Here is a 276,550-nt window from a genome sequence, read left to right as displayed (position 1 = left end):
ATATATACCCATTTCAATTATTTATTTTTACCAGTGAAACCAATATAACATCTCCACATTCACAAATATACATTTCTGACATTCAAAAACAAAACAAAAACAAATCAGCGACCAATATAGCCACCTTTCTTTGCAAGGACACTCAAAAGCCTGCCATCCATGGATTCTGTCAGTGTTTTGATCTGTTCACCATCAACATTGCAGCAGCAGCAACCACAGCCTCCCAGACACTGTTCAGAGAGGTGTACTGTTTTCCCTCCTTGTAAATCTCACATTTGATGATGGACCACAGGTTCTCAATGGGGTTCAGATCAGGTGAACAAGGTGGCCATGTCATTAGTTTTTCTTCTTTTATACCCTTTCTTGCCAGCCACGCTGTGGAGTACTTGGACGCGTGTGATGGAGCATTGTCCTGCATGAAAATCATGTTTTTCTTGAAGGATGCAGACTTCTTCCTGTACCACTGCTTGAAGAAGGTGTCTTCCAGAAACTGGCAGTAGGACTGGGAGTTGAGCTTGACTCCATCCTCAACCCGAAAAGGCCCCACAAGCTCATCTTTGATGATACCAGCCCAAACCAGTACTCCACCTCCACCTTGCTGGCGTCTGAGTCGGACTGGAGCTCTCTGCCCTTTACCAATCAAGCCATGGGCCCATCCATCTGGCCCATCAAGACTCACTCTCATTTCATCAGTCCATAAAACCTTAGAAAAACCAGTCTTGAGATATTTCTTGGCCCAGTCTTGACGTTTCAGCTTGTGTGTCTTGTTCAGTGGTGGTCGTCTTTCAGCCTTTCTTACCTTGGCCATGTCTCTGAGTATTGCACACCTTGTGCTTTTGGGCACTCCAGTGATGTTGCAGCTCTGAAATATGGCCAAACTGGTGGCAAGTGGCATCTTGGCAGCTGCACGCTTGACTTTTCTCAGTTCATGGGCAGTTATTTTGCGCCTTGGTTTTTCCACACGCTTCTTGCGACCCTGTTGACTATTTTGAATGAAACGCTTGATTGTTCGATGATCACGCTTCAGAAGCTTTGCAATTTTGAGACTGCTGCATCCCTCTGCAAGATATCTCACTATTTTTGACTTTTCTGAGCCTGTCAAGTTCTTCTTTTGACCCATTTTGCCAAAGGAAAGGACGTTGCCTAATAATTATGCACACCTGATATAGGGTGTTGATGTCATTAGACCACACCCCTTCTCATTACAGAGATGCACATCACCTAATATGCTTAATTGGTAGTAGGCTTTCGAGCCTATACAGCTTGGAGTAAGACAACATGCATGTAGAGGATGATGTGGACAAAATACTCATTTGCCTAATATTTCTGCACTCCCTGTATTCTCAACAGTTGTAAACTAGTCCAAACATCTGGCTATGGGGTGCCGGGCCGGCGGCGCGATCGTTGCTTCCTCCCCACGGATGGCTCCGATGGGCCGGGCAAACTTGTGATTTTTTTCCCCACCACTGAGCGATTAAAACTGACTTTTTGGTTTCTCCACCTGCTGAATCTCACTTTAACCTCTGACTGTGCTCATTTTCCTGTTAAGAGGCAAAGGCACTTTGTACAATAATGGCATTAAAAAAATTGCAATTTAAAAAAAAAATTCCTTCTTTTTCTTTTGACTCAAGTTGAATACGATTAGAATTATTACATTACTATAGCACAAGGTTCAGTTAGCTTTATAAAAAAAAAATAGGTGGGAGAAATGTCCTGCAAAGAACTGCTTTTTACTTTTTTTTTACTTTGAGTACATTTCAAAGCCTATACTTAATTACTTTTACTTGAGTAAAAAAGTTGAACCAGTACTTCAACTTTTACTGTAGTAAAGTGTTTTTTTAACACTAGTGTCTGTACTTCTGCTTAAGTACAGAATGTCTAGACTTTTGCCACTTTTGACTGGTTCTCACATACCTGTATTTAGCCACGTTCCTGTTAAAAATGATTGTAGAAGTTGTGATCAACTCAACTGTAACAACAGAAAAATATTTTTAAAGGAGTCAGGGTTTCTTTTTATTATTCCTGTCAAACATTTATCACATTTTTGTGGAGATGAATGTGTTTGAAAACACTTTAATTTGTTTACTGACTCATATACCAACTACTACACCTGCTGCACCCTCTCACCTCTGATGGTATTTGAGGGAGAGAAACAACTGAAATGAACATAAACTTAAATGCAACATAAGCATCATGTCAGTGGCTGCCTTATCTGTATGTTTAGGATCATTATCCTCCTGCATTGACTGAAACTGAAGGACTGTTTGTTAACTTCGGTGAGAACTCTGACATTTCTAAACTGAAGTTTATTTATATAGAAGAAAGTGTTAACAAGCTTAAACGTTGATGTGAGCAGTAAATAAAGGGTTAAACTATCAGTATCAGTATCGCTCTCAAACTGCTCCTCTTCCTGGAGTGAAGCACAGCCTGATAACCCTCCCTCTTCTTCCTGCTCTTAAACACAGCACCTCCTCTCTGTCCACGTGTTTCCTCGTTCCCTCCCCCTCAGATCTGCAGTTTGAAGATGGGTGTAACCAACATGTGGTGACGTGTAAGAGCTGACAGGCTCCATTCACTGCAGAAACATGTTGTTGAGATCGGAGCTCAGACTAGTTTCAGTTATAAGGAAGAGAAACTCACACAGTCACTGACACTGAGAGGAGAAATGGCGCAGAAAGGACTTCAGCTGGATGAAGAAACCTTCTCTTGTTCCATCTGTTTGGATCTACTGAAGGATCCGGTGACTATTCCCTGTGGACACAGCTACTGCATGAACTGTATTAAAGCCCACTTTGATGAAGAGGACAGGAAGGGAATCCACAGCTGCCCTCAGTGCAGGAAGACTTTCACACCGAGGCCTGTCCTGGAGAAAAGCATCATGTTAGCAGAGTTGGTGGAGGAGCTGAAGAAGACTGGACTCCAAGCTGCTCCAGCTAATCTCTGCTATGCTGGACCTGAAGATGTGGCCTGTGATGTCTGCACTGGGAGGAAGCTGAGAGCCATCAAGTCCTGTTTAGTCTGTGTTATCTCGTACTGTGAGAAACACCTCCAACCTCACTATGATGCAGCTCCATTAAAGAAACACAAGCTGGTGGCCCCCTCCAAGAAGCTCCAGGAGAACATCTGCTCTCGTCATGATGAGGTGATGAAGATTTTCTGTCGTACTGATCAGCAGAGTATCTGTTATCTCTGCACAATGGATGAACATAAAGGCCATGAAACAGTCCCAGCTGCAGCAGAAAGGACTGAGAAGCAGAAGGAGCTCGAGGTGAGACGACTAAACATCCAGCAGAGAATCCAGGAGCGAGAGAAAGATGTGAAGCTGCTTCAACAGGAGGTGGAGGCCATCAATGGCTCTGCTGATAAAGCAGTGGAGGACAGTGAGAAGATGTTCACTGAGCTGATCCGTCTCATCCAGAAAAGAAGCTCTGATGTGAAGCAGCAGGTCAGATCCCAGCAGGAAACGGAAGTGAGTCGAGTCAAAGAGCTTCAGGAGAAGCTGGAGCAGGAGATCGCTGAGCTGAAGAGGAAAGACGGCGAGCTGGAGCAGCTCTCACACACAGAGGATCACAACCAGTTTCTACACAACTACCCCTCACTGTCAGCACTCAGTGAGTCTACACACTCATCCAGCATCAATATTCGTCCTCTGAGCTACTTTGAGGATGTGACAGCAGCTGTGTCAGAGACCAGAGATAAACTACAGGACATTCTGAGAGAGGAATGGACAAACATCTCACTGACAGTCACTGAAGTGGATGTTTTACTGTCACCACCAGAGCCAAAGACCAGAGCTGGATTCTTAAAACATTCACATGAAATCACACTGGATCCAAACACAGCATACACACATCTGTTATTATCTGAGGGGAACAGAAAAGCAACATTTATGAACCAACAACAATTTTATTTTGATCATCCAGACAGATTCACTGGATGTTATCAGGTTTTGAGTAGACAGACTCTGACTGAATGTTGTTACTGGGAGGTGGAGTGGAGAGGGAGAGGAGTTTGTGTAGCAGTCACATTGAAGAATATCAGCAGAAAAACGGGCCTAAATGAATGTTTTCTTGGATACAATGACAAATCTTGGGCATTACGTTGTGACACAAACAGCTATAAATTTTGGCACAACAAAGTCCCAACTGTCCTCTCAGGTCCTCGGTCCTCCAGAGTAGGAGTGTACCTGGATCACAGAGCAGGTATTCTGTCTTTCTACAGCGTCTCTGAAACCATGACTCTCCTCCACAGAGTCCAGACCACATTCACTCAGCCGCTCTATGCTGGAATTCGGTTTTGTCACTCTGATGGAGACACTGCAGAGTTGATTAAAGTCAAATAGAGAAGACAGGTTCATGTTGATCCCTGACCATTATATGTACTTGTGTAGTTTCTAAATGAGGCTTTACATTTTAGAAGCTGAGAAGTTCAGTGGTCCATTGATGTGTGAAAATAATATTGCACTGATTCAAACTGTACTTACATTTATATACCTTACATCAATATAAATCTGAATTTGTTCTTATGGCTGATAACCATGGCACAACCTCAATTCCAATAAAGTTGAGACATTGTGCCAGATCTGTTTCATCTCAATTCAGAACCAAGAAATTCAAGGTCATCCATGTCTTTGTCTTTAAGGCATTCCTGCAGTTAATTAATTGTTTTTGCCATCTAGTGCTATGGATAGATAAAGATGGGTTACATCTGCATAGCAATGAAAATATGACATGCCTCCCAATCATACTGCGTAAGGGAAACTATATAATGTAAACAAAGTATAGTTAAACTTTTTAAATATAAAAACAAATTATTCGGACCTGTATATTGTGGAGAATAGAAATGTTTATTTGCCCTAAGCTGAGTCCTTTAAATAGTTTAATCTGACTGAATGTGCAGCTGCTGTACAGAGACAGAGTGGGTTAAGTTTGAACAGTTTCTGTTTTAAAAGTTGGAATGTTTGGCTGTACATGGAAATATTTATCGTGCACTCACACAATTTTGACTCTTTCTGCGTGGAAATAGTAGCTTTTGACTTCGTGGTGTTTGAAATGAGGGAAGATACAAAAGTAAAATGTGTAGCAAACATGTGATAGAATTATACAATGGAATGACCATAAAAATCCCAAAACTGACCTTGACCATAAAATTGACAAATGGACTTTAATAATGCATTTCTGTGTTCAGCAAGTCACGATGAACCTGAAATCTGATTAATAACACAAGAGATGTGTCTTCACCCTGCTAAAAGGGATGGAGTGGTAGCTCAGCTCAGATTGTCCACATGTTTTGCATTCTGCTATGTTTTCAGGCTGATTAAAGCTTAAATAATAAAGTGCATTGTGTCATTAATCATGGTAATCTGCATCAGAATTTCAGAAATGTGTCTGTCCTGCACCTGGTGAAATCTGTCATCAAATCAGAACATTAACAGTGTATTAAACACATATTACTGTGCATCATGTCATCAGGAATGTTTTTGAAAAGAATTATAAGACACTAGTGATTTTAATGTATTTTAATATATTTAATGTTTTTAATGTATTTAATGTATTTTAATGTGTGCAATGTATGTCTGTAACACATTTCATTTTTTCCCACAAGAATAAACATGTAATTTATGTCTATTTCATTTCTTTTTTTGTTTTTACTGGATTATGAATAATGTAAATGAATAATATTCAGGCACCTCATTGAACGGTTTTCTCCCCACATACATACCTAATATGTATATATTAGTATTACTAGTATATTAATATATACCTAATATGGAACAATAAGGACATCTATTATAATGTTTTTATTATCATACAAAGAATTTGTGGACAAATTCAAAATATCCAAAAGAATCTGCTGTAGTTTTTGATGCTGTAGCAAAAAGTGTCCTCATATTTACACTACCAGCCAAAAGTAGCCACCTTTAGCAGACATAACAGGTGAGCACACTTGTGGCATTCTTTCTACAATAGAAATTAAACATTCTTCAGAAAGTTCTTCCCATATCTGTTGCAAAAGTTCCGATAAATGTGTGGCACTTGTAGGTTGCTTTGCTTTCTCTCTTCTGTCCAGTTCATCCCAAACCTGCTCAGTGGGGTAAGTCTGGATACTGTGCTGGACACTGCATATTTTCAAGCTTACCAACTTGTTCTTTTTTCCTGAAATAGTTCTGGCATAGCTTGGACTTATGTTTTGGTTCAGGGTTCCTCTCACTCTGTACAAGTCATCGACCCTGGATCCAGCAACACAGCCCCAGATCATCACACTTCCTCCTCCACGTTTCACAACTGATGCCACACACTGTGGAACCATCCTTTCACCTTCTTGATGGTGTACAAAGATTCTGCGTCATGAACCGAAGATTTCAATCCCATCTTCCAGTCATCAGTAGTCCACTGGGAGTATTTTATGGTCCAGGATCAACCTCCATTGCTGCAGAACATCTTTAAATTGATAACCCATTTTATGCTCACTGAAAAGGGCATTTTTGTATTATTCTGAAATGTACATTATTTTTCAGTTTTGGGTAACCTCATTGTATTTATTCTTTTAAACAGCAGCTAAAGACTCATTTATTTAGACTGGCTTTTAACTAGAGTTGTGCTGTATGAGCAGTTGTATTGTTTTATATACATCTGTTTTATATTATTGTGAAGCATGCTGTGGTTCTTGTGAAGAGTTTGAAATAAATAAAGTTTTAATTATTGTTGTTATTATTATTATTATTATTATTATAAATAATTATTATTACCTTTTTTAACCTCTGGCAGTTCATCACTTACATTTGTACCTTTTCAATCTTTTCATTGGACTTTAACATTTGACATGAAACTTTAATTGCAATAACTAGAATTATTGGTGTGTTCTAAAACTTTTGAATGGTAGTGAGTACAATTCAATTCAGACAGCAGAGGGAAGTGACTTATCAGGAAGTGAAATAAGAGCAGAAGTTGATGGCGGGAGAGAGGTTGAAGGCTATGATAGAGCTGAATGAAAATCAAGCATTAGGCGACAACGGAAAAATAAATAATAAATAAATAAGCCGCTGTGAAATTAAGTCTGTAATGTGGAGGAAAAGGACAGTGAGCGCAGTGTAACCGTGAAAACGAGACACGAGGACGGATTTAAAGCGATCATAAAATCGTCTTAAAACGGACCGTGGTTCAGTGAGTAGAACCAGATTCAGCTACAACAGCGATAAATACGCCTGTAGGGAGATGAAGAGTGCTATAATACTGAGAAACGGATCTCTGATGAGTGTTTGTAGGGATGTGGTTCAGCAAAATAAAGACACACGACTCCATAACATGCTGCCTGATCCATAAGAGAGTCACATATATGTATGGCTTTTTGTCAAACGTGGTTAATTCCCCCAGGGATCAATAAAGTATTCTGATTCTAATTGTTTGCTTTATTGTTTGTTGGAAAGCCATTTCCCCCGTGCCGCTCAGCAGGCATACGCTTTTACCCGTTTAGATTTTTGTGAAGGATATTTTTTCCCATAATTTTCATTGATAGTTGCTCATAGGTCGAACAGAGCCATGGAGAGATTATTATACAAAAACATAAAAAGAACTAGGCACAGGTGGAAGGTCTAAATAGCTTTTTAGTGTTTCACTCGGTTTCCTTTTGAAACGTTTTGAACAAAGATTTAAAATGACTAAATTTTGCTTTGTGGATGTGATAGTTACCTAGGATTATTAATAGGTTGTTTAAATTTAATTCTCTTGTTATTTTTTATCATTGTGGAAACCAAACATTACATCATTCCAGCACAAAGAAAAGTTAGTCAATATTTTCAATAATGAGTCACGCTAGATCATTCCAGAAGGTGCAGTAGGGACACTACCAAACCACGTGCATCAAGGTCTCTGGATGAATTTCATAGAATGAGCAGTCCAAACGTATCTTTCTTAAAAAAGTTAGAAGAATTGATTGACAGGGTAACATCTATTTATGTTTTTAAGAGAAACCTGCCTTATGGAAGTGTCCACATCTTTCCTCAAATGATGTGGACAGTGAGAGATAAGGATAAAGATGGTAAATGGCCTGCATTTGTATAGCGCTTTTCTAGTCCATAGGACCCCAAAGCGCTTTACACTACATTCAGTCATTCACCCATTCACACACACATTCACACACTGGCAATAGCAAGCTACATTGTAGCCACAGCTGCAAACCTGGGGCGCACTGACAGATAAAGGTCACTCTTTCGAGGATACCAATGTTCACATATTGGACAGAGAGGACAGATGGTTTGAAAAAGGAGTCAAAGAATTCATTTATTTCCACTGTGAGCAACCATCTTTGAACAGAGGCGGTGGCTTACGACACCAACTGTCTCTCATCAATAATTCAGTTTTAAGATCCCTTCCCAGATGCCTTAACACCCACTCACGCCCTGGGCCACCTGACCTCAGGAAATCACATGATAGGGTGGGGCCAGGTTTCACAATGAGCTCAACCGAAACCCTGGCTGATTGTGATCCACACCCGTTTTCACACCTTGGCTCATGTGATTAGGTGGAGGATCATTAGGGGGTCCTTTGTTCCTCTCGGGGGGGGGGGGGGGGGGGGGGGGACTCTCCACCATTTGACCCTGAAACCCTGAAAAAGTCCAGACACTTTTCTTTCCCAGCTCCTTAGACTATCATTAAGAATCATATGTAGAATATTTGGCAGGAATATTAAGACACAGTATCTAAAAGTGTGTAGGTTTGAACAGAATGCAGTGCAGGAACTGGAACAAGGAACTCTCATACACTGCATGGAAAACCTCCCCATAGGTCTCAGCTTTTATGGTAATGCACCAGAAACTGTTGAACATGCACTGATCATCTCTAGCAAGGATGAGGGAGAAAGAGGAGAATGGTAGCCGTTTTCCACTAGTATCTACTTGACCTGACTTAATTTTATTGGTTAACCATTAGTTGGTAATACCTGGTACCAGGTACGTTTTAGTATGTACTCGGCCGAGGTCCCAAGAAATTTGAGGTGATCCAAAATTTGACACACCTATTGGCCAGTCAGTGACTTGATTCAAGTTTTGAGAGCTTCTCCTTCACAAAAATAAATCAGATATTTCTGAAACCCAGCAATGAGGGAAATGGCTACAAAAAAACTGTGATCCCTGAGTCTCACAAAAAAAAAACCATGCGCTGAGCAGCATGTATACCAGGGGTCTCAAAGTTACATCAGCTGTGAGCCACTGCTGGCACTGTCATCTTATGTGAGGGCCACTTTAGTGAACAAAAACAAACAAACAAGGAAACACCCACTAATATTTCTGAAAATGTAGTGTTTTGTTTGTTTTTTAACAATTCAAATATTGTATACCACGATAAAACTTCAAACATAAAACTAATTTGTTCCCTCACTCTTAACTAATTGAAGCCTTTTATTGAACTACCAAATAAGCAAATTGGTCCTCTTTTTCGGGTCAGACACGTGGCAGCACTTCTGCTATCATTTTGTTCCTATCTAACAAAATAAAAATGCAGGCGTAAGTGTTTTTGACTGCTAGTGAAACTGTTTTCTTTACAAATAACTCTCTCACTGCACTAACACAGCCAATTACTCAACTTGTTTGTGCTCTCTGCTCATATTGCCTTCATATTAAATCTTTTTTTTTGCCAGCAGTCTGTGCAGATCAACCGTCAGCACAGACTGCTGGATATCAGCCGGAAACCCGACAGAAACTCACACATCATAGGTATGGACATGTTTTTAACTCTGTACGGTTGAATGTGTGTTCTTGTTTCATCACATTCCTGTGTTTTTTTGTTCCTCAAGATCTCCCACAACAACAGGACTGTAAGGAAGAGGAGGATCTGGATGAGCAGCAGGTCTGTAATCACGCGAGGAACTTCAGTCTGGACCAGGAGGTACCAGAGCCTCCACAGATTACAGAGGAACAGGAGGAACTCTGCAGCAGTCAGGAGGGAGATCAGCTTTTACTCAAGCACAAGGCTCAAGGCATTATCACCTGGAGTCATCAAATGTGTGTCAACGTGTTTGAGACCTTCTGTAAACCTGAGATAAAGTTACATAGCATAGGTATTTAAAACTTTGATGTGAAACTCTGACTTAACAATGAATATGACACATGTAGGAGCTCAAAGTTACATTTGAAGAATTGATGGTCCAACTGCGATAAGCAGCATGAATTTATCTCTTTGGTTTGATTTTGAGTTTTCATCAATATAAACACATTTCCACATCACATCTGTAGTGCTTTTTCTCAACATGAAGCCACACTGCTGATCGTCGTGTCTCTCCTTAGCATGACTTCAAGGGGCATGTGACTGGAGAGGCATGTGACTGCAATGGAGGATAGTCCATAATATATCAAGCTATTCAGATATTGAGATGTTCAGTTTGAAGCCTTTGAGGTCCTTTTAATTTTGATTTTCCTTTTTATTTTAATATATCTTGATGTTTTAAGTTTAAATTTCAGCTCAGTGAAGCACTTTAAGCATGAATACTTTTTCAGTAACTTGTTTTTAGTCAGCCACCAGTTGTACAAGTTCTCCCATTTAAAAAGATAAGAGAGGCCTGTAGTTTTCATCATGGCTATTACTCAACTGTGAGAGACAAAATGAGAAAAAAAATCCAGAAAATCACATAATCTAATTTTTAAAGAATTTATTTGCAAATTATGGTGGAAAATGAGTGTTTCTTCAATAACAAAAGTTTCTCTCAATACTTTGTTTTATACCATTTGTTGGCAATGACAGAGGTCAAATGTTTTCTCAAAGTCTTCTCTAAGTCTCAAGTTTTTCACACACTGTTGCTGGTATTTTGGCCCATTCCTATATGCAGATCTCCTCTAGAGCAGTGATGTTTTGGGGCCATCGCTGGGCAACACAGACTTTCAATTCCCTCCAAAGACTTTCTATGAGGTTGAGATCTGGAGACTGGCTAGCCCACTCCAGGGCCTTGAAATGCTTTTTATGAAGCCACATCTTTGTTATCCGGGTGCTGTATTTGGGATCATTGTCATGCTGAAAGACCCAGCCACAATTCATCTTCAATGTCCTTGGTGAGGAAAGGAGTTTTTCACTCAAAATGTCACAATACATGGCCCCATTCAGTCCTTCCTTTACATGAATCAGTCGTCCTGGTCCCTTTTCAGAAAAACAGCCCCAAAGCATGATGTTTCCAACCTCTGCTTCACAGTGGTATGGTGTTCTTTTGATGCAACTCAGCACCATAGGACCAGCACCATACCTGAAAGCAGGCGATTAAGCAATTACAGATCTTCTGTATTAAACTTGCCCTTAAGCCTCATCAAATTCAAATTCAAATTTTATTTGTCACGTACACAGTCATACACAGTACGATATGCAGTGAAATGCTTGGACAACTGCTCGTGACCTAAAGAAAACAAAAAAGGAAAAGGCTATGAATGAGATAGGAAATAAATATGAAAAATTAAAAAGGGTAAATTTTACTAGGAAGGAATAAAATATAAATTAAGGTTAAAAAGGAAATAACTGTACAACACAAATTAGAATGAAGGGTAAATTTAACTGAGAAAGAATAGGATAAAATATATAAATTAAAGTTGAAAATAAAATAACTGTACAACAAAATACACAATACAGAACTATATAAGAATGTATGAATAAATAAATAAATATATACACAATAACAGCAGCTGTACAAATATTAACTGGAAATGAAGAATATAGTGTCCAGTGTTGTGCAATCCACATTATGTCTTCTGCAGTGCAAATATGCTTAAAGTGATTTAAGTGATGAAGTGAAAACAATGTCCAGAATGTCCCCTGTGTGTAAGAACTGTATGTGTGGGTCAGTACTGTGTGGTGGTGTGATTGAGAGACCGTATCGCCTGCGGGAAGAAGCTCCTCCTCAGTCTCTCTGTTTTGGTCTTCAGGGAGCGGAATCGCTTTCCTGACCTCAACAGAGAGAACAGTCCGTTGTTGGGATGGCTGAGGTCCTTCACGATCTTCCTGGCCTTGGTCCAGCACCGCCTGCTGTAGATTGAGTGCAGGTCAGGGAGCTCGGAGCGGATGGTGCGCTCAGCTGATCACACAACCCTCTGTAGAGCTCGTAGAGCTCGTAGAGCTGTAGAGCTCATGACACCAAAGTCACCTGACATCGCAGAAATGAAAGGGACAGAGTGTGTCTGCTAGCAGGGATGCTAAATTTGAACAGCATGCTTTAGAACTGTACCAATTCCAGATATTTAACAACAGTTCACCAACATCTTTACATGTAACCAGTGTTGGGGAGTAACCGAATACATGTACCGCCGTTACGTATTTAAAATACAAAATATGAGTAACTGTATTCCGTTACAGTTACCGTTTAAAAAGGTGGTATTCAGAATACAGTTACTTTGTTGAAATAAATGGATTACACGGCGGTACTTTCCTGTTTCATTTTGTCGCGGGTCAGGACTGTTTGGGTTTTGTTTGACAGCTACGTGCTGTTGTTCCAGGCGGCAGCGTTACGGTTGCCATGGTTACAGGGCGACGCTCTCTCTCTCTCTCTGCGACTGTGTGTTTCCTGGGTGAGAGAGCGCCTTTTCGTTGTTGTTGTTGTTGTTGTGCTAAGCTAACAGGCTGAATGCTACAAGCATAGCTCTAAAGAATGTAGCATCATGGGCAGTGTAGTCCGTGTTGCAGGGAGAATGGACTGCCATACACGTTATGGGTCTGTGAGCGCGAGGAGGGAGAAAAAGGGGAGTGGAAAGGTACGAGTTGTCATCGAGGAAAAAGGGGAGCTGGAAGCATGTAAATATAATAATAACCACTTCAGCCAAGAAGAGTGCCTGACGAGCCCAGTTGTAAGTAAGGTATTAAGACTCGACTGTACACCGTGTTCGTGTTTTCCTCCGAAAACAATAAGTTCCGTTGGAGCAGTCTTTCAACGCCTCTCTCTGTCTCTTGCAAGAAAAGTTGACCCACACAACAAAGTAAAGCTATTTTTCGGCTACGAGCCGACAGGGACCCCGCCGTATTAGTCAGAGGTCCCTTTACTACAGTTCGGAGTCGCGGACCTTCAGTAATAGTAATAAATCACACAGCAATAGTACATTCACGTAGTTGTAAAAAGCATGATAATATATTAAGTAATCCAACGTATTCAGAATACGTTACTGTCATTGAGTAACGTAACGGAATACGTTACAGAATACATTTTGGGGCATGTATTCTGTATTCTGTAATGGAATACATTTTAAAAGTAACCTTCCCAACACTGCATGTCATACACATACAGCATTACAGACATCCACATATGAAGATGAACTTTGCTAGTAAGTCAGAACTAAACAGCCATCTGCATCCCACAGCTCACGTATAAAACAGCTGTGCAGACGTGACACCAGTGATTGTTTGATCTCCACTTGTTTGTCTGTGTGTGTGAGTGCCTTGAGAGTTCTGTATGAATGTGCGTCCATCAGGAGCGTGCTTCCGCATCCTCCATGGGCGCTGCCTCTCCCCTGGTATTCCCCGGTACTCCCCTGGTAGCCCCGGTATTCCCCCTGTATGCCCTGGTGTTCCCCGGTATTCCCTTGGTATGCCCTGGTATCCCTTAGCTTGCTTCCACCTAGCTGGCCCTTTGCTTCGCCTTGGTTGGTCCCCCTTCCCTGGCACGTCGCCTCGAAAAAAAAAAAACAGGCTTATGCGCTGGTCGGACCACGCTGTGCGGCTGCCAGCTAGTGTGAGTACAAGAAAATAATTATTATAATATGATGTGTTAAATTTGTTTAGATCAGAGGAATAAGGAAGGATTTGTCTGTGTTTCAGTTTGGCTTAGCTGTAGGCCTGAGAGTGTGTGTAATTGTTGTAATTGTTGCTGTCATAAAAGGAGACAGGAAGCTACAGTTGGGGGTTGCTGATGCTTTAACCTGAATCTAATAAACGGTCATAATTGTTATAATTTACAAGTAGGTTTGCAGGAGACTCTCCACCTTATCTGTAAATGTAAGACAACAAGAGGGCAATGGCCCAGTGGATGCAAAGTGGGGGTCTCAGTGTGTGTAATATGTTAACTGTGTTTTGTATGTTGTCTAAAGTAATTTGGTGTAGATTGAGTGAGGAGATTACTTTTATGACCGGCAGGAAGTCACATACACAGAGACACACACACAGTGCTTTGACTGTTACGACGCACCCACACCTACATGCACAGTCACTCATGTGCACTCACATAGACATATGGGTACGCGCACATACAGGCACTCACGTGCTCGTGCATACACACACAGACACAGAGTTTGCAGCACACCATGGGGGTTTTATGATGGGGTCACTTCTATAAAGCTGACTGTAACAAACAAAGGAGTGGAAGATCTGCAGAGGGACACCGGCCTTGCACATCTCCCCTTCTAGAAGATGCATGCTTAACTAAAGATGAATAAAGATGAATAAAGGTTTTGTGTAATGAATGACTACTGAGTCTGGGGAATAAAAAAGAACCGGGGTGGAACTGCTTTTCGCAACACTAGCGAGTAGCTCAGCTACGGTGAGGAAACACAGCAGGGACACGGCTTCAGCATTCAAGCATTCGCTGTCGCCTTGGCACTGTGCAGCTTGGCTGCTATGTGTGTTAACACAGAGGGGATACGGCTTCAGCGTTCCAAGCATTCGCTGTTGGCCTGCTTAACACTGTGGGGAATAAAGAGTAGGGAATTATGCTACGGTTCCTGCCAGCTAATCGTTAACCGGCCTGCGAGTAGCATTCTAGCCGGTTAGCCTGTCTGGCGTGTTGCCCGCAGCTCGCGGGTTAACGCGGCCAGTAGGTGCTCCGCTCGTAGCTCGGCTAAATTGGGGAAATGTGTCAGAGTTCCAAGCATATGCAATGTGTCAGCAATGTGACACAGGAGCTAATAAACAGTGAAAGGGGAATTCAGGTGGCGGCTACTGCCGGCTGCCTGTTAGCACATCCTGGTTAGCATGTGGCCCCGCCCCTTTGCTTGGTAGCAGAAGTATGGCAGCCCACACGTCCCAAGAATGTTTGTGTATGGCAGTTTTGCCTTTTTACGATAGGCACGAGCAGTGTTGCTGTGCCTAGGTGAAAAAGGGCAAATAAATGACTAACATGAAAGCAGCCTAGAGAATGCTGTGCTGGCTGAAGTAGCTGATGCTTGCATGCACTGATTTGTTGCCAGCACGAACTAGACAGACCGTGCTTGGTTTTGAAAGCATTAAATGGACAGCCCCTCCCCCTTCTCTGCCTCAAAAAATGAGAGAGCAGGCTACTATGGGGAACATGGCTGCCACTGCTGTGACACCAGTTAGGCAGGCCATGGGCTGGGTACCCCCCCACACCTGTTGCTGATTTACTGCTGGCCCCTCCCCCAACGTCCCTGCCATGGCTCCACCTCTGTGAGGCCTGGGCTTGTGGAGGTTGACTGCCAGGTGGCAGATGTCGAAGAAGCTTCCATCCTCTCCTCTGGTGTTGCCCACCTGTTCTTGGGCTGCCCCCTGCTAGTCCCTGGGCACAGTGTCGGGCGAGATGGGTCCCTTCACCTCTTGATTGGAGCACTCCGGGTGTGGGAATTAGCCCTTCCTGAGGTCCCATCTAGTAGAGTGGACCTCAAGGTTGTTGCTATCACGCAGCCTCAGCGCCTACTGCCTAAGGTGCCACTGCTGCCTGGTTGGCCTGGTTGCAGGCCGTGTGTGCCCTGCCTCCCGACATTTATGGTCCCCTGCCTGCAGTTGGTTGCTGCCGGGCATTGCAGGAGTAGCTGCCTTTGGCCCCTCCCCCGTTAGCCCGTTAGCCCCCCCGGTCCCTAATTGCCCCTTCGGGCCTTCCCTGGGCAGGGCGGCATGCCCTAACAGGGGCATGAGGGTTACTTATGCCCTGCTGGTGGCCATTTTCTCGCTCCATCTATGGATGGAGCTTGACCTGACAGCTGCAGGCGGGCTGGGCGTGGAGAGCCCGCCCCAATCCTGTGCCTCTCAGGCTAAATGAGGTTGATGGCTGCAGCGTTCTCTCCCATGGCTCCACCTGTGTGAGGCCTGGGCCGGTGGAGGTTGATTATTGTGAGGTGGATGTTGAAGAACTTCCATCCCCTCTGGCTGCCACTTGAGTAGGGTCCAGACAGGTGTACCCATGTCTGGGTTCCCTGGTTCTGCGGCCCTCCCACAGCATTCCCTCCCACGGCCCCACCTCTGTGAGGCCCGGGCCGGTGGAGGTTGATTATCATGAGGTGGATGTTGAAGAACTTCCATCCCCTCTGGTTACCACTGGAGTGGGGCCTAGACAGGTGTACCCATGTTTGGGTCGCCTGATTCTGGGCCCCTCCCACAGCGTTCCCTCCCATGGCTCCGCCTCCTTGAGGCCTGGGCTGGTGGGGGTTTGATTGTCAGGAGGTTGATGTTTCTGACGGTTGGCTCCGGTCAGACGACTAGGGTTGCTTGATGGAACTGCCTGTTTGCCCTGCAACCACCTCGCTATGAAGAAGCTGAGGGGCCTATGCAGGCATGCAGAGACGGCCGTGTTCAGTTGAGGTGGGGAGGACTCGGAACCTAGGCTCAGCTGTCCTCCAGCCGCTCTCCTCCCTCCTGACATCCTTTGAGTTGGGCCTAGTGGCCAGCTCTGCTGCAGGCTGTGTTCCCCTGGCCTATTGCACGCGCTTCGCCGGTTTCATACACCAGTCATACCTTGCTGCGTCTGACAGCTCGGCCAGCAGTTGACATTTCTCCGGCCTGTGGCGCTGGCTCTCTGTCTGGCACATTGCCCAAATGTTGCGGGCTTACGTGGCCGGCAGGGCCTGCTCAGTGAGCTGACACCCCCGGCGAGTCACGTCCCTGGCTGCACTGCAGCTCCAGGCTGTCTTCCCCTGGCATATTGCCCACATTCGCCGGTTTACACGCCACCCATGCCTCACTGTGTCTGATTCTTCGGCTGGCGAGTGGGTGTTCTCCGGCCTGCGGCGCTGTGCATGAGTGTCATGAGTGTTTTCGAAGTTCACTCTTGCTGCTCCCCTGTCTGCGGACAGCGCTAGCGACTGCTCAGCCCTGGGGCAGACCTTTGGGTTAAGTCCCCACTTGGCTTCAGCGGGCTAGACTGCCAGCTCCCCCATCTGTGAACGGCTGGGCGGCTCCGTGGTTAGATGGACCCTACAGGTTGCATCCCTGCCTTGGCCCTGCGTCTTTGCAGCTGTACTGTGAGTACAGTGAGTGTGAGTGTTCTCCAGCACACAGCGCTGGCTCTCTGTCTAGTGGGTTGCCCCTGTGTCGTGGGTCACATGGCCAGCAGGTGCCCGCTCAGTGATCTGACACCTCCCGACTGTCTGCTAGTGTCTTATCAGGCCCACTCTTCTGGCCCCCTGTCTACAGACACCGCAGAGTGGTTGCTATGCCCTAGTGAAAAACCTTGGGTTGCTCCTCACTTGGGCCCTCAGTGGCCTGAGCCACCACCCTGTCGTGGATGGTGCAGGTCAGCTGCTCTGCTCCTGGGACAGGCCCAGGGCCTTGTCCTACCTCGGCCATCCACTGAGTGGCCGAGCTGCTGCGAAAGGCTCTCTCTCCCTGGCACGGTGTCACTGCCTAGTGCCAAGCGGGGATCTGTTGTGACTTGACTTCTCGAGCTGGCGGCTCTGTCTTCCCGTCTGGAGCGCCATCCGCATATCCTGGATTCTGTCACAGCGGTAGTAGCTGCTGTGCTCGAGTGTCTTGGTAGGCTGTGTTCCCTTGGCGTTTGCCCGCGTTCGCTGGCTTACATGCCAGTCTCACCTTGTTGCGGCGAGTGGGATTCTCCAGCCTAGTGTAGCCTGTTCTGTCTGGTGTGTTGCCCACAGTACGTGGTTCATACGGCCAGCAGGACTCCTGTCATTCCTTGGCTTCTTGGCTCTGACTGCAGCTTAAGCCGCCGCCACCGCTGCTGCTGCTACAGCTGCAGTTGCAGGCTGTGTTCTCCTGGCGTATTGCCCGCTCTTCACTGGTTTACGCGCCAGCTGGACCTCGCTGTGTCTGATGCTCAGCCAGTAAGTGAGTGTTCTCTAGCCTGCAGCACCAGGCTCCCTTCAGGCGGTTCACCCGTTACACGTTAGCCAGGCCTCGCTGTGTCTGATGCGCCTGCCAGCGAGTGTGTTGTGTTCTAGCCTGCGTCGCCGGATGTACTCGAGTGTCTCGTCCTCGAGTTCACTCTTGCGGCTCCCCTTTCCTCTCTCTATTCCTGGGATTCCAGGTTCGGGCCCTGGGCACCGAAGGCTCCAGCTGGAAATCCTTAGGGGGCATACGCATAGGCTCGTCCAAGCCGACCGCCCATGCTTCTGGTATTCCGTCTCTCCAACCGCATGCCGCGGGTGGCGGTTGTCAGACCTTGCTGTGTCTGACATTTTGGCCAATGAGTGAGAGGTCCCCAGCCTGCTGGCTCCCTGTTGGTGCTTGCCTGTGTGTCACAGTAGCTAGGACTTTGTGTCTGACCTCGAGTGTCTCATTGCGAGTTGATTCTTGAGGCTCCTCTGTCTGCGGATATGCACGTGGTGACGGTGCTGGCGGTGGGCCTTCAGGTCATCGCCTTCCTCAGCCCTCCACTTACACAGGCTAGGCTGCCAGCCCCCCCTTCCCTGTCTGTGAACAGCTCGGGGTGGCTTCGACTTTGAGGGTGGACGGCTCACATCCCAAGCCTCACCCGTGGTTGCTGGCTGTGGTCCCCTGGCGTGTTGCCCGCCTCGCCGGTGTACACGCCAGTCGGACCTCACTGTGGCGAGTGAGAGTTCTCCAGCCTGTAGCGCCGACTCTCTGTCTGGCATTGCCTGCATGTCGTAGACCTATACGACCAGCGGGATGCTAGTTGGCAGCTCGATGTGCTGCGTTCCCTGGTGGTTTGCCTCGCGGTTCCCGGGCTGACCTTGAGCGGCCACTCACTTGCAGTGCTGAGTCCTTCAAAGTCTTGAAAAATAAAACTTAAAAATAGAAATAAAGAATAAAATAAAATATCCATCAAGATCTTTACAACCAACAACATAAAATCTATCTTAATTGGAGGGCCTAATTCAAATAAATTTGCAAAATTAAGTAAGAATAAAATAAGACCTCTCAATATAGCCAATGCTTACAAAACTATAAAGAGTTGGCACAGTAATAAAAAATACCAACATAAATACCTGTTTATCGCGGTTTCATGGAGACTCAAATTAACAGAAAGCCATTAAACGCACCTCATTGCCTGCTGTAGCCTAATGGAAAAAAGTATATTCTTCGCAGCTGCACTTCATCTCAGAGGCCTGTGTTAGTGTGAACTACATTACCCAGCAGCCTCTGGGCAGTGATGGGATTCATGGGACTTCTGAGCTAGATGGTCTTAGTTCATTCCTGGACAAACGATTGAGGAGAGAGCTGCTGGGAAGGGAAGCAAATAGCCCATCCTGTATTTGTTGGGGAGGGTGTGCGTCACATAAACGTGAGTTAATGTTCCATGCTTAAGCTGTCTACCCTGCTACTTGTGTGTATTGGCTTTAGTTACCTTTAGCATATGTGCTAGTTAGCGATAGCTATGGCAGCCCAGGTATTTGATTGTTTGGGCTTGTTCCTGCTTTGTTTGTTCCCCCTGTCAGTTTATGTGAATTTGTACACTGTAATAACGCTGTATTATGTGGCTAAGTAGGGGGCTGACTGTTTACTAAGTGCATCAGTGTAAATAGGTCATCTCTTGTGTTGTGCCCTCTTGTGGCACCTTTTGGGTAGTGCCTTAGTAAATGTGAACACTGTAAGAAGTGGTATCAGACTGATTTGTAGTGGAGGAATTTGTTGCCACTTTCCTTAATCTTTAATCTGTATTATTGTTGTAAAGTATACCCTGTTCTTAGTCACAGAAACCACACCATATCACCCCTCCACATCCTCCTACTTTATGCCATACCTCCCTGTACCATCCATCTGACCACCAATAAACTCCACCTGTGGTAATCTAATCCCTGGATGTCAGCATCTCCTTCTGACCGAGGATAGTTACTATTGCAGCACCACCCAACATTAAACTGACGTACACCATTCTGTACAAAGTGGTCCTTCGAGCCGGAGGTGCTGCACCTGCATGACATGGCCGCCTCCAGAGATCAGGATGATACACGAAGTCACCGTCCTAGCAGGGTCCATCGAATCCCTGGACATCTGGACAACTATGAGTTGTCCTACCATACCCGTGGGCCAAAGCTGTCACCCAATCTAACAGAGGAGGTTATGATGGCACCGTCAGACTCCCACTACAAAAGGAGGTCGGATGTGGAGGAGATAAGATGGCGAAGAATGGCGGATTGTCTGATTAATATCCAGCATCAGATGCGATCTCTGCAAGTGACTGTAGCAGAGTCCTGCAACCTTAACAAATGTGTGCAGCGACTAGAGCAGATCACCTCTCCAGTGCCAAAGGGGACATTAATGGAAGTGGAACCAATGGCTTCAGCTGTCCCCACACCAAATGAGCCTTGAGTGCAGTTTTGTTTTATTTATGCTCATTACAGAGAAAACTTGCTCACAAAGATACGTGGTTCCGAACATGCACAACAGTTTTGCAGCAAGGGCTGTCAAGTTGGGGTAACCTGGCAAGAGGTTCTGATAGAATGTGTTCAAGCCAGCTGCGGCAAATTTGCCCTTCGAATCCGAGTCACACTGCAAGTCTATTATTTCAAGTTGGATCCTGACGGGCAGATCAAAGGGATTCACGGTGAACGGCGAGCAAAAAACTTTGAAGTCTTTCTCCAGTTCACCAAAAATCTGAAATCGTTGCTCAAACTCTAGTAACAGTCCCGTTATTTTATCTTTAAACCGCTTCATATCTGCCACACTTTGGATCGTGCACACATTTTTCAGACAGGGGAAGTGAGCTGCATCACCACCAGCGAGCTGCGTCTCCCACAATAACAGCTTCAACTTGAAAGAGCGTATGCTGTCATAATACTGCGTGACAACTTGCAGCTCTTTGTTCAAGTTATTCAGGTGCTCTGTAACATCCACCATAAATGCAAGGTCCTTCATCCATTCTGCGGAATGAAATTCTAACACTGGTTTCCTCTTTTCTTCCATAAACTGTTCAATTTCTTCTCGTAAATCAAAGAAACGCCTCAGCACAGCACCTCGGCTCAACCATCTTACCTCAGTGTGGTATGGCAGGCCACAGATGTGGTCTTTCTCTCTGAGAAGACTGTCAAACTGATGGTGATTGAGGCTTCTGGATCGGATGAAATTAACAGTTTGGATGACCACCTTCATGACGTTATCCATTTTCAGTGACTTGCAACACAAAGCCTCCTGATGCAAAATACAGTGAAAAGTCCAAAAATCACGTCCTCCATTTGCAGATTGCACTTTATCTCTGAACTTTTTTACAACGCCTGCTTTCTACCCGATCATTGAGGGTGCACCATCTGTAGCCAGGCTGACAGCGCGGGACCAGTCCACTCCGACCCTGTCCAGCGCGCTGACGAGTGCGGTGAAAATATCAGCTGCGGTCGTTGTATCTGTCATCGGTACCAATTCCACAAACTCCTCGGTGACGGTCAATGTGCCATCAACTCCGCGGATGAAAATTGCCAGTTGTGCAACATCTGTAATGTCCGTGCCTTCATCAATTGCAACTGAAAACACAATAAATGACTATTTTTTGCTTCAACTGGTTGTCCAAATCCACTGAAAGATCAGAAATCCTGTCGGCAACTGTTCTTGTCAGGCTGATATTTGCAAAGGCCTGGCACTTTTCAGGGCAAACAATCTCCGATGCCTTCATCATACATGTTTTTACAAATTCACCCTCACTAAATGGTTTTGAAGCTAGTGCAATTTCGTTAGCAATGAGGTAGCTAGCTTTCACTGCAGCATCACTGATGTCTCGGCTGTGAGTAAACACAGACTGCTGTTTCTTCAGACCCGCCAACAGTTCATTCACCTTCTCTCTTCTCCGCTGTCCTTGAAAGTTGTCATATTTGTCGGCATGAAGACTCACATAGTGGCGACGGAGGTTATATTCTTTCAGCACTGCAACATGCTGGGAACACACCAAACATACAGCTTTCCCATTCACTTCCATGAATAAATAGGAGGATGACCCTTTTTCTTGGAACACTCTGCAGTCTGCATCCACTTTTCTCTTTTTTGACAGAGACATATTGGGGCAATGACGGTGCCAAAGCACATCAGGTTTAAATTTCGCGGGCAAAACAAAGTAGCTCACAATTGCTATTGCGCCATCCAATGGACACAATTGGAACAGCAGTTTCTTTATTGAAAAATTGCTGCTCGTTTTTATACTTTACATAATCATCTCACGGGCCGGATTAAACCCGTTTGCAGGCCTGATCCGGCCCGCGGGCCGTACGTTTGACACCCCTGCTCTACACTGTAGAGGAAAGATCAGGAGCCGTTGTACTCCGAGGGTATACTGTACTGTGGGGAAGAAGGATGGTTCCCTCCTGCCACGTATTGACTTCTGGATATAAAGATATAACAATAAAAAACAAATATCCACTACCCCTCATTAGTTCAGCTTTCAAACCCCTCTACGGAGCCAATATCTTCACAAAGTTTCATCTGTGCAACGCTTATCACCTGGTTTGCATCAGACAAGGGGATAAGTGGAAAACTGCATTCAACACACCCCTTGGACATTTCAAATTCCTTGTGATGCCGTTTGGACTCATAAATTCTCCAACGTTTTTTTCAGGCACTCATTAATAATGTTCTCCAGGATTTCCAGGACAGGTTTGTTTTTGACTCCCACATCCCGGAAGCACCGGCAACAATTTCTCAGATTCGCCAACTTCTACCTACACTTCATTGGCAACTATAGTCACGTAGCTACATCAGTCACACAACTCAGTAAAACACAAGGTTCCTTTTTATTGTTGTTGTCAAATATTTATCAAAGTTTTGTGGAGCTGTTTACTGCCTCATATGCCAACTACTAAATCTAGCGGTGCGCTAGATTTAGTAGTTGGCATATGAGTTTGATGGTTTTTGAGGGAGAGAAACAATTGAAATGAACATGAACTTAAATGCAACATAAGCATCATGTCAGTGGCTTCATTATCTGTATATTTAGGTTTATTATCCTTCTGTATTAACTGAAACTTAAGGACTGTTTGTTAACTTCAGTGAGAACTCTGACATTTCTAAAGGCAAGGCAAGGCAAGGCAAGGCAAGGCAAGTTTATTTGTATAGCACAATTCAACAGCAAGGTGATTCAAAGTGCTTTACAGAGACATTAGAAACAAAAACAAATAAAAAGCATGATTTAAAATTGATTAAAACAAGCAAATAAACTAACTAACTAATTAACAAACAAACAAACAAACAAAACAGTATATAAAATCAAAACAGATAAAATCAGAACAGTAGATAAAATCAGTAGTTAAATGTAAGTTTTGAAATTTAAGCTTAAAAGTGTGGATTTGGTGCTTTATTCAAATGCAGCTGAGAACAGGTGAGTCTTCAACCTGGATTTAAATAAACTGAGTGTTTCAGCTGATCTGAGGCTTTCTGGGAGTTTGTTCCAGATATAAGGAGCATAAAAGCTGAATGCAGCTTCTCCGTGTCTGGTTCTGACTCTGGGAACTGATAAAAGACCGGATCCAGATGACCTGAGGGATCTGGAAGGTTCATACTGGGTCAGGAGGTCATTGATGTATTTTGGTCCTAAACCATTCAGAGCTTTATAGACCAGCATCAGAACTTTAAAGTCTATCCTCTGACGGACAGGCAGCCAGTGTAAAGACCTCAGAGCTGGACTGATGTGGTCCACTTTTTTGGTCTTAGTGAGGACTCGAGCAGCAGAGTTCTGAATGAGCTGTAGTTGTCTGACTGATTTTTTAGGTAGACCTGTAAAGATGCTGTTACAGTAATCAAGCCTACTAAAGATGAATGCATGGACTAGTTTTTCCAGGTCCTGTTGAGACATCAGATCTTTTATCCTTGAAATATTCTTGAGGTGATAGTAAGCTGACTTTGTTATTGTCTTAATGTGTTTTTCTAAGTTTAGGTCTGCATCCATCACTACACCCAAATTTCTCGCCTGGTTTGTGGTTTTTAGATGTATAGATTGAAGTTCTCTGGTGACCTGTAATCGTTTTTCTTTGGCGCCAAAGGCTATTACCTCAGTTTTGTTTTTGTTTAGCTGGAGAAAATTGTGGCACAACCAGTCATTGATTTCCTCAATGCATTTACCAAGAGCCTGCACAGGGCCTTGGTCTCCTGGTGACATTGTGATATATATTTGTGTGTCATCTGCATAGCTGTGATAGTTTATTTTGTTGTTGTTTATAATCTGTGCCAGTGGGAGCATGTAAATGTTAAACAGAAAGGGTCCCAAGATGGAACCTTGGGGAACTCCACATGTGATACTTGTCTGCTCAGATGTGAAGTTACCTATTGATACAAAGTATTTCCTGTTTTCTAAGTATGTTTTGAACCAGTTTAGTACAGTTCCTGAAAGACCTGTCCAGTTCTCCAGTCGTTTGAGTAATATGTTGTGGTCAACTGTATCAAATGCTGCACTGAGATCCAGTAAAACTAAGACTGACATTTTTCCACTGTCTGTATTCAGACATATGTCATTAAACACTTTGGTCAGAGCGGTTTCAGTGCTGTGGTTCTGTCTAAAACCTGACTGGAAGGCATCGTAGCAATTATTCTGTTTTAAGAAGTAATTGAGCTGTTGAGAAACTGCTTTTTCAATGATCTTACTTAAAAATGGGAGATTTGAGATCGGCCTGTAGTTGTTCATTTGTGTCTTGTCAAGATTGTCCTTTTTCAGTATAGGTTTGATTACAGCAGTTTTTAGTGATTCTGGAAACACACCTGATAATAAAGAAAAGTTGACGATCTGTAACAGGTCTGACTCTAAAGTCTTTGAGACCTTTTTGAAAAAACTTGTTGGCAGGACATCTAAACAGCAGGAGGAGGAGTTCAGTTGACCTAAGATGTCCTCCAGGTCTTTGCTGTTAATAGGTTTAAACTGTTTCATGGTATTTAAACAGTTTTTTGGTGGACACAGTACATATCCTGGATCTGCTGTTGATGTACCAATTGCTTGTCTAATTTTTTGGATTTTTTCTGTGAAGAATTTGGCAAAGTCATTGCAGGCCATGGTTGAATGAAGTTCAGCTGCCAGTGACACAGGAGGGTTTGTTAGCCTGTCAACTGTAGAAAATAAGACCCGAGCATTATGGCTGTTTTTAGTGATGATGTCAGAGAAGTAGGACCTCCTTGCACTCCTCAGTTGTAAATTATAATTGTGAAGTTTCTCTTTATAAATGTCATAATGAACCTGGAAGTTTGTTTTTCTCCATCTGCGCTCAGCTTTCCTACACTCTCTTTTTTCTTTTTTCACCAGTGTGGAGTTTCTCCATGGAGACTTTTTCCTTCCAGAGATAACCTTCACCTTAATGGGAGCAATAGTGTCCATTACATTTAACATGTTAGCATTGAAGCTATTGATGAGCTCATTGACTGACCCTCTGGACAGGTCAGGTGTTAATGGGAAAACCTGGTTAAAAATTGCACTACTGTGTTCAGTTATACACCGTTTTGTGATCACTGTTGTTGTTGTTTTTTTTTTTTTTTGTTTTTTTTTTTTTTTTTTAAATGACATCAGAAACAGCAGTATGCGACATTACGTGATGGCAGAGCTTCAGTTCATCCTTTGTCATTTTTTTTTTTTTTTTTTTTTTTTTTAAATAAATAGGACAGGGGGAATGAATGAGAGAGAGAGGGGGAGAGAAAGAAAGAAAACCAAAGAGGAGAAGAGACGGTGAGAAGGGGGGGGAAGAGAGAGAAAAAAAAAAAAGAACTCCTGGGTCACCTGTATGGAGAAAAAAAACAAACAAACAAACAAACAAAAAAAAACAAACAGAGGAGACAGCAAACAACAAAGAGCAACATAATAATAGAGAAAACAAAGCACCATCACAATAAACTAGCTAGTCATAGATATCAATATTTACTAAATAATAAACGATATTGTGCAGCACGCAAGATAGACAGCGCACAGTGTGCTTTGAGGCAGCAGCCAAGAAAGCTTTAGTCCGTGTCTGTGAATACCCATGTGTGCATACCTGTGTGGATCAGCATGCTTGCATTCCAAAGGTTTCTCCATGTAATGATCTGCTAGGGAGTGTGGGGGGGCCACAGCCCCGTCCTCCAGGGTGTGAAGCGGGTATGGAGGAGATCAAAACTCCAGACATCCAGAGGCCCCCAGAACACAAGAGACCATGGAAGACCAACAGAGGGGCAGCCGCGCCACTGTTCCAGTAAGAGCTGAGGAGAGTCCCAGTGATCACTGTTGTTGATATATTTGTGTGGGCTGAGATTTTACTTTCAAAGAAAACACAGTAATGATCAGACACGCCCACATCAGACACAGTAACCTTTGAAATGCTCAGGCCTTTGGAGATCAGTAGGTCAAGAGTGTGTCCTCTATTATGTGTGGCCTCTGTTACATGCTGAGTCAGCCCAAAGTTGCCCAGAGTGTTACTCAGGTCTTTAGTCACTTTGTCCTGAGGGTTGTCCACATGGATGTTAAAATCCCCAACAATATTTACACAGTCAAAATCAACACAGATCACAGACAGCAGTTCACTGAGGTCATTAAAAAAGTCTGTGCAGTATTTGGGAGGCCTGTAAACATTAAGAAACACAACTTTGGATGGGGCCTTCAGCTGTAAAGCCACATATTCAAAAGACTGAAAACTTCCAGGAGATAGCTGCTTACATTGAAATGATTCATTAAATAAGACAGCAACCCCCCCTCCTCTCCTGCTCACCCTGGCCTCACTGATAAAACTGTAGTTAGGACGGGTCGTCTCGATGAGAACAGCTCCACTGTTACTTTGGTCCAACCAAGTTTCAGTTAAAAACATAAAATTAAGGCTGTGCTCAGTGATTAAATCATTAATTAAAAATGTTTTCCCAGCTAAAGATCTAACGTTTAATAAAGCCAACTTAAGTGGGAAAAGGGAAGTTAAAAAGGGAAGTTTTTTTTATAAAGAAAAATGGGTTGACAGGTTTAAAAGTTGATGTGAGCAGTAAATAAAAAGGGTTAAACACACAGTATCGCTCTCAAACTGCTCCTCTTCCTGGAGTGAAGCACAGCCTGATAACCCTCCCTCTTCTTCCTGCTCTTAAACACATCACCTCCTCTCTGTCCACGTGTTTCCTCCTCATGGGTGTAACCAACATGTTGTGACGTGTAGGCTGTGATAAGCTCCGTTTACTGAAGAAAAAGACTTTGTGGAGATTACACCTCAGACTAGTTTCAGTTATATGGAAGAGAAACGCACACAGTCACTGACACTGAGAGGAGAAATGGCGCAGAAAGGAGTTCAGCTGGATGAAGAAACCTTCTCTTGTTCCATCTGTTTGGATTTACTGAAGGGTCCGGTGACTATTCCCTGTGGACACAGCTACTGCATGAACTGTATTAAAACCCACTTTGATGAAGAGGACAGGAAGGGAATCCACAGCTGCCCTCAGTGTAGGAAGACTTTCATACCGAGGCCTGTCCTGGAGAAAAACACCATATTAGCAGCTTTAGTGGAGCAGCTGAAGAAGACTGGACTCCAAGCTGCTCCAGCTGATCACTGCTTTGCTGGACCTGAAGATGTGGCCTGTGATGTCTGCACTGGGAGGAAGTGGAAAGCCGTCAAGTCCTGTTTATTCTGTTTGGCCTCCTACTGTGAGAAACACCTCCAACCTCACTATGATTCACCATCATTAAAGAAACACAAGCTGGTGGCCCCCTCCAAGAAGCTCCAGGAGAACATCTGCTCTCGTCATGATGAGGTGATGAAGATTTTCTGTCGTACTGACCAGCAGAGTATCTGTTTTGTCTGCTCAATGGATGAACATAAAGGCCATGAAACAGTCCCAGCTGCAGCAGAAAGGACTGAGAAGCAGAAGGAGCTCGAGGTGAGACGACTAAACATCCAGCAGAGAATCCAGGAGCGAGAGAAAGATGTGAAGCTGCTTCAAAGGGAGGTGGAGGCCATCAATGGCTCTGCTGATAAAACACTGGAGGACAGTGAGAAGATGTTCACTGAGCTGATCCGTCTCCTCCAGAAAAGAAGCTCTGATGTGAAGCAGCAGGTCAGATCCCAGCAGGAAACTGAAGTGAGTCGAGTCAAAGAGCTTCAGGAGAAGCTGGAGCAGGAGATCGCTGAGCTGAAGAGGAAAGACGGCGAGCTGGAGCAGCTCTCACACACAGAGGATCACAACCAGTTTCTACACAACTACCCCTCACTGTCAGCACTCAGTGAGTCTACACACTCATCCAGCATCAATATTCGTCCTCTGAGCTACTTTGAGGATGTGACAGCAGCTGTGTCAGAGACCAGAGATAGACTACAGGACATTCTGAGAAAGGAATGGACAAACATCTCACTGACAGTCACTGAAGTGGATGTTTTACTGTCACCACCTGAGCCAAAGACCAGAGCTGAATTCTTAAAATATTCACATGAAATCACACTGGATCCAAACACAGCAAACACACATCTGTTATTATCTGAGGGGAACAGAAAAGTAGCACGAATGAAGCAACAACAGTCTTATTCTGATCATCCAGACAGATTTGCTGATTGGTGTTTTCAGGTCCTGAGTAGAGAGAGTCTGACTAAACGTTGTTATTGGGAGGTGGAGTGGAGAGGGGGAGAGGTTTGTGTAGCAGTCACATGCAAGAATATCAGCAGAGTTGGGAGCCTCAATGAATGTGTATTTGGATTCAATGACAGATCTTGGGCATTATATTGTTACACTAACAGTTATCAGTTCTTGTACAACAGTGCACAAATTGTCCTCTCAGGTCCTCGGTCCTCCAGAGTAGGAGTGTACCTGGATCACAGAGCAGGTATTCTGTCTTTCTACAGCGTCTCTGAAACCATGACTCTCCTCCACAGAGTCCAGACCACATTCACTCAGCCGCTCTATGCGGGACTATATCTTTATGGAGATGGAGTCACTTCAGAATTGATTAAGGTGAAATAGACAGAGAAGATATGTTCATGTTGATCCCTGACCATTATATGTAGTTGTGTAATTTCTAAATGAGGCTTTACATTTTAGACGGAGAAGTTCAGCTGTCCATTTGTTCTGGATTTTTTGAGGACATATATTACATATAATCATGTATGCTTGTACACAGTAGATATCCACACTGGAATGTTTTTCATAGAGGATTTACCCTGCTAAGCATTTAACTCTTATAATCAAACTCTATAAGACTCATATACTTAAGTGAAATATTATCCATATTCATATCATAAGGCTGTGTCATCTGTTGAATGATTACCTGTTCATGCATACAGTTTTGCTCTGTAATTTATTAAGTACAACTTATATGTAACTTTTGACAGATTTATAGACCATGGTGACAGGTTATGACATACAGATAGTCGAACTTGGCCCATTGGAAGATGCACCTGGTATGACAGTCCAAACTGGGCCAACAATCATTAAGTTCAAACGTTTGAGCTCACTTTGGCCCTAACCCTGTAAAAGGGAGTCATAAAAGTGATGGACAATAAGGAGGGGAAAGAAAGGCAGGGCAAGTTATGTAACACAAGTATTGAATATCAGAAACACAACAACGTGGGTAAAAATTGATGCATTGGAGTGAACCAGTGATTTAATCCATAATTGTTGTAATATCAACATTTGCGAAGTTGGCAAAATACTTGTACTAGTTTAAACTTAAAACTAAATCAGTGAAAGGACAAGGAATGGTAAAGTTACTCAGCAGCTGTTTGTTGTCTCCTATTACAGGAAGGTCAGATATGACCCCACCGTCTTTTTCTTTTTGTTACTTTGTGTGTCTCTACTGATTGTGCTTAAAGGCTCTACACCCTGGCCTTTGCTTTGTTTGTTTTGCCGTGTGTTGTCTTCTTGTTTTGTGTATTGTGATGTACTGTTTTGCTGTTCATATAACTCTGTTTAAAGAACCCTGTTTCAAGAATTCTGCTCCTTTGCAGAGAGAAAAAAAATTTGAGTGACTTGATTTTAATTCAATCTAAAAAGCTGAATCTCCACACCATTGGCCGAATATCACGTTATCACGTTGGCTTTAAAATTGCAACCCACCACATTGATGTGTGAAAATAATATTGCACTGATTCAAACTGTACTTACATTTATATACCTTACATCAATATAAATCTGAATTTGTTCTTATGGCTGATAATCATGTGAGTTTAAATGATACTACTCTTCATATTCAGCATGTTTGAAATCTGTCATCAGTCTGGTTAGTGGTTTTATTCTGTAGTTGCTGTAGTGGGTTGTCAAATGCAACAATATATTGGAGCTGCAGTGATTCATCAGTTAGTCAATGATTAGAGAATTGATTGTTTTATCATTATTTTAGTCACATTTAAAGCTGGTTCCAGTTTCTGAAATGTGAAGATTGTTGATTTTCTTGATCATATATGACTGTAAACTTAATGTCTTTGAGTTTTTAAATGTTCCAATGTAGTAAGATTTGAATCCTTGAGGTTTTTGATATTGCATTATTATTTTGTCTAGAATGATGACATTTAATGTCATTTTTTGGGATGTAAAGTTTGATCACACTCGATCATTTATACATTGAAATATAAATACTAAATAACACAGGCCTGTATATTGTGGAGGATAGATATGTTTCTTGCCCTGAGCTGTGTCTGGCAGGCAGAGTGTCTCCACAAATCTGATGCTTCTGATTTGGAGAAAATGAGCTGAGGGAGACACCTGGTGGACAAACACAGACATGACAAGAAGAAAGACTAAAGTGCAGAGTGGAGACAAACAGCTGGAAATACTTGTTGGAAAGGATTGTCATTCATTCAGTCACTCTAACAGTCCTTTATTTGCACTGAAGGAGACACGTGAAGAAACCAAATCACACAATAATGAAGTGAACACATTTATAGTCAGTGTTCAAGATGGTGGATAGAAATGAGAATTGTGGAGCATTTATACATTTATAGGTCTGTGACTTACAGCAGAAGCAGCATTCACATGAATTCACCAACTGTTTATTTCTCTGTTATTCTGATTAAAATGTCAAATAAATATATTTTCCACTTTTGTGGCAGGAATTTCTCGGTCCTGCATGTCGAGAAATCTGCTGTTAAATCAGAACATTAACAGACTTCAGATTGTATTCAAAGACATGTTACTTTGTATCATCTGTCAGCAGGCATGTGTTAACAGGGACTATCAGACAGTTTAGTGGTAAGGAGAAATATTAATCGGATTGGAATCCACAATTCCCCAAAACAGGTTATGTATACAGTTAATGAAACTAAAAGAAATAAATCATTTATCCCTGCTCAAACACTCGATGTTTGTCATACTTTTTTGTCATTTTGTTTTACTTTTGTGACTCCTGGTTTTAGGCTGATTCAAAGAGGAAAACAAGATTAACAGATTATTGCTTTGTTGAAAGCACCAATGCAGCAAAATGTTTGAAAGTTACCTCTGTGGTAGCTGTCTTGTTTGTTTCTGTAAAGAGGAAGCTTGTCTTAACTGCACTTCTTTTATAGGCCAGTTTGAATTGAGAAGCTGTGGTCTCAGAGTATATAAAGCTGGCAGGAAATGAATAGAGGGTCATTGAAAGCTGTATATACTGGGTTAATTAGATCAGTATTGGACTATGGGTGTATAGTATATAATTCTGCTGCTGAAACAAGTCTTGGAAAGCTAGATAGTATCTAATAGCTGTGTCCCAATCCAGTGACCACACGCTTTGTAGTATGCGCACTTTGTGGACTAGTGATTTGTCAGTCGCGAATGAAATGGCTCTTAGAACCGGATCTTTGACATGGACTACGCGAGCCGGCTCCTTATTGGGAGCCGTGTTTTTTTTTGTTTTTTTTCTATCACCCTCTCTCTCGCACTTTTTTCCCCGCTTCACTCCGCATGTGAGCCTTGTGTTTTGCGCTGGGCAGAGGGGGAAGGGGCGGTAGTTACACTCGCAGTAGCACAGGAACAGAGCCGGAGGGAGAGAGAGAGAGAGCCAGGGACAACAACGTCACGTTAGAAAGGTATAGTAATCATCCACAACTATTTTCAGATGATAAAGGATTCAGAAAGTTTATTCATGCAGGCCCATATGACAGAATGTGCATCTTCTCTTTGTTTTCATATTTTAATTTATATTTAATTGTGTTGTGGTTTGCAGTGTTTTGTGTTGTTTCACTTTAAATTTGTTTAAAAAAAACCTGAAAATTTAAGTAGCCAAAAGTTGAAACGTGAATAGTTGGTTTTTGTATAATATGATTTATTTATTACATTTTATGTGGAGTGAATAAATGAAAGTATATTTACGGTGGCCCCTACAGACAAAGCACGTACAAACCCCGAAGCACGGAAAAACTCCAAAACACGTACAAAAGACAACAGAAGTGCTCCAGAATGCTAGGCGCAACATTGAGCTTTTGTTGTCTAGTGGCTACACAAGCCAGTAAATACCAACGACTAGATTTGGTGTGTGGTAGTAACAGGTAAAAAAAAAAATTTTTTTAATTATTTGAATATATATGAGTGCTTGTGTATAAATACACAAACAATACACATATGATTTCAATTGTGTAATTTAAGTGATCTAGGTAGCTCTGTTAAGGAAGTTCAGTTAACGCTAGAAATATGTTTTGGAATTTGTACGTGCTTTGTTTCTAGGGGCCACCATTTTTAGCTCCATTCTGCTGCTGATACATACTTTAGGTTTCTGAATATTAAACTTGTTGCTGCCTTTCATAGTGTGTAACTTGAACAGTCTGTCTATTCCCTCCATCTGTCAGCTGCTGCTGGCTCTTCCTCCTCCTCTTCCTCACACACTGCTGAGTTTGTCCTGGTGGATCATCAGGGGTGCAAAGCCTCACAGATGATGTGCAGCAGTGGGTCCCTCAGTCTGTCCTCACTCTGGACACTTGCAGTTGTCACACATGGAAATCAAATGTGTGATAAGCTGCAGGATTCAAACACAAGTGTAACTTATAAATACATTGATAGGTTCGTAGCATAAACCTATTCGCTGGAACGTTCAAGACAATTCTACTACAAAGCAAAGCAAGGGAAAAATACAGTTTGGACAGAAAGTAAGAATTTCTGGAAAATAGCATGGGATAATGAAGTAAAAGGGAGACATTTATATAGGATACAAAACACAATAGAAGTTAAGAGCCATAGTGGATTAAATAGACAGGATATTATAGGTTATTATAAGTAGAATACAAACAGGTCATTGCTTTCTAAATGGTACTCTTTTTAGGATGGGGAAACATCCGACTGGGTTGTGTGATTGGTGTAATGCTATGGGGACGGTTGAACATGTGCTTATTAGTTGTAGGAAGTATGTAAGAGAGTGTTGAGGGTAGAAATGGGTGGTGTAATGGAACTAACATTTGAAAAGGTGGTTAATCAGTTAGGTCATAATGAAGGGAAAGGAGTGGCTTTTTGTTTTGTTTTTTAAGAAATACTGGTCTCATCAAGAGGATCTAAGGATTTGGAAGTGAATTTAGAATAAAAGCCAGGAGATGGCAGTAGTGCAACATCTTTGGATGCAAGCTGTTGTTAAAAATGACAGAAGAAGAAGACAGGGGGGCATTTTTGGAAGTTACTGTTTGTATGTGTAAGGGATGTCCAATAAACTAAGTACTAATTACTTCAGTTTAGACTGAGTGATGTCTGATGTGTTCCACACCTCTCTGCGTAACGCTCTTATAAATTGCATTTATTACATTTTTGCTTTTTTTTTCTTTGTTTTGTTTTTGTTTTTAAAAAGTTTATAACTTAACTGTTTTCCAGCCTGGAGTTTCTGATGGTTTCATGGGGTGATTTTGTCCAAACTGTGTGCAGGACAGGAGCTGGATGCAAATCTCATCTGTAACATTTAGAAATGGAAAGCCCCAAACATCAGACCATCAAAGCCAATGTTGGTATGTTATTTGACTTTTGAATAAATCTACTTAGCATTGTGCACTAATAACATTAAAATCAAACACTTCTGCATAAACATGCATACCAGAATATTCTCAGTTACCTTTGAACTTTGTCATCTCACTTCTTTGTAAACTCTTTGTATTTCTTACCCTGTGGTAGCTGGGATAAGCTCCCACACAACCTTGAAAAGAATAAGAAGTAGAGGATGGATAGATGGTATTTACAGTTGAGATTAATTATATCTGATTCTTTTTTTAATCTAAGGATGATTGTGGTGCACAGTCTGCAGTGTTGTGCAGGGGAGATGGGCTCACCTGCAGCGAAGGGCTGTCGGAATTCAAAGAGTCCTTCAAATGTGGCGACAAATGCGTCCTTTTCCCCGAATTTGAAGGATGGCTGGTCCAAATTCAGGGGAAGGATGCATCAAATGCCAATTTGGAAGCAACGACAGTATACTGTGTATATTTATACTGGCAGTATGGAAAATGATTATTTGGAAATGCTTAAAATGGAAATGATTATTTACCGTGAGGTGAGGTGTGGTTGGGGTGTGGACAGTGGTTGTGCTTTTGTAACGTTGAGGTATAGACAGCTACAGACTGAGGCCTCAGTCCTGCCTGTTCACATTTTATTCAGTAAAAACTAAATTTTCACTGCTTTTATGGCCTTTTTAGTGGGGAGAACATAGCTAGGATTTAATGATTTAACAAATCTTTTAAATCCTTTGTCCTCCACAATGCTAAATGGCTGTGAGTCCTCAATCACCATGCTAACCAGGTCTTCATCTATTTGAGATTGTTCTCCTGAGGAAAGACAATAAAGACAAAGCACAAATATAAATATCACACACGTAACTTATAACAGCTGTATAATATTGTTATATCATGTAGTAACATTACTGCATGCTGTATTATCATGGCATTTGATGGCTCACCTGGTCTTGCTCCACAATCGGTGTTCCCCTTATTATCATGCAAAGCTCTGTAGTGCCTAAGCATGGATGAGGTGTTGTTGTTATATCCCAGCTCCCTGGCACATAGCAAACACTTCACCTTGTACAAAAGTAACGGCGCTTAACATAAATTGTATTGCACCATCAGTATTATGAAAATGCATCTTCTGTAGAAATTTACATACCTTGTTGGGAGGAATGAAATCAAAATGTTCCCACACAAGGGAGGACATGCTCTCATAAACCTCCAAACTGTCTCCAAACTCTCACTAACCGCAACTCTCCATCAAACACCCACATTTTGAAGTCTGAGGGGTTTATATCTCTATCATAGCTCGCGGCAAAGTTCGAACCACTTCCTGAACCAGTCACGTGGTACAGCCGGGCAGCGAGGCTTCGGACGTCATCATTTTCAGCTCCTCCCATAAATGAAGCAAGCCCCGTTACGCGCATCGCGGAAACGCTTCCTCCATTACTCGACGCAGAACGTCACATCACTAGTAAATATCATAAAAGATACTAACAAAGAACAAAGCGTAAAAGGAGAGCAATAACAAGAGTGAAAGTAAACCTGTAATGTGGAGGAAACGGACAGTGAGCGCAGTGTAACCGTGACAACGAGACACGAGGACGGATTTAAAGTGATCATAAAATCGTCTCCAGACGGTCGTCGTTCGGTGAGTGGAACCAGATTCAGCTACAACAGCGATAAATACGCCTGTAGGGAGATGAAGAGTGATAAAATACTGAGAAACGGATCTCTGATGAGTGTTTGTAGGGATGTGGTTCAGCAAGATAAAGACATCCGACTCTAAAACATACTGGCTTATCCATAAGATAATAATTTGGTGTGTATTGATGTTGAAAGGGAAAAAGAGAGTTCACAGAGTGTTACTGATTTAATGTGCGGGTCAGCTGTGACAGCAGGTGTTAGTACCTGGGAAAGTCTGAAGTATTTATCACAATTCAATAGTGCTAAATAAACGATATAAATGCAACTGATGATGAAGAAAAGGCTGACATTTTAGTAAAGTCACAAGTCACGTCAGCTTTCTTTACATAGCACATTTAAAAGACATCAAGTAAGTAAAATTTATTTATATATCACTTTTCACAGATAAAAATCCCAAACTGCTCCACAATAAAACCAGAAATATAAATAATAATATAAAACAATCAGAAAATTAAAAACGAGAAGAAAGAAAAGCATGAATAATCATCTCAAGTTCTGCCTTTGACACCAGTAGTCTGAGTTTATAAATGTTTCTTTAGATGATACAAACAGTTACGAAACAGTAGTTTGGAGTGTTTCTCAAGTGACAACTTTTCTGAGATTCGATTGAACTGAAGGGTTTAAAACCTGATATGCTGCTTAATTTCTGAAAACATGTAATCAGGAGCACAATTAAAGTTTCTGTTTTATCTGTATTTAACTGGAGGAAATTTATGGGCAGAACGTTGTGCCATTAGAAACTGAATTTGACTAAGTTAAGTTTGAATTTGAATTGCTCAGATTGAATCTGAATTCTAACTTGAATAAATACTTTTTAAAACTGAATATGAATTAGCCTAATTTGAAATTCAATTTATTGGTTTGAAACTGATTGTGACTAAATTAAAATTGAATTTTATATTTTGAAAATGAATTCATTTGCTTTGAATTCAGTTTCAGTTCCAAAATTCAGTTTTGGCTCAATGCTTACATATATGTATAAAAATAAAATTTACAAGCTGTGATAACTGTTTCTGATAAAATGGAGAGTAGACCAATATATTAAAATTTTCCTTTATTGGGTGAGAAAATCATACCATGTCATCTTACAGAATAGATATCAGAGCCTTAAACAGGCTGACTTCTGCTAAATGGGTCAAACTGGGCAAAAATTATACAACCTGGGCTGACTTGCACCTCTGCATGTCAGTCTGTTTCAATATGTGACCCCGCCGGGGTCTTGCTCTTGACGAAGGCGGTCGCACTTTTCTCCTCTCCTCCTCTCCCTTAGCTTCCCTGCTTAGCTTCTTGTGTCCTTGTCTAGTCTCATGTTTTTTGTATTACTTTTCCCTGGAACATTCTCTCACAGTCTGTTCTCTAAAACCTAAAAGAGGTAATATGGATTTGATCAACTGGTCCCTAAATGCAATTGACACCCCTTCTCAACGAGAAGTCTGGGCTCGGGTGAGCCTGAGTGCTGAAGATATCTACCTATTCGGAACCATGGTAACAGGGTTCTTGCTGATCGGAGCTGGCTTGGCCCTGACTTATCGAAGAATTAAGGAAGCGGAACTGGCTGTTCAAACCCCCACAAGGCTGCTCGCTGGGATTGAAACGATGGGAAGAGGCGTGAGTTTCTCAAAGTGAGCTCATTGAGTGCAGCACGGATAAGATCTTGGAGAGGCTTACGGCTGCCGTGAATACTCAGAATAAGATCTCTGAGTGCAGACTGGATTACATCTTGGAGGGGCTCGCTCGGAATAACACCCCTGGGCGCAAATTGGATGACATCTGTAACAGTGTGTCACTGTGGTTGTGAGTTCTCAGAATCGGCTCTTTGAGCACAAGAATGACAACATCACAGAGCGCAAGTTTGATAACATCATGGAGAAGCTCACGGCTCTCCAACGGGAGATTGAGAGACCAGTGTTGGACTGTTAAAACAGCTTTGAAATTCATGTGAGCTGTTCGCACTAAAGTAAAAAGCACTATCACTTCATGCGGATACCCTTTCGGCGCCAGCTGCGGTGGCAAGGCTGAGCCGAACAAAAACACCCTAATAACGACTGTGTTTAGACTGTTCCTTCCCATTCCATGAAAGGCCACCTGGGTTGGCTGGAAGACTGTTTACTTAGCCTAGCAGGGCGAAGGACACTGTCTCAGCTGAACTCTGGACACGCAGACACACACATACACTGATATGCACACACTCATCCCCCCTGCCTTTCCAAACGCCTTCGATGCTTGTTCCCTCCTGGGAACACGGCGGGTCTGAGCCCGTACTGGAATGGTAGCGCTGGGCAGGATGGCTGCTGTGTTTGCTTCGGATTACTCCTCACCCCCCACCCGACCCTGTGGTATGTCACGTGTTCCATAATGTTGTGCTGTGGACATTTATGTGCTTTTTTGTGCAGAGGAATTTTTTTGTTTCCTGTTCTCATGCTGTCCTCCCAGGAGCCCAGCATGAGTAGAGGTCTCTTTTTTTCCTCTTATACTTTCCCATTGTAGTGCATATTTCAGTGTTTTTTTCTGTAACGCTACCGATCTCCGACCTGTATCCCCATGTGATGTCTGTGTTGTGTGTATAAGGTTGGGGGGGGGGTCCTATTTCACTGCAGGGCAACCTGCACCTGGTGAATAAAGCCTTGATTGATTGATTGATTGATTGATTGATTGATTGATTGGACAGTCAGGGATGAGTAAATGGTAAGTCCTAGTAAATAATTTTTGAGAATGTGAACGTAACACATCCCTGGCTTTCATTCAATATTTGTTTATTTTTATAAATTATACATGGCTTCAAGCTCACATTGAGGCCTGTGGGGCACTGAGACAACAGACAAATTTAAGTGTTTTTGATATATGAATATTTCATACTTTAAGGTTGCCTGTTTTATTTAAGGGAGATGAACAATACATTATAATTGTACCTAATAATACCACAGACGACAGACTAAATAACTAGATTTTAGGTAGATGCTTGTGCATTCTTAAAGTCTTAACTGAGTAGGACTGGGCGATATGACCCAGAATTCATATCTCGATATTCTTTAGCTGGATATCAATATACGATATATATCTCGATATTTTTTTAAAGCCATAAAGTAAGAACAAAAAGAGAGTTCTTAGTCAAAGCTGTGTCCCAAATCTCACACAGGCACTTTTATTAACATACAGCATAGATTTACAAGAAAAAATTACTCAGAAATAAATTATCAGCATTTATTAAAAAATAATGCTCCATAAATAAAATAAAACAATGTTGTTTTTGTGCATAACAAAAGGCTCACAATTGTGCAGTCAAAATGTAAACTAAAAGATGCTGAGCATAATAACAAAGACAGACAGATTTCGCAGCTCCTCTGTTCCCAGGTTCTACTGCGTCACTGACAGCCTGGAGTTTGAAATCCTCTTTGTAACCATGTCTCTTAACATGTATCATTTGTGGTCCTTATACACACACAGTACAGTAATATTACGTTGAAGCACAGTATGTATTACACCGCGAGGCTCCTCGGTAATGTGCTGGAAAAGCTTGAAAAATGGACCTTGAAAGTGCTTAAAAGGTGCTTGACCCTGAAAAATGTGTACCCTGATTCTGCTACTGATACATAATTTAAGTTTCTGAATATTAAACTTGTTACTGCTTTTAATAGTGTTTAACTTGAAGGCCCAGAGTACTTTCTCCCACACTGAAAACACTTAAATGATAAAATTATTTTAACATTACCTAATAAGACTGATTCTGATACTATAGTTATTTGAAACTTTTCATCAAGCGGTCCCTGTTTTGGTCGAAAGCATTGCACCAGCTGCAAGCAATATCATCTGCTAATTATGCCAGGTGACATTAATAGGAAAGAGACAAAGTAGATTTTGAAATATGGGGAAAGCCAAAAACTGTGCTTCCTCCACTTCTGTACCATTGATTCATTAATGTTGAATTCTATAACATCTGCTCTATTCCCGTATTGTTTCAGTAGAATAGAATAGAATAGAATAGAATTCAACTTTATTGTCATTGCACATGCACAGGTACAGGGCAACGAAATGCAGTTTGCATCCATCCAGAAGTGCTTTAGTGATATAGATATATTACAATATATATTAGCAATAGTATAGATATGTAAGTATATTACAGAAATGGGTCTATTATGGTATGTTATAATGTACACGGTATGAACTATGTTGTGAATATGCTATAACTATAAGTATGTACAGGCTGTAGTGAGTACAAGCTATGTACAGGCTATGAACAGGATATAAATATGAAAAACTATACAGAATATGAAATAAATAACTTTACAGAAATCTGAGATATACAGCTATACAGAAATGTGAACTATGGAAGTTGTAAACAGTTGTAGAATTAAAGATTATCGAATGTACAGAATGATTATTTACACAGAGCTATACAGTAGTGCAGTTAAGATAAGTGAGGGTGTAGATAGTTTCTACAGAGGCTATATAAAGTGCTAGTGGTTGTGAGTGGTGGTTCAGTCCATGTTATTATTGTGTGTTTGAGGGTACAGTTGTCCATTGTGGGTGTGTGTATGTTCAGTCCATATGTTAACGTGGGTCAGATGTCAGGAGGCAGAGTTCAGGAGTCTGACAGCTGTGGGGAAGAAGCTGTTCCGGTACCTGGTGGTCTTAGTCCGGAGGCTCCTGTAGCGCCTCCCAGAGGGCAGGAGGGTGAAGAGTCCATGTGACGGGTGACTGGGGTCTTTGATGATTTTCCCAGCCCTTTTCAGACACCTCTTCCTGTAGATGTCTTTTATGGCAGGAAGTGGTGCTCCGGCGATGCGCTGGGCAGTTTTCACGACCCTCTGCAACGCCTTCCAGTCCGAGGCAGAGCAGTTCCCGTACCAGACTGTTATACAGTTGGTCAGGATGCTCTCGATGGTGCAACGATAGAAGTTCACCAGGATGTCTGAGGACAGGTGGTTCTTCCTCAGAGTCCTCAAGAAGAAGAGGCGCTGATGAGCCTTCTTGACCAGCTTGGAGCAGTTGGTCGTCCAGGTGAGATCCTCGGAGATGTGGACTCCCAGGAACTTGAAGCTGCTCACACGCTCCACATCCTTAATGTGGATGGGTGGATGTGGGTCAGCATTCCTCCTGTAGTCCACGATGAGCTCCTTGGTCTTCTCGGTGTTAAGCAGCAGGTTGTTTCTGTCGCACCACTCAGCCAGACGATCCACTTCCTCCCTGTAGGCGGCCTCATCGTTGTCACTGATGAGGCCAATCACCGTGGTGTCATCTGCAAACTTAATGATGGTGTTGGAACCATCAGCAGGTCTGCAGTCGTGGGTGAAGAGGGAGTAGAGGAAAGGGCTCATCACACAGCCTTGTGGTACACCGGTGTTCATTGTGATGGTAGATGAGCAGTGGTTATCCAGCCGGACATGTTGGGGGCGGTTGGTCAGGAAGTCCAGTAACCATTTGCAGATGAGGGAACTGATGCCCAGGTCTGTCAGTTTCTTGATGAGTTGTGAGGGGTGGATTGTATTGAACGCTGAACTGAAGTCTATAAACAGCATTCTGGCGTAGGTGTTGTTGTTGTCCAGGTGTGAGAGGACAGAGTGCAGTGCGATGGAGACTGCATCCTCTGTGCTCCTGTTCTGGCGGTATGCGAATTGGTGGGGGTCCAGGGTGGGGGGGAGACAGGATTTGAAGTGTGCTAGGACCAGAAGTGTACCTCTGGTGTAAATTACTGACCTCTGTCATCATTAAAATTGGGGGAACTTGCACAATCGGTGGCTGGCTAAATACTTTTTTGCCCCACTGTATATGAAAAAGGCACAATCCCATCAGTCAGGAAGCAGATAATAGTAAACTAGTTAAAAACCCATCGTATCATTGGGGAGAGCATGAAAACAGATGAAGCTGATTTTTAGATACTAACAGTCTCTTCTCTGGGGATCAGAGTGGGTTTCATAAAGAAAGAGGGACGATGGATAGTTTATTATATTTGGAATCAGACATCAGGAAAGCTCAAACAAATAAGGAAATGATGATAGCAGTCTTCTTTAATACAGCCATACAACATGTTATGGAAAGAGAGACTCCTCATTAATCTCAGAAATCTACGAGTAAATGGATGATTGTTCTATTGAATTATAAGATTGATGAAAGAATATAATTATCCTTGTTTTTCCTGCTATTCTCCTGTCCACACTCCAGTCCAGTAGGCGGGATTAATGCACCTGTAAGCTGATTTGTCAAACGCCATCAGGTCCCGAAGAAGAACGGAGGAGGACAGCACTACTGTGGTAGAGGAGCAGTGTGTGTGCAGACATAGCTGCTGTTGATGAAGCGAACTGAACTTGGAGGAGAGACACAAACTGAAGTATCAATCCCGTCACATCAGTGTTGATCTGATACCAACGTCTGTATCGCTTTTATTGATGCTTGTATCGATCCGCTCAGCCCCAGTTGAAGCAGCAATGAGTTCAGTTCAGTATCTGAGAGAGTTCATCAAGAAGAGATTAACTGCTGTTTGTGAAGAAATCTTCTCAGAGGTTCAAAAAACCATCGTCCAGTATGAGGAGGAGATCAACCATCAGCACAGACTGCCGGATATCAGCCGGAAACCCGACAGAAACTCACACATCATAGGTATGGACATGTTTTTAACTCTGTGCTGTTCAAGCTCAGATTCTTCAGTGTGACTGACTTTACTAGAAGATGTTAAACTGGGTATTTATCAGTGCTGTGGGTCAGTGTCCAGTGATGGACTATGTTGGATTGGTGCAGGTCCATGGTCACTGATAGGTTAGGTTTTAAAAATTTTGATTTATTTATTAAACTTTTTTCTCTCTAACATATTCCACTGTTGAGTACATCAGGTGTGTGTTGGATCCTCTGTAAACACTGAGACTGTGCAGTAAAGATCTAGTTAGATGTCAGCAGAAAACACATTTAACAAGTTGTTAACAGACTTCTCTGAAGTTAAAGTGAAGCTTTGTTTAAAGAAGGATTTCAGACACTGATGTTTTCATGGTGTCACCCTGCAGTTTAGTTTGGGAAACTTCGATCCTAACATGTTAGCATGTAGCTTTTAAAAGATAGTTTGAGTTTTTATATCAACACATTTGTAATTATTGTTCTTGTGTTTCTTTGTTCCTCAAGACCTCCCACAACAATATGACTGTGAGGAAGAGGAGGGTCTGGATGAGCAGCAGGTCTGTAACCAGGAGAGGAACTCCAGTCTGGACCAGGAGGACCCAGAGCCTCCACAGATTAAAGAGGAACAAGAGGAGCTCTGCAGCAGTCAGGAGGGAGAGCAGCTTGGACTGAAGAAGGAGGCTGAAGGCATTATCGTCTGGACTGATGAAGAGCAGCTCAGACTGCTGGAGACCATCTGTAAACCTGAGATAAAGTTACACAGAATAGGTATGTAAAACTGTGATGTTTTAATAACAGTGAATATGACTCATGGGTGTCACAGTGGAACAGTGGCTAGCGCTGTTGGCCCACAGCAACAAGGTCCTGAGTTTGACTCCATCATGTGGCCGGGCCTTTCTGTGTGGAGTTTGCATGTTCTCCCCTTGTTCACTCTCCAGAGACATGCAGACAGCTGGGTTAGGTTAGTTGGTTGCATTTATTTTCAGAGTCACAGGAAGAATTGAAAGTCCAAAAGTAAAAAGCAGCATGATTTAATCTCTTTGGCATAATTTTCTGTTTTCATTTACATAAATGCATTTCCACCATTAATTCATGCAAAAAGGTGAAAAATTAGTGCATAAGAATTCAGCAGAATGAAAGATGTGAAACATCTGAGTTTCAAATTTCCACCCACTGCTCAGACAAAATCTGCACAGAGACACAAAGCCAACAACACAAGTTTCATTTTGTTGTGTTATCAGTTTAAGAATTACATGTTTCCTCTGCAGCATGGAAATGGTGAGTTTTGAACAGTTTACAGGTCTGAGTAAGTATGAATAAATATTTCTATTCTGTTTTGGAAAATATGAATTCAGAGTTTCTAAACTGAAATTTATCAGACAAAGAGAGTTTTCATGGCATTTCAGGCACAGCCAAAACACTGTGCAAGAGAGCTCTGCCCCAGCATGCCATCTTATAACTATAGCCAATCCAGACATCCACATTCATTTAACAAAAAACATTTAGTTATTTCTAGGGCTGCCATGATTAGTCTACCATCAAAATCGTCCACCACTAATTTAATAGTCAACTTGTCATGGGAAGTTTTGTAAGATTTAAGATTGTAATAATGGACTGAAACAGAAGATGGCAGCACTGCATGTACAAGAATGACAGCTGCCATTATACCCCGAAGAAGAAGTAGTGTCCAGTATCATAGCTGTGTCCAAATTCAGGGCCTGCATCCTTCGGAGTCTGCATTTGTAGGCCGATTACGTTGCAGCAATGCAATGAAGGCTGTCCAAATTCGAAGATTCCTCCAAATGCGGCCTACAAATGTGTCCTTCATTTTCCCAGATTTGAAGGATGGGTTGGGTGTATCCTTCGTGGCCCAACCTATCCCAGGAATCATAGTGCGCCTCAGCCAATTTACGTTCCCAACAATGGCGGCAGCTACTTAGTTTTAATATTACTCTTTCTGGGTGACAAAATTAACTTTTAACATATTTTCAGGCGAGAAATGTAGCTGTGTAAACTTCAGATATCTGCACGGTTTATCAAGACATCACCTATTTGCAAAAGTGCTCTGACGTTTTCAGAGACGTCTGTTACCCACCAGCTCGATAGCTAGCCAGGGGTTCAAGGCACAAGAAGAACTCAGAGTTTTCAAACCTCCTAATTTTTCACATTTTTACATTTTAAATTTCAGTGGTATATGTGAGCAACATACTCAAGATGTAGAGATCTGCTAATGGTTTAGACCAGTAAATATTTTCTCAAATGTTTGTTTTGCTATCATTTTGTCCCCTTTGTGCCTTTAGATGTCCATCAGCATGCTTTTAAAGAAGAGGATGTTCTTACAGACCAGCAGGTCTTTAACCAGGAGAGGAACTCCAGTCTGGACCAGGAGGATCCACAGCCTCCACAGATTAAAGAGGAACAGGAGGAACTATGCAGAAGTCAGGAGGGAGAGCAGCTTGGACTGAAGCAGGAGGCTGATACTTTCAAGGTGACACCCGCTTATGAGAAAAGTGACCACAGTGAACCAGAACCAAACAGCGAGCAGCTCCTTTCTCACAGCTCTCCTGAAGCAGAGAGCCGAGATTATGAAGAAAATGGGCATGTGGACTCAAGATCAACTAGAAATGCAGAGCTGAAGAAGAGACGTCACAGTCAGAGAGTAGACAACACTCTTGTGTCAGTGAGTCAAAGTAGAACAGACACAAAGAACAAGTCTGTACAATGTGACGTGTGTGGAAAAACTTTACCTGATAAATACAAACTGATTGCACATCTAAGAGTTCACACAGGTGAGAAGCCGTATTCTTGTAGCACCTGTGCGAAAAGATTTTCTGACTCATCAGCGTTAAAAAAACACACGAGAATTCACACAGGTGAGAAACCTTATTCTTGTAGCACCTGTGGGAAAAGATTTTCTGACTCATCAGCGTTCAAAACACACAGGAGAGTTCACACAGGTGAGAAGCCATATTGTTGTAGCACCTGTGGGAAAAGATTTGCTACCTCATCAGCAATGAAAACACACACGAGAATTCACACAGGTGAGAAGCCATATTGTTGTAGCACCTGTGGGAAGAAAATTTGTACCTTGTCAGCATTCAAAACACACACGAGAGTTCACACAGGTGAGAAGCCATATTGTTGTAGCACCTGTGGGAAAAGATTTTCTGACTCATCAGGATTCAAAACACACACGAGAATTCACACAGGTGAGAAGCCACATTCTTGTAGCACTTGTGGCAAAGGATTTATTCAGAAGTCAAGTTTGGACTGCCATATAAGAATTCACACAGGTGAGAAACCGTTTCCTTGTAGCATCTGTGGGAAAAGGTTTGTCGATAAGCTACAATTAAAGAAGCACATGAGAATTCATACGGTGTAAAACGTATATACTTAGAAAATGTGGGACAGATGTGAGTCATTGCTGAACACCTGAGTAAAAAGATGATCCATATTCAAATCATTTTTTTTCTTTTTTTCCAGAGCAGTAAAGAACTCTCAGCATTGTTTGTTCAGTTTATTACATTATTTTATTAATTGTATCAGGAAAACTGATCTTACATTTCATGAGGGTTAAGGTTCAGTATGCTCTTTTCTATTGGTTCATTGTTTAGCTCTGTTGTTTATTATTATTACTTTATATCCTATAATGGGACAAATGGACCCCAAACCAGTATTCTGGTTAATAGTTTTAATCCTTTGCTCAACTGAGTTTAAGTCACAATAAAAATGAAGAAAGTGAGCAACAGTCAAGAATTGTGTTTATTCTTGTAAGGGAGCAAAAGTATCAAATACCAAGTTTCATGCTTGAAGGGGGAAGTCCCCAGTATATTTTGTCAGTCCCACCTAGGGATGGGTATTGTTTAGGTTTTATCCGATACTGGTGCCAAATCGGTACTCTTGAAATGGTGCCGGTGCTCAAACCGGTGCTTAAAGAATGGAGAACACAAAATTGGTCCAAAAACCTCTCATGTTCAGCTGGTTTTTTGTAAAAAAAAAAATAACAATGTTAGCCTTTTCTGCAGCTATGGGGCATATATGGTATCACTCTTGGCTGGTAGCAGTGCTTAATCAATGGAAAAAACACAAACTTTGTCCAAAAACCTCTCATGTTTAGCCATTTCCCTCTTTTTCTTTGGTCATTTTAGCCTTTTTGGCCAGGGTGAAGGGAGTATCTGTCATCAAACAAGAAGACAGCCGCATGTAGCTGTGATGATGTTTGCTAGTTCACCTTACATGCATTAATGTAATAACGTGGTTAGCCTACTCAACGTAAATTACACACGAACAACATTAAGCTACTCACGCAGAGAAGAACGGCTGCTGCTGCCATCATCATCCGTCATCATTTCTGCTACACTGGCAGGGCTAGGGGCCAGGACTCTCCTCTTCGGGTTTTTGGGGGATGTTGCTAAATCCGGGTCCGATAACAGGCACCACACCCGCAGTAGATGTGCTCGGTGCGAGGTCTCGCAGCAAGCTATCAAATACGGCGCATTTCTCGGCTTTTAAAAAAAAAAACGCTATGCGTCGCCAGGTGTTTCATTGGATTCGAGGTGTTACCTCCTTTGACAGTATCACAGTATCAGCTTAAAGCACTTGTTGCAGGCTGCTGAGTTTGCATATTTTGCTGTGAAGTACAGCCAGACTTTTGACCGCTTCACCTTGGGCATTTTTAATCTGTAGCTCTGCTCTAAAAGAACGTACATACCTGGACCCACCTACTATCCTCAGAAACGTAAAATGATTGGCTAGAAGTGTATCACAGCTCAGGAAAAAAAAGCACAGAAATGTGCGCTGCTTTTCGGTCTGGTTACTACTGTTTATATCAGAACCGGTGCAATCATGGCACCGGACACTGGTACCCATCCCACCCGCAGGCAGACTACTGTCTGTCACACATGAAGCCCTACCTCGACAGCAAGGCCCGCGAGCTGCCGTCAGCTTTCGACTTTGTCGAATTCACTCGCTCTTTGTCAACTGATCCCTTCCCACCCTCCTTTGCCATAAAACTGTCACACGATAACTAATTTCCTTCTAGAGGCTTTTGAGAAGCCTCTAGAACAGGGGTCTGAAACTCGCGGCCCGAAGGCCATTTGTGGCCCACGTCACCTGTACTTGCAGATGTGACAAAAAAAATTTTAAAATTATTATACAAAAAAAATGATTTAATACAACGGCAGAGTGTTACAGGCATGGCCCTTTAAGACTGTAGCCTCATGGTGTAGTCCGTGCTACAGGGAGAACGTGTGGGACCACCCCTCCCGCTGTGTGTGTGTGAGCGTGAGGGAGGGAGAAAAAGTAAAGTCGAAAACTATGAGGTGCTACCGAGCAGAAATGGGAGATGGAAGCATGTAAATATGCTGATGAGCCCAGTTGTAAGTAAGCTAGCTAGCTTAGCTTAGCTCATAGCCGACTCGTTAGCACCATGGCTACTTCACCTGTCCCTCCTGCACTTTCCTGCTCATTGTGTCAGATGTTTAGTTATTCCTCAGCCTCCTTTAGCAGTAATGATACTTGTAAGAAATGTATCATATTTGTAGCTCTGGAGGCCAGGATTACTGAATTGGAGACTCGGCTTCGCACCCTTCATTCACCCATAGCTAGCCAGGCCCCTGTAGCTGGTGCAGCCGAAGATAGCGTAGGCCCCGCTAGCTGTTCCCCGGCAGATCTCAAGCAGCTGGGGAAAGAAGGCGGCTGGGGGGGGTCAAACTCTGGTAATTGGTGATTCTGTTCTCAGACATGTGAAGCTAGAGACACTGGCAACCATAGTCAATTGTCTTCCAGGGGCCAGAGCAGGCGACATTGAAGGAAATTTAAAACTGCTGGCTAAGGGTAAACGTAAATACAGTAAAATCATACTTCACGTCGGCAGTGATGACACCCGGTTACGCCAATCGGAGGTCACTAAAATCAATATTGAATCGGTGTGTAACTTTGCCAAAACAATGTCGGACTCTGTAGTTTTCTCTGGTCCCCTCTCCAATCAGACCAGGAGTGACATGTTTAGCCGCATGTTCTCCTGAAATTGCTGGCTCTCTGAGTGGTGTCCAAGAAACGATGTGGTCTTCATAGATAATTGGCAAACCTTCTGGAGGAAACCTGGTCTTGTTAGGAGAGACGGCATCCATCCCACTTTGGATGGAGCAGCTCTCATTTCTAGAAATATGGAAAAATTTATTAAACCCCCCCCAAAATATGACAATCCACAGTTGGGACCAGGAAGCAGAGTTGCAATCTTACACGCCTCTCTGCAGCTTCTCTCCTCCTGCTACCCCCCCAAAAAACCCATTTCCATTGAGACTGTGTCAGCTCCCAAAAAGACAAAAAATAAACTAAAAACCAGCAACAAACAACTTAAATATAAAAAATCACAAAGAAAGAACAGTACCTGGTTGCAGCCGGATGATTATGTTAGTTTAAATGAATCAACACTCCCGAGTCATTCTAACTACCAGAAACCTCAAAGCACAGGCCGAGGGGGCGGTGTGGCAGCAATTTTTCACACCAGCCTATTAATTAACGAAAGACCAAGACAGACTTTTAATTCATTTGACAGCCTGATGCTGTCAAATGAATTAAACCTTGTCCACCCCAGCTGTAAAACTCAGAAACCAGCCTTACTTGTTATCATCTATCGTCCACCTGGGCCTTACACAGAGTTTCTCTCTGATTTCTCAGACTATATATCTGATTTAGTTCTCAGCTCAGATAAAATAGTTATTGTGGGTGATTTTCACATCCATGTAGATGCTAAAAATGACAGCCTCAACATGGCATTTAATCTCTTATTAGACACAATTGGCTTCTCTCAAAGTGTAAAAGAACCCACCCACCACTTTAATCACACTCTTGATCTTGTTTTAACATATGGCATAGAAACTGAATATTTAACAGTGTTTCCTGAAAACCCTCTCCTGTCTGATCATTTCCTGATAACATTTACATTTACAATAATTGATTACACAACAATGGAGAGTAGACTTTATCACAGTAGATGTCTTTCTGAAAGCGCTGTAACTAAGTTTAAGAATATAATCCTTCCACTGTTATCATCTTCAATGCTCATAGAGCAGAGCAGCTATCTGAACACTACCCCATCAGAGATCAATTAACTTGTTAATAATTTTTACCTCCTCACTACGTACGACTCTGGATACTGTAGCTCCTGTGAAAACTAAGGCCTCAAATCAGTACCTGACTCCATGGTATAATTCTCAAACACGTAGCCTAAAGCAGATAACTCATAAATTTAGAAGATCATCATTTAGCCTGGAGAAATAGTTTGCTGCTTTAAAAGAAAGCCCTCCGCAAAGCCAGAACATCTTACTATTTGTCACTGATTGAAGTAAATAAGAACAACCCCAGGTTTCTCTTCAGCACTGTAGCCAGGCTGACAAAAAGTCAGAGCTCTTTTGAGCCAACCATCCCTTTAATGTTAACTAGTAATGATTTCATGAACTTCTTCACAAATAAAATTTTAATCATTAAAGAAAAAATTACCAATAATCATCTCACAGATGTAATATTATCTACAGCTACTTTTAGTACCATTGATGTTAAGTTAGACTCCTTTTCTCCAATTGATCTTTCTGATTTAACTTCAGTAATTACTTCCTCCAAACCATCAACGTGTCTTTTAGACCCCATTCCTACAAAACTGCTCAAAGAAGTCCTGCCATTAATTAATGCTTCAATCTTAAATATGATCAACCTATCCTATCTCTAATAATCAGTCAATGTACCACAGGCCTTCAAGCTGGCTGTAGTTTAACCTTTACTCAAAAAGCCATCCCTAGACCCAGCTATCTTAGCTAATTATAGGCCAATCTCCAACCTTCCTTTCATATTAAAAATCCTTGAAAAAGTAGTTGTCAAACAGCTAACTGATCATCTGCAGAGGAATGGTTTATTTGAAGAGATTCAGTCAGGTTTCAGAGCTCATCACAGCACAGAAACGGCTTTAGTGAAGGTTACAAATGATCTTCTTATGGCCTCTGACAGTGGACTCATCTCTGTGCTTGTGCTGCTAGACAAAATGCTGCAGCAAGAGTACTGACAGGCAGTAGCGGTTTTTGATACGGGCGACATGGGCAGTTGCCCGGGGCGGCATCGTGGTGGGGGCATCACGGGCATCGGCAAAAATAAATAAATAAATTAAAAAAATTGCTCGTACTCATGCTGCCCCGACGTCATGCCAGCGCATATTGGGAATGGCATAGGCACCGATTGGTTTTCTATCGCCCATTTGCTGGGAGTAAGGGCGCCCTCCGTTTGCGAGGTGCGCCTGCTGCTTGCGGCACAGGGAGGAGAGGGCGGGGCGGCAGGGTATTCACTGGCTGGCTGGAGCAACGTCTAATAACCCACCCCCAAAATAAAACAAAATAAAAACAAACCAACAAACACGAAAACACCAGACATTATGATACAGACTTATAATTTGCACCAATGTTTTTTCGAAATTCTATATGTTCAGAGTGAGCGCGAGAGCCCTCGGTGCGCCTGCTTGCTGCTGAAGTCAAAGTAAACTTTGTCATCTCCGCTACATACAGTCCAGGATATAGAGAGACGAGACGACGAGGCTCCAGTTACAGCAGTGCAAGTAAACAAACAATATATATATATAAGAAGAGTAAAAAAAATAAATATACACTTTAGGACTAGTGGTAAAGGGATTAATAACAATTTAAAACTTATCATTTACAGTTTGATGATTTAAAGTCTCACACACAACACATCGAAAGGTGAGGGGGCCGGCTGCTTCCAAATAGAGCACATTTCATTCATAATGCTGTAAATCCAAGTCCATTATGTACTCTTGATTTGAATACTGGGTTGTGCGAAATCCCAGAAATACACCTTGTGGTGATCCTCGAGTTGGGGGATGGGTGTTCATACTGGAGTGCAAAATTAAAACCAAGATGGACAAGAAAAGTTCAAAGCCATCAGTATGGAATGCCAGGACTGCCATAATGAATTAATTAAATACACCATTAAATAATTAATTAAATGTGTCAATAATTAATTAAAATTGGAATTAATTAATTAAATAAATAGTTATGACACATGTAATTAATTAATTATTGACACATTTAATTAATTATTTATGTATTTCACATTTTAATTAATTATAGACACATTTAATTATTTATGTATTTCACATTTTTATTAATTATTGACACATTTAATTAATTATTGACGCATTTAATTAATTATTTAATGATATATTTATTTATTTCATTTTGCCAGTCCTGGCGCCTGGCAGTCATCTTGAAATAATTTTATCTGTCAGCCTCATCCATCAAACCCAGGGGGCGGGGTTAACGCTGATCGAGTCAAAACCATTGCTTTGGCCTGGTGGCCATTGTTTTTAGCACACAACAACCGGCATGTGGAAGCTAACAGAACTGAACTTTGAAAAACCCTGTTTGTGTGTCACCAAATACCGTTTTAATATTTTTTTAGCCGAGAATGTAGTGGTTTAATCTTCATATGTCTGGTCGGTTTGTCAAGATACAGCCTCTTTGCAAAAGTGCTTCGATGATTTCAGAGATGTCTGTCCAGTCTCACGGCAAAGCGTGGGATAGACCCGCTCGCCTCGCAAGCAATCGAGCTATTATTACCGCCGACAAAGCGCAGGCCCCGGTACACAGCTGTAGTAACCCCCGCTGACTTCTTTTACTGAGGTTATATTTATCGGTGTTTTATTTCCTGATGTTCTTATGTGTCCTACGTGTTTCAGTCGCCAATTCTGAATTATAACTAACATTAAAAACATGTTTAAGGAGGAGAGAGAGCAAATAAATCTGTTTAACATCTGATCTTTGGGTTTTTGTTCAGTAATCAGCGTGACCTGTGTATAAACGCATAAAAGAGATAACGTTGGTGTTTCTGTCATGTAGTAACTGCTGGCTTTAACTGTACAAAGGTTGTTCGACACTATGAAACACATACAGACTTCATGATGTTCAGCTAATATTTTTATTGTGAATATTAATCATGAGGGTAAACGGCCCTGTACACCACGGAGCGAGGTCAGCATATCCACGATATCCTCAGCTCCATGAGTTAACACAGAGTTTCCCAGCTGACTATCTAACTGCCAACTATTCCAGAGACGTGAAAATATACAGCATAAAGAAAAGTGTAAGAGACTCAGCAGCAGATTAGAATAATAGTTATACATTTAATAAATCACCAAATGAATCCAAGAAACGAGCAAACCTGTTCCGACAATTTGAGTTTGTATTCCCTCAGCTGCAGACTCGCTGCTGTTTAAATGTTTGAAAAGGAAGATTAGATATAAAAAACGTCAAACATAGACTCAGTCTGCCTTCACATTTGATATGAGGCCAGCACGTATAGTGGCTGTGTCCTGTTTTAAGATCATACATGTAAAATTGTTGTCTGACCTCCGTCGATCCAGCCGCTCAGAGTCTGTGGTTACCCTGGTTACTGCATAAACAGCTGTAATGTTAAAAGCGGGCACTGAGGAAACCTACCGGCAGCATGAGTGTTTATGTTTTTCATTGCAAAAGAACTGTCTGAATAGTTAACTGAAGTTAACTTGGATAAATTATAGTTAAGGAGTATCACAGATACTACGTGAGCTGTGCGACTGTTCACCGCTACACTGAAATCAGCAGGCTATTACTGAAATACACGTGCTATATCATAAACTATGATATAAATAGGGAGGTCCTATTAACATGTTTAGTTTTAAAGGACACCTTCCTGCCTTTAGTCTCATTCATGAGCAGTATTAGTTTTCTTCTAACATCCAGAAGTCTGCACGATGTGTTTCATAGTTTGTAACAAACCTTTGACAGGTAAACATAACATGACCGAAAAAGCAAAAAAAAAAAAAAAGAGAGAGAGAGAGAGAGAGAAAATCACATTCTAACAGACAGCTGGTGCTTAGAATACAGTTGAATAACTATTAAAAAACGAATGCAACATGTGAAACACGGAGAGTGGAATATGTAAACAAACCGGTTAACGTAACCCCCTGGGTGCACTCTGCATGCTGACTGTTAGCAGAGCTAGTGAAATCTCTGAAAACATCTGAGCACTTTTGCAAACATGTTCTATGTTGACAACCTGACCAGACATATGTCGCGACATTCGCAGCCAAAACACTGTTAAAAGTGTAGTTGGTGACAGAAAAACGGGGTATTTTAAAACTACACCACCACCATTGCTGGCTGTGATTTGATCTGCATTCTGGGATACCTGGCTGCCCCAAGTCTACACAAGCAATCGATTATCTAGGATCGACCTGCTTTGACTTACTTTGCACGGCAACCAATCAAATGTTAGAGAAGCTGCATGGGCAGCGTTAACCCCGCCCCCTGAGTTTGATGGGTGAGGCTGACAGATAAAATTAATTCAAGATGAGAGCCAGGCGCCAGGACTGCCAAAATGAAATAAATAAATATATCATTAAATAATTAATTAAATGTGTTAATAATTAATTAATTACATGTGTCATAACAATTTATTTAATTAATTAATTCCAATTTTAATTATTGACACATTTAATTAATTATTTAATGGTGTATTTAATTAATTCATTATGGCAGTCCTGGCATTCCGTACATCAGGTGCTCAGTTTAGAAAAAAAAAAAGACAAAAGAAGAGGAGGATAAACGAGCAAAAGATACAGGTAAGCAGATGTGTCATTGGATAATGGCAGGTCATCCTGAAACAATCAGAATCAGTATACTTTATTAATCCCTAAAGAAATTATGTTTCAGTTTGGATTCGGGAGACAGACACTATCTCTACTCTCAAGATTCGCCTTAAAACTTTCCTTTTTGCTAAAGCATACAGTGGGGCAAAAAAGTATTTAGTCAGCCACCGATTGTGCAAGTTCCCCCAATTAAAATGATGACAGAGGTCAGTAATTTGCACCAGAGGTACACTTCAACTGTGAGAGACAGTTGACAGTTGTTGAAAAAAAATCCATGAATTCACATGGTAGGATTTGTAAAGAATTTATTCGTAAATCAGGGTGGAAAATAAGTATTTGGCCACCTCAAACAAGGAAAATCTCTGGCTCTCACAGACCTGTAACGTCTTCTGTAAGAAGCTTTTCTGTCCCCCACTCGTTACCTGTATGAATGGCACCTGTTTGAACTCATCATCTGTATAAAAGACACCTGTCCACAGCCTCAAACAGTCAGACTCCAAACTCCGCCATGGCCAAGACCAAAGAGCTTTCGAAGGACACCAGGAAAAGTATTGTAGACCTGCACCAGACTGGGAAGAGTGAATCTACAATAGGCAAGCAGCTTGGTGTGAAAAAAATCAACTGTGGGAGCAATCCTCAGAAAATGGAAGACATACAAGACCACTGATAATCTCCCTCGATCTGGGGCTCCACGCAAGATCTCATCCCGTGGGGTCAAAATGATCATGAGAACGGTGAGCAAAGATCCCAGAACCACACGGGGGGACCTGGTGAATGACCTGCAGAGAGCTGGGACCAAAGTAACAAAGGTCACCATCAGTAACACACTACAACGGCAGGGAATCAAATCCCGCAGTGCCAGACGTGTTCCGCTGCTGAAGCCAGTGCATGTCCAGGCCCGTCTGAAGTTTGCCAGAGAGCACATGGATGATACAGCAGAGGATTGGGAGAATGTCATGTGGTCAGATGAAACCAAAGTAGAACTTTTTGGTATAAACTCAACTCGTCGTGTTTGGAGGAAGAAGAATACTGAGTTGCATCCCAAGAACACCATACCTACTGTGAAGCATGGGGGTGGAAACATCATGCTATGGGGCTGTTTTTCTGCCAAGGGGACAGGACGACTGATCCGTGTTAAGGAAAGAATGAATGGGGCCATGTATCGTGAGATTTTGAGCCAAAACCTCCTTCCATCAGTGAGAACTTTGAAGATGAAACGAGGCTGGGTCTTCCAACATGACAATGATCCAAAACACACCGCCCGGGCAACAAAGGAGTGGCTCCGTAAGAAGCATTTGAAAGTCCTGGAGTGGCCTAGCCAGTCTCCAGACCTCAACCCCATAGAAAATCTGTGGCGGGAGTTGAAAGTCCGTGTTGCTCGGCGACAGCCCCAAAACATCACTGCTCTCGAGAAGATCTGCATGGAGGAATGGGCCAAAATACCAGCTACTGTGTGTGCAAACCTGGTAAAGACCTATAGTAAACGTTTGACCTCTGTTATTGCCAACAAAGGTTATGTTACAAAGTATTGAGTTGTATTTTTGTTGTTGACAAAATACTTATTTTCCACCCTGATTTACGAATAAATTCTTTACAAATCCTACCATGTGGATTCATGGATTTTTTTTTTCACATTCTGTCTCTCACAGTTGAAGTGTACCTCTGGTGCAAATTACTGACCTCTGTCATCATTTTAGGTGGGGGAACTTGCACAATCGGTGGCTGACTAAATACTTTTTTGCCCCACTGTATCTCTGCTTGATGGATGAACATGAAGGCCATGAAACAGTCCCAGCTGCAGCAGAAAGGACTGAGAAGCAGAAGGAGCTCGAGGTGAGACGACTAAACATCCAGCAGAGAATCCAGGAGCGAGAGAAAGATGTGAAGCTGCCTCAACAGGAGGTGGAGGCCATCAATGGCTCTGCTGATAAAGCAGTGGAGGACAGTGAGAAGGTGTTGTAGGAATGTTTAGCTTATTTTAGAGTTTAGGAATGTGTTAGATAGGATATAGAATTGTGAGACACTGACACTGCCCTGGATCTAAATAAAGGCCTGACTGTGTCATGAACTTAGGAGTAGATTTTAGGAAACCCTCCCCCAGTTGAACTGTGAAAGTAAGACAAAGAGGAGTTAATGCTGAGTGGAAATTCCCCAGAGGATACAGAGTTTGCAGCACACTATGTTTTATAGTTATATAAGGGTTTTATGATGGGGTCGCTTCTATAAAGCTGGCTGTAACTAACAAAGGGGTGAAGATTTTGCAGAGGGACATCGGCCTCGTCTTCCGTTCTAGAAGTGCATGCTTAAATGAAGATGAATAAAGGTTTTGTGAAATAACTACTGAGTTCTGGTGCCGTCTCTGGAACTTATGAGGAATAAAACGAACCGGGGTGAAACTGATTTCGCAACAATGTTCACTGAGCTGATCCGTCTCATCCAGAAAAGAAGCTCTGATGTGAAGCAGCAGGTCAGATCCCAGCAGGAAACTGAAGTGAGTCGAGTCAAAGAGCTTCAGGAGAAGCTGGAGCAGGAGATCGCTGAGCTGAAGAGGAAAGACGGCGAGCTGGAGCAGCTCTCACACACAGAGGATCACAACCAGTTTCTACACAACTACCCCTCACTGTCAGCACTCAGTGAGTCTACACACTCATCCAGCATCAATATTCGTCCTCTGAGCTACTTTGAGGATGTGACAGCAGCTGTGTCAGAGACCAGAGATAAACTACAGGACATTCTGAGAGAGGAATGGACAAACATCTCACTGACAGTCACTGAAGAGGATGTTTTACTGTCACCAGCAGAGCCAAAGACCAGAGCTGGATTCTTAAAATATTCATGTCAAATCACACTGGATCCAAACACAGCAAACAGACAGCTTTTATTATCTGAGGGGAACAGAAAAGTAACATTTATGAAGCAACAAAAGTCTTATTTTGATCATCCAGACAGATTCACTGTATGGTGTCAGGTCCTGAGTAGAGAGAGTCTGACTGGACGTTGTTACTGGGAGGTGGAGTGGAGAGGGAGAGCAGTTTATGTCGCAGTTGCATACAAGAATATCAGCAGAGCAGGAAGGGGCAATGAATGTGGATTTGGATGGAATGACAAATCTCAGGCATTATATGGTGACACAAACGGTTATGAATTTCAATATAACAAAGTCCAAACTGTCCTCTCAGGTCCTCGGTCCTCCAGAGTAGGGTTGCAAAATTCCCGGAATTTTCAAAGATGGAATCTTTCCATGGGAATTAACGGGAATTTATGGGAATTAACGGGAATTTATGGGAATAAAGTGGGAATTTTCAAAATTGAAGGTTGGCTCTTCTTAGGGAACTTAAATATAGTTGAGGAAAGTATATTTTAGCATAATATTGACAAAAACAAACAAATGCAATTCAAATACACTTGAATATCCATGCCATTCCTTAATCACATGTACAGAGCACAAGCTTGCTGCATGGCTATTGAGACCACCTACTGGCACTGTGCACGCCTCCATCACATGTACACATGGACAACACTTTTGAGCCTGAAGGACAAAGAGTATTAAAGGCACACATTTGAGCCTGTGGACTTAACAAGTGAGGTAAGTTTTGATGATATTATGGGAAAATATATTCATTAAATGTTTAAATTGTGAATATCACATAAAATGTATTAATCTGGTAGATAGCAATCTGATAAGATGCTAAATAAAATGCTAGCATCTGATAAGATGCTAAATAAAATGCTAGCATCTAATAAGATGCTAAATAAAATGCTAGCATCTGTTAGATGCTAAATAAAATGCCAGCATCTGTTAGATGCTAAATAAAATGCTAGCATCTGTTAGATGCTAAATAAGCCATAGCTAGTATAACATAAAGAAGATGCTAGCTTCCTCATTTGGTTGTTTTGTTTTGAAGATCATTCCAGTTGTTTAGCTAGCCTTACTATTTATATCTGTTTATTATCATATTGCAATTGTATTATTACGATCTCTTGCATTGCATTAGCATTTTTACAAGCTCTTGTTTTATTTTACAGAAAAATGCCACGTGCGCTATCTGATGTGTGGAGACATTTTACACCAGCTAATGTACAAGGGAAATCTGTATATATGTGTAAGTATTGTGATAAGACGTACGTGAAGAATGCCACAAAAATGCAGCAGCACATTGCAAAGTGCAAAAAAATTCCTCAAGGCCCAACACATGCAGCAGCCAGGAGTTCCACTCAAGGGGAAAATGAATCTGTTTCAGCTGTATCAGAGTCAGATACCCACTCATCAGCTCCTGGTCCCTCTGGCATCAGAGGATTCTTTGATTTTATGGATGACACTAGCCAGAAAAACGCAGATGAGTGTTTCGCTCGTGCAATCTATGCAGCTGGCTCACCCCTGATGCTGACATCCAATGTGTACTGGAAGAGATTTTTGAATGTTCTCCGACCAGCATACATTCCCCCAACCAGACATGCATTGTCTACTCATCTACTGGATGAAGAGTTCAGTCGAGTTCAAGCAAAGGTGAAACAGACCATTGACCAAGCTGACTGTATTTCAGTCATCTCTGATGGATGGTCCAATATCAGGGGACAAGGAATTATTAACTACATAATCACCACTCCTCAGCCTGTGTTCTACTAGAGTGTAGACACAAAGGAAAACGGACACACAGGCCAATACATTGCAGATGAGCTAAAAGTGATCATCAATGACCTTGGACCAGATAAGGTTTTTGCACTGGTCACTGACAATGCAGCCAACATGAAGGTTGCCTGGGCACATGTGGAGGAGACCTACCCTCATATAACTACTATTGGCTGTGCAGCCCATACACTAAACCTTCTCCTAAAAGACATAATGGCACTAAAAACAATGGACACTCTGAATAAGAGAGCGAAGCAAGTTCTGAAATATGTTAAAGGCAAACAAGTAACTTCCGCTACATTTCTGTCAAAGCAAAAGTTAAAGAACAAGAGTACTACACTGAAGCTTCCCAGCATAACGCGATGGGGTGGTGTTGTTATCATGTTTGACAGCCTTCTGAAGGGAAAGGAGTCTCTGCAAGAGATGGCCATATCCCAGTCTGTAGGCATCGACAGTGACATCAAGAAGGTCATCTTGGATGATGTGTTCTGGGTATCTAGAGTATCTAGCAGTCAGAAAATCCTCAAACCTATTGCAGCAGCAATAGCGAAGATAGAGGGGGATGGTGCCATCTTGTCAGATGTCCAGTGCCTTTTTGCAGAACTCAAAGAAGAAATCCAGACAATTCTGCCCACTTCCCGACTACTGAAAGCAGAGGAAACGGCTGTGGTCAAGTCATTGGAACAGCGGAGGGAGTTCTGCATGAAGCCAGTGCATGCAGCAGCATACATGCTGGACCCCAAATATGACAAGGGCATACTTTCTGGGGAAGAGATCAACGGTGCCCATGCGGTCATTACAGCCATGTCTGACCACCTGGGTCTCGATAAAGGCAAAGTTCTAGGCAGTTTGGCAAAGTATCGAACAAAGCAAGGCCTTTGGAAAGGGGATGGAATATGGCAGTCATGCCAGCACATATCTGCAGCCACCTGGTGGAAGGGACTATGTGAATCTGAGGCCCTTGCACATGTAGCCTCCATCCTCCTCCAAATCCCACCATCATCAGCTGCCTCCGAGCACAACTGGTCACTGTTTGGGAACACCCACACAAAGGTTCGCAACAGGCTCACAAATGTGAGAGTGGAAAAGCTGGTCGGCATTCGGGCAAACCTACGGCTCTTTGAGCCTGACACAGAGCCATCCTCAACAAGGCTGGAAAGTGACACTGAAGAGGAAGACTCAGAGTTGGATGCTGAGGAAGTGGACATGTTGTTGGATGATGATGAGGTCCAGGAAGAGTCTATTGACTGAGCAAAAATGAGAAAAGAGGATTGCTTGAAGGAAGATTTGCATGTTTAATGGGACGTTTTGGAGGATAAGTGGCATTTTTCATTTAACCTTTTGAATGGGACTTTGTGGAGATTTTTGGACAGGGGGCATTTTTGAATGAGCGGGGTTAGGGGATGGTAATATTGAACTCAACATTTCTGTTTTTATTCATCCATGAAACAAGTTATTGAAACGTGTTCTATTCTACTGTACTTACAAATAAATCTGTTTAAATATCTGTTGAAAACATTTTGCATGGAGGTTTTCTTATGATTTCTGTTTATATTTATGCTTGGAAATAATATATTCCCAGTTAGTTCTCCTAAATTCCCATTAATTTCCATAATTCCCATTATTTCCATGGACAGTTTCCAATATGGAATATTTCCAAAATTCCCAAGCTTAACTTACCATGGAAATTTACCGGAAACTTTTCGGAAATTTACCGGAAATTTTCCGCCCCTTTGCAACCCTACTCCAGAGTAGGAGTGTACCTGGATCACAGAGCAGGTATTCTGTCTTTCTACAGCGTCTCTGAAACCATGACTCTCCTCCACAGAGTCCAGACCACATTCACTCAGCCGCTCTATGCGGAACTTTTTCTTTATGGACTTGGAGACACTGCAGAATTGATTAAAGTCAAACAGAGAAGACGGGTTCATGTTGATCTCTGACCATTATATGTACTTGTGTAATTTCTAAATGAGCTGAGAAGTTCAGTGGTCCATTGATGTGTGAAAATAATATTGCACTGATTCAAAATGAACTTACATTTATGGGCATTTTTTACGATTATGTAATCGTGCTACTAACAACCAGTTATTGTATTTAGAGTAAAACCATTTAAAGACATTTTTAGATGAAAGGTTTGTACTTGATAACTACTTGAACTGCTTTGTTTGAATTTCAGAAGATTTGGCAGGAATTTTGCTCTTAGGCCTTTCAGTTTACAATCCAGACTTTGGAGGAGAACAAATAAAATCTAAAAGTGAGCTGTAGTGAGTATTGATTTCTTCTCTCAGTACATAAGATAACCAGTCCCAGTTCAAATCTGTTGCCAGAAGACTCATTAAAATCATGGTAGATAGTTACTCTGTATCTGATGCTTTAAAAAAAAAAAAAACTAGTTTAGAATAAAGGTTTCTGATGTTTAGTTGAAGAATATCTGGACCAGAAGTGAAAACCAGTTAAAAACAGAACATTGATGAGAGCAAACAACAGAGGCATGATATCAGCAAACATTATGGTTTAAAAGAAAAATAATAAAACTCCAATAAAATTTAGGCAGAAATTTCTGCTTCTTACTCGTCTGCAACACATCCACCATGTTTCAAATATTCCTGCTGTTTTTGCGCTAATTTTAGTTTCTGCTCGCAGGAAGTTCATGTTGAGCTCAGTGAGTCTGATCTGAATTCATATGTGAGAAAATGATTACACACAAATGAACCTGGAGCAAAATGAGCAGAGAGACTGAAAGAAAAATTTAACGACATACAGGAGCAGAATGATGGAGGACCTGTGATAAATATTGTATCAATAAGAAGGTTAAGCAAGTGTCTTTCAACATGTCGCAGATTTGTTGTACGGGCCTATTTACACTGTCTCTATAAGTTTTATAAACCGAAAAACAAACAAACAAACAAACAAAGGTGTCTGCTCAGTCAGCAGTGTAGGGGGGAGGGGCTCTAAGTTGACCTAACGGGCTGTGAATGGACAGCAGACTGCAGAGGGAAGTGACGTCTCAGGAAGTGAAATGAGAATAGAAGTGGATGGTGAGCGATGTAGCGGTGAAATAAGATAAACACAATAAGACAAACAAACAGAAAACAAAGCGGAAAAGGAGAACAACAAGCAGAGTGAAAGTAAACCTGTAAGGTGGAGGAAACGGACAGTGAGCGCAGTGTAACCGTGACAACGAGACACGAGGACGGATTTAAAGTGATCATAAAATCGTCTCCAGACGGTCGTCGTTCGGTGAGTGGAACCAGATTCAGCTACAACAGCGATAAATACGCCTGTAGGGAGATGAAGAGTGATAAAATACTGAGAAACGGATCTCTGATGAGTGTTTGTAGGGATGTGGTTCAGCAAAATAAAGACACACGACTCTATAACATGCTGCCACATAAAATACATCAAGTAATTAAATAAAATGTATTTATATATCACTTTTCACAGATAAAAATCACAAAGTGCTTCACAATTAGATTAAATTCAATCAGAAGCATTATCAAGGACTACAACATCTAGTCCTTTTACTGAATATAAGTTTGTTTGTAGTGGAGTCTTGGCAGCGTAACGACAACGATAGAGAGTCCCACAGCCTTGGTGCCTGAAAAGCCTGATCCCCACAGGTTTTGAACCTAGTACGTGGGGGCAACAGTAACTTCTGCCCTGAAGAACTATGTGCTCGGGATGAAGCATGAGGTTTCAACAGGTCAGCGATATACTGGCCCAGCTGTCTGATGAACAGAATCAACCTTTTGAGATTTACTTACCTTGATCATTAAGCACGCATCAAGACCTTATTTTATTAATATATTTTAAATGATAGCAGCACAAACAAAATATGTTGCAGCACAAAACGTAGCACAAATGTTTGACATCAATTTAGTTTGATTTGTGTAATGTGGAGGGGCTGGTTGCTCTTTTGACCTTTACATTTTCATTAATATCTTTAAAACAGAAGCAGCACAAATGACAATTTTAGCAGTAAATGGCAAATTATACTATTGAATTATAAAATTGATGAAAGAATATAATTATCCTTGTTTTTCCTGCTATTCTCCTGTCCACACTCCAGTCCAATAGGCGGGATTAATGCAACTGTAAGCTGATTTGTCAAACGCCATCAGGCCCCAAAGAAGAACGGAGGAGGACAGCACTACTGTGGTAGAGGAGCGGTGTGTGTGCAGACATGGCTGCTGTTGATGAAGCGGACTGAACTTGGAGGAGAGACACAAACTGAAGTATTGATCCCGTCACATCAGTGTGGATCTGATAGCAATACCTGTATCGCTTCATCGATGCTTGTATCGATCCGCTCAGCCCCAGTTGAAGCAGCGATGAGTTCAGTTCAGTATCTGAGAGAGTTCATCAAGAAGAGACTAACTGCTGTTTGTGAAGAAATCTTCTCAGAGGTTCAAAAAACCATCGTCCAGTATGAGGAGGAGATCAACCGTCAGCACAGACTGCTGGATATCAGCCGGAAACCCGACAGAAACTCACACATCATAGGTATGGACATGTTTTTAACTCTGTGCTGTTCAAGCTCAGATTCTTCAGTGTGACTGACTTTACTAGAAGATGTTAAACTGGGTATTTATCAGTGCTGTGGGTCAGTGTCCAGTGATGGACTATGTTGGACTGGTGCAGGTCCATGGTCACTGATAGGTTAGGTTTTAAAACATTTTAATTGATTTATTTACTAAACTTTTTTTTCTCTAACAGATTCCAGTGTTGAGTACATCAGGTGTGTGTTGGATCCTCTGTAAACACTGAGGCTGTGCAGTAAAGATCTAGTTAGATGTCTGCAGAAAACACATTTAACAAGTTGTTAACAGACTTCTCTGCAGTTGAAGTGAAGCTTCATTTAAAGAAGGATTTCACACACTGATGTTTTCATGGTGTCACCCTGCAGTTTAGTTTGGGAAACTTTGTGTCTTTCTGTGTGGAGTGAGGAGCTTCAATGCTAACATGTTAGCGTTTAGCTGTTAGTGTGCACAACTATTTCCCTCTGTGTGTGTGTGGCTCATAATTGGTCATATGACAGGCTGATCGGCATTTATTCAGGTTTTGATTCATGCTTTATAAAATAGTTTGAGTTTATGTATCAACACATTGGTCATTATTATTCTTCTGTTTCTTTGTTCCTCGAGACTTCCCACGACAACATGACTGTGAGGAAGAGGAGGGTCTGGATGAGCAGCAGGTCTGTAACCAGGAGAGGAACTCCAGTCTGGACCAGGAGGACCCAGAGCCTCCACAGATTAAAGAGGAACAGGAGGAGCTCTGCAGCAGTCAGGAGGGAGAGCAGCTTGGACTGAAGAAGGAGGCTGAAGGCATTATCGTCTGGACTGATGAAGAGCAGCTCAGACAGATGGAGACTATCTGGAAACCTGAGATAAAGCTACACAGAATAGGTATGTAAAACTGTGATGTCTTTATAACATTGAATATGACTCACAGGCATCACAGTGGAACAGTGGTTAGCACTGTTGGCTCCCAACAACAAGGTCCTGGGTTTGACTCCACCTGGGGTCCGTTCTTCGTACCTCGCTAAGTAAGTTAGCTGGATTAGATTGTTGACGATTTCGCGTGATCTTGGATCGTTCGGTTCCCCGAAGCTCATCCGGGACTTGCTGTCATAGCAACAGAGCCGTAAGCGTAAACCTGCTCGGGAGCAGGTTTACTTTATGTAAACAGGATTAGATCGCGGCCACGCAGGTATGTCCGCTTCATTTATACGAAAGCAACAGCGATATTCCACCACTGTTTCACCATAAATAAATAACATCAATGTAACTAAAGATAATGCAGCACTTGATCCTTTTATTGATGTCACACAGATACATACAGGTCATTCCCTAAAAAAGGGAAATGTACTATTAACATTCTATTACATGTATGTGATTATTACAGATGTAATTCATATTTCAGAGTAGTAATTGTAAATTACTTCGTGTAATCAAGATGAGAGACCACGGCTATAAAAGCGAAGGTGGATTTGGGAAGCCTGTCGCAGCCATATCCTGTCCGTTTACACGAGCAGCCCATTGCGGAAGGTGCAAGATTGATAAGGAGAGTCCTCAGAATTCAGCGTATATTGCGGGACAGACAGGATCCTTTAGCTCAGCGCGACAGTGTGCTCATAGAGAGATATCGATTTTCCCGTGAGGGTATTATTCACTTAACCAACTTGTTGACGAGGGGGTGCAGGACCACCACCTGTCTTTGTTTGCTCTGCCCTTTTCTTGGTTGCTGTTATGAACAAACAAACAGATTATTCCAGGGTCTCTTTCCAAGAGACTAAAAGCAATATAAGTGATAAATATTACCATTCAGTAGAATATTCTTATATTTCACTTTTACTTGTTCCCATGTTCTAGTGGGTCCTGTTGTGGCTCTAATGTGAAAGGGGATATAATATAACATAATATAATATAATGTAATATAATATTGGATAATATAGTGTAATCTAATAAATTTACCCTACCGCCTACTGGTGTTGGCCAGAGGGGCCGATGGCGCGATATGGCAGCCTGGCTTCTGTCAGTCTGCGCCAGGGCAGCTGTGGCTACAACCGTAGCTACCTCCACCAGTGTGTGAATGTGAGAGTGAATGAATAGTGGCATTGTAAAGTGCTTTGGGTGCCTTGAAAAGCGCTATATAAATCCAATCCATTATTATTGTTATTATTAAATTACTTACGAGTTTAATTTGTCAGCAACTTTCTGCCAGCCCTCTCTCCTTGCTTTTGCAGCCTTTGCAGTGTTCCCTTGCGTTCTGATTAAACTCTGAAACTCCTGAAATCCCTCACTCAAGAGTTCTTGCTCTGCTGCCGAAAAATACCAAGCGCGCTCCTTCGACATTTTCGCCGACCAATCAGAGGGTTGCCGATCAATGTTTCTACTCTCGATGCGTAGCCCCTTTTACGACACCCAGTGATCTCACATTACTTCATCCAGCTGTAGTAATCGTCAACAGCAGGTGTGTTCGGAGAACCGGATTAGCGAGCTCACGGTTAGCGCGATGATTTGATCTTGGATGTGTCATTTGATCTTGGATGTAGTAAGCGACGTACGAAGAACGGGCCCCAGGTGTCTAGGTCTTTCTGTGTGGAGTTTGTATGTTCTCCCCTTGTTCACTCTCCAGAGACATGCACACAGCTGGGTTAGGTTAGTTGGTGACTCTAAATTGCCCATAGGTATGAATGTCAGTGCGAATAGTTGTCTGTCTTTCTGTGTTGCCCCTGCGACAGAGTGTTGACCTTTCCAGGGTCAACCCTGCCTCTCCCTATGATAGCTGGGATTGGCTCCAGCACCCCATACCCTAATAAGAACAAATGGAAGAGAATAACCACAGCTCAAGGTTGCATTTATTTTTAGAGGCACAAGAAGAATTGAAGGTCCAACTGTAATAAGCAGCATGAATGAATCTCTTTAGCCTGATTTTCTGTTTTCATTTACATGAACACATTTTTGCCATTAACTCATGCAAAAAGGTAAATGCATGCATAAAATCCAGCAGAATGAAAGATGTGAAACATCTAAGTTTCTCACAATATTTGGAGGGTCATGAATATCATTTATGAAAAAAAAGGGCAGAGACAATGCTTTAATTTCAGGGGATGCTGAAAAAGCCTTTGACAGGATGGAATGGCCGTTTGTATTTGAAGTTCTGAAAAAGTTTGGTATTGGAAACACATTTTTTAAATGGATTCAATTGATATACTCCAATCCTCAAGCAGAGATTTTAACTAACAGTCATTTTTCCACACCATTCAGACTACACCGCGGAACTAGACAAGGGTCCCCCTTGTCACCTCTCTTGTTCACCTTGGCAGTTGAGCCTCTTGCATTGTCAATTCAATTCATAAAAACATCAGGAATTAAAGTAGGCAATATTGACCATCGTATTGCCCTATATGCTGATGATGTGATCCTGTTTTGCACCAACTTAAACAAATCAATACTAAATCAAAACTTCCAAATTTAATGTGCTACTTTTTGGCTACCAGGAAGACACTAAATAAACAAACTGAGAATCCGTTTCTGAAAAACACTATAATAATCTGGTTTGAAACACATAACTACTTGGGAGAAACATCACAACTGTCAAGGTTCCCTCCAATATTTAGAAACAACAGCTTTCCTCCCGGTAGGGCAGATGCAGGCTTTAGACTTTGATTCGATCAAGGTATAAGAAAAGTGTCTGATTTATTTAGGAATAATACTCTAATGTCTTTTGAACAACTTAGAAGTACATTTTCTATTCCTGCAAAACACTTTTTCAATTTTCTTCAATTAAGAAATTTTATTTTAACCACACAAGGTTAAAGCTTAGAACTCTCCACCTACTGTTCTCTAGAGAGCACAGTTATAAAACATCTAAATGGGAGAGGTCAAGTTTCTGCATTTTTCCAAAGTGTTTGTTGATTCTTTGGAGTTTTCCATAGAGTCTATTTTAGAGGCATGGAGGAATGATTTGCAAATGGATATATCTGATGATGAGTGGTATAAATCATGCTCCTTGGCCTAGAGTCAGACAATCAACATTACTTCAATATAGATGGTTAACAAGACTCTATATTACCCTCTCAAAATTGCATCATTTTAACCCAAACATCCCAGACGCCTGTATTAAGTGGGGAGTGGATAGGGGCTCTTTGTTTCATTGCATATGGGAGTGCCCACATGTGAAAGTCTTTTAGGAAAAGGTAATAAATCTGACGGATGAAAGCTAAACCAGTTCCACACCGCTGAAGTTGCATTTTTACAAACCAATTCTGGTTCCTCCGTTTCATTCAACGATCCACTTTCACCCTTGTCATTCTCAGTTGCCGCTGTGCCTTTTTCGCCATGTGCGTACGAAAACAAAGGCACTGCGCATGCGCGTTTTACCCATGTTCTATCGCGATATTTCCTTTTCTTGTCGTTGCCCAACATTATACTGGTATTACTGTGAACGGTATGATATGGCCCAGCCCTAGTTCAGAGACTTATTCCTGTGAACAAAGCTCTATCCATTTTAAAGGGAAGCTGATCGGATCAGGGTCTTGGAGCTAAGAGCTCCTGCCCGATCCCAGACAACTTCAAAGAACCAGCCTTCCCTGCAGTTTTTTTATTCCGTGAGCAGAAGCACCACCCATTGTAAAACCCATATGGTCATAAAAGTTAAAGGCACTGTCTTCTGATCACAAAGGGTCGTCTCCCCTCACCCCTGTATACGATTTAACCGCTTCAGCGGTCCACTATATACAAACACAGGTGAGCCTATAAAGGGCAGGAAGTAAACATTCTTTACCAAATAAGGAAACCCAGAATCTTTCATGAAATGTTAAACACTATAGCTAATTGCCTTCCCCACCATCTAAGGTGTGTAGGGGAGGAACAGAAAAACATCTAAACATGCAGTTTAGGACAAGATTTACAAATTTAAGTACAACAGTGGCAACTTTTATCCAAATAACTATGTGTGCACGTGTGTGCATGTGTGTGTATGTATATGCATGTGCGAGTGTGTGTGTGTGTTTGTGTTTGGGGGTGCACTTGTGTGTCCTCCTGCCCACAAAAGGGTCATAACGGCAGGAAGTTTACTAACCAAAAAACACAACCTTAACATAGGATGTCCCTATAATGAAACACTATAGCCTCCCCCACCAACAAATTGGCTGGAGAGGTGGTCAGAGACAAAGGAATGTCTTTGATGCTGCTGCTTGAACTAAGACTTACAAATTTAAGTAACACAATGACAATATTTAACATTTGACTCCAACATGGGTAACTATGAATAAATATTTCTATTCTGTTTTGGAAAATATGGAATTCAGAGTTTCTAAACTTAGATTTATCAGGCAAGAAGAGATTTTTTTTTACGGCATTTCAAGCACAGCCAAAACGTTTACACCTATGTAATAGAACTCTGCCCTAGCATGCCTTGTTATAACTGTAGCCAATCCAGACATACACATTCATTTAACAAAACAGAACATCTATTTATTTCATACGTCACAGATATTCACATATGAATTTGAAATTTGACCTTTGCTAATAAGAATGTTAGAACTAAACATTTGCATCAGTGCCTGAATAATTTGTCACATTTGTACACTTTAAATTTCAGTGGTATATGTGAGCAACATGCTCACTATGTAGAGACCTGCTAATGGTTAAGACCAGTAAATATTTTCTCAAATGTTTGTTTTGCTATCATTTTTTCTCCTTTGTGCCTTCAGATGTTGTACAGCAGCATGCTTTTGAGGAAGAAGATGTTCTTACAGACCAGCAGGTCTGTAACCAGGAGAGGAACTCCATTCTGGACCAGAAGGACCCAGAGCCTCCACAGATTAAAGAGGAACAGGAGGAAGTGTGCAGCAGTCAGGAGGGAGAGCAGCTTGGACTGAAGCAGGAGGCTGATACTTTCATGGTGACACCCACTTATGAGGAAAGTTCCCACAGTGAACCAGAACCAAAAAGTGAGCAGCTCCTTTCTCACAGCTCTTCTAGAGCAGAGAGCCGAGATCATGAAGAAAGCCAGCATGTGGACTCAGGATCTTCTAGACGTACGGAGCTGAAGAACAGACGTCCAAGTAGAACGGACACAAAGAACAAGTCTATTCAGTGTGATGTCTGTGGAAAAACTTTACCTGATAAATACAGAATGACTGCACATCTAAGAGTTCACACAGGTGAGAAACCGTATTCTTGTAGCACCTGTGGGAAAAGATCTTCTGACTCATCAGCGTTAAAAAAACATATGAGAATTCACACAGGTGAGAAACCATATTGTTGTAGCACCTGTGGGAAAAGATTTGCTGACCCGTCAGCGTTCAAAAAACACACGAGAATTCACACAGGTGAGAAACCATATTCTTGTAGCACGTGTGGGAAAAGATTTACTGACTTATCAGCTATCAAAAAACACACAAGAATTCACACAGGTGAGAAACCATATTCTTGTAGCACCTGTGGGAAAAGATTTGTCCAGAGGACGCAATTAAAGAAGCACATGAGAATTCATCCTGGTTAAAATGTTCATATTTAGAGAATGTGAGACAGCTGTGAGTCATTGGTGAACACCTGAGTGAAAAGATGATCCATATTCAAGTCACTATTTTTTTCCAGAGCAGTAAAGAACTCTGTGTTGTTTGTTCAGTTTATTACATTATTCTATTAATTGTATCAGAAAAACTGATCTCACATTTCTTGATGGTTAAAGTTCGGTATGCTCCCGTTCTATTTAATAGTTTTAATCCTTTGCTCAAGTGAGTTTTTATCAAAATAAAAATCAACAAAATTGAACAACAGTCAAGAATTGTGTTTATTTTTGTCAGGAAGCAAAAGTATCAAATACCAAGTTTCATGCTTGAAGAGGGAAGTCCCCAGTACAGCTTGTTAGTCCCACCCTTTTTTTGCCTTAACCCTCTGGGGCTGACGGATGCACCGGCGTGTCAAAATCACATGACCAATTTAAGATGACACAGTTACAAGATGCAGCGACTCAGTCTCCATTGGGTCGAAAATGCGAACTTCAAACTATATACCAGTTTTTGAATTGTCTCGATTGGCCAGGTAAAACCAATGTTATGATAAAAAATACACGCAATGTTTTTTTCTGAACAAAACAGTGGTGTTTACAGCAGGAAGAACGGTAAAAACTGCGTTTTCTAAGGACAGCGCTAGCAAACACTCTCCACTTGCGAGTGAAAAAAGAAAAAGAAAAAACACCCTTCCCTATTCGTGTTAGAGTTTACCATGTCAGCCAATCAAAAAATGATATGGCAACATGTGACACTTGTTGTTTAAGGAAAAGAGGAAGTTTTTAGGAGTGACACCCGCGACGGAAAGCGGGCGAGTGAAAGAAAGAGAGAGAGAGCGAGTTTTCATATGTGAGACATTAGTGACGTGTAGTGTGTTTGGAGCCTATAGTTAGTGTGTTGTGTAGTTATTGTTTTGTATTGTGTGTCAGTTAGACTGCTGAATGTCACATTTGCTCCAAAAAGCCACCAAAGGCAGATTCCAGTGTAAACGCTGTTTCCACCTGGAAAACTGGACTGATGCACCTCCTGCTGTCAAACCTGCAGGGTTTAGGCCTGTGGTGTTCTCCTCTGTCTTATACTGAACACAAACTATTTGTATTTGGACTGGCACAAATAATTTGTGTGCCTTCTTATTTGATGCAGAACACCTGATTGTTCTGTAAATAGATTTAAATGGTTATATTAAAAAAACAAAAAAAAACGCCTGAGGCCTTGGCTGCATTTTTAGGTAAATAGTACCATATAACTTTGTTGTTTGCAAAACATGTGCAGGATTTTTAGAACTGTACAATTTCTATTTGCATTCCAAGTTGTGAAAATGATTCAATAAACATGTTTGTGGGTTTTACAGTATAAAATATAACTTTTTTCTATTCGGATTTTGAATTTTTTTGTCTGAATTTAGATGAATTGTGCTAATATAATATGCCAAAATGGAAAAAATAACTCAGATTTCAGATATTTGAGGTTGTGCTGGAAAAAAAATGATACCAAACAAGGCAAGATAAAGCGTTTTTAAAGGTGAAATATAGAGGTAAAATCAAAAGTAGTCAAAAACGGCCAAGTATACCCTGGACCACAGAGGGTTAAAAACCCATCCCTAGACCCAGCTGTCTTAACTAATTATAGGCCAATCTCCAACCTTCCTTTCATATTAAAAATCCTTGAAAGAGTAGTTGTCAAACAGCTAACAGATCATCTGCAGAGGAATGGTTTATTTTAAGAGATTCAGTCAGGTTTCAGAGCTCATCACAGAAACAGCTTTAGTGAAGGTTACAAATGATCTTCTTATGGCCTCTGACAGTGGACTCATCTCTCATCTCTTGTCCTGCCACTTGGGCCCTAAAATCATAGAAATATGGTATCTAACCAGATTCTTTCTCTGGATGGCATTACCTTGGCCTCCAGTAATACTGTGAGGAACCTTGGAGTCCTTCAACGCACATATTAAACAAATATGTAAAACTGCTTTCTTCCATTTGTGCAACATCTCTAAAATTAGAAATGTCCTGTCTCAGAGTGATGCTGAAAAACGAGTTCACTGCAGGTCTGCTTGTTGTTCCTAGAGTATTTAAAAGTAGAATGCGAGGCAGAGCCTTCAATTTTCAGGCCCCTCTTCTGTGGAACCAGCTTCCAGTTTGGATTCGGGAGACAGACACTATCTCTACTTTAATCTTTCCTTTTTGCTAAAGCATATAGTTAGGGCTGGACAAGGTGACCCTGAATCCTCCCTTAGTTATGCTGCAATAGACGTAGGCTGCTGGGGGATTCCCATGATGCATTGAGTTTTTCCTTTCCAGTCACCTTTCTCACTCACTATGTGTTAATAGACCTCTCTGCATTGAATCATATCTGTTATTAATCTCTGTCTCTCTTCCACAGCATGTCTTTATCCTGTCTTCCGCCCCTCCCTGAGCCTGGTTCTGCCGGAAGTTTCTTCCTGTTAAAAGGGAGTTCTTCCTTCCCACTGTCGCCAAAATGCTTGCTCATAGGGGGTCATATGGTTATTGGGGTTTTCTCTGTTTCTATTATTGTAGGATCTACTGTACAATATAAAGTGCCTTGAGGTGACTGTTGTTGTGATTTGGCGCTATATAAATAAAATTGAATTGAATTGGACAAAAAACAACTAAATTCAGACCACTGAGGTTGAGCTGAAAAGAATGATACCAAACAAGGCAAGGGGAAAAATAAAATGAAACAATTTAAAGGTGAAATACAAATGTAAAATCAAAAGAAGTCAAAAATGGCCAATCTGACAAATCATGAAAAACTTGGTTTAATTTTTTTTCATGACAGTGCAGATTTCTGACATTTTATGTAAATTAAGCTTGTAACAATCTGATTTTTTTTTTCTTACAAAAAGCAGTGGAACTTAAGTTAGACTTGTGTTTGCCCCATGTTGTTTCTTTCCAGCTTTCTGGATTTTATACTTATTGGGTTACATATGTATTTATTATATGGGCTAGATCCACCGATGGACCCTGAGAGGAAAATCCACCTCTTAATCATCCAGTGCGCAGATATCATGACCACAGACACTTCAAATAAGTTATCAAACCTCCAGCATACCCTGAGTTGATTGTATTCCTCTAAAAGTTTCAGTTTTTCTCAACAACACTGGATCAGATTCATGTGCGTGTCCGTGGGAGCACCAGCACTCCCTGTAGCATCGACAGGTCGGAGGTTTCCAGTTCAAAACCTCCAACCTGTTTTATAGAGCGGCAGCAAACAGCAGTTTCATTCTTTGTTTACCCACATCAGCTGTTCATCCACAGGCTCCACCTGTGTGATTATATCACTGGCCTGCACAGAAACACAAAGAGAGAGAGCAGATATGTTATTAACCCACCCAAAAAAATCAACACCTAAAAGTAAACACAGGAAATCTGACAGGGTATTTTATTTATATCTGTAAGGATTTATCAGTGATATATTGTTTTCTGTAGTTTTTCTTGTGTACACCACCAGAGTGGATTTGAAATCAACCAGTCAAGATGTGATTGAAGTGCAGTCTTTCAGCCTTAATTTAAGGCGCTTAACAAAAACACTGGATTAACAACTGTTTTTATACTTTTTCTTTTTTTAAGCCAATTTTCTGAGGCTTAAAAATACCTGAATAGTTAACTGATAGTTTCATGACCAGGTGAGTCCTGTTCTCTCATTATCCAAGGAGAAACTCGTCAGATTACTGGAACTGTCAACATGAAGTCTACAGAGGTATTAATGCCAGTGAAGGAGGGATTATGTATAAAATCAGCACTTTGAAAGTGTACAGAGGCAAGACTACAGTGTGTTTGTGTCCAAATACTTATGGCTCCTCACACACCTTCAGTGTGAGCTCATCCTCGCTTTCTGCTGTGAAGTCAAACAGAGCTTTGGCCATTCCTTTAGCCACAGGCTGCTGGCCTGTGATTGGCTGAGCTGGAGAAGAGAGAAAAAACAAATGAAAAACAGCTACGACCCACACCTCAGTCTGCACACACACCATTTTAAAAAAATCAATAACTGAGAGAGTCCCTTACATTTTAAATCAATGTTGACAGCATTTCTAGTAAATAAGGGCAGATGGCATGAAGATGAACTGAGGACGTGATTTTGGGATGACCTCATTCGGCGCTACCTGTGTCTCCCATGCCAGGCAGATCCCCTTCCACTAATTTGAGGTGAAAAGGGGGAAGAAGGGCCACGAAAAACTGTAGTCCCACTCCTTAATGTCAGATAATTTATGTCCAACTAATTAGAAAATAAATATAAATAATGTTGTTTAACAGAAATGTACTATCTAATCTTATGTTTGTATACTGTCTTATCATCACATCCTGTGACTTACCTGAGCTTGGTCCACCTTGGTTGGTCTCCTTGTTTTTTTGCAGGTCTCTGTAATGTCTCAGCATAGATGAGGCGATGTTGTTGAATCCAAGCTCTTTTGAACACAACAGAAATTATAAGAAAGATGTAAGAACATGTGATGTGCTGTGTTGTTTATTGGTATTTCTGTAGTTATTATTACTATGTGGGTATTGGGAGAAATCAGATCAAAATCAAAACGGGAAAATCTCTTTCTTGCTGGTTCAATCTCAAAAAGACCCTTGAATAGTCTCAAAAGGTTGATTGTCGTTCCTTCGGACATTTTCAGTGGGAGAAACGTTTCGTCACTCATCCAAGTGACTTCTTCAGTCTCAGCTGAATGCAGGTTTCCCCAACCTTCACAAAAATCTTCCTGGATTACTCAACACACACTCTGAACCCTCTAAAAGTGACGTGTGATACCACTGATGTCTTTTCTGAAGTGATACCAAGTAAAATTCAAGGTAATGTCGGTGTTACTGATCTGATACTTTGTGCAAAAACCTAATGTGTTCTGAAACTAAAAATAAAACGTAGTGTATTTAAAAGTATACCTTCATAATGAATGCAAGACATCAGACTACTTGTTCTTATTGTTTAAATGTGAAGAATTCTCATGAGAGAAATAAAGAACCCGAAAAGCCAATGCCAACATTTTGAAATATTAATTTAACAATCAAAAGCAAATGTGACTGATTATAATGATAATACAGCTGAGAAACATTTTCTAGATATAAGCTATTATCTTATGTATGATATATTTTTGAGCTGTATTTTTATTTTTTAAAGCCTGCAGTGACTGTTTTACTACAGGTATGCTGTACATTTTTATGATACCTGGCCTATTTAATCCAGTTTAAATGCTATATGCAACCTTAGCTGACTAAATCTCGGACAACTAAATTCATGTGAGGTGATTTCAAGGACGCACATTTTAGTCCAGGCTAAACTCATACAGCTATTTAGTGTAGCATGTATTTATTTCATCAGTTATTTCATAACCATATTAGTCAGTGTAAATTTGAACACATGGTACTCAATAAAAAAAACCCTAAGCCTACACATCAGCCACGTTCCAGAATTCACGTCGCCAACAGCACCACATTTTGTCCCTCTGTACCTGGATAGTGCTCGTCTGTGTTGAGTATAACTTAAGTTAAGAACAACACAGCGATTGTTCAGCAACCATGTCAGAATATTTAATGACCGAAATAACACAAAATACACGTAATAAATAAAGAAGTTTTACCCGAGCTGTCTATCCTCCTCTCACTCGTGCCCAATAGTGCTCACTGCTACCACACCTGTAACAGTGTACACAGTTATCATGATCATGTTGCACGTGTCTTCTCCGTCGATGGGCAGGGCTATAGAAGAAGGGCTGGCTGGCTGCATATGTTGGTATTGGGGATTACTTTTTGCTGACCATGAACTGGCATGAACAACTGACCCTGTGGTGCCACCGGAACAGGAAGATTTGACATTTGGCATAGCTCTGATTGTTGGCATGAGCTCTAGTAGCAAGTCGTCTACACCTCAGAGAGCAGGCAAGCTGTGTTTGAGCTCTTCCCTAAAGTACACCTTGAGTTTTCTCCTTCCTCCACACTTGGGATAATTTTGGAGGACGGGGTCAACTTGGTTACTTCTTTCCAGTAGCTGTCCCACATAAAATACATCCCAGCAGAAATGTTGCACCTCTGAATAGGAGAGTAAAGAACAACACAGTGACTGTTCACCTCCCCCTACAGGCTAATTTGAAGACGCTTCTGTGTTATGATTTACTTTTGTTTGTGTTTGATAAGGATTGTGGTCTTGTCACATGTGTTACAAACTGCATCTTGGCTGTTTGTGGAGCTGAAATAGATCCACACATGACTATAATCAGCTATTATTGTAAATCGAGTGACTGAGCACATGTGAGCGATGATGCATTACATATCACTGTGACAGAAGTAGTTCCTACCAATCATTTAGATGATCCCAACAATAGCAACAATGTAGTTACTTTACACTGTGTTCCTGTTAATCATAAACCACAAATTTACCTCAGTTTACTAAAATATTGATGTTTTAATATATAGAAACGATTGTGGAACATAGCTATCTGGTATAAGAGGAATTGATATTTCTGTATCGATCTGTACTCCAGAAGGACACATCGCTGCCTCTGTCTTTGTGTGCTACTGTCCCTTTCCTCCTCTGCTTCTCGTACTCATGGGCAAAGTGAAGCTTCATGAAACACTGAAAGGTTTGAGGCATTTGTGCTGGAATTATATTGATTAAATAAGTAAGTCATTTGTTATATCTCCACAGTGACACCTGCTGGCCAATTTGATTATCACTGTATCTTGATTTGTGAAACAATGACAGACAGGAGCTGCATGTACAGTGTAGCGAGGAATGCTTTGTTCTCTACATTGGAAAGACCAAACAGCCACTGCATAAACACATGGCACAACAGGGAAGAGCCACCTCGACAGGATAAGACTCAGCTGTACATCTGCATCTAAAGGTCAAAGGTCACTCTTTCGAGGATGCCAATGTTCGCATTTCTGATAAAGACAAATGGTTTAAAAGAAGAGTGAAAGAAGCCATCTATGTCCACTGTGAACAACCATCTTTGAACAAAGGCGGTGGTTTATGACACCAACTGTCTGCCATCTATAATCCAGTTTTGAGATCCCTTCCCAGACGCCTTAACACCCACTCTTGGCTCATGTGATCTCAGTAAGTCACATGATACAGTGGGGCAAGTTCTCACAACGGGTTCACCCGAAGCCTTGAAGTGGAAAAAAACTAGAGAGTAGACAGCACCAGAGCTAAAAACCTTCAAATTCAGTACAGTTCATGTTTTCAAAAAATTTGAGTAGAAAAATTTAATAAAATATAAGTTCAGAAAGCTGTTCTTGAATAAGTGTGAAATGGGAAAGTCTCAAGCTAAACTAATAAGCAATGTGTTTAATGTCATTGATTTAAGGACCCAGGGTCCAGGCCTTGGTCCAGGGACCCAGCACTTATGGGTTTTGTTCTTAACTCGGGCTGGCAATCCTCTCGGATCGTCCTGCCCGGGAGGTCCTTATTAATATATTTGTTTTCCATGTTATTTTCCATATTGTCATTGGTCGCTCTCCCTTTTTCCTCTGTCTCCCCCTGTGTGTGTGTGTTTGCTCGTTCACGATCCTGGAAGGGTTCTGCATTGGAGGCTGCTACACCTGCCGCTCATCATCAGCTGTCACCAGCTGCCGCTGATGCCACTTTACTTAAGGGTGTAGCAGAGCTCTGATTGTTGTTGTTCAGCTCCAGCATTGCAGCTGGCGCCGATGTGGTAGCCGCATGAGATGATAGTGGTGTTTTCCTTTAGTGCAAACAACTGCATGTCAATTTAACAGTTGGTCTAATTCATTATTTGTTAAAGAAAATGCAGATTTAAGACACTTTGCCATGGTTTCATTTTCCAGACCTGTCAAGTAAATTCTTTTTTATGTAATTGAGAGTAATTCTGAAAACAAGCTCTACTTTTATGTTTTCATATTAATATTTCACCTGCGGATGTTGTGATTGGAGGCTCCATCTTCACATTGATCTTTCAGCAAAAATGTTTTTGCTTGACACGTTATTTTCCTACAAGTGTATAATACGTACAAGGCATGACAAAATTTGAGTGAATTCAAGTATGTTTTTTTAAGTATATATTTTCTAGTTTTGTACTTGTTTGTTGCTTTTATTCTCTGGTGTCCCGCTTCAATAATGTTTATCTGACTCTGGTATTCTATCGGATCACATATTCAGTCTTAACCGTATTTACTGATTGCATTCAAATTAATGTTGTCAGTTATAGTTATCTTGTTTCAAAAGGCAACATCAGTTGGTAAAATGACCAATAATGTTTATTTAACATAAACAAAAATGTGGCTGCACACATATTTCTCTTTCTTTTAACAACGTGTTTTAAAGTGAAACATGGTTGTAAAATATAAATACAAAGAAAACCTGTAACAAGATCAAGGAGTAAATGAAACAATGATGATTGCTTTAGATGATCCATTTTGCTATAGAATCAATTATAATTTTAAATGTTCTTAATTTACTTTCAGTGAAATCGAGCATTTAAGTACTTTTTCAGAATAGTATTAATAAACTGACGAGTGACTTTTTACTGCTTTATTTATTCTAAGTTGTTCTTTTAGAATTTCTCCACCATCGCTGATTAGAGATTCGAACACTGTACAGTTGTTGATGTATTGCATTGCATCTTCTCAGTGACCTTACAATAGGGTCAGTGTGTCTGTACAGCGTACAGCAGCTAACCTCTGAGCACGTTCCAATGTTTTGACAGTTTATTCATCCATCCATCCATCCGCTTCCGCTTATCCTTTTCAGGGTCGCGGGGGGCGCTGGAGCCTATCCCAGCTGTCATAGGGTGAGAGGCTGGGTACACCCTGGACAGGTCGCCAGTCTGTTGCAGGGCCAACACACAGGGACAGACAACCATTCACACTCACATTCACACCTAATGGCAATTTGGATTTTCCAATTAACCTATCCCCACAAGCTGCATGTCTTTGGACGGTGGGAGGAAGCCGGAGTACCCGGAGGGAACCCACGCAAACACGGGGAGAACATGCAAACTCCACACAGAAAGACCCCGGCCTGATGTTGGAATTGAACTCAGGACCTTCTTGCTGTGCGGCAACAGTGCTAACCACCGTGATATTAGAGATAATAAATGAGATATTTGCTCTTTTGAAATGCTGTTTCATGGTCAACGTTAATATCCAGTCATGAGAGATGGAGGCACCAAGACATGTCTATTCCTGGATGCAGTGGTGATCCTAGCCTGTTTGGTGCCCTGGGTGAATACTCCCACTAAACACTTCCTTTTCTAAACTAAGGATCTGATAGCTTTGAACTTTTCTTGTCCATCTTGGTTTTAATTTTGCACTCCCGTATGAACACCCATCCCCCAACCCAAGAATCATAACCTAACAGACCTACACCTTATTTCACAGATTCGCTTTGTCTACGGTTTATTTCTGGGATTTCGCACAACCCAGGATTCAAATCATGAATACATAATGGACTTGGATTTACATCATTATGAATTAAATGTGCTCTATTTGGAAGCAGCAGGTCTCCCTCCCCTTTTGACGGGTTGTGTGTGAGACCTTAAATCATCAAACTGTAAGTTATAAATTTTAAATTGTTATTGATCCCTTTACCTCTAGTCCTAAAGTGTATATTTATTTTCTTACTCTTCTTATATTTATTGTTTGTTTACTTGCACTGCTGTAACTGGAGCCTCGTCGTCTCGTCTCTCTATATACTGGACTGTATGTAGCGGAGATGACAATAAAGTTTACTTTGACTTCAGCAGCGAGCAGGCGCACCGAGGGCTCTCGCGCTCACTTTTCGTGTATAGAATTTCCATAAAACGTCGGTGCAAATTATAAGTCTGTATCATAATGTCTGGTGTTTTCGTGTTTGTTGGATTGTTTTTATTTTGTTTTATTTTTCGAGTTGGTTATTAGATGCTGCGCCAGCCAGAGAATCCCGCCCCGCCCTCTCCTCCCTGTGCCGCAGGCAGCAGGCGCACCATAGACAAACAGTATCACACACTCTTGATTTTTAGTCTACGAACACCTCTTATAATGACTAACTACTCCTGAAATGTTGGAGGTTTTAGCTCTGAACAGAAGAATAAAAATAATAATCAGTCAAAATGTCCTTTTGTTTATTGAAATAATCCTGTCCGATAACATGAGGACAGTATATGTATCATTTTCTGTTGTAACCTACAAACTGAACGGTAATGTGACAACACTCATTTTTCACAAAAGCAGTTCAATACTTCCACGTCTAGTTGGTTGTAATGGAGGCGGAGTCAACTGGATCCGCTCGCCCTGCCCAGTGAATGCTCCCGACACAAGAGAAATAAATTCTGTCTCCATGCCACAGCTCTGCAGTCAAAAACAGGCTCACTGCAGCCACTAAGAGTGAATAGTATTAAACTCTCACTAAGTTCGATATTTTTCATCTCTGTTCACAGGTTTCTGGGTTGTTGTTTTTTATAAGACTGAACTTTATTTTTCCATGTTTGGCAATGTTCACATTCTGCTTTATTTGTTGCTTTTTTGAAGAAGTGGTGGAGACTAATGAAGCAGTCTAGTAATGAAAGTTACAAATAGTTGTTTGAAATGAAAGTTAAAACAAAAAATACTGAAGGATTCATTGTGAATGAGTTTATTGTCTAAATAAAGTTGCAGCTAGGCTTTTCTGTCATTGTTTAGATGGGGTGTGAAAATATTTCGTCCTGCCACGTGGGGAATGAAGAAGTCTGAGAACCACTGCCTTATACAATATAAATCTGAATTTGTTCTTATGGTTGATAATCATGTGAGTTTAAATTATACCTGTGGCGGGGTGTGGTCTGCGGTGCTGCTGCAGGGGAGATGGAATCACCTGCATGTCATCTACAATCACACCTCACCGGCATAAAACGCTCTGCTTTTTGTCTGTCGTTGTTCTTGTTGGTGATGTGTGTAGCTGAGCTGAGAAGCTGCAGCCGGTCTGGAGTGAACAGCAAACAAAAGTGTGAATAAAAGTATTCTGAAAAGCATGAGCATGTCATCCAGTCTGCCGTAACGTGCTGAATATGCATATTCATATTCAGCACATTACAAATCTTTAGAAAAACCATATGAGAAGTGAAGGGACGCCTTGAGGAATTATGCGCTTAAAATGTCTTAAAAAAGAGCAATCGAGGATAGAGAACCTGGAATCCTGTTGCCACGATGGTGCACTGCGAAGGAAGGATAGATGGCAGAGAAAATGCCACCCCTGTACCAGAAGGGTTTGTTACTGCATTTGCGGAGGAAGGGACAAAACTGAGAAACTGGCATTCCGGTGTAAGGAATGTTTACTGCTGTGTTTGCAAATGAACGATACGGGGAAGAAGACTGGCAACACGGTGCCAGGAATATGCACTGTTATATTTTATGAAGGTGGGTAGAATCAGGGAAACTGGCATCCCAGTGGGGAAAGCTTGCTGCTACATTTGTGAAAGAAGGATAGTAGGAAGGCAAACTGGCATCCTGGTGCCAGAAAATTTTACTACTGCAAGTTGCAAACCAAGGATAGCAGAGCAACAAACTGGCAACCTGAAGCTGATAATAGTTTTTGTTGTTGTTGTTTTTGCAAATGATAGATAGCCGAGGCTGCCAATCCAGTGTTCGAAAAGTGAGCTGCTTTATTTTGTGAAGGAAGCTTAGAATATAGAGAACCTGGCATCCTGATGCAAAAAGCTTTCTGCTGCATTTGACAAGCAGGGATAAAGACAGATAACCTGGAATCTTAGTGCCAAAAGGAATCACTGCTGCTTAGCATATGAAGGCTAGAAGCGGAGAAACTCACATCCCAGTGGCAGAAAAACTTGTTTCTGCATTTTGTGAATGATAAACTGGCATCCCAGTGTCAGGAAGTTTGCTGCAGCATGTTGCAAATGAAGGATAGTAGAGCAATGAACTCACTATCTGGTGCCCATGTTCTTTTTCTTTTTTTTTTTTCTTTTTTTTTCTGCAAACAATATGTAGATGGCAGAGAACTGACATCCTGGAAGCAGAAGGGTTCACTGCTGCTTTTTGCAATGATAGATGCAGAGAAAGTGGCAACTCTGTGGTAGAAAGCTTGATCCTGCATTTATGAATTATAGATTCATGGCATCCCATTGCTGGAAGGGTTAGCTGCTCCTTTTTGCAATGATAGATGCAAAGAAACTGGCAACTTGTTGGTAGAAAAACCTGCCTTTGTGAATGAGGGATAAAGAAACAACTTGGCAAACTTTGCTTCTGCACTTTGCAGAAGGAGGGATAGAAAACATCACAGCTGGATTCTTATGCCTTGAAGAGATAAACGGCAATGGTGGAGGAGCAGAGCATGGAATTGTAGCAACTGATTTCCAGCTGCACATTAAATGATAGGAGGCAGGTGCAAAAAACTGAGCTTGCCCCTGCTACCTGGCACTGATGGCTGGGTGGAGCTGCAAGATATGTTTTTTTCATGTGCTATGTGCAGAGGTGTTTTTTTCTGTTCTCAAACTGTCCTGGAGTGTTGATTACCTGACAGGAAGACCACAATATGTACGTCTCCCACAGTGTGTGTCTGACAAGGTGATCAGCAACACAGGGGCACCACAGGGGACTGTCCTCTCCCCCTTCCTCTTCACCCTCTACACCACAGACTTCAGCCACTGCACAGAGACCTGCCATCTTCAGAAGTTTTCTGATGACTCTGCGGTGGTTGGATGCATCAGCAGGGATGATGAGACAGAGTACCGGGCTGTGGTCGACTCCTTTGTCACGTGGTGTGAGCAGAATCATCTGCAGCTCAACGTGGCAAAGACCAAGGAACTGATCGTGGACTTCAGGAAGACCAGGAAACACTTGACCCCTGTTTCAATCCAGGGGGTCAGTGTTGACATTGTGGAGGACTATAAATACCTTGGAGTACACATTGACAATAAACTGGACTGGGCTAAAAACACCACAGCACTTTACAGGAAGGGCCAGAGTCGTCTCTATTTTTTGAGGCGACTGAGGTCCTTCAACATCTGCCAGAAAATGCTGAGGATTTTCTATGAGTCTGTTGTGGCCAGTGCGATCCTCTATGCTGTTGCATGCTGGGGGAGCAGGCTGAGGGTCGCAGATGCCAACAGACTTAATAAACTAATCCGTAAGGCCAGCAATGTTGTGGGGATGGAGCTGGACTCCCTCAAGGTGGTGTCGGAGAGGCGGATGCTGTCCAAGATAAAGACAATGTTGGATAACATCTCCCACCCACTCCATGACATGTTGGTCAGTCACAGGAGCTCGTTCAGTGAGAGACTGAGATTACCGAAAAGCACCACTGAACGACACAGGAAATCATTCCTGCCTGTGGCCATCTCCCTGTACAACGCATCCACTTAACACACTGTTTGCTGCTACAGCTACACATGTTTCTTTTCCAAATATTTATTTATAAGTGACTTATGTATGTATGTATGTATATATATGTATATATTGTACTATTCTTAGTTAGCGTATTGTCTGTCTTGTCTTAATGTTGGTTTAAAATGGAGCACTGTAACAAAAAATAATTTCCCCCAGGGATCAATAAAGTATTCTGATTCTGATTCTGATTCTGATTATTTTTTTCTCCTTATCTTTCCTCATGTGGTGCATTTTTCCATTGTTATACCTCTCTGACCTGTCTTCCCCATGTAATGTTTTTGTTTAATGTATGTATGGTCGGAGGGTAAGATGGCGCCGCCATTGTGTGCAATAGGTCGGCAGCCTTAGACCAGGAAACACTTGACCCCTGTTTCAATCCAGGGGGTCAGTGTTGACATTGTGGAGGACTATAAATACCTTGGAGTACACATTGACAATAAACTGGACTGGGCTAAAAACACCACAGCACTTTACAGGAAGGGCCAGAGTCGTCTCTATTTTTTGAGGCGACTGAGGTCCTTCAACATCTGCCAGAAAATGCTGAGGATTTTCTATGAGTCTGTTGTGGCCAGTGTGATCCTCTATGCTGTTGCATGCTGGGGGAGCAGGCTGAGGGTCGCAGATGCCAACAGACTTAATAAACTAATCCGTAAGGCCAGCAATGTTGTGGGGATGGAGCTGGACTCCCTCAAGGTGGTGTCGGAGAGGCGGATGCTGTCCAAGATAAAGACAATGTTGGATAACACCTCCCACCCACTCCATGACATGTTGGTCAGTCACAGGAGCTCGTTCAGTGAGAGACTGAGATTACCGAAAAGCACCACTGAACGACACAGGAAATCTTTCCTGCCTGTGGCCATCTCCCTGTACAACGCATCCACTTAACACACTGGTTACTGCTACAGCTACACATGTTTCTTTTCCAACTATTTATTTATGAGTGACTTATGTATGTATGTATGTATGTATGTATGTATGTATGTATGTATGTATGTATGTATGTATGTATGTATGTATATATATGTATATATATGTATATATTGTACTATTCTTAGTTAGTGTATTGTCTGTCTTGTCTTAATGTTGGTTTAAAATGGAGCACTGTAACAAAAAAATAATTTCCCCCAGGGATCAATAAAGTATTCTGATTCTGATTCTGATTAACATGAAATTTCCCCTTGTGGGACTAATAAAGGTATCTTATCTTATCTTATCTTATCTTATCTTATCTTATCTTATCTTATCTTATAATACCTGGTGGGCCGGTCGCTAGTCAAAATGCCCCGGCCAATTTTTTGTCCCAGTCCAGCCCTGCTGGGAGGTACAGCGTCTCCACAAATCTGATGCTTCTGATTTCGAGAAAATGAGCTCAGGGAGACACCTGGTGGACAAACACAGACATGACAGGAAGAAAGACTAAAGTGCAGAGTGGAGACAAACAGCTGGAAATACTTGTTGGAAAGGATTGTCATGCTTCAGAAAAACACACAGCACACACTCTAACAGTCCTTTATTTGCACTGAAGGAGACACGTGAAGAAACCAAATCACACAATAATGAAGTGAACACATTTATAGTCAGTGTTCAAAATGATGGATAGAAATGAGAATCATGGAGCATTTGTTCACTTTTAGGTCTGTTTCTTACAGCAGAAGCAGCATTTACATGAACTCACTGGCCTTTTTCCACTCAATACTCTCTTCTTCATCACCTCATCTTCCTAAAAAGTGGATCTACCAACATTTTTTATTTTTTTGTTATTATGATTAAAATGTCAAACAAATATATTTTCCACTTTTTGTGTGACAGATGCAGGAATTTCTCTGCCCTGCATGTGGAGAAATCTGCTGTTAAATCAGAACATTAACAGGTTTCAGGTTGTATTCAAACACACATTACTGTGTGTCAGTAGGCATGTGTTAACAGGGACTGTAAGACACTTTAATGGATTTAATGCATGTTTATATGTTTAACACATGTCTGTTTGTTCACACATAAACACATGTGATTTATGTCTGTTTATCTTTGACCTTGTAATTAGTTCCTACGAATTCATCATGTAAATCTCTAATAAAGTAGGAACAATGAACAGCCTGTCACACAGTTTGTTATCCTGTCTCTGCTGCTGTGTGCTGTGCTGCACTCACTCAGAGATAAGAGTTACTGTGTCGCACTGACACAGAGAGGAGAAAAATACTTGGCTTCATTTAGAAAATCGGAGCTACGGATTAAAACGACAACAAATATGTAAATGAATCATATTCAGTCACCTCATCTGCTAAAAACAAACAAACAAACAAAGGCGTCTGCTCAGTCACGTGCTCTGCTGTGGCAACCAGCAGAGCAGGAGTGTCGGGGGGAGGGGCGACTGAATTGACCAAACGGGCTGTGAATGGACAGCAGACGGCAGAGGGAAGTGACGTCTCAGGAAGTGAAATGAGAACAGAAGTAGATGGTGAGAGAGAAGCGGTGAAACAAGGAAAACATAATAAGACAAACAACAAAGCGTAAAAGCAGAGCAACAACCAGCAGAGTGAAAGTAAACCTGTAATGTGGAGGAAACGGACAGTGAGCGCAGTGTAACCGTGACAACGAGACACGAGGACGGATTTAAAGTGATCATAAAATCGCCTCCAGACGGTCGTCGTTCGGTGAGTGGAACCAGGTTGAAATTGGCTTTATTGTCACTTCAACCATATACACCTAGTACACAGTGAAGCGAAACAACGTTCCTCCAGGACCAAGGTGCTACATGCAACTAGGGTTGCCAACTCCCTGAAAAATAAATAAGGGACACCTCGTGGCCAGGGCCGGGCGACCCAGTTGTCTTCACCCTTCCCAGTGTGGTGAATTTTCGAGCTCTTTTTTTGTGTGTGAAATTATTTTTTTAACCATTTGACTTGAAGTTGATTTAAGTAGATGCATATTCTATTCTTTGTGATATGAACACATGTGAAACAAGTGATCATTTAGCCATTTATTTTTAGCTCAAAATGACAACATTAACACAGTAAAACAGGTCTCTTTCTTAAACAGAAGCCTGTCATGCTTAACTTTTGAGAATATAAGTAAATCTTTCTTTAAAAGAACTCTGTCCTGCTTAACTTAAAATTATATAAATTAATAGAAAACAATAGAAAGAAAAATATTCTTGTAACAGTGCACATTTAGTGCATTTAGTACAATTGGCTTCAGCTGAGGTATTATTTCAGCTTTTCTAATGCTAATCAGCTGCTCCTGTTTGTAAACCCGCTTGTTCCCATGATTAAGCATCTTAACTCATCATCATTATTCATCTATGTATTACTTTTATGTATTAGTCATCTATTTGTTGTAATCATCTATCCTTGCAGTTGTTTATTACACAAAATAAGTTATATTATCACACTTCTGGCCACATAGCGCTGATTTTCACTGCACATGCCCATATTAACTTTTTCCAGCCAGGTGTTTTCCTTTTCCCATTCTTCCCTTTCTCTGAGGGGAACAAACATTGCTGCTCTAATGCTGGGCAGACACTGTGCGGTTTTAGGCCCATTTTGAGACGATTTTTGAGTCGTGCGACTGATTTGGTGATCGGCCCGATTTTGGCCTTCATCATGCGTCGTGTAGTATACGTGGGGTAACGAGAAGCGATTAACACCTCACGACCAGCTCCCGATCATCAATCGCTCGTGACGTGTCACCGCAGCCGCTCACACTGCTCGCTCGCAAACACGTAAACGCCGTGAAAAAGACGGCGCAGCACGGCTGTGCAGCGTGTGATCTGGACACAAGCGATGGAGGCACAACTTGTAGAACTTTGGAAAGCTCATCCGAGCCTTTTCGATGTGGCCTCACAAAATTATCACGACCACAACAACCGTGAAAATAGTTGGATTTACATTGCTGCTCAATCACAGCTGCCTGATCATGTTTTTCATTAGCAATTTAGCAAAGTTGATGGTGGTGGTGTGTCTGTGTGAGTGTAAGACAGAGAGAGCGAGCGACAGATTTTCTGTTATAACCTTCATTTTATGGAGGCACAGTGTGAGCACTCAGGTCGCATCAGAGCATCGGGCCGTATAGTGTGAGACCTGCATCGTGACCTACCAACTTCTAACCCCTGCGAGTCAATCGTGCAGTTTGAAAATCGCACAGTGTCTGTCCAGCTTTAGGTGTACTGTCGTCCGAGACTTGCACCGCAGTGTCGGCGTTTGTTTCCCTGTTGGCCATGCTTCTTGTTGTGGTCATCTGTTGTCTTCCGGTATTTTCTCCGCAAGCGACCTTTCCTCGACCAATGAGATGAGCGGTAATCTGAATTGTCATACTCGAATTGTCATAAGTGTGCTGTCAGCTCATTGGTCACAAAGCAGGAGAGGGTCTGGGAATTATGTTTTCAAACAAAGCGTTAATTCCATTAACATTTATAGACTACTTTTGATTCTCACTGTATTACGGGACAAAGTGCGTCCCTTATTAGCTCAATACGGGACGTGTACTTTTGTTTCGAAATACAGGACGATTCCGTATTTTAAGGGACGGTTGGCAACCCTACATGCAACATAAATTTACAACATAAATTAAGAAAAACTAACTATCTAACTATCTAAGGAAGATTCAGCTACAACAGCGATAAATACGCCTGTAGGGAGATGAAGAGTGCTATAATACTGAGAAACGGATCTCTGATGAGTGTTTGTAGGGATGTGGTTCAGCAAGATAAACGCCCTCTGCAATACGTCTGTAGAGACCCCTCTGCAAGTCATTTCCTTCAGTCATCAGTCCTGACAATCATGCTGAACGAAGCTTATGACCTTCAGAAGACCGAGTGCCAACTGAAATGAGCACATTTGCAGTAAAAATATGAAAATGATTATAACCGCGTATTTTAATAGAAGGAATCAAACATTTTCAATCCCAACAAGACCTAAGTGCTTGAGATGAAGCAGGCACGTGCAGGGGGGGGGGGGCTGGAGGGGCTGGAGCACCCGCCCCTTTCCTGATGGGTGCCCAAAGTGCCCTTTTGTTGAGGCAACTTTTAAAAAATGTTTTACAGCGCTTTTCCTGCCTTTCTGGGGGGATTATATTTCACTAAAAAACGATCTAATATGCATGTCCACATAATTATGCATTATATATTATAATATTTTAAAAAACACACGCTGTATTTTAAAGAACATACATTAAGAAGCAGATTATATTAGATTTATATTTTAAATAAGACAAAATTAGGATTTTACAGCAGTAAAATGATTGTATCTCTACAGTTTAAAAATGTAATAAGCTTTGCCCTGCACAGAGTGGATAGTGAAACAAATGGAATCATCATAAATACATTATTTCATATTTATTACTTCCCCCTCCTCATTGCTTTATTATTGTAGCTCTAGTAATAAATAATAATGTAAGGATTCTGGATCAGCACAGTGATGCCCATAGTATATACAGTATTCTGAAGAAGGTCTAAAATGTCACTGTGTGTGCGTGCATGTGTGTGTTTTATGTATATGGGTTTTTTTTAAATTATTACTCAGGATATAACATTGTCCAGAAATGCCTGGTAAGGACATGAGGAGGAAACAGTAGGAGCTGTGTGAGGCTACTAAAGGCAGGGCTATAACATTTTTCTGTCATCATTTTATTATAGATTAAGTGCAAGAGTTGTTAGGTGTGGATAATTAGATTATAGTTTATTGCAATAGCAAGTTGTGCCTTGTTCTCACATAGCAAGTGGAGAGTGATATATGAAAAGATGGGATGGAAGGAAGAAGAGAAGCAAAGAGTGAATCACAGGCAGAGCCTAAATTATTTCTCACAGTTTTTTGTTGCCTTATGGTTCCAAGCGCTGTCACCAATCTTTGCATTTTGTTATTATCTCATGACACTTGTTTAATCAGCTACCATCTCTCCTATGGACTTTTTAATGTCTACAGTCTCAGATCAACACAGCCCTGCCCTCCAGCCCTATCAGCAGCAGGAGCAGCAGCAACATTGTACCCATCAGGTAAAACATCGGCTACGTTTGCTTTGCCTCGTCGCCACCTCACAACAGTGATATAGTATGATTCAGGATTTTAATGAATCGATATCACGTTATCCAAGCTAGAATCTATCGATAAATCGGTAATCAAAACCCACCCCTAGTTTCAACAAGTCAGAGATATACTGGGGAACTTCACCGTGTAGAGCTCTAAAAGTTACTACTAATTTTTTTTAAATGAACCCTAAAATGCACTGGCAGCCAATGAAGAGAAACCAAAACTCGAGTAATATGTGACCTCTTGTTTGTGCCAGTTAAAAGTCTTGCTGCAGCATTCTGTACAGACTGAAAGCAATCCAAAGCTGATTTGTTAAAGACTATTACAGCAATCCGAATGAGAAGAAATAAAAGCATGAATAATCACTCAAGTTCTGCCTTTGACAACAGTAGTTTGAGTTTATAAATGTTTTTTAGATGATATAAACAGTTCAGAAACAGTAGTTTGGAGTGTTTCTCAAGTGACTTTGAACTGTCAAATATGACACCCAGGTTTCTGTGGCTCGATTGAACTGAAAGATATAAACAACTGATATGCTGAAAAAATGATATTTCAAATGATATTTCCGAAAACATGTAATCAGGAGCAATAATTAAAGTTTCTGTTTTATCTGTATTTAACTGGAGGAAATAGTCATTTAACGATTGTTTGATTTCTGACAGACAGTTATTTAAACAAGACAATTTATAAAGCTCAGAAGCTTTGAAAGAACAGTATAACCGAATACCATCAGCATAAAGATGATACAAAATAATATTGTAACATCTGATAATTTGGCCTAGAGTGAATATATATATATAAAGCAAAAACAGAATCGGACCTAAAACAGATCCTTGAGGTACCCCAGAAGGCAGAACTGATGTTTTAGACAGCACTTGATTCATACAGACCAGGGGTCCCCAAGCCCAGCCCACGAGGGCCGGTATCCCTACTGGTTTTAGCTCTCACCCTGGGTCAACACACCTGAATCAAATGATTAGCTCATTACCAGGCCTCTGGAGAACTTCAAGATATGTTGAGAAGGTAATTTATCCATTTAAATCAGCTGTGATGGATCAAGGACACATCTAAAACCTGCAAGGACACCGGCCCTCGTGGACTGGGATTGGGGACCCCTGCTACAGACAGTAAAAGATCTCACAGATGGATACGGCATAAGCTATTTTAAAACAACACCAAGCCATGGAGGGCTTTAAAAACAAATACTAAAATTTGTCTGAGGCTGAGATTACAGGATTGTTGGGCTTCATTTCTGTACTGAACAGTGATTTTAAGATTAGCTAGTAAATAACAATTAGCTAATGTTGTTCATGAGACTAAGGTCATCTCACTTTGGCAATGTAACTATAATATGACCAATATTAAAGTTGTTATTATATTAATTATTATTAGTAATTACAGCAATGAACTTGAACTCAGTGTCAAATACTGAGCTCCAGTAAAGATTCAAGTTGCAGTCATTTATATTTCCTAAATCTTCACTCGAAGACAGGTTCCTTTGACAGTGTATATATAGATGTATCATATACAAGAGACAAATATTGTTCTTTTAATATGTTGGCATTACTAAATTTGGCTTAATGCTTACATATTTGTGTAAAAAGAAAATGTACGAGCTGTGATAACGGTTTCTGATAGAATGAAGAGTAGACTGATATATGAAATATTCCTTTATTGGGTGAGAAAATCAGACCATGTCATAACTGCTTTAAGTCACACAGAATAGATATCAGAGCCTTAAACAGGCTGACTTCTGCTAAATGGGTCAAACTGGGCAGAAAGTATACAAACACATAACATCCTTATAGAATATGATGTAACACTATAGATCAACTTACCTCAGAATATACAAAGCATATAAACAATTACAGCAATATGATGCAACAAACACAGCAGTGCTACTAATCCAAAATACTCAAAGCTTCATAGAACTGAAACAAACATTTATTTTTAGCTCCATTCTGCTGCTGATACATACTTTAGGTTTCTGAATGTTAAACTTGTTGCTGCCTTTCATAGTGTGTAACTTGAAGGCCCTGAGTACTTTCTCCCACACTGAAAACAATGGGAGGATAAAATTATTTGAACATTACCTAATAAGACTGATTCAGGACAGACAATTAGTTATGTTAAACTTTTCTAGCAGTCCTTCACAAACAGGGAACAGTCTGTCTATTCTCTCCATCTGTCAGCTGCTGCTGGCTCTTCCTCCTCCTCTTCCTCACACACTGCTGAGTTTGTCCTGGTGGATCATCAGGGGTGCAAAGCCTCACAGATGATGTGCAGCAGTGGGTCCCTCAGTCTGTCCTCACTCTGGACACTTGCAGTTGTCACACATGGAAATCAAATGTGTGATAAGCTGCAGGATTCAAACACAAGTGTAACTTATAAACACATGTTCATACTTTTATTACACAATCAGAGAGAAAGAAAAAGAGAGAGAGTGCAGGACAGATAGATGAATAAAGCACCTTTCTTTTAGCTTAACAAGTGAACCATCAAAACAAAAGAAGTGACATAAAAGTTAGTACTTAATTTTAAAAGTTTACTCTTTGGCTGTCCCATTTGAGCTGTCCACCATTTTTTTTGAAAATTATCCACAACCATCGCCAGGCTATGAATCCTGGGATAGGTTGAGCCACCAAAGAACCCAACCCATCCTTGAAATCCATGAAAAAAGAGGACGCATTTGTGGGCCGCATTGGGAGCAGCCTTTGAACAAGGACAGCCTTTGTCACCTGGCTGTGGCATAATCGGCCTCCAAAGGATGCGGCCTATGAATTGGGACACAGCTTTTGACTTATCTTGGACTTTATTTCATTTAGACACACAGTCAGAAATGTTTTGAGATTATTTAAAAATGATATTGTGCTCATAAATATATTATTTGTTATAAATATTGATTAGTGTGTAATTAAATCGTCTAGTAAATTGATGCGTTCTCATAAACGTGTTGAATGAATCCAGTGTGCATTTTAAAGACAATAGTAAACTAGTTAAAAACCCATCGTATTGTTGGGGAGAGAATGAAAACAGATGAAGCTGATTTTTAGATACTAACAGTCTCTTCTCTGGGGATCAGAGTGGGTTTCATGAAGAAAGAGGGATGATGGATAGTTTGTTATATTTGGAATCAGAAATCAGGAAAGCTCAAACAAATAAGGAAATGATGATAGCAGTCTTCTTTAATACGAGTAAATGGATGATTGTTCTATCGAATTATAAAATTGATGAAAGAATATAATTATCCTTGTTTTTCCTGCTATTCTCCTGTCCACACTCCAGTCCAGTAGGCAGGATTAATGCACCTGTAAGCTGATTTGTCAAACGCCATCAGGCCCCGAAGAAGAACGGAGGAGGACAGCACTACTGTGGTAGAGGAGCGGTGTGTGTGCAGACATGGCTGCTGTTGATGAAGCGGACTGAACTTGGAGGAGAGACACAAACTGAAGTATTGATCCCGTCACATCAGTGTGGATCTGATACCAACGTCTGGATCGCTTCATCGATGCTTGTATCGATCCGCTCAGCCTGAGTTGAAGCAGTGATGAGTTCAGCTCAGTATCTGAGAGAGTTCATCAGGGAGAGACTAACTGCTGTTTGTGAAGAAATCTTCTCAGAGGTTCAAAAAACCATCGTCCAGTATGAGGAGGAGATCAACCATCAGCACAGACTGCTGGATATCAGCTGGAAACCCGACAGAAACTCACACATCATAGGTATGGACATGTTTTTAACTCTGTGCTGTTCAAGCTCAGATTCTTCAGTGTGACTGACTTTACTAGAAGATGTTAAACTGGGTATTTATCAGTGCTGTGGGTCAGTGTCCAGTGATGGACTATGTTGGACTGGTGCAGGTCCATGGTCACTGATAGATTCGTTTTTAAAACATTTTAATTGATTTATTTATTAAACTTTTTTTTCTCTAACATATTCCAGTGTTGAGTACATCAGGCGTGTGTTGGATCCTCTGTAAACACTGAGGCTGTGCAGTAAAGATCTAGTTAGATGTCAGCAGAAAACACATTTAACAAGTTGTTAACAGACTTCTCTGCAGTTGAAGTGAAGCTTCATTTAAAGAAGGATTTCAGACACTGATGTTTTCATGGTGTCACCCTGCAGTTTAGTTTGGGAAACTTTGTGTCTTTGCTCACAGTGAGGAGCTTCAATGCTAACATGTTAGCATGTAGCTATGAGTGTGCACAACTATTTCCCTGAGCTGTTGTGTGTGTGTGTTGTGAGAATAGATTATTGTAGTATTAGGGATTTAGTTGTATTAACCATAGTAAAGCATTATATTAATTATTTATTTAAGTAGGTCATAGGTCAAGCTACTAAACATTCACACATAGAGCACACACACAGAATTGGGAGAATAGGTCAGAGGTGTAGGTGAGAAGCAGAGGTGATGGCAAGCTGCCTTTGGTGGGATAAGGTGTTGGTAAGCCAAAGCCAGGAGAACATAGTGTGTGAAGAAGTGGGCAGCAAGGACACGAGATAGGGAGGCAGGAGATAGAGGCATTAGCAGGCACATAGTTTTGAGAGACAAAGGTTGTTGATAATATCTGTGCTGTTGGGACTGCCCCAGCAGATTTTGATGTTGGAGGCTGAGCTGTGAACATCCCCATGTACATGTAATAAAATTAATTGATTATTTATTTTGAGAAAAAAAACAGGAATGGAATATTACACTGTTTCATGATACCTTGTAGAGAAAGAATGTGAATGCTTAGGTTTTATGACTGTTACGACCCCCTCTGCTAGGCGTCAGGGAGGGAGTAACATACACGAGCCCCCCAACACAAAACTGAGTAAAGCAAAAGTTTTATTTACAAACTTTAAACAGAAAACCGACAGGGCTGTGCAACAGACCACTGGGCAGACAATTATTACATAAAGAAAGAACAGTCACGAGTAAAAGTTAAAGGGTAACTAAGGCAGGCTGGCCGCACACAAAATAAAAGCTAGGGTTTTAACTAAGGCAAGCCAGCTTCACAAAATCCTACTCACAGCCAGCTAGCAGCTCAAAACTCTAATCAGGCTAAGTTTAAAGCATGCACCAAGATTCGACAAAGTTCAGCAATATGAACAAGTTCAACAAAGATTGACGAGGGAGGCACGAAGGGCAAACTGCATGTTCAGTCCTAAGCAGCAGCCACTGAGTGAAGGACCTCCAGCCTTTTGTAGCCACAGGTGGGTACGATCAGCCACTGATTGCCTCTTGGAGCATCACGGGATCCCGGGGCAGCCAATCGTCCGTGTGGTCTGGCACACTTCATTCTGCATAAGAGAGGGTTGGCACGGGTCTCCCAGTAACCAATCACACACACGAGTCCTGGAACACATTGATTTACCTAGAGGAAGGCGGGGCCACCTGAGGCCGTAACAATGACTGGGTGGGGGTTGAGGCTATAAGAGTGTGTGTAACTGCAGCACCCCTCCCATGCACATCTCCCGTCCGTATTGCTCAAAGAGTCGGTATGGAATGAAGAGAATTGTATTGATTAAATAGATTGTTGATTGAGCATTAAAACACAAAGTGTTGTTCTTCCTTTAGCCCGGAGATCAAAGAATTGGGTTTTTAAAAGTGTGTGGCTCATAATGGGTCATATGACAGGCTGATCACCATTTGTTCAGGTTTTGATTCATGCTTTTAAAAATTAGTTTTTGTATCAACACATTAGTGATTATTGTTCTTGTGTTTCTTTGTTCCTCAAGACCTCCCACAACAACATGACTGTGAGGAAGAGGAGGGTCTGGATGAGCAGCAGGTCTGTAACCAGGAGAGGAACTCCAGTCTGGACCAGGAGGACCAGCCTCCACAGATTAAAGAGGAACAGGAGGAGCTCTGCAGCAGTCAGGAGGGAGAGCAACTTGTACTGAAGCAGGAGACTGAAGGCATTATCGTCTGGACTGATGAAGAGCAGCTCAGACTGATGGAAACCATCCGGAAACCTGTGATAAAGTTACACAGAATAGGTATGTAAAACTGATTTTTAAAAAAATAAAAATTTAATAACAGTGATTATGTCTCATGGGCAGCACAGTGGAACAGTGGTTAGTACTGTTGCCCCACAGCAACAAGGTCCTGAGTTTGACCTCAAGTGACCTGTCCAAGATGAACCCTGCCTCTCCCTATGGTAGCTGGGATTGGCTTCAGCACCCTCACTATACCATAAGGACATAGTAAATGGTAAATGGCCTGTATTTGTATAGCGCTTTACTTAGTCCCTAAGGACGCCAAAGCGCTTTACACTACATCCAGTCATCCACACATTCACACACTGGTGATGGCAGCTACATTGTAGCCACAGCTGCTCTGGGGCGCACTGACAGAGGTGAGGCTGCCGGACACTGGCGCCACTGGGCCCTCTGACCACCACCAGTAGGCAACAGGTGAAGTGTCTTGCCCAAGGACACAACGACAGAGACTGTCCAAGCTGGGGCTCGAACCGTCAAAGTTGCATTTGTTTTTAGAGGCACAGGAAGAATTGAAGGTCCCAAAGTAATTAGCAACATGAATGAATTTCTTCAGCCTGATATTTGGTTTTCATTTACATAAACACATTTCCACCATTAACTCATGCAAAAAGGTGAAAATTTATGCATGTGTGTTTAGAAGGTTTCAGGAAATCTGAGCTGGCAGCAATCACTTCAGAGTGTCGGGTCAGAACACTTGCAAATGTTTGGATATGAGAGGAACAAACAGGCAGAATCCAGGAATAAAGTTGTCATTCTTTACATTTCAAGTTGAGAATGTGGCCACAGCAGGGCAAGAGTGTGTGCGTGTGTGGTTTCTGTCGACAAAGCATAATGATACAAACCAATTAGAACTCAAATTACATACAATACATTATATAACTAAATAAACATATTACTTCAGCCAGGACAATGTGAAACATGAGTTTTCACCCACTGCTCAGACAAAATCTACACAGAAAAACAAAGACAACAACACAAGTTTCATTTTGTTTTGTTATCAGTTTAAGTTAAAGAATAACATGTTTCCTCTGCAGCATGGAAATCTTTAGATGTGTACAGTTTACAGGTCTGGGTAAGTATGAATAAATATTCCTATTCTGTTTTGGAAAATATGGAATTCAGAGTTTCTAAACTGAAATTTATCAGACAAGAAGAGATTTCTCATGGTATTTCAAGCACAGCCAAAACATTTACGTATAAGAGAGCTCTGCCCCAGCATTCCTTCTTATAATTGTAGCCAATCCAGACATCCACATTCATTTAACAAAAAACAACAACATCTATGTATTTCATATATCACAGATATTCACATATGAAGCTGAAATTTGAAATTTTCTTATGAAAGTGTCAGAACTTATGTTCTTAGGCCTGTGGCCCAGTGTTTTGATTTTGCATTATTGTTTATTAGTCTGTTTTCTTCTTGGTTCTTGTTTACTAGTGTTTTGGTTTTTGTTCAGTATTTCTTAGCTTGTGGATTCCTTTGCCCCTCATGTCACTCTGGTCGCTGTACTGTGTACTGTGTTAGTATTGTGTCTCTGAGTTCAGTCTGTGGATTTCCTGCTTTACTTGTCTCATGTTAATGTAATCTGCTTTACAGTGGCTTGCAAAAGTATTCGGTCCCCTTGAACTTTTCCACATTTTGTCACATTACAGCCACAAACATGAATCAATTTTATTGGAATTCCACGTGAAAGACCAACACAAAGTGGTGTACACGTGAGAAGTGGAACGAAAATCATACATGATTCCAAACATTTTTTACAAATAACTGAAAAGTGGGGTGTGCGTAATTATTCAGCCCCCTCTGGTCTGAGCAGTCAGTTGCCCATAGACATTGCCTGATGAGTGCTAATGACTAAATAGAGTGCACCTGTGTGTAATCTAATGTCAGTACAAATACAGCTGCTCTGTGACGGCCTCAGAGGTTGTCTAAGAGAATATTGGGAGCAACAACACCATAAAGTCCAAAGAACACAGCAGACAGGTCAGGGATAAAGTTATTGAGAAATGTAAAGCAGGCTTAGGCTACAAAAAGATTGCCCAAGCCTTTCTGTCTCTTGGCTCTCGGTGAAGGCGGTCGCACTTTTTCTCTTCTCCTCCTTCCCCTTATCTTCCCTGCTTAGCCTCTTGTGTCCTTGTCTTGTCTCATGTGCATTACTTTCCCTGGAACAGTCTCTCACCGTCGTTCTCTAAAACCTAAAAGAGAATTATGGATTTGATCAACTGGTCTCTGAATGCTATTGACACCCTCTTCTCAACGAGAAGTCTGGGCTCGGGAGAGCCTGAGTGCCCTGGAGGGACTTTCCCTGCCGGATACACGATGGATGGGTGGCAGACCTGGAGGATCTTGTGCCTGGTGGGACTGTCTATCGAGGACGCTGAAGACATCTACCTATTCGGAACCATGATAACAGGGTTCTTGCTGATCGGAGCTGGCTTGGCCCTGACCTATCGGAGAAATAAGAGAGCGGAACCAGCTGTTCAAACCCCCCCAAGGCTGACCGCTGGAATTGAAGCGACGGGACGAGGCGCGACCTCTCACACCGAACGTAGCATGGTTAACACCTTGGAGACGCTTACAGCTGCCGTGAAGACTCAAACTAACACCATTGAGCATATGATGGGATACATCAGAGAGGGGCCTGCTCACAATGATACCATTGAGCGAAAGTTGGAACACATCGCAGAACGGCTCACTGCAGCTGTGGGGTCTCAGAATCAAAAGAATGACAACACCACGGAACAGAAGTTTGATACCATCATGGGGAGGCTCGCGGCTCTCCAACGGGAGATCGAGAGACCAGTGTCGAGAGTCTGTGGCAAGATCTTAAAACTGCTGTTCACAAACGCTGTCCATCTGACTGAGCTGGAGCTGTTTTGCAAAGAAGAATGGGCAAGGATTTCAGTCTGTAGATGTGCAAAGCTGGTAGAGACAGACCCTAAAATAGCGGTCCCCAACCTTTTTTGCGCCACGGACCGATTTATGCCTGACAATATTTTCACGGACCGGCCTTTAAGGTGTAGCGGATAAATACAACAAAATAAAACTAGTACCGGTACCGAAAAAAAGAAGTTTTATTCATAACACACGTGAAAAGACCCAGGAAAACCGAGTTAACGATAAAAACGATAACAAAATAACGCTGAAAATGATAAAAACCCTGAAAACCATACATTTCACACCTGAGCCTCAACTCTCGCGGCCCGGTACCAAACGATTCACGGACTGGTACCGGTCCGAGGCCCGTGGGTTGGGGACCACTGCCCTAAAACACTGGCAGCTATAATTGCAGCAAAAGGTAGTTCTACAAAGTATTGACTCAGGGGGCTGAATAATTACGCACACCCCACTTTTCAGTTATTTATTTGTAAAAAATGTTTGGAATCATGTATGATTTTCGTTCCATTTCTCACTTCTCCTCTTCCTTGTCTTGTCTTGCCTAATAAGTTCCAGCTGTGTGTCCACCTGTTCCTCTTTTCCTCATGTTCCTGCCAGTGTGTTTTAATCTCCTGTCAGTTGGTAATTGTTGTCGCATTGTTAACATTGGTTCACCTTTTTCTTATGCTGTGTGTTCTGTCTGCCTGCAAAAGTTTATGATTGTATATTCAGTTTTCTTATGTTGGAGTTGAGCATTAACCCTTTAAGACCTACCATAGAACCAAGTCTGCCAGAGCTTATATTATATTTTTACATGCTGTAGTGCCATTTTTAGGAGCATTTCAAGTTGATATACATCAATACAACCATTATAGCCTAAATCTTAATAATATGTATGCATTAAGTGTATAGTACTTACATAAATTGCAAAACAGTGCAATAAACTACAAAAAAATTGAAAATTGTTTTTGTTTTTTTAACATATATTTCTAGTTAGAGAAATTTAAGAGGCTTATCCCTCAAAACTGTAAATACAAAAAAGTTGCACAAAATAGTTTCCTACCACAGGAAATTTATTTTAAGTGTCTTCATAATTTTATTTTTGAAATACACCAATTTTCATATACTGCAGGAAAAATGCAAATAAATATTATAATGCAAATTTGCAAAATAACAGCATATGCAGGACAGCATATTTCCAGCAGTGCAATATGAGTCCTAAGCATCCCAGAAATGACACAGAAAGTCATAAAGTCAAATATAACTTTAAAAAACATCAGTATAGGCTCATAAGGCCCCGATGGTAAAAAAACTACATTTCCGCAAAATGACTTCACTTCCGGTTTCGGGCAGGTCATGGTGGACATTAGGGCTGCCACGATTAGGTCGACTATCAAAATCGTCGATGACTAATTTAATACTCGACGCGTCGTTTGAAGCTTTGTAAGATCCCAAAAGACGCAGGAATAAGTAGCAGGATTTAAGAGTGTAATAACGGAGCTGTGTCCCAAAATTCATAGCACAGCCCAGCTCAGTTTCCAACAATGGCGGCAGCTAGTTAGTTTTAATATTACGCTTATTATTCTTTCTGGGTCACAAAATAAACATTTAACATATTTTCAGGCGAGAATGTAGCTGTGTTTACCTCAAATATCTGCTCAGTTTATCAAGACACCACATATTTTCAAAAGCGCTCCGATGTTTTCGGAGACGTCTGTTACCCACTAGCTCGATAGCTAGCCAGGGGCAAGGCTCACTAGAGCTGTGAGAGCACCAGACTCCCGGCAAATCGTTTTCAAACCCACCGCCGTCTTTCGCTACTCATTTTAAACATAAGTCACTTAGATAACTTAAAAATGTTATTGTTTGGCTTTTTTAGTATTTTATTTGTTCCTGAGTAAATCGGTTTGGCTGAGATTAAAGTTATAGTTTTTACACAGCTGAATAAATGTCAAGCAGACAGCTGATTATCAGAAGTGTGAGATGCTGGAGAATTTACTCCGGTGTCCTGTTATATTTTAGATAGCAAGGAGTTTATTAAACTTCACCGAAACAATCTGCAAATTTCATTAAAATTGAATAAACTATCATCTTGTCTTTATTTTTAGTTAGCACATACCTTAAACACTTAAAGCTGTAAGCTAATGATAGTTATATATGAGCAGATGCTGCTGGTGCAATAAGCTGTACGTTTTACGTTCAATGGATGATGATCTGATTAGTCGACTAATCGCAAAAATAATCGGTGACTAGTCGACTATCAAAAATAATCGTTTGTGGCAGCCCTAGTGGACATGCGATAGTTCACGCTGATGGATGTAGGAAGTGTTATGAACAGCTGATCGGCAAAGTGTGTTTCGGGAATATTTTGTTTTTGTTCCTGCAAGCGCTTTTCATGCAGTTTTTGCAAAGCTATATGTGGAAGGAACTGTGACTTAGGACAAGCTGATGGCATAAGATGTAAGTACAAATTCTCCGGTTTCATATGCAAAAAAAAATTGTTGCGCTAGCTCACGTGGTTGCAGTGCTACCGGGATTTTAAAATAGTTACGCAAAACGGAGCGTGCCCGCTCCAACCGGCTTTAAAGGGTTAAAGCTGTTTTGACTCTACGTTTGCCTCTATGAGTTCTGCGTTTGGGTCCTCGTCTCCTGCCTGCACACAGCACACACCATGACAGAACTAAACATTTCCATCAGTGCCTTAATAATTTTTCACATTTGTACACTTTAAATTTTAGTGGTATGTGTGAGCAACATGCTTACTATGTAGAGATCTGCTTATGGTTCAGACCAGTAAACATTTTCGCAAATGTTTGTTTTGCTATCATTTTTCTTCCTTGTGCCTTCAGATGTCCTACACCAACATGCTATTGAGGAAGAAGAGGCTCTTACAGAACAGCGGGTCTTTAACCAGGAGAGGAACTCTAGTCTGGACCAGGAGGACCCACAGCCTCCACAGATTAAAGAGGAACAGGAGGAACTGTGCAGCATTCAGGAGGGAGAGCAGCTTGGACTGAAGCAGGAGAGTGATACCTTCATGAAGACTCCTACTTATGAGGAAAGTCACCACAGTGAACCAGAACCAAACAGTGAGCAGCTCCTTTCTCACAGCTCTCCTGAAGCAGAGAGCAGATATCATGAAGAAAATGGGCATGTGGACTCTGGATCTACTAGAAATGCAGAGCTGAAGAAGAGACATCACAGTCAGAGAGTAGACAACAGTCCTGTGTCAGTGAGTCAAAGTAGAACTGACACAAAGAACAAGTCTGTACAATGTGACGTGTGTGGAAAAAGTTTACAGAATAAATACAAAATGACTACACATCTAAGAGTTCACACAGGTGAGAAACCATATCCTTGTACCACCTGTGGTAAAAGATTCGCTCTTCCAGCAGCATGCAAAACACACATGAGAATTCACACAGGTGAGAACTTGTATTCTTGTAGGACCTGTGGAAAAAGATTTGCTAGCCCATCAGCGTTCAAAAAACACATGAGAATTCACGCTGGTGAGATGCCGTATTCATGTAGCACCTGTGGGAAAAGATTTTCTGCATCATCAGTGTTCAAAAAACACACAAGAATTCACACAGTTGAGAAGCTGTATTCCTGTGGCTTCTGTGCAAAAAGATTTGCTGTCTCCTCAGCATTAAAAACACACATGAGAATTCACACTGGTGAGAAACCGTATTCTTGTAATGCCTGTGGGAAAAGATTTATTCAGAAGTCACAACTGGAAAGTCATATAAGAATTCACACAGGTGAGAAACCATATCTTTGTACCACCTGTGGGAAAAGATTTGCTCACCTATCAGCATGCAAAAGACACATGAGAATTCACACAGGTGAGAAGCCGTATTCTTGTAACACCTGTGGGAAAAGATTTATTCAGAAATCACATTTGAACTGTCATGTAAGAATTCACACAGGTGAGAAACCATATCCTTGTAGCATCTGTGGGGAAAGGTTTGTCCAGAGGATAAAATTAAAGAAGCACATGAGAATTCATGCGCGTTCAAATGTTCATACTAAGAAAATGCTGGACAGCTGTGAGTCATCGCTAAACACGTGAGTGAAAAGATGATCCATATTCAGGCCATTATTTTTCTGTCTAGAGCAGTAAAGAACTCTCAGCATTGTTTGTTCAGTTTATTTTATTAATTGTATCAGGGAAACTCTGATCTTATATTTCATGAAGCTTTAAATTCTGTATGCTCCTGTTCTGTTGGTTCATTGTTTAGCTATGTTGTTTATTATTACTCTTTTATATCCTATATTGGGACAAATGTCACAATAAAACACAATAAATAAACACAATAAAAATGAAAGAATTGAGCAACAGTCAAGAATTGTGTTTATTCTTGTAAGGGAGCAAAAGTATCAAATACCAAGTGTCATGCTTGAAGGGGGAAGTCCCCAATACATTTTGTCAGTCCCACCCTCCTTTGCCTTAAAACTGTCACACAATAACACTTTTCCTTCAAAAGGGCAGTTATGAGTGTGTGAACTATAATGAGCAGCTAAAATGTTTTTTGCAATCTTGGCATATTTCCAGGCACTAAGTGTATCTTTGACTATAATACAGCTCACACCAATTAGAAGATTGCATAAGGTATTTTTTTTCCCCAGTTGTCAAATCCAAAAACTACATTGGAGCTGCAGTGATTCCTCAATTAGTCAATGAATAGAGGCCAATTCAGCTGGGAAATATTAACTGCTCTTTATAAGATTTAGTGTTTAGCACACAAAACAAAGAAAATATGGGAGAAAAAAGACGGATGTTCAGCTTTAGGGCTTTTCTGCTCCAGTTAAAAAACTTCCTCCTGTTGGAGGAGATTAACATGCAACAAACCAAAGGTCAATGTACACGGGCACAAAATGGGTTTTAGTTTGTTTAGTTATTGGAGCATTAAACCACAAATATTTTAACCACAACCATGTACTATTGACAATTATGATAGTGAACATATAGTGGCTTCATTCACTCCTCTTTCAAACCATCTGTCCTCTCTGTCCAAAATGTGAGCATCTTCAAAAGAGTGACCTTTGTCCTTTAGATGCAGATGGACTGCTGAGTCTTGTCTTGTGGAGGTGGCTCTTCTATGTTGTGCCATGTGTTTGTGAAGTGGCTGTTTGGTCTCTCCAATGGTAAATGGCCTGTATTTATATAGCGCTTTACTAGTCCCTAAGGACCCCAAAGCGCTTTACATATCCAGTCATCCACCCATTCACACACACATTCACACACTGGTGATGGCAAGCTACATTGTAGCCACAGCCACCCTGGGGCGCACTGACAGAGGTGAGGCTGCCGGACACTGGTGCCACCGGGCCCTCTGACCACCACCAGTAGGCAACGGGTGAAGTGTCTTGCCCAAGGACACAACGGCCGAGACTGTCCAAGCCGGGGCTCGAACCAGCAACCTTCCGATTACAAGGCGAACTCCCAACTCTTGAGCCACGATCGCGCCCAATGTAGAGGTCTGGGCATTTCTCGCTACACTGTACAGCATACACCACATTGTTAAGTCTGTGTTTTGGAGTTTTGTCTTTCTGGTGAACCAGTTTTTGTCTGAGCGTGTTGCTGGGTCTGAATTACACTGGGATGTCATGCTTGGAGAAAACTCTCCTGAGTTTTTCTGATACACCGGCTACATAGGGGATGATAATGTTGTTGCGTCTGTCTTTCTTATCCAACCTAGCTGGTGTCTGATCTTCTTTTCTGTGCTGCTTAGCTGACTTTATAAACTCCCAATTAGGATAACGATAATCTCCCACGATCTGGGGCTCCACGGAAGATCTCATCCCGTGGGGTCAAAATGATCATGAGAACGGTGAGCAAAGATCCCAGAACCACACGGGGGGACCTGGGTCACCATCAGTAACACACTAAAACGGCAGGGAATCAAATCCCGCAGTGCCAGACGTGTTCCGCTGCTGAAGCCAGTGCATGTCCAGGCCCGTCTGAAGTTTGCCAGAGAGCACATGGATGATACAGCAGAGGATTGGGAGAATGTCATATGGTCAGATGAAACCAAAGTAGAACTTTTTGGTATAAACTCAACTCGTCGTGTTTGGAGGACGAAGAATACTGAGTTGCATTCCAAGAACACCATACCTACTGTGAAGCATGGGGGTGGAAACATCATGCTATGGGGCTGTTTTTCTGCCAAGGGGACAGGACGACTGATCCGTGTTAAGGACAGAATGAATGGGGCCATGTATCGTGAGATTTTGAGCCAAAACCTCCTTCCATCAGTGAGAACTTTGAAGATGAAACACGGCTGGGTCTTCCAACATGACAATGATCCAAAACACACCGCCCGGGCAACAAAGGAGTGGCTCCGTAAGAAGCATTTGAAAGTCCTGGAGTGGCCTAGCCAGTCTCCAGACCTCAACCCCATAGAAAATCTGTGGCGGGAGTTGAAAGTCCGTGTTGCTCGGCGACAGCCCCAAAACATCACTGCTCTCGAGAAGATCTGCATGGAGGAGTGGGCCAAAATACCAGCTACTGTGTGTGCAAACCTGGTAAAGACCTATAGTAAACGTTTGACCTCTGTTATTGCTAACAAAGGTTATGTTACAAAGTATTGAGTTGTATTTTTGTTATTGACCAAATACTTATTTTCCACCCTGATTTATGAAAAATTCTTTACAAATCCTACCATGTGGATTCATGGATTTGTTTTTCACATTCTGTCTCTCACAGTTGACGTGTACCTCTGGTGCAAATTACTGACCTCTGTCATCATCTTAAGTGGGGGAACTTGCACAATCGGTGGCTGACTAAATACTTTTTTGCCCCACTGTATATGTGTATATATATATATATATATATATATAAAAGCAGGTCTATATATATATATATATATATATAGAAAACAAGATGTCAGCAAAGGCCCTGTACACTTTTGTGAAGCTAAATAGACACAACATCTGGTCAGCTTTGGAAATCAGTGATCAGGAAAGTAATAGTGAAGGAGAGTTAGATTCACATTGCATTTCTCCTGGACAAGAAAACTGTCAAGCTTTTGAACTAGACGTCCCTTTTGAGGACTGGGTTAAATTTATTCCTGAAAAGGTTGAATACAATGACAAGTTTTCTCCTACCCAAAAAAGGGAATACACAATTTTGAAACCTGGCACTTGGACTCATATCATCAACGATCTTATATGGAAGAAGATCAAAAATACATGTACACTTGTGTTCCGAAGAGCAAAGGTCCATCCAACTGTCAACAATAAATATCTGGACATCAGAGGCGACTGTAAGGAGTGTCATGGCCAGTTAGAAATGTCATGTGACAGACAGACAGCAATTAATAGTCCAATGGTGCTCCAGTGTTTCATGAGAAATACAGATCTCTCCCTGCACACTGGCCACTCCAAGCGGTTCATGTCTGGAAACCTGTGTGAACAGATCGCTAAAGAGCTGTGTGAGGGCAGAATGGAACTGGCTGTATGGAGGTCAGCGAGGGCAGCAGATCTGATGGATGTTGGAGATCCTGAGCCAAGCCACCTTCCAAATTTGGCCGCTCTGCGAAAAGCCAAACAAGAGAGAAAAGACTTGGAATTAGGAGATAAGGACCCCATTGCATCTCTGCAATTGTTAAAATATAGTGTTCCTCACAGTGGTAGCATCCGAGATATTGGACTGGACAAGTTTTTCTGTCACTACTGGAGTCAAACACAGATGCATGTTTATAAGACATTGTCAAAAAAATCTCCCCCAACTGTGTGTTTTGATGCAACCGGTTCAGTTGTGAAAAAACTGCTGAGACCAAATGGCAAATCTGGCCATATCTTCCTTTATCAAGGTATTCTGAAAGAAAACAATTGCCCCAGTGTCCCAGTGGTACAAATGCTGTCAGAGAAACATGATGTTAATGCCATCACAAACTAGTTGACAGAATGGATTCGTGCAGGTGCACCTGTGCCAAAGGAAGCTGTGAGTGACTTTTCTCTGGCAATTCTGGGAGCTCTGGTCAAGGCTTTCACTCCTCATCCTGATCTGAAGTCCTACCTTAATGAATGCTTTCATGTCCTTCTTGGAACCCAGTCTGCCAAACTGCCCCCTTGTTATATCAGGGTTGATGTTGCGCACTGCATCAAGATGATATGCCAGTGGAACTGCCTGAAGAAGAAAACACATCGTGTTAAAGATTTCTTTGTCAGGTCATTAGCAAAACTTCTTCAGTCTCAATGTTTGGACCATGCAAAACAGCTCCTACATGCTATCACTGTTGTGGCCCTCAGTGAGGCAGAAGGTGATGACAGTTCTGGAGCCCCTCTTCCTTCAGAAAGGTGCAAGAAATACTTGAAAGCCCAAATTGCTCAAGACTCCATCATCATTCCAGATGAACAGACGGAGGAAAGTGAGAGAGTGGATTCAGTGGATGAGATCCAGACTGACCTACGACAGTGGGTAACAGAAATATGTGAGGAGAGCAGGTCACTTGCTGCAACAAACGGGGATAGAGATAATATTCACTTTCTCCCTGAGATCATTCCTCATATAATAAGACTGGCAAGTTACTTGCCACTCTGGACAGGAATAATGGTCCCTCTCTTCCAAAGCACCAGCATCACAGCAAGTTCAGCCACTGTTGAAGTTCAAAAACATAAAACATGGCCTTTTCAAACATGACAACTTGCCTCTTCGAGTCGATCGCTTCATTGCTCGTCATCTTTCATTCATATGCGGATTTGTTCTGCAAAAGAAAAGGTCAAAGATGAGCCAACAGTGGGATCACTGAAAGTCACAGATGCCAATTCTGGATCCATGACGACTCACAATGCAGAAGACAAAATAAAAATGGATGCTCACCCATTTGTGGGATCTGATGCTGCCACAAACATTCTTCCGGCTGATGGGGATGCAGTTGAGAACTGGAGGGGCCTAGCTGTTCCACCCAAAAAAAGGAAGAGGACTTCCTACCTCTCTTCATGTACCGAATGGCTCCATGCAGATGAAACTTTTGGGGCCAAAAGAGTGAAAGTGGGATTATTAAAAAATGGAAACCTCCATCAGCCTATTAGATTAGGGGAATCGACAATCTCTGTGCTCAATACCTGTGCATTTGATGCATTTTTTCAGTCCTTATGTTGTGCCTTCTGTGACAGCTCCACATTTCAAAATGCTGTTCTGAAGGACAGTGAAAACCCAGTCCTGCAGCTGGTGAAAGCCATTGCCACAGATGGTGTGACCCAACAAACCTACAGAAGGAGAGCAGAGCTGCTTAGTGTAATGTTTGAAGCTGTCTCGTTGAGGTCTGCTGCGATCCAAATCGATGCGCAGTGCAATATCTGTAATTGCTAAGACAATGAGGAACATCTCAAGTGTTTATTTTACCAAACACTGCTCCTCACAGCACTGCTACCTCAGCAAAGGGATGACAAGGGAAGTGCCATTTGTTTCTCCTGCCATCTCTGTCCTCAAAGAGTCTGGTATGGCTCATCTTGGCACGGCTGTGGAAGCAGGACTTGGCCTACCTGAGTCTACCTGCCTCAGGCCACTCTCCAATCCATCTCTGTGTCCATCAGAATTCAAAACAGAAGACAGCACCACAGGAAATGAGCTCTGTGCAGGGACAGTTACTCACAGCTACAACATTGGAGATATCGTGTGGATTGATACTGACGGGATAAGTTGAGGGACGCTTCAGGGTGTTTTGTGGGAGAAGTAAGGTTGAGACGGTTGTCAGCGCATGTTGAACCGAGGAGATTACGCGGACTATCCGTGTCTAGTGTTGGTGTCCTTGAGTGAATTAGAACCAGGATGCTGTAAAGTGTATAAGGGACGCGCAGCGCCGTTAATGGGTTTAAAAATAAATGAAAAACACTAATCAGAGGAACTATGGGAGAGAGGTAAGTATATGGAGGTGAGCGTGTTGCGCATAAGAGTTGCTGGTTTCATATATTAACACTTTGAGTGCGAACAATTTTGATTGAGTGTCAACGTTTGAGAACGCGAGGACAGCGTCTAAAGTGCTGGGTTAAACTTTGTGTGTCACCGAGCAGGGGAAGAGGAGCCAGTGATTGCGAAAACAGCGAGACGGATTCTGAAACCGAAAGCTAAGCGTGTCTGGGTGACCTAGACCTAGAAGGCGGAGTCGACCAACGTCATTTGAAGAGGTAAGTTTGTGTTTCAGAGAATGGCTGACAGCTCGGGTGCGACATCTAGTGGGAAAAGGGGATATAAACCTCTGAAGGATCAGCTTGAACAGCTTAAGAAAGCTATTCATTTGGCTTCCCCTGGAGCATTAAAATCAGCAGAGAAGGAGTGCCAAGCGATGGAAGTTGAGGTAAGCAAACTCATTACATCCCAACAGAAAGGGCTGGGTGACAAAATAGCTCTGAGCTTGGTGTTAAAAACTGAAGGAGAGAGATGTGAACAGAGATTGAAACAAGTAGAAGAGGAGTCCGAGGGACGTTCAGGGAACAGGAAAGTCAGAGGAGAAATTAAGGACCTAAAAGAAACTCATGCCAAGTGCTGTAAGTGGCTGTTCCTGTGGAGGGCAGCCTCTTCCTGGATGATGGAGGAGGATGACACAGGAAAATCAGGAGACATGGTGAGTATAATGGAGTCTTTGAAACACCTGAAGGAGGAAAATAAAAAGCTAGAGGACCAAGTGAAGGATTTGACTCCGAAGGTAGAAGAGGCTAACAGATATTACACAAACTATATCCTTGGGCTGCATTGACGTCTAGTGCCCCACCACCACCGTATGTCATGCCTGTAATGACCCTTGGAGGGGGACAAGTTCGTGGTCCAGACGGACAGACTGGAGTTGTCCTTGGCGGAGTACTAGACGTTGAATATACTACTACTCCCCAAACTATCCCCGAAGAAGGGACAAGGGCAGTGGAATGCCAGTCCCAAAATATGGGAGGGAGACTGATAGCCTCAGCTGCAGATGAAGGCTCGACCTCGCCTCCCAGTTTGTTGGATAGTGGAAACATGATACGGGCCGAAGTGTCTACAGTGGAACAGCCAAGGCAGGACCATTTTTGCCGAAAAAGGATAATTATACGTGTTTTAAGTTCTCCACAGATAAAGTAATATATAACGTGGGAGAAATCGACCCAAGTTGGTGCGCTGTTACCCAGACGGGAAGAACCACAAACAATATAAGTGATCCCAACACGTTTATTGGGACCTGGGCTAGAAGTGGACTTTATTACTACTGTGGGCACAAGACTCTTTTGGCTCGTGTTCCTCTGGGAAGTGTGGGGACGTGCGCGATGGTGAGACTAGGAGCACCTCTTATGCTAATTGGAAATCAGGTAAAAACCATTCCACAGCACAACACACGCACATTGGCAGCTAGACGGAAGAGACATATCCTGTCCAAGAGCGGGACTGAGGGAACACACGCTTATGACCCTAGGCTGAACTCGCCAACCTGGATTGACTCAATAGGGGTCCCCAGGGGAGTTCCAAGTGAATATAAACTTGTAGACCAAATAGCTGCCGGTTTTGAGAATCTTCCAATAATTTCTGCTCTCTTTCCAGTGACCCCGAACAAGAATGTAGACAGAATCAATTACGTTCACTATAATTTGCTGAGGCTCTCTAACCGTACCAGAGACGGGCTGGAAGGATTAGCGGAGCAGATGGGTCCGACCTCGTTAGTGGGGATCCAGAATAGAATGGCCCTTGATATGTTGTTGGCGGAAAAAGGGGGCGTTTGTGCTATGTTCGGGGACCAGTGTTGTACTTTTATCCCGAATAACACTGCTCCAGATGGGTCGGTGACGCGAGCTTTGGAGGGGCTAAAGAGTCTCTCTAGAACCATGCATGACCATTCAGGAATTGACAACCCGCTGGAGAGCTGGATGACCTCAGTGTTCGGACAGTGGAAGGGGTTTGCTCTGTCAGTTATGTTTTCTCTATCTGTATTGGTGGGTATTTTGGTGACTTGTGGTTGTTGTCTCATTCCTTGTGCCCGAAGGTTGGTAGAGAAGGTGATTGTAAAGGCAGTGGACCCTGGGGCGGTGGCCCCTATATCCATGATGCCAATGATGGATATGGAAGTAGTTGAGTGGGCTGAGGAGTGAACAACAACATATGTATCGACCTCTGGTTTGCCAGAGGTTGAAAGGGGGATTGTGGGGATGAACAAAAGTATTTTACCAGCATAATATAATCTGCAGTATGATCATTGCTTTCAAAGTCAAAGTCAAAGTCAACTTTATTTGTCAATTCTGCCACATGTACAGGACATACAGAGAATAGAAATTTCGTTACTCTCAAACCCTAGATGAAATAGCAATGAACATTTAAATATAAGAGTGATTAAAAAATGCAAATAAAATAATTAAAAAGTAAAAATTTAAATAAATACAATACAAATGAACAAGAAAGCTATACAATATACAATATACAGTATTCAGGTAAGGGTAAATGACATTGAGTGTAAACCAGGCAGAGTAGTGCAAATAGGCAAATAGTGCAAATGGAGATTTAGTAATGTACGGTAAGAGAAAACAACAAAGTCTTATGAGATAGTGGCAGTCCAATGCTCCACAAAGTGACTGGTAACTGGTGCAGGCCAGTGAGTGAGTCAGAGTGTGTGTGTGTGTGTGTGTGTGTGTGTGTGTGTGTGTGTGTGTGTGTGTGTGTGTGTGTGTGACAGAGTTCAGTGAGACCATGGAGGAGAAGAGGGGAGAGGGGGCAGAATCGGGAGGGAGTTAAGCTTCCTGACAGCCTGATGGATGAAGCTGTCCTTCAGTCTGCCGGTCCTGGCCTGGAGACTCCGCAGTCTCCTCCCTGACAGCGGCAGCTTGAAGAAGCTTTGCATTGGGTGCGTGGGATCAGCCGCTATGCAAAGGGCTTTTTTAGTGAGACGGGTGCTGTAAATGTCCTGGAGGGAGGGGAGAGAGACACCAATGATCCTCTCTGCAGCTCTCACTATGCGTTGGAGGGTTCTATGACAGGACGCATTGCAGGCTCCAAACCACACAGTGATGCAGCTCGACAGGATGCTCTCGATGGTGCCTCTGTAGAAAGTGTACATGATGGGGGCTGGTGCTCCTGCTCTTCTTAGTTTGCGGAGAAAGACATTAACAATGTAACAGATAGCTTTAAGATGGCCTTAAGATGTTTATGCATACGGTTATCATATTAACTTTGTATTTCAGATGCAGTTATAACTATTTTATACACATTGCATATCTGTGCTTATTTTGAGTTGAAGTTTGGTTCATTAAGGGTCTTAAGCTTCACTGGCGTGATTGTCCAGGTGATACATGCTGAGGGAAATTAGAACATAGAAGGAATTGCAATACAGGCTTACAAAACACTTATATCAGGTCATTTTCATATTAAGCTTTTAGTAAGAGGTTCTTGATTAAAACATTTATTTAGTAGATGACATATGCATAGTTTCAGTTAGGTTAGTGCACATAAGGATGAGCCTCTGTTCTGGTGAAAGGTCAGAAGTGCAACAGGTGAATTGAGAGAGAGCATTTAAGGACGAGACACAGACAGTTAGTAGGTGAGAGGTGACATAGAGGCTGAAGTGAGGTCGTGACATATACACACACACACACATTAGTTAGACTTATTTATAGGAAAGAGGTTAGTCATGTCTGGTTGTAACTGCGAAAATGTCTCTGTAAACGAGGAACCGTTCCTTGTTGTCTCGGCAAAAAGGGGAACAATTCACTTCAAGACAAAAACTGAAAGGTTGACCGGAAGTACCGGCTATGAAAATAGAGACGTGTCACCGCAGCCGCTCACAGTGCTCACGCGCAAACACATAAACGTCGGTGAAAAAGACTGAGCAGCACGGCTGTGCAGCGTGTGATCTGGACACAAGCGATGGAGGCACAACTTGTAGAACTTTGGAAAGCTCATCCGAGCCTTTTCGATGTGGCATCACAAAATTATCACGACCACAACAACCGTGAACATAGTTGGATTTACATTGCTGCTCAATCACAGCTGCCTGATCAATGTTTTTCATTAGCAATTTAGCAAAGTTGATGGTGGTGGTGTGTCTGTGTGAGTGAAAGACACACAGAGAGCGAGCGACAGATTTTCTGTTATAACCTTCATTTTATGGAGGCACAGTGTGAGCACTCAGGTCGCATCAGAGCATCGGGCGGTATAGTGTGAGACCCTGTGTAACAGAGTCATAAATCACATTGTTATAATTACACAAAATGTGTTCTAAACCCCCAAACTGCTCCTTTTATACCTGACTTTTAGGACCTCCAAGCCTGTAGTTGTGTTCATTATCAGTTAGAGCCCCTCCTCATTCTTTTCTTCTTCTTCTTTGGTGCAATACTATAAATACAGTGTACCCCTTTTCCTACAATTCCCCTGTGGGAGAGGTGGGTGTCATTTCTTTCCAATACCTTGAAACACACATAATTCATATTTAGCCACCCTGATGTTTATGATTGCGATGTTAGTTCAGTTATTGTCATTATTAAGCCTGTTTTTGTAAGATGTTATAAGTGTGTAGTATGTGTGTATCATAAATGTGTTTTAGGCGCCATAAATGCTAGCATGAATATATACTCTGTTAGAGATTTTCTACATTATACAATATAACCAAATCTCTATAATACAATATAATCAAGTGTGCCTTATATTTTGTGTGTTCATATATTTTCACATAACCAAGCTAAGTGTTAAAGAGAACATAATGCATTCCTTTCCTCAGTGTGTGATGTCAGATAAGCATGATATACTTCTGCATTGTTATTTTCAGTGTATGTGTGCAAGGTCAGATAAGCTGAGATAATGCCTGACCTCTCCCTTTTCAGTTAAAAGAGGAAGTACTATGTAACTTACTTTCACTATAAATAAAGCAAGCAAGCCTGCACTCGGTGTGTGTGTCTTCTCAGAGGCATTCACCCGTGCGCACGTTTCTAATACTCTCTGAGTCGGTCTACAGTGTCTCATTTCTCTTACTTGTGTTTGCACAAATGTCAACCCCTGACATACTCCTTGCTAGCTTGGGAGCTGTGGTGGGTTGAGCTAACCCTCTTCCCCACTGTTTGTATTTGGTCTAGGAGCTGGAGTGGGCAAGTTATTTACTTGGATGTCTTTCTTTCTTTTACCTTTTTTATCAGGTATGTCGGATTTCATGTTGTTGTTTTTGTTTTATCTTATGTCAAATATGTTACGTGTAAATGCATATTTTATGTTTAATGTAAAAATAAATGCCGCCCTTTTCCTACAATTCCCCTGTGGGAGAGGAGCTGGAGTGGGCAAATTATTTACTTGGAGGTCTTTCTTTCTTATACCTTTTTTATCAGACACAACGCAGAATCACACCGGTTACACCTGCATCGTGACCTACCAACTTCTAACCCCTGCGAGTCAATCGTGCAGTTTGAAAATCGCACAGTGTCTGCCCAGCTTTAGGTGTACTGTCGTCCGAGACTTGCACCGCAGTGTCGGCGTTTGTTTCCCCGTTGGCCATGCTTCTTGTTGTGGTCATCTGTTGTCTTCCGGTATTTTCTCCACAAGCGATCTTTCCTCGACCAATGAGATGAGCGGTAATCTGAATTGTCATACTCGAATTGTCATAAGTGTGCTGTCAGCTCATTGGTCACAAAGCAGGAGAGGGGCTGGGAATTATGTTTTCAAACAAAGCGTTAATTCCATAAACATTTATAGACTACTTTTGATTCTCACTGTATTACGGGACAAAATGCGTCCCTTATTAGCTCAATACGGGACGTGTACTTTTGTTTCGAAATACAGGACGATTCCGTATTTTAAGGGACGGTTGGCAACCCTAGTTACAAGGCTCAGCCCCTGCCGGCATTTGGAAAATCGGACCATTCCGCCATCTTCCTCATGCCTGCCTACAAACAAAGGCTAAAGCAGCAACCACCAATCAGGAGGGAGGTCGCTCGCTGGACGGACCAATCAGTGGCCGCGCTGCAGGACGCACTGGATGACGCAGACTGGGACATGTTTCGGCGCAGCTCTGATGACATCAACATGTTTACGGAAGCGGTTGTGGGATTTATCGGGAAACTAGCGGACGACACAGCAGAAAGAACTATCATCCGAACGTTTCCCAACCAGAAGCCGTGGGTGGATAAAAACATCCGCGACGCTCTGACATCACGCACCGCTGCCTACAATGAAGGGCTTGTCTCCGGTAATATGGACCTATACAAGGCTGCGTCCTATAACGTGCGCAGCGCGGTCCGAAAGGCAAAGCGGAGCTACGGGGAAAAACTAGAGTCACAGCTACGACAGTGCGACTCTAGGAGCCTGTGGAAAGGACTGCGGACTATAACGGACTATAAACGACCAGCTTCTTCAATGATGAATGCAGATGCTTCACTGGCTGATGAGCTGAACACGTTTTACGCTCGCTTCGACGCCGCAGCAATTAAAACAACAAACGGCTGCGCGCGCTCGGAGTGCACCAGTGAAGAAAATGCATTCGTCATCACAGAGCATGCCGTGAGGAACACCTTCAGGAGGGTGAACACCAGGAAGGCAGCAGGACCAGATGCAATCCCTGGCCGCGTCCTTAGAGCCTGCGCTGATCAACTAGCACCGGTGTTCACAGAGATCTTCAACCTCTCCCTGGCCCAAGCTGTGGTTCCCACGTGCTTCAAACAGTCCATTATTGTCCCTGTTCCAAAGAAACAACAGCCCGCTTGCCACAATGACTACCGTCCAGTAGCACTGACTTCAATTGTGATGAAGTGTTTTGAAAGACTGATGAGAGATCACATCACTTCTTCACTTCCTGCCACCATCGACTCACTTCAGTTTGCTTACCGGACTAATCGTTCCACAGACGATGCCATATCTCACCTGCTCCACACATCCCTGAGTCACCTGGACACTGGCAGAGGGAATTATGTTAGGATGCTGTTCGTGGACTACAGTTCAGCATTCAACACAATAATTCCCTCTAAGCTTTTCACCAAGTTGACGGATCTAGGACTCAGCTCATCACTGTGTCAGTGGATCCTCAACTTCCTCACAGACAGACCCCAATCAGTGAGGGTGGGAAAACAAGTCTCCCCCTCCATCTCACTCAGCACTGGAGTGCCTCAGGGCTGTGTTTTAAGCCCCCTGCTGTACTCACTGTACACTTATGACTGTGTAGCCACATCCGACACCACCTCCATTGTCAAGTTTGCTGACGACACTGCTGTTGTGGGCCTGATCTCCGACAACATCGAGACGGCCTACCTGGAGGAGATTAGGAACCTGGAGACCTGGTGCCAGGAGAATAACCTCCTCCTAAACATCAGCAAGACTAAGGAGCTGATCGTGGACTTCACTACAAAGCAGGCGAGGAATTACAAACCCCTCATCATCAGTGGCACGCCAGTGGAGAGAGTGGACAGTTTCCGATATTTGGGTGTCCACATCACTCAGGACCTGTCATGGTCCTGTCACATCAACACCCTGGTTAAGAAAGCCCGTCAGCGTCTCTTCTTCCTCAGAAGACTTAGAGACTTCCATCTGCCACTGAAGGTGCTCAAGAACTTCTACTCCTGCACCATCAAGAGCGTCCTGACGGCAAACATCTGCACCTGGTTTGGGAACAGCACCAAGCAGGACAGACGAGATCTGCAAAGGGTGGTGCGCTCGGCAGAACGCATCATTCAATCAGAGCTCCCTGACCTGCTGTCCATCTACACCAAGCGGTGCAAGTCCAAAGCTAGGAAGATTATGATGGATCTCTCCCATCCCAACAATGGACTCTTCTCACTGTTGAGGTCTGGGAAGCGATTCCGCTCCCTTAAGGCCAAAACAGAGAGAATGAGGAGGAGCTTCTTCCCCCAGGCTATTCGGGGCCTGAACCAGGTGTAGGACTGGACTCTCCCACACACGTCACTATAAGACTGGACTCTCACACACGTCACCACACGCACCACCACACATTTCCTATAATTTATAATCCTTATCTTTATAATCTCTTCTGCTATTTGCACATTCTTTACTGTAAATTCCTAAGTTAATTTGTAAATTTTTGTAGTAAACTGTAAATTGTAAATATTGTAAAACTTTTCTTCTGTCATTTAATGGTCGGGCATTGTACAGCTACAAGCATTTCACCCCCATGTCATACTGTGTATGGTTGTGTGTGTGTGTGACAAATAAAATTTGAATTTGTGTCACCAAAAACGTGTGTAAAATAAAAAATTTGACACACATTTTGTTTAAATAATTACAAACAATTAAACAATTTTATTACTTTATTGTACATATTTGGCACATTTTAGAAAAAAAATCAGGTTAAATGAAATATGTGGACATGAAATGAAGCCGCAAAAAGAGAATCACCCATAGATTACTGTACTAAATTCAGTAACTATATTAGACTTACAATTTTATGGTTACTTGTGTTGCAAAGGTCCCTCAGTCACACGGGATGTGTGGTTCTTGCTACAATCAGCTGATTGCAGGTTGTGTGTAGGGAAGACAGTGTCTACAGGTTTGAGGAGCGGAGGTATGGGAATTATTTTTGTTTTTATTGCACATAAGGACAAGAGCATAATGGTAAATTACAGACTGGATCAATGACACAAACAACAGATCATGCTGCTAACAGAACTTTAACTCTTCCTCTGTACAGACAGCATGCCAACACAAAGCTAGTCAAGAACCCAGAGTGATGATAAAGCCGAGCGCATGCCGATCCAGATCCTCATCTTCAACAGGTAGTCAGGTTTGCAGCCTCCATTTCTACCTGTTCATGTTTCCACAGCAGAGTCACTGTGGTGATTCCTCTGAAGTCTTGTTGGGATGGTATCAGCTTTGCTTTGTGTTCATGTGTAAACACCAAGACAGAGATCTTGTGTGTCCTCATTAGGATAGGGATTTGTGTTGATGTGTGGGACTGTAGCTTTAGGTATATATTGTTAACTGGTGGTTATATGACAATGCATTTCAGATCATGTTACAGAGTAGTGCAAAAGTAAGGGAACAAGCATTGTAACAAATTTCTTTCTCTGGCGAGCACTTAAGTAACGTACTGCATTAATGTGTTACACATTTCTTTCTTTGAGTATCTAAAAAGTGGCTCTTTGAAGCAGACGTCCAACCTGGATCTGCTATGTCCATCGATCCAGATTTTAAGTGATCTTCACAAATACCAAACATGTAAATTTAATGTAAAAAAAAAAAAAAAAAAGAAAGAAAAAGAAAAGAAGAAGAAAAAAAAAAGAGAAAGCTCAGATCCACTCCACAGCAGATGAAAATAATCACAGCAGGATGACTGTGAGAGGAAAACCAACCTCTTAATCATCCAGTACTCAGTTATCATGACCACAGACACCTCAAAGACGTCAAACCACCAGCATAATCGGAGTTAATTTTATTCTGTTCAGTTTTTCTCAACAACACTGGATCAGATTCATGTGCGTGTCCGTGGGAGCACCAGCACTCCCTGTAGCATCGACAGGTTGAAGGTTTCCAATTCCAAACCTCCAACCTGTTTAACAGAGCGGCAGCAAACAGCAGTTTCATTCTTTGTTTTCCCGCATCAGCCGTTTCAGGATTTCCCTTGTCACAAAAGTGAAATGTAGTTTTTAGGCACAATCCCATGCTTCCCGCCCACAACGCCCATAATCCACTGCTCATCCACAGCCTCCACCTGTGTGATAATGTCACCGACCTGCACAGAAACACAAAGAGAGAGAGAGAGAGAGCAGACATGTTATTAACCCACCCAAAAAAAATCAACACCTAAAAGTAAACACAGGAAATCTGACAGGGTATTTTATTTATATCTGTAAGGATTTATCAGTGATATATTGTTTTCTGTAGTTTTTCTTGTGTACACCACCAGAGTGGATTTGAAATCAACCAGTCAAGATGTGATTGAAGTGCAGTCTTTCAGCCTTAATTTAAGGCGCTTAACAAAAACACTGGATTAACAACTGTTTTTATACTTTTTCTTTTTTTAAGCCAATTTTCTGAGGCTTAAAAATACCTGAATAGTTAACTGATAGTTTCATGACCAGGTGAGTCCTGTTCTCTCATTATCCAAGGAGAAACTCGTCAGATTACTGGAACTGCCAGACACACTGGACCCACTACAGTTCGCTTACCGTCCAAATCGTTCCACAGACGATGCCATCTCTCATCTCCTCCACACATCACTCACTCACTTGGACACTAGAAGGGGGAATTATGTTAAAATGCTCTTCATAGACTACAGCTCTGCATTTAACACCATAATTCCCTCCACACTCACCACCAAGCTGGAGCATCTGGGACTCAGCTCATCTATGTGTCAGTGGATCTCCAACTTCCTAACTGGCAGACCACAGGCAGTAAGGATGGGCGGACATGTCTCAGCCTCCACCACTCTCAGCACTGGAGCCCCCCAGGGGTGTGTTCTGAGCCCCCTGCTGTACTCTTTGTACACATATGACTGTGTGGCCACTACCAGCTCCACCACCATCATCAAGTTTGCTGACGACACCGTCGTGGTGGGCCTGATCTCTGATAACAACGAGACGGCCTACCTGAAGGAGATTAGGAATCTGGAGAACTGGTGCCAGAGGAACAACCTCCTTCTAAACGTCAGTAAGACAAAGGAGCTGATAGTGGACTTCAGCACTAAGCAGGAGAGGAACTACCAGACCCCTGTCATCAACGAGTGCCCAGTGGAGAGAGTGGACAGCTTCAAATACCTCGGAGTTCACATCACGCAGGACCTGTCATGGTCCTGTCACATCAACACCGTGGTGAAAAAGGCCCGACAGCGTCTCTACCACCTCAGACGCTTGAGAGACTTCCAACTGCCCTCCAAGGTGCTCAGGAACTTTTACTCCTGCACCATAGAGAGCATCCTGGCGGGAAACATCTTAACCTGGTTCGGGAACAGCACCATGCAGGACAGACGAGCTCTACAGAGGGTTGTGCGGTCAGCTGAGCGCACCATCCGCTCCGAGCTCCCTGACCTGCACTCAATCTACAGCAGGCGGTGCTGGACCAAGGCCAGGAAGATCGTGAAGGACCTCAGCCATCCCAACAACAGACTGTTCTCTCTGTTGAGGTCAGGAAAGCGATTCCGCTCCCTGAAGACCAACACAGAGAGACTGAGGAGGAGCTTCTTCCCGCAGGCGATACGGTCTATCAATCACACCACCACACAGTACTGACCCACACATATGGTTCTTACACACACACTGGACTTTCTGGACTTTGGTTTTGCACAACACTGGTCACTATATTCTTCATTTCCGGTTAATACTTGTACAGCTGCTGTTATTGTGTATATATTTATTTATATTTAGATTTCTTCATACATTCTTATATAGTTCTATATTGTATTGTGTATTTTGTTGTACAGTTATTTTATTTTCAACTTTAATTTATATATTTATCTTTATCTTATTCTTCCCAGTTAAATTTACCCTTCATTCTAATTTGTGTTGTACAGTTATTTCATTTTTAACCTTAATTTATATTTTATTCCTTCCTAGTTAAATTTACCCTTTTTAATTTTTCATATTTATTTCCTTTCTTATTCATAGCCTTTTCCTTTTTTGTTTTCTTTAGGTCACGAGCAGTTGTCCAAGCATTTCACTACATATCGTACTGTGTATGACTGTGTACGTGACAAATAAAAATTTGAATTTGAATTTGAACTGTCAACATGAAGTCTACAGAGGTATTAATGCCAGTGAAGGAGGGATTATGTATAAAATCAGCACTTTGAACGTGTACAGAGGAGAGACTACAGTGTGTTTGTGTCCAAATACTTATGGCTCCTCACACACCTTCAGTGTGAGCTCATCCTCGCTTTCTGCTGTGAAGTCAAACAGAGCTTTGGCCATTCCTTTAGCCACAGGCTGCTGGCCTGTGATTGGCTGAGCTGGAGAAGAAAAAAAGTTTGATACAGTTTGCGTGTTTATTTGTATATTTTTGTCGTTTGACAATCTCTCTCTGACCCACACATGCCAGACTTTTGTACCTTTGCAGGGCTGTGTAAAGGCCACGGGGTAAAGCCCCTCTCTCCCTTCCACTCTTCCTCTCCTCCACTCTGTGTCGATGTGCTCCGTCACTTGGATCAGCGCCCCCTTGTGGAAGGACAGATCCTCTGGGGTCTGACCGGGGAAGTCAAACAGAGCTACAGCCCACTCCTCAGTCTGCACAGTTTAACAAATCAATACTGAGAGAATCACTTACATTTTAACTCAACGATAAATTAAATTATATAATAAAACAGAATATAAAAAGAGCTTCTTGCATTATTTTAAAAATCTAAATAAGTGGTTCTTAAAAGTTCGAAAAAATTAAGACCAAACCACATCAACACTGTGGATTATATTCTTATTACATTGATTTTTAAAGAATCTCTGCAGACAAATTCAGCCTTTATTCTAATCTCAGTGCAGCTCCTACAAGCAAATATAAAGTTTTCAATCCAGCTGCTGATTAAAGTGAATAAAACTTGTTGCAAAGCACTCGACAGCAGTGAGACGCTTTTCTTCTTCTCTGACATGTTTTCTTTACAGCCCAGGTTTTACTGCACATGGAAAAATAACTGCCCCTCCTTGAATCGCTACCTTATCGTGGTGGAGGGGTTTGCGTGTCCCAGGGATCCCAGGGGCTATGTTGTCTGGGGGCTTTCGCCCCCTGGTAGGGTCTCCCATGGCAAACTGGCCCTGGGTGAGGGACCAGACAAAGAGCGATTCATAAGACCCTTATGAAAAGGACACCGAGGGAACAGTTTACCCTGCCCGGGATAGGGTTACCGGGGCCCCGCCCTGGAGCCAGGCCCGGGGAGGGTGCCCGAGGGCGAGCGTCTGGTGGCCGGGCCTTAGTCCATGGTCCATGGGCACTGCCCGAAGAGGAGACATGGGCCCATCCTCCCGCAGGCCCACCACCCGCAGGAGGCGCCATAGGGGTCGGGTGCATTGTGTGCCGGGTGGCGGCCAGGAGCGGAGGCCCTGGCGGACTGACCCCCGGCTGCCAAGACTGGCAATAGGGACATGGAATGTCACCTCTCTGGTGGGGAAGGAGCCTGAGTTAGTGCGTGAGGTTGAGAGGTACCTAGATATAGTCGGGCTCACCTCTACACATGACTTGGGCTCTGGAACCAGTCTCCTGGAGAGGGGCTGGACTCTGTCTCAGTCTGGAGTTGCCCCTGGTGAGAGGCGGCGGGCTGGGGTGGGTAATTCTAATATCCCCTCGGCTTGCTGCCGGTACGTTGGGGTTTTTTCCGGTGGACGAGAGGGTTTGTTCCCTGCGCCTTAGGGTCGGGAAACGGGTCCTGACTGTCATCTGCGCTTATGCGCCGAGTGGCAGTTCAGAGTACCCAGCCTTCTTAGAGTCCCGGGGGGGGGGGGGGGGGGGGGGCTCTACCTGGAGACTCTGTTGTCCTGCTGGGAGACTTCAATGCTCACGTGGGTGACGACAGCGAGACCTGGAGGGCGTGATTGGGAGGAACGGCCTCCCTGATCTGAACCCGAGCGGTGCTTTGTTATTGGACTTCTGTGCTAATCACGGTTTGGCCATAACGAACACCCTGTTCGAACATAAGAGTGTCCATAAGTGCACGTGGCACCAGGACGCTCTAGGCCGTAGGTCAATGATCGATTTTGTAATCGTATCAGCAGACCTGCGGCCATATGTTCTGGACAATCGGGTAAAGAGAGGGGCTGAGCTGTCAACTGATCACCACCTGGTGGTGAGTTGGATCAGGTGGCGGAGGAGGACGCTGGACAGACCTGGTGCACCTAAACGCGTAGTGAGGGTGCGCTGGGAACGTCTAGCAGAGGCCCCAGTCCGCGAGATCTTCAACGCACACCTCCGGCAGAGCTTCAACAGCATTCCGAGGGAGACTGGGGACATTGAGTCCGAATGGACCATGTTCAGCGTCTCCATTGCCGAAGCTGCTGCATTGAGCTGCGGCCGCAAGGTGGTTGGTGCCTGCCGTGGTGGTAATCCCCGAACCAAATGGTGGACACCAGAGGTGAAGGGAGCCACCAGGCTGAAGAAGGAGTCCTATCGGGCTTGGTTAGCCTGTGGGACTCCGGAGGCAGCCGACAGGTATCGACAGGCCAAGCGGAATGCGGCTCAGGCAGTGGCTGAAGCAAAAACTCGGGTGTAGGAGGAGTTCGGAGAGGCCATGGAAAAAGACTTTCGAACTGCCTCGAAGAGATTCTGGCAAACCGTCAGACGTCTCAGGAGGGGAAAGCGGTGCTCTACCTGCACTGTGTATAGTGCTGGCGGAGCGCTGCTGACGTCGACTGAGAAAATTGTCAGGCGGTGGAAGAAATACTTCGAGGACCTCCTTAATCCCACTGACACGTCTTCCGAGGAGGAAGCAGAGTCTGGGGATGAGGGGAATGACCCGCCAATTTCCGGGGGCGAGGTCACTGAGGCAGTTAAACAACTCCTTTGTGGCAGAGCCCCTGGTGTTGATGAGGTCCGCCCCGAGTTCCTGAAGGCTCTGGACATTGTAGGGCCTCTGCAATGTTGCGTGAAGATCAGGGGCAGTACCTGTGGACTGGCAGACCGGGGTGGTGGTCCCCATCTTTAAGAAGGGGGACCGGAGGGTGTGTTCCAACTACAGGGGGATCACACTCCTCAGCCTCCCTGGGAAAGTCTATGCCAGGGTGCTGGAAAGGAGAGTTCGTCCGTTAGTCGAACCTCGGATACAGGAGGAACAATGCGGTTTTCGTCCTGGTCGCGGAACACTGGACCAGCTCTTTATCCTCTCCAGGATACTTGAGGGTGCATGGGAGTTTGCCCAACCAGTCTACATGTGTTTTGTGGACTTGGAGAAGGCATTCGACCGTGTCCCTCGGGGTGTCCTGTGGGAGGTGTTGCGGGAATATGGGGTGTCTGGCCCATTGCTACGAGCCATTCGATCCCTATACAACCGTTGCGAGAGCTTGGTTCGCATTGCCGGCAATAAGTCGGACTCGTTCCCGGTGGGTGATGGGCTCCGCCAGGGCTGCCCTTTGTCTCCAGTTCTGTTCATAATTTTTATGGACATGATTTCTAGGCGCAGCCAAGTGGCGGAGGGCTTTCGCTTTGGTGGCCTCAGAATCTCATCTCTGATTTTTGTAGATGATGTGGTTCTGTTGGCTTCATCGGGTGAGGGCCTCCAGCTTGCACTGGAATGGTTCGCAGCCAAGTGTGAAGCAGCGGGAATGAGGATCAGCACCTCCAAATCTGAGGCCAAGGTTCTCAGCCGGAAAAGGGTGGAATGCCCACTCCGGGTCGAGGCAAGGCAAGGCAAGGCAAGGCAAGGCAAGTTTATTTGTATAGCACAATTCAACAACAAGGTGATTCAAAGTGCTTTACAGAGACATTAGAAACAAGAACAAATAAAAAGCATGATTTAAAATTCGAGGATGAGTTCCTGCCCCAAGTGGAGGAGTTCAAGTATCTCGGGGTCTTGTTCGCGAGTGATGGGAGAAGGGAGCCGGAGATCGACAGACGGATTGGGGCTGCAGCTGCAGTAATGCGGACGCTGCACCGGTCCGTCGTGGTGAAGAGGGAGCTGAGTGTAAAACCGAAGCTCTCAATTTACCGGTCGATTTACGTCCCTACCCTCACCTATGGCCACGAGCTGTGAGTAGTGACCGAAAGAATGAGATCGCGGATACAAGCGGCAGAAATGAGCTTCCTCCGAAGGGTGGCTGGCCTCTCCCTTAGAGATAGGGTGAGAAGTTGGGCCATCCGGGAGGGGCTCAGAGTAGAGCAGCTGCTGCTCCACATCGAAAGGAGCCAGCTGAGGTGGTTTGGGCATCTGACAAGGATGCCCCCTGGGCGCCTCCTGGGTGAGGTGTTCCAGGCATGTCCCACCGGGAGGAGGCCCCGGGGCAGACCCAGGACACGCTGTAGAGATTATATCTCTCGGCTGGCCTGGGATCGCCTTGGTATTCCCCCGGATAAGCTGGAGGAGGTGGCTGGGGAGAGGGAGGTCTGGGCCTCTTTGCTTAGGCTGCTGCCCCCGCGACCCGGCCCCGGATAAAGCGGATGAGGATGGATGGATGGATGGATGGATAAATAACTGAGGGGAGAACATGTTTGTCCATCGTGTTGACTGTTTAACTGAAGCCTTTGTTACTTATAACATTTATAATCACTATATCAGCAAACATGCACAGAAATGCATAAGAAAACATGTTAATCAGGGAGGTTATTCTAAAGATTTGGGACGTCCACCAAAGGCTCTGCCACCGTGTTTATTAGACACTTTTCTTTGGCTGAATGTGATTATGCTGCATCTTAGTGAGCTGGATGTTTCACAGACGTGATGAACAGGCTCGCTTTGATGGGCATCTGAGCTAATGCTGGGAAATTACTTTTGCACTGATTTTTAGATTAGATGTGTGTCTTTGCGGTGCAGGCACAACTTTACAGCACTCTTTGCTTCCGATTGGCCTGAATCCAAAGTATTTTCAAACAGCAGGCGCAGACACGTCAGACATTTATTTGGCTCCGCTTGATTGTCTTTTTCAATATTGCTCAATCAGGTTCGTTAAATTAATTGTGCAGTTCTAATAAGAAACATGCTCATTAATTGCTGTTTAATAAAATAACAATAGAAAATGAAAATTCACTCACCTCTGAGTTTGAGCCCTGTGAAGTCTTTATTCCTGCAGATGATACGTGAAAGAGCATCATTACATTCACGTCCAAAGCAGAGAACATTTCTCTTGTTTCTCCTGCAGTTTTAAAATGGTCACAAGGAGGTGCGAGAAGACTGATTGTTGTGCATAAATGGAAAAAAAAAGTTTACTTCCAGCATATTCTAGTTCAGTCATTTAAAACCTGTTTTTTAGAACAACTTTATCTTTGAGTTTATCTTCCCCATGAGAACAGGCATGACCGTCTTTTTTGTTTCTTAAACAGTGCAAACAGAGAAGCTGTTGTAGCTTGTTAGCAGTGTTACACCATCACTTTGATTTATTTATGTAATTGCTCCAAAATGTGAAGATAAAACCAGCACAAACAGATCTTCAGAAGCATGCATACTGCAGATATAAAATGTTGGTGTTCATCAACAAGGTTTTGTCCAAATCACCAGGACTGTGATAGAAATGTTTTACCTCTTTAAGTGTTAATTTTGCCATCATATAACAGGGTCATTGCAGAGTCATGCAGACGGAAGAAGGAAACCCAGAAAATGTGTGAAATTACCAGCATTTTAAGAAACCAGACACTAAGATTCACAACTTCTTTTAAAGCAAAGGTGACATTCAAAGCTTTTTAAACCTCTAAGCAACCTTGGATTTACAAAACAAAAAACCCCCAAAAACTTTTGTTAGCAGTCGTCCACAGCAGTGACGCATAGAGATGTAGAGATGATGATAATGCAGCCTTCAGCTCACCGGAGTTTTCTGTCATTGCCGTGTCCGTCAGTGCCGGTTTGTCAGTTTCCCCCAGTTCAGTCACTGACGTTGGGAGGGGCTCCACCACCTCTGTGAAGTTCAAGGGGAATTTACCAATTCGGCCGTGGATTTGGCCCCGCCCCCATTCCTGCCCGATGAGCTCCAGGAGACCAATGACATCACCCTGGGAAAAGGTGAGCTCGTCTTCTTCCTCTCCCTCGTGGTCCAACAGAGCGACGCACCGAGGGCCGCTGCAGAAAAACCGGCTGATTAGAACATGTGGCTCATAGAGAGTGAGAGTGTGTGTGTGTGTGTGTGTGTGTGTGTGTGTGTGTTCTCGTATTTACTACCTGGTGGGATCCACAACCTGAGATTTCACTCACCTCGTGGGGTCCAATTTTTCCGGTGGGGACCGAGCGCCGGTCCCCACAGGCACAAGCATTGCAATGGATAGAAAACAGCCTCCTGATATGCCTAGTGCGATTTTTTTTGAAAAGTAAAATTGGTCCCCTGGAAGTGACTTTTTCTGACAACGTGTGTAAATGTGTGTGTCGACTTGACGCCCTACTGTTGAAATGTGGTATTGCAAGTGTGTAAAATTGGACCCGTGGGGCCATTTTCCTGACAAAGTGTAAACTTTTAAACTAAGTATAACTTTATATTTTATGAATGCATTTAAATCAAAAGCATTTCTTAATGATCTGGGTGCAGTTTTGAAGGGTTGAGCATTCTGATATGTCACTCCTACATGAATAGGCCCCCCAAAATGTACTTTCAAACTTCCCTATGCAATTGCATTGCCTTTTCTCCTAACTTTGCGGTCATGCTGTGAGTCACAGGAGAGGCGTAGAGGGTCAGAAATCGGGTCACTTCATCGCCAAATCACCCTCTTCAAGACATAAGTGTTTGCATTCTGATACGCCACTCCTACGTGATTAGGCCCCCCAAAATGTACTTTCAAAGTTCCCTATACATTTGTATTGCCTTTTCCACTAACTTTGCGGTCATGCTGTGAGTCACAGGAGGGGCGTAGAGGGTCAGAAATCGGGTCACTTCATCGCCAAATCACCCTCTTCAAGACATAAGTGTTTGCATTCTGATACGCCACTCCTATGTGATTAGGCCCCCCAAAATGTACTTTCAAAGTTCCCTATACATTTGTATTGCCTTTTCCACTAACTTTGCGGTCATGCTGTGAGTCACAGGAGGGGCGTAGAGGGTCAGAAATCGGGTCACTTCATCGCCAAATCACCCTCTTCAAGACTTAAGTGTTTGCATTCTGATACGCCACTCCTACGCGATTAGGCCCCCCAAAATGTACTTTCAAACTTCCCTCTGCAATTGCATTGCCTTTTCTCCTAACTTTGCGGTCATGCTGTGAGTCACAGGAGGGGCGTAGAGGGTCAGAAATCGGGTCACTTCATCGCCAAATCACCCTCTTCAAGACATAAGTGTTTGCATTCTGATACGCCACTCCTACGTGATTAGGCCCCCCAAAACGTACTTTCAAAATCCCCTATACATTTGTATTGCCTTTTCCACTAACTTTGAGGTCATGCTGTGAGTCACAGGAGGGGCGTAGAGGGTCAGAAATCGGGTCACTTCATCGCCAAATCACCCTCTTCAAGACATAAGTGTTACAAAAAAATTTGACAGATTTTTGAGCACCATGTACCAAATAAAATTGTCTCGAGGTCAGTAAGCAAAACCAGAATTCATACATAAGGCACACTGTTGATTTTTGAGAAAATTAAAGGATTTTAAGTGTGCATTATAATGTGGAAAATACATTATACAGAAGAAAAGAATATATCTATATGTATGGTTACCGCACATGCTTCGAATTATACCGCAATATGGATTTTCAGCCATATCGCCCAGCCCTACTTAGAAGTAATTTTCCTTTATATGTTTACTGTCTTTAGCTTGTTAATACTATAAAGATAAAGTTAAAGAGGTAATATCTTTAAAAGTAAGGGGGGAGAAACTCAAGCTTGCATTCAAAAGTGGACTGTGGGGTATTTCATTTAAAAAAGTTTTTATATCAATCAATCAATACTTTATTTATATAGCACAATTAAAGACCAGAGGTACACCAAAGTGCTTCTAAATAGTAAAATATGAAATAAAATTAATTGGGTATGATAGCAGAGTATATATACACTTCCCCCCAAAAAAACAAAGCAGTTATTAACCTGGGAATACTATGTGAAAATAAATATTTCACTCCTAGTGTAAAAAAAAACTAGTAAGACAATAGGTTGAAATTAGATACAGATGCAATAAAAGTACAAAGTGTACATCCGATAAATCACTAACCGAAAATGCAAGATCAAATAAATACCTTTTCAATCGTGTTTTAAAAGACTGAATAGATTCCGACACACGAATATCAGCTGGAAGACTGTTCCAGATATTAGGTGCAGCAATGTCAAAGGCACGATCACCTCTGGTTTTTTAGCCAGGACATAGGTTGCGCCAAGAGCATTTGACTCGATGATTGAAGTGCTCTCCTAGAAGTATACAGGCTGAGAAGTTCAGTTAAATAGCAAGGCGCAATATTATTTATGATTTTGAATATAAGCAATAAAATCTTAAAATCAATCCAATATTTAATGGGCAGCCATTAAAGTCAGCCATTTCTAGTACCATTTAAAAGGCGTGCCGCTGCATTGTAGTTTAGGAAGAAGGGCAGATTGGAGGCCCAGGTAAAGGGAGTTGCGGTAGTCTAATTTTTAAGTAACAAAGGCATGGATACGTTTTTCAAGATCCATTTGCGGTATGTAATGCTTAGCCTTAGAGATTTGTCGTAGTTGGTAAAAGCAAGACTGTACTACAGAGGACACTTGTTTAACAAGTTTAAAGAAACTGTCCAAAAGAACACCTATGTTACATACTGTATCAGAGAGGGAGGTAGCAAAGGGCCCAAATATATCAGCTAATTGTCCCCGCGGCATGTGGCTAACAAAGACAATAATTTCTGTTATCTTTTTAGTTAGGGAGTTACTCGATAACCAGCCTTTGACCTCCCTCATACAATCAAGAAAGCAGTGTAGTGAAGATGGAGTATTGTCAGTCAGACAAAAATAGATTTCAATATCACCAGCATAAAAATGAAAAGGGTAGCATGTACAATGAGAAAATTGTACAGAACAGATTACTGGGGCACACCACAACGAAAAGGGGTAACAGAAGAAGAGTAGCTCCTCATCGTAACAGAAAAGGTGTCACGGTTCGCGAGGTGAGCCGTATGAAAATATTAAGGACCCAAGATGTGGCACACCTGACATGAGGAAGCTTTATTGGTGGAGCGTGCTCATACAACAAAAGGTGAAAGTGGCAAAAAACAGAACCGAGTAAACTGGGAAAACTAAGCATAGAAAACAAACCTGAAACCTAGAGACACAAAAGAAGATGCAGGGAGATGTGGTGAAAACCACTCTGAACGACGGAGGGGAAAAACGCAGACGAATCAGCAACGAGGACGAGGTAACACACAGTATAAATACACACACCAGGAATCAGGGGATGGGAAACAGGAGGGGAACACACCTGGGAGACATCACAGCTGATGAGGCAGGGGAAACGTAAACAGAACGCACTGACATCAGACAGGGACCTTCAAAGTAAAACAGGAAACACGTACTGTCATGGTTCTGGGTTGGTTCGACCCAGCATTTTGAGTTCTTATGTTTTGGTTTATTTTTGAATGATGGACTGTCTTCTTTCTCCGGTGCTTTATTGATTGTTATTATAAGCTATGTTTCGGTTATTCTTTTTAAGGGATTAGTTCTTATGTTTTTGGTATTTCTCGGGATTAGGATTTATTTGCTTTGTGATACTGTGTTTATCATTATATTAGTAGGTTTTGTTCAGTGTCAAGTCCGTCTCTCTGTCTAATCCGTGTCTTAGTAAAGTGTGGTTTCTTGTTTCCTGTTTTGTTGTGAAGGTCTGTGTCTTATCTTAGTGTGTCTAGCTTCGCTCCCTCTGTCTCGTTAGCCCTGATCTCTCCCAGCTGTGTCTCCCTCCTGTCTTCCATTCCCCGATTACTTCCTACTTCCTACCTGTGTATATTAGTCCTGTGTTTGCCCTTGCTCCGTGTCCGTATCATCAGATTATTCCTGTGTGTCTCTGTTCTCTGTCACCAGTATTCTTTGTTCAGTTCCCATTTTGCTTTCTCCAGCAATAAAGCTGAGGTTCTGAGTTTAAATTTAGGGTCTGAGTCTCGCATTTGGACCCAGGACCATGACAAAAGGACCTATCCAAAAGATACAATTTAAACCATTCAGGGGCGCTTCTTTTAATGCCTACTAAATATTCTAGTCTTGTTAGCAGAATGCTGTGATCCACCACATCAAAGGCTGAAGACAAATTCAGTAAAACCAAGAACTCAGGGCTCCATAAATCTGAAATTAAAAGGTCATTAACAACTCTCAGCAGAGCCGTTTTAGTACTATGATGTGGTTTAAACCCAGACTGAAATCTGTCACTATTTAGATTATCATCTAAAAAGCTCGGTGATTGCTGAAGAAGTACATATGCCTGTGCTTAAACTGCTGTTTTATAAATAAGTGATCCATTTTCCTCATTTGGATTTTTTTTAATAATATATTTTTGATCAACAAGAAATATGAAAAATACACAAAAACAATCAACAGTGTAACAAAAGCAAGCCTACATGAAACAAATGTGTGCAGATGAGAGTAAGCTGACATTTCCAGACTTTTCTGGTCCCCATGATGACCATGCCCATCCCCCCATAAAGTGTGTGCCTCAGCAGGAGGAAAGAATCTTGTTTGCAAAGGTTACACACTTCCTGAATTTTGCGGTCCCCATGTTACCTATCCCCTCCCCCACAGACACTCAGCACGAGGAGCCATGTTGGATGGAGCAAAGCAATTTTAATTTCTGCAGAGACTGATTACATGATGGAAACCAGGTAAGTCCTCTCAAAACTTTAATATTGCTGCTCTCAATAGATGCAGAGACGTTTCAGAGATATATTTTAGCTTTTTATGAGTTAAAGTTTTTAACTGCAATCTTTTTCATACATGGTGTGTGGTTAGCTAATATTGATTAGCTCTGTGGCCTGGAGGCTTACTGAGGGATGATGATGGCTCCTTGACACTGGTTTGGTTGTTTATTCATGGGAGCTTAATTTGACCTATATTACATTTGTACTAACTTTAAAAGCCTGAAGTCTTATTGAAATGCTCAAGTATGCAGTGGTGGAGGTGGTGAAGGGGGATTGAAGATCAGAATACGAACACGCATTAACCTTGTTAGCATGTTTCATATTCCATTGCAGTGATTCTGGGCAGTTTGTCTTCTAAATTATTCTGATGAGTTCATGTTTGTTTTAAATCCATATAGCTTTTTAATGTTACACGGTGGACACGTGCCTGTAGACCACGGTCACGTGCATGAGGCCCAGTAAAATTATATTTGTGTAGAAACATGGAGTCTGGTCAACCTACTGTCATCTCAGCAATTTTATTGAAACAAAATAGCTGCTTCTGCTCTCCATGCCTGGCGTGTGACATGGACAGAACCATGGGTTTTTCATGCAGCTGCAGACCCTGTTTGCAGCTTTTCCTTCTGCAGAGCTGCATTGTCTTTATTAAACATTTGAACATAATACAACATAAACTCTCGTAGAGGAGATAAAGTCAGAGCGATACATGTTTTGAAACGACAAGGATCAGGCGCATTTAGTACACCCAGAGCAGTCGCTAAAAAACAATATACAAGCAGAGCTCAGCAGCCAGCACAACAAATTCTGGATCCTTCGCTCTTAGTTAGCGGTGAGCACAGCGCATGTTGCGTCCGATGTGAAACTGCCTTTATGCTGCATAGTGTGACTCATAGCAGTGGTTCCGGGTCAACCCTGATTTTCTGTTAAAGTAATACTAAAGTAATAATGGTGTTTCTGAAGACTGGTATACCACAACTGTATGCTTTCAACAGCTACCAAAAGTTAAAGGACCTCATGAGTATTATGGGATATTTATATAAAGATCCTCCAGCTTCAACTGTATTACCCTTCAAGGACCTGCAGTTCAAAAAAGCTTCCCTCCGACAGCCAATCTGTTCTCTGATTGGATTGACAAATCTTTTTTACGTACACAGAAATTCTTTTTGCACAAACAAATCCTGGTACAAAAAATTTATGAACACAATTTGAGCCCATAGAGGTAAAACAGTAGGGCTGGATATCGTCACTGATTTCTAGAATCGATTTGATTCCAATTCACAAGGTCCCGCGTCGATTATTTTCAATTCAATTTGATTTGAATCAGGGAAATTTTGTCTCAGATAGTCAGAAATATCATAATTCAGATCATGAAAGCTGACACTTGACTTTATCAAAGGTGTGAGCATCACATCAGATACCTTTGTGTCAAAGTAAATGAGGATAAAACACAGAAAAACATGAAGACGATTTTCCTGGCCTGGGATTTTATAAAAATATTCTGCAGTAGATCAGAAACGAAAGAAAACCATTAATCAACATATGAACTAGAGCAGGGCGATATGACCAAAAATATTTATCACAATATACATTTGAACATTTGCGATAACGATATAACTGACGATATAATTGACACTAGACAAAATACTTTACAAATCCACAACTTTATTAGTGCAAAAAAACCTCATCAATAAATTTTCACTGAAACAAGCAGCTGTTTTTTATGTGCATTAAAGTTATATAAAAATTTAACAGTGCAAATGCAAATTCCTCACTGACAGTTTAACAAAAGGCATTTCCAGTGGAAATTGGCCGACACATCCTCAGCACAACCATGTATAGTAACCACAAAACTTAAAAAGAGGTTATACACAAAATGTGGTAATATTATGTTGAAGCACAGTACGTGTTACGAGGCTCCTGACGACGGTAGCCGTAATGCTCTGATAATCCATCAAGCGGTGCGACTCTGTAGCTTAGCAAAGTCGTACTAAAACATTTTTGACAGATTTTTGAGCGCCATGTACGACATAAAATCGGTTCGGTAATAACGACGGCCAATTTGCATGCTCTAACAAAAAATGTGCTCTGGTGTGTATCTGACGGACGAAAGCCAAACCAGTTCCATACCACTGAAATTGCACCATTTTTACAAACCAATTCTGGTTCATCTGATTCATTCAGCCATCCGTTTTCTCCCTTCTCATTCTCCGTCGCCACCATGCTTTTTCCGCCATATGCATATGAAAACAACAAAACGCATTTTACCCATTTTCTATCGCGATATTTCATTTTCTTATCATTGCCTAACATTATGATATTTATTATTATTATTATTATTATTATTGGCAGGATGAGAGGAGTCCCTGAGAACGATGCGTGCTTGACATAGACATCTCTTCTCTTGGACATCTTCAGTGGTAGGAGGTGGAGTTCCTGTAATGCATTTTCACTACCCGCTGCAGTGCCTTGCGGTCAGCAACAGCGCAATTCTTATACCAGTTACACAGTTGGTCAGGATGCTCTCTATCGCACAGTGGTAGAAGTTACGCAGTATGTCAGCAGACAGGTGATTCGTCTTCAGTGTCCTCAACAAAAAGAGGCGCTGATGGGCCTTCTTGACCAGGCTGGAGGTGTTAGTTGACCAGGACAGATTCTCAGATGTGGGTCCCCAAGAGCTTGAAGCTGGAGGCCTGTTCAAGAGCTGTTCCATTTATGTAGATGGGGACATGGGTGTCTGTTTTCTCCCTCCTGAAGTCCACAATGAGCTCTTTGGTTTTGCTGGTATTCAGAAGCAGGTTATTGTCAGCAACACACAGCTAGATGCTTTACTTCTTCCCTGTAGTCAGACTCGTCGTTGTCACTGATGAGACAATCACCGTAGTATCATCAGCAGACTTGATGATGGAGTTTGGAGGGAATAACTGTACTGAATGCTGAGCTGAAGTCGCCGGAGAGTGTGGCGTCCAACTAGCTTGATAGAGTTGTGTTTCCATTATTATCATGACATTACAATCCATTAGTGTCCTGTTGTCAGTGATCCACAGTCATAACTCATTCATTTTATTCACCAGGTGTTAGCCTTAGATTAACTGTTAGCCCTCTGCGTTTCCCTTGCCTTTGTTTACAGTCTCTGTGACGTCTTCGAGCACTTCCGACTGGCCGAGCAGCCTGCAAAAGCATCGGTGTTCTTCTTATTTCCGGGATGAGTCAAAGGTTGCTGATAAAACAGTCAAAGTTGTGTAATCCTAAATCCAAAACCTCTAGTCGGGTGTAATATGTAAAAGCGAAGCTGTTCTACAAGAACAGACCCAAAATAAACAGGAATAATACAGCAAACTTGTAAAATGTGAAGAGACACTGTACCTAGTGTGATGCACGGGCCGCCATCTTGGTATTAGGCCTGACTCCATCTCCTTGTTAAGTTATGACACGCTTAATAAACACTTCACTTCTGAAATGACCAGATTTATGCATTTGAATTTAATGTTTTGTTTTGTTTAAACAGGCCCTTTGATCACAACAACAATGTGGACCGAGTCAGAGTGTGATACTCCTTTGAAAGGTATTGTTACAACAAATGTACACCTCAAGAGCTAGGGTGATATTTTATTTACATTTTATTTAAATCTGCTGTCTGATATTCAGCTTTTGAAGTCAAACCAAAAGTCCACAGCAAAGAAAATTAAACCTCTTTATGTGACTCAAAAACAAAGAACCTGGCCTAACTGTCCAAATTCTTTTGCAGGCAACGGTTTAATTATTTCATTGTTCCCTGTTGCCTGAAACAATTTTATCTTCAGTTGATGAATTTGTTGAACACAGTTAAAAGATTGTTATGGTACTGTACAGGTTTTTATTTAGCTCTGGAAGTATGTTTGAGTTATTACAGCATTTGTATAACACCATACAGCACAGGTGTCGAACTCCAGGCCTCGAGGGCCGCTGTCCTGCTTGTTTTCCAACTAACCTGCCCTTGTAGCTTCTTATTGGCAAAGTACACCTGATCCAGGTAATTGGCAGCAGGTAGGGCAGGGATATCTCAAAAACAAGCAGGATACTAGCCCTCGAGGACTGGAGTTTGACACCCCTGCCATACAGGGAAGTTTGTCAGTTTTGAGATATGTACATGCAGTACAATATCTCCCCTGAAATGGCAAAAATAAATGGGGGCTACTTTTTATTTCACTTGTTCACATGTTGTATTTTACTTGTTCGGTTTCCTATTTTCATGTCTGTCCCTCACACTAGTTTCACCACTATGCTCTCGAAATCACTAGCATCAGAAATATCACTTCACCTCACAGGCCCCTTCAATTAAAATTAATTATTACTATTAATACTTTTGTTTGTTCTCAGGAGCTTCACAGAAGAGAGGCTGGTCTGCAGCAGAGACTCTTGCTGTAGAAAAAAAAAGAAAAGGTTCCTAGAAGGTGGCAAAGTTCCTGGTAAGGTGGATTGCGTGTATTGAAACTTCACCAAAATAACTTGAACAAAGGATGTGGAAAGCAGTTAAGGTCTATGTCACAAACAGAATTGGAGCACTGAGGCACCAGAGTGCTAAAAGACTTTTGGTTTTGGTTTAAAACACATAGTTGCACATTTCAGAGTGCTGTTTTTTCATGTTTCATGTTGAAGCTCATATTTAGTTTACCCACGGTTGGCCCAGTGTAAACTAAATTGAGTACTTTACATATTTGTGCACAATGGCACTTTTCATTTCATTATGGATTGTAGGAAGGTCAGTACAAGACAAAAGAATAATGTGAATTGCTGTTTTTACATTATAAAACATCTGGATAAATGGAATACTTGGGATTTTTTGGTTAAAAATAAACAATCACTGTCCCATTTGCAGTTTTTTGTTTTTGTATTGTTTATTAGGTTATGGGATATATGGCATGACATTTTTCTGCCATGCAAAATGTCTTGCGTTTTAAATAAAGAGCTTAAACACAAAAAAATGTTTTGATTGAGAAATTTAAGTGTGTTTGAGGTACACTATCACCATAGCTGCTGTAGTACTATAGCTGTTCTGTTTAACATGGTAGGAAATGTTAATTATTTGTGGTAAAAAGTAAAATTGCTCATTTAATATAGGTGGGTCCCCACAGAAATAGCAAAATTCAGGTCATTTTTTTCATGTGAGTGTTTTTAATATATCAAGTGATTTTCCCCTTCACAAAAAATTTACATGAATTTAGCAATTAAAATCAATTTTCTAAACCATTTAGAAAAGGTGGATCCCACCAGCACCCTCCCAGTCAGGTGGTCCCACCAGGTAGTAAAAACGGGTATGTGTGTGTGTGTGTGTGTGTGTGTGTGTGTGTCTGACCTGACAGGAGGAGAGTCTGGTTGCTCCTTCAGCTCAGCAGGCTGCACCGGAAGAATCGACTAAAGGATAAACAAAACATAACGTCATTAATATTTATGCATTTAAAAACCGTTTAAAACCTTTGCAGTGAGTCAAAATAAAAAATCAATAACAAAATTAATTTAAATAATATTCAATTAAATGCACCAAATATAAAAAGGTCTGATGACAATACAAATGTAAATTATTCATTGACCAAATGTTATTTTGGTACCGTTCCAGTTTCCTATAATTTATGATTTTTTGCAGTTTGGGCCTCTGTAGTCCAGAGCTACAAACCTGTCTGGTCTGGACCAACCCACCACTCCTGACAGGTGACCTCTGATCCTTTTTCAAAAATGATTTGAATAATCAACTAAAAAAAAAATAAAAAAAAATCTGAAGCTGTACCTCTGAGCCTGACAGGCTGTGGTCCTCCAGGGCAGGTTTCGATTGGTTGTCCTGATTAGGGACGGACTCTGGCTTGGGGTCCAGATCGAGCAGACACTGTGATGTGTTGATTAGGGGGGTGGTGGTATTCTGATTCTCGCCTGGAGGATGCTCCGAAGGCGAGGGACTCGGGTCATCCAGGACGATCAGCACTTCCTGCTTCTGAGAGATAAAGTTGAATTAGAAACGTAATCAGAACTTTTATCTTTGTGTGTGTGTGCACGTGCAGGTTTACCACATAGCTGTTGTACAGAGGGTGTCCAGGTTTAGGGCGTGGAGGCAGAGGTGGTCCTCGCTTTGATGCCTTTTGTGCCTGTGTCTGATTGGCTGTTGAAGGAGGAGGACTGGAACTGGTCTGTGAAGGTGTCACCTGACTAGCAGCAGAAAGGGAAGGGGCGGGACTAACTTTAGACAGAGTTGGATTCTGGCTACCTGAGGAGGTGGAGTTGATGGCTGGAGGCGGCGGGCGCCCGGGGATAGATTTGATTGGTGGTGGACGAAGGGGGAGGAGCTTCACACTGGATGGACTGAAGGTAAAAGAAAGAGTATTATTAGTCAGGTAAAGATAAACAGGAGGTGTCTTCAAGAGAAGACAGCAGCAGTCAGCTGTAGCCCCTCTAACACCTACTACCTTACTTTCTTAATTTTGCTGGACCTCATTTTGCAGGTTCAGAGGTAATCACCTATGTAGACACAAAAATGCTTCATCCTCAGTCTGTTTAGCTCTGGATCAAAGCCCGCTGGACTGATTTGTTTGCATTCACTGTGAAAAGCTGCTGGTTTATCTGCATGCATTATCTACAGTGATAAAGTAGAACAAGGTGGAGTTCTTGATGTGTACGGCTCTGAGGGTCGACTGCTGTATGTAGCTGAAAGAAGAGGGGCTGCTCCGTACTGCACCAGAGGTTAGTCAAAATTCAACTGAAACCACTCTCAGTATGTGTATGTATTATATGTTTTGGGATTTTCAGCCTTTTTTTTTTTTAAATTGTGGTGGACCTGAACCCGGTCCTCTGCATTAGCCTTACAGCATATGGATCAGAGACACCACAGCCTCGAAATTCATTGCTTTGCAGCAAACTTCCATCTTTCCTAAAGCTTGGCTCTCTTTCTTACCGTGGCGGCAGAGGAGGGTCTGAGGAGTTTGGTTTTGTAGTGTTGGCAGTCTCAGGTTTGGTCTGGACCACAGGCCCCTTCCTCAAGGCCGGAGCTGGAGCCGGGCTCGGGGGTTTGGCTGGGGCTGGTCCAGAAGTTTTAGGGGCTGCTGCAGGTTTGGCCGGGACTGGGTTTGGATCCAGAGGAGTTGATGAGACTCCAGAGGGTTTGGGAGCCAGATTTGGGGCTGCAGGCAGAAAGCAAACATAATTTGCTTTAATTAAATGCATACATGAAATCAAACCACTGAGATTAAAGCTGATTTAATAATCTGAGTGGTTCGATAAAAAAAAAAAAACACACAGGCAACAAGAGAAAGTTTTTAATGTAGCACTTACATAAAAGAAGAGCTCACCAATGACCAAGAAAAGGTGAACCAACGTTACACGCAAAAAAAAAAAAATTAAAATAATTTTTAGAATAATTTGAACAAAATCTTGAAAATTTTCCTACAATGTCAAGATTAAACGTTTAAGAAGAATCTTTTTATTTTTGAATGACTTATGTTTTAGCCAAATTTTAGTGTGCGAACAACAAAAAACAAAAGCTAGACTTACAGAGACTCACACCAAGCACGTGTCATAGCTCTCTTCTTTCTGGACATGAGCGATGCTCCTGGTATGATGATGTTTGCTGACACAGACATCATCTGAACTTTACTTGTTTATGTTGAGATGCTTCAGCAATCATTTTTCTTCAGATTGCATTTCTATTTAAACCTAAATCACTGATCAGTAAGGCTTTAAATGTCCTTTGTTGCCCTCTGCTGGCAAAAAATGCATGTGCATAATGTGTGCTTGAACTAAGACACAACAGAAACACGGCAAACTAAATATGGTTAACAACTTCTAGAGGAAAAACAGGCACTAACATTTAATTTGCACAGTGCTTCAAAATAACTTCCCAAATAAATTCCCAAACCTGTTTATGGGATGGTTGCCAAGTGGTGAGTTTAATGTTGCTGGACCTCCATATTTAATTAAATTAAATTTTATTTATATAGCGCCAAATCACAACAAAAGTCGCCTCAAGGCACTTCATAGATACAGAGAAAAATCCAACAATCATATGACCCCCTATGAGTAGCACTTTGGCGACAGTGGGAAGGAAAAACTCCCTTTTAACAGGAAGAAACCTCCAGCAGAACCAGGCTCAGCGAGGGCCATATAAAGTCACCAACTCTTTATTAGCACATTATATTAATACTGAGTGATTCGGGCCTTCATTTGCGATCAAGCCTCAATTTCCCATCTCTTCTGCCGCTGTATGCCTTCCACGACAAGCTCAGACTAGTCTCTGACATGCTCTGATTATCTGAGTCCCTCCAGCCAGTCTGCATTCGATTTGCTTCCTAAATAAGTTATTTACATGTGCTGGCTTTTGTTTTTCCAGCAATCCAGAAGTGCTGTTATTGTTCCAAAACTCCAGGAAATCTGCAGTTTAATCAAACTACATGATGCTTGAGGTAGGACAGATTCACTACAGCTATGGTCATGTAGTTAATGTATGGCATACACAGAAGGCGTAATGATGACCAAATTCATTTAAATGTAAGTAACACACACAGAAGAATCACACTGCTTCATTGCAACACAGCAGCAAACATCCTGAGTAAGGACCGGAGTCAAGAACAGTTTCCAAACGGTTGTATAAGTCAAATGCCTCCAAGCCGATTAGCTCCCTTTTCCAGTGCTGTCATGTGTTTTTTCTTTCCTGACAGCTCGCTGCCAAACAGTGACGTCAGACTCACATCGGTGGAGCTTGTTCACACCTGAGTCACAAACCAGCCCTTTTTCTACTGTTTGTACTCTGCGATCAGTGTAGTGGAGACAAAACGGTGACCAAAGGAAAACCACGAGCAGTTTCACATTGTTTTTTGTTTTTTAAGTTTACATTTTTTAATCATAGTAAACATTTTTCGCTGTGCCAAAAAATACTGTCGTGCCATCGAGGATGAGACGTCTGAGCAGAACTGATAAGGGCGTCGATATCCCTCAATATGCACTCACCAATCTGAGGCTCACAGCGCATGACTACTAGCTGAGAGAAGGATAAATATATTTAATGAAAGACTATTGTTTGCACAACTTCATGCTGCAGCCAATAAACACCCTGGAAAAAATATCATACACACTTAAGCACACACACACACAATTCTGGTGCATCAAACCCACAGCACACCACCACAACAACAGTGGGGTCTTGTTTCTCCTTACACAATCGCAGTCTTTTTCTTTCACAAGGTTTGGATTGCATAATGCATCACCCTCCCTCCTTCCCTCCCCCCTCCCTTCAGCACACACAGACACACACTCACATGCAAAAACACAAACCACAGAAAATCTCTTTGCAAGTTTGCATATTTCTAAGCAGGACAGATTTGTGTCTCTAAGCTCTCAAACACTCTATTGTGCTTCTGCTCAGTGTACACACACACACACACATACACTTGTGTCTTACCACTTGCTCTGCGCGGTGCCATCAGTGCTGCTGGCTTGTTTGGGACGCCTGGACGAGAACTTCCAACTTTCACTGAAATGACAAAAAAATTAATTAAATAAATCAGAAAATAAACCTGAAAATAAAGTTGTCGATGGGGATTTAATAAAAATCTAATTCTAAAACTGCTTGAAGCTGAGACACATTTATAACATTCATGCAGTGCTTGCAGCTTGATGAGGGAGAATTTCTGCTCATCTTATTTTTGTTTTCATGAACGCAATTTTTCATGAAGCCGGTCTCAAATCAACCGATTCATGTTTAGACCATGCAAGGAGCAGAAGTAGTCAAGGTAGGTGAATGTAAATACCTGGAGGTCAAACATCCAAAGCAGCAGACAGAACTCAAGGACAGTACTCAAGAGAGGTGAAGAAGAAGTGCAGGCAGGGTGGGGTGGGTGGAGATCAGTGTCAGGGGTGATTTGTGACACAAGGATAACAATAAGAATGAAAGTTTCCAAGATGATAGTGTGAAGGAAGGATGGTGGATATTAGACAAAGGATGTAGAAGCTGCAAAGCAGGAGAAAAAGAGGAAGACCAGACGTTTGTGGATTTAGTGAGGAAGGACATGCAGAGGGTTGGTGTGGAGAGGAGGTTAGTAGGAATGGGTGAGATGGAGGCAGATGATCTGCTGTGGTACAGCAGTTACCATGTTTTCCACAGCACTGTTATCTTGGTTGACATCGTTATTTGTGACTATTTCACGAAGTGTAATTAAATGTCTCCAGTCAGTCCTCCCAGAAAGTCCCAGGCATTCTTTATTTCACCAGTAAAACCATTTTACAAAGCAGGAGGAAACATCCTGTAAATGGTTTATATTGGAGTTTTGTGCGATTAGCACTGATTCCAAAGTCAACATCTGGGCTGGTTTAGGGAATGTCCGCTGTTTCGGTGTCTTGGTAGACAGCACATTAGGTTCAATTGGTGTCATTTAAAAATAGGTTAGTTAATTTGTCTGCAAACTCAGGCCGAGACGGAAAGGACTTCACTGGTCCATGGAGGAGGAGACGGTTGCTCATTGTGAATTCTGAGATAAATATGTATTCAGCAGTCAGTGAGGAGGCACCACAAACACTGACGCCACTATAAATCCCTGACAGAGGTTTCAGGGTAAACAGCGGATTGTATTTCAAATGTCAACATTAGCACAGGACTGGCTTCTCTTTTAACGGATAATGCTTCAGCATACACAAAACCAGAGGAGTGCCACACACAATGCCCAATAGGGCATTAATTGGGCATTTTTTTTTATCTAAATATATCAAACAAGCTAATTTAGCTCATATGTCTTTTAAGCCAACTTCTTTCTGATTGGCTATCACTGGCAAACAGAAGAGTTAGGTGGAGCTGCTGTGCCTGAAATGACATCATCACGGTCCACTGCTTAGAGCCAGCCTGGCCTCACAGTAAAGAAATCGATTCATCCCTGTTCATGGACATAAAGGTACTTTTTCAGTGCAGCTGTAAACAGCAATAATTGCGGAGTATTCAGGAACGACAAGCCACGACTCCCTGTCTGATCATTTCGTTCCTGTTTACAGGAAACATAGATAGCTGTCTACAGGTGCTGCCACCCTGTAACACATAGTTTGTCCAGGCTCTTCAGAGAAGATGTGTCACCGTGGCAACCACACAAATAGAGCGTTAAAACAGCTGGCAAGAGTTGCATTTTAACCAAAACAATAACCTTTTTTAAAGCAAACTTTTTAGTTTTAAATGCTGAAATTTAAATTAGTATTTTACTTTATGTCCAGGCTGTAGCCTAATACATTTTAAAGTCTAAATCTAACCAAATAGGCACTCATGTGGTCATAAAACTGTTTGTTGTCTAATAAGCTAATGAAAATGGGGGAACCGTGTATATAAAGGCCATTTCTAAACAGTTAATGATGCTTTTGTGAGAACCCTTGAATTAAAATTGCATTTCAGTTACATTTTGATGAATATAAAATCCAAATTGGTGGCAAAGCTGTAAAAACTTTGGTTTTATCTTATACATTTAGGTCTGTCCTTAAACAGACCTAAATGTATAAGACTGAGAAACAGAAAAAGCATAAAGAAGTTCCGGCTGCTTAGCTTTTATTTGCACCCTGTTATCTTCGGGTCATCACGCTTAAAACTGTGAGTAGCATTAAAAGGAAAATGTTCCCATTTACTATCAGTAAATCCAGCTATAGCAGATTATCACAGCGCAGCTCTCAAGTTCAGTCAATGCTTATCAGCAGCAGCTACACCATCGGGTTATCTAGTAGATAAGCAGCACGCTTCCCTCTTGTAAATATTTGTGAGCTGAGCTGCACTTCTGCACATGTGCAGAAACAAAGAGGTTTTTGTTTTGTTTTTTTAAAGGACGAAGTTTCTGTGTCTAGTTTACTGCTGAGATATGTGAAAAAAAAAAACCCCAAAAAAAACAAAAAACAGGAAATGTAGGTCAGCGCAATTTAAAACCTTTGGAGCAAAAAAAAAAAAAAAAAAAAAAAAAAAAAACCTGTAAAACAGCTCAAGTGACACATGGTCAGTCCCAACAGCCAGAGGCACAACTATCAGTGGCTGGTGGCTGTATTCAACGACAAGATACATCAATAACAATCATATCAAGCACTCATGCTGCTCCAACCATGATCTTTATCAATTACTGATTACCAAGAACTTATTTTGCTATGACATTATGTCCCCCTAACTTATTTCTGTGCCAAGTATAGTTTTTCCACAAATATATAGTTTGTCAGAACACTCATGTAAGTATTTTGGTTCTGGCTCTTATTTTGAAGGTTTGGTGACCGATAACCATGTCATTTATTTAGCACCAGGTTGCTGCTGTGGTGATCCTCCATATCATCTCCAAACTCATCCTCTGTCTGTGACTACAGAAATGTTTATCGTTTACTCTGACTGTGAGGTGGTCACTTCAACCAGAGCTTGCAACAGACTAGTTCACCAAGACTGCAGATTAGTGCTATTATTAGTCAATTATTATTATTATCATTGTTATTATTATTATTATCATCATCACAACCTATAAGTAAGCATGGCTGCACCTCCTTTGTTTGCTAATAGCACAATTCTACTTTCATCTGCTTCCTTATTCACAAGCGCTCACTGAAGCAGACAGCTCTGCATGTTTGCTTGGAAGGTTTCCTGACACAACCTGGAATCAAACTAGGGATCTTTCGACTTTTATGGCAAATGTGTAAACCACTACAGTATGGGACTAATCTCTAGATACTACCACAAATGCTAAGCCTGCCATGTGAAATGTGAAAAACTGCTGATATTAAGGCACCAGCAGGTCATTATTTTTCTGCCACAGCACTCTTCGGTAAAGAAATTGAAACAAAGTAACAATTATGAATTAATAGTTATTAATTAATAACAATTATTAATTGTTTATATTGTTTATAACAACTGCAGTAGTTCCTTGGAGACACCTGTAGGGGGCAGCAGAATGTGAATTGTGTTGAAAACTCACCACTTTGGTTTGTGGCGCTCTGCGTCGCTTCACTTCCAGTCTGGGTCTCTGTCTGTGATCCACCACCAACTTCCACCAAGGGCCTCGGGGTTAGAGTTGGGGTAGTGCGTCCATCGGTGGTGCTCTTATCTGGGTGTGAAACACCCACGCTGACCCTGGGGGTGACTGGAGGTCTGGGTGGGGGTTTAGGGTCACTGAGACAGGGGGTTAGCTTGGGTGGAGGGGGCCGCGGGGCTGGGACAGGAGCAGAGGAGAGGGTTTCTGTGCTGGACTGGGGTTTGGGTGTTGTTGTGGGTTTCTCTGTGGGTTTAATGGGCTGTGGCTCCAGGCCTGGAGCAGATTTCAGTGATGGTTCTGCCGTTGTTTGAGGTTTAGAAGAGGGGGCTTCAGTAGAGTCCTCTGTGGCTGCTGTGAAACCTCCATCTTCCCAGAATCCCTTGGTGGACGGTTTAGGGCCAGGTGAAAAGTTTTTGGGTTTGGGGGCAATCGTGGGAGGGCCAGATTTGGCTTGTTGCCCCTGGAAACGAGGGCGTGGTCGAGGCTCGGGCCTCTTTGTGGTTCCGCTTTGTTTGTCATTACCGTCACAGCTCTCACTGCTCACCTGCTGCTGTTGCTGCTGCTCAAAGGCTTGTATCCTAGCTTTCAGTGTTGCCATGTCCTCCCAGTCGTCCTCGTCCTCCCCTTCCTCACTCTCTGACTGGCTCAGCCCACTGGTGTCGCCGCGGTTATCGGGGAAGCCCCACTCGTCTGAACTGAAGGCCTCGAGTAACTCCTGAGAATATTTCCCTTGAGTGACTTGTTGGTTAGCAGGGTCACTCGCTGCACGACTGGCTAACGTGGCCAAACCGTCCTCCCGCAGCTTCACCAAAGTCTGAACTTTAACCTCGCTGCTGATTGGTCGAAGGCCAGGCTTCGAACGAGGACGTGGTCTGGGTTGCTCCAATGGGACTTCAAAGGAAGTGGTGGGAGAAGTACGAGGAGGAGGCACATCCACAGTAGCAGAGCACTGATCCCACTGGTCAGTCTGAACACCAGAGTTCGAGGTTGAAGGTGAACCCAGATCAGTGAGGTCACAGGACTGTGTGTGCGTGGAAATGTGCGTGTCACTGCCAATGGGGGCAAGCGCTGATTGGCTGGCAGTGCTGGTGATGTCATCAACGTGAGATGATTTAGGAGGCTGGCGGCAAGGCGGCCGAGGCGGTTTCACTGCTCTTCTTACTGCACACACAGACAGAAGTTACTTTTACTCGATTACTTACGTATAAAATAAGGCTAAAGGCAGACAATACAGCTGGCTGATACAGACGAAACCGATAACATCCTGTTACTTTATGAAATGTAAAATAACAGGCGGCACGCCGCTCACTAGTTCCCAGGCAGACTGTATTGTATTGTACTGTATTTAAAACATGCACATAGTGTAACTACTGTAACATTAACCCCTGAATTTGGTACTTTGGCTGTCACAATATAGTTTTGTTGTTGTTATTTAGGGGTTTTTTTTTTATGAAATGGTGGAGCGCCTCAGCTAAAATTAGTGAACTTTGTTAGAAAGCTCCACCCATAAAATATATGGGTGCAATGTAACAGACTAATAAAATTCTAGAAGTTAAGTCACTAAAGTACAAGCCTCTTATGATCTGCACCACACAGCAAACCACATTATTTGTCAGATAATACTATTTACAAATGCTATTAAAGTCACCGACAGCATAAACATTAAACAGCGGTCCAGGGAAATGGCACACAGTGTCATTTACATTACACACTTGCTGTGAAAGAGATAATAACACATGAAGAATATATAAACTGAAACACCAAAAGCTAATAAAAGTGCTGAGGGCAGCGCAATGATGCAGGAAATCATGAACCATATTCAGTTATTTCAACGCTTGCTTATGTCTAATATGAACAGACTTTAAACATTTACTATGAGTGTGTTGACGTCTGACCCCCCACAGCCCAACAATGGAGATGTAGAAATCAGATTAGTTTTTCGCTACAGGTGAAATTCATGCAAAATAATTTTTAGTGCTTCAATATTCTCCACAATAAATAGCTCGTAAGTAGCAAAGGTGCAGCTGGAAGGTGTGGGCAGGGCAACACGACTGCAGATCTGGAACAGCGGCACTGTTTAAGTCATGACTGTACTGATGTGTTATTGATATATTATTGACATCACCCAGCTTTACAAACCCCCCCCCCAAAAAAAAAAAAACCTCTTGCCTTGTGGTTCTGGAGGATCAGGGTCAGATCCTGGATCAGTCTGCGTGGAGATGGTTACTCTGGAAACAGGATGCAAGGGGGATGCTGAGGCAGAGGAAGAAGTGGAGAGAACCTGCTCCTGTGTCTTCTCCCTGATCACCTCCTCGTAGGTAGGAGGCGGCTGAGTGAGAGAAAACCAGCAAATATAAGACACAAACATGCACTGAATCCACAGGTAGGACTATGAAACTTAATAAAGCCATTTATTTAATACAAAAACACCCCTGAATAAACACTTTACCTGTATGGCCGGAGGGATCGTGGGTCCCCAGATCTGTGCAGGAGGTGGAGGGGGAGGTGGGAACCCTCCAGAAGCTCCAGGAAACCAGGAAGTCGAGGTCAGCGGCTCGGCTGACAGGATGGTGATCTCCGGACGCCTGGAAACACGTCACATGTTAAAGGAAGGTTATAAAAAGCAAAATCTAAAACAGGACAACAGCAGGCAGGAGGCTCTGAAAGCTACACAGGTGCAAAGTTCAGAGACGAAAAAAAACATTACACACGTCACACAAGTGTTTTAGAAGCAGGTATGGAAACATACATTTTATCCTCACTAATTCAATAAATTCATTAAATAATAATGTATACATTTTCCTGACACATTGAAATTAATCAACTAAATCATAAAATAAAATTCTTTTCAAAAAGTTGTCAAAGGAGCTTGCAAAGAAAAGCGTCTGGACTTCTTTAAGTTGCTTGAAGACGTTTCACCTCTCATCCGAGAAGCTTCTTCAGTTCTAAGGTCAAATGGTGGAGAGTCCCAGATATAAACCTAGTGGGAGTTTCCCCCCACAGAGGGACAAAGGACCCCCTGATGATCCTCTAATCGCCTGAGCCAAGGTGTGAAACTGGGTGTGGGTCCCAATCAGCCAGAGTTTCGGGTGTGTTCATTGTGAAACCTGGCCCCACCTTATCATGCGAATTCCTGAGGTCAGATGGCCCAGGATGTGAGTGGGCGTTAAGGCGTCTGGGAAGGGATCTCAAAACTGGATTATAGATGGCAGAGAGTTGGTGTCGTAGACCCCCGCCTCTGTTCAAAGATGGTCGCTCACAGTGGACATAGATGGCTTCTTTCACTCCTCTTTCAAACCATCTGTCCTCTCTGTCCAAAATGTGAACATTGGCATCCTCGAAAGAGTGTCCTTTATCCTTAAGATGCAGATGGACTGCTGAGTCTTGTCCTGTGGAGGTGGCTCTTCTGTGTTGTGCCATGCGCTTGTGAAGTGGCTGTTTGGTCTCTCCAATGTAGAGGTCTGAGCATTCCTCGCTGCGTTGTACAGCATACACCGCATTGTTAAGTCTGTGTTTTCGAGTTTTGTCTTTCGGGTGAACCAGTTTCTGTCTGAGCGTGTTGCTGGGTCTGAAATGCACCGGGATGTCATGCTTGGAGAAAACTCTCCTGAGTTTCTCTGATACACCGGCTACATAGGGGATGACAATGTTGTTGCGTCTGTCCTTCTTATCCTCCCTCGCTGGTGTCTGGTCTTCTTTTCTGTGCCTCTTTGCTGACTTTAAGAACGCCCATTTAGGATAGCCGCACGTTTTGAGTGCTTCCTTTACATATGTGTGTGTCCCTTCTTTTTTCCTTAGAGTCCTTAGAGTCATTTGACCTTAGAACTGAAGAAGCTTCTCGGATGAGAGGTGAAACGTCTTCAAGCAACTTAAAGAAGTCCAGACGCTTTTCTTTGCAAGCTCCTTTGACTACGATGACCTGGATGACTGAGAACCTTCACAGACTTTTCAAAAAGTTATAATTTTCAGTTTCACTGAATCTAAACGGACGTTTAACTTCACTGAAAAGAAAAACTGTTTTTCAAAAAGTTCATTTCCTGATTTTAGCTTCAGGACTGTAATGATTTTTTTCACCTATATTTTTCTAAAATGATAACAAACTATTCTAATTGTTTTTAAGTTTTATAGCCCAAACAGTTTAATTAAAAAACTGTTAAAATTTTTAGTCACATCAAAGATGTCAATTAAAACTTAAATGAAAACATAATAAAAAAAATGCTAATTTTAGCTTTTAAATGAAATGGGGAATTAAATTTGAGACATAAATATAATTTTGTTTCATTAATTAAAAACCCAGATGAATCTCAGAATTCATAGTAAATGGTTTTAAAGTACCTTGTTAAAGAAGAAACAGGCAAACACATGCAGCTCAAAGAGTACACAACTATTTTCAAATGTTTACACGGGCTCAGATCCAGGAACCGTCCAAGTGTTTAAACGTGACGCAGGAAGGAGCTCAGTGATGAGCTTCCCCTCACATACACACACCTTACATAAAGCTCATTTACTCTAAAAGTGAAGATTAAAGCTTGTTTGTTGGCTAAAGTGTTAACATATTATCCTGACTAAATGGAGTAACCATAACAACAGAATTCACAGCTGGATTTTACTTTTCTTTTCCCCGTTTCACTTCATGAAACATCTGCATGTTAAATATGAACCAGTGATGATGATGGCACGGCAGACTCGTACCTCCTGTCTCTGTCTCTTTCCCGCTCTCGGTCTCTCTCCCGGTCCCGCTCTCTGTCTCTGGGAGCCTCAGACAGAGTGGTCGACCTGGAAGAGGCTGATAGGAAAACAGAAGCCGCTTTAGAAAAAAGAAAGGCAAGCAAAACAAAGCAGAAAAATTCCCACTACAGAGAAGATAACAGTGTGGACACAATCAAAATAGTCACACGAACCAAGAAGATGTTTTCCATCACTGCTAAAAGAAAAAAAAGTGGATGACTCCAACCCGACCCCGTCAGAATCAACTAATTTTTATTTTTTTTGTGCAATAACAAACAAGAAAAACAACCCTGTCCTTAAAACTTTTATTTTTAGAGTTAAAGCCCTCAAAAAAATTAGCGGATGGAAAGTTGGCACTTTTAGGAACCGTAAATCCAAGGTACAGGAAGTATCAGCTTCACTCCAAACACTGTGCACATTTTGTTTCATTCTTCTTGGTTCTATGTTCATTTGTGAGAATGAATACTCACTTCTCTTGATGACGGCTCTGATAGATGACAAAGGACCCTGGCTGCACAGAGAGGACAAAAAGGAAACAATGAGTCATTTCATTTCACCTCTGCTACCTCACCTCCTCTCTCTCTCCCCCTGTTTTCCAGTGACAAACATAGCTCGGTCGTCCCAGTCAGTCCACGCTACTTGAACTCCACACATGAGCTCAGCATCCGCTGCCTTGCCTCTGGGAATCGCCACAATACAGGCAAAAGATCTAAATGATGGGTACAGTTCTCTAATTACAAACAATGAATCTGCGGTTTGTGCAGAAAACATTTCCTCATTTGACCTCATTAACAAGTCAAGAACAGTCACAGATTTGGTCTTCTGGAAATGCAGGATTTATGACTACAAGTTTGTTTTTTTACATCTAAACCAAACACGTCTGTAGACATTTTCAGTCCCAACAGTTCTGGGACACAGAGAGACGTAACAGTTTAATAATAATTTAAAACAACAAACAAACAACACGGTTCAGGTAATATCTCAAATTCTCATTCCAATGTCATTTTCTTTTTCCCCCAGACTTGTTAAACCTACTACTATCACCTCTGACGTCACTTTTTCTACACACTTTGTGTAGGATGCTTGACTTTTAAACTTCTCATGACTTTTATGATGTACTTCCTCTATCAAATAAATACGTGGTAAAACCTGGATTTCATTTATAGTTGGTTCGTCCTACTTTTGTTTCATTTCCAAGACTAACATTTAAATGTATTGTTTGTTTACATTAATGTTTTACTGGTGTAACATTAATTAATTTGAACAATCACAAAATATTTACGTCACCTGACGTTCATTTTGCCCAAGGAAAGTGCTTAATTTATGGTAGGATGAATAAAAGACTATAAAAAGTGAGTTTTAAGAAGAATTATGGTCTCCAGTCCCTCTAGATGGAGACCGAAAAGAGAAGTATGACCTCCAATAGATACCAACTAAAAAAAGTTCCTGTAGTTAAAAAGCACCTCTTTGTAGCTTGCATCACTCTGCTCTGTTACAATAACAGTCTGTGCTGTGATTAAAGGGCCTGTGTTACTGCATGTGGATGTTTATGCGTGTCTCAAGTGTAAATGCTGCATCTGTTTTCTCAAACACTGGACGATGACCCTGAGGTACCCCTGAGCAAGGTACCGTCCCTACACACTGCTCCCCGGGCGCCTGCTTAGTGGGCTGCCCACTGCTTCACAGAGTGAATGGGTCAAATGCAGAGAAAAACAAGTAATTTCCCCATGGGGATCAATAAAGTATCCATTATTATTATTATTATTATTATTATTATTATGAAACAAAAGGACAAAATTCTATGATACTTCCTCCATGGCTTATTTTATTTGCTTCAGTGCCTCATTCAAATATGGTAACACTTCTGAAAACAGCATCATTTAACTAAATGCAATGATTCTTACATAAAGCACTTCAACTATCCGAGAGCATTCAAAGTGCGAGCCCCATTCACCTATTATCACCCATTCACACAAGCACTTTTTCTATGCTTACACTGAAGATAACTACAAATTCAGGATTTCCGTTGACTTGGCCAGTAAAGGGCAAAAACCAGGAGGAGCGAGCACTTTAGCGACAGTGGGAAGAAGAAACTCCCTTTTAACAGGAAGAAACTTCCAACAGAACCAGGCTCAGGGAGGGGCGGGGCCATCTGCTGCGACCGGTGGGGTCACCCTAACGTTGACCATTAGGGCTGAATTCACAAGATCTTAAAGAATAAAAAAAAACTGATCTGTTTTTAGTGTGACTTTAGTTTTCAGTCACCTGATTCCTGAGACTTTGCTGGCTATACTTTAAAGAGCCATATATGATATACTCCAACGGTGCAGCTAGGGCGGTTCGAGTCGGAAACGCCGATCTGTATGCTTACGCTTACATAATACTGCATAATTTTATGATTCAAAGCAAAACTCATGTGACTCAGTCCTCAGCTAAAGGGTGCAGAATGAGTCACTTTCATGGCAGCTCCCTTAAATGAATCTTATTTGTCAGTTAAATGTGTTTTTTCACCTTTACAATCTTCTAGAGCCAAGAACCCAGTCAGCACCACTGGATGGCCAAAAACCTGCAGCAAAATCACTAATAACTCCAAAAAAGTTAAAAAAATAAAATAAAATATACAGTTATTCCTGCTGTGTGGATACTGGCATTATTACACAGTAGGGAGAATGTTCGAAAATTTCCACTCTGATCAACACATTTCAATACAGCACACTTACTGGACTCGCCCACTTTGAGGTCACATTGGTCAGATGAGCTGTAGAGCAAAGACTTTGCTGAAAGCACATTTAGCTAAAATTCCAGTACAAACAAAATAAATAAATTGGGAGAATTCCTTGGTATTCCCAAACTGGGAGCATGTTTATCAAATAGATAGACCATTTTTCCAACTGTCAGCAATCACATCTATCACAACAGACATTTCAGAAAAGGTGAGCCAAAGCTCTTCCTTTTTAAATGGAAAAGTAGTTCCTAATCTAGGAAGGTTATCTAGCCAGACTCACCAAGACGATAACAGGACGCGAGGACGGTTCTTTCTCTCTTTCTGTTATAGATCAGCCTGTCTTTTGACTCTGCTGCTCACCCTCTCTCTTTCTGCCACGGAGCTGCTAACTATGAACAGACACACATGACTCACCCCTGACACTGCCCAAACACACTGCTTTACTTTAAACTGGTGGAAAAAATGTTCCTTCTATCCTCCTCTTTCCACTTCTCCTTGTTTACTGCAGAGAAAGGTTGAAGAAAACACGATGCACTTATTAAATGTCAGTGAAATACGCCTCTGCTCAGCAAGCTTTGTTTACACCGTCAGAGGTGTCAGTTTGACTGGGAGAAGGTATGATTTGTAGTTTTTAGGTGAGAGTCGGCAGGAACAATGAACCTCTGTGCTAATGTAGCTTTTCTATGTTTCAAAAAAAAAAGTTTTCACTGGTTTTCTTCTTTTCCCATTACATCATTGTGGGCTGTGTGCAACTGATTGCTCAGCAGTTCAAAAAACATTTAAATGCAGTAAGACAAGTGAACCACTTGTTGTCAAAACAGGTGTTTTTAATGGCTCCTAACGGCCCAGATTCCTATGTGGATTTAACAGCCTACTGGCACAGAGAAACTGTGCAATAAAGAAAATGGCAGATACCTTTGGACAACAGCTAATTCGTAGATGGTCATCCAAAGGAAAGGAGACGATGATGAGGTTTTACTTTAACCCATAAAGACGACATTTGACGACCTCCCTGTAGCCTCAATGACGAGTTTTGACACCTCAGTTTATATTAGTAAAGACTTCACGACCATTAGAACAGGTTCTGGGTTTTTCAAGGCTAGCTATGGTAAGGTGAAGAGGCAGGGACTACCCTCACCAACATCTGACGCACACCCACTCATTTTGTTCTGGAATCATGACACAACCCCCTCAGTTTAAAAAAAAAAAAAAAAAAAGACGAGCTTCACACGTTATATTCGTCCAAGGGGGCTTTGCAAATGTTTTAAGCATCTTGAGCGTCTAGAGGTGGGAGGTCACTAAAGGTGATCTTCTGATGTTATAAAAGCAACCTGCGCCTCTGTAATAATATAAGTCCTCGGCACGACAGATGGTCCTTCCTGGTGATCTTATGGCCTCAATCACTAGTTCCAACTTTCACTGATATTAATATAATGTTTATTTTGTAAATTATGGCCCTCTTAGTGTCCAGTAGGACAATAAACCTCGAGGCTACATGTAGTGTAACAAGTCACTACTGTATCCCATGAGCATCCCATAACCTGTGTCTAAGGTGACATTTAGAGAAACTACCGTTTTTGGCACTTCTTTGGTTTTAAGTTTTTATTCAATGAAAGTTTGAAAAACAGAATCAGTCTTTAAAAAAATGTTCTGCTTCAGGTGAGGAGACTTGGCCAAACATCAGTCGGTCAATACACAAAATAAAGTCTCAAAAGTCACTTAATGGAGATTCTTTGACTTTCCACTCACTTCTGTATTCAGTAATAAACTTAACCTGCCATATATTTGTGCATTTGGATCCTCTCACAATCACTTTGGATTCTTTGTTTGACGTCTTTTAAGTGATACAAGCTCGACAAAAGCAACACTTTGTTCCACACACACACACACACACACACACACACACACACTTTTTAAACCCGGTGACTTCCCCAGCTAGTTGCCATGGCCACCGGCCAACAGCCAAAATACTTTCAGGAGTGTGTCAGGACCACAGACGAGAGGGGAGAAAAGCATTCCCTGGAAGTCTGCAAGGATACTGAAGAAAATCCTCCAAAGCTGCGCCTTTAACCCAAAGACGCCTGATTCGTACTGTAAGGTAAATCCTTTTAGAGGGTCAGATCAAAGCAATCAGACCTTTTACCTGGATTCAACTTCAAACGCACCTCTCCAGGGCAAACTGTCTGTTACATGTGGGAGAGATTAGACGCACCCTTCTTCAAAGCACTTAGTCATTTTTGCAAATACTGCCAGCAGAGACAGTGAAATGTGAAACCTCCTACCTGTGACGATGCTCTGGCTTATGTCTGTCAGGACGACCTGGGGAGAGAAAGAGTGATTGTAAACCAACAGGCACTGTTTAGTCTACAGAACTCAGCAGTTCATGTGGGCAAAGAGCTGAAAAGGCTTTAGACCAGCTCAGTTATTGCTTAGTAAAAATAACTTATATAACTTATTCTGGTTTTCTTGTGGATCATATGACGTAATTTACACCGACCGTTCAATTTATTGGCTACACTTGTTTAAATGTTCATTAATATAAACATCTAATTAGATAAGCACATGGCAGCACCTCAGTGCATTTACGCATGAAGACGTGGTGAACATAACCTGCTGAAGTTCAACCTGAACATCAGAATAGGCATTGAAGGTGAATTAAGTGATCCTGAAGGTGGCGTGGTTGTTGGTGCCTGATGTGCTTGTCTGAATATTTTATATTGATTTTCCCACACAACCTTTACACCAGGGATTACAGAGAACGGGCCTCTTACTACCAGCTGATCATCATTGAAACACCACAGCCTACTTGAGTATTGTTGCCGGCTATGTCCATCCCTTCATGGCCACAGTGAACCCATCTTCTGATGACATGTAGAACACACCATGTCACAAACCATAAATTATCTCAAACTGCCAAATTGAAAGTGAAAATATCTTCACTATACTAAAATGAGCTCCACAGTCACCAGATCTCCTATTCAATAGAGGACCTTTGAGATGTGGTAGAAGCAGGAGATTCACATCATGGACGTGCAGCTTATAAATCTGCAGCAACTATGTGATACCAACATGTCAAGATGGACCAAACTCTGAGGAATGCTTTGGGCAGCTTGTTGAATGTGAAAACAAAGTGTTTACATTGACCAAAAGTCATTATTAAAAGTACTAAAAGTTCCTCTGATTGTAATTTAATGTGTCCTACATTGAAATGAGAAACAAAATTTTAACTTCAACCTCAATAACGTCGTTTTGCATTCCAAAGTTTTAGGCTGAAAAGACAAAACTGTTTTTATCTTGGTTTGAAAATAGAAGAATAAAGATTGATTAATCCTGGTTTAGTGCAGACGAAAAATAGTGCCACCTACAGAAACTAAGTGAAGACAAAAGGAAGAGGATGTCACAATCATCCTGATAAGTCATGTGATCACCACAGAAAAAAAGTTAAGGGAGCATTTGAATTTTTAAAAATGTGAACCACCTCCTATAATGCCTTCAACAAGATGAAGAAAGCAAGAAAAAAGAGAAAGGAGGAGAAAAGCCAAGAAAAAGCAGAGCTGCACTTTCTGTGAATGTGTATTTTTCCATTTCCTACCTCCTTTTTCTTCTTCCTTCCCAACCCAAACTGATAACCAGATCAGTATGACCTGCTTAAGTCCAGAAAAACTAGATGCTGACGTGTGTGCAGAACTTGCTGCAGATAGTTCTTCTTTTCAAAAACTCAAAAAAATTTCTCTCTTCTCCCTTCAGTGCTTTTTCTTCTTTTCCTCTACTTTCTGTCCCTGAAAAACTCTAACTGGACAGCCCATCAGCTCTGGCTAGGTTCCTGATTGGCAGAGGACCTCCAGGAAGTGAGGCTGCAATTGGCTGCAGACGGATTCTGCTGGAGTCATCGGAGTTTTAATACTTCCAGATGTTTGTCCTGCGCAGCAGGCTGGCTTAGCTTTCTGCTGGAGCTGCATTCAAACACGCAAGATGCACACCGCAGCAGATTTCACTCAGCGTTCGTCATCCACTGGCTTTCTTGTGTGCCACGAGGAGGTCAGAGGTTAGTGAGGAAAAGGGGATTTGGACAGTTTCTCCCCCCCCCAATGAAGCTTCCTTAGATAGTAGGAGGAAAGAAATCAACACTCCATTAAAGTGGACATGAAGCACTAAATGTATTAAGCTCATTTACATCACGGAAGTTTAAAGCATTTTTTAAAATCTAATTTGATCTTTGATTTTATTTAAGCACTTTTTTTTCCAGGAGACAAGTGGAATTAAAGCCTTCTTCCCATTCATTTAGAACAGGGAGGCTTCTGCCCAAATAACTGCCAAAAGGCATTGCCAAGATGGCTGCCAAGTGGCTGAAAATTCAGTTACAATGCCAGTTTAAAGTCTTCCAGAGGGAATGTTTATCCTTGAAAACTGTGGCACTCACATGAGGCATTTATCACCTGTCACTCTCACAGATGAGCCTGTGTGGAAAAACATGTGACTGCTCAATAAAGCCTTTAAAAATATGCAGCTCAGATTTTTTTTTTTCCTTTTTTGCAAAAGGTCAACTACTTTCAAAGGTATTCTTTTTTTAAATGTTCGCTGTTCACTTTAGCTTCTCATCTAATGTATAATAACACTAAACAGTGCTGGTAAAATAAGGTTCTTCATTAAGCTGCACGTCCCGAAGCTAAGAAAAGGCTGAACACGATCCCTAACCTCAGATGCCAGAAAAATTATTAACAGACTGTTTTTAAACCCACAGAGAGACAATAAACCACAGTCCAGGAATGCTGCACAAACAGACGCACACACTGTATTCGTTGTTCTGACTGTAACTTAATGTCTCCATATGGTTTACAATTTTTAATAAACAATGTCTTCATGTTGCAAAATATTCTGCTATTCAATTTCTCAAGTTAGAAAAAAAGTATCTGAAACACATTTAATGAAAACCAAGTGAGCTCAGCTCATCAAATGGTTGGGTTTCATTGCACAACAACAACAACAACCAACTCAGACTCTCACACACTCCCTGATATATGTATTTTGTGGTTTAAGGCTATATTAGCTTCTATAGGTGATGAGTTGTCTGGGAATTGTGGATGTGTTCTGTTGTAGTTCAGTACGGAGAAAAAATTCACCTTTGGATATGAACCTTTATTAATTTGAAAGCTAGTCCCAGCCTGTTCATGTCACGCTGCCCGATGGCTCCATGGCCGGGCTGCACTTGTGATGCTGCTCGATATCATTCACCTCCTTCCTCTGACAGGATCTTATCTCACAGTTAGACTCCACCTCCATTTTAGACTCCAGCTCAAACATGTTTGGCTGATACAAACACAAACCAGAAGCTTCCTACACAAAAACCCCATCCCTTGCCTTCAGATATTTGTATATTCAAATTCAGAATTTGTTCAAAGAAATAAAAGTAATCCTAACTTCCCATTTTCTCTGTTTCCTCTTCCCTAAACACCATGAACAGAAATCGAAGAGTTAGTAGCAGGCCTAAAAAACAAACAAAAAAAAAAACTCCAGAGCAGATGAACAGTACCTGACAGTCATCTCCTTAAGAAACAGGAAAAGCATACCTCAGTCGTGGTTTGGCCTCCCCAGGGTGTTAAGTTCAACATTATTAATCATATTGGATGCAGTGTGGCTGTAGCTCAGGAGGTAGAGCACTTTAACTACTGATCAGAAGGAGAGTGGTTCGATTCCTGACTCCTCCAGTCTGCATGCCAAATATCCTTCGGCAAGATACTAAATCCAAGTTGTGCATGAATGTTAGTTAAGAACCACTAAAGCAGGGGTAGGCAACGCCAGGCCTCGAGTGCCGGTGTCCTGCAGGTTTTAGATCTCACCCTGGGTCAACACACCTGAATCAAATGATTAGTTCATTACCAGCCCCCTGGAGAACTTCAAGACATGTTGAGGAGGTAATTTAGCCATTTGAATCAGCTGTGTTTGATCAAGGACACATCTAAAACCTGCAGGACACCGGCACTCGAAGCCTGGAGTTGCCTACCCCTGCACTAAAGGCTTAGAAAAAAGTGACTGGGTGAATTTATTTGGTCTTTGAATGTGGCATGTTATATAGAGTGGTTTGAGTACTCTGGGAGAGTAGAAACGCTCTATAGAACAATGCCATTTCCCATCACGTTGCCAGAGAATGGAACAAAAGGTAGCCAACAAAGAAGAGCTCTGCCCTTCATGAAGCCTGGAGAACTATTCCTGAAGACTACTTAAAGAAATGACAATAAAGGTTGCCTAAGAGACTGTGTTGAAGAATAAAGGTGGTCACCTTAAATGCTGGCTTTCAAGAATTGTACAAACTCTGTTTTTGCCTTGTATGCTGCATTTTCATATTCGTTTCTACATGTCAATAAACTTCTGAATCCATTTCCCATTTTTCTAGCAAAATATAAAGAAATGAGGATGGTTCAAGACTTTTGCGCCAAATATGGACAAAATTATTCTGCCACACTATTTGAATTCAAGAGTTTTCAAACTTCCACAAAAAAACAAAATTAATTAAATAAATAAATCACGCAGTGTGCCTTTACAAACATGAAAAGGATGGGTCGCTGTAAAGAGTTCAATGAATTTCTGACCGGTGCTGTCATTGACGCCGCTGTCGGAATAAGCCAGTTGCTTTCTAGATCTTCCATCATCAACTGTAAGTCGTGTTATTGCAAACTGGAAGTCTTTAGGAACCACAGCAACTCGACCATGAAGTGGCAGATCAGATAAAGTTACAGGGCGTGTCACCGACTGTGTAAAGGTCATCAGCACACTGCTGACTGAGTAAATGTGGTACTCCAGTCTTCCTTTGACATCAACATGAGCACACACACGGTGCACTAGGAGCTTCATGCTATAGGGTTTCAATGTCCAAGCAGCTCCTGTAGGTGTCCCAAATAGCAAAATTGGTATGGCCCGGATCTGGCCCACATACTGCAAAGAATGATGGCCCTTTGGTGGCCCAGATCAGGTTTGCCAGAAGTGGCCCACACATGGGCCAGCACAAGGCTAGTTGCAGACACACTGGTGGTCCTTTGCTGGCCCAGAACAGTTTCAGCTCTGACCCCAGATGTCAGCCTAATGTGGACCTTAATCAAGCCATGTAATAACAACATGTGCCAGAACATAATAGTGCAAAAGTAACATGACGAAACTCTGTTCGGACAGTGAATGGACTGATTCTTATATAGCGCTTTTCAACCCTCCCGGTTTACTCAAAGTGCTCTTTACAACATGCCACATTCACCCAATCACACACTTTCTCTAAACTGAGTGCTTCCTACATGAGTGCTACCTATTCACACTCTTGACATGCAGACTGGAGGAGCCAGGGATTGAACTAGGGCTGTGCGATATGACCATAATCTCATACCCCGATATAAGACATCCATCATCCCGATAACGATATAAATCACAAAAATTTAACATTTTCTGTAAATTCTGTGAATCTCGGGCAGCTCGACTTGCAGGAAGTGTTTTCAGCTGGGCGTTGTGTACCTGGAGTTGAGACTTTTAACCGATGCATGAAGTTATACATTTTTAAACATAAATTGTAATGGCCACCGCTTTCTTTGTGAATATTTATTACACGGCGTGCTGCGGGGAAAAGCCTGTTCTAACGTTTGAGTCTAAGGTTTATTTTTTAGCACCTAACGCCTCTTTTTTGCTTCTCATCCGTAAAAATCCTGCATGCTCTTTCATGGGATTTAGTTTATTTTGAAAAGTCTCAACAGGATCTTGAGCTTTATTGTGAAAGGTTAACATGCAAAACAAACAAGCGGATGGCAAAGCCATGCCATTGTTTTATCATCGTGGTTGCTAACGACAACACGTAAAAACAGTCACTTGTCCGTCCGTAGTGTCGTGATATTAAATATAAGAGAAAGAGATAACTTTAACAAATTAATATAGCCACTAGTGACCATCAAAACGATGAAAAAAAATGGTGTAAACACGAAACAAACGATAGCGTAATATGAAACGATAGACGTTTTTATATTGTCATCCAATATATATCGTTATATCGAACAGCCCTAGATTGAACCACAAAAAATGAAGACCTGTTTTTTGTGAGCCTGGGCCACATAAACTAAACCATAATTGGGCCAGATGTGGCATGCCATCGCATAAACTGTGCCATCTGCGCCAGGCCTGGCCCATATCTGGATGACCACTTACCATGCCAGAAGTCAGCCAGCAATGCCAGCATGACACCAGATCCAGGCCAGATCTGTCTGCTATGTGGGGTAATGTCTATGTGGCCCAGTTCTTTGGTCAATGTAGTGCACATGTGCCCGTGTATTGACCATTCGCAGCTTGTCTTTTTCGAAATCCAAAGTCCAAGACCACCGATGTTATGGTCACCCCATCTACCTTTTCCATCATCTCTGATGTATGATGCAGAATAAGGCTGCTGATGAGGAATGTTTGCTAAATTAGGGCAAAAGATGCAATGATCTCACATTTAAATGAACAGTGTTGTTTTGTTTTGGTCACAGATTACAGTCACATTGTGCCAACACTTCCTCAAAGTACAGCCTGTAAAAGTTGTTTTGGTTTCCTGTCTTAAAAAAAAAGGTATGCTATATATATATATATATTTTTTTTTTTTTTTTTAAATGTAGGCCTTCTGTACACAGCCACTTCCTTGCCACAGGACAGTTAGGAAACATACAATTTTCTACCCATGTACTATGAATAACCATCATTTGTCACGTTAGTGAGTATTTGGTATTGCAAAGTCAAAACAACTGTGTAATAAATATAATTACCACTTACAGCTCCATGTTTAGCAAATGAAATCATAAAAGCACCAGTATTCCTCTCTAGCCACCACAAAAATATCACCCAGGATTAAATCTAATCTCATGCAGCCTAATCTTTAAGCCTGACATTACTCCCAGGATGACTTAGAAACTTTACATAACAACCAGAAAAAGACACACAGGTGGCATTGTGTCAGTTAATCATGTCAAGACGCGGTGGTAATTTCTCCAAAAATGTACCCGCCCTAACCACAGGGCAGAAGCGAATGCATCATCTGAAGAGTTTCTGAAGAATTACAGACTCACTTTACTCACGCACTAACTGAGAAAAGCCTAGAAGAGGCAGGACAAGTTATAATTTAACTTCCCCGAGAGAGAGACAAAGAGGAAGACTTGGTCATTCAACTAATGGTTGTAAGTCCTGGCACAGGCATACACAAACTTTGACCCCAGTGTTGGCAAGTTCACATCATGATATAAGAATTTACAACCCTGAGTTCAACCAGGCGACACACACTCATCTACATCACGGCTTTCTAAACAAACCTTATCAGAAATGTGTTTGTGATTTGAGGAAAAAATGACAAAGCACTCAAGAGCTGCCAAATCTAAACTGCCTGCTTGGTCTGAGATTAGAAAGATAAAAGAAAGCTAGGAAATATACACACATTTTTGCGTTCATGCTTTAAAAATAACAATCAAAAAACGTTGCCAACTAATTTTTAATCAGATAATCAGTTCTAAACATTAACGCGCTTCATAAAACGTCTCTTATTTAAAGGTTTTAGACCTGAAATGTACACCAAGTATCATAAACACTGTCCACACTGGATCCAGGCTTCATATTTTGCCTCTTAAACCCCTAGGTGAGCGGCATTTTGAGCCTACACTGCACATTATATGCATGTCAAGGTGCCGTTTTATCAGTGCTGTGATAGATTTTGCGGGGATGCTAAACATTCACAGACGAGGAAGGGAGGGGGGTCTGGGATCCCAGAGCTGCTAAACAGTATGTTAAGATACCTTTTAATAGAGCAAAAGTGAAACAGAAACATTACCACAATGTGAAAATAAAGAATAACAGAGAACAAACCTGACAGTTTGTTTGCTTTGAGCTTTATCGGTGGAAATGTGGTCATATAATATCAAACCTTGGGGGTTGCATTTCCTTCCAGACTCGTGACAGCTTATTTCTTCCTTATGTATTAATGAACTGGATGTCTATCAGGTGGAAACAGTTTAAAGCAAACGCATAAAGATGATGTTTGTGGCTCTTTCTTTACCTCTGGAGGCGTTGGGCTGTCGTCGGACCACTTGCTCCCGAGTGTCCCTCATCACGCTTTCCTCCTCTTCTTCTGAGCGTGCCTCGGCCATTTCTCCTTCTTCTTTTACTACCTTATTTTCTCACTTTCTGTCTTCCTCCTTCAAATTGCTTCTTCTGAGTGTCTGTGGGAAACTGGAGCCGTGTCAGAACAGAAGCAGCGGCGGCGACAGGCACATTATTTATTCTTCCTCTTGTTTTGGCTTCGTCGCCAACTTGCACCGCGAAAGCTCAAACACCGTCAACTTTAAAGCCCCAACATGACTTCCAGGGTTAGCTGAACACTTCCACCGCGTGTTCGGAAGATTTCGAGGCGAGAAAAAGCAGTCTGTAAAGTCTTAATATACAGACAACAACTATCTTTGCGGCGAGTTTCAGATGACACTTTCTCCAAGCTTCCCTGTTTTCCCTGGTCGCGAGCTCGGCGCTCTCCGACGCCGTGACGTCACCAACAGGAAAAAAAACGCGGAGAAGAAGAATAAATAAATATGGAGGATTAAACGTTTAGTTTAGTTAACTTAACGTCATGGTGTGCGGCAGTTCGTGCTGGGAGAAGTAACCAGGTAAAGAGGCGGAAGAAGAGGATGAACATGGGTGGCGAAAAGTTGTTTTTTTTTTAAGTGCACCTGACCTAAACTGTAATATACCAACACGCAAAACGGCAAATATATAACTGCAAAGTAACAAAGGGTCCCAAAACAACTAGAAAAGCCTCAAAATGTCCTGAACGCCCAGACACAAAAAGTGGGAGAAAATGTTCTCCCACGTGCAAAAAGATGTGCAAAGAAACCCAGAATTTGGACAAAAAAGCACAAAAATCATTCAAAGTGACACAAAACAATCTGAAACATCTTCCACGGGGCGCAAATAGTGGTGCAAAGTAGTATAAAATAAACCAAAATGTCTTAAAATAGAAACAAAAGTTTGACAAAGAGATGCAGAATGCCTCAAAATGCCTTCAAACAAACAAACAAACAAACAAACTAAATCACACAAAGTGACACCAAATGCTCTGAATCCTCATCAGAGGCACAAAGGTTGGACAAAGACACACTAAATAACCAAAACTTCTTCAAAAACTCAGAAACAAAATACCTCTGAAACATTTACAAATTTACAAACTACATAACACATAACCATAGGCATAGATAGACATAGGCATCATAATATTTTTAAAAAAGGCATACATGCAGCACAAAGTATGCAGACAAAAGTGTGGGATAAAGAAATGCGAAACACAAAAATGAGAGGCAGAATGACCACTGTTAAGGGCAAAATGAGCTCCGAGAGGTGCAGAAAATGTAAACATGCTCAAAAACACAGACAGAACAAAAAAGACTTCAACGACAAACACACATACACAGATATAAAATATATACATATATATATGTATATATATATATATATAAACATATATATATATGTATATATATATATAAATATATACAGATATAAAATGACCACAGTGATGTAAAATAACTACATAGAATGCAACACTGCTACAGTGATGCAATCATCTGCAAAAATAGTAAGTAAAATCAGTACTAAGACATGCAAAGCTGCCACTTGCAGTAGCTGCAAAGACACCAAAAGAAAGGAAAGAGAAGCAAAAGAACACCAAGTGCTGTCCAACAACGTGAAAGAAGCCCAAATCACAAATGTGAAACTACAAAATTTTGATGCTGAACAACTTAACATGATCCACAAAGTGACAGGAAAAATGTGGAAAATTGCGACAAAGGCTTAGGAAGCAATATTAAAGAATTTAGCTGATAACAGCTTACATACTCTAAATACAGTCATGACTGAATTTGAATTGGCACTTTGGTTATACTGGCTGGGAAAGTTTACTTACTATTATTCACCTACCTACTTGATTTCCACCTGATGTCCGCACAGACTCGTGGGATGGTTAATGTTTAACATGAATCCTGAATTTATTAGTGTTTGCATCATTAATTCAGTTACGTCATACGTTGATTCTTGTAAATGTGTAATGGATTTCCAGTGTGCGTGTGGGCAGGAACAGGGTAAAGGTCTGGCTTTTAATAGACCATGAGTGAGACTATTGTATTGTTAAATGAGCCGTGTAGTGCAAAGCTTCAGGGGTGTTAATTAAATCTTATTGAATGGATAACATACACTTTTTCATTCACCGTGTGTTTATACACCACTCTACATTTAATGATTTGTTATTACCACGATGAGCCTGGTTCTGGCTGAGGTTTCCTCATTTTAAAAGGGAGTTTTTCTTTCCCGCTGTCACCATAGCTCTTGCTCACAGGGGGTCCTCTTGTTGTTGCGGTATCTCTGTATTGTTGGAAGGTCTTTACCTTACAATATTAAGCACCTTGAAATGAATTTTGTCATGATTTGGCAGAATATACATAAAAGTGAATTGAATATCTGCCTCTTAACAGATTAAGCTAATAACAAGTACTCTGAACTCTCTACAACTTTCTGCTGATTTTTTTTTACTCACAAGACTCCAGTTACCTTTACTTCATATTTGTGAGGTATTGAGTTTGCAACATGTTTGTTAATTCAGGCAACTTAAAACAAATTTACAGTTCTGTAGGATTGTAATTGCACAAAACCCCAGGTATCAGCATGTGGCTGTTTTCTTGTCCCTTCTACTTCAAAGTGCTTATGATGAAGTGACATTAAATAACCTTGAAGTTAGTTTTGTTACACACACACAAAGCGATATATTGTATGCTTGATTCATCAAGAATTTGCAGCTCTCTGAGAGTTTCTACCAGTGAATGACCACATTTGTCCTCTGGAAGAATGCGGTCATTTGTATGCAGGTATACAAGTGACATACATAAATATACAGCATGCAGGCCGGCTTTAGAATAAAATATGTAAATGAGCACTACAGAAAGTTCTTCTTACTGTAAGTGCCTGTGTGCGCTGAGCTTTGCTCAAAACAGAATCTTCTTTCTCACGGTAAATGTGAAGTGAAGTAAACTGAAACTTGGCACCACGCAGCTAAAAAACTCTCACATGACTAACACAGTGGAGAGATCAGGAGCCTGAGTCAGAATAACACAGGTGAACACACAGGAAGTATGTAATCAGATATTAACAGTGTCTAGAATAGCAGTGAAGCTAATGTGTTCTCTTTTGTGCTTTGGAGTTGAGGGATTTTCAGATATCTTTTCTATTTTCAGCTCCATTGATCTGGTGACTGCCTTTATTTTAATGAGGCGGATTTTCAAAGATGACAATTTAAATCATCACAATGATGATTCTGTAGCAATTACACAGTGCAACACTTGAGCAAGTTACTTTATTAAAATGCTGATCATTATTAAGAATAATACACAGTCAGTCCATAATTAATCAAGTGCAGTTCCAATGGTTTGCCACAAGAGGGCACTGCTGATAAATGTAGAGGAATGGTTAACCAAGAACACACTGGTGTCCAAACTTTGGGATAAAAACTTAAGTATTAAAATTTTTGCATGGCTTTACCAAAGTTGAAGCTTAAAGAAAAAAAAAAAATCAGCGGAGAAACAACAAAAACACACAATCTATAAACATCAAGTTCTTCTACAGAAAAACGTGATGTTTTTACAAAGTAAAACCTACATAAAAAAAAAAAAATGCAAACATGCAACAAGTATAGGTTGATTTAGTCCTCCATTATCCTGTCGCTCTGTCAAGAAAGATCACACTTTAAGAGACTGAAAAAAAGAAAATTAATAAATAAATAATTATATTCCTTTTATGGTGTCAAATAACTTTTGAGGTGTTAATGGCATCATGGTTACTACATTCATTCATTAAGCTTCCTGACTTAATAAACCTTTTACCGTCTTATTTATTTATTTTAAATGAGGCCACTGCAAAGTAGCTGATGTGGAGGAGGTTGGTAGGCTGGTTTGGATCCAGATGACCTGTGTGTGCATTGATTTAACAGCTCAGATTAACAATTTCCTGCTGTCCTCAAACACTCAGTGTTAAACTGTTGTTGCACGGTGATTAACAAAGCTTGATTAAAGGAATCACATGGGTGAGACGGGAATACACTGTGTGTGTTTGTGTGAGTGTGTGTCGTTGAACATTTTGTGTTCACATTATTTCCATTTGAGGAAAAAAGCAGGTGGACTATTTTGACTTTATTTAATACTTTCAGTATTAAATTGGAATATTTATAATTCCACTTTAACAATTTAACAAGAAGACATCCCAGCTTATATAAATATCTGTCTCGAACAGTGTTTCCCAACCACTGTGCCGCGGCACATAGGTGTGCTGTGAGAAATGACCAGAGTGCCGTGGAAGATTATCTTGTTCCACCTGATTGGTACACTAAGTGACCGCAGTGAGTAACAGGCAGAACAATTACATTCTCTTCCACTAGAGGGCGGTACAATTACCTGCTCTAATTAAATTGGTTGCCAACTGCCAGTAAAACAGAGGAAGACGGAAAAGAAATTACACAATAGACATACTGTGTGTGAGATAGCAGCTTGTAATAGCAATAGATAAACATTTGAGGTGAAAAAGTAATCTGTCTGACCTGGGACCTGGAAAAATTCCAACCTAGATGAAGGCCCTAGCATGATGAGTGGTCAGAAAAAAGCAAAAAAGCTATACTGGGGATAAACTGAGCCAATTCCACACTGCCTGGTGCAGGGAACAACTATCAATATGTATTTTGTGACATTTTTGTTTGGTGATGTGCTGTGGCTCCAAATGGTTGGGAAAAACGTATTTAGAACATTAATTATTTGTTTTATCGAAAGAGTACAAATTAAATACAGATAAAGTTAGTGTCAAGATTTTAGCGATTTGCATCAACTCATTGAACTTTTCTACTTTGCTATGAATATATCAAAGGTGTAAAAATTAACATTTAATATAAAATTCTAAAGCTCGTATACAAAATGATGAATCCATTTGTCACTCACCCAAGATCCAGATTAATACAAGCAAACAAACAAGAGCACAAGACTACTTTTAATAATAATTATGAATCAATCACTGAAATAATTATTTTAATAACAATTTATTCATCAATTTATTTAGACTTTCACATATTGAGCTCCTTTAATTTATTTCACATTTTCCTTTTTCTAATTTCCTCACCTTATTTAACTATTTAATTTTTGTAATATTTAATCTGTGTTATTTTATTGAACTATTTTGTTTTATTTAAGTTGTTTTGTTATTGTTTGTTTTTAATTATTTAGCTAATGGCCACTTTCTTAATAATTAGATAAACTGAAGGCTTTCAGGGTTGTTAACACTTGCTTACTTTATTCTTTATGTATTATTCATGTCATTTAGCATTTTAGGTTGTTGTAGCAGACACCCTGTGAACCCATCACTGTGTAATACATTTCTAATGTTTTTTGTTTTTTTTGCCTCTAAATAGTAAGTTCTGCATTTTTACGAAGAAAAAAATGACCTGATTAATCAGGATTTCTTAAAGAAATAACAGTGAAAATGGTGATTAATGTCATATATTAAATAACCTTAAAGTAATTGCCTTGTAGTTCACAGAATGATAAACAGAAAGAGAAAAGCTGCACAGACACACATGTATGAAAATAACCCTTCAAACATGTTATATGTACTGTATAAAACCGTCTCTCTCGCGCTCTGGTTCTCTGCCGGGGGCGTGGTCTTACAACATTTATGGGCGTGGTTAAGTGCTACCTAGCGCCCAGCAGCTAAGTGATTGACAGCTGAGCCGCTTAAAGCCTCAGAAACTCCGCAGCGCTCAGAAGCGGCACAGCCGGGCCGCTTTAAAACTGCAAACCTAAGGATTTACACACGTTTCTGGACAGTTAAACGCGTTTTAACCGCTTTTCTTCTCACTTTGGGAATAACAAGCAACAGTTAGAGAGGCAGCCGAGGTAAGAAACGCCTGGTTCAGGTTAACCGACGAAAAGTGCAGAAAATGTTGGGATTCTCAGTGTTTTCATGCTGCATTGTAGTGTAAACCAAGAGGAGGGTTTACTGTTACAAGACTCTGGATAGACAAAATATAATAGTTAAAGGAGCGCAAAGTTGGTCAAACCTGGCTTAATAAAACTTAATAAACCTGCATTCATAGAATGGATTTTTGCTTAAAAACTATTTTAATGAATTTAAAGAATTTAAAAAATGATTTTATTTTAAGGAAACAAGCATTTATTGGGAAGGAAATCGTCTCTTAAATATAAAATGCATTTTTAATGCTCTGTGTGCCCTGGATGTATTTATTTATTTTTATTTTTAACTGTTTTTTTATGTCTAAGTAAGAACTGGTGTAGAAAACACTGATATCCAGGAGCTGTGGCCTCATACAGAAGGATGAAATGAGTCCTGACACTGAAAGACAGCCTGAAACCATTTTTATTGAATAACTGTTAGCACTAAAGATTCTTAAACTATCAAAAGTAAATGCAGTTATTAAGCAGAATCATACATGTGCTATTTGTATAATAATTATATATTTAATTATTGATTTATTAATTGGTGTTTAACGTTAATGTTGCCGCTGGGGGTGATTTTACTAACTTATATACATGCTGCACAGTTTTGTTTGCAACAACAGAGCAGAATATATAAATCGATTTATAAATGATTGATTTCTAGTATTGTGTGAAGAAACCAGAGGCAGAGTAGCATCAAAAACTCAAAAAGGAAGCTAATTTATCAACACCCAACTAATGGATTCTGTTATTAGGTTTCATCTTAACAGGGACAATGCAAGAGAAACATCTGAGTCATGGCATCTGTGGTCTTCCTGGCAGTTTTAAAATGTTCCATGTCTAAGGGGAGGAAGGAAAGGCCACTAACCTCCTTTGACGTCACTTTGATCTGTAGTTTCAGTTTATATGGGTGTATGTTTATACATGTATTATATTTTTAATCTGCAAAACAATAAGTAAGCAAAGCTTTAAAATAAATGGTGTGGACTACACAGTAAAACATTTCGTGTCAAAGATGTAGTAGAGTAGAAATAGAAACAGAAGTAAAGCTGTGATTGCTACAGAGTGGTGAAACTTGCTTCTGGAGGGAAGGGAAAAATATCCACTTGTGTTGCAGAAGGTATCCTGAGTTCTGAAGCTCTAATCTCACACATAATTTCATATATCTGGTCTTGCATAAGAAGAAGGTGTACTTTATTGGTCCCCGTGGGGAAAATCCCTCTCTGCATTTAACCCATTCACTCAGTGAGGCAGTGGGCAGCCACTGGGCGCCCGGGGAGCAGTGTGTGGGGACGGTACCTTGCTCAGGGGTGCCTCAGGGTAGCTGTTCACGGGGATCGAACCCCCGACCTTCCGATCATGGGGCCACCACTCTACCTACTGAGCTATCCCTGCCCCCACAGGGATAGCTAGGATAGGAGGCACACAGTGTGTTCCTGCACTGTGAAAAAGCAGCCAGGGTATCCTTGAAGCTCGTTGTAAATCCTAAACAAACAGAGGACAGCTCATTGTGCTCCAAAAGGCTCCCCATCCTGTGACTTCTCTCAGGCCTACTTTAAATAATGTAACCTCACCAAACACACGTGAGGCCCCGCTCCTTTACAATGCAGGTAAACAGGTGTGTCTGCAGTGCTCACAACTGCTGGTCAGTGATCCTTGCTGAGTTTGAGTGATTAACTAGCTTTTAGCTAGAGGCCAACGTGGCCATGGAATATGAACATTCACTCCTATAACAGCAGATAAGAAATAAGGCATGGCATAAGAGCCCACCTTCTAATGAAGTTTGGCAATTGCAAGCTTTATAAATAAAACATGAATTCATTGGGAATACAGAAGAAAAAACTTGTTTCTGGGCCTCATTTACACTATGTAGAGAAAAATACTGGACCTTTACACCTACAGCTGCTCAGCTATGAAGCTCCTAACATGCGGTTTTTGTTTGTTTTGATGTTGATGCCAGAGGTTTGGAGATCTGCAGTTACTGAGTCAGCAGAGCTTTGCCAACTTTTATATACTCTGTGAATCCGGTCTGTAACTTTGCATGGTCTGCCACTTTATGAGTATGTTGCTTTGATTTCTGAATGCTTCCACTTTGCAGTAATGTCACTTACAGCTAATTGTGGGCTATCTAAGAAGGAAGCAGCTTCACAAACTGTTGTGAAATTTCACAGACTTTTCTAACAGTGGGCTCCTGTCACAGCACCACACTTGAATTCAGTGAGCTCTTCAAAATGACTCAGTCTTTTACCTGTTTGTAAGAGGACTGCAAACACCTCAATGCAACAACTGAACTCAGCCCGTTAAACAACACAGCGAGGTGTGTTATTTGCACGATTAAATTAAATCTCAATCAGCTAAATGCCTGAAATGATTTTAAAAACCAGGTCAGAAAAGACTTCAGGTCAGTCTGCTTGTGCGTGTGTTTAATCCCTGGTTTGTGTGATGGCATGTGACCGTCTGACACACACAGAAAGAGCCGGGCTGGGATTAAACAGCGCCGTCTCATCTGAGATTACCTCTTTTTTTCTGTCGTGCTCTCAGTCACACACACACACATTTGTTCTTCCGTCTTTGTGAGGACAGATGATGAAGCCATGCACTCGGCCTTGCATACCCCAAACTAAACCTGACTCATAAAATTGGGTCTGAAAGCAAGCTGGAAACTCCAGGGCTTAAAAATTAAGTATCAAAAACTGCATTTCTTCTAATGACCACTCAAAGCTCCAAATGTGAGCAAATCCCAGAGACTCCCACGATAAAACGCTCAAATTTATAGCTTCAAGCTAATTTACCCCTTCATATTCACTCTGGCTGTTTTTCTTTCTCCATTTATCTCATCCATCTGGATACTGTTAAAGTTAGGGGTGTGGCTGCTTTGATTGACAGGTGACTGAATAGAAGTTAGCTGTCATAGGTCAGTACCTCCATCTATCTACTCTAATTCAACTCAGTGAACTGGACCTTTGTGCACTTTACTCTTGATTTATGCCCCCTCATTGAACTTATCTAGTGATGGTTTGCTTATTACACATTATGGAGCCAACTGGAGCATTTTATTGTAATTATGTTAAAAATTATCCGTGTACAGCTTGCTTGGTTTAGCTGGTAACTTAGCAACACACATTTCTTGACATATGGACTCTTCTGGCTCGACAACAGCAACGTGGGAGAGACCGAAGTCCTTTAAAATGTGAAGTCCAAAACCAGTGGGTACAGCCATCATTTCTATACAGTCTACAGGTTTTATGAATACAGAATGCAGAAACGTATAAATATGACCATTTGAGCAGCTGGTAGCTGGCATTTTTGCATAAAATATTCTAAGTAAAATAAATTGATATAGTTTTATTGATTTAATTTTAGCTCTGGAGAAATTACTGAAACAAGCAGTGGAAGAAAATGGGCTCCTTCTGCTATTGATTGTTTTTACCTTCTGCTATTGATGGAGCAATGTAGGTTTTTATAGGCAGGCTCAAACTAAGACTATAACTTATGTTAGGGTGGCACAAAAACAATGATTATTTCAGTGTCACACATTGAAGGCACAAAGAAAAAAATAATGTGTCACAAAATGCTTATTAAATGCATCAATGTCTCCACAAAAAGAAAAATGTTGATACTCCAAAGGCACAAAAGACTTAAAGTGGTACACAAAAATTAAGAAACGCACACACACACACACACACACACACACACACACACACACACACACACACACACACACACACACACACACACAGATTAGAGTCCCAGATGGTTAGGGATATAAACTGTGTGTGTTTACTTGTTTTCCTCATGTTGTCAGGACATAAATCAGGCCCTGATAGTGTAAAGAGTTACATTTAGTGCTGCTCTGTGTCACTGTGTGTGTTTCTTTCTCTCTCCATTAGGAGTGCAGACAGCAGGCTCGCTCATCCATGGCATCACAGCAGCAGCAGCAGTGCAAAGGTAGGAATACTGCCGGGTGATTTCCTCGAGACCTCCATGGGAATTCACGGAATGTCCCGGAACGCCCAGGGTGGGCCTCGTTGTCATTTTTCCTGTTTGCTTGTTTCCACTGAAGAGCCTTACTTCCTGCTGTTGCTGCTAGTTTACACACACACGCACACACACACACACACACGCACACACAAACACTGACACAGAGTAAGGAAATAGCTCTGTGATTGTGAAAGTCAGATATATACACAATTAAAATAAGAGGATTTCCTCATGAAAAAGAAAATCCTCTCTGCTCAGCGACCTCTTGTTGGAGAGAATCAGTGCTTTACATAAGACATGAAGACTTAGACAATAAAGAATCACAACGCACACGAGTGGATGTAAAACAAATGGTATTAGATCATCAGTCAGATGGGTAAAAGGTTGAAAATAGGTTTCTAGCAGTGCTGTTTCTATGTTAACTTCAAAGTTTGACATCACAATTTTCTGTTACATTAACAGAAATGGCTTTACTTGAGCTATGCAGCCAGCACAGCTAAAAATAAACGTGGATTACCTTCCTGCAGCCTCAAATCTCTGGGAGTTGATTGTCATAATGTAGAGAAATGAACAGAATTCGGCAGCTGCCTGGAGGGAAGAAAACTAAGCTAAAAATATTTGTATTCTTTGGACAATAGGTCATTGTATTTGTTTATTCCAGCACCCTGCACATGTACAGCCTGTGTGTTTAAAAAAACATATAGAGAAATCCACACTTTACTGCTACAGCTACATGTGCACATGCCGGGAATGCAGGAATCACAATTCCAGCAACAGTTAGAGTGGAAACCTGCAACTCCTTCCAGTGCAGCTGCTGTTCTTACATTGCAGTCCTTTTATGACTGCTTGCACTGGAGCTTCTACTGTGTCATCACAGACAAATCACAATTTCGTCACAAATTTGCTGCGCCTCAGGGCCCAAACAGGAGCTTTTAGTCAGTCTGCAGTGTCCAAGCACTGTGACGGAGCATCACGCTGCCAATGCTGTCTTCTAGTTTAGCATCCTGAGGCATCTGAACATTATGGAGGAACATTCAGTGATGTTTGAGGATCATCACACATGTGAGCTGGTTCTCTAGCCAGAACTTGGAGAACCAAACAGAAACTGCATAGTCCAATCCTGAAGCTGGTGTATCAGCTCAGGAGCTTGATCCTAAAGTGGGTGTGCACCTTAAACGTGTCCCTCATAGTCACACTGTCAAAGTAGAGTTTCATTATAAATACATGACATGGAAACAGCTTTGGCTCTTCAGATGTAAGATTTTTTAAGACCGATACTGATACCAATATTTGGTGATTTTAAAAAATCTGATATACCGACAGATTTTTTTTTCTTTCAGACACATGAAGAATAAACAGTACACATAATTATTTATAAGTAATTACTAAGATGATACGAGAGTGCAGTTTAAAATGATCTTGTTTTACTGGCACAACAAATCGTGGATTACTCGACTCTTCTAGCATCAGCTGGCTATTGTGTTTGTGGAGTTCAAAACACGTGTTACCTATGGGGAGGTTGCATAGTGCCCTCTGGTGGACAAACTATGCAATTGTTCAACTCACAACATAGTTGAAGGGTGTTTCTCCCATCTTCTCTACTTATTTATTTAGATCTATCCACCATTAAAAATGATATCAGCAGGTAGATAATATTGATTCCACTGACATGTTGGTCAGGCTTGGTACAACAACCCAAACTTGGTATCTGGCTAACAGTAACTGCACTGTTCTCCAAAGAGAATATTCATGGTAAATACATACTGTGTGTAAACACTGATGGAGAGCCAGCAAACGCATAGGCGCAAGTGGTCAAGATGGGACTCCCAAAGTAATCTGAAAAGAGCAGCCACACTAGGAATTGTGTATGTCATTAGGAGGGCTAACAACACCAGCAACAACAGTAATATAAAGACAAATTTTTATCATGAGACGAAAGACGAAATTAACAAACTTTCCACTCTGTCCTTCTCCATATTCTGCAGGCTAGCGGCTAGCTGCCCACCAAGCCCGGTGCCAGAGACTGATTCTAGGCAGAGGGAGCCAGGTAATGACCCTCAGTCCTTCCATCAGACAGCCTCCACGCATTGAGCCGGATCATGCTTTAGCTCCCTGACAGTCAGTCAAAATGATGGCCTCGGTGGTAATCGGGGGACATCGGAAGAAGTCCCTCACTTTGAGAGGTGTGGACCCAGAGACCTGCATGATCGTGTTTAAGAACCACTGGGCACAGGTGATCTTTTTATTTACTCCTGCATCATCTTCATCTTCACTGGTTAATCAGTGCTTTGCTTCACAGATAAAGTCACTACTGACATGTTTTTTTAGCTGCTCTTTGTCTCTTCTGTCTGGCCTGGCCTAGTTTCACTTACAATGACTGTGTGACTGTCTGCGTGTGTCTATGAATGTGTGTCAGCATTACTGGCCAGACTCTGGCCCTTAAACACAGGATCCATTTAGTACAAATCACTCTCCACAGCTGCCAAGAAAACCCCCACACACTCTGCATCGTCTGTGTGTGTACAAGTATTTTGTGTGTGTTTGCAAGTGTGTGCATGCGGTCCTTGTCTGAAGCAGCCAATGTCAAAGGTTAACACAAGTCCAGAGAGTGAATTGCGTTCTTGTTTCATTCATCTCTTTTTCATCCCTCCCACGGCTATCTCTCTGTTGTGGCATCTTAAATGTTTTACAGCAATACAATTATTTTCTTTATTAGACAAATTAAAAAAAAAAGTTTAGTCCATTTTATGTGAGCTCCAGTTAATTTTCCTCCTTGGCGCGTTTCATATGTGGACATTTCAACACAGTCATCGCACTTGGGTGAGGACAGATGATCACACTCACATCCGTTGGCGGAGGTTGTCTCGGTCTGTCTCCAAACAAACTCCCAAGCGGTTTATTTATGATGACAATGTGATCCCACCTCAGTCTGCACATCGTACTCAGCAGATTTCAGCTGAGTTTCAGTTTCAGAAATTACGAAGAAATTAAATACGATGATTTTGGGAGTAACTTATCCATGTTATCCATTAGTCTGCAATGCAGCACCCTCTGCCTGTATTTCTTTTCTTTGCTCCCGGCACAGACACATTCTGCCAATATATGGACTGAACGGTCTTGTGTGGTTTGTAGCAACACATTTTGGTTTGCTTGGAATTTCTCTGTGTTACAAAAAGCAAAAGTACAGGAAATAAACTCATTAACTGATTCAGACTAGAGTAAATAAACAAAACACCCTTTTTCCAAAGGCTGATCGAGGTAAGCTCAAATTTGTCCACGAACTCTAGGGAAATCAAACAAATATACACAGGTCAAAATTGCTCAGAATTACAAAATTACTCCTCAAATAGAACATTGACATTGCCACTCCATAAGTTTTTGTGGTGCCTAGTGGTCATTAGAGGAATTACAACTGTAGTCCTTTAACGTTCAGCTGAGAAGGGTCCAAAACAGCTGCATATAAATATTATTTATAATGCATTGAGGTAAAGAGGTGATGGCAGTAATGATCCAGTTTGGTACCATTAGAAACTAAAGGAAGCCAAAATAAAAACATGATATAAATAATGCGTTTCTGTTTTCTTCATGCATTAATTTAAACAGCATTTTGCCCCAGTGACGTTTCTAACCTGGACGCTTGAGAGATTATTAAGTGACATTATTTATGCCATATTTCATTTAATAAATCTGTCTCCAGCTGTTATGTTTGTGTTTGTACCAGGATAAAGCTTTGGTTTAGTTAGTTTAGTTTTTAACTTTTCCATGCAGAGTTTCAAATACATTCTTTAAAAATGTACTTTAAAAAAATCTGAATACGCTTTGATAAAACAGGTGTGAGTATCTACTGAGTAATTTCCTCTAATCACTCTCATTTCAGGTGTTTGTTTTGCTTGTCGTATAAAGATGGCTGTAAACGCATTGTCTTTTACATCCTTGTGTTTCTGTTGTTTTTCAGGTGGTGAAGATCCTGGAGAAACACGAGCCGAGTCGCAGCGGCACCAACGCGCTGAGTTTCCTCACAGGTTATGGTAGCAGCGGCGGCAGCAGCAGCTCCGGAGCGCTACGTCTAGGCCCCATCCCAGCCGACGAGGCCAGCGCCGTCCAGAACTACGTGGAGCACATGCTCTTTCTACTGATGGAGGAAGAGGCGGGCCAAGGTAGGATTAAAGAAATCATCCCTCACTGTGCAACAAATGCAGTAGTATACTGGGACTCAGGAGTGTTTGTGCACCGGTACCAGGGGGAGCGATGGGTCCGATCCTGGAGTTTGTGGTCCTTGAGGGTGTGATGGAGAGGCTGTTTCTGTGGAGTCTGAGGAGGCAGTTCACTGAGGACATGAAGCTAGAGCAACTCAGGATGTACCAGATGCTTTTGTCTCAGGCCAAACAGCCTCTGCTTCACCATAAACCGGTTCTGCGGCCGCTAATGATGCTGCTCGCCTCCTGTGCCGGAGCTGCATCTGGTGAGTTGGAGGTGAAAGTGTTGAAATGTTTAAGATTTGACTTCCCAGGCCAAATGAAGGTTTTGCTGATTACTACACCATCTAGTGGTACAATGTGGTATTACATTACAGTGCAGCCAAGCCCAAGTTCAAGTTCAGCTGTTATCTCTTCCATATAATACAATTTATATATATATATATATATATATATATATATATATATATATATATACACAGCACCCATGCCATCTTGCATAGATGGAGCGCTTTAGGTTGAAGTTGTAAAATGTTCCTTTTTTTTTATATATATATATATATATATATTAAAAAAAACACCCAGCACGCCCCTGCGGGCGGTTTATCCTTCAAGCTCGGGTCCTCTACCAGAGGCCTGGGAGCTTGAGGGTCCTGCGCAGTATCTTAGCTGTTCCCAGGACTGCGCTCTTCTGGACAGAGATCTCCGATGTTGTTCCCGGGATCTGCTGGAGCCACTCGCCTAGCTTGGGAGTCACCGCACCTAGTGCTCCGATTACCACGGGGACCACCGTTACCTTCACCCTCCACATCCTCTCGAGCTCTTCTCTGAGCCCTTGGTATTTCTCCAGCTTCTCGTGTTCCTTCTTCCTGATATTGCTGTCATTCGGAACCGCTACATCGATCACTACGGCCGCCTTCTTCTGTTTGTCTACCACCACTATGTCCGGTTGGTTAGCCACCACCATTTTGTCCGTCTGTATCTGGAAGTCCCACAGGATCTTAGCTCGGTCATTCTCCACCACCCTTGGGGGCATCTCCCATTTTGACCTCGGGACTTCCAGGTTGTACTCAGCACAGATGTTCCTGTACACTATGCCGGCCACTTGGTTATGGCGTTCCATGTATGCCTTGCCTGCTAGCATCTTGCACCCTGCTGTTATGTGCTGGATTGTCTTTGGGGCATCTTTACACAGCCTGCACCTGGGGTCTTGCCTGGTGTGATAGACCCCAGCCTCTATGGATCTTGTGCTCAGAGCTTGTTCTTGTGCTGCCATGATTAGTGCCTCTGTGCTGTCTTTCAGTCCAGCTTTGTCCAGCCACTGGTAGGATTTCTGGATATCAGCCACCTCCTCTATCTGCCGGTGGTACATACCGTGCAGGGGCCTGTCCTTCCATGATGGTTCCTCGTCTCCCTCCTCTTTCTTGGGTTTCTGCTGCCTGAGGTATTCACTGAGCACTCGGTCAGTTGGGGCCATCTTCCCAATGTATTCTTGGATGTTCCTTGTCTCATCTTGGACTGTGGTGCTGACACTCACCAGTCCCCGGCCCCCTTCCTTCCGCTTAGCGTACAGCCTCAGGGTGCTGGACTTGGGGTGAAACCCTCCATGCATGGTAAGGAGCTTTCTTGTCTTGATGTCAGTGGCTTCTATCTCCTCCTTTGGCCAGCCTATTACCCCAGCAGGGTACCTGATCACGGGCAGGGCGTACGTGTTGATGGCCCGGATCTTGTTCTTACCATTCAGCTGACTCCTCAGGACTTGCCTGACCCTCTGCAGGTACTTGGTGGTTGCAGCTTTTCTAGCGGCCTCTTCATGGTTCCCATTCACCTGTGGGATCCCCAGGTACTTGTAACTGTCCTCTATGTCTGCAATGTTGCCTTCTGGTAGTTCAATCCCCTCAGTTCTGACTACCTTCCCTCTCTTTGTTACCATCCGACTACACTTCTCCAGTCCGAACGACATTCCAATGTCATTGCTGTATAGCCTGGTAGTGTGGATCAGTGAATCGATGTCTCGTTCACTCTTGGCATACAGCTTGATGTCATCCATGTACAGGAGGTGGCTGACAACTGCTCCGTTCCGTAGTCGGTATCCGTAGCCAGTCTTGTTAATGATCTCACTGAGGGGATTCAGGCCTATGCAGAACAGCAGTGGGGACAGAGCATCTCCTTGGTAGATCCCGCACTTGATGGTGACTTGTGCTATGGGCTTGGAGTTGGCCTCTAGTGTTGTACGCCACATCCCCATTGAGTTCCTGATGAAGGCTCTTAGGGTCCCATTGATCTTGTACAATTCTAGGCATTCCAGTATCCAGCTGTGGGGCATTGAGTCATAGGCCTTCTTGTAATCAATCCAGGCAGTGCACAGGTTGGTCAGTCTGGTCTTGCAGTCTCGGCTGATTGTTCTGTCTACCAGTAGATCCTCTGGTATTCTTGCCAATTCCTTTCTGTGTCCCGCATTGACCCATGTGCCTGTTCATCTTAGCCGATATGATGCCTGACAGGAGCTTCCATGTAGTACTGAGGCAGGTTATTGGTCGGTAGTTGGAGGGGACCGGTCCCTTCTTGGGGTCCTTGGGGATCAGGACCGTCCGGCCTTCAGTTAGCCATTCCGGGTGTCTCTCGTTAACTAGCAGCTGGTTCATTTGTGCTGCCAGACGCTCGTGGAGTGCAGTCAGCTTCTTCAGCCAGTAGGCGTGAACCATGTCGGGCCCTGGTGCTGTCCAACTCTTCATACTGGAGACCCTTTCTTGGATATCTGCCACTGTGATGGTTACTGGACCCTGTTCAGGGAGGTCGCTGTGGTCTGCCCTCAGATCCACTAGCCACTGAGCATTGCCGTTATGGGTTGCATCCTTCTCCCATATGCTCTTCCAGTATTGCTCGGTCTCCAGCCTTGGTGGTGCTGTTCTCTTGCCACTGAGAGTACACCTTTGCTGGTTCTGTGGAGAACAGCTGGTTTATTCTCCTGCCTTCTATCTCTCTGGTGTACCTCCTCAAGCGGCTGGCCAAGGCTGTGAGTCTTTGCTTGGCAGTTTCCAAGGCCTCAGGTATGGACAGCTTGCTGTATTTCTTAGGCACCTTATTTGTCGCACCTTTCTGCAACTCCGTTAGTTGGCTAACCTCCCTCCGTGCTACTTTGATCTTGCCCTCTAGCCTCCTTCTCCATGGAGGGTACTGCCCCTTGTCACTGTTCAACTTGTAGCCAAGCATCTCACTGATCACTGCTGCCGTATTGTAGATCAGCTTGTTAGTGTCGGTAATCAGGCTCGCTTAGCATAGGGGGTCCAGCCTTAGGACCCTTACTGGATACAGACGCCCCAGGCAGGAATCGAACTTGCGATCCTCTGTTCCAAAGGCGTGTAGTCTAACCACTACGCTATCCAGCTGCATATATATATATATATATATGTGTATGTATGTATGTGTATATATATATATATATGTATGTGTATATATATATATATATATATATATATATATATATATATATATATATATATATATATATATACATATATATATATATATATATACATATATATATATATATATATATATATATATATATATATATATATATATATATATATACGGATGTTTCTGACAGAAAGTAGGGGCAATTGTTTAAGTGATAGCTTCATTTATTAAGGGATGTTTTTAGGTTTAGATTTTTACATTAAGTACCTGAAGTGTCACTTGAAGCCTTTTGCAGACACTGTGAAAAAGCATCAGTACACACAGTGTAACCACAGCAAACAAAGAATGGTATTTCAAATAAGGTGATTATTTCCCCCTCATCTTTACATCAAAATGGATTTAAGTGGTTAATTATGAGGTCATTTCTCAAGCTGGAGGTGTAACCACTAACCAGTAAGACGTTTAATTGGTTACCTGACCCTTTAATCACCTGCGGCCCCCTGCAGACACCGGCGGCGTGGTGGAGGCGGAGCTAGTTCTCCTGCTGAACCAGCTCTGCGTGGCTCTGGTCAAGGATCCCTCAGTGCTCGAACTGTTCTTCCACACCAGCGAGGACCAGGGAGCTGCCAACTTCCTTCTCTTCTCCCTGCTCATCCCGTATACACACAGGTAGGTACACACACACAGGTGCATACACTCTGCTGGATAAAAAAGGGTAACACAAATGTACACAGGTAACACACAGGTAATGTATGTACTTCAGAACTGCACAAAACTCATAGCCTGTGTTATCTCTGTCTCTCAGGCAGGGATTGGTAGGTCAACAGGCCCGAGATGCTCTGCTGCTCATCATGTCTCTGTCTGCCTCTGAGCCTCGAGTCGCTCAGCACATTGCAGAGAACACATACTTCTGTCCTGTAAGTAAATGCACAACATAAAAAGATAACTGTTTAAGAATTACAGACCATTTTTTCATACACAGTCCAACATTTTCAGAGGCTTGTTTTTTATACTTGGATGATTCCCTGCCTCAAAATGCTCTGCTCAGTCTTTACTGCTGCCACCTTCAGCTGCTGCTTGTTTGTGGGTCAGTTCTGTGTTTAATAAGTTGAGTTGAGATCATCTGAATTACTTGGCCAACGAAGATTATTCCATGTCTTTGCCTTGAATTACTATTGGGTTGCTTTGGGTCATCATCATTTGCACTGTGATGCTTCATCTGTGCAGTTTTGCAGCGTGTGTCTGATTCTGGACACTTTACACTTCATCCAGCTGCTTTGATCAGCAGTCACATAATCAATAAGCATTAGTGCCACTGGCAACATGCATGCCATCACATTACCTTCCATATATCTTACACACTGTGTAAGATACAGTGAGATGTAGGGACAGTGAAAATGTAGGGGACAGGAGTAAGATACTTACTACTATGTGTGTGCGTGTGTGTGCGTGTGCGTGAGTGTGTGTGTGTGGACATACCTCCTGTTCTTGAGTGGAACCGGTTATTTGCACATTGTTGTGAACCTTCTGTGGTTGTACTTGTGAAGGCGTTTCCTGACTGTAAACCATAATGACGACACACCTACCTGTGTTCTTGACTCGGCTCGATGTTGTGATGGGTTCACAGTTTTCTTTTGGTGTTTCAGCCAAACGATGACCTCATTCACTTAGATTGACACCTGACTGACAGTCAAATGGAGAATTCCAGTAAAAAGCTAACACATACAAGTTCAACTCTCTATTTTTTAAATCTGTTTTAAACAAAGGACCAGGCCTCACCTGGCCATAAAACTGCTTGTCAGTCAACTATTGAGTTATTTCTGGGCCTTTGAAAATGAGAGACAGCGAAAAATATCTCTGACTTTTGTTAAATCCCTTGAATGAAATCCCTGCACTTTGATCACATGTTGATTTTTTGCTTTGATCTTTGGTGGTGCTATGAGGCCAAACTACATAAATTGTGTCATTGTCAAAAAACTTATGAACTTAACTGGATGTGTACAAGTCTCAAAAATGTAAATGACGATTGAATGTGCGTAAAGTTTAGAAAGAAAGCACTTAAGTCTAGAAAAAGGTGCTTGTGTGAGTGAGGCATAAAAAGCTCTAATAGAGCTCAAAACTGCGATATAAGAACCACATCATTTAACACTTGAAGAGACGACCAATCAGGGTGAAGGATACTGCTGATTAACGAATCACAGTGTAGTTAATATATTACAGGGGTACCCAGGTAACCTGTTTTCTCAGTTTTCTCAAAGACATTGTGCAACATTATGAATATGGTGAGAACAAAGTGGTGTTAGATTAAGACTTCTGTGTTTGCATTATGCTGTGAAACTTTAAATACGTGAGATTTATGTCACATCTGTAAAGTGTTTAAAGCTATTCTTCACAAGCTGAGCCACCAGTTTATCTCACATAGACCCCCATTAGCCCAGCTAAACTGGGTTAATCTCCACATGCCTTCCAGCCTGCAGAGAAAAAGGGCGTTTATTCCTCTGCTGAAGTGAAGCAACTGACTGTTTTCTGTTTCTCTGTTTGTCAGCAAGATTATACACACACTTCATAAAACTTACTTGAGAGGATTGAGCACAAACTAAGAAAGAAAGAATCAAATACATGTTTCTCACAGATCTGGATAACTTTTATTAAAAGTGCAAACTGCACGGATAAGAAGGGAAATGAGAGGAATTAGGAGAATAAAAAGGCCCTTTAACAGCCCGACCCTTGATCATTTAACAGATTTTTTATGAACCAGATGGTTGTTTAATGAATACAATCAGTAGTTTTTGAGCCAGTGTATGAGCTCCCCCCCATTCATCTCCCCTCTGTATTGTAATCTCATTAGCGCAAGTTATGCAATAAACTAATGAGCTCATACTGCTTCCTCTGGGACTGTGTGTGATGGATACAGAGAGAGAGGAGAAGCAGATAACTGAGGGAAAACTACTGTGGAAAGTGATGAAGGGGGCTTAAGAGGGAAACCCAAAGAAACAGCAAAGAGAAATAAGAGAAAACGGGAACATTTGAAGAAAAATCGTGTTTCTACTAGAGATGGCACGATACCACTTTTTTATGTCCGATACCGATACCGATATCATAAATTTGGATATCTGCCGATACCGATATGAATCCGATATGGTGTTTTTTAATCAACAAAACTGTTTTTTAAATATCTTGCTGCATTTTGTATAAGTTCATACTCAAGTTTAAAACAACAACTACACTAAAGCTATTCTGTTATACCTGTATCCAAAAAAAATATTTATAGTTCAGCAATACTGATCAATCTAATAAACTTAAACCTACACCATCCTCCCTATTCTGGTATTTTAAAGAGTACTTAGCATAAATATTAAGCAACCTAACTAATAGGGTTCCAACTCCCAGCAACAACAAAAATAAATAAATAAAAAATAGGGAACCACCCCTCACGCTACACCTCATGATGCTTAATCGACGTAATCAACCTTAATTTGATGCAGTGTGAAAAAAAATGCACAGAAATCAATTATTTTTCAAGAAATATTAAATAGATTCAACATCTTTCTTCAACAAAATTGCAGACTGCACAGATGGTACCTTTCCAAAGGAAAAAGTACTATAGCTTACTAGGGTATATATATTAGACTTAATAGTCACTATATACAGTAATGGACTTCTATTCATTTTAGATCAAATTAAAACTTTGTGTGTCAGATAATTATTTATTAAAAGCTAGACATTTTAAATGAGAATAAGAAAGAAAAGTATGTCTTTGTGCCCCCTTTTCCCAGTTAATGCCCTATCGGCCCCCCTGGCTAAACTTTGCTAGATCCGCCCCTGCACAGTTACCAGCGTCAGCTACGTAGAAAAAGATCCTGGTGTAGAAAGTAAGATTAAATACATTCTAACAACAGCTGATCAAGCTTAAACGTGCTGCTGTTGTTCAGCCGCTGGTTTCCTCTTTCTGGTGCAAAGTGGGCCAAAAGCAAACAAGAGAGACGGACTCGCGACAGAAAAGCCGATCAGCTGATCGTTAAGCAGTTTCATGATTGAAGTAGCAGCCAGAAGAGGCAGTCGCTCCATATATCGCTTGGTAAGCTTAACGCAGGAATGCTTTACAAACATTCAGAGATGGACTTACACACTTGCTTTACTTCTCTCGGGGATAACTTTGTCGGAGATGAAATGCCGGGTTGCTAGCGAAGCTCCAAATGCTATCCAGACCACCGACAGGTCCGGCATGCCACAGCCGCTCTATCACGTGATGCATACTGCTCCGACTGCTAACGTTCTGAGGTGAGTTACGGCGTGTTGCAAGTTTTGCGAGGTGCTTTCGTGATATTTAATGGATCGGATTACATTTTTTATTTTTCTCCGATATCCGATCCAGTAATTTAGGTCAGTATCGGACCGATACCGATACGTAATATCGGATCGGTCCATCTCTAGTTTCTACAAAATTGAATGAACCTTACTATTAGTAATTGATTAATTAAGCAGTCAGTTACTTGAAAAAACAATTAAAGTAATTAAAGAAAATATAAAAACATATGTATATGTGATAAAATGTCATAACAATAAAAAAAGACCCTTAAATGTTACAGTAATGTAAGTACATGTTTGTGTGTTTCAGTGTTTATCACTGCGTCAGCCATGTTGGCTCCAACCCTCCCAGTTCCTGACTGTGTGTGAGAGAGAGACCCACGGTGGGGGTTTCATATGTGAAAGGGCGAGCAAAGACATCTGAGCACGTGCCACCTGTGTGTGCTTGTGTTTGTCCATGTGTCAGATTTAAGCTCATGTGACCACTAGCTGACCTCAATCTTTATGCAGAGAGCAGCTTAGTAAATCAGCGTGAGATTGGCCCCAACACAAAGAGGGATTAGCAAGTCTGCACATGATTGGACGCCTGCCCGATTGCTAACGAGACCCGAGACGGCAGCTGTTGACGACCAGCGCCGCCACCACTGCTGCTGTTTATACTGATGTTGATCACCAGCTCTCCTCCTCTCTTCTTCCTTTTTCCTGATATCTCATCCCTGTTTCTTTTGTCTCAAATGAAACAATGTCTTTCTTTTCTTTTTAGAAACAACTTCTCGCTCCGCAGGCTACTTCTTTGCTCACCTCTGTGTTTAAAGGACCAGTTTGTGAAATGCCATTTTTAGTGTGAGCCATTTACCATTTAGCTTAGCTTAGCATAAAGACCTGAAACACAAGGAAAGGCCTCTCATGGTTTTGTCTAAAGGCTGCAGCTCTTGGACTCACAGCTATATCCATTTTCTTAATGTATGATTAATCAAAAAAGACAAATAGGTCCCACTGAAATATTTAGACAAGCCATTACCAAAGTAAAGAGCGCTGTGGCCCATTTAGAAACCAGAAACTCTGAAATCTTCACTTTAATCATTATATAGGAGAAGGTGGTGTATTTCCTTGAAATTTTTATTGAAAAAAACCCCCAAAAAACCCAAGTAACACAGAGCTATAAATTGCTAATGCTTACCAGTTACATGCTAGGGTGACCAACCGTCCTCTTTTCCCCGGACATGTCCACTTTTCACGTTCTGTCCGAGGCGTCCGGGGGGACTTTTGAGATGGATGAAAATGTCCGGGTTTTCCTATAGGCCTACAGAGGACCCATATCTGCAACGTCATCCCCGAACTGCTGTGCTGTAGGTGGTAGTTCAAGTCACTCTTGAAGCTCTTAATGAAATCCAGTACTGTGGCATTTCTCAGACTTAAGTAACCATGGAACAGAGAAAATATTCCCAATCATACTTTGACTGGGAGAATGGTGGCGTGCAGACAAAATTAATTGAGGTTAGAAACGCCAAATGAGACAGCAGAAACCATTGCACAATACCTCACTGGTACTTCACTGGTAAGCTTTCTTATACAGATGAGGCATTATTTCTGTAACATTATTTAATTCCACAGGTTTTTAAGTTATTTTTTTGCACTTGTTGACTTGTAAAAGCCTATATGACATTTTTTATTTCACCATTCATTAACCGCACAGAGAAGGCATCTTTTAAATATGTTAAAATTTTATTTAAACAAACAGTAATATTAAAAATTTTCCTGACTGGGCCAAGTGTCCTCTTTTTTGGAAATCAAAATATGGTCGCCTTACATATGCAAAGTGTCATGTCATGTGTGACCAAAACTCAACCTGCAACAGAAGAGCAGCAAATTTCAGTCAGAGTAATGAGTACTATCACAAACTAACCACCTCCTATTTACAGTTTTAATACACATGTTGTATAAATACATATTATTATATAGATATGCAACTGTACATAGTTTCTATGAGTAATTTTCAAACTGACCTTCTGTTGTTGCTGCAGTCCACCAGAGGGCCCCGGTCCCTGATTTACAGAAAGAAGGGAAGCAGAGAAGGCAGGAGGAAATGAACAATCTAGAAATACAAAGAATCATGAGAAAAACAACAAATATAACACGGACCACGACAGTATTTGCCACAAGTCACTTCCACCTTTAGTCAAAAGCATCCAGAAACACCAAAATCAGCAAGTTGTAAAATAAAATTTCAGCAGTTGTGGCTCCAAAGTCAGCATGGATTTTTGGGATTAGGGAACTAATGTTTTCAGGGACACAATAGTAGTGTTTAATAGTAAATAAAAATATGGTAAAGAAATCTATAATGTCAGTGAACTTATCATTTAAGATTGATGAACCCTTATATACCCCCACAGGCATCATCAGGGCTGATGCCCGTGCAGCGACCCTTTGGAAAACCTGAAAACTATTCTAATTTAAACCATGCCTGTTGATTTACACTGAGGTACTAAAATTGGTCGTTAAGGGTATGGCGAAAGTCTCCAAATGTTGTCTCTCTTTTTGTTTCTTTTTGACCAAATCTTCTTCAGAATGTAAATTTTAAACACCTGTATGTGCGTGTTTGCTGCAGGTGCTGGCCACGGGTCTGTCCGGTCTGTACTCGTCTCTTCCGGCTCGGCTGCAGGTTTACAGCGAGGACTGGCACTCTCTGGACCAGGCGGACTGGCAGCAGGTAACAACCACAGTGCTGGGGTGACAGGATGAAATCATGAATGAGTGAAACTGTGAGAGAAACCAAAAGTAGTGTCTGGACTTGTACCTTCGTGTGTGGGGGGTGTATTTCTGTTGGTGCCTGGGAGGTTTCAGTTTTAAGCCACTTAAGCAAAGTTTGTGGTTTTCCTCATTACTTCAGAGGACTGAAGATGAAGAGCTTCCACTTTAAGTACACTTAATCTGTACTATGCTCAAGCATGAATGCCTTCCTTCCTGACTTGGCCAGACAACTAATTTTCCAGTATATCAATGCAACACTTGTGTAACAGCTTTTGCAATGGTAATTAAATCTAAAAAGTGATATGTGCAGTATAATATGCACAAGTATGCTTTAGATAAATGTATGAAAAATAAAACTATGTTAATTAATTATACAAGTTAGTAACAGAATTAATGAGAATAAATGAATCAACACTTTGTGTTTGGGTCAACAGGTTCCTGCTCTGGTCCACTTTTTGCACTCTCTGGACTTTTGTAGTGCTGTTACCAAGGTAACACACACACACGCGCACACACACACGCACACACACTTTATTTTTACTCTGTAAGTGTACATCTTTGTTTCCCTCAGGTGGCTCATCCGTCCATCCGCTCCCAGCTGCTTGGTTACATCTACAATGGCTTCCTTGTGCCTGTACTTGCTCCGGCTCTGCACAAGGTATCACATTTCATCACGACACTGTAAAGAAAGTCCCTGATAAAGTGCTGTGCAGGTACAGGCAGCAAACCGAAAGAAATCTACAACAGGAATAGTTGCCTGTTATATAACACAGAGTTTTAAAGGATGATACTGTCAGAGGTTTTGGTTACCAAACACAGTTATGTTGGTCTTCCTGCTGTAATAACCATAAATACTTTATTTATTCATGCAAAAACATTACACTTATACTCTATAGAGTGTAAGTTTGACCATACAGTAATTTCAGCTGTTTTTGTAGCCACTAAAGTTTTTAAAGTGACCAGACAGGACATTTATTTCCTCATCTTTTACATTTAGTCACCAGTAAACATCTCACAGGAAAGCTATTAATACAGCATTTTTACTGTAATTCCAGCAGGATAAAAACACCTGCATGGAATACCTATTACTTAATCACATCCTAGTGAATGTGATCATATGTCTGTCTGTGAGTAGCTGACGGTGGAGGAAGTGATGACTACCACAGCATACTTGGACCTGTTCCTGCGCTCCATCTCTGAGCCCGCCCTCCTCCAGACTTTCCTCTCCTTCATCCTGCTGCACACACATGACAACGTTCACATCCTGGACACACTGGTCAGCAGGGTCAACACACCTTTCCAGGTATCCACACAGTCATCTAATACAGCTGCTTCATGCTCTGTCATGCAGTAAATGACCTTTGACCTTTTGCATGTCCTTCAGTTGGGCACGGTGTCGCTGGCTCTGTTCAGGACTCTGATTGGGCTCTTCTGTGAAGATGTCATGCTGCAGCTGGTCTTCAGGTCAGTCTAACAGCAACTCACAGACACACATCTTTTAATTAGTGCTAATAAAATATTACAGTTTCACTAGAACTGGAACTTCACTGCAGAAAATGTATTATTTAGACGATCCATTTAAAACACCAGCAGCACAAACACTCTATCTATGATGGTAAGACCTCACTGATCACTGTCAGCTACAGCTTCCTTTATTGACTTACTATAAAGCATTTTAACATGGGGAAACTGCACCTGGATGCCAGTTGTGTATAACATGCTTGGACTGAGTGTAACTGCTCTGTGTCTCCTCAGGTATCTGATTCCCTGCAGCCACCTGAGCAGGAAGCAGCGCTGCTTCTTGAAGCAGAGGGACTGTTACTCCTCCAGTGCTGCCTCCTTCCTACTGCTGATGCCCTCCTGGTTCCCTTTGCAGCTCCAAAACTCACTCACACACTCAGAGCACATCCACTGGCCCAAAGCAACCGGTCAGTATGTTAGCGGGTAACGGCTTATTTATACATTAGCTTTGGCTGTACTGACCTGTTCCTCCTGAACCGTCTGTCAGATCTGTCAGTGTCAGACAGCGTTGGTTACTGTCGTGGTTCAGACTTCCTGATGGATGTAAACTACCTCCATTACCTCTGGGATGCCTGTCAGGCTATCTCCACTGCCCGCAGGTTAGTGTGCCTTTCTTCTTCTTCTACAAAAAGACTATGGTTCAGCCTGGGTCTGATTACTAAAATTAAATGTGATTTGGGTTGTTTCTCATAACTGGTGTACATGGTGCATTGCACCACTTACTGGGAAACATGCAGCAAACCAGAGTGTGAAACAGTGAAAGTGGTTCATAGTGTTATAGTGACATCTGCTGGTCAACATATGCTATTACATTTGTACTAAAAACCTTGATTGTTGTTATTGGTTTTAAATGGTAAATGGCCTGTATTTATATAGCGCTTTACATATCCAGTCATCCACCCATTCACACACACATTCACACACTGGTGATGGCAAGCTACATTGTAGCCACAGCCACCCTGGGGCGCACTGACAGAGGCGAGTTAAAGTTCATAGTTTTGCTTTTCAAACTACAATTAGATAAGCGCGAACTGAAAACCAGCAAGGCACATCTAAGGTAGGAGAACTGAGACATTTGTGGTAATAGATAAATGTTGCCACAATAATGAGTTTGGTCTTTTATCTGACAGTGAAACCAAAATCAAACAAAAAAATGCACTCCTTATCGTTGTAATCTTAGGTGCAGGAAACAGACTAATAAAAGAAACGAGAACAACAGCTTACAGCCACGCTAAGACTGAGCAACACTTTAAGTTACATGCTAATGCTTACTTGTTTATACTCTTTGTTTTGTGGGTTGGCATGCAAATATCTGATAATGGTTGGCTAATGGGAATGCCATTATTGTTTCAGATCTGAAAGTCTTAGTGTAAAAGTTTGCATAAATACATACTTTTAAGCCTCTGCGGGGGCAGACCGTGTGTGGGTGTGTGAGGACCCAGGAGCAGACTCAGGTGAGGAGACCAAAACTAACTTGAACAAAAAGTGAGCCTTTTATTACGGCTGATAATCAGGGAACAAAACAAGGCAGGAAGCACAGAGGCAAAACTAAACTGGAACCTAAACTGGGGAAAACTGAAAACTAAGAAAACTGAGACTTCACTATAAAAACTAGGAAGACAATGACAAGGTCACTGTGATGACTATGAACAGGACGTCGTGCAGGAACATGAAGGAACTATAAACTTATAGCACAGAGTCCTGAAACCTGACATGACATGAAGGGTGACACACAGACGACACGACGCTGAACACAGGAAGACAGAGGACTTAAATGCACACATGAGGTGATCAGGGGATGTGGAGACACATGAGGACACAGCTGTGACACTACTGACTTTTAAACTACCATCCTAATGTTGTTTAGGCCCAACTCGTGCCACGCTCGGGACACGCTTGTGTCCCTACCTCTACCAATCAGAATATGGGCTCAAGGTCATGGACTGCCTTGCACTGGGTTTCATCACTTTGGGCCTCCATCCATGATCAATCCAGTGAATGGATTTGACTGGGATCTTAGTATTTATAATGTTAATTTAGAGCATTGCTGTGACAGAGCCCTGTGGTTATGATTTGGGAATTTTTCGAATTTAACTAAAAGTTATACACTGAGTAATTTCAGAGAAGTTTATTGAATCTATATTTTTTTCTTTGTTGGCAGGTCTTGCCGTTTATGGTCGGCTTCTTATGATGGCATCAATCCTCCACTTCAAGAGTATCGATCTGATACACCTGGTAACAACATGGAAGATGAGGAAGAGTTCATGCAGCGAGTCAAGAGCGACTCCATCTGCTCACTGGTTATCAGTCCTCCGCCCTCTGCCCTCTCCCCTACACCATCCTCTTTAGATAACAGCCAAGCGGGCAGAGCCAGCTCCGCCCTTGAACTGGAGTGGGATGACATTTTTGCAGATGACAATCCCTTGGTTTCAGCTGTGGTAAACGTGGTGCTGGCGAATGGGGATGTATCATTGGAGGCAGACACATGCACATTTCCGCCAGCACCTCCCCCACTTCCTCCTCGACACATCCAGGAAATGCGGCGCAATGCAACCAAGCTGGTGCGCGGCTCTTATGTTGAAGAATCCGAGTTTCAGGATGACGTTCTTGTCTATGATCTCATTGCTAAAAAGGATGCAAAGGCAGCCATTTTGGATCGGATCATGCTGGCAAATCGCCAATCCCGTGGGAGCATCTCGAAAGGACAGCGAGTTTCAGCAACAGCGACAACATTAACAACGATGTTAACAACAACAGGAAGGACGGTTCTGGAAACTGTAAACAGCATTATGTCGGCGAGGAGGAGGAGCGAGGATGCAGGAAAAGAGGAAAGAAGAAGGAGTGAGGACTGTGAAAAGGAGATAGGGAGAACAAAGGAAGGAGAAGAAGAAGAAACCAAAAGGATATTTGGACACAGAGGGTCACTGGGAGATCAGCTCTTTACCAATGGCTTCAATGTAAACACTGACATCATCGACGAATGTGATGATGCAGATGATGATATATACATTACAGCTCGTGTCAGCCATACACCTGGAGCACATCAGCAACATGTACATGAAAGCATGCAGTCACCCTCAACATGTTTAGTAAAAAACACTTTAACCAATGGCCATCATGGATCTGAATCATTTGACCGTCCCATATCTCCAAGCCTGCCTGACGACAACACAAACAACAATGACTTCCTGTCCCAATACTGTGAGCTCATGCTGTCATTAGGGGTAGAACCAGACTATGAGGACATCACAGAGGATATTGACACATTCAGGAAGCGTGTCCAAGTGCTAAGGCAAAGACTTGAAGAGGAGGAGGAAGAGCTTTGCACTGACTTTGGTTTTAGCTCCTTTGGGGATGACGTTGGGGCAGAAGAAGAGGAAGAGGTGATGCGAGAGGAAGAAGAAGCGGAGAAGATCAGGAGCGACACAAAGAAAGGCGGCAGGAGACATCAAATTCCATTTACAGGTCTGTGCTTGTGTAACATTTAAAGCAGCTTCACTGATTTATTAACCTCAGTCACTATACACATTTTTACAAGACAGAATGAGAAAGTTTCTTTTGTGTCAAATATTCAGAATTTTTTCCAATTAACGCTTAACGTAATGTAGATTTGCAACATGGTAACGTGGTCAAAAATAAATGTAGCCACTGAAAATACAAAAAAGCTGTTGGTTGGATGTCAGTTGTAAGACTAAAAGACACCCCCCCCCCCCCCCCCCCCATTATTTTACACCTGATACAATGCATTTTCTCTTGACGTAAACTAACCAGGTCCATTCATCAGTGTGCTCTTGTCTCGGCTGGAGAACCTTCTCGAAAACTCTATTGCTGTAAACCTGCTTGTGACAGGCATCCTGGCCCAGTTGGCATCGTACCCACAACCTCTCCTGAGATCCTTCCTGCTCAGCACAGACACACAAAACCAGCCTAACGTTCGCACACTTTACCAGGTAGGAGTCATACATCTGACACGACTCATGCATGTCAGATTGGATTTTGTTAATAAAAATGTTATGTTCACTTTCATTCTGTAGGTGCTGGTGTCGCTGCATGCTCAGATAGAGCGCTATGTGATGGCCAGACCAGACTATCCTGCTCTAGTCACTCAGGCCTGGAGGTTCTTGTTGGCAAAAGACCAAGATGGCAAATTCAGAGGTTAATAAGTACACATATAAACAGGATACAAAACAACATATGTTAAAGTTAAAGAAACAATTTAGATAGTCTGCTTTAAATGGACAGTGTGATGGACAAGAGCAGGCAAGAGTCTCTGTCAGCTATGCTGTTTGCAGATGACATAGAATTGAATTGAATTGTATGGAGGACAGTGGAATATTGTAGATGAGTTTAAATAGTTATAGTCAACCACTCCAAGCAACAGTGGTTGTGGAAAAGAGCTGAAGAAGCTCAGATTGGGCAGAATGGGGTTTTTTTGGCAGAAAGGTAGCAGGAGGAATAGAAATGAAAGATTCAGGGCAGACAGATTCAGGAGTGAGGATATGGAGAAACAGCTCAGGTTGGACAAAGTAAGAATGACTGAATGTCTTTAAGCGGCTGAGGAGCTGTGATGGCATGACAGAGGATAAAAAAGACAAAGAGATGATCCACTGTGAAAAGTTGTGCTTAAAAAGACGTAAAAGAGTTGTTAAGTCGACAGCTCTTAATTTCACCAACTTATTCTGGCCATGCCAGCAAGCATCCTAATGTTTCGGCCTTGTGGCCTTCATCAGAGAAGCTCTGGACTAGAATACATTTGTGAAACTGAGAATTGTTCATTTATTACTCTTGGGCAGTCAACACTGGAGCCACAGATGAGTACATCTGCTTTTCTTAGCACTGATAGCGCTGGGCAAGCCTCTGACTAAGCTTGAAATACATAATTTGTAGATGTTGTCAGGCCACCTCTGAAAGTGTGAACACAGTCATTTTTGGAAAGTTACAAATAAAACGTTTTTCAGACGTCAGTTTATGATACTTGTGTGTGTCCCGCAGAGTGCCTCCAGTCTCAGGGCGGTGACATCATCCTGGATCCATCGCTTCCCAATGGCTCTGTGAAGAACGCTCTGCCTTTGCCTCCTTTCAGTGTCTTGCCCCCCTGTCCTACTATTTCCCCTCAAGCCAAGAGCCGAGTCTTCGCCATTATCCTGTACGCCGAGTTCCTGAAGGAGTTGGCTGCCTTGGCCCAGGAGCACAGCATTGCCTTGGACTGTTATTCTGAGGAGTAACGAATGCAAACCCCTGTAAAAAATCTGCCTCCCAGATTGCTGCTGATAAGATCAAGGATATGTTGTGACCACCAGCAAAAGACTGAGCTCAAGGAGAAAACATGTAGCATGAACTACTTTCCTCATTGAGGATTAATATAAGCGAATAATTTAAGTAGTATAAATATTCAGATGTTGTGTATGTTCCTGGCAGCACTTGAAAATGTTGATGCTTTCCCCATGTGAATATGACTGATATTTATAAAATGATTTTGAAGGAGATGATTTTGAAGAATCAGTACTGAGTTTTATATATTTGTGGGATGCGTGAAAATAGTTTTCTACCATATTTTCTTAAATCTTTGCATGGTTTTGTTGAGATGGAAAAAGTTAGACATGTGGTTCAAAATGCAGAGGACCTTTTTATTCCTCCTCCTCAGGAAGGACAAAGTGCTGCAGAAGCTGGTTGACAATAACTCTTACCTTACATGCACTGAAGTGACTTTGCATCAAATAGATCTAAACTTTAATTTATTTTATTGTGTTTTCATATCCAGTAAACAATTCACTAATATTCAAAATGATTCATTAAAACTGTTAATGCGAGACAATTCTTTCTTACTTTTAACACCAGCAATTTTTTTCTCTTATAAAAGGAGGCAGTAAAATTTAACCTTGCTTATATTCCCAACATTTTCTTCTTTTTTTTTAACGTGTATGGTAGTTCAAAGACATTTCTAAACCTCAAATATCCATCCAACATCTGACATAGCAGCTATGAAAAAACAGAATAAAAAATGGACAGAGCTTCAGAGTCTGAAGTTAAAGCAGACCTGTCTTAAATCAGCTCTTCGCCCCTTATTTCACTAAACACTTCCTAATGAATTTATAAGCTCATTCACTAATTTGTTGTGATAACGAGTAAAGCAGTAAGTTCCTTTTGCAAATGATTATTATTATGCTCAGAAAAGATGATTATGGATGTTAGTTTGCTTATTTACTAATGACTAGTCATTATTTAAAGAGTATGTGATGTTCCTTGGTTTTATAGTCATAGTCACATCCACACCTTTGGTTCCTGTGATTAATTATAAAACCCTGAAACATTGACTTTGAGGCTTCGCAAACTGATGGGCAAAGTCACAGTGCCTACATTTATCTTTTATACCATCTGTGGTTTGTCAGGGACAAACCCTCATCTTGAATCAGAGACACAGATGTCATAAAAGACGAGTGCAGACAATGTGGTCTGTAAAGTCCCAGCCTTGACCTGACTGTATGTACTGTCATCATCTGGGTGTTTTTCAAACTGTATGTGATAAACGAGGGGTGGATCTGACTGAGAAAGAGTCAACCTGTCAACAGGTCAATCATAAAATGCACTTCATCTTCCATTCAGTATGACCTGATGACCAGCGATTGTGACAAAGTCATCAGGGAAGTGTTCCCAAGGTTACAGAGCAAGGAAGCCTTTCCCATAGATGTATATGCAACCAGTTGTCTGAAGGAACTGCCTAGTGTGTCACCACAACAAGAAAAATGGAAGAGAAGGTTAAAGGATGGTAGAATTTTTACTTGTTTTTTTTAGTGAGGTTTTGCTAAACCTGATCATGAGTAAAAATGAAAGTTATTTCAACTACTGTATGTCAAGATTAAAGGCCTCACACAGGATGGAAATCCCAGGCAGGAAAGTGTAGCTCGTGAGAGAGATTATATCAGATTTTTTACTTCCTGATGACACTTCTCTATAGCACGATCAGTTGCACTTCATAGCATAGCGGAAAATAAAGCTGTAGTGTTAAAATGAATAGATGTTTCATCAGTACTGTCTTTATTATTCTCATTAGGGTCCTAAATATCAGTACTAATATACAAGGCACTGAGTGTTGTGAGATTAAGCACCTTATTTGTCCTTACTGTTGTTTTATTGCTGTTTGTATTTACCAGACTGGCTCATGTGCCTGACAAAGCCATTCTAAGTGTACAGTAGTTCATTTTTTGCTTATGTGTATTTTTTGAACATTTTGAACCAGATGGAGGAAATTTTAATGCTGAAATTCAAACAAAGTGAGTGACAATCCTTGAAACAGTATCTAAAGTGTCAGGTTGCTCTGATCAGTTGTGTCTTCCTGTTTATGTGTTTTTTCTGCTGTCTTCATATGCAAACGAACACACAGGTAAAGTATCAAAAGCCTTACTTCAGCTGACTAAAATATTAGTGCAATATATAATGATGCAAAGTCAGTGGATTTTGATTTCCCATGCAGATATCAGATGTTATTTTTTTCTTTTAAACCTCTGTGAATATGATTTATTGTTGTTAATATAACATTTTAAACTTCATGTTTGTCTTTAAGGTGAAATTTTTCCACGTTGTGATGCTCCTGTGCTTTTGTCTTTGCTGTGTTGTTTGTTGGAAGAAAAAGAGATTTGGTTTCCTGCTTACATAGTTTTCAGGTGGCAAACATAATCACCGATCTGACTTCAAACACCAAGAAACCATGTTTCTCTCTATTTTTAAGCAGTAATAGATGAGGTCTGTATGTAGAAAGCACAGTTTCACCCATGTGCACACTGCCTGTGAATGCATCTATCAGATTCTCCTCCAACTGAGAACTGTTATTCAAAACCTATACTAATAAGTATATTGACAAAAGAATTCCCTCATCCATCCAAATCATTGAATTCAGATCTTTCAGTTGCTTCATGGGCACAGTTGTATAGAATCAAACACCTAGGCATGCAGACCACCTCTACAAACACTTGAGAAAGAATGGGTTGCTCTCAGGAGCTCAGTGAACTTCAGTGTAGTAGTGTGATGGGATGCCATCTGTGCAACAAGACCAATTTCCTTGCTACTGAATATTCCACAGTCAACTGGAAGTTATTGGGAATGTCAGAAACACAGTCACAAAGTGCTAGGCCACATAAAGTCAGTGGGGTCAGGAGATGCTGAGGCACATAAAGCGAGCCCGGGTCTCCAACCTTCTGCAGAGTCAATTGCTGCAGAGTCCAAACGTCATGTGGTCTTCAGATTAGAATGGGTTTCTATGGACGAGCAGCTGCATCCAAGCCTTACACCTGACAACCTGATTGACCTGCACAGAGTCCTGACCTCAACACAAAAGAACAGCTGTGGGATGAATTGGAGTTGAGACTGTGAGCCAGGCCTTTATCAGTGTCTGACCTAACAAATGTGCTTCTGTAAGAATTGTGAAAAATTCCCATAAACAGAATCCTAAACGTGGGGGAAAACATTCCCAGAAGAGTTGAAGCTGTTTTCGTTGCAAAGGGTGGGCCAACATCATATTAAACCCTTTCGGATTAAGAATGAGATGTTAGTCATATGCCTGTGAAGGCACATAAGATAATACTTTTGGCAATATAGTGCACCTGACTGAAGTCTGACTCTGATTTGCATTACTGCTGGCGCAATCTGGTGAACGTTTGCTCAGATCTTATTCTTCTTGTCACCAGTGTTCCATCATCTGCTTTGAAATAAATTATTACCAAGATGATACAACTTGACACAGAAAAGATTTTTGTTTTACGTCTTGGTCATTTCTTCTTGTGGCATAGATAATGTTTGCATTTTAGCTTTTGCAATCAGTGATAAAGTCTGGTGCCTAACCCAAAGGAGAGATTTTGCACTTACATTGTGCAGCAAGTTTTTGCTGTATTATCACATTATCAGGTCCTGCACATTTATAATCTGGTAACACTTAAGTCGTGTACATATAGGCATGTATATATTTAAACTAATTAGTCAACATGTAGCAGTGTTAAAAGGTGAGACCAATCAGGGAATCGGAGGAAGACAGACACAGGAAGTTAAACATTACACATGAGAAAAGCTAACCTTCAAAGTAAGATCTGTTGAAAATAAGTCATGGAAAAGTCAGAGAACCACTAGAGTAAAAAGCATCCTCTGGATAAACATTTCAAATCTGTACAAAAGACCTGTAACAAAAGCTGCAATTATCGACCTCATGGTGGCCCTGATGTCAAAGTCAAAGCTTTACATAAGTCTGCAAGCAATAACAAGTCAGCTGATGTAGTTCACTGTGGTTTAGCTAGTTCCTGTTTTTGTATATACAAGACTTACTGAATGAAGAGTTCAAGCAGACATCAAGGTGACAGCTGTCAGTCACGAGGAGAAGATTGGTTTGAAATTTTCACATCAAATTTGTCAGAGAAGAACAACAAAGCATTAACGGATGATGCCAACGATGACACTTTGCCTGCTGTTGTGGGTTCTTGGTGAGTGAGTTAAAACTGTGCGTGTGGTTTATTGTTTTGCTTTTAAATGGCATCATGGTAGGGTGTGTCTCAGCCATGATTTGTATTGATGGGGTTTCAAAGGCAGGATCTGGGGAGATGTTGATCGTTGAAAGTACCTTTGACCGTCGGGAACATGTAGGTTATATTTAATCTTTGCGACTTCTAAAGTTCAACATTTGAGCGTGAGCAGATCTTTTTTTGTGTATTAGTGTGTAGTTTCAGATCTGCACAAGTTCTATCTCGGTTTACCTGAAAGAACCACCTTAAAATGCTTTAAAAAGTGTTCTTTTTGGCTCATTTGCCAATACTTTTCAAACAGCTCAGACAAAAGAAACACTTATAATAACTGTTGTTAATTATTGGTGAATTAACATTTATTTAACCTTTCATGTGGTTTACTAGTAAGAAAAACTACAATTCTAACTATTAATGCTTAATTAATATATGCAGTATTTTAGACATATTGTAGCTGTAAAGAGACCATTTCAAATAAGGTACATGTTTTATACGCATAAAAAAGAAAGTAAAGGCTCTTTCTCGAGATTTTACATATCAGGGCATAATAAAAATCACGTGGTCCTCGGCAAGTCATAACATTTTTGAGACACATCCTCAAATGAACAGTACGTGACATTACACTATGTCACTATTTATACAACAAAACCTAAACCAAAATACAGAGTGTGAGAAACAAGCTCACTGAAAGCTAGGAGCTGTATATAGGCGATAAATAAAAACTGAAAGTAATCATTTGTTATTCTCATAAACATTTTTATTCACAACAGAACATAGAAAATAGATCAAATATTTAAACTAAGAAAATGTAGCATCTTAGGAAAATATACTGGCTTATTTAGAATTTGATGGCAGCAACATGTCTCAAAAAAGTTGCAAAAACATGCAACAAACTAATAGAAAAGTAAGTGTTACTGGTCAATGAACTGGTTCTTATACAGTGCTTTCCTACTCTATCCCAATGCTAGTCATCCTAGTCATCCTAGAACACTAGCTCCGAGGCGAGACCGCGAGAGAAACATACAAGAGACATTTCTCAGACTCTATAGGCCACTGCACACTATTGGTGGAGTAATGATTTGGTCTCATTTCACAGCCAAAGATAAAGTTTAGCTGAAACTGGGTCATGCAGGAGGAATCTGGTCCCAATCAGATCAGCAAATCTGCAACATGATGGCTGAAAAAGAAAAGACTCAAGTTCATTTAACACAATTTAAATGCTCTGGAGGGATCTAAACAGAGTCGTGCAGAATTGAATACCCACAAACCTCAATGAACTAAAACAACATGAGTGTTTTAGTTCGTGAGCCAAACATCCTCAACAGCAATGTGAGAGACTAATAAAGTTACACCGAAAATAAGTACTTCAAGTTATGGCTGTTAAATGTGTCTCTACAAGCTAATGAACTGTGAATATTTGTTTTTCACTGCTTCTTCATTTCGTTTAGCGTTTGTTGCTGTAAATGATGAATTTTCTTTCAGCAAAACTAAATGAAGTTTTCATTAATGACCTGTGATCCTTTCCTTAGCGCCAGACTGTCAGACACCGGTGTTTAATGAAACACAAAGCACCCTGTACCACCAGCCCTGGGAGATGGGACGTATTTTAACCCAACCTGCAATATTTTCAAAACCTGAATCAAGTAAATGAGAAGGAAATAAATAGTAACTGGAACTTTAGAGTTCACCCCTTCATGCTACCCAGACAGGGGGAGTTTCTGCTGACTTTCATAAAAGGTTGACATGAAGATAGAAAACACTGATATGCAGCCCTGTGACCTCATACAGATGCATTACTATTATGTAGTATCATGTATATGTTATTGGGTCATTATCATTGATTCATTCATTTGTCTATCGCTTTATTGTTTCGGCTGGATGTTATTTTAAATACGTTATAATGTGTGCTAGCTTTATATCTTTAGCATACACTGTAATATATCAGCACATGCCCAGGAGACACGGTCAGTTGGCTGTACCAACTCCTGTGGCTCCTTTCAGTGTGGAGGAGTAGAAGCTTTACTCTGCACCCCTTTCAAATGACCAAGATCTTCTCTCTGTTGTTGTGCTGAGCCCAGGATTCATCAGAGGAAACTTGTATCCATGATGTCATTTCAGTCATAACCTACAGCTTTGATCATAAGTAAGGAAAGGAATGTAGAATGACCTGAAAATCATCAACCTCAGTTTTCACACATAGCTCTCTCTTCACCGCAGCAAACTGGTATAGAGTTGCACTGGTCCACCAGTCAGTTTTCTGTTCCACTCTGTGGTCATTCATGAACAAGACTCTGAAATACTTAAACTCCTCGGCTTGGGGCAGCAGCTATTTTTTTTTAAAATGTTCATTCAATTGTTTAAATGCTATATATATTTGGGGCTACAACTTTACTTGATCTGCTATTTTTGTTTGTCTATCCCTGAAGGTACTGGAGTTATTTTATCAGAGGGAGATGATCCACCTTTTGATGATGAAGATTATAGTTATTTTTTTACTTCTGGCGAAATAAATTCAACCTTAATAATAAATGACACTGAACTGCTGGCCTCTCTACTGTCAGGTAATATCTGTCTCCTCTGCTCTATGTCTGTAGTTCTAATTTGTAAATATCTTTACAGGATGCTGACTCCAAACATACTGTACTTCTGACATAGTGAAATAGACTGCTTAACAAATTTATTAGACCATAAGTTTATGAACAGTATTTGTAATTACCAAAATAGTTGCATCTGTTTCTGCAGTGGTTAATCCATCACTTTGTGGATGCTCTTTAATCAAAATGATATTTTGATGGCAAAATCAAATCAGGTCCATAAATATTTGGACAGAGACAACTGTTTTTGTAATTCTGGTTCTGTACATTACCACACTAAATTTTAATGAAACAGCTCAGCTATAAATATAAATATCCATCCATACATGCTTATCCTTGTCATGGTCTCGGGGGGCTGGAGTCTATTATTACTATTTTTATTGAATGTTTAATGAGTAAATGTAACAGCTTAACCTTAGTTGTTATTTCATTTTCAGATTTTGGCAGTGGTGAAATTCCAGAAAAAGACACGACAGGCTCCTCAGGTAATGTTAGCCTGCTCTGGCCTGTGTTAACAATTCTTGGTTGTTTAAGTCAGAAGCGGATGTTTTGAATGGGATTGGGGTTCAGTTTGAAGGCTAACTAACCATGGTGTACTTATTAATTATAAGTAAGGGGTGGGATGTAGATTGCCCTGGAAATGATCAAGTTCACTTTCCATGCTTATTTCTCTCTTCACCATGACAAACTGGCAAAGTGTTGCACCAGTCTGTCAGTCAATCTCTGGCTCCACTTTCTGGTCATTCATGAACAAGACTCCAAAATTCTTCAACTCTCCCCCTTGGAGAACCAACTAATTTTTAACCTAGAGTGAGCACTTGACCCTTTTCTGAGAAGCATGCTCTCAGACTTGGAGACTCCTATCTGGATATTGATTTATATTTGTGTTAGACACCAAAGACCTGGTTCCCCAAGTGCATCTACTGATTTTTGAGTGTCGCAGGACACAAGGGTGAACTAAAAGAGGCAACTTTAGTGCGCTGTAGTAAAACATACTAGAAACGAAAAGTAGAAAACTAGAAACTAACAGCGAGGAACTAAGACACTGCGAAACTAAACCGGGAAGCTAGAAAACATAACTGTGAACAGAGGACTATAACGTTACCAGAATCATAGAAGAAAAAACACATCACAGTGAGGACACACCACAACACAGAGCACGGCAAACACAGGCCTTAAATACTCACTGGAGTAATCAGGGAATGGGAGACAGGAGAAAAACACAGCTGGGAGAAATTATGCCTAACGAGACAAGGGAAGCAAAAATAGAAACACTGACATGAGAAACGGACTTTCAAAGTAAAACAGGAAACACGACAAGCACAGAGTGAAACTGAACAACGTAAACACGGAGCACAGAGACAGGAGTGACAACAGACATGACCGGGGAACGAGATAAATTATAATAATACATAATCAGGGAATATAACTTAAACAGATACAAAACACTGGGTCACTGACGTCCATCTTCAAGGAAACGAAGTCCAGATACTTTTCTTTCCAAGCTCCTTAGACTACGATGACCTGAATGATTGAGAACATTCACAGACAATAGGCACTAAACTACTCTTCTACCAGCCTGCATGGTTTTAACCTGGAATTGTCCATAGACATTCTTGTCATGGATCATGCCAAATTTGTGCTTTTCACCTCAGTTTTAAAAATTTGGGGGAAATCAGGAGTTGTGAGATAACTAGGAAGGACTCACCTTGTAACCTTCCTAGAAAGGTGATGATATCTGATGCACTTAAAAGCAAATTTCTATCACAGGCACATAAGGTTCTCACGTACCTACGTACCTAAGGTAGAATTGCACTTCCAATTTTCCTTAATTTCCAGTGTCAACGAAAGCTGCTTCACAAATTTTGGCTTACTGTCAGCTATTAGGTGATTCTCTGGTCTTTTGCATAACCTCTGAGTTTCTTCCCCCTTCTGAAAGCTTCGAGCTAGCTCAGAATTAGGCTGTTTTTTCTGCTAATGAGGAAATGTTGTTTTGCATGATTGCTTTCTATCTCTCTTCGCAGCTCCCAGAAACCATGGACTGAAAACAACTGGTGCTGAAAATGCTGACCTCTGTTCCCTTGGCCTGAGCTATGTTCTTTTAGCTTTGTGTATGCTAGTATAAAAAAAGTTTGTTTGTTTTTTCTTTTGAAAAGTGTGAGCTGCTTGTAAATACACAGGAAACCTGTTCACCCCCCACCCGCAAGTTTTATCATCCTGCTCTTACTGAGTAGATTAGTGGTTTGATTGTTAAAGTGATTACTTCTGTGTTTCTCGGCAATGAGCTTCTGGTATTCAACATCTGCAACCACAAATCCACTAAGAGCGAGGTGTTCTATTTTTTTTTCAGATGAATAAGCCATTAGAAATAAAACAATCTTTATTTTTCACCAATTCTAACCAAGAAAACTTCAAATTAGCACATAAGCTGCAAACACCTGACATATAAACCATGAAAACTGTGCCTTCTTTATTGGTGCAGTCACCTTTTCCAGGTATGCAAATTTCAGGGTTGAATCCCCCAGTTGCCATGATTGTAATTACTCATGCATGCATGTGGTATATTTTAAATAACTCACTGACATTTGCGTGTGTGCAATCATCTTGTACTGGCAAGGGTTTGAAACTCAAGTTAGTTTCAAAGTGCAGGTGAGCTGCTGTAGAAGCAACAACATTTACCCGTTGTTAGGTGTACATGAAAACAAATGAGAGAAGAAGATGTGTGACTTGTAAAGCCCTTTTAAACTTGTAGTAAGTAGTAAGTCTAGATTTAAATACATACAGGGTTTAAAATGACTTTAAAGTTCAAATGTCCTCAAGACTGCCCTGCACAGAGTCCTGACCTCAACCCAACACTTCTGGGATGAACTGAAGCGGAGACTGTGAGCCAAGTCTTCATATCCAACATCAGTGTCTGACCTCACAGACGCACTTCTGGAAGAATGGTGAAAAATTCTCATAAACTAAGTTGAAAATGTTTGGGCCAACATCATATGAAACCCTGTCACTCCAGTTCACATGCATGTGATGGCAGAGAAGTAAATACTTTTGGTTATATAGTGTATGTAGATCTGACCACTGTGCTGTTAATACTCATGGGAAATAAAAGATCAGCTCAAAGAACAAACAGTATAAATTCACTTTGTTCACTTTGTGTCAGGGCTGGCTCTGGCCCAGCGCTTTCAGTTGGTTTTGATCTCTTGTTATATTTTGAAGATAATGTGGAGTTTGTGATTATTAATTGGCCGTGAATTTTAGTTTAGTCTGTTTCACCCAGGCCTTCTGTGCTATTTGTTATGTATTTCTTGTTTGCGTGTTTCATGTTGTCAAGCCTGTGTCGTCATATCTACGTCGCTCCATGTTTCCTGTTTTATTTTGAAAGTCTTGTGTTTCTTTCTTTAATGTGTTTAGTTTTACTCTTCTCCTGTGATGTTGTTATGTTCATTTGAGTCAGCTGTTTCCCCGTGTGTTTCCACTTCCCCTGTGTGTATTTAAGTCCTCCTTCTTCCTTTGTTCTGTGTCAGGTCGTCTGCCCTCCGTGTCACTTCAGGTTTCCAAGATTTTCATGATTTTGTTCAGGGCATGTTCATGTGTCTAGTTCATGTTTGTATTTCACAGTTTCTTTCATGCCTACACAAAATCATGTTCATAGTCGTCATAGTCATTTCTAGTGTTTCCAGTTTAGGTTTTAGTTTAGCCTTGCCACTGTTCATGTTGTTTTGTTTTTCCCTGTCGGCTCGTAGCCGAAAAATAGCTTTACTTTGTTGTGTGGGTCAAGTTTGCTAGCGAGAGACAGAGAGAGGCGTTGAAAGACTGCTCCAACGGAACTTATTGTTTCGGAGGAAAACACGAACACGGTGTACAGTCGAGTCTTAGCTTACTTACAACTGGGCTCGTCAGGCACTCTTCTTGGCTGCAGTGGTTATTATTATATTTACATGCTTCCAGCTCCCGTTTTCGCTCGATGACAACTCGTACCTTTCCACTCCCCTTTTTCTCCCTCCTCGCGCTCACAGACACATAACAGGTATGGCAGTCCATTCTCCCTGCAGCACTGAAATGTGACTACACTGCCCATGATGCTACATTCTTTAGGGCTATGTCTGTAACACTCTACCTTTTAGCTTAGCACAACAACAACAACAACAAAAGGCGCTCTCTCACCCAGGAAACACACAGTCGCAAAGAGAGCGCGCGTCACCATGTAACCATGGCAACCGTAACGCTGCCGCCTGGAACAACAACAATATGAAACAGGAAAGTACCGCCGTGTAATCCATTTATTTCAACAAAGTAACTGTATTCTGAATACCACCTTTTTAAACGGTAACTGTAACGGAATACAGTTACTCATATTTTGTATTTTAAATACGTAACGGCGGTACATGTATTCCGTTACTCCCCAACACTGATTATGTACTGAAAACACAAAGCTGTTGTGTGTCAGCAACATGACTCCAAGCTTCTAACTCTAAGCACAATTCCACTGATCCAAACACCGCTTTAGCAGCAAATCAGCATAAAGGTCATCATATAGCACTCGTCTTTAAAGTACAACACAGTGGTTTCATTAGGTCTCAGTCATATTGCACCTGTTCAAACTTGGAAGAACAACTCAGTCACGTGTCAAAATATTAAAGAGACCTCAAGTGACTTTTGCAGGTGTTAGATAAAAAAATAACAGAGCAGGAAGAGGAAGAGTAGGGTAGAAGTAGGGTATGGGTAAGAGCAGACCTACAATATTTCCCTGTTCAGCTGAACACTTTGAATTGCCCCAACAAATGTTTTTTTAGTACCTTTTTACAAATCTGGCTTTCTTAGTGTTTCTAATTGCGCTTAATTCAATTCAATTCAGTTTTATTTATATAGCGCCAAATCACAACAACAGTTGCCTCAAGGCGCTTTATATTGCACAGTAGATTATATGACCCCCTAAGCACTTAAATTAAATTGGTGGGTTTTGCCACATACTGTATAAAAGAGGTAACATCTACACATTGAGTTGGGAGTTCCCAGCAGTCCTGCTTAAGTATTAGTTCAGTTCATTAATTTTAGTTTTTGTCATGAACCGAAGTTCCGAGCGCAGGCAGGACCCAGTAGCAGAACACACACACTAGGGTAGGAGCGAATAAAGAAAGTAATTTTTATTGCAACTAAAGGTGTCCCGTGAGGGTAGCCTGAAAAACAACGTATGGAACCAGAAGAAACCGAGGGACCGCGCAGGGAACGCCGAGAGCGGGGCTGTGAGAGGCTGTAAAACAAAAAGAGAGACAGATTACTGGGGTGCGGAAAAAAGGCAGCATACGAGGGAAGGTGGAGTGTGCGTCTCACGGTGATAGCCGGGCCGAGTGAACCAGAGGGGGGTGGAGCTCCAAAAGGGGTCGAGACGGCGAAGCTGATGGTGAACCAAATCTCAGGCGGACAGGTGGACAGGTGGCTCGTAAACAAAAACACGCCGAGTTGTGATCTGGGTACACAGGGAAAAAACAGTGTTAGGTCCGATGGAGAGTTTGTCATAAGAGTTCTTTTCCCGCAGGCGTACGTTACCGCTGAGAGGCGACTACGGACTGGCGTGGAGCAGCAGGTAGGGCAGGATTAAATAGTCCACCTGATGATCGCCTGGGATGGGATGCAGGTGTGGGGTTAGCAGCCACGCTCGTGGGCGTGGACATCCCAGCAGCACCCCGGACGCCGGGCCGCGGACCATGACAGTTTTGGGGAGAATCCTGAGTCAGATGGTGGCTGTCACATGATGTTCTTCCCCTTTTTTTTTCAACTGTGGGTCCTCTCTCTTATTTTGTCAAGTACATTACGTTTCTTGAACTATAGTTGTGTTCCCTTAACGCATGGTGTTTAGAGATTTGGAGACTCAGCTAACAGAACTATGAGAACTGTGCATGCTGGATGTTGTATGTTTGGTGCTTGCAAATAAGCCAAACACATGGCAGCAGCTCAGTGTAGACATGGTCAAAGAAACCTGCTGAAGTTCAAACTGAGCATCACAATGGACAAGAGGGCTGATTTAAGATGGACTGTCTGAGTATTGCTAATCTGCTGGGATTTTTTCACACATCCTTTTCTAGGGTTACAGAGAATGATCTAAAAAAGAGAAAATATCCAGTGAGCAGTGGTTCCTTTCAGAGGAGAATGTCCAGAATGTTTCACGCTGATTAGAAGGCAGCAGTAACTCAAATAACCACTCATTACAACCAAGATATGCAGGAGAGCATCTCTGAATGCACAACACGTTGAACCTTGAACTAGGTGGGTTTTAGCTGGGGCTTGTGACCAAACCGGATGCCACTCCTACCAGCTAATAACAGGAAATTAAAGCAAGCGTTTCTACAAGATAGAAAAATGTTGCCTGGTCTGATGAGACTCAATTTATACTGCAACATTTAGATGACAGGGTCAGAATTTGGCCTAAAATGAATGAAAGCTATGCATGTCACACAGTGTCACAGGGATCTCAATCCAATAGAGGACCTTTGGGATGTGGTGGACCATGAGATTTTCATCATGGATATGTGTAACTGTGTGATGCCATCAAGTCAATATGAACCAACATCTCTCAGCACGGATTCCAGGACGCTATTAGTGCCATGAAAAATTAAAGGGGGTTAAAGCAGTTACAGTATAGCAAGGTGTGCTTAATAAATTGGAATGTGAGTGTAGGTGGTTCAGGTTTAGTATAATAAATCCATATTTCTACATAGTTTCAATTTTCATAGTATTTGGTACGATTACATTTGATTCAGTTTTATGTATACATCTCCAGTTCACTACAACAGTTGACTAAAGTGAGTTTATACTGGAGGATAAAGACAACAGGCACTTGGTGACTGTGGAGAGGAAAAACTCCATTTTAACAGGAAGAAATCAGCAGTATCAGGCTCAGGGAGGGGCAGCCACCTGCTGCAACTGGTTGAGGAAAATATTTGAAAGGGACAAAGTCTATGTCCCAGTCAGTTACATTATGAGGTAAGTGTTTATCACCCCAGGTAAAGTTAGTAAATTTAAGCTTGGGCTTCCAAAGGACTTGAAAGAATTCATCCAAGAATTTCCATTAGATGAACAGAAGAGGAACAGAAGATACTGAATCTGGTTGTTGACTGTTAGTCTCAGTAATAACTCACAAAGAATGAAAATCAATACTGATAAAATGCAAACAAGACTTTCAAGTTAGCTCTCAGAACTGTGCTTTTCTAGTTCGTACAGTCACCACAGGTATGTAAAGGTCCAGGGTTTGAATCCCACAGTTTCCACCAGAATAATGATTCATGCGTGTGATATTTTACAAAGTGCTCGTTGACATTTGCGTGCCATCTGCTCGGACTGGCAAAGGTCAAAAGCTGAGTTGGTCCTTAGAGTATGCAAACTGAAACCTCTTGGTTTCAAGGTGTACTGGAGCTGCTGTAGAAACAACAGGTTCTGACTGTGGCCATCTAGCCACAAATAGGCCATGTGTGTCATTTTCACAACTAGTGAAGAAAGAGTTAAAATGTAGTCATGGTGAGATTCAGTTAGTTACTTTGTCGGGTTTTCTTCATACAAAGCAACAAAAAAAAATGTTTGCTTTATATTCTTTCTACATCTCATCAGCTGTATATGTCTCATAATATTGATTTATTTTTATAACTACTCATTGTTATGTACACCTCTGTCTCCTGAAATATTTACCATCCAGTTACTGAGCTGACTATCGTTCTTTTTAACCTGCTCTCTCCTCGCTGACTCACGCCTTGTGCTGATTGGTTGCAGGAAATCATGTTCATGCTGGTTGGCTCACCTCCATCAGCTCCTGCATTAGTCCTCACTTGGTCTTTGCTGTCTTGTTTATCACTTTTGAGGTGAGCTCGGACTTACCAGTAGTACTATTTTCATTGATGGTTGTCAGTAATATTAGTTGGGGTCAGTGATGGGAATAACAAACAAATCGTGGCAGGATCAGCCTGATGTTATTTGTATCCCGCTGTAACTTTACTGTATAAAGAGCTAACATCTCCAAAATGTCAGGAGTAGTTAGTCATTACAACAAGTGTTTGTGAACTAAAAATCAAGAATGTGGGATACTGTTTGTCTGTGATTTGAAGAGCCCAGTGCTGCTCCCGACGAAGGGAAACCAATTCTGCAGGGGAGACCTACCTTGGCACTTGTGCAGGTGAAGCCAAAGGGAAGATATGCTTCACCATATTTTCTAGTCTTTGGCTTAGAATGAAGTTGGTTTGGAAACATATTCAGCTATGCTTCATCTCCTGCTTTGCGTTTGTGTTGGAGCCCCGTCAAAAAACCTGTCCATTATGCTAGCAGTGTCCAAGCACTGTTTTTGGTTTTTTTTCCTTTTCATACCGCGGCCCCCTCCTGCAATGGTTCTGCGCGCCCTCTAGGGGGCGGGCCCCACACTTTGGGAAGGTCTAGTCTAGCACAACACCTGGAGCTAAGGGGGCAAAACAATCGCATGAGTGTTGCTGTATGACTGACAAAGAATAAAGTAGTTGTGGTAAGCCAATCACATGACCACTTAAAGACAAAGCAAGGTGACATATCCCATTTTTTAAATTGTGTTGATAGGCCACGTAAAACCAGTCATGATAAACAATATATACACTGTGTTTTTTCCTCAATAGTTTCGTCACGTTTACTGTCTAAGGACAGTGCTAGCAAGCACTCTGTGCTTATGAGCAAAAAAAACAACAAAAAAAAAAGACTGGGGAAGTCTTAGGAGTGATGGCGAGAGAGAGAGAGAGAGAGAGGAGTGGCACAAATAATTTGTGTGGCATCTTATTGAATGAAGAACAGCTGATTGTTCTGTAAATAGTTTGAAATGGTTATTTAAAAAATCAAGGTAAAAAGTAAATGGGGGGTAGGTGGGAATAGATGGGAAGAACAGCACCAGCAACAGCAATTGGTAACCAACATTAACTCATGAACGCATTAACACCACATGAGGCCTTGACTTCAAACTCTCTGTTGTGATGTTTTGATCTATTGCCCCAGAATGAAAAACTGCCATGGAAGGAGAGCGGGGAGTTTTGGGGGTTTTAGTGAATGAACTGAAGCTTCTTTCCTCTGACAGGGGCAACATCAATGTTAGAAGTCAAAAATTAAATAAATTAAATAAAAAACAAGTCACTTCTTTAATAAATATCTTATTATTTTTGTCAATTGTGTATAAAAAGGCGGCTGGGCAGTGTTTCAGGCTAAGGATATTACTTCCTTATATCAATGACACAGTATTGTTGTTAAGAATATTTTTAAGATTTCAAATGTTGCTGAAAATGAAAGCGAGCTGACATGATGTACCGTTTTTAATCTTTCAGTTTCCTCCTCAAATACCATGTCATGACTGCATCTGTTTCCTGGGGGCAGTTGTGGCTCAGGAAGAGGTTTAGTGGGTCGTTTATCAAATTATATGGCATGCATGGTAACATATCCTTGCAGTGCGTGTGTGTTAAGACAAGGTGTTTTGGTTTAGAAGTCACTAAATGGGCATAATTGGGTGAATGTACTGAAAGCACTTTGAGTGTGCAGTTAGTTAGAGAGGAAAAGCAGCAGTCCATTTACAATATGATTACATTATACTGTGAGACACTGTGTCTGTACATTTCTTTTTTGTTTTCTTTTTTTTTTGCCTGTTTTGTTCGGTACTTTAGCAATCAGAATTATTGTCTGCCAAAAAAGATGCCCAGCAGATTTGTTTTTCCAAGTGGGTCATTATGGCTTTACATTGGTATATTGGTCCATTTGATTGATCTTTATTATTGTTTTTATTATTATTATTAATAATAATTTATTTATTTATTTATTTTAAGTTATTAGAGACTGGACAGACATGAATGGGGGATAGGAAAGGAAAAGAAAGAAAAATAGGGGGGAAGAGGGTCAGTGAGAGAAGACACTAAAAAATAATCCTCCGGATCACCTGTTGGAACAAAAAAGAAAACAAGCAAAAAGAGAACAACACAGCAGGGAGACCACAGCAACAACCAAGGTAAGTAGAGTAACAGTAAATAATAATTATTGAATGTTACTGAACAGCACACAAGACCGACGGTACACAGTATGCTTTGAGGCAGCAGCCAAGGAAGATATAGTGTTTTTCTGTGAGCACCCGTGTATACACCTGCTGTCACAACCTCAAAAGGTTTCTCCATGCAACTATCTGCTAGAGGGTGTGGGGAGTCATAGCCCTGCCCCCCAGGGCATGAAGCAGGTATGGTGGAGATCCAGGCCCCAGACATCCAGAGGCCCCCTAGAGTGCGAGAGTCCAAGCAGAGATACGTGGGGGGTGGCCCTGCCGAGGGTGCCCCGACCCCCGGAAGGGGCCCGACCAAGCCACGGGCGCCAGGATCCACCAAGACATCGATGGACGAGGGCATCAGCCACCGCCAGGGAGTGTGGTGAGGGGATATATAGGCCCTCACACCGGGGGGGTGGGGGGCTGAGATGTTCCCAGAGAGGTGGAGTCCAAGACCCGACCTGACATGTTTAAACCATGTTTAACACAGCGGCTCAAATTTCATCTGAAATTACTGATCTTGATCTTGCTCTGTCTCTTATATTGTTGCCATCCTTTATCAGTGTCATCTTTGCAACATCAGTGATGTCTGTGCTGTAGTTTTGTGTAACTTCTCCCTCGTGTGGTTAACATTAGACATCACATGAGAATCACTGTGCGAAATCTGACAAGACACGCAAGTTGAAAACTATTGTAAGCCACAAAAAGCTTGAGACATTCAATAATCTGGATCAAAACATTGAGACTGTGGTTAAAAAAATGGGACAAAAGCTGCAAATTTAAAGCATCTAATGCACCAAAAGCTGGATTTCAAACACTTTAGGCAATCGTTTCCCTTTCTGGAGTTTGTGTAAGCATTTTTTTAAATGCTATATGGTGTGTCGTGGCTTTAAACCAGTGAAAATTAACACTAAAGAGGTCCTGCCGATGTGTTTCTGAGGTGAGAGGCCAAAACTGAGCTAGCATCCTGTGCCTGTGGTCGATGACTCAGTTCCTGAGAGCGAGGGAAACATGAGAGGGTGGAGATACATGCAGATCATATAGAGAATATGAGAGCGAGAACAGTGGGTTGAGATGTTGAGAAATAAGGGGGGAGGGGGGGGGGGTAGACTGCAGCAGGTGGAGAAAAAGAGAAGTAGACACAAAAACAGTGAAGAAGAACAGCATGTAAGCATGCATCTGATATGATGCTCTCCTTTTTTCAGTGTTTTCACCTGATTATTATTATTACAGAGATTATAATCCCAACCTGCAACTCAAGGACCAGCGACTAACCCAAAACTGATGCCGGGTCATAGGTTGTAACCCACAGTCCAGGTTCAGCTTCATCCTAAAGTTGTTGGATGAAGGTACAAAACTTTAAGATTCTTCGAAATAAAGGGCCCACATCAATCAACCGCCCTGTTTTCAGCATGCTTTAGCTTGTGTAGCGTGCATTAACAGAACAAGCATAGAGCACTAAGCACAAATGAAACAGGCACTGAGTGACAAGAGACACAGTGAGGGCGGGAGGAGAGCGTGAGAGAGAGGAAGAGAGAGAGAAAGCGGCAAGCAGAAAGCTCATAGCTAAGGAGCGAGAGCAGCATCAGAAGAAGAGGATCGCTTTAAAAAGGACAAAATAAGGAAAAAACAAAAAAGGAAACTCACCAGTCCTGCTGATGGTCATACGTCAACTTTAAGTGGCTAAAATCTCAGTGAGTAGGAGAGAGAGAGAAAAGTAAATTCATCACCACCATGAAGCTGTGGAGCCGTGTCTGCTTCCTCGGTGAGTTTAACTCAACTGTCACGCAGCTTTCATCTCTGATTTCACGCTCTATTATCTCGCTAGAGGAAGTTTGAATTTGTGGTAAGTTAAAAATAAAATTAAAAGGGAACAGAAAAGCTTGCGATCGGGGTCCGTGTGCGCGCTCAAAAACTCAGAAGCTTTCAAGGGCAACGTTCAGATTGTTTTTAGGGTCAGACGCTGCAGGAGGCTCGAGTTTTTGCTCCACATCAAACCTTTCTTTGACCAACACAAGGAAAGCCTTGATTTGCTCTTAAATCTGCACTTGCATGCATTTAATTACATTTCAGCGTCATTCAGGGACTCGAGAAGCATGACATATCCAGGAAGTAATCTGGGAGCACACGAATCTCGCCATATGCACGCCCTTCTTTGAATCTGCTTTTTGTGCAAATCAATGCAAATATTAACAGATTAGCAGAATGTATTAATTCAACATGAGGCTTTTCTCTTTAGCTATAATTATTTGAATTATTTGTCTTGCTACAAATTTAAATTTATCAACCACAAAAAACGTGAATGCCCCTGTAAACATGAAAGTGTTTTGGTTGCTGTAATTACTATAAATTAGGACCACAGAACATGTATGCAGTACATATAACAATGTAATATACAGATAAGGTTTGCAGGCTTACAGAGGAACTTTGGTAGAGAGGTCAAAGGTCAGAGTGCAGAGTGACTGAAAGTTTGTAACTGACTGATTGATACGATTTAAAATGATATATCTCCTGTCCTGCTTCTCTCACCATTCTCTGCTCTCATTTTCACACCAGCTGTTCTGTTTTTCACACGTATTTGCAGCAGCAGTTAACAAGCGTGCTTTGTCAAACAAGTGACCGTAAATGAGCATGTTTAGTTGGTTTGTGTATCTCACACCGGCTAGCCACAGAATCTGGATGACATTTACTTGTTAGGGTAAAGTGTAGAATCATGTTGCACACCCACAGTCTGCGTCCTGAGGCAATTTCAGATGTTTGTATTTAATTTGATCTCTTTCCATGACTAACTGGCTCATTTTTAACCTCATGTTTATCTGTTGCTCATTCTCTCTCTTTGTTTCAGTTCTAGCAGTTTCTCCTATTTGCCTGGGACAAACTAGTACAAGTCATGAGCAACCCAACGGTATGTTCCACTGGAAATTAGAAAATTATTTAATTAACATAAAACAAGCTGAGAATATCAAGGTTCTTGCATACCACAAGTCCAAATACAGATGGACCTGTGGTATGAAAAGGACAAAAAGCAAGAGTCTGACTTTTTGAAAGCATTTGAATAATTCTCTGATGTCCTTAATATGTTTTGTTTATGCCTGTAAAGTCTATGAACCCTTACATGTAATATTAGGCTGTAGAAATAAAAGTCACTTGATCTGATAACCTGAAAATCTATTTATATTGATTTCCTTTCTGTATAAATTAGAGAATATTGGAGTATTTTTGTCCTTAAAAAAGTAGCAATGCTACAGTATAAATGTCCTCTGTAATAAGAACAACTCATGTATTGTGTAAATCTATTCAGATTTAGACACTAACCCCTGAACCTGGTCAGCACTCTGTATCTTCTTAAACTACCATAAAAATCTGCATTGGTTTATCTTCTGAAGCAGACTGCTGTTTCTCTTGTGTTGTTGCATAACTGTGTCACTCTATTTATTTTTTATATCACTACATTATTTGCAGAGTTGTAATAGTTTATTATTTTACAGTGCTATTTTCAGAGGGGGGAGGTTAACTGTGGCTCAAAGTGATTTTATGCGTCTCTCCTTTATGTCAGGTACAGTTTCTCCTGTCCCCTCAATCACTGCCAGATACGTTTTAAAAGGAACTGAAAATAAGATGCAATATGACACAGACCCTGAGAGTACTACAGCAGAGGAAACAAACAGTATGGTAAGTCAATTATCTCAAAGTTAAATAGCAAATCTTGGTTCTCAAAGTGTAAAAAGACAAAGTCTGGTTTGGGAATTGATGCTTATGAGTTCACATTATTGGCATCCATTCAGTGACCATAAACTTCAAATAGGCTTTATTTTAAGAAGGGAATAAAAAGTAACATCCACAGCAGTCTGGTTCTTTTTAAAGTGCAAAAAGCCACCTACTCAGGCTTTATGCACAGTTACATGGTGGAGCTATTTCCTGGTGCACAACATGCAGTCACTTCCTGAAGTCTTGTTGTCACTATGAAGCTGCGTAGTTAAAAGCAGAGTAGCTGCACAGACGTAAAGAGAGTTGGAGAACCACAAGCTGTCGTTTACTGCCTTTAATCACAACTCTGATCATCACACAACATAAAGAGCAATTATTCAACTTCTGTTTTCACAAATTCAGTTTAATCTTTGACTTGATTCTCCATCAACAGCTTTACATCCCAAATAGTTATTTTCAGCTAATGATGAAGAAAAATATAACAGTTCAGCAAAGGATGAATAACACTGAGCACGCCAATTTCATATCTTTGTTTAATTCCTTATTAATAATTAATCACAACACCCAAGTCAAGGTAGGATACTCATAGTTGAAATTATTATTTTATTTGCCAAAGCTCATAGTAGTAAGTTAGTATTACTAGGGGTGGGACTTGATTAAAAAAATTAATCTAATTAACTGGAGGCTTTGTAATTAATTAATCTGATTAATTGCATTTAATCACATAAGAAAATTTGCCCCAAAGCGCAAATGTTTTTTTAATCCAAAATGTTTTAGTGGGCGACAGAATCAAATAATAGACATGGACATGAATATTGTGAACTTAAGCACTTTTAATTTCTGGAAAGAAAAAAATAGAAAAAAATAATATCCCTCTCCAAAATTGGGCGGACTTAAAAATAAAGTGCTATTTTAAGTACTTTAAGTAAATTTTCGAAATGGTATTGTCTTTAATTAATAATAATAATACTTGTTTCAACATAAAGTGCAGTTTAAAAAAATAAGGCAAAAACATAAAAGGTTATTTGACCAGCTTCACCTTTAAACTCTGAGTAACCTTAGCCAACATTATTTTAACATTAGGCTAAAACAGTGTGATCATCGAACATTTCAGTGCAAGAAAATAGCAAACCCATTGGACTCACTATACCTCCATGCTTATTTACTGTCGGTCTCTTTCAGCCAGTTACTTAGACAAACTAACCTGTTCACATTTTCAAGACAGCTCTCTTTTTTGTTACTATGTGAGCTGCAAATGAGAACAGTCTCCCACATGGGACAGAAGTGGCAGCACTAATCAAATACCAGGACAGACAGCTGTGGGTAGGTCCCTGCTCGACTGGACCACCACTGCAGTGGACAGTCTGTCAGGGCCTCAAGGCTGGTCCAAGCCTCTTCTCGCTCTACCCTTGCAAGACATGTGAAGTCCTTAAAGCGTGGGTCAAGCACAATAGCTATCTTGAGCCACTGATGGTTGAGTGTAGCTACACATTGGGATAGATCCTTTGTGAAGGCAGTCTTAAATTTCACCATGTAGTTTGAGTCATCATCAGAGACCATGTTGTGATGCAGGCGGCAGAAAGCAGGTAAAACCACTGAACATGAGACACATGTCTCACCTCCAAGAAGCTCAGTCACAAACCGGTAGTACACAGTTCAAGAAATTCATTATTTATCCACATAATAACTGTAACTATAGGGCTTTTTGAAGAAACTGTTAAAAATAGTATTATTTACCTGCATGGCTCGAGGACAGTCGGCAGCTTTAGGAGTTTTACCAGCTCTGATGGAGTTAAAATGACTAGCTTGTGCTTTTGTTTGTCTAAAGCAGTAAAAACAGCCTCTTGATTCTTTAGTAGACGAGAAACCAAATCCAGGGCTGAATTCCACAGTGTGGAAACATCCTGTATGAGTGGCTCTTTCTGTTGCCCCAGTCTTGTTTGTTCCTGGTGTAGTTCCTCCATATTAGCAGGGCTGTCTGTAATGCATCTAATTTTGCTCATTTATTAATGTCAAAAAGCTGTTGAATTTTACTTAAAATAGTCTTTCGCCATGGCAGTTAGAAAGTTGGATCACCTGACGCTAACTGTAGCACATTTTCTTCTACATCTTCTACCACTGATAGTGGTCTACAGTCCAGAGCAATCCATCCAAAGTTTGTTGACTTACTAATATTGGTCCTGAAGCCTGAAGTTTGGGCTGCCGACACCTTTTGTTGGTACTTGGACTGCTAGCGCTAACAGCTCCCACAGTTTCTGCGCTCGCTGCAACATGTTTTGCATTTAGATGGTACCATAAGGTTGAAGTGCTTCGATGGAATGCAAACTCCGTTTTGCACACTTTGTACAAAACCATGCTTTTACCAAGGCTTCCCTCGAGTAGTCTTTTGAAATGAAATTTGCCTCCAATCAGTCCTAGCAACACAATTGACTATGTGCACGTTAGCATATGCTACTTCCGGTGCGGAAACTCCTGTGGGGAGCTTTGTTTCCGGAGTTTATGGACTCTGATGCTAGTTTAAAGTCATATTGGACTCAACATAATGTCCTTTTTTAAATTTATAGTCTAATTTGAGTAAAATAGATGAGAAAGGAGTGTATGAATTAGGTTGTGGCTTCTGCACGAGTATGCAGTGAGCTCGGTTTCACATCCAGACTCATCCTTCAATGGTGACGTCAAATTTCAAAAAAACAAGATGGCGCCTAGAAAAGTTTTCAACTCAAGCCTTCGAAATAAGACTTCTAAAACCACTGGGTGATACCACGGTGGCTACAGTCACCTTTATTTTTTTTATTCACAGTCTATAGACATGGCTTCCCACATCAAAAAATAACTCACTTGAACTACAAAGACTCCTCACAGGAAGCCTTTTGAATCAGAAACTACTGCTGTACAGAGTCAGATGCCTTCATATTCAATGAGTGAAACAGAAATCAGGCAGATTACAGGATGAAATGTTTACAACCAAAGGATGTTTGTTACTCTTCACAGCCTGGAGGCACAGTGGCTACTACTCTAACAAGTACTAATGTACCAACAAAAGAGACTACCAGCATAGTCACACAAGGAGGAGCAGACCGTGGTGGTAAAATGACTCAAACAACACCAAGTACCAGCTCAGGAACTACAGGTACCGTCACATATTCAGAAAGCACATGCACAAGTTCTGCGCCCCAAGTTGTCTTCCTGTGCACCAAACCACAACACTCGCAGGCTCACACGCTCTGTAGCTGTAAGCAGGCTGCAGACACAACCACTCAAACACTCTCACCCTATTCTAACACACCGTCAAACTGAATATTCAGACACAGTGGCACGTCACCGTATCACATAAAAGGACCACAAAGCAGCACACTTGTACCCCTTTTTTCCTCTTTCTTTTTTAAAATTAGGACTTAAATATCAATTCAGGTTAATCATTTGAGCCATATTGTCAAGCAGAAGGAGTAAGTTTCTGCTTGACTTTTGATCTCTTGTATCTAAAATGATATATAGTGCTCAAAACATGTAACATGTAAAACATCTTTATCTATCATTATCTATCATTTTAAAGACAATTAAAACAATAAAGTTAACTAAGATTTAGAATAAGGGTTAGTCACATTATAAATAATCCAAAAGAAGCAACATATCAGCAGAAATATGTTTGGAAATCACAAAGTCAACATGAAATAGAAATAGGTTCATTGCTTTATTTAAACTTGGCCATTAGCTAGATAGTTCTTGTTGTGGATTATAAAAAGTAATTTTAATGTGTAGTAGAGAGAAAAACATATCGTCCTATTGAAAATAGAAATACACTCCAAGTTCAGTTTGAACTTTGTTGGACAGCCTGCAATCGAACCAAAGTTCAGGGTATTTTAATTTGCAGGTTTTAGGGTATTTCCTATAGACAGGACTAAAACAAAGGCAGACCTGGTGAGGGGTAGATATAAAAGTACGTAAGTAGTAGATATAAAAGTATCATTGTAATAAAATTGTAAACAAACAAGTATTAAAAGGGGCCCAGTACTGATCCTTGTGGAACACCTTAATCGATTCTTTGGGATATTAAACCGAAATAATCCTTAAAGTTTTTTTTTTTTTTGAAAAGCAGCTTCTGAATAGTAATCACATGGATACTAACAGGAGATATGGATAGATGGAAAAGAGTTACTGACTTAAATTGAATCACTATGCTTAAATAGTGCCTGCTAAACAGAAAGTCACTTGTAAATGTTGCAAATTAACTAAAGAAAAATCAAATGCTCATCCTCTTGTAATTTAAATATTCAGACATATGCTACGCTTTTACCTATAAAGTGAATTTGCTTCACTTTTCTATTATAAAAAAACATAAACTGACTTTAGCTGAATTACTGAGCCTGCTGTTTGTTTCTTTTAGCACCCCCTCCACCTGGCTCGTCTGCAGGTAAGAATCTTTATTATATTATCTATTATGTATTTAAACATCTGTCTGTTTTATTCTGCTATCATTTTCAACTGTCCAAATGGACACTAATGTTGTAGTGAACTTCTTAAAACTACAGTGGCCAGTTGTTTCAGTGGTAATAAATAGGATCTAGAATCTATATTTTAAAAAAACAAAAGAAAAAACAAAACAGTTAAATTTTTTTAGATGTTAACGGATTTTTGGCACATATCAGTGGTTTCCTGTGAGCTGCCTTGGGTTGTGACTGGCAGCACTTACTCAGGATGTGCCTGGTTACCACTACTCAGCCACAGTTCCACCAAAGTTTTGACATGACATGCCACACAGAACACTGGCCAGTGCCAAAAGTAGGCTAGATTTGGCTCAAATATGTATGCTGCCTGGGCGAGACACCTTTTAGTTTTTCTTACTTGGTGGGACTAAAAAAAAATCAACCATAAAAAATGCTAGTGTCCCCCTGTGGTTGCAATGCTGATTACATGATAAGAAATTGACACTGTAATTTCTCTACAATTCTACTTTTGAATATTTAAATAGTTTTTATATTTTTTTAAGTGATGTTCTAAGGAGTTTAACAATGTAAGAATAACAGCATAATATTAATTTTTAGAGCCCATTCCCTTTTTTGGGTGGTCCCAATGTTATTTCCACTTCTTTTAAAACAGCTCTGCTTATCTTTGTCTCTAGGTTATGTTGTCCTGGCGCTTATCATCATAGTGATTATAATTCTGTGTATCATCCTCTACCTCTTGAGGCGAGCCTCCAGGGTAAGAAAAAGAAATGGAAGTAGAAATTGTTTTCTGTGCACTTAGCCTTTGCTTATTATATTACAATTAAAACAGGTACACACACATCATGTTCGCTTATTAGTATCTTGCTTGCATTTTTGTTTGTTTGTGCAGACATATTCATTTGACCTCCAGCGTCCAAATCCTGTTGGTCATCTCAACCAGCCCACTGGCACCTTTGAGCCAGTCTACCTGGATGATCTGGGTGTGTTTCTGTGGAATCACATTTTATATATACATGTCTGCACTTAAGATGATCCTAATGAGTTTGCTTTGGCGTTTGTATGTGTGTCACATCTCAGAGCGACCGGTACCTAAAGATATTGAAGCCACCGATGACCTTTCACCTCCACCGGTCGCTAATGGCACGAGTCTACAGTCGGAGGAAAAGGACTCCACTGGAGAGAACGGTACAAAATGAAACTGTTTTTCAGAAGTACAGATACCTGAAAATTCTACTTAGGTATAGTAACTATGTATTTGTACTTCATGACTTCTTGCCTCTGAGTACTGTGAATGCATTGTCATTTACAAGAAACCACACTGAGAGATTTGAGCTTTGTGACACTGTGTTTTACTCATGATCAGCATCAACACTAAAGTAGGATTTAAACAATGCTCTGTTTGTAATAAGCGGCCCAGAGAGGTCCAAGAATATATGCCTCCACACTACGCCATTATTTCTAAACAGCCTAAACTACAAGGCAAGATATTTTGTCATCAATAAGTTATTTTTTTAGAAGTAAAGTAAAATTATTTGGGTAGGACAGAGACACAGTAAGATTACAAATTACAAATAAGATTGCAAATTACATGTTTCGAAAAAAGTACTGTATGTTGTGGGAAGGGCTTTAAACTACACTAAATAATATCTTTAGCATTGCGGGGATTACCCAAAACTCTGCAGCACTAAAGAAAGTTACACCTTATCTTACAAATCCTGTTTTTCTTCTGTTTGACCTCTCTACTCAGCTCCTGAGGAACAGCCAGAAGCAAACGGTGTGGAGACTTCACCCGCTGAAAACACCACTCCCTCACTGAGTAGCGATGAAGCTGACAAGATATCCAACCCACCGAGCAGTACCAGCCTTTTCTTTGATGCTATTGGGGAGCAGCAGAATGAAAACAACAACAACCCAAGTAAGATTTTTCTTTAATAATGCAAATACAAACACAAAGCAGTACGGTCATTTCTCTATTGCATTTTCAGAAATCATGCAGGACTTGCACGAGAAAGTTTACCATGAAGCTCCAAAATATAACTCGCTTCTATGTATGTCTAAAGACAAAACATGAAATATTCACTGAAATTCTTTGTATACATATGGCTCAACTCTTTATGGTAAATGGGCTGTATTTGTATAGCGTTTTACTTTACACTACATCCAGTCATCCACCCATTCACACACTGGTGATGAAGCTACATTGTAGCCACAGCTGCCCTGGGGCGCACTGACAGAGGCGAGGCTGCCGGACACCGGCGCCACCGGGCCCTCTGCCCACCACCAGTAGGCAACGGGTGAAGTGTCTTGCCCAAGGACACAATGACTGAGACTGTCGGAGTCGGGGCTCAAACCGGCCACCTTCCGACTACAATAAGAACTGCCAACTCTTGAGCCACGATTGCCCCTATATTTATTCCAATAAGTGCTGCTAAACAAATTGTTTTATGCGGCAAAGAAAACCTGCCAGTTGTAGTCAACCATGATTACAATTAAAAATTTAATAGGCTTTATCCTTGTCAGACTATTTACCATGACATTCATGCCGATAATGAGTGTATGGAAACGTCCAACCACAGCTGTATATGGGACTCTTACTGTGGTCACTGGTGTAAGGAGTGATGTGAATTATGTCTCCCTCATCAATCCCATCCTCCAAATGTGGACTTTTTTCCTGAAATGTTTTTACTTCATGCAAAATTCAAAAGGTAGACCTACAGTAGCAACAGGTCAGTGACCAACTGAAGGTAGAGACCATTTGGCTTTAAATGAAAATGTCTGCATTTTAAAAGTGTTGGCTGCAGAAGTGATCCATCAGTTTTACTCTAAAAGTGAACATTGTCTGTTTCTGTGGCACTTTTTTAATGTTTTACTGCTGCACAGTGATTAGGTGTTTGCAGATAAGTTGGCATTTTCCATTTTGCAATCCACTGTCTTCTTCAATCCCAATCTTTGTTCTCTCTCACAGCAGTTTGCTCCAGTGACCCATTTGTTGAAATAAACCTGGACGAGCCGGCATGGTGTGATCAGCTCCTCAATTCTTCTGAAGGTTCTTCCTCGGTCTTCCCCTTCTCTCCATTCTCTTTATCCTCCTCTTCCTCTTAGCACTTTGAATGTTATCCTCTTCCATCAACATATAGGCAGAGACTGTCTTTCGTAGCACATGGACATGAGCACAACATGTGTTTTTTTTCCCAAAGCTAGTATGGATTGTGAAGTGAACAACCAAGGAATTAACATCAACCTGTAAACATGAAGCTAGCTTTAACTGATTTCTTATTGTGTTTTTATATGTTTTTGTTCAAATTTATTGGTCTCATTTAGTATTTTTTCTAAGACTATATGAAGGACTTTAAACTGATTTTAATTGAATTGTTTGAAACTGAGCAATTTGGGAAGCTCAAAGAGGCAGTCCAAAATTGCATCGAAGAAAAAGAAGGATTGAAGAAATGTTAATCACAACTTTTCCTGCATTTAACTGACTTATTATTATTGTTGCCTAACCACACTGCAAACTTCATACCAAAGGAAGTAAAATAAGCAAGGTAGCTTATTTGTGACATCTAGACTAAGCAATAACGCCTGAACTTTTTTTTTTTTTTTCCAAATGTCATCACTTCATGAGCGTATAGATTGGCTGCAGTTCCTCTCAGATCTAACATCCTTTGAAATAGGCTAAAGTTTTCTCAGAAGAGATGTTTGGTTTTAAGTCAGATTATTTTTGGGGAAATTAGTGTGTACAAAGTACTCATATAGGAAACAGTTGATTAACTTTTTGTACAGTTTAATATTGCAATAATAAGTTATGGTTGTAATCCCAAGACGCAAATGGACATACACAAGAATGATGCTTCATTTGGGAACCACATCTCATTACCAATAAACATAAAACTAGCTTTAACGCTTCCTTATGATTTTTTTGTTTGTTTTATACATTATCAGCACATCAAACTTAAATCAAATGAGTTTTTTCCTAAAATGTAGCATTTTTCTACTTCATTTTATTTACTAAAGCATCATAAAACAAGATTAAAGTTAGCTTTAGCAGCGACAACTGTTACTCTCAAATTATCGATGTAGGCTAGTTTCCCCTAAACCTACAGGGAGATTTGTGAAATCTCTGAACTATAAAAATACACTCTGTGTCATAATTGCTGTAAATATTTTTGTACACGATATATTTTTTTTAGTAGAATACTTTGAATTATTCACATTTATTCAAGTTCTATATTTTAATTTGTGACTCTGGAGGTTTCCATTCTACTAGATGTTTAAATGCTTTCGTTTCTTTTAACCTACATTTATTTTGTCATTTTTTAATAAACTGGTTTCTTTTCAGAAGCTAACTAAAAATACATTTTACCACTGCCATTTTGCTCAAAGTGCTCATTCAAACTGATATATAAATATATAATTTTCTGACTAATGTTAAAAAAAACAAACATTGAGAAGTGTTACTTTGTTTCATGTTAAAAATCAAATTGATTCAAATAAAACTATTTTTTTTTCAGAATTTCACTGTTATCCCTTCTTCATTCTTTTTATTATCCTGATGGTTAAAAATGTCTCTCACTTAACTAATTTTTGGGTTTAATTCCATTTGCTGCCTTACTCACACCAAACCTTTTCAGAAAGTCATCTGTATATTCTTTGGTCCATATCAAAACTATAAAACAATTTTGACTACCTGTCTGTGAGTATTTATGCTTCTTCTTGTGGCCATGGCCCTCAGGTCTCAGTGTCTTCAATCACTTTATTAGTGTTAAATAGCTGATGTTTTGTTTTTGTTGATTTTTACACAACACAGAAAGCCTTGATCAAGCCAGTATTGTTTCTTCACAGAGCCAGCACACCATAACAAAAAATACTTTTGTCAAATCCTATAATTAACTTCTTTAAAGATCATTTTGCAGGTTGTAAAAAAACAGAAAATACATTTTAAACAATAAATTGGAATTAAATTATTTGGTGTTGATGAGATGTAAAATCATCAAAGAATCTTGGATTTATTACTTGTAATCTGAGAAACTCATCTCTACAGCTATAAATAAGTCTTGTGTCTGCACTTTCTTTCTGAATTATGGCAAACACCACATCAGAGGTGGTGCTGTCAGTGCCATTCCCAACTGTGTTGGGTGTTAAAGTCGATCTCTGAGTTGATCAGCAGCTGCTGTAAAAGACAAAAAAAGAAAGAAAAAAAGAAGAAGAAAGAAACAGTTAACATGTGTTCATGTCCAGCATGAGCACATTTTGATGTTTGTCTTACATGCATGAAATGTGTTTTAATTATGAAAGCTGATCTTCACTAATAATAAAATTCTCAACAATTAAACTCCATCAAGTGCAGATTAAAATTCCAGCCAGTGAAAGAGTGAAAATTGAAAAATCTATTAATTCTACTGAATAAACTTACCAGTGATTTTGAGATCACATTTTGCTGAACCTGAGGAGTAGTTAGTAAACACTGCACAAACATAAAGACCCGAGTCATCAGTCCTGAGTCTGGACAGCTGAAGTCTGATTCGTCCTTCTCTGAGGGCGTCTTTGTCACTCTGGACTCGTCCTGAAAACTTTTCATCCTGAGACTCTGACACCTCAAAATAATGAACAAAATTGTACAAGACTACTATTTTTTCTTCAATTTTCTGATAACAGAGGACACTAATCAAAGACATGTCATCTATGATGGTGAACGTCCACTCCAGTGTGATGTTGTGGTTCTCCTCTGCCTGATAGGAGGTCTGTGTCACATTGACTACAAATGATCCTGTTGAGGAGACAGAGAGGGAAAGAGAGGAGCAGACACACTGAGAACTGGAACAAATCTGTTGTTGAGCTTTATTTGGAGTTCATAAAGTGAAGCTGTAAACTAACCAGAGACACATGAGGTGAGGATGATGAGCAGCAGGATCCTGCAGATCATCTTCTCCCTGTGAGAGGAGACAGAGGCGAAGAGTCATCAACACATGAGGTCAAAGGTCAGTCAGTACAGCTAGAAGAATGAAAATCTACAGTCTGACTTCATTTACTCATCACAACATGTGATCCTGTTCATGATGCTGATTATTACACTGACTGACCAAAAGTACATGAACTACAAACACAGCATTGGAAGCAACCAGAAGAAAAATTTGCTCTCAAAATATTTGACATATTTTTTTTTATATTCAGAGTTGCAAAAATATATATCTGACACAAGGTTTTCTATATGTTTCAACATATAGAAAACAGCAACACTGTGAAATCTGTTTTCTGTGATGGTGTTTAAAGGAGTGTTTACCATCAAAATGCTATTTTTGGCCTGTATTTATATAGCCCTTTACTAGTCCCTAAGGACCCCAAAGCGCTTTACACATTCAGCCTTCCACTCATTCACACACTGGTGATGGCAGCTACATTGTAGCCACAGCTACCCTGACAGAGGCGAGGCTGCCGGACACTGGCGCCACCAGGCCCTCTGACCACCACCAGTAGGCAGTAGGTGAAGTGTCTTGCCCAAGGACACAACAACCTAGACTGTCCGAGCCGGGACTAGAACAAGCAACCTTCTGGTTAAAAGACAAACTGCCACGATCGCCCTTTTTATGAAAATAAGTTCGAAATCAACTTGCACCATAGTTCTCTCTAGATTTTTTGAGCTTCATTTCAAGGATTTTTTTTTGTACCTGTTACTTAAACTGAGAATTTTTTTTAACTGTTTAAATACTTTGCTACAGACACACAGAATGAGCTACAGTCCTCTAAAAGCATTATGTTAATGACACAACCTCTTTAACTCTTTAAAGCATTAATCATAAAATAATTGGCAGAAAATTAGAGTGAAAAATGTAGTGTTTATTGAACCTGACAGATAAAAAAATAAATATGAATTTGCATCACAAGTGTTTTGGTGGGAAAAACAAAAATCACATTGATGATATAGAAATCTCAAAAACTTACAAATTCTCATATATCTAATAATTTACGACTACTTAATCCTACTACTACTTGTACTAATAATAGTCTATGCACATTCTTGCTTTTTCATCACTAACAGTAGTAATAGAAGCAGAAAAACATTATAAAAACATACATGGGTTGCTTCTTCCTTTCTCAGATTGTAACAAACACCGTTGTCTTTGGTTGTCACTGCCTTCAAAAAATGCGTAATTTAAACTGTTAACATGAACCTCGTTTAACAAAGCTCATCCAAGTCTGTGCAGAGTACAGGGTCCTCTTCCAGACTGCAGAGTAAGCAACAACTGAGTTTGTTAACCCCGAGATAAGAGAAAGTGAGCAACTGATGCAACAGGCTAAATTCAACAAATAATATTTGAGCTCACATATCCAGTCACATCATTAGACAGATAACAAGCTACAAGCTAATTTTCATTTAAAGGAGTCATCACCCAGTTCAGAATAAACTGACTTGTTTGTTGCAGCAGTGTGCCGGGACACTGACAAAAAATGATCAGACAAAAGCAGGTTCCGAGGAAATACTATTAAGTATTCACTGTTTCTGTGAAAAGTTAAGTCGTGATTTTTCAGATTAAAAAAACAAAAAACAAACAAATAAATAAATAAATAAATCCAGAATTTCAAGTTTCAAGTTGTTCATCTGTGGGAGTAGTACAATTATTATTATTATTATTATTATTATTATTATTATTATTATTATTATTATTATTATTATTATTATTATTATTATTAATAATTATTTATTTATTTATTTATTTATTTTTTACAGTTGTGACTCCTGATTTGTATTTTCGGTCTTTTGTGAAGTCATGAACTCCCTCAGTTCTCTATAGGGATTGAACTTTTATAACTCCAGCAGTTTTGCCTATGTTGCACTAACCAGGGAGCAGCAGTATTGGGTCCTGGATTCGTGGGAATTCTGTTTATCTCCCTTACACCAAATCATTCTGGTATCACCAAAAATGAGCTTAGAGGTACGGTGTGTAAAATCTCAGCACTGGCAGTAGAGTGCTGTTAGCCTCTTGTTTTAGGCAGCATTAGAGAAACCTTCTATGACGTGGATCCAACATAACTGCACTTGGAAACTTAGCAAAGAAACCTTCGTGCTATGAGAGAATGTATTCAAAAATTTATCAGAGGGAAAGTGTGATTTTTTTCAGACACTGGAACCTAGCATTAGCTGGCATCATGTTAGCTTATAAGCAGCTCTTGTTATTAAAACTGTTTATTGTCAGCTGTTAAAAGAGGGGAGAGTCGCATGTGTAACTGTGACAATATATGGAAAAAAAAAAAGCTTGCTTATTTATGTTTTTATTTGTTACTGCATATGTGGTCAGTCTCTAGCTACATACATAAAACAAAATTAGGAGTAGGAGAATAGACGAATGTTGGCTTTATATTTTTGTACAATAAACAACTGTAAGACAGAAAATGTTTATTTGAAATACACAAACCTAGAGTGCAATAAAGCATGTGTACTCAAGTTCAGAGATGAGTGTTTGACATAAGTTGCTTTTTTTCTATGTTGTTGCACTTTATTTGATCACATTTGGATTTATAAATCTGTTTCTTATCTGCAAGTTCCATGATTACCTTTGTAGTAATCAATTCAGGAAGAAAGATTTTCCACATGTCTTTTTCCTTTAACCAAGCTCTTTAGACTCCTCCTCCCAGTAGCAACATCCAGTCAGACTCTCTCTACTCAGGACCTGATAATATTCAGTTAATCTGTCTGGATGAATAAGACTGTAGTTCCATCCATTCACTTCTGCTTACCCTTTTAGGGTCCCCTGGGGGCGCTGGAGCCTATCCCAGCTGAGCAAGAGGCAGGTTACACCCTGGACAGGTTGCCAGTCTGTCGCAGGGCTAACACATAGACAGAGGAAACCAGTCACACTCACATTTACCCCATTCAGACCTATGGGCAATTTAGTGTTTCCAATTAACCTATCCCCACTGAGTGCATTTATTTGGACTGTGGGAGGAAGCTGTAGGGATTTAATGTGAATATTTTAAGAATCCAGCTCTGGTCTTTGGCTCTGGTGGTGACAGTAAAACATCCATCATGGGGGCGATTGTGGCTCAAGAGTTGGCAGTTCGTCTTGTAGACGAACTGCCAACTCTGCTTTTACCATATGAACCCTCGCAGACCCTGAGGTCCTCTGGTACTGGCCTTTTGATTGTCCCTAAAGTCAGGACACATACTCACGGAGAGGCAGCTTTTCAGTGGTATGGTCCTCGTCTGTGGAACAGCCTGCCGGAGGAGCTCAGGGCCGCAGAGAACATACATGTTTTTAAGAACAGGCTCAAGACCCACCTTTTTAATTTAGCTTTTACTTAGCGTTTATTTATTTTATGCTTATTTATTCTATCCTGTTATTCTATTTATTAATTTAGGTTTTACCTAATATTTATTGATTGTATTCTTATTAATTTTTTAATCTTCTTACTCTATTTATATTTATATTGTATCCCGTTCATATTTATTTTATCGTTTTACCCTGTACATATCCTATTGTGTCATATCTCCAGTATTTCCTCGGAGGGCGCTCTCTGCACCGGGGCTGTGATCGACCGTGGCTGCTGGGGCTCTGGGGATCCTCTCAGCCTGGTTGGGGGGCTTTTTTGCCTCCCTCCTGCTGTGTGCCCAGCCTGAAGGCTGTGGTCTGTGACCGGCTCCTGGTGCAGACGGCTCCCTGTTATAGTGTTTCCTCACTTGGCACATGCGTACCCAGCCCAATTTTACTCTTTAATTGTGGGTGTGTGTGTGGGTAGGGGGGTTATGTGTGTATTCATATTGTTTATGTTAATGAGAGTGTGGGGAGTGAGTTGGAGGTGGGGTGGGCTGCTTTTAACCATGTAAAGCACTTTGTACTACATTTTTTTTGTATGAAAAGTGCTTTATAAATAAAGATTGATTGATTGATTGATTGATTGACTGATTGTAATCGGAAGGTTGTTGGTTCAAGCCCCGCCTTGGACAGTCTCGGTCATTGTGTCCTTGGGAAAGACACTTCACCTATTGCCTACTGGTGTTGGCCAGAGGGGCCGATGGCACGATATGGCAGCCTAGTTTCTGACAGTCTGCCCCAGGGCAGCTGTGGCTACAACTGTAGCTTGCCTCCACCAGTGGAGAAGGAACACAAATATTATGCATTTCGTATTGAGCTGAAAAGGAACACAGTTTGTCCCGGACTTCAGCTAGAATGGAAAAAGACACAACGCTGGAGTTATTCTGCGTTTTTATGCTGCACAGCTGTTTCTTCTTCTCTCATTCTCTCCCCCTCCCTTTCCTGTTGCTACTTCAATCACAAAACTGATCAATGATCAGCTGATCAGCATTTCTAACACAAGTCCCATCTCTCTTGCTTGTTTACCTTTTAGGCGACATGAATGAGTTGAAGGGAAGTTATAAGCTGTTTCTGAGAGACAAATAACACCAGGATCCTTTTCTAAGTCGCTGACAGCTGGTAAATGTGCAGGGGCGGGTCTAGCAAAGTTTCAAGTTTCAAAGTTCAAAGATCACATTAACATTTGTATCCCTGTATCAACAAACATGCCATATTGGCTGAGTTTATTTGCAGCATATCAAACATCTGTGAACAAATATAATTGTATAATGTTGTTCTATATAGTGTGCAACTGTTAATGTAGAGCATTATTAAATTTATTGCTAATGCAATCATACGGCATATTGACTTCTGTGGAAATTTTAGATGGCACTCCTCATCAGAAAGGTTGCCTACCCCTGGTCTAAACTATGAAATTACTTTTATGTCATAAATTGCACACGACAAAAAAAACAAAAAAAAACAAAACATAATTTGAGCCAATAAATTCATTTCACAGGGGCAATTAACTCGCACAAACCACCAGAAACAAGCTGTTGGCCTCACAGCTTGACAAGCTCCAGTCATTGTTAATGGGAGACGTACACATGGACCAAGATAACTACATATGAAAGAAGAACAGCTTTCAGTGACAATAACCAACTGCAGCCACAAGACGGCAGTAACATAAATATATTAAACATTAAATGAAAGTGAGGAGCTTTATGACTGTGCTGTCTGAAATGAAAGGAGAGACATCGCTTTACTTTGGTACATTTAAATTTATCAGTATTGTTTAAATTTGACAGGGCAAGCTTGTCCTGATGGAATGCCGCTGTCAGAAACACAAAGAAAAACCTGTGTTAAATAAGGCAGAACACTCTGTTATGCTGCTTTCACACATTTGAGATTATCATCTTTGTAAGAAAAAAATCATAATCATAATAAATCTTAAAAAACACATGAACCACACTTAAATCAATAAAATTAAACAATGAACCAGCAGAACAGGAGCACACTGAACTTTAACCTTGGTGAAATGTCAGATCAAACTTTCCCTGTTACAATTAACATAATAAGGTAATAAACTGAACAAACAATGCTGACATTTCTTTACTGTTCTGGGTCTAAAATATTGACTTAAATATGGATCATCTTTTCACTCAGGTGTCCAGCAATGACTCACAGTTTTCCCACATTTTACAAGTATGAACATTTAACCAATATGAATTCTCATGTGATTCTTTAAGTGCATCCTCTGGACAAATCTTTTCCCACAGGTACCACAGGAATACGGCTTCTCACCTGTGTGAATTCTCGTGTGTGTTTTCAACGTTGATGGGTGAGCAAATTTTTTTCCACAGGTGCTACAGGAATACAGTTTCTCTCCTGTGTGAATTCTTAGATATCTAGTCATTTTGTATTTATTCTGCAAAGTTTTTCCACACATGTCACATTGTACAGACTTATTCTTTGCGTCCGTTCTACTTTGACTGACTGACACAGGAGTGTTGTCTACTCTCTTTCTGTGACGTCTCTTCTTCAGCTCTGCATTTCTAGTTGATCTTGAGTCCACATGCTGATTTTCTTCATGATCTCGGCTCTCTGCTTCAGGAGAGCTGGGAGAAAGGAGCTGCTCGCTGTTTGGTTCTGGTTCACTGTGGGCACTTTCCTCATAAGCAGGAGTCTCCATGAAAGTACCAGTCTCCTGCTTCCCTCCTGACTGCTGCACAGTTCCTCCTGTTCCTCTTTAATCTGTGGAGGCTCTGGGTCCTCCTGGTCCAGACTAGAGTTCCTCTCCTGGTTACAGACCTGCTGGTCGGTTAAAACCTCTTCTTTCTCAAAAGCATGCTGATGTTGGACATCTGAAGGCACAAAGGGAAAAAAATTATGGCAAAACAAACATTTGAGAAAATATTTAGTGGCCTGAACTATTAGCAGGTCTCTACATAGCGAGCATGTTGCTCACATATGCCACTAAAGTGTAAAAACATGACAAATTATTCGGGCACTGATGCAAATGTTTAGTTCTGACACTCTTATTAGCAAAGTTCAAGGTTCAGCTTCATATGTGAATATCTGTGATGTATGAAATAAATAGATGTTGTTGTTTTTTGTTAAATGACTGTGGATGTCTCGATTGGCACAGTAATAAGATGGCATGCTGGGGCAGAGCTCTCTTACACAGTGGTAAATGTTTTGGTTATACTTGAAATGCCATGAAGTGCTAACCACTGTTCCTCTGTGACACCCATGAGTAACATTTACTGTTAGTAAAACATCACAGTTTTACATACCTATTCTGTATAACTTTATCTCAGGTTTCCAGATGGTCTCCTTCAGTCCAAGCTGCTCTCCCTCCTGACTGCTGCAGAGTTCCTCATGTTCCTCTTTAATCTGTGGAGGCTCTGGGTCCCACTGTTCCCACTTTGTTAGAGATTTACATGATGAATTCACTGTAGGAACTAATTACAAGGTCAAAGATAAACAGACACAAAACACATGTTTTTATATGTGAACAAACAGAAATATGTTAAACATATAAATATACATTAAAGCCACTAAAGTGTCTTATAATCCCTGTTAACACATGCCTGCTGACACATGATACGCAGTAATATGTGTTTGATTACAACCTGAAACCTGTTAATGTTCTGATTTAACAGCAGATTTCTCCACATGCAGGACAGAGAAATTCCTGCCTTCCACCAAAAGTGGAAAATATATTTGTTTGACATTTTAATCACAATAACAAAGAAATAAACTGTTGGTAGATCCACTTTTTAGGAAGATGAGTTGATGAAGAAGAGAGCGTTCAGTGGAAAAAGGCCAGTGAGTTCATGTAAATGCTGCTTCTGCTGTAAGAAACAGACCTAAAAGTGAACAAATGCTCCATGATTCTCATTTCTATCCATCATCTTGAACACTGACTATAAATGTGTTCACGTCATTATTGTGTGATTTGGTTTCTTCACGTGTCTCCTTCAGTGCAAATAAAGGACTGTTAGAGTGTGTGCTGTGTGTTTGTCTGAAGCATGACAATCCTTTCCAACAAGTATTTCCAGCTGTTTGTCTCCACTCTGCACTTTAGTCTTTCTTCCTGTCATGTCTGTGTTTGTCCACCAGGTGTCTCCCTCAGCTCATTTTCTCCAAATCAGAAGCTTCAGATTTGTGGAGACGCTCTGCCTGCCAGACACAGCTCAGGGCAAGAAACATGTCTATCCTCCACAACATACAGGCCTGTATCATTTATTGTCTGTATTTAAATGTATAAATGATCGAGTGTGATCAAACATCTAAAAAAAATGACATTAAATGTCATCACTCTAGATACAATAAGAACAACTAAAAAAACTTCAAAGATTCCATTTTTGTTGCATTTTAAAAGTTCAAACCTCAAAGACATTAAGTTTACAGTCATATATGATCAAGAAAATCAACAATCTTCACATTTCAGAAACTGGAACCAGCTTTAAATGTGACTAAAATAATGATAAAACAATCAATTCTCTAATCATTGACTAACTGATGAATCACTGCAGCTCCAATATATTGTTGCATTTGACAACCCACTACAGCAACTACAGAATAAAAGCACTAACCAGACTGATGACAGATTTCAAACATGCTGAATATGAAGAGTAGTATCATTTAAACTCACATGATTATCAGCCATGAGAACACATTCAGATTTATATTGATGTAAGGTATATAAATGTAAGTACAGTTTGAATCAGTGCAATATTATTTTCACACATCAATGGACCACTGAACTTCTCAGCTTCTAAAATGTAAAGCCTCATTTAGAAACTACACAAGTACATATAATGGTCAGGGATCAACATGAACCTGTCTTCTCTGTTTGACTTTAATCAACTCTGCAGTGTCTCCGTGATCTAAAAGCCGAACTCCAGCATAGAGCGGCTGAGTGAATGTGGTCTGGACTCTGTGGAGGAGAGTCATGGTTTCAGAGACGCTGTAGAAAGACAGAATACCTGCTCTGTGATCCAGGTACACTCCTACTCTGGAGGACGGAGGACCTGAGAGGACAGTTGGGACTTTGTTGTGCCAAAATTTATAACTGTTTGTGTCACAACGTAATGCCCAAGATTTGTCATTGAATCCAAATAAACATTCATCGCCCCTCCCTGCTCTGCTGATATTCTTGTATGCGACTGCAACACCAACTCCTCTCCCTCTCCACTCCACCTCCCAGTAACAACGTCCAGTCAGACTCTCTCTACTCAGGACCTGACAAAATACAGTGAATCTGTCTGGATGATCAAAATAAGACTTTTGTTGTTTCATAAATGTTACTTTTCTGTTCCCCTCAGATAATAACAGATGTCTGTTTGCTGTGTTTGGATCCAGTGTGATTTCATGTGAACATTTTAAGAATCCAGCTCTGGTCTTTGGCTCTGCTGGTGACAGTAAAACATCCTCTTCAGTGACTGTCAGTGAGATGTTTGTCCATTCCTCTCTCAGAATGTCCTGTAGTTTATCTCTGGTCTCTGACACAGCTGCTGTCACATCCTCAAAGTAGCTCAGAGGACGAATATTGATGCTGGATGAGTGTGTAGACTCACTGAGTGCTGACCGTGAGGGGTAGTTGTGTAGAAACTGGTTGTGATCCTCTGTGTGTGAGAGCTGCTCCAGCTCGCCGTCTTTCCTCTTCAGCTCAGCGATCTCCTGCTCCAGCTTCTCCTGAAGCTCTTTGACTCGACTCACTTCAGTTTCCTGCTGGGATCTGACCTGCTGCTTCACATCAGAGCTTCTTTTCTGGAGGAGACGGATCAGCTCAGTGAACATCTTCTCACTGTCCTCCACTGCTTTATCAGCAGAGCCATTGATGGCCTCCACCTCCTGTTGAAGCAGCTTCACATCTTTCTCTCGCTCCTGGATTCTCTGCTGGATGTTTAGTCGTCTCACCTCGAGCTCCTTCTGCTTCTCAGTCCTTTCTGCTGCAGCTGGGACTGTTTCATGGCCTTTATGTTCATCCATCGTGCAGAGATAACAGATACTCTGCTGATCAGTACGACAGAAAATCTTCATCACCTCATCATGACGAGAGCAGATGTTCTCCTGGAGCTTCTTTGAGGGGGCCACCAGCTTGTGTTTCTTTAACGGAGCTGCATCATAGTGAGGTTGGAGATGTTTCTCACAGTAAGAGGCCAGACAGACTAAACAGGACTTGATGGCTTTCAGCTTCCTTCCAGTGCAGAAATCACAGGCCACATCTTCAGGTCCAGCATAGCAGAGATTAGCTGGAGGAGCTTGGAGTCCAGTCTTCTTCAGCTGCTCCACTAAAGCTGCTAACATGGTGTTTTTCTCCAGGACAGGCCTCGGTATGAAAGTCTTCCTGCACTGAGGGCAGCTGTGGATTCCCTTCCTGTCCTCTTCATCAAAGTGGGTTTTAATACAGTTCATGCAGTAGCTGTGACCACAGGTTGTAGTCACCGGATCCTTCAGTAGATCCAAACAGATGGAACAAGAGAAGGTTTCTCGGTCCAGCTGAACTCCTTTCTGCGCCATTTCTCCTCTCAGTGTCAGTGACTGTGTGAGTTTCTCTTCCTTATAACTGAAACTAGTCTGAGCTCTGATCTCAACAACATGTTTCTGCAGTGAATGGAGCCTGTCAGCTCTTACACGTCACCACATGTTGGTTACACCCATCTTCAAAGTGAAGATCTGAAGGGGAGGGAACGAGGAAACACGTGGACAGAGAGGAGGTGCTGTGTTTAAGAGCAGGAAGAAGAGGGAGGTTATCAGGCTGTGCTTCACTCCAGGAAGAGGAGCAGTTTGAGAGCGATACTGATACTGATAGTTTAACCCTTTATTTACTGCTCACATCAACGTTTAAGCTTGTTAACACTTTCTTCTATATAAATAAACTTCAGTTTAGAAATGTCAGAGTTCTCACCGAAGTTAACAAACAGTCCTTCAGTTTTAGTCAATGCAGGAGGATAATGATCCTTTTTTTTCTTTTTCTTTTTTTTTCTTTCTTTCTTTCTTTTTTTTTTGGCCTGTCCCGTTTGGCTCTTTTGCCATCAGAATTGTTGTCTAAAGGCAAAGAAAGATGCCCAACGGATTTACTTTACCAAACTGACCATCCCAGCCTTGCCGTAATGGTCCATTTGATTCACCTTTTATTGTTTATTTTATTTTCACTTGCTGAATACGGGACAGACTTGACTGGGGGAAAGAAGGGGAGAAAGAAAGAGGGAAAGAGAAACAGCTGAGAAGAGGGACGGGGGAGAAGGGCAAAAGACAAAAACCAACAGAACGGGCAGAGAAAAAAAAAATGCATATATCAATCACCTGGGTCACCTGCTGAGAAAGAAAAAAAGAAAGCAAGCAGAAGAGAACAAGAGTAATAGAATAAACAACATCACAATGATATATGGGAATATGACAGTAAATACTAAATGTTAAACATTATTGTGCAGCACATAAGATCAACAGAACACAGTGTGCTTTGAGGTAGGAGCCAAAAAGGGTGTAGTTTGTGGGTGTGATCACCCGTGTGTACACCTGTGAGCATGGACGCGCTTGTTTTTTGTTTTTTAAAAGGTTCCTTCATGTAATAATCTGCTAGAGGGTGTGGGGGGGCCACAGCCCCGTCCTCCAGGGCGTGAAGCAGGTATGGAGGAGATCAAAACTCCAGACATCCAGAGGCCCCCAGAACACAAGAGACCAAGGAAGACCAACAGAGGGGCAGCTGCGCCACTGTCCCGCCACAGCCTGGAGCTGCAGGTGTTTTTCCAAATGTTTGTTTTGTAATTATGAAAGTTCATAATTGCCACACACAGACACACTGATTATTGTCTGAAGTACATCATTTTGGTTTCAGTTTTAAGGATTTGGATGTCATCAAAGTTAAATTTTCTTTATAAGGAAGAACTTGTTCATTGTGTGAACTTTAAAGTCCTCTTCTCATCCTTAGCAGCGATGATCTGTGGAGGAGTTCAGCTGTGTTGTTATTAACGTCAGAGACGTCACTGAGCACAGTGGCAAACACATCAGTCATGGTGCTTTTTATTTTGAGGTCAGGATTATTTTACAGTGGGGTTTTTTAGAATATTTTGTTTGAGGACAGTACAGCAGAGGCTGCTTTTTGCTATAATGTATGTCTGTACCAAAGTATAAAGATATTACAAAAACACATTTATCAGGATTTATATTAGACTTGATTTGGCATGAAAGCTCACAAACAGCTGAGTTCTCACTTTTCATGAAATTTAAATCTACAGCTCGACTGTTACTGATATTTTGTTTAAAGATGAGATTTGATTTCCATTGTTCTTTATTGTCTATTGTCTGGCATTTACGTCAGCAGGTGCAGGAGCAGTCCAACCTGTATCACGATTAACCCCACACACCCAACCCAGAAACTCTTCGACCTCCCCCCTGAGGCAGGACTATGCACAGCTTCTTCTCAAAGGCTGTAAGAGTGGTCACCTCCAAACCTCACTGGCCTCATTCTAGCTTGCTGTGCTGCTGCGCTGGTTTTTAAAATGCCACACCTGGGTCTTTTGAGGAGGATAATGATCCTAAACATACAGATAAGGCAGCGACTGACATGATGCTTATGTTGCATTTAAGTTTATGTTCATTTCAATTGTTTCTGTCCCTCAAACACCATCAAAGGTGAGAGGGTGCAGCAGGTGTAGTAGTTGACATATGAGGCAGTAAACAAATTAAATGGTTTTCAAACACATTCATCTCCATAAAAATGTGATAAGTGTTTTGCAGGAATAATAAAAAGAAACTCTGATCCTTCTTTAAAAGTATTTTTCTGTTATCATGGTTGAGCTGATCACAACTTCTACAATCATCTTGAGCAAGGACGTGGCTAAATACAGGCATGTGAGAACCAGTCAATATTAGCCCTTTATTGACCAAGTATCAGGCTGCCTGGACTTATTTGGTATTTTTGGCTGTAAAATGGCCAGAAATCATAAGTGAATGTTTTTGCCCCTTTCTTCAGAATAACCTCAGCTTTTTCTGGCAGTCATTTTACATTATTGTACTGTTATGACAATGGAACAACAGTTTAAAGTGGAAAAAAATGGACTATTTTTTCAGATTTTAAAGTTAAGTGGAAACTGATATTCAGCAGGAACAAAACGTAACACGACATCAACTTCAAATATGAACTAAAATAAATATATACAAAAAAGTTTTTGAGCCTAGGCCACTCAGGTTTTTAAATCTCCAGGCCTTTTTTAGGGCATTGCCACTTCCCCACACCTGGTTCTCTGCTCATCAAGTTGACTTTTTTCAGACAGAAGAAGCTTGTGAACGGTTTATGCTATCGTAATACACCAAGCCCGTGATTCTCAGAAAACAATATTTCTTATAAATCAGCAGTATAATGCATCATAAAACAATATCATCCATTCACAATAAATCAGCAGTCTAATGTAATACAAATTAGAGCAGGGCGATATGGCCAAAAATATTTATCATGATATATATTTGAAAATTTGCAATAATGATATAACTGACGATATAATTGATGCGAGACAAAATACAACTCCACAACATTACTAGCGCAAAAAGACAACCTTCCATTTATTTTCACTTAAACAAGAAGCTGGTTTTTATGTACATTAAAGCTTTATAAAAATTTAACAGTGCAAATGCAAATTCCTTGCTGAAAGTTTAACCAAAAGGCATTTCCAGTAGAAATGGGCTGACATATCCTAAGCATAACCATGTATAATATCCACTGAAGTTAAAAAGAGGTGCTTTGCAACATTAAACTGCAGTGTGCAGTACGTATTTTGCAGACCATGAGGTGCACGGGATTATAAGGCACATTAAGCGAAACAAAGCAGTCAGATAAATCAAACTTTATTCAACTCATTCTTCTTGCTTCCTCCACTTCTGTACCATTGATTCATTAATGCTGTATTCTAACACAGCTGCTCTATTCCCATGTTGTTGCAGTATATTAATGACTAACCTCGTATTGTGGATGGATTATCTCAGTTGTTCTCCTGACTGAAGTTTGGTCCGTTTACAGCATCCTGCCATGCGATTGCATTTGTCTCTAACCATGAAGAACCTTCACGTTAACTTTTATAAGTGGAAAAGTGTTAGTGTTTGTCCTCCAGCTTCACTGTTTATGTTATGCTAACATAGCTGTGTCGCTAGCGATCACGTAGCACATCATTATATACCAGCTAGCCCAACTTCAGTAACCCTACAAACGTCACTGCTGTTTAGTTTCCTGTCTTCATTTATGTTGGAAGTGATAGCAGAGCTGTACGTTTGATTTTTTTCAGAAATCTCTCAGTCAGAACATGCTATATCATGCTTAGGTAACTAGCGAAACTAGCGAGCTAACTTCCACTAGCTTCCTGCTAACTTCTAACTCCGTTAAATGTAATACATTTGGTTTTCATGGATGCCTGGAAGTTAAACTTCATAGTTACACCTGGTAAAGCAGCAATGCTGATCGTTTTATTAAAGATGAAAGAGTTTAGACAGTTTTTAACTCTCAGTGATGCTGCAGTGTTCGTTTGACCTGAAGAGGGGGGTTTAGGACCCAGATTACTCCCAGATTTAAGAGCGACAAATACGAAAATAACGACGGCCGCTTGCATGTTCTGCAAAAAAAAAAGTGCTTTGTCGTGTATCTGACGGACAAACACCAAACCAGTTCCACATCACTGAAGTTGCACCATTTTTACAAACCAATTCTGGTTCATCTGTTTCACTCAACAATCGGCCATGTGCGTATGAAAACAAAGGCACTGCGCATGCGCGATATTTCATTTTCCTATCGTTGCCTAACATTATACCGATATTACCGTGAACCGTATAATATGGCCCAGCCCTAATACAAATCAGTTTAATAAATGTAATAGTTATCCCCTTCTTCTAATTCAGGAGAATAATGCAAACTAAAACTACATAATAATTTCACAATCTTTAATCAGGGGTTTAACTTGGCATAAGATAATGTAATAATCTGACATTATTAAGAGTTTATTTTTATGATTGTGAAATTACAATATATGAAATATCAGATTTTCATCTGCATTTGGGAATCCTCACCTTCAATGCCATTTTTTATTTGGTTTGGTTTCCTGTGTATTAAGTCGTGCAGCCACCAGGTGTCGCTTCTTTGTCCTTTCTTTTCAGCTAAATTCCATTTAAAGTGGAAATTTAAGCAGCTCCAGGTGCTTCCAGCTACTTTAGAGTCTTTTTTTTTTCTCGTCTAACTTTATCGACTCCATGTGGATATTTATGGGAATCAACCAGTGGTGTAGCTGAATTATGGACTAATGAATGAAGCCTTTGCTGTCATTAACATGTCACTATAGCAGTCCCTACTGTTTCTTCTTTCTCTGTTCTTCTTCAGTCTTTCTTCAGTCTTTGTAGTTCAAATGTGGCAGATGACATTTTATTCAAACAATTCTGTACTCAAGTTTTTTTTACTGTAACACTCATATAGAAGTTGGAGCCTACGTCATCAGTGAGTCACAATATACATCTTGTATTCTGTCCGCTGCGTGCGTGGTTCTGGTACACGAAGTGACAGATAGCTAAACATATGCCGTAGGAAATGAAAGCGTTGAATGAGTCAGACGTGAAAGTAAAGTTGAGGGCTGTTTACTTGTGTCTTTATCAATGTACATCTTACAGTGCTTTCCCAGAACTTGTGAAACTACAAAAATACAAAAAGAAATATGTTCAATGAAGAATTATGCATTTGCTTCACATGGCGAACAGATCTAGGCATTTATATATAAATCTCTCCAAATATGCATAAAATCAATAAAATATACACCACTCACTACTCATGAAGATGAAACACAATTCAAACTTACAAACAAAGCTTCTCCATGGCATAACACAGGTGGATGCTGAAGGATTAAACAGGGAGACTTCTGGTATGCCTCATTGTGCAAATCCCAATACAAAAAAGGCTTCCTGCATTACCCCACTCATGTGACCCTAAACATCCAATAGGAAGGAATACAAGCCAAACCACAGAAAAAATCACTTGCCCGCAGACTCCAAGCTAACCACTAGGAGATGCTAAAATTCTCAACGTGCACATAACATTACATCTTGTATATTTCATCTAATTTAGCCTCTACAGCAGAAGGTTGCAGCTCCCAGTGTTTTGTTGGAGACTTTTTGCTTCCCCTCTTTGGTCACACGTCAAATCAGTTCAAGTTTTAAACGCAATCACCTTTATCCTGATCGCAGCGGTCTCTTTCAGACTGACAGTGGCCCGTATGCAGTGACAGCTCTCTGACTGTGAAAATGATATGAAACAAATGCGTTGGCCTTCACAGTCATCAGCAGTGATGGGAATAACGGCGTTACAATTAACGGCGTTACTTTTTCAGTAACGAGTAATCTAACTAATTACTATTCCTATCGTTACAACGCTGTTACAGTTACTAACAAGAAAACGCGGTCCGTTACTATTTTTCAATAAACAGACGGTTGAAGCTGTGTTCAGCTTACCGCATCTTATATCAGTTGCACGGAAGTAGCTGTAAGTAATCTGGGCGCTACAGCTTTAAGCAGCTGCGTGTGCTCCTGCGGACGGTAATCACGATCACTGTCTAGCACAACACCTGGAGCTAAGGGGACAAAACAATTGCATGAGTGCTGCTGTTTGACTGAGGAAGAATAAAGTGGTTGTGGTAAGCCAATCACATGACCACTTAAAGACGAAGCAACAAGTTGATATATACCAGTTTATAAATTGTGTTGATAGGCCACGTAAACCAGAGTCATGATAAACAATACATCGTTTATTCCTCAATAGTTTCGTCACATTTACTGTCTAAGGACAGCGCAGCAAGCACTCTCTGCTTATGAGCAAAAAACCCACCAAAAAACAGGAAGTTTTAAGAGTGACGGTGAGAGAGAGAGAGAGAGAGAAAGAGCAGAAAAAGAGAGAGAGAGTTTTGAGATGTGATAGATTTGTGACGTTTAGCGTGTTTGGGGTGTGTAGTTAATGTGTTGTCTTGTGTAGTTAATGTGTTGTCTTGTGTAGTTAATGTGTTGTCTTGTGTAGTTAGTGTGTAGTGTTGTGGATAGTTTTGTGTTGTGTGTCAGAACAATGAGGCAGCTGCTGTCTCCAGGTAGAAACAGGAGTGATACACCTGCTGCTGTCAGACCTGCAGGTATCAGGCTGTGATGTTCTCCTTTATAGTGGACAGAAATTATTTTTTTGGAGTGGCACAAATAATTTGTGTTGCATCTTATTGAATGAAGAACAGCTGATTGTTCTGTAAATAGTTTGAAATGGTTATTTAAAAAATCAAGGTAAAAGGTAAATGGCTGCAAATAACTTTGTTTGCAAAACTTGTGCATAGGATTTTAAAATTGACAATTTATATTTGCATTTAAAGTTATGAAATATGATTCATTAAACATGTTTGTGGTTGTTACAGTAAAAAATACAACTTTTTCTACTCTAATTTTATGTTTTTTGTCTGATTTTAGATCAATTGTGTTAATACAGTATGTCAAAATGAAACCATAACTGTAAATTCAGACACGTGAGGTTGTGCTGAAAAGGATGATACCAAACAAGGCGAAGTAAATAGTTTTTAAGGGTAAAATGTGAAGGGAAAATCAAAAGTAGTTAAAAATGGCCAATTATACCCTGGACCCCAGAGGGCTAAAGGTTTTTTTCATGCCATGCTTTGTAATTAAAATGACAGATATTAAAATCCAGTATATTTATATTTCACTAAATATGTGCAAACTATTCAGACAGAACACATATGAGCAGTATTGTATTACAGTGAAGACAGCAATGTTATCAAACTGCTGCAATCATTTGTAATATCCAACTCTGTGGGTTACTGAAATTGAAATGTAAAGTTAAACTGAAAGTAGGAGAGTCCATTTGCAAAGTAAACACTTAGATATTTTGCTGGTGACCTTGATGTGAAGGACTTTTCCATTACATCTTTCACTACTTTGACATCTCCCCGAGCAGCCAACGCACAGAGATCACACATTTCTGTATTCTCAAGATTTGTGTTTTCTGTAGGAATAAGTTAACTTCACTTTGAGACACCCTGAGGATATTTATAAATTCAGTGAGATGAGTTAAAGCTTAAAAAAACGAAAATTTATTTAATCTTACCAGAAATGTTGAGCCTGAATTCTTTAACCTTCTTTCCCAACTCAGTGGCCATCCTGCAGAGGTAGCGTCCCGAATCATTAATCCTGACTTTGGGCAGTTTAAGTCTGACTCGTCCTGTGGTCACACTGAACACGTCCAGCAAACTGCTCATGCTGAGGCTCATCAGAACTATCGTCCATGTTGAAGAAAACCTTCAGCTCAGGTAACTGCAGGCAGTGGATCTTAAACATTGAGGTGGTGATGTTGACTTTTGATGCAAACTGCCATTCTACTGTAACGTTGCTGTTTTCCTCACCTCGGTAGTACAGAACCTCGTTATCATCATCAGATGTTTCTGAGAGCAAGAAAGGAAAGAAGGGAAGGAAAAGTTTACTTATGCTTTAGATAGAGCAAGTCAGGCTGCACTGATCTGAGATACTAATGCAGCTAAAATATTAGAAACAGCTTTTTAGAAATCAGGAGTCTATTTAAGTATAAAGTGGAACTTAACTAAATCCTAAATCAGCATCTTATTTTATAGCTCCATCCCTGTTTATGCTCATTATCTGAAGGTGTAAACTGACCATAAGCACCTGAAACCAGTGTCAGGAACAGCAGGGTCCTGTAGACCATCATCATTCTGTGAAAGAAAAGAGATAATTAGACAGATGGGATGGTAATGCACAGAATTACTGTAGCAGTGTAACAGCGGGCAGTCACACTGCTATGCTAGTAACAAGCCACACACCTCATGTGTGTCGTCCAAATCTCAGAGCAGACCTGAAGCCAAAACTTCGAGGATTAAAAAATCCTCGATGTGTTTAACCCACAGCTTTTTAGTGCTCAATTGTCACCCTGTAAGTGTGAACCCACCTTTGCGAGTATAAAAATAGACCTTCAGTCGAAACCCAGTGGAGCACAGCTGTCAGTGAAACCTATTGCAACACCCAGCCCACGTAGCCCGCAGCTTTTCAACAAAGAAACTGACAACACCACAAAGTTTTAAGCTACAAGGTTAATCGGCCTCCACACACAGTGAAAGGTGCTCTCTCTCTGACACAGGAGTGGAAATGAAGCTTTCTGCTCTTAAATATTTTTATAAATCATTAACACATCATACTGCACAGAGGACGCTCACTTGTAGCTCCAGCCTCAAATGAAGAGACTCCACTTACTCTGACATCAGCTTATAAGGAGGACTGGAAAATCCAACCCAGGCTACAAAGGGGCTTACCACTCCCATACATGTAGCAGAGACAAACCGCAGAATAAATGTTTCAGTGGAGCTGTGACTAAATGTTCGGTCTCTCTGTTTGACACAGAGAGACCACAGATAAGAATCTGATTCTCACATTCACTCAGAGATTCATTCAGTTCAATCATTTTCTAAGCGTATGGAGATGAAAGATTGGGATTTATTTGTTTTATTCCAAAAGGGAAATGATTCTTAACTATGCAGCTGTTCAGCAACAAAGGCACTAATAACATATCTGTGCTACACTGCAAAGAGAAGGAATATAGCCACAAATCCAGTATTAGCACACAATAAAACCAGCATTCTTTTAAAAAAACAACATTAGTAATGGCAAGTCTAGTCAAGAAAAAGAAGAAACTGACATTCTGGGTTCATCCAATTCACCTGACAAGGTGGAGAAGGAATTTCATGGTTTAAGCCAGGAGTTGAAGCTCTGTCACAGCTGTTTTTGTACATATTTCAGCATGTCAGTGGGGCAGTTTGAGCTCTTGTTGGCAGATTTGGGACCACATTGACCAGAAACATCTTCTAGCTGTTTACAATATCATTGTACATTTAGTACCGGTGTGCGATTTAAACTAGGAGTACATTTGTCGCTAAATGCAGTGATCCGATTGGTCAGATCCGTTTATTCATATCTGAAAAATCAGTGGAAAAAATTAAGCTTGGTTTGAAAATACATGTCGAAAATTCGCCCAGTAACATGAGGCAGTCGGTGTGAACGGCTGCTTTGAGAATAGGTAAGTGAAACATTTTGATTTTACACATTGGTAAATGTGTTGGAACAGATGTTTTTACTTAGAAACAGATCTGACCAATCAGATCACTGCATTTAGCGATAAGTGGGCTCATAGCTCAAAGTAGTCCCACTTGGTGCTGTCACAAAGAATTATAACATGATACAAGTCTTATACAGGATACTCGCTGCTTTCTACCCTTCATAAAATTTACAGCAATAGAAAGTTCTTATCTCAAACTGACTGAGAAATTGGTCGATGCTCTCGTATCACACATGTTAGATTATTGTAATGCCTTATTTGCAAGACCAAGTTGTTTCACTGGTTCCCACTTCAGAGCAGAATTGCATTTATAAATCTTTCTATTTGCTCATAAAGACTCGATGGTTTGAAACCCAGCACATCGCTGACGGTGTGATGGGTGTTTACAGACATATGTAGTCACCACGTTCTGACCTTTTGAGGGTTAAACTTTCTTATTAAGGGAACTCTTCTGCTTCCATTTCTGAGTAGAGTTTCTGGTAAGTGAGGGGAGGTGGTTTGTTATAGCTGAAGTGGGAAAGTCCTACATGTAGGCTCATTTCATGTAGTTAGCCTACATATAGATGTCACTACATTTGATGTCAACGTCACATGACTAAGACCTTCATCCTTAGTTATCAAAGGTTACTAACAATCCTTGCAACTCAGTTCTCAGTATTTATTTATTTGAAGTATTTCCCACTTCAACTAGTGAACCTAAATGTAGACCGTGCTACATGTAAGGTCTACACTGGGCTCACTACAAGTAGTGACGCCACATTGTTATTGTTGTCTGCAAGTAAATAACTTTTGAATGTTGCTCAACAGAAATAATGAAACATAATGCAGGCAGCATGATGTCACAGTATTTAGCCCTGTTATCTCACAAGAAAGTCCTGAGTCCATCAACTGAGCTGGGCCTATGTGGAGTTTGCGTGGGTTCTCTCTGGGTACTCCCAAGACATGCAGTTGTGGGGTTAGGTTAACTGGTGTGAATGTGAATGGTTGTCTGTCTCCATGTTTTAGCCCTGCAGGGTGTACACCATCTCTCGCACTATGAAAGCTCGGACAGGCTCCAGCCCCCACCACACTGACACGAATGGATCGATAAATATTTCCAGCCATTTGTAACTGCTGTTTAATGTTTTAAAAATGACCTACTTTTTACTTTGTATTCAATGCTCTGTCAAAGACTGAGCAAGTAGTAATGAGTTGATCAACAGGTGACATAAATGTGAGCTTGTTAACTTCAGATGGACAGGAACGAAGGGCTGGAAACACCAACCTTCACAGCAAGGCAGCACAAGGTTAGCCCCGCCCCACAAAAACACACGGATCTTTCTTTCTCTCGATCGAGAAAGAAAGACAGCAGAGATGCACAGGATTGGAGCTCTCCAGCATCATCTTCTTCAGCTGCCTCTCACGATGGTTGGAAGCATCAGGTAGTTTGTGTGAACACCACAGATAATTATCGTTTTAGTCCCCCGCTCAAGCTGACGCTGCTTGTGGGTTTTTAGTTTGTGAGTCATTGAGCTGAAAGGAGGAGGATGAGTTCAGGCACAATATTTCCGTTAGATCCACCAAACTGCGAATCATCAGCCAGCTGTTCAACATATTATTCATGTGGGTCAATGTGTGATCTAAGTCTAACTTTACTGCAGCAGTCAGTGAAAGTCTTCTGTGTTCAAGGTGGAAGAAGTGAGGTCAATAATACAATTATATTCATCAGCTGAAACATGGCACCACCTTCTGACAGAGAAAAAAAAAACAGAAGTGAAGCTGTGAGGACTTTAAAATATGAAATCTGCCTTGTGACAAAGGACGGGCTCCTCTGATAGACTAAATTGGCCACCAATCAAAATACTCCCTGACTGCGCAAGGAGACTGCTGGTAGAGGTGTGGAAAGGGATCATAGTGGAAGGACTGTGGTGTTGAGTTATTATATAGATCTGGTGGTGAGTTTCAACGTTTGTGAAGACTGTACAGCCAGTAAAAAGATTCAAGGCTTGCTGCTGATTTCTTCCCTGTTTATATTGTTTGTGATTGTGTAGTTTGTTCCAACTTTCCATGTGGTTGCAGTTGTTTATAAGGGCGTCATCAGACAGTTTATTACTTTGGAGGTGCTGACGTTTGAACAAGTTAATATGAGTTACTTAGTAATAGTTTGTGCAATGCTTTGTGATGAACTGTGTAAATACATGGCAAGCAAAGGTTTTATGTTAAACATATAGTATGGTGGCCTTGCTCTAGATTATGTTTATCTTAAGCATTTCTTTCTCTCCATTATGTTTAAGAAATTAGCAGTAAAAAGTTAGTGTCTGAATATGTTACATTGCACACTTCTTCAGCAGAAAATAATCTCTTTATTATATCATTTGTTTCTTCTTACAGAACTACAACACTATCTCAAAACAAGAGCACAAGTGTTATTTTCACTTAATTTCAATAAAGGATCTGCATTCCAAACTATGCCCACTGGTGGCCACTTTTTTATGAAGACGCAACTTTACTCTTTAAATTCACTGTAACAGATGTTGTGGGGTTTTTGAGGGGGGTGCTATTTGTTATTGTGCACTTCTGCCAATTAGTGTTCCAATTAGGCCCTATGTAATACACAGAGGTAAATAAAGCACATGTTTATCTAGGTGATACCTAGTGATGAAATCCAATTCCCCCTCAATGTCACATCTAAATCCTGGCAAAGATAGAGGTTATGCACTAAACATTTTAATCCTCATTAGCTTCCACAGTGGAAAAACCTTGTTGCTTCAGGACCTCGACTTGCTGTGGTAATTGGAACCATGAATTCTGCTGTCTATCAAAATCCTGAAGGAGAACGTCAGGCAATCTCTTTTCACGACTTCAAGCTAAAGCGTGACTTCTTCAGCTAAGACTGAAAAAGCCATTTGGCCATTTATGTCACATCATGTGTTCAGTGTCTGTTCCTGATGCTTCACTGTTGTTCTTGTTTTAAATCCAATCTGAACTTTGAACTACAGAATCTCATTCCTCTGAGACCTGGAACACCTGATGGTCCAACTGAAGCTTTAAGATGCTTCCTGCAGAACACAAAGCACCTCTGATGTTGGCGCTATGTGTGTGTCTGTTTTCCAAAACCTGCTGAGCTGCCTGTGAACAAACTTCCTTCACCAAATTCTCTGACTATCTACAGCCAAGCTGTAGAGTGTACCCCCCTTGTTGTGGTTGGAAAGTTTCAGAATCAACACTTTACCACTGTGCCATGTGACATCCTTTCACATACCTTTGTGGTTGAAATGAAAAAAAGGTTTGCAGCTTGTGGGAACCTTGTAGATGTTGTCAAGATAAAACAATATGCACATGCACAAATGTATATTTCACTGACAGATGTTTTCTCCAGGTGCTTTTAAACAGGCTGCTATGGCAAGTAAATACTTAAATAAGTAAACGATCTTTGATATGCTGTGTAAGAAGGCTACAGTCTCTAAGTTAATCAGTACAATATATGATTCAATTGAAAACCAGCATTTTTGTTGGAAAGGTGAGGACCTTTTAAAGCAGGGGTGTCGAACTCCAGGCCTCGAGGGCCGGTGTCCTGCAGGTTTTAGATAACACCCTTGGTCAACATACCTTAAACACATGATTATTTCATTACCAGGCCTCTGGAGAACTTCAAGACATGTTGAGGAGCTAATTTAGCCATTTAAATCAGCTGTGTTGTATCACGGACACATCTAAAACCTGAAGGACACCGGCTGTTGGGTTTATCCAGACACAAACCTCGCTGGAACACAAGACCACTAACTGCACGACAAAACAAGACAAGACAGAGCTCTTTTGTCTTTGTGGCCCGCGAGGGAAGTCAGCCCAGGCCTTCACCTGTCCTTAGCCAACTTCGACTGATTCCTTTGCTACAGTCCTTTTTATTGTCAGCAAGCAATCATTCATGAATATGCGATTACAAATACACGTGAAATTCTTAAGCAGTCATATCTGAACAACATCAGTGTCTGTATTGTGTGTGTAGGTGCATGTATGTGTGTGTGTTTCCCGCCATAACATACATAGACATACGACCTTTCAATGAACTTAAACTGTGTGTATGCAGAAAAGCAGAAGTAAGCGTCTCGCTAAACTATAAAAACAGGAACTTGTAAGACGTCATGTCTCAACTGAACATTTAAAGGTGCGAAGTCTTGGACTTTAAAAGAAAGAGAACACGGTGCTTATCAAATGTATAACATAGCTCATCTCTGGACTAAGCTGCAATCTAAATAAAGAAAGCACATTTTGTCTCACAGACAGATAAAGGAAATGTTAGAAAGTTGAAAATAAATCCTCTGACTGTCTGGCTTTTTCTTCATAATGATAGCCATATTAGGACACATAAAGGCAATGATTATATATCTATATTTTAGCACAAATGACAATATAAAAAATATCAATTCCAACACCGGCCCTCGAGGCCTGGAGTTCGACACCCCTGCAGTAAACTGATGCTTGGGCATAGGTGTCATTTTCACAATGTGAGTTTTATTATACTCAAAAGACAAAACTGATACCAGAAATACTTAATCATGAAAATAAGCAATTTCAGAACTGCAAGGCAGAATAACTAAACTGAGTTTCCCCCATACTGTCAAAGAAGATGGTTTAGTCCATCTGTTTGGGGTCTGTATTTAAACAAGCTCCACCCTCATCCTCTTCTTTTACTCAAAGCAGGAGGGACTGGATCAGCAGACAGGTAACCCAAGAAAATAATTAATGTAACTCATACAGTTTAAACCAAATGTGTGTGTGCTGTCATTTATAATACACTGCAGTGTTACAAAGTATACTGGAACAAATCAAACTAATATGTTGATCGATATGTTAGATCAGTATCTGCTATGGTATCTGATAGATAGATGGATGGATAATAATAAAAACAATATCTGTCAGACAGAGGTTTTTTTTTTAGATTAGATTATCCTCTAGCTAGGTAGTGAAATATTTAAAAATAAAGTAATTTATTTTAAAATCTTTATTTAATATGAATGTGCTTTATTATTATCAATGAAGTTTATTATCTTAGTTCACTGGGTTATCCCACACAGTGGTTCGCAGATTAGTAATTAGCAGATTATAACCGATTTGAGGTAATTCATCAATAATATTATGACCAAAAATCCTACAATAGAAACAGAATTTATAGGACAAAATGTGAAAAAAAAATCTGATATGATGAGAAGTGTATTTTTGACTTTATTTAAGTGATCAGACTCAAAGTATTGCTGAGACCGCTGCAAGCTTAAACTCGTCTTTGATGATTAAACCCGTTTTTTTATAATATTGCAACCAGCCATTAATGGGAGACTACAAACACGTTCAGACCACGCAGAAATGTACACATGATAAACCTTGTCTGACAGTAGTTGGTAGAGACCCTAAAACTTTACTCCATTAGCAGGTCATTCAGTTCGTCTTGTGCAGGAGGATCTGAAGAACACGGTGGAAAACAAATCTATCGCTCATCATCAACCACAGATACAGCACTCAAAAGGTCTGCAACTCAAATGCAGATAACGCCTCGCACACACAAAACCGCTTTGATACCACAAGCTTGGGTACCATTGGGGGGTGGAAGGTGCAGTTATTGAGGGCAGTGAGCTCCTGTAACCCGAGCTTAGGCTACTCAAGAACCTACTCAAGGTGAAACATTGAGAAAGCTCAAGATTGATGCAATGTGGGGCAAAATATTGTGGTTTTGCAGGAGGTTTCTTCCTGTTAAAAGGGAGTTTTTCCTTCCCACTGTCACTTGCTCTTAGGGGGTCATATGATTGTTGGGTTTTTCTCTGTATATATATTATTACCTAAGTATTATTGTACAGTCTACCTTATGTGCCTTTAGGCAACTGTTGTTATGATTTAGCACCATAAATAAAATTGAACAATTAACCTAACCCCACAAACTGTGTGTCTTTGGACTGTGGGAGGAAAATGAAGTCAAAGAGATGTTAAGTAACCTGCACGGCTCATTTCCAACACCAAGGCAGTATCATCAACTAAATTTTAAAAAACTGGTTTCGATGCAAATTCATATTAATCACATCTTCTCTGCATCAGCCCAACACAGAGCATGACTGTAAACTTCACCACAGTACTAAAGACTAACCAGTGTAGCCTGCACTGAGATATGCCAAACTGCCTAGTGTTTGAATAACAAACTTTGAATAACACAAAAGCAACAAACTCAAGTTTACAATAGAGAGTCAACGTCCGATATAAAACATCAAATTCTGGCGAGTTAATTTTGGTAATGATCATCTCTGTACTGCAGCCTGCTGTGCACCAGGCTACAGCACTCATTGTTATGCATTAGGCTAATCTGACAATCAGATTTAATTATTAAGTTTTAGAAGGAATGCTGTGCCAAAAAGTAATTTTTGGTCATTGCGAAAAAAAAGACAGCTGTATTTAAACCATTGTTGGCTTCTAAACTGTCAAACATACCTCTCATGATATGGCAACAAGTCACTTTGAGCCAGAAAGAACAATCCTGTCAAAAGGTAGAAACAGCAGTCAGATGTTTATATCTCTTTTATTCATGCAGCTGCTATTATTGACATTAAATGTGTTAGTCACATTTTTGTGACATTAATTTAACACCCTAACACATTTTCACTAATAGAGTTAGATATTTTGCTCAGTTGAGAAAACACAATTTACCTTAGTTCTCTTTAATTAAAAATAGCCTCAAAAAGGACCAGAGCTATGTTGGGCTTGACTCTAAACAGGCGCAGAGAGCCTTGACTCGCCTTATTTTGCAGGTTGCTGGAGCCTGGGGGGCGAGCAGAGGTGTACTGAGCTGTAGAGAGTCAGAGTCTGCTCTGACTGCTGGAACAGAAGAGTTTAAATACAAGAGAAATGCTGCTTTGCTCTTGTTCACTGTTTATGTGAAATGTTGATTAGAGAAACGTGCATTTATGCATTCTTTCCATTTCATTCATTGTGACTTTTAATGGTGATCCAGGTCCAATTTAACTGTACTTTATTTGTCATATGACAGCATTCAAAGTTTTCATTAGATGGCGCCCAGCACCAGGGCTGTGCGGAGATGTTTGAAAGGGCGGATGCTCAAAGCTGAATAACAAAACCCACATTCATCAAGAATCTAATATGGGACCATATAATAATAATGGATTGCATTTATAAAGCGCTTTTCAAGGCACCCAAAGCGCTTTACAATTCCACTATTCATTCACTCTCACATTCACACACTGGTGGAGCCACAGCTGCCCTGGCAGACTGACAGAAGCGAGGCTGCCATATTGCGCCATCGGCCCCTCTGGCCATCACCAGTAGGTGGTAGGGTAAAGTGTCTTGCCAAAGGACACAACGACCAGGACAGAGAGCCCGGGGATCGAACCAGCAACCTTCCGGTTCCCAACCCCCTAAACCACAGTATACTATATCACTGTCATCAGGTGGGGACAAGGTTAAAGCTAATGTTGCCTCTGTTTTACCTGGTGAGTACAATGTTGTTGTTGAGGGGTTTCTGCTGCTGCTGATAGTGGTGGAGGGCAGGGCTGTGTGGAGGCATGTCTGGACAGTGTTAAGTGAGCAATAATTTAAAAAAATCTATACACATAAAACACACACACACACACACACACACACACACACACACACACATTTTAGACCTCCAGAATACTGAATATACTATTGCCACAAGTTTATATCATGGTGCTGAATCCTTACCTTATTTTTTCCTAGTGGTATAATAATAAAGTAATAAGGATAAAAAATAAGTATTGAATAATGTATTCAATATGATGTATGTTTGACGATCCATTCTGTGCAGGCAGAAAGCTTATTAAATGTTTAAAGTGTAGAGATACAATCATTCTGCTGCTATAAAATCAGCATTTTGTCAAATTTGGAATATAAATCTAATAGAATCAGTTTCTTAATGTATGCTCTTTAAAACACAGTGCTTTTTTAAGGACTGTAAAACCAATTGCAAAAAAAACATACTAAAAATAAACCAAGCTCAACAAGAACTCCTGAAAAAACTGTTTAGAACAACGTACTATGTTGCAAAGTTTGAACCACCATTGGCAAAATTTAGTAGTCTTTGCAAACTTCAAAAAGCAAATGACCTAGATCTTGGTTCCACTTACCTCTTACCCGTGACTTCAGTGGAAATTTCAGATTCTCAGCCGAAGGGCTACCAGGGATTTTTAAATTTTGCGAGCCCTGCAGTTAATAAAAGGACAGGTCATGTTTGTCGCGCTTTGCACACACAGCACGCTGAATTGTTTCAATTTGTTCATTTGCCACGAGAAAACTTACCAACGTGTTCATAATAACCTAACACTCCTGTGTGCTGTAGACTACAGTGTACGCTGTACACCTACTTACTGGTTTGTCACATCAGCCTGTGTCTCTGAGCAGGGGCGGTACTGGCCTGTTTAGTGTACAGAAAATACAAATAAAGTACAACAAATACAAAATAAGTAAGATAATACACTATATATTTTATATAGTGAGAGAGAGAGTATGTAAATGAATAACAAACAGCCATTATAATTCATCATACATTGAAACTGATACATAATACATGCCATTATCCAAAGACACATCTGCTTACCTGCATCTTTTGCTGCTTCTCCTCTTCTTTTCTCTTTTCTCTAAACACGTAGCCACATGGTGCTTCTCATGATCAGGTTCCCTCTATGATGTCTTTACAGCGTTTAGGTCAAACTGACACATTTTCAGACAACATGGAACAATAGACTGATGCAAGGATTCAACCAGACACGCCCAATGCAGAAAGTCACTTATCTCCATTCTGTGTTGATGTAATCCAACAAGAAGAGTTATATTTTACCAAAATTACATTCAATTTTTAAAAAAATAATTATTACTGTTGCTCTTTGTGTGCATCGAAAACTTACTGCGGAAATGCAGTCTGATTTTTAATCAGACTGTAGATTTTCCATCTTCTAGCTGTACTGACTGACCTTTGACCTGATGTGTTGATGACTCTTCACCTCTGTCTCCTCTCACAGGAGAAGATGATCTGCAAGATCCTGCTGCTCATCATCCTCACCTCATGTGTCTCTGGTTAGTTTACAGCTTCACTTTATGAACTCCAAATAAAGCTCAACAACAGATTTGTTGCAGTTCTCAGTGTGTCTGCTGCTCTCTTTCCCTCTCTGTCTCCTCAACAGGATCATTTGTAGTCAATGTGACACAGACCTCCTATCAGGCAGAAAATAGCCACAAGATCACAATGGAGTGGACGTTCACCACCAACCCTGACAGATCCTCCAAAACTCTTTCAATTGTCTGCTGCCATGTTCAAAATAAACACTTTGTCCTCTATCAAGTCACTAATGGTGTTGAGGTGTCAAAGTCTCAGGATAAAAAGTTTTCAGGACGAGTCCAGAGCGACAAAGACGCCCTCAGAGAAGGACGAATCAGACTTCAGCTGTCCAGACTCAGGAGTAATGACTCGGGTCTGTACGTGTGTGAGGTGAAGACAGATTATGGCTTTGGTGTTGGAAGATGTCGACTTAATGTCATTCGTAAGTAGATTATTAAAATTGTCCCTGTCTAGTAACATGTGAAATGTTGTACATAACAAAACTAAACAAATGAGCTCTTTTCTATTTGCGCTTTACCTACTTAGTGTTTAGTTTGACTTCGTCTGCTGTGTGGATAGCCCTATTACTGTCTTTGTACAATTCCCTGATCACCTCATGTATATAAAATAGTCCAGTCTTCCCCTCAGTTTCTATTTTTGTACCCTTTTGTATTTTGGACCTTATCATAGCCTTCATGTAGGACTTGGTGTTTGTTCCTTCAGTATGCCTTGTCTTCAACAATCCAAAGAGGCGCTAAACTTTCTTTTAGACTTTATAGCTAGATAATTATGTTTTTGCTCAAAAACGTTTTTTGTCTTTGCCTTTTAAAAAAAATCACCTGTTTTTTTCTTTTGCAGCAACCAAACTGGAGAATTTTCAGTTTTTTTTGACAACTGCACTCATAGCAGTTATAATACTTGGTACTGTGATGGTCATGATAGGTTTCATAGTAAACACTGTGGCTCGTCTGCTAGCAGAGGTAAGTTTGTTTCATCTTTAATTCTGAACTGTTTCCTCTGCTGTGAGTTACATCATTGTTTCTTTGTCTTTCTTGTCTCAAATCTACAGAACAAGAAAGGAGACCAGATCCAATGCAAATCAAACCACACACAATCTTCTCTTTAAAGTATTTGTGGGAATGTGTTTTATGATCTTTCACTGATTCCACCAAATACAACTTGCAGAGATTTAAAACCCACTGTAGATATGTTCTCCCTCTGGCCCTTCACTTTTTCTATGATCTTTTTCTAAACCAAATATATCTTAAAGTACAAGCTTACACGATTGTCCAACATTTACTGCACACTAATGTTTTCCTGTGTGTGCTTATTGTTGCATGTATTTACTCCACCTGAGAATCATCAGCTTAACTGTGAGCTCAGAGAAAACATACAATATTTTACTCTGGATGTAGCCTGTACACAGATTTTTATGAGGCTTCATTTAACTTATTTTCAGCTCTGAATGCTTTCGGCAGATTTAAAGCGCATGCTGGAGTCATGTATTTCAATATAAAGCCTGAATTTCTTATGAAGATGCTGAATCTCATTAACCTTGATTTAAACTAAATTCCAGCAGGTAAACAGACAACAGCTGCCTTTTGCATCATGTGTATTTTTTATACTGGAATAATTGTTTTCATTTGTGTCCAGCAAAGAAGTGACAGCAGTAAAATTCATCATATTTGCTGTGAAATAACTTTTTTCTTTGATCTTATCTTATGAGTTTCTGAAAAAAGTTTTCTTATAGAAATGTATTTACAATATGAACTCATTAAAATCATCAATCGAGACATGGCTCTCTGTGTTGTAAGAACTATCAGAAAGGAGAAAATCCCTCTACAAAACTCACAGTAAAACATTTACTATAAAACTCAGAGCATGGAGAACTGTGATCTGGTGGATAAGGTTCATTTCCTGTCACTGCTAACACTTAAGTTCATACAAGGTGTTCTGTCCTTATTGTGCCTCCCTTTGACCAACTTGGCAGACAGCTAATGGCTTCAATGAACATTGGAGACAGAATTAAGTTTAAGGCTTTTACTTTGTCAATAGTTCTGTCAGTCTTTTTCTTCCTGTAAAACTAAAAACAAACACAAAGTAAACTATACTATAGTAAACTATGCCAGCGATCCCCAACCCTTTTTGCACCACAGACCGGTTTATGTCCGACAATATTTTCACGGACCGGCCTTTAATTAAATCAAATCAAATCAGAGTTTATTTCTTTAGCACATTTTAAAAAACGAATGATCACGAAAGATTTTTCTTGTAAAACAAAGGGGGCCTAGTAAAAAAGTTTGGGAACCACTGCACTAAATAAACTTGTAAACATGTTGTATCATTAATACTCACAAGCAATAACTCTCCAAGGCACAAATGTTTTAAAAGGCATCTAAGCCGACAAACAGCATATTCTGAGCCACCCACAGGAACATAAAAAAACCCCACCAAAATATAAGCTTGTGAGTAATCCCACTATGACCAGCAGAGGGTGCTGAAGGGAAAGAACCTCTGCTGGTTATAACAAAAGGTTTCCAAGAATGTTTCTCTAAACAAAAATTTAAAAAGAGAGCTGTAAACTAACCAGAGACACATGAGGTGAGGATGATGAGCAGCAGGATCCTGCAGATCATCTTCTCCCTGTGAGAGGAGACAGAGGTGAAGAGTCATCAACACATGAGGTCAAAGGCCAGTCAGTACAGCTAGAAGAAGGAAAATCTACAGTCTGACTTCATTCACTCATTACAACATGTGAGCCTGTCAATGATATAGATTATTACACTGACTGAGCAAAACTACAAGAACTACAACCACTGCAATGGAAACAACCAGAAGGAAAACCTGCACTGTGATTCACATTTTAAGGTCTTCAGAGCTGCAGAAATGATTTTCAGTCACAAGGTGGCGCCATGTTTCAACTGACAAAAGGGTAATACTGACGTCTTTTTTTGTTTTGTTTTACCTTACCTCAAAATACTTTCAAAGAGAACAACCTAGGCTGAGCTAATTAAATCTTATCAAATTTTTAATATAACTCAAACACTTGGAGTACAATAAAAAGGGAGTCCGTGTCTTCACACTTTACACAACATAGGTTGTTTACCAACTTATATTAGTGCTTTTTTTTATGGATGTGTCCCCTTTTTAAATGGACTAAAAGATACTTTTAACAGACGTGTAACTAACAAATAACACTCAAATTCAGAGCCACCATCCTGCATTCTTTCCTTTTTCTCTATTGTGACTTTTAATGGTGATTCAGGTCCAGTTTTCTTGTACTTTACTGGTCACATGACAACACTCAAAGTTATCAGTATATGGCGCACAGTATTCAGGAGGAAAATAAAGATCAGTCCAAGAGAAGTCCTGCACAGTAAATCCTGACCTGTTGTTGTACACAACCTTTCTGATTGGACAGTTGAAGAGTTTATGATCACACAGCTCCCTGACACTGACCAAACCGGATCAGCAACCTTTGACTATGCAGAGCCGTGAAGGTCACTCACACACACATTTCCAACCATGTGGAACTATCAGTAAATGGAAAACTTTTAAGAATAATGCAAATTTGATGCAACACTTGTTTAGTTGCTGCTTTGATTTACAAGATGATTTTAATTTTTCAAAACATGAAAAAAAGATGTAGAAGGATTCAGGTCATTGCTCTGCTGCGGGGAACAAATAAAGCATTGCAGGGGAAGAACTTTTGTTGCTTTTATAGTCCACGTGACAAGCAGTAAATCAGATTCTGATATTTTCAGACTTCTGTTTGTTTTAACAAAAAGATTTGATTCAAATTGAACTTTTAAAATGTATGTTGTGGTGCATAAACACGACCTCATCTTAGTTACATTTTTATTTCAGAAAATGTTTGGTTTCAGGTGCTGCTGCTTCATTTTGTGTCTGTATTGGCTGACTGTCACAGTCACGTGTTAATGAAGAGAAAAAGAAAAGATTGTTTGCATATTTTCATTTTGTGCTCTCACTGCCTGACAGCTTCTACACATTTCTGTTCAGGCATATTTATTAGTTTGATTTTTTTCATGAGGCACACATTCAGATGTGGACCTATTTTGGGAACAGATTATTCAAACAGCTTCTGGATCCAAAAACACTTTATTAGTCTGACTCTGCTAAAACCTTGTCAAAACTTATGAAGGTTGTTGTTGGAGATGCTGGAGATTTAGCTAAATGAAGCTTATGTGTAAGTTCATTAAGGAAGATCTGCAATCACCCATCAGTGTGCTTTCCCAAGTGTTTGGCTGCTGGTCGATTGATTACATCACTTTCACTTTTCCATGCTGTAAAACTTAATGCCGATAGCATTGCTCTAGTCCAATCATCTTTCTGCCTGCCCTCCTCAAGCTGATCAGCCTCCACTCTGTGTATTTTAAATTGCACTTCATCTTTCATCTTTCTCCCTTACAGACCAATTCGTGCAAGCCACCTCCTCCTTGTCTTTTCTTCTTCTCTACTAAAACTCTGTAACTGTTTTCATACCACTAAAACTATTCTCATCAATAAAATCAAATATATGCACAACAGTCTGACTTACAGATGAAATCAATCCAGTCAGCTGATCAGAAACAGTTTATGTGCTGTGTGTACAGCCACATGTGGGTTGTTGCCCGGTAACTTAAAACATGAGGGTGAGTCAGTAGCTATAGATAAGAGAGGAATGCTGACTGATCACCATGTCATTCACTGATCAGGTATTTTACTGTGAGCATAATACTTTGCGTAGCACAAAACAGAAAGCACACAGAGTCCTCGATTTGAGCGACAGAATTCAAATTGTTGAAGAGAATTTCATAAAGAACAGCAGGATACAAAAGAAGCATGAATTTCATCCTTTTCATATACTGTATGTTTCCTTTTGCTCTGTTTGTCTGTTATGTATTTCTGTGCTATTCTTTTATCCTCTTTTTATCCTCATTTAAAAGCAACAGATCTGAAAGTCAAATGTGTTATGCTGACTGTATAAAATATTAGATCTTGGCTGTGCCTTTAACTCTAGACCTTTGACCAATCACCGATCAGGATGAATTGCACTACTGTACTGTCCATCCCCGCGAGCAGAGGTGGGAAGTAACAAAGTGCAAATACTTTGTTACTGTAGTTAAGTACAGTGGGATGCAAACGTTTGGGCAACCTTGTTAATAGTCATGATTTTCCTGTATAAATTGTTGGTTGTTACAATAAAAAATGTCAGTTAAATATATCATATAGGAGACACACACAGAGATATTTGAGAAGTGAAATGAAGTTTATTGGTTTAAAGAAAGTGTGCAATAATTGTTTAAACAAAATCAGGCAGGTGCATAAATTTGGGCACTGTTGTCATTTTATTGATTCCAAAACCTTTAGAACTAATTATTGGAACTCAAATTGGCTTAGTAAGCTCAGTGACCCCTGACCTACATACAGAGGTGAATCCAATAATGAGAAGGAGTATTTAGGGGGGTCAATTGTAAGTTTCCCTCCTCTTTTAATTTTCTCTGAAGAGTAGCAACATGGGGGTCTCAAAACAACTCTCAAATGACCTGAAGACAAAGATTGTTCACCATCATGGTTTAGGGGAAGGATACAGAAAGCTGTCTCAGTAGTGATGGGCAGATGAAGCCTCATGAAGCACTGAAGCTTTTCATCCAAGTGGTTCACTCCAGTGCAAAGCTTCTTGAAGCTTCATTTGCTCTAGCAAGACACCTACTGGACGTAAAAATATTAGTCGGCATGAATTTGAAGAGTGTGGCCTTTTGCACACAGCCTGTAAATGTCAACAACAAAAGGAGTGTGTAAAACATGTATATTGTAGTGATGGCAGTATACTGTGTATATTTATACTGGCAGTATGGAAAATGATTATTTGGAAATGCTTAACATGGAAATGATCATTTACCGTGAGGTGAGGTGTGGTTGGGGTGTGGACAGTGGTTGTGCTTTTGTAACGTTGAGGTATAGACAGCTACAGGCTTTGAGCCTCAGTCCTGCCTGTTCACATTTTATTCAGTAAAAACTAAATTTTCACTGCTTTTATAACCTTTAGTGGGGAGAACATAGCTAGGATTTAATGATTTAACAAATCTTTTGAATCCTTTGTCCTCCACAATGCTAAATGGCTGGGAGTCCTCAATCACCATGCTGACCAGGTCTTCATCTATTTGAGATTGTTCTCCTGAGGAAAGACAATAAAGACAAAGCACAAATATAAATATCACACACGTAACTTATTACAGTTGTATAATATTGTTATATCATTTAGTAACATTACTGCATGCTATATTATCATGACATTTGATGGCTCACCTGGTCTTGCTCCATCGGTGTTCCCCTTATTCTCATGCAAAGCTCTGTAGTGCCTAAGCATGGATGAGGTGTTGTTGTTATATCCCAGCTCCCTGGCACAGAGCAAACACTTCACCTTGTACAAAAGTAAAGACAGCTTAACATAAATTGTATTGCACCATCAGTATTATGAAAATACATCTTCTGTAGAAATTTACATACCTTGTTGGGAGGAATAAGATCAAAATGTTCCCACACAGGGGAGGACATCCTCCTCTTCTTAGCTGGCTCCATTCTCTCCTGACTTTCTCTCCTCACTCTCATAAACCTCCAAACTGTCTCCAAACTCTCACTAACCGCAACTCTCCATCAAACACCCACATTTTGAAGTCTGGGGGGTTTATATCGCTATCATAGCTCGCGGCAAAGTTCGAACCACTTCCTGAACCAGTCACGTGGTACAGCCGGGCAGCGAGGCTTCGGACGTCATCATTTTCAGCTCCTCCCATAAATGAAGCAAGCCTCGATACACGCATCGTGGAAACGCCCCCTCCATTACTCGACACAAGCTTCGAAGCCTCGATACAGAACGTCACATCACTCTGTCTCAGAGATTTAAGCCGTCTGTTTCCACAGGTAGGAACATATTGAGAAAATGGAAGACCCCAGGCTCAGTTCAAGTTAAGGCTCGAAGTGGCAGACCAAGAAAAATCTCGGATAGACGGAAGCGACGAATGGTGAGAGCAGTCAACAGTCTAACCCACAGACCAGCACCAAAGACCTACAACATCATCTTGCAGCAGATGGAGTCACTGTGCATCCTTCAACCATTCGGCGCACTTTACACAAGGAGATGCTGTCCATAAAGGTGCATAAATTTGGGCACCACAAAAAAAGAAATGAAATCAATATTTAGTAGATCCCCCTTTTGCAGAAATTAATGCCTCTAAATACTTCCTGTAGGTTCCAATGAGAGTCTGGATTGTGGTTGAAGGTATATTGGACCATTCCTCTTTACAAAATTTCTCTAGTTCATTCAGGTTTGATGGCTTCCGAGCATGGACAGCTCTCTTTAACTCACACCACAGGTTTTCAATAGTATTCAGGTCTGGGGACTGAGATGGGCACTCCAGAGCGTTGTACTTGTTCCTTTGCTGTAATTTCCAAATGTGAACTCCCAAGGCTGGATCTTCTGATGATGTTCTTTACCCATTGCAGGAAACTACTGGAAGAACGAATTGTGAAGTCTGAATGCAATTTTATTCTTTTTTTTTTTTGCCTGTCTCGTTTGGTTCTTTTGCCATCAGAATTGTTGTCTAAAGGCAAAGAAAGATGCCCAACGGATTTACTTTACCAAATGGACCATCCCAGCCTCGCCGTAATGGTCCATTTGATTCACCTTTTGTTGTTTATTTTATTTTTTATTTTCACTTGCTAGATACGGGACAGACTTGAATAAGGAAAAGAAAAGGGAGAAAGAAAGAGGGAAAAAAAACAGCAGAGAAGAGGGATATTGAATATTGAATATTATTGTGCAGCACGTAAGATCGACAGCACACAGTGTGCTTTGAGGTAGGAGCCAAAAAGGGTGTAGTTTGTGTGTGTGATCACCCGTGTGTACACCTGTGAGCATGGACGCGCTTGTTTTTTTTTTTTTTTAAAAGGTTCCTTCATGTAATGATCTGCTAGAGGGTGTGGGGGGGCCACAGCCCCGTCCTCCAGGGCATGAAGCAGGTATGGAGGAGATCAAAACTCCAGACATCCAGAGGCCCTCAGAACACAAGAGACCAAGGAAGACTAACAGAGGGGCAGCTGCGCCACTGTCCCGGAAAGAGCTGAGGAGAGTCCCAGATGAGGGCTCACTCAGCAGCCGCGGAGCAGAAGCCAGGGGGAGTTGCAGTGACGCGCCCGTGAGCTCCGCCGGCAGCCAGCCGCGCCTGAGTGACCAAGCCCCAGGCCGAGAGGCCGGGGGCACCCCACCTCCGAAGTCGCCCGAGCGAGCCCCAGGCTCCAGGCCCCGATAAGCAGCTATGAAGGAGTGAGCCGGTGTGTACCTGGACGCCCATCCCCAGACACAAAGACCCACCAATGCACCGATGTCTGAGGGAGTCCGCCACTGGCAGGGGAAGTGGTGGTGGGGGGAGATAGGCCTCCAAACCTTGGAGGGCCTGAGGTGTCCCCAGAGAGGTGGCGTCTGATACCCAACCTGACATATGGACACAGACATACAGGCACACACAAATACAAACATCCATTCCCACCCTTTTTATACATGTTCTTCTTTTCTCTCCTCCCCTCAATGTTCACATCATACAAAATGACCAAATGGATTCTGACCAGCTGTGAAAACCATCTAAGTCAGAATTGATTTTTCTCGTGTGAGAATACGTTAAAAACATAGATTTGGAGCTGTTTCCACAGAGTATAGGTTTAGAGGAATATGGCTCTTCAGTTCTGGCTTATTTCAAATTATTTAACTGATGAGGCAGAATTTTTTGTCAGATCTATCTTTGGATTACAAATCTCATTCTTTTAAGTAAATAAAAGAAGCAGTGCTGCCATTAGTCCAAAGTAGAGGCCGATCCTTCCTCCTCTGTTTGATGTCTCAGGTTTTCTTTCATGTTTAGGACAATCCCTCACTGCTGCAGAGACACAAACACATCTGAGTCACTCACAGTTAATATAAAACATTGAATAAAAAAGTATCTTCAATAAAATAAATTATGCCAATTGGTGTAGGAAAATGTATGTTTGTTTAGTACTGACACAGTCAGAAGTCATAACCTTTAATTGATTTTAAAAAATCTTGAATCTGAATCGAGCCTGTTACTGGTTGTACAAAGCAAAAGTCACAGAGAGGCCGAGGACAGGAAGTCTTTGAATGTTTTGAAGAACTGTCAAACAGAGGCTGATTAAAAGAATCTAAACAATATGAAAAACAATGAAAGTGATCGAAGTGAAGAGAAACAGAGTCTATCAACCGTCTATCACCCTGCTACCAACTGTCGCTCTGGGCTTCAACAACATTTAGAGAAACTCCTCAGAGCTCAAAACTGAGTCTAAAAATCTGAGCGAGAAGTCCCAGCTTAGAGAGATTGCATAACCCTTTAAGAGCAGCTCTGATCGAGGAAGGACTAAAATTTTACCTCAGTGAGGTCTGCCGCGGAGCTCTTTTATATAAAACTTTTATCTTTACAGGAACTTAGAAATTCTTTTTTTTTTTTAAATTCTACGTAAGTTTAAAATTTTAACACTGAGAGAAACTTCTAGCAAATGTGGGCCCGGATGAAAAGGTGCTTAAAGTAATTTCAGTCTGACCAAATAATTTGCACATTAATCACCCAAACTGCAAAAAAGCTAACAAACTAAAACATCCACCATCACAAAATATTAACATTACAAACTTTACTTTGACTTTGATCTGAATTCATTCATAGTTTATAGAAGTATCTTACCAGTGACGTTGAGTCGACATCTTCCAACACTGAAGCCATAATCAGTGTTGACCTCACACACGTACAGACCCGAGTCATCAGTCCTGAGTCTGGACAGTTGAAGTCTGATTCGTCCTTCTCTGAGGGCGTCTTTGTCACTCTGGACTCGTCCTGAAAACTTTTCATCCTGAGACTCTGACACCTCAACACCTTCATGAACATGATACAGGACTGAGAGTTTATCACTGATGAAGAGTTCACAGAGGATGTTGAGAGTTTTGGTGGATCCATCAGGTTTGGTGGTGAACGTCCACTCCAGTGTGATGTTGTGGTTCTCCTCTGCCTGATAGCAGGTCTGTGTCACATTGACTACAAATGATCCTGTTGAGGAGACAGAGAGGGAAAGAGAGGAGCAGACACACTGAGAACTGGAACAAATCTGTTGTTGAGCTTGATTTGGAGTTCATAAAGTGAAGCTGTAAACGAACCAGAGACACATGAGGTGAGGATGATGAGCAGCAGGATCCTGCAGATCATCTTCTCCCTGTGAGAGGATGGTGTGACAAATCGTCTGTATGTTATGCATTCCGAAACATGAGAACCATTTGGAATGAATCTACACATGTTCATTTATTTTACTTTGTCATGGGCGATCGTGGCTTAAGAGTTGGGTGTTCGTCTTGTAATCGGAAGGTTGCCGGATCGAGCCCTGGCTTGGAGAGTCTCGGTCGTTGTGTCCTTGGGCAAGACACTTCACCTACCGCCTTGCTTCTGTCAGTCTGCCCCAGGGCAGCTGTGGCTACAACTGTAGCTTGCCTTCACCAGTGTGTGAGTGAATGAATAGTGGTATTGTAAAGCGCTTTGAGGGGTCCCGAAAAGCGCTTTATAAATGCAATCCATTATTATTGAATCGCTTTGGAAAGCACTATCTGATACAATTAATGCTATGGTTAAGGTTAGGGCTGGCATATATGGCTGGATCATGTGTGACAACCTGGAGCGTCATTCTGTTGAATTCTGGAGCGTATATGAACATGGAAGGTTACCTTTCGCGTTATTATGACATCACTCGGGACATGACAATACATCGGTATGTTACGCGTTGGGAGTGAGATCGATCAACACATGAGGTCAGGGCTTTAACCAGAGCTTAGAAATGAGTGAGATCCAGAATATTTTCTTCTAATCAGAGAGTTAACGTTATGAGTTAAAGTTCATGTATCACATGTACCCCCACAGAGCTGAACTCATTGATTACTTCACACTAACTTCCTGAGCAGCGCAAATTAGCGCAAAGACAGAATCACAAAACCCCACAGTTGGACACTGCACTCATTTAACTGATTTATCCAAACAAACATGCTGACACTTCATTTCAGCGATGAGCTACAACACCGCATATCAGTGGCTCAAGCACGAGCAGAGCTGATGAGGGAGCGAGTATGTAACAACATGAAACTCAGAGGCAACTGAAGGAGAATTAATATTCTGGTATAAGGGTGAAGTAAGCTCACAGAGGCTGATGGAGGCTGTAGTCTTACTGAAACACCCATTAGTGCAAGGCAGGTGGAGTGCAGCACTCCACCTGCCACAGTCAGCTCTCTGTAATAATAAAACTGGCTGCCTGGGGGGGTCCCTTTTTACTTCCTGCTCTGTTTGACTAAAATACTTGTTTTACTTTGATCAGGTAACCGTACTGTACTGTAGAGTCTCCGTCTTTAAAAAAAAAAATTATTATTTAAAGAGTTTAATTTCTATTGTTTGTCCACTCAAGGTTTATAGGGATTTTAAGAAGTATTTAGTTAAATTACTTATTGAGTAATTAAGTTACTTTTCAGACACAGTAATTAGATAAGTATTTTAAATACAATATTGATTAAGTAATTAGTAATTAATTACTTTTTAAAAGTAACTTACCCAACACTGACTGTCACACATCGATTCCTATTTTAACGGTCCTGATTAATAAATGAATGAATAAATTAGGGAGGTTCATTCATGTGGTCAAAGTTTAGTCGCCACAATTTCAAGAAACAGAGGCAGACACTCCTTTTTGACACTTCATTCACTCATTACAAAAATCAAGAAGAAACTGCAGAAACACCAAAGCACAGTCTCATTTAGAAATGATGATGTTACAAGGGGAAAAATAGAATGAACAGAATTTCTGATCTGATTCAGATCAGAGTCTACACAGGAAATGTATCGAAAGGGAATTTTATAAAACATTTAAGTAGAGTTTTCTCTGATTATTGCCGCTGCGAGAGTTCACTCTCACATTAGACATCAAAACTGATAAACTGATGTTTCAGTTGAAGCTTCAGAATAAACAGAACACTGAATAAAACAGAGTCTCTGAAAACATTTGGACATTTACTTTAGTTTAGTTTGATGTTTTGTTCTGGGCTCTGACTGCATGTAAAATTCACAGTGACCTATACAGCTCCATGCTGCACCTGAACGCCTCCTATGTTTATGCTAAAACCTCTGATGGCGTAAAAAAACTTTAATTTTTGTTTGTTTGTTTTTCCATGTTGGGTTTTCTGGATACACACAGTTTCTCCAACGTGGCAAAAACAAAACAAAACTGTAACTCGTAAAATGCTCGAAATCCCCGCCTGATTGGGTTAATCCCTACGAATCATGTCAATTTAAAGTGATAACACACAAACTCTGTCTGTTAAACTGTGTCGTTTAACAGACTGTGTGGGAGGTGTTGTACAGGTTTACACAAATTATGTCTGTTCAAATTTATTTTCCCAGTGAACGCGAATGACTATCACCATTCAGGCAAACAGATGGTTTGTAATGCGCAATACCCTTAACATATACACAGCAGCATGTATGCAGCAGTCTGGAATTATGTCCCTAGATAAAGTAAAACACTTGTTCTAGGGCAGGGGTGTCAAACTCAAATACACAGTGGGCCAAAATTCAAAACTGGAACAAAGTCGCGGGCTAACATTAATATTTATTGAAAAAAAAAATCTTCCTCCAGATATAAGAATGAATCTTTTCTTATGGACTCAAATAAGTTTTGGTGAAAAACTGAATATGGAACAAGCAAAGCTTAATACTAAACAATATATACATTAGCTGTATAATACCAGTAGGCCAGCTCTAATAGTAATTTGGTATGGCTTCGCGGGCCAAATGTAATTAGGCTGTGGGCCAAATTTGGCCCGTGGGCCAGAGTTTGGCACCTATGTTCTAGGGAAAGTAATACAAGAAGAGGTGTGTGGGTCTGCTGTTAGCTTCTCACAGGACTGAAAATGAAACTTTCTACAAAACCCAAATTAGTCTATCTTCAGAAATCAGTCACACCATCGTTCTGCACTGAGGACACTTACTCGCCGCTCCAACCTCCAACAAAGAGATTCTACTTACTGTCACCTCTGCTTATAAAGAGGACAGGACTACATAACCCTGCCCACAAAAAGCGGTGCTTACTCCTCCCACACATGGAGCAGAGACAGATGCTGGAGGATAGATGTTTCAGTTGAGCTGTGCACAAGATTAAGCATGTGGCCAAAAACACTTCGGTCAGGATTAGAAATATATCTGACAGGTAGGCAGAATTCATCCAGGGAAGAGCTGATCCTCATAAATGTTATAATGTAATTTTATTGTTTGTGCTATTTTGTTATCTACATGGTTGGGTCACTTGAATATGTTCATTTCACAGTTTTGTGTAGTTGCACATTTTGGTCACCAGAGGGGAGCGCTTAAAAGTTTCCCAAAACTTAAAATGCTTCTTGGGATTGCTTGTGTTTGTGCTTAGATGTGAAACATGTGGGACCTCTCTGGTGTTGGGTCCTTTTCCACACTCCTTTCGTTGTACATCACCTTGAGTCTAATGTTGGTTGGTTTGTACATGTGATTTTCCTCAGTTTTGCTGCACTCTGATGTCAACGGGTGCTTTTATAATAATCATAGCAATAAGAAGAAGAATAAAATATCCAAACTAACTGTATTCTGTTTCTCCATAGTCTTAACAAATTTCCCACCTGTGGGACTAATAAAAGTCATCTTATTTTATCTTAGTCCTGGTGCTCCTCCTCTGGGTGGAGTCGTCATCACTCCTCCCAGGGCTTCCACCTGGAGCTGATTAGACCAGCAGTACTTAAAACCAACGCTCACAACTAACCATCGCCAGAATGTCTGTTGACCCATGTTAGTTTATTACTTCTCGTATCCTGTGTTAGTCATAGTGCCTGTTGCTTACCTGGTTCTCTTGTCTTCTCTGCCAGTTCACAGAAATACACTCTCCCGTCATCATTAGAGGGAGAGAGAGTGAGAGTGATATACATCGAGAGCGTGCGGGATTTCCCCATGCGTCACTTTAAAAATGTCAGAAAGAGGGGTTTTTCTGGTCTGAATGGATAACTGTAAACGCTCCTAACTGCACAAATATAATCATCATGTCAGCTATGCTCTGAATCAAACATGAAAACAGGACAGAAACGTAAAACAAAACTTCACACAAAAAGACAAACATGGACACAAGAGGGAGGAAGGAATAAGAAGTCGGGGAATAGAATATAAACCAAACTAAAAGCCCGTGAAGATAAAGATCTAGATCTGAAGATAAAACCTTAACATATACATATAAACAAACTGGCCGGGAAAAGCTTTTACAAGAAAAGTACAGACTTCAACAGAAATGAAACTCAAAGCAAAAAGTCATGATTCAATACGTTCACGCTATCGTTTTTATGTGGTTTTTAGCGTGAGCGTCTTTGTGAGCAATAGGAGGAAGATGCGTTCAGGCACAACATCGGCTGTCGGTTCTCTGAACTTCGGAAACATTTACAGACGAAATATTAATCATTGGACTCTAAACATTAAGCTGAAGACATGTATTTTTTTTACACAGCGATTTGTTCACAGCTTTATTCGTGTGAACCAATGTGTGATCTAGGTCTAACTTGACTGCAACAGTGAGTGAAAGCCTTCTGTGTTAAAGGCGGAAGAAATGACTTAACATGGCGCCACCCTGTGACAGAAAAATGCCTATCCGAGAATAAAATGAATGTGAAATAATGTAAAATCTCTATTTTTCTGTCTTTTGGATTTTTTTAAAGATAAAAGTTATGCTTTCTTTATAACTTTGTGATCTGCGAACCAAAGCTGAATTGTGTGGTTTTCAGGGCATCGCTATTCTCAAAACAGGAAATATGACTCCAAACAACAAAGCTTTACTAGGTGGTTCAAGTAAAAATTCAATTTTGACTCTCAAAGAGCAGAAACTTCCAAACAGATCAGTAGTTTTACAGCAGGAGAAACAAAGACAGTAAGCATTAAAAGTAAAAAAATCAATGTCACACAAATATAGAGAATACTGTAAACACTAATACAGTAAAATAAAATAAAAAGAGAAACTGTTTTCGTCTCCTCTTGTTTAGGTTTGTATTCTCTGAATATAATTAACGGCTACAATCACGGTGAGAACTTTACATGCACTCATCATGAATGTCATTGTAAACATGGCATTTTAGTGATTTCTTTGAACTGTTCTTGTTCCAGAGTGGAATGATTGTACAGCATACATCTTTAATCATAATAAAAAAATAAGAAGTGGACACACAGGTTTGAATTTATTAAGAATTTTTTCTAATCTCTAATAAGATTGAGGTCAGGGCTTTGGAAAAGCATTTTGTTTTCAATTGTAATAACCATCATTTAAAGCAGTTTACATTCCTTTGGCTTTGGGTACAATTCTGTCAATCCCCAACTATTTATCATCACAGATGTAAATGCAGTAGGATTAAACCACAGAAGGCCTAAAATCTCTGTCCTAATCTAGGCAAACCATATATTTATCCTGCTGGTAAATGATTCATGAAGTTCTTCCATTTTCCATTTATAAAACTAAAACTGGTTTTCAAGTAAATCACACCTGAGAAGACTCTGCAAACATAAACTTTGATCCATCATGTGTTCGTTCCCACAGGGACATCTAACCCCATGTCAGACTTTGCACCAACAGCAACATGACCCCACCTTTCAGCACTCAGAGTGAGTGAAATTCAGTCAGAGCCTAAGTTGTTTACAGCTCTGTTATATTCAGTCAGAAATTTCTGAACCCTTCATGTTTTTTCACCATTTTGGTAACAAAATTATCAGACTTCCATCTATAAATAAAAATAAAGGATTAATAAGACAACTTATAATCATTATACAAACACTTTACCTTGAGCTACAGAATGATGTGAGACGCAGAAAATTGTGTTTAGGTTTTTCATAATGAGAGTCTTCCTCACATAAAGTATAGACACTGTGAGGACATTTTATTTTAAGTCTGTTATAATAGAAAACATCTAGTTCCTTTTCTCAAACTAATGCAAAATACAAACTTTAGACGAACAACAACCACAAATTGCATATTACACAGTACCAAAGATGTATTTAAGAAAAACACCTTGATTTAGTAGAATTTTGAATCACTTTTGGGTGATTTAAGTTGCATGACCCAGTGTAGGGCACACTTTAGCTGTCGTAAACATGGCCTCGTAATTGACTCAAGAATATTTTGATTTAAAAACGTGTTCATTTTCCCAAGCTTTTGGACTTCAAAACTAACCCAAGGCATCGCCCCTGCACCAGCAAATGACTAAATGTGCCCAAGACTTTCTAAAGTTGTTGGTCAAGCATTTGATCTGATAATAACAGTGATGCAATACATAGTGAGGGGCATGAGATTCAGCTCATTGTCTTTAGTTTTAAAGCATTAAAAGGACACAGTGCTAACAGTAAGTCATGAGATTGTAGATTCTAGATTGTAATCTAATACATCTGAACTCTGCTCTGTTAGTATAACCAGTCTGAACCATGAAGGCGTGACAGCACCTGCAAAACATATATAGAGCGTTCACATGCTGCAGGAAGTGAAGCTGCAGACTGAAGCACAATGCTGATGAAGATTTGGTAAGTTTTGAATTACTTTTACTAAAGACAAATATATTTCTACATATGCGTGGACTTATTATTCTTGATGATTCTTTATTTGGTGATTGTTGGAAGTTTCCGCACTGACAGACTGAAATCGTTCTCTTTGGAGAGTCAAAACTGAGAAAGAGAAGACTGAATAGTTTAAGGATAGAGTTCTGTTAACTTTTGCATGATAATAAAATTATGTAACCTACATAAAGAAATGAAGGAGGCTCCATGCGTCAGTCTGCTGAATACTTTGCCTCACTGATCATCTGACAAAAGAAAAAACTTGTCTTATATAAAATAGCTGATGACTCATGATTTGTCAGATCTTTTAATGATATGATGAGCTACATCTGTTGAAACTCAACGTAACCCAAATTCTTTCAGTTTCAAGAAGCAGTACTCTCCCGTTGAAGTATTTTCATAGATTTAAGAACCCATACTCAACTTTAGTTCTTAATGACTCAGGTTTACTTGGATGCTAATTTTATACCAATTTTATAATTGTGAGATAGCTCACTGCAAACAAACCAAACAAGGATTCATACAGAAACTGGGAAAATATATAAAGAAAATACAATTCTAAACAATTTTCTCTCTTTGATCAGGTGACTGCAGCCTGTGACCAACATGGAAAGGTATCACACGCAACACCTCATTGCATTCATTAGCTATACTTCTTACAACATGATATTCAAAATTACTGTCTGTGTGCAGTAGAGGACTTACACACGACCTTGTGAAGAGCTGGTATTAAGATTAAGGGCTGTGGAAAGATGGGGACCAGTCTGGTTCTCTGTACACAGAAAAAATCTCTGATCGAGCAGGAGGTGAATGAAGTCTAATATTCAGCAGTTTTACTGTCCCTCTGTCCAGGAATATGATGTTAAAAATGGAGCTAATGTCAATAAAGAGCAGGCAAGTGTAACACCTATGTTGTTTCAAGTGTGAGATGGTAGTGGGGAGTGCTGTAATCTTGGCATCTACTGCTGATCTGTTGGCTCTGTATGAGTATGAAGTGGGTCAAACGTTGGGAACCAGGCGTCGGATCAGTACCTCAAAAGACATCATTGTAAAAGGTGTCAGAGCGACTGCTGGGTAGTAGTTGAGGCTGCTGATGGTGGTCTTTTTGGACAGCTGGATGATTGTGGCTGACTTCAGGCATAGTGGGATGAAGGACTGGGACAGCAATGCCTTTAAGATCTCTGTTAAGGCCTTGGACAGCTGATCTGAACTCTCTGAGGACCCTCCTGGTCGCTACGTCTGGTCCGGCTGCCTTTTTGGGGTTCACTGCCCTCAATCTTTACACTGTCACTGAACATATCACCTGACAGACAACGACCCAAATGTGCTAAAGACGTGCTCTATTTCCTCTATGGTTGTTGCTATTATCTTTGTTCAGTGAGCGGTGTAAACAACATTTACACCCCTTGTTGCACAACCTGGTTGAAATACTCAGCTATGATGGGCAGCACGTCAGGGTTAGTCATGCTGGCTACTAACTGCTCTAAGCAGCTTATCCCGGCTATGATAGCTTTAGCATAACATAGCATGGTAACAACCGTTACCATGATGCCAGTACAGCTGTCTACAGTCCTTTCAAAGCTTATTCCCAAGCTCAGATAATCCTGATGAGTATAAGTCGACTCACCCAACACACAGCAGTAGTTGAAAGCAAACAACCACACGCATACATATACATGGCACAGTAAACAAAGCACCTGCAGAGAGCTGCAGTATCTATGTGTGCCATTAAACTCCTTTTCCTTTACAAAAGATTTAGAAATGGACATAATAGGTTCACATTGAGAATTTTACTACATAGTAGTTTTTGTATTGAGATGTTAATCAAACAACAAAAAAAGGGGGAAAAAAGCACCTCACTTTCCTGTTTCTTATCTTTTTGTGCGTACTGAATAATAGTAAAAAACATTGTTCTTCTCACAGAGTCAAACAAGCCTCAGATGTTCCCATTTTCCAGCCTGGCCACCAAAATCACAGTGACCTGGACTCTATATTTACGGTTTGTAAAACAACCTCCACTCTCCACAATCATGTCCCTGTAGCACCTTTTGTATGACTCTGATTGTGTTCAATACGGATTTGGTCTCTTCTGCATTTACATTTTATGATGTGATCTGTTTCAGCTGCTGGAGGATGAAATTGTTGTCTTCGTGAAGAACGAGCTAGCAAGGATGAAGAATTCTCTGAATCCAGAATTCTCTGAATTGTCAGAAAGTCCAAATGAGGACGATGAGCAAAAGAGCAGAAGGGAAGCATTTCTGAAACTCACAGTGCACTTCTTGAATAAAATGAATCAAAAGGACCTCGCTGCCTGTCTGCTGAGCAGTAAGAGGATTCCTTTTCATAAATGCATTCTCAAGAAATTCTAATATTTTCTTTTGAAACATTTTCATTATTTTTCTTTCCATTAGAAAACCCTCATCCACACTTTGGGTATAAACTTAAATCTGACATAAAGAAGAAGTTGCAGCCTGTGTTTGAGGGGATTTCTAAAGCACAAAACTCCTCCGGTCTGAATCAAATCTACACAGAGCTCTACATCACAGAAGGCAGGAGTGGAGAGGTCAATAATAAACATGAGGTCAGACACACTGAAAGAAATGTCAGTAAAGGTGAAACAACAATCAGATGTGAAGACATGTTTAAAACATCAACTGCAAGAGACAAACCAATCAGAACAGTGCTGACAAAGGGAGTGGCTGGGATCGGGAAAACATTCCTGACACATAAGTTCACTCTGGATTGGGCCGAAGGCAAAGCTAACCAGGACATAAAGTTGATATTCCCATTCACATTCAGAGAGCTGAATCTGCTGAAAAATAAAAAGTTCAGCTTGGTTGGACTTGTTCATCACTTTTTTAGTGAAATCAAAGAAGCAGGAATCTGTAACTTTGAAAACTTCAAAGTTGTGTTCATCTTTGATGGTCTGGATGAGGCTCGATTTCCTCTGGACTTCCACAACACTGAGATGCTGACTCATATTACAAAGTCCACATCAGTAGATGTGCTGCTGATGAATTTAATCACTGGGAATTTGCTTCCTTCTGCTCACTTGTGGATAACCACAAGACCTGCATCAGCGGGTCAGATCCCCTCCAAATATTTAGACGCTCTCACGGAGGTCACAGGGTTCAGTAACCCACAGAAGGAAGAGTACTTCAGAAAGAAATTCAGAGATGAGAAGCAGGCCAACATCATATTCTCCCACATAAAGACATCAGAAAGCCTCCACATCATGTGCCAGATCCCAGTCTTCTGCTGGATCACTGCTACAGTTCTGGAAAACCTATTAAAAAGCAGCGAGGAAAAGAGATTGCCCAAGACCCTGACTGAGATGTACATTCATTTCCTGGTTGTTCAGACCAAAGTGAAGAATATTAAGTATGATGGAGGGGAAAGGACAGATCCACACTGGACTGCAAAGAGTAAGAAGATGATTAAAGAACTGGGGAAACTGGCGTTTGAGCAGCTGCAGAAGGGAAACCAGATCTTCTATGAATCAGACCTGACAGAGTGTGACATTAATGTCAGAGAGGCCTCAGTGTACTCAGGAGTGTTCACACAGATCCTTAAAGAAGAGAGAGGGCTGTACCAAGAGACGGTGTTCTGCTTTATCCAACCGAGTGTTCAGGAGTTTCTGGCAGCTCTTCATGTCCATCTGACATTCACCAACTCAGGTGTCAACGTGCTGGAAGAAGAGCAAACAGCCTCAATACAGACCAAAGAGTCTTTGGCAATACACTTCTACCAGAGTGCTGTGGACAAGGCCTTACAGAGTCCAAATGGACACCTGGATTTGTTCCTTCGCTTCCTCCTGGGTCTCTCAATGCAGAACAATCAGAATCTCTTACAAGGCCTACATTGAGAGATACAGATAGGAAGCATCCAAGAGAACAATCAGGAAACAGCCCACTACAAAGCAGTTCAAAAGTAAGATCAGCTCATCTGTAGTTCTGTGGTTGACGCCATAACAGACAAGAAGGTTCTGGGTTCAAATCCACTGGAAACTTTCTGTGTGGAGTTTGTATGTTCTCATCATGTCATTAGTCAACTGATGGTTTTGACTTTATACATAAAATCTGTCCTGGTTGTCAAGTTTCAGCACTGGATGAGTTGGAAAACTATTAAATCAACAAAAACAGTATCAAGTTTTTTTCTGCATATGTCAGTCATCCATGAAATGTTTAAAGTTAAGACTAAGCAGATTGTAATGATTTAAAAAGAACACCAGCCTTATTTGTTTTTTGTTTTTTTAGTTTTCTCTCTTTGTGCCTCTCCTCTGTCGACTCTTTATGTATTTGTATGTTCTGTGCTGGTTATATAATGCAGCAACCCCACTCCACAGTCATGTCTCCCTAAATTTAGTTAATGTGTTATATTTGTATTTGAACAATAATGTGCGAACGTCAAACTGACAAATGAAAATAAATACTTGCATGAAAAATCTTGATAACTGATTAACTGTAACATAAATTAATGAATATAAATACAAACATGTGGCTGAATACACAGAATACAGAGTCATTAATTATAAATACAGAGTAGAGATTTTCCACGCTGAATTGTATAATTTCTATACTTATTTATTTAGTATTGAACACACAAGTGATAACTTTTATTACACTATTCAATTATATTTAATTCAATTCAGTTTTACTCATATAGTACCAAGTCACAACAACAATTGCCTCATGGCACTTTATATTATACTGTAAATACAGTTGACCCCCTATGACCAAGAACTAATATGCTAAAACAGCCACTGCTGTTTTTTTTTTAAAGTTAGCTTCTAAAAGAAATCTGATATTTCTTCCACAAAACTATTTTATCATTTTATTACAATTATAGTGATATACAAGAATGTTTTGTGTGTATCCTAATCAAAACACAGGGAATAGGGCACAGCAGGTGAAGGCAATAGGGGTAATCAGAGGACAGTAAAGACAGAGAATAAAAGAAATTACCAAAATAAACCAGGAAAGCAAAGATACACTAACTAAGACAAAAAAGAGGAAGGTACAAAACTGATCCCTACAACAGTAAAATACATTGAAGAGGATGCATACTTTATTGCAAGATGGCCAATTTTTTCACTACCTCATCTACACAAGGCATTTTGTAGAGGGTATTGACAGTTTGTCTTAAAACAGCAACGATTTTCAACTATTCTCGAAGTTCCAAATTTTCTCTCAGAATGAAAAATGATGATCAATTTTTTTTCTTAACAGACCCTAACACATGTGCTCTTTAATCTCTTTGTGTGTTTTTCTTGCAACACCCAAATTTACCCTTTCTGTGTAGCAACAGGAGCGGCAACAAGAGGTTGCTGGGAAGATTAAGCCAGGCTCCTGATGACATTAAAACACATCCAAGATGTGCTCCTGTGATATACACTACAGACCAATACAGATCCCAAACAAACTTCAACACCAGCATTCCCAGTATGGTCACAATGGTGTAAAATGCCCTCTTCTTTGATTGGTCAACCCTGTCCCTGTTCCTGCTCTCTTCTCTTGGGCCTGGATGAATTAAAACACAGAGAACAGAAAGGCTGCAGAAGGAGGAGATGGTTAAAAACAATATCATGAGGAAAAAATTCACAATGGCAAGGATGATATCTTTTATTGTTATAAAACCTGTTAATGCAAAGCAAAGCAGCCAAACACAGCCTATGCTGATTATCCTTATTCTGACCCCTCTTTCTTTCCTTAAGCTCCGATAAGTGATGGGATGAACAGCAGCCATGTAGTGCTCCACACAAGTCAGCATGTGAAAGAAGATTTGTCCAAAGCAGGAGAAAGAGAAAAAAATGAACGGATAGATTAATATGTTTAAATTATTCATGACGCTACCACAATAACTGAAGACACACGCTAAGACAGCAAACAGGTCCATGATGACGATGTTGTAGGTGAAGCAGTCAGAGTGACTCAGTGTTACTTCCATGAAGGTGGAGCCTTTTTTCCTCCATTCTTGGAGACCATGTTGGAGGATGAGGATGCAGATGGGGAGGACGAGGAAGATGATAATGATGCTAAATGCACGATAGATGAGGGAGCTTGGTTTAGAGATGAGACAGTGCATGTATAGAGGGAGGGAGGTGTTCATGGAGGAAAGATGCAGATCCAAAGTGGAGAATGATGAGTTTGCCAACATCTGGAAAAGAAAAAGACAAATGGGACAAACCACTGGAATGTAAATTAAACTGACAGAAAAATTAAACCTATCTATATGTAGTTTATATATTCAGCATTTTTTCCCCTGTTTATTATTCAATTCAATTCAATTCAATTTTATTTATATAGCGCCAAATCACAACATAAGTCGCCCCAAGGCGCTTCATAGATACAGAGAAAAAACCCAACAATCATATGACCCCCTATGAGCAAGCACTTTGGCAACAGTGGGAAGGAAAAACTCCCTTTTAACAGGAAGAAACCTCCGGCAGAACCAGGCTCAGGGAGGGGCGGCCATCTGCTGCGATTATCTATTTAATTTCTTCTTTTATAACAGTGTCTTTTTCTAAATTGAGGTTTTGTGGATATTAGGTGTTATACAGTTGAGGCCAAAATTATTAACCCCCCCTTATGAAATTAGGCAACACTCATTTTTTCAGTATGAAAATGACCATTAACAACAAGTGTTTGTTTTTTAAAACGTATCTGTGTCCAAAATAACAAGGTTCACTAATTGTAGTAAGGATATTTTATTGATACACTGAGTTGAAACAAGAAAAGGCAAAAATAAGACATCCAAAATTATTAGCCCCATGCCCATTAATAGTCAATACTGTACCCTTTTTGAGGATACAGGGTATGGGATTGAGGTCTGGGCTCTGTGGGTTGCACACAGGTCCATCAAACCCCGGTTCAACCAGGGGCCTTGTTGGAGGAGGTTGGTGAGTAACAGTAACATGGATGGAGGTTAGGTGTATTTATGGGGACATTCACAAATATCCCACAGTGTCACTGCCGGTAGAGTTTAAGGCCAAAACACATAAAATAAATGCTGCACTTAGGTTGCGCATGATGCATATCTTAATCCTGGGGAAAAATTTGCCAGGGTTTCATTACCTGTTGTGGCAGTGTGTGGGGATGCCTTCATGACCTTTAGTGCTGTGCAGTGTCTGCTCTTTGTATTATCTACACCAGCCCATGTTTAACCCCTGACTTTGAGACACAACATGTCTTTTTATTTTACTATTTAGGTTCAAATCAATTTGAAGTCTTGCAGTGACAAAATAATAATTTGACCCAATTGCATTAAAGCAGAAGTAATGAGTCCATTTTGAAAATGTAAGCAGTAGAAAGTACAGATACTTGTTTAAAAATGCAAGGAGTAAAAGTAAAAAGTAGTCAGAACAAAAACAATAGTCAAGTAATGTACAGATTCCTGAAATTGTATCTAACTACAGTAGGAAGTAGTTGTTCTCCATTACTTTCGACCTCTGCAACCAAATGATAAAACTTGGTTACATGGTTACTTGGTGTGCTCTGAAGCAGTGTGGGCCCACATGCACTTCATATTGATTAATGATAGGCTTTATCGAGTAAATTGTGACACTCGCATGGTGATTTCGATTTTCCAGGTGGCTCATTATTTTTTTTAATACTTTTTATTTTGTACGTTTTCCAAATTTATAGTACATACAAACAATAATAAGAGAAAATAAACAAACCAACTAAACAGATGAAACACATAATCTGTGGGGTAAAGAAATAACAAATTACACACATATGTAAACATAACTGTTGCGACCCGAACTGGGGCGGCCCAACATCTGTCCAAATACTACACTGGAGTGCATGTGGATATTGGTTGCATTCGTTCTGGTGGATTATTATTTATTTTATTTTATTTTTCCCTGTCCCGTTTGGTTCTTTTGCCATCAGAATTATTGTCTAAAGACAAAGAAAGATGCCCAACGGACTGACTTTACCAAATGGACCATCCTAGCCTTGCCATATTGGTCTATTTGATTCACCTTTTATTGTTTATTTTATTTTAACCTGCTAACTACGGGACAGACCTGACTGGGGAAAAGAAAGGGGAGAAAGAAAGAGGGAAAGAAAAACAGCGGGGAACAGGAATGGTGATAAAGGGCAAAAAAAACAAAAAACCAACAAAATAAGCAGACAAAAAATACACACATTAATCACCTGGATCACCTGTTGAGAAAGAAAAAAGAGAAAACAAGCAGAAAAAAAGAGCAATAGAATAAACAACATCACGATGATCTATGTGAATTTAACAGTAAATACTAAATATTAAATATTATTGTGCAGCACGTAATATCGACAGCACACAGTGTGCTTTGAGGTAGGAGCCAAAAAGGGTGTAGTTTGTGGGTGTGATCACCCGTGTGTACACCTGTGAGCATGGACGCGCTTGTTTTTAAAAGGTTCCTTCATGTAATGATCTGCTAGAGGGTGTGGGG

General features: G+C 41.0%; 12 protein-coding genes and 5 long non-coding RNA genes across 27 annotated transcripts; 10 read left to right on the top strand and 7 right to left on the bottom strand.

Annotated features, from left to right (window-relative positions):
• The first annotated feature begins 2,530 nt into the window (after window positions 1-2,530).
• On the top strand, window positions 2,531-5,627 carry LOC113017228 (tripartite motif-containing protein 16-like). The gene has a single exon (XM_026160383.2). It carries the CDS (start codon window positions 2,666-2,668, stop codon window positions 4,340-4,342), a length of 1,677 nt encoding a protein of 558 aa, XP_026016168.2. The 5' UTR covers window positions 2,531-2,665; the 3' UTR covers window positions 4,343-5,627.
• A 21,522-nt stretch (window positions 5,628-27,149) lies between these two features.
• LOC113017225 (tripartite motif-containing protein 16-like) lies at window positions 27,150-31,278 on the top strand. The gene has a single exon (XM_026160381.2). The coding sequence runs from the start codon at window positions 27,234-27,236 to the stop codon at window positions 28,950-28,952; it is 1,719 nt and encodes a 572-aa protein (XP_026016166.2). The 5' UTR covers window positions 27,150-27,233; the 3' UTR covers window positions 28,953-31,278.
• Window positions 31,279-33,544: 2,266 nt separating this feature from the next.
• On the bottom strand, window positions 33,545-35,288 carry LOC145425550 (uncharacterized). Its single transcript, XR_013906271.1, has 5 exons — window positions 35,022-35,288; window positions 34,819-34,936; window positions 34,199-34,687; window positions 33,985-34,065; window positions 33,545-33,825 (listed from the first exon to the last, which is right to left on the bottom strand). It is a non-coding gene; the product is annotated as an uncharacterized LOC145425550 (long non-coding RNA).
• A 2-nt stretch (window positions 35,289-35,290) lies between these two features.
• On the top strand, window positions 35,291-45,914 carry LOC113029829 (uncharacterized). The gene is made up of 4 exons (XM_080298648.1): window positions 35,291-35,513; window positions 41,729-42,163; window positions 42,677-42,940; window positions 44,473-45,914. The coding sequence occupies exons 2-4, from the start codon at window positions 41,953-41,955 to the stop codon at window positions 45,552-45,554; spliced, it is 1,557 nt and encodes a 518-aa protein (XP_080154774.1). The 5' UTR covers window positions 35,291-35,513; window positions 41,729-41,952; the 3' UTR covers window positions 45,555-45,914.
• Window positions 45,915-61,463: 15,549 nt separating this feature from the next.
• LOC113017528 (uncharacterized) lies at window positions 61,464-69,790 on the top strand. Its single transcript, XM_080298661.1, has 4 exons — window positions 61,464-61,737; window positions 62,567-63,000; window positions 63,642-63,905; window positions 68,720-69,790. The coding sequence occupies exons 2-4, from the start codon at window positions 62,694-62,696 to the stop codon at window positions 69,511-69,513; spliced, it is 1,365 nt and encodes a 454-aa protein (XP_080154787.1). The 5' UTR covers window positions 61,464-61,737; window positions 62,567-62,693; the 3' UTR covers window positions 69,514-69,790.
• A 15,460-nt stretch (window positions 69,791-85,250) lies between these two features.
• Window positions 85,251-102,081, top strand: LOC113029696 (uncharacterized). Of its 3 annotated transcripts, XM_080298647.1 has the most exons (6): window positions 85,251-85,511; window positions 88,776-88,846; window positions 92,166-92,599; window positions 94,599-94,859; window positions 100,590-101,081; window positions 101,586-102,081. In XM_080298647.1, exons 3-6 carry the CDS (start codon window positions 92,428-92,430, stop codon window positions 101,810-101,812), a joined length of 1,152 nt encoding a protein of 383 aa, XP_080154773.1. In that variant the 5' UTR covers window positions 85,251-85,511; window positions 88,776-88,846; window positions 92,166-92,427; the 3' UTR covers window positions 101,813-102,081. The 3 variants fall into 3 exon arrangements, with proteins under 3 accessions (XP_080154773.1, XP_080154771.1, XP_080154772.1); XM_080298645.1 differs by having other exon boundaries at window positions 85,255-85,511; window positions 100,590-102,081; XM_080298646.1 differs by lacking the exon at window positions 88,776-88,846 and having other exon boundaries at window positions 85,255-85,511; window positions 100,590-102,081.
• A 13,839-nt stretch (window positions 102,082-115,920) lies between these two features.
• On the bottom strand, window positions 115,921-161,120 carry LOC113017529 (uncharacterized). Of its 4 annotated transcripts, none has more exons than XM_026160679.2 (17): window positions 160,503-161,105; window positions 152,740-152,776; window positions 148,203-148,243; window positions 147,697-147,790; window positions 145,454-145,589; window positions 145,174-145,333; window positions 142,948-144,165; window positions 139,440-139,511; window positions 136,941-137,166; window positions 136,060-136,351; window positions 135,786-135,986; window positions 135,357-135,415; window positions 125,050-125,300; window positions 124,283-124,314; window positions 119,670-119,802; window positions 119,476-119,570; window positions 115,921-117,359 (listed from the first exon to the last, which is right to left on the bottom strand). In XM_026160679.2, the coding sequence occupies exons 1-17, from the start codon at window positions 160,591-160,593 to the stop codon at window positions 117,252-117,254; spliced, it is 3,246 nt and encodes a 1,081-aa protein (XP_026016464.1). In that variant the 5' UTR covers window positions 160,594-161,105; the 3' UTR covers window positions 115,921-117,251. The 4 variants fall into 4 exon arrangements, with proteins under 4 accessions (XP_026016464.1, XP_026016463.1, XP_026016462.1 ...); XM_026160678.2 differs by having other exon boundaries at window positions 119,670-119,844; window positions 135,786-135,983; window positions 160,503-161,100; XM_026160677.2 differs by having other exon boundaries at window positions 119,670-119,844; window positions 160,503-161,093.
• LOC145425554 (uncharacterized) lies at window positions 129,892-135,348 on the top strand. The gene is made up of 3 exons (XR_013906276.1): window positions 129,892-129,988; window positions 133,530-133,586; window positions 134,381-135,348. It is a non-coding gene; the product is annotated as an uncharacterized LOC145425554 (long non-coding RNA).
• A 4,471-nt stretch (window positions 161,121-165,591) lies between the features above and the next one.
• Window positions 165,592-194,197, top strand: LOC113017530 (FHF complex subunit HOOK-interacting protein 1A-like). 3 transcript variants are annotated; one of them, XM_080298623.1, is made up of 18 exons: window positions 165,592-166,413; window positions 170,372-170,421; window positions 172,440-172,687; window positions 174,410-174,611; window positions 174,695-174,916; window positions 178,577-178,739; window positions 178,876-178,987; window positions 184,987-185,088; window positions 185,564-185,620; window positions 185,701-185,787; window positions 186,265-186,432; window positions 186,514-186,593; window positions 186,885-187,057; window positions 187,138-187,249; window positions 188,812-190,115; window positions 190,422-190,600; window positions 190,685-190,805; window positions 191,643-194,197. In XM_080298623.1, exons 3-18 carry the CDS (start codon window positions 172,583-172,585, stop codon window positions 191,873-191,875), a joined length of 3,420 nt encoding a protein of 1,139 aa, XP_080154749.1. In that variant the 5' UTR covers window positions 165,592-166,413; window positions 170,372-170,421; window positions 172,440-172,582; the 3' UTR covers window positions 191,876-194,197. The 3 variants fall into 3 exon arrangements, with proteins under 3 accessions (XP_080154749.1, XP_026016466.1, XP_080154750.1); XM_026160681.2 differs by having other exon boundaries at window positions 170,364-170,421; XM_080298624.1 differs by lacking the exon at window positions 170,372-170,421.
• Window positions 184,085-187,436, bottom strand: LOC145425555 (uncharacterized). The gene is made up of 3 exons (XR_013906277.1): window positions 187,113-187,436; window positions 184,964-186,599; window positions 184,085-184,423 (listed from the first exon to the last, which is right to left on the bottom strand). It is a non-coding gene; the product is annotated as an uncharacterized LOC145425555 (long non-coding RNA).
• Window positions 194,198-195,942: 1,745 nt separating the features above from the next.
• On the top strand, window positions 195,943-201,880 carry LOC113017505 (uncharacterized). Its single transcript, XR_003271492.2, has 4 exons — window positions 195,943-196,114; window positions 198,577-198,711; window positions 199,182-199,229; window positions 200,769-201,880. It is a non-coding gene; the product is annotated as an uncharacterized LOC113017505 (long non-coding RNA).
• Window positions 201,881-203,873: 1,993 nt separating this feature from the next.
• LOC145425557 (uncharacterized) lies at window positions 203,874-209,932 on the bottom strand. Its single transcript, XR_013906279.1, has 2 exons — window positions 204,076-209,932; window positions 203,874-203,995 (listed from the first exon to the last, which is right to left on the bottom strand). It is a non-coding gene; the product is annotated as an uncharacterized LOC145425557 (long non-coding RNA).
• Window positions 209,933-210,237: 305 nt separating this feature from the next.
• LOC113017518 (uncharacterized) lies at window positions 210,238-221,419 on the top strand. Of its 3 annotated transcripts, none has more exons than XM_026160667.2 (10): window positions 210,238-210,527; window positions 211,608-211,667; window positions 212,319-212,434; window positions 215,462-215,600; window positions 216,855-216,881; window positions 217,590-217,669; window positions 217,805-217,895; window positions 217,993-218,100; window positions 218,663-218,830; window positions 219,884-221,419. In XM_026160667.2, exons 1-10 carry the CDS (start codon window positions 210,497-210,499, stop codon window positions 220,015-220,017), a joined length of 954 nt encoding a protein of 317 aa, XP_026016452.2. In that variant the 5' UTR covers window positions 210,238-210,496; the 3' UTR covers window positions 220,018-221,419. The 3 variants fall into 3 exon arrangements, with proteins under 3 accessions (XP_026016452.2, XP_080154792.1, XP_026016451.2); XM_080298666.1 differs by having other exon boundaries at window positions 210,257-210,527; window positions 212,325-212,434; window positions 219,881-221,419; XM_026160666.2 differs by having other exon boundaries at window positions 210,261-210,527; window positions 219,881-221,419.
• Window positions 221,420-221,793: 374 nt separating this feature from the next.
• LOC145425547 (programmed cell death 1 ligand 1-like) lies at window positions 221,794-224,475 on the bottom strand. 2 transcript variants are annotated; one of them, XM_080298671.1, is made up of 4 exons: window positions 223,985-224,475; window positions 222,787-222,842; window positions 222,326-222,679; window positions 221,794-222,079 (listed from the first exon to the last, which is right to left on the bottom strand). In XM_080298671.1, coding segments are annotated over exons 1-4 (441 nt in total). In that variant the 5' UTR covers window positions 223,987-224,475; the 3' UTR covers window positions 221,794-222,050. The 2 variants fall into 2 exon arrangements, with proteins under 2 accessions (XP_080154797.1, XP_080154796.1); XM_080298670.1 differs by having other exon boundaries at window positions 221,794-222,082; window positions 223,985-224,460.
• A 3,485-nt stretch (window positions 224,476-227,960) lies between these two features.
• LOC145425546 (uncharacterized) lies at window positions 227,961-241,022 on the bottom strand. The gene is made up of 4 exons (XM_080298669.1): window positions 240,894-241,022; window positions 240,331-240,664; window positions 229,496-229,663; window positions 227,961-229,063 (listed from the first exon to the last, which is right to left on the bottom strand). Exons 2-4 carry the CDS (start codon window positions 240,491-240,493, stop codon window positions 228,741-228,743), a joined length of 654 nt encoding a protein of 217 aa, XP_080154795.1. The 5' UTR covers window positions 240,494-240,664; window positions 240,894-241,022; the 3' UTR covers window positions 227,961-228,740.
• Window positions 230,432-234,101, bottom strand: LOC113017513 (tripartite motif-containing protein 16-like). The gene has a single exon (XM_080298644.1). It carries the CDS (start codon window positions 232,728-232,730, stop codon window positions 231,030-231,032), a length of 1,701 nt encoding a protein of 566 aa, XP_080154770.1. The 5' UTR covers window positions 232,731-234,101; the 3' UTR covers window positions 230,432-231,029.
• A 10,302-nt stretch (window positions 241,023-251,324) lies between the features above and the next one.
• LOC145423379 (uncharacterized) lies at window positions 251,325-253,224 on the top strand. Its single transcript, XM_080295784.1, has 4 exons — window positions 251,325-251,409; window positions 251,517-251,873; window positions 252,290-252,411; window positions 252,501-253,224. The coding sequence occupies exons 1-4, from the start codon at window positions 251,325-251,327 to the stop codon at window positions 252,555-252,557; spliced, it is 621 nt and encodes a 206-aa protein (XP_080151910.1). The 3' UTR covers window positions 252,558-253,224.
• The last annotated feature ends 23,326 nt before the right edge of the window (window positions 253,225-276,550 follow it).

This window comes from Astatotilapia calliptera, chromosome 3 (genome assembly GCF_964374335.1).
Source record: "Astatotilapia calliptera chromosome 3, fAstCal68.1, whole genome shotgun sequence".
Lineage (NCBI taxonomy): Eukaryota > Metazoa > Chordata > Actinopteri > Cichliformes > Cichlidae > Astatotilapia > Astatotilapia calliptera.
Note: the sequence above shows the minus strand (reverse complement) of the source record. Positions and strands in the feature narration are given on the sequence as shown.

Coding starts and splice junctions, on each gene's coding strand:
- LOC145423379 (XM_080295784.1), top strand. CDS start 251,325: ATGACTCTTCACCTCTGTCTCCTCTCACAGGAGAAGATGATCTGCAAG. Junction 251,410..251,516: donor CCTCACCTCATGTGTCTCTG/GTTAGTTTACAG, acceptor TCTCCTCAACAG/GATCATTTGTAGTCAATGTG. Junction 252,412..252,500: donor TGGCTCGTCTGCTAGCAGAG/GTAAGTTTGTTT, acceptor TCAAATCTACAG/AACAAGAAAGGAGACCAGAT.
- LOC145425546 (XM_080298669.1), bottom strand. CDS start 240,493: ATGAGCCTCAGCATGAGCAGTTTGCTGGACGTGTTCAGTGTGACCACA. Junction 229,664..240,330: donor ATTCAGGCTCAACATTTCTG/GTAAGATTAAAT, acceptor CCTTGTAATTAG/TTCCTACAGTGAATTCATCA. Junction 229,064..229,495: donor GATAAAGTTATACAGAATAG/GTATGTAAAACT, acceptor TTGTGCCTTCAG/ATGTCCAACATCAGCATGCT.
- LOC113029829 (XM_080298648.1), top strand. CDS start 41,953: ATGCTTGTATCGATCCGCTCAGCCCCAGTTGAAGCAGCAATGAGTTCA. Junction 42,164..42,676: donor CAGAAACTCACACATCATAG/GTATGGACATGT, acceptor TTGTTCCTCAAG/ACCTCCCACAACAATATGAC. Junction 42,941..44,472: donor GATAAAGTTACACAGAATAG/GTATGTAAAACT, acceptor TTGTGCCTTTAG/ATGTCCATCAGCATGCTTTT.
- LOC113017228 (XM_026160383.2), top strand. CDS start 2,666: ATGGCGCAGAAAGGACTTCAGCTGGATGAAGAAACCTTCTCTTGTTCC.
- LOC113017528 (XM_080298661.1), top strand. CDS start 62,694: ATGAAGCGGACTGAACTTGGAGGAGAGACACAAACTGAAGTATTGATC. Junction 63,001..63,641: donor CAGAAACTCACACATCATAG/GTATGGACATGT, acceptor TTGTTCCTCGAG/ACTTCCCACGACAACATGAC. Junction 63,906..68,719: donor GATAAAGCTACACAGAATAG/GTATGTAAAACT, acceptor TTGTGCCTTCAG/ATGTTGTACAGCAGCATGCT.
- LOC113017530 (XM_080298624.1), top strand. CDS start 172,583: ATGATGGCCTCGGTGGTAATCGGGGGACATCGGAAGAAGTCCCTCACT. Junction 172,688..174,409: donor TTAAGAACCACTGGGCACAG/GTGATCTTTTTA, acceptor GTTGTTTTTCAG/GTGGTGAAGATCCTGGAGAA. Junction 186,433..186,513: donor GGGTCAACACACCTTTCCAG/GTATCCACACAG, acceptor CATGTCCTTCAG/TTGGGCACGGTGTCGCTGGC.
- LOC113017225 (XM_026160381.2), top strand. CDS start 27,234: ATGGAAGAGAAACGCACACAGTCACTGACACTGAGAGGAGAAATGGCG.
- LOC113017513 (XM_080298644.1), bottom strand. CDS start 232,730: ATGGCGCAGAAAGGAGTTCAGCTGGACCGAGAAACCTTCTCTTGTTCC.
- LOC113017529 (XM_026160677.2), bottom strand. CDS start 160,593: ATGGCCGAGGCACGCTCAGAAGAAGAGGAGGAAAGCGTGATGAGGGAC. Junction 145,590..147,696: donor GAAAGAGACAGAGACAGGAG/GTACGAGTCTGC, acceptor ACGTGTTTCCAG/GCGTCCGGAGATCACCATCC. Junction 119,571..119,669: donor CTTTACACAGCCCTGCAAAG/GTACAAAAGTCT, acceptor TTTCTTCTCCAG/CTCAGCCAATCACAGGCCAG.
- LOC145425547 (XM_080298670.1), bottom strand. Junction 222,680..222,786: donor CCTCACCTCATGTGTCTCTG/GTTAGTTTACAG, acceptor TCTCCTCAACAG/GATCATTTGTAGTCAATGTG. Junction 222,083..222,325: donor ATGTGATCTCAAAATCACTG/GTAAGTTTATTC, acceptor TGTCTTTTACAG/CAGCTGCTGATCAACTCAGA.
- LOC113029696 (XM_080298646.1), top strand. CDS start 92,428: ATGAGTTCAGCTCAGTATCTGAGAGAGTTCATCAGGGAGAGACTAACT. Junction 92,600..94,598: donor CAGAAACTCACACATCATAG/GTATGGACATGT, acceptor TTGTTCCTCAAG/ACCTCCCACAACAACATGAC. Junction 94,860..100,589: donor GATAAAGTTACACAGAATAG/GTATGTAAAACT, acceptor TTGTGCCTTCAG/ATGTCCTACACCAACATGCT.
- LOC113017518 (XM_026160666.2), top strand. CDS start 210,497: ATGAAGCTGTGGAGCCGTGTCTGCTTCCTCG. Junction 215,601..216,854: donor TACCAGCTCAGGAACTACAG/GTACCGTCACAT, acceptor TGTTTCTTTTAG/CACCCCCTCCACCTGGCTCG. Junction 217,896..217,992: donor AGTCTACCTGGATGATCTGG/GTGTGTTTCTGT, acceptor GTCACATCTCAG/AGCGACCGGTACCTAAAGAT.